General features: G+C 46.6%; 4 protein-coding genes across 8 annotated transcripts; 1 reads left to right on the forward strand and 3 right to left on the reverse strand.

Annotated features, from left to right (window-relative positions):
* The first annotated feature begins 2,480 nt into the window (after positions 1-2,480).
* Positions 2,481-55,756, forward strand: LOC108924721 (ligand-dependent corepressor-like). Of its 4 annotated transcripts, none has more exons than XM_029250180.1 (7): positions 2,481-2,578; positions 20,620-20,685; positions 23,951-24,030; positions 27,280-27,406; positions 28,073-28,399; positions 29,326-29,425; positions 45,586-55,756. In XM_029250180.1, the coding sequence occupies exons 1-7, from the start codon at positions 2,482-2,484 to the stop codon at positions 49,811-49,813; spliced, it is 5,025 nt and encodes a 1,674-aa protein (XP_029106013.1). In that variant the 5' UTR covers position 2,481; the 3' UTR covers positions 49,814-55,756. The 4 variants fall into 4 exon arrangements, with proteins under 4 accessions (XP_029106013.1, XP_029106014.1, XP_029106015.1 ...); XM_029250181.1 differs by having other exon boundaries at positions 28,076-28,399; XM_029250182.1 differs by lacking the exon at positions 45,586-55,756 and adding an exon at positions 32,526-34,200.
* Position 55,757: 1 nt separating this feature from the next.
* On the reverse strand, positions 55,758-136,697 carry LOC108924720 (slit homolog 1 protein-like). Of its 2 annotated transcripts, none has more exons than XR_003797544.1 (38): positions 136,047-136,697; positions 125,217-125,288; positions 123,020-123,091; positions 122,004-122,075; positions 90,969-91,040; positions 89,722-89,793; positions 88,541-88,612; positions 87,093-87,256; positions 84,366-84,513; positions 78,625-78,696; positions 77,487-77,558; positions 77,281-77,352; positions 76,527-76,670; positions 75,157-75,320; positions 74,260-74,283; positions 73,275-73,419; positions 72,382-72,456; positions 72,098-72,241; positions 71,851-71,994; positions 71,474-71,640; positions 70,489-70,621; positions 69,002-69,070; positions 68,837-68,908; positions 68,561-68,632; positions 66,483-66,554; positions 64,725-64,888; positions 64,478-64,602; positions 64,004-64,101; positions 63,741-63,880; positions 63,406-63,499; positions 62,822-62,959; positions 61,624-61,852; positions 61,401-61,531; positions 61,125-61,279; positions 60,637-60,925; positions 58,285-58,496; positions 57,051-57,339; positions 55,758-56,948 (listed from the first exon to the last, which is right to left on the reverse strand). XR_003797544.1 is itself a non-coding variant. In XM_029250184.1 (38 exons), exons 1-37 carry the CDS (start codon positions 136,265-136,267, stop codon positions 57,101-57,103), a joined length of 4,620 nt encoding a protein of 1,539 aa, XP_029106017.1. In that variant the 5' UTR covers positions 136,268-136,697; the 3' UTR covers positions 56,923-56,948; positions 57,059-57,100. The 2 variants fall into 2 exon arrangements, 1 of the variants encoding a protein (XP_029106017.1); XM_029250184.1 differs by having other exon boundaries at positions 56,923-56,948; positions 57,059-57,339.
* A 5,283-nt stretch (positions 136,698-141,980) lies between these two features.
* Positions 141,981-150,008, reverse strand: arhgap19 (Rho GTPase activating protein 19). Its single transcript, XM_018736266.2, has 10 exons — positions 149,940-150,008; positions 148,033-148,289; positions 147,555-147,635; positions 146,253-146,462; positions 144,974-145,200; positions 144,307-144,393; positions 143,599-143,664; positions 142,940-143,110; positions 142,640-142,744; positions 141,981-142,142 (listed from the first exon to the last, which is right to left on the reverse strand). Exons 1-10 carry the CDS (start codon positions 149,981-149,983, stop codon positions 141,981-141,983), a joined length of 1,410 nt encoding a protein of 469 aa, XP_018591782.2. The 5' UTR covers positions 149,984-150,008.
* A 2,626-nt stretch (positions 150,009-152,634) lies between these two features.
* Positions 152,635-166,618, reverse strand: kcnip2 (Kv channel interacting protein 2). Its single transcript, XM_018736446.2, has 8 exons — positions 165,975-166,618; positions 160,341-160,465; positions 157,478-157,547; positions 157,320-157,390; positions 156,982-157,089; positions 156,328-156,432; positions 155,909-155,971; positions 152,635-155,697 (listed from the first exon to the last, which is right to left on the reverse strand). Exons 1-8 carry the CDS (start codon positions 166,195-166,197, stop codon positions 155,650-155,652), a joined length of 813 nt encoding a protein of 270 aa, XP_018591962.1. The 5' UTR covers positions 166,198-166,618; the 3' UTR covers positions 152,635-155,649.
* Positions 166,619-229,310: the final 62,692 nt, after the last annotated feature.

Below are 229,310 nucleotides of genomic sequence, written 5' to 3' on the forward strand. Positions count from 1 at the left end.
CGAGCCCCCCCACCAGGCATGGGCTCCAGGGTGGGCCCCGGTGACCCCATACCGGGCGGGGTAAACGAAAGCCTTGATTTTTTCTTCATAAGGGGTTTTTGAACCGCGCTTTGTCTCGTCTGTCATCCAGGACCTGTCTGCCATGGGAGACCCTACCAGGGCATATAGACCCCAGACAACATAGCTCCTGGACTCATTCAGGCACTCAAACCCTCCACACGGTAAGGTGGCGGTTCACGGAGGAGTCATCACAAATAGTTCAACGATTATCGAACAGAACTGAAGGATAAAGATGATTATTATATGTGCACAGTAATATCCTTATGCAGAAGGGCTCATGCCAGGTACAGTATTTACTTGACTTCTCCATTAATTCATCATCACTCATCATCATCATCACAGCAGCAGCAGAAAGCAGCATCATCTCCTTTGGCTCTGCCTGGGGCATAGGCTGCCGATGAGAGCTCTCCAGGCATCCTGATCCTGTGCCAGTCTCTAGAGTTGTCTCCAGGTGTATCCCATCTCCTTCATGTCTGCCTCTATGTCGCAGCGCAAGCTGTTTTTTGGTCGGCCCTCCATATCGCTTCCCTTGCAGGTTCCAGGTCAGGGCTTGCCGTGTGATGCTGAAAGCAGGTTTTCGAAGGGTGAGGCCGATCCATCTCCAGCGTCTTTGGAGTATTTCGTCCTCCACTGGGTTGCTGTATTGTTCACTGCAAAGTTCTATGTTACTAATGGTTTCAGGCCAGCGAATTCAGAGAATCCTTCTGAGGCAAGTGTTGATGAACGTCTAGATTCTCCTCATGGTTGTGGCAGTGGTTCTCCAGGTTTCTGCTCCATAAGGTAGGACAGGCTTCACGATCCTGTTGAAGATCCTGATCTTGTCGTTGATGTTCAGGTCAGTTTATCTCCAGCCATTCTTCAGTTGGAGGAAAGCTACCCTGCCTTGCCGATCCGTATGCTAACGTCATCGTCCGCTCCACCTTTCATATCTACGATGTTGCCAAGATAGGTCAAATTCTCCACCTCTTCTAGCGTTTGCCTTCTAGTGTGATGGGGCTTCTGTTGACAGCGGTATTAATTCCTCCATTAATTAGAGGAATTCAAATAAGCATCTGCATGTTAATTTTTAAATAAATGTTACTTTGATTAAACAAATTGCTTTCTAACCAGATTTTATACAACCAGATGTATTTTTAGTTATCTCGAGCAGATAAAGGTTGGCAGATACTGGAGTTTCTCTTACCTCTTTTGTACAGTTAAATATTTAGTTGAATGTTAAATACTTTTCTTCCAAGGTGCAGTAGCACAAGCCCCTCCTGGGTCTCGAACCAGCAACACTGAGGGCCACAGGCCAAGTTATTTAACCGTGTGCTGCCTGATCTTTATTACCGAGGTAATCTATCCAAAAGTTTTCACGACTATTTATATTCCATTTTATGCAAGCATACAAAATGTTTTGCATGATTTGAAACTATGCTTTTAATTGTTTAAATTATTTTATTCAATCTCACAAAGACTCTGTTTGAGAACCAGTTCAGGTCGAGTCTCTCGCCCCACATATGACAACCGGAATCTTCATATAATAACATAAAATATAGTGTCTGTGTATTTTTCATAACATATTTAACTTTATGAGGGGAATTAGTTGGTTTCATTAGTTAAAACAGGGCCAAATTTAAATCACAGATATTCAAAACTTTCACAAAAAAGATCACTGATATGTTTAACCTTATAAATGTTGTTTGTTGTGTTTTTTCATATGAACACCTCACAGGAGATCTATTATTGAATATTGTACAAAGAACATTTTAACGATGTTCTCCTTTTCCTTATTTTGATCAAATTAATCTGAATCATTAGTTTTGGGACATGGAATGTAAAACGAAGGTGTTCTTTGTGTTATTTTTAATTGTTAAAACGGAACTAATTTATTTATAGACACTTCAGGAACTGGACGTTTTCCACACTTAGCCGACATTTTTCTCTTTAACACTTTGACGTTTAAAAATACCAAATCTGAGGAGAAGTTGGCTATTCTGAGGTGGAAAATGTGGCGTTTTTGAAGGTCTGGTGTGGAGAAAAGCGCTTACTGCAGCAATCTGCATATCATGATCTCTCCAAAAAATCAACCATTCCATTTTGAATCGGTCCTCGGTGCCAAGCTCTTACTGGGATGTTGATGTTGGTTAAATTCCCTTAACAGTATCTTTATATAGAAATGCAAACGTTTTTTGTGGTTTTTTTTAAATGAAAATCTGGTGTGAAAATGGGATATTAATTTCGAGGGCGGGGCTCAACAGCGACGTGCCGCAGCGGGCGCGCGACCCTCCTCCCCTCCCCCCTTTCTCCCTTTCCCTCTCCTCCCCCTCCCCTAACCGTCCACACGCCGAGGAAGCGTCGCGGTGACGTGCACGCTCGTGACGTGCGCGCCGGGGAAGCACCCAGCGCCGACGTGCGCGCCGCGGGCGGGGCCGCTAGAAAATGGCGAGTCTGTGCAAGCGGCAGCAATGCACGATCGAGAGGCGCGGCTTTCGGCAGGAACTTGACTCGTGGCGGCACAAGCTCATTCACTGTGTGGGTAAGATCGCTGCGCACCGCGCGCCTGGCCGCCGGGCCGCCCCGGAGCGGTGCTCTTTGGGCTGCATTTCCACTTAATTTGCGCGGCTTCCGAAAACGCCGTTCGACCCCCTCGTCCGTCGGGAGCGGGGCTGTTTTTTTTTTTTTTTGTTTCGAGCGGCTGTTCCCTTCAGCCGACAGCCTCCCTCCGGAATCGACTCGCTTCCCTTCCTAAAAAAAAAAACGCCGTTGGTTTCTGATCCGTCGCTCCGTTCGCGCCCTCGCCTCTCTACCGCCCTCGCGTTTGCGCGCTCTCCTCGTAGTTTCATCTCAAAGGCATTTGCGGCGCGCACGGGCAGTCAAGAAAAACAACAGTTAGGCGAATAATTAGCGTTTTTTTGTTGTTTATTTATTGTGCGGAAGACGTGTCACGTGAGCGGTCGAGGGACCGCGCCTCAACCAATGAGGGCGAGCTGCCCCTTCTCGGGAGCGCGCTCTACTTCTTTTTAGGTTTCGCTCTATTATATCTGATTGGGAGGGGGCTCGCGGTGCACGCGCATTGCTGCAATCGGGGAATGTGACAGAAGTGTGACAGGGCTCTCTCTATGTGTGTGTGTGTGCGCGCGCGCGCGCGTGCGCGTTCGTGTGTTAGGGACGGTGGTGTCGGAGGTGAGAGACGGTGTCGGTGACCAACTGGCACGCGCACCCGAACGTGCGTTGCGCTCGTTGGTACTGGTGGCGCGCGGTGGGACGTGGGGGTCACGACTCGGCGCGCGTCCTCCGCAGCACGTGAACGTCCCGTTTTCCTTAGTGTCTTAGTTAGTGCAGTTTTTTTGTTTTTGTTTTTGTTTTAATTGTCTCGAGGACAACAGGGCGACCGGTGGGTGGAGGAAGTCACTTAAAGACTTTATGGTCTCAGCAGGGTAACTGTGTGTTTTACCACGTTTTGGAATGTTGTGTCCAGGAGGACACAACCCCCCATGCGGGGCGGACAGTGTAACTGTGTCTTTACCACATTTGAAGATGTCAGTCATGTCCAGCTACATGTAGCGGGTCAACTGTGTGTTTTTACCATGTTTTGAGATGTTTGTCCTGCATCTTGCCAATTCTTGTCAACTGTAAGAGTGTATCTTTATACCGCACTTTCACTTGAATCTGCTCAAATGCGCTGTTTCCAAGTGTCGACTAAGGTTCCACTGCTCTCTTAACCGAGGTAAACGGTGTCCAGCGTCACCTGTCCAGCTCCCGCACTCTCTGGTCCAAAGTGTCTCGGTGCAGCTCGTGGGGCGGCAGGTGGGCGTAGTGGTTAGAGCTGTTGCCTTGCAGGTCCAAGGTCCCGGGTTCGAATCCTGCCTCCTGCGCTTGGTCAAGTTCTGACCGAACTGATGCAGTACAAGTTACCATGCTGTATAAAGGGGTGAATCAGTAAGTTACTTGGTGTAAAAACACTGTAAGTCACCTTGGAGAATAGCGACAGCTACTGTGATTTATGATAACAGCATGTGCTTTGTGTTCGGCTCCCTGCGCTCTCAGTAATATTATAAATTTCATCCACTCTTGTTTTCTCACGCTTACTTCCGTATTCGACTTCTTCAAAATGAGTGGACGGTTCGTGGCCGTGTTGCCATTGGGAGGCGTCGCCTTCCTGTAACCCCCGCTGGAGCGCCGCACTCCTCTCACCTGACGCCACGTTTCCTCTGTTATGGAGAATCGTATCATCGCCTGCGTGTAATAGATATATCTGTTAAAAAGGAAAAAAAAAAAAAAAAAAAACGACCTGCTTGCTGAGGAATCGTTTCTGCGTTTTTGGTTCTCAACCTCAACGGTATTGAATGTCTTAAGTATAAATCGAATAAAGGAATAAAGCCTTAAACATATGTGTGTGTGTGTGTGTGTGTGTATGTGTGTATATATATATATATATATATATATATAATATATACACAAAGAGGGCCACTGCACCGCATTAAATTGTGCGTAAATGCGATCTGTCAGTTCTCCTTTTAAAAATTCAGCTGTGTTAAAAGGGGTAAATTTGGGGATCCTTAACTCCCACGTGGACATGAAGACACCTGGACACAAGGATGTTCTTTCTTTGTGGATAGTTGGGTGTGCGAAGGTGCCTTCTTTTCCTTCGTTGAACTGTATAAGAAGTAAGAAACTGCAGAAACATTGATGTTAGGAAGGGTGTGTGTGTGTGTGTGTGTGTGTGTGTGTGTGTGTGTATATATATTATATATATATTAAAAAAAAAAATACATGAGGGGGCAGGGTGCGCTTCCTTGGTTTGAATTGATTAATCTGATTTTAAAGAAATGACTTAAACGTGCTGCCGAAAAGGTCTCGACGAAAGTAGTTTTTACGAATATTAACCAACCTTTAGCACGTTTTCCTCCACGGGGAGCTTTTCCTGTCGAGTGACACCGAAACGTGCGGTGAAACCCCCCCCTCCCCCTGTCAACGTTTATACTCGTGTGTATTTAGTGGCTTATTAGCCCAAATCTCATTTGACGTATCTTTTTATTGCAGTTATTATTATACAGTACTTAAGTGTGGATATTCTTTATGCCTCTTGTACCTTGTTCACATTTGTGTGGTAACCAGGTGTTCCCTTCAGTGGGCTGCGGTACCTCCAGTGTCTCACTGCTCTATTATTATTATTATTATTATTATTATTATTATTATTATTATTATTATTATTGCTGTGTTGTTTCTGTGCACAACCCGCAAATATGCATTGTGGTGCTCCATTCGTACTAAAGGACCCCCCCCGGCCATCTTAAAGGGACATGCACAGCCTTTTTTTTGGCCTGAAGAGTTGAGACTGGAAATTGATGTGCAAGAGTGTGTGTGTGATTGCCCTGTGGTGGACTGGCCCCACATCTGCCTCGCCATGTGCTTCCGGGATAGGTTGTGGACCACCATGGCCCTCTGTCGACGGGCGGGTCAGCTGATAATGGAGGGATGGATGCTGTGCGTGGTGCACGACGGGCAAAATTGGACTGTGGCTGAAGCTGACAGCCAAAGCACTTGTGCGCTTTGATTCATGCGTGGACCCTCCCCTTCTCAATAGTTAAGAAAAAACACTGTAGACAAATAAATGGCTTTTACCCTCTCCGCTCGCGCTTTCAGGCAGTTTGCAAAGAGCACGTCATCGGTGTTGGCTGGGGCAGGGTGGCGCGGGAGATCCTTGTTCCTGAATTGCGGGTAAAACTTGGATAGAGGTAGTAGTATCACAAATAAATATTGGTCCTCTGTTAGCACACAGAAGGTCCAGGAGTTCTGGGCACCCACTGGTACTTGGACCTCCACATGTTTATTTTTCCCTCCTCTTTGGCAGTTTTTGTTTTGCTTTCCTCAGTTGCCTATTGTCTCACTTAATATCTAATTATATCTTATACTGATCTTTACTGGTTTTGTGCTCCGTTTCCTGGATCTTTACTCAGCGCTCTGTCGCTCCAGTGAGAAGAGTGCTGTGTAAAATGAAACAGAATGGCTTACGACAAGCAGCAGGTGGCATACTGGTTAGAGCTGCCTGCTTGTACTTAAAGGTCTCTGGTTCAAATCATGGGCACTGAGCCTGAATCGCTCCAGTAAATATCACCCAGCTGTGTAAATGGGTAAATATTTGTGAATATCGTAGTATACAAACTCGACCTTGTAAGCTGCCACGGGCAAAAGTGTGAGTTAAATGAATAAGTAAATCAAATGAGTGACGTTCTGGTGGCGGGTTCTTTGCAGGCCATCCTCCCAGTGACGCAAATTTCGTTTGAGAAGGGTTCGAGACACAAGAAGTGTCAATCTGGGAGGGAAGACGAGACGTGGAAGCTGTCGCTCTTTCTCAGCATGCTGTTCTGTCTGTCCTGTGAGTACCGCCATCGCTTGCCGATCGATTGTATGAACCCGAATCACCGCTGGAAAATCCCGGATTCCGCCTGGACTTTGGGAGGGTCGTGCTGGTGCCCGGGACTCATCCTAGGACGTCGCTTTGACTGCAGATCGGTGCGTCGGTGGCATTTCTCTCAGCTCCAGGAGGAGTGTCTCGCTGCACATTTTTTTTTTTTTTTTTTTTTTTTTTTTTTTTAAATTATCTAACTTTTTGCGCCTTTCTTGAAAGTGGAGGCTCACTGCGCTGCAAGCGAGCAGTTGCCATTGATGACAGTCACTCTGAAGTGCGGCGGTCGCTCCCGCTCTTTGAACTTGGGCAAACAGTGAGAATTTGCAGGCGCTTTAAGAAGCGCTGTTGCGCCCATCCGGCAGTCGATCGGACTTGCGCACCTTTAAAAGTGGTGTCTGGGGATGAATAATGTGAGTGTTTATTGGACGTGTTCTTGGCGTCCCTCTCTCTGGGGTGTCGGAAATCGTGTAGCGATCAATATTGTTCCAGTTTATTTTTATTCATTTCTAAATTGCTGGAATTCTGCACCTCCCCCCATTGTACATTCTCTTCTTATGGGGTTTGTTAGCAAGGATTAAAAATCACCAGCTGTATAAGATGCAAAAAAAGGCACATTTCACTAAAAACAAATTTTTCTGTAGCTTTTTTTCATTAACGTTTTTGATGCATCTTTTGTTTGTTCCTAAAATGCCTGCTTTTTATACAAGCAGTAATGGGGATAAATACCAGGTTCAAGGGCTTCCGATGGCGACCTTCAGGTCACAGATGCGTGATATTAACCGTTGCGCCACCTGCTGCTCCAGTCCTCCGGTCAGTGGGTTTATTTTGAAGAGCAGCTGGTCAGTGCTGTCGTGTTGCAGCAGAGCAAAGAAAATTGAGGCAGAAGGTGGAACAGAAGTTACGGGCTGTGAGAAATGCAGGATCAAACGCTGTGAAAATAGACATTTGAAGCCTGAAAGGGCTTACAGCGTATCGCAGAGCGCGCCGCCTCAAAGCGCCACGTGCCGCCACTTTCTCGAGCTTAAAGCTACGACGCAGAGTTCTGTATTAACGGTGCACTGCAGAAGGGAAGAGTTAAAATATTATAAACCTAAATTTTGTGTTATCCTTAGTAGCGTGGAGTTATCTTCTTGTTGGGCTGGAATGCTGGTGCGCTCGGTTGGAGCAAAACCAAGCTGGGCTTTTTATTATTATTTTTTGGAGCCCCTGATATTATTTGACTTTTCTTCATTGTTTCGTCTGATTGAGGGACTTTCAAGGAACCATTTGGTTTGTTCTGGTTCTTGCAGAGTCCTCATTTTTGCTTTGAGTTTGTGTAGTTTCCCATTTGTAGCTTTCGGTTTTGTTCGTGTGCTTTGTCAGAACGTGAAGGCTGGAGGAGCGAACGCATGCTGATGCTCACATACATTTCCCTCTTGGATTTCATGCCCTTTAGATGCAGTAAGAGTCTTCTGCTGAGATCCGTTTGTTGTTTCTGTCAGTGTTTTGTGACCAGGGTTTCACGTTGCACCTCAGCTGCAGTGTCACCGGTTGGAATCTTGACCCCACCTGTTTCTGTGCTGACTTGGCACCTTCTTCTGTGTTCTTCTGCACTGCCTTGTACTTTCTGAAAAATTCTTCAGGTCGACTTGTTAACTCTGCAGTTCCCTTCCTGCGAGTGTGTGAGAGTGGCATCCTGGCCGCCTTGAACCCCATACCGTACCCCGCAGCTTCCTGACGACCGCAGTGCTCACCAAGTAGATAGGTGTTGCTCGCGGGATGGGTTGACGGGCTGATTGACAGTGTTGTGGTCCAGCCATTGTGATGTTACCTCTTCCGGCAGGAGGTGTTATGCTCTTCGATAAGCTCTTGAAGAGTGCACACACAATTAATAGTCATTGTTAATACTGTTTGTAAAATAAAATAAACCTCTTAATTTGAAAAGCTTTTATGGCTGAAGGATGAGCTTTTAACCTACTGAGAAAGAACGTGGGGGACCAGACGTCCTGGGTACGTGCCGTGTCATTCCCCTCGTACTTGAGCTGTGCCCCCCCCATTGCAGCTGTAAGGGGTTTGGTGTGGAGCGCGATGGCGGCATCTGTTCATTTTGGAGTTAACAGCGCATTAGTGACCCAGTCCACTTAGCGGTAGCCAGCAGATGGTGCCTCACGCCACTATTACACCAGTTTATAGTTCACTGTTTAATATATAACTGCAAGATGAGAATTATGAGTGAATCGCAAAAATATGCGCACCGGCGAATACACCAAAGTATACGAAAATGTCGGACTCCTCCGATAAGAGCCAGCAGCCGACTGTAAATCGGGCCTCAGTTTGAGCTCGAGACCCTCTCGCAAGTGGCTCTCCTTCAGCGCCGCCTCGCACTGGAACCGGGACCCACTTGCCCCATTTCCCTTAGAGCACAGAAGAGTGTCTGGAGTGACTGGCATGTCTGCTGTGTTGAGCAGCGCTGGGTCTTGGGTTGAATTTTCGGTGAGGAGTCTTGAATCCATAATACCTTGGTATTTTTCGTCCAAAAATAATAGCCAGTGATTATGTGCCGTTGTTTTGCTTTGGGTCCGCTGTAGTTGGACCTTCTTAAATGACATTTATGTGGACAGAATTGTCCCGGAGACTTGCTTGCTTCCGTGATCTTTTGCCATCAGAGGAATTGTTGTAGCGGTCATGGGTTGCTTTGCCATGTCGTCTACGCCGCTCTTTTACTCTCTCTGACACGGAGCTTTAAACAAATGTTTTTTCGTTGAAGGGTGCTTCTGGCAGCGTCACCTGGCCGGAGTGCCATGAAGGATCGCGATGAATTCTCCGAACTTGTTTAACGCTGCTTTTTGTCGGGAGCATCTGGCGTTTTCGGCACCGCGTGCCACTGCCGGCTTCTCGCTCGCACGCAAGGTCGTTGCGTATTTGAGCTGTTCGGATTGCAGCAAGCTTGAAATGTACGTTTTGTAGCGCCTAGGAACATTTTTATAGGAGCGCCGATCAGGTTGCGCCTCCAGCGGCGATGCTGTCGTCTGTCTCTGCCGTCACCTCTCTGGCCCCTGTTCAACGCATCCCCAGTGGGTGCTGGGAAAGTGTAATATTTATTTTTATTTCTGCACCCCTCACCCCAGAGGCGCTACATCTGTGGCGGAAGGCCCGAGTTGGCCATGAGGAGGGTCCCGACTGTGCACACGTTGCCATGAGCCAGTTCCATGTGAAAATCATATGATGAGAGGGTTCTGTCCCACATACTTGTGCCTTACAGTTTGTCAGTGTTATGAAATTATGATCAAGTTTGTCCGGAGCTTCCTTCCGCCAGCGTGGGGTCTCACAGCCGAGGGTCGCGAGGCATACCGAAACTACAGCTCGGTACCTTCGCTGTGAAATTCCTTCACATGTCCACGCTTTATTTGTGTTGTGCTTTTGTAACAGGCTCTGATTTCTGATGCTGTTCTCGTTATTCATGTCTGCATGAAAAGTCAACATTTGTTTTTCTCCGGTGACCGAAGAGGGTGGACTTTACTGAGTTCCTGATGTGTAAAGCACACCGTTCACACCTTAAGGGTGTTTTTTCAAGGTCAGCGCAACGATATGAAAGTCTTGGTCCCACCAAAAGTGTGTCCTATGCTACTCTGTCCGTCTTTCTGTACACGCACATCTTTAATTTTAAATGTACTCTGTTTACTGGGTTTAAGCTCTGTCACCAAGTCGCATTATTTTTAAAACCTTTCGCCCCAAATTTTACTGTTGGATTTTATCCGATCTCTGTCAGTCGTTTCTCTTCCATCCCGTAATAAAGCGATCAGTTAGCGTGTTGTTCTGCTCGTACAGCAGAGGTCAAAATGCATGAAGTTTGTTTTATTTGCACCGCTGTTTCCTGCTAGAAAACGCTTCAGCAAAGCGGTGACCTCCTGCAGATTGTATAAATTGCCACGGTACGGTTTAGTGTTTGTCTAGCATATAAGTTATGTCTCCCCCCCAGTGTTTCGATCGCTAGTGAAACGACAGCTACGGGCCGTTAATGAAAAAAAACGTGCTCGCAAGCTAGCGAACTGTGGAATGCAACAGCCGTAGATGTTTAAATCTGTTGATGAAATAAACTGATCAGTTCATAACTAGGCAGCTGCCAAAGTACTTGATGGGCTTTTGCTGCAGTAAATATGAGCTTTCAGTCTGTTTGCATGTCTTGATCCAAATGCACCTTGACCGAAAATGTTAATGTTACCTTTAAGATGTGGGCTTGACAGCTAGGATATTTATCATATTTCATGTGGCCGATTTTCTAAATGTTGTTTGTCAGACGAGGGCAACAATGGCAGCTTGTGTTGCGGAGCCCGAGTTGGATGTTTGTTTGTTTCAGATGTGTTCTCCGTAACTGGCTCCTTCCAGAACGCTCGGTTTCGAGCGCTAACAGATTTAATAATCCAAATGGTTCATATGTTCTTGTCTGGAGTTTGGCTAATGAGCTTTCTCCATAGCAGCCTTAATTAGGAGTTTGACTAGCGAACGGCACTGTTATTATAATAAACACACATGTTGGTCACATCATTCTCCTTACGGATGGTTAACAGAGAATTGGCAGGCTGCACTGCTCGACCCAGAGCGCTGGCCCCGGTGACCGGGAGATACCACCCTGTACCGCCCCGGTCAGCGCCGACCGGCGGCGCCGCTTCTGCGGTCTCCAGCATTTCTGATGACAAGTGAAAGCTCTGCTTTCTTCCCTGGATTATTGTCTGTCTCTGCATAACTGAGACGTAGCACGATAATGGGATTTAATTTCCGAAATATGATCAAGCGCCATTTATTTATTCTTATATTTCATTGCTTTAAATACAGTATGAGTGAAAAGCCTGAGTACACCTGGGCAACGTGGGTAGGGGACAACCTGGAGAGGAAGGTGAAAGAAAAGCAGCACCCAAGTGTCCTACATCTCTGGGGGAGACTGGGTGCCGAAGGGCTGGGAATACTTGGTTCCTCATGTCCTGAGCAGGCTTATTCACAAGCCATGTGCTCAGCAACTGCTACTTTGTGTACTAGCACGCCTCACTGCCACAGTAAAAATACACCGTACTCAACCGTGTGGTACCCAGGCTTGCTATTAAGACAGATTCCTACTCGGATTTGTCAGCGTTCTTGTCGCTTTTGCTTTCTCGACGGGACTGGCAGCAGGCCAGAGTCGATACTTTGAACACTGAAGCAGTTTGAGACGCAAATCAGGTTCCCACGTGCGAGATGCCGCGCAAGTGCGGCAGAAACGATGGCACATCTGCGCACACAACCGTTTTCGTACCATCTACTTCAGCAGGGCGAAGTAAATGAAGTCAAGTGTATCAGAGTGACGCTAAATGAGGAACCTGTAGAAGCACATGTTGGAGGAGGATTGTACATAAAACACTTCAAAAAACCCACGCGTGCACACAGCTGTACGATCCAAATGCTGTGTGTGTGTGTGTGTGTGTGTGTGTGTGTGTGTGTATACATACATGTATGAAAATGCACTTCCTCTATGTGGCCCATGGGCAGATTTAAGCTCCATTAAACTTGTTTGCATTACAATGCCTGACATTTAAAATCTCCTAATTCTCTTTTAACACATAGCTCACAGCATAAATTAAAACCCACCAAAACCTTAATAATGTGGTCTTTGAATATGAGTATCTGATTTGGGATTTTTGGAGAATAAGTAGAACATCAGCTGCGTTTGATGCCTAGACCCTACTGGGAATTTTGGGTGTCCTTCTGCTTGAAGGAAAAGTGGTTTCCTCAGCGCCCCCCCATTTATTTTTTTGATCAGGTTTTAAACTCAAATGGTCTACTTCCTCTTTAAGAAGATTGCATGTTTTTTATTTACTTATTTTTTTTTCCTGAATGTTGCTGTTGGTAAATAGTGACTATATTTGGTGTCCACGTTGAAATGGGGGAATTTTTGACGAATTGGCATTTAAATCACCTGCGCTGTACATCCTGCATGGCAGCACTGAAGTTCTGCTTGAACCCCCCCAAGGTGGGGAAAAATTGGAGCTCAGCCAAACGTGTAATTTAATTGAAGATCCTCCTCTCTTCAGACGAGCTTCGCTCAATGTTATGTGTCATGCTAAAATCCTGCATTTAGTGTGAACGCACAGTAATGGCATCACAGCTCTTCGACGGCGCTAATTGGTGCATTAAATGCTTAAGAAGTTCTTTTAACGGCTGTCTCTTGCTCAATATCATTGTATGTGAACTTGGGTGTCGTGTTGGGCCCCATGCTCAAAAGTGTGACACCGGCGGTGGATAAGCAGGTCCGCCCCCCAATCCCCCCACCCCCTTTCTAGTACAACTAGCTGGAGAAGTGATACCTTTATCATCCTCCATTGCTTTAATTCTGGAGATTTGGGTCAAGAGAGCAGTAAATGAGATAGTTTAATCTTATCTTGGCTCTATTCTGCTGCCTCGCCAGTCAGACTTTGGTGTGTTTTGGGACCGGGAGCAAGGAAACGGCAGCTGTGTTTGCTCCAGTGGTTTTGTTGATGCTCTTCTGGGGTGTGGTTCGGTCGTGCTGAACACCTGAGAGAAGGTATCCCTGGAGATCCTGTACAATGGTTGTCGTGCAGCTGCACTCGGCGGGCACCAACATCACAGTTGCACACCTGTGTTATTTCCATACCTTCACAACCAGGCTTAAGCTACTGATTAAATGTGGAATTGCATTTTTTGTGGATCCTCCGCTTTTTTCATTTTTATATATATATTCTATATATTTTTTTTTCTTTTTTTTCTATCATGCCTCGAGAAGTTGGTTCAAAGTCCTTTGCTCCTGGGAAGGCTTTGCGCTGCTTCGGGAGTTTCCTCTGATCGCTTCCTTTCACTTCTAGGAAGCTGGAATAATCGAAGGGTGGACTGCGTTATGGCTGGGGAGCGTGGGGGTGGGCGATCGCTGCACGGTCACTGCAGCAGTTGCTCACGGTATTTTTGATAACCGCCCGCCTCTTTGTATTTCAAAAGTGGTTGGAGGACCGAGTGGAGCAGGTTTTTGTTCTGTTTAGCTAAGGAAGTTGGCATATAGTCACCCCTTCGCCAGCAAATTGTTTGGGGGAGGGGGCTGGAAAGGCTTACCTGTCCAAACAGTGATTTAAATAGAATCCAGTTTGCAGATGGAGCAGCATTGGTGTAAATGGATACCAGTTCTGGCATAAGAGGAGCGACTGACTATCATATGTAATGAGGAAGGAAATCGGGAAGAAGAAATGACCACGTACGTGTGTTTAGTGTTGTGTATTAGCTGGTCATTGCAGTGCACATTAAAGTGATAGTTTTGATTTATGTTCAAGAACCTGTCAAATCCTGCCCTGCTCTTACATCCATGATGCATTTAGAGCATCCTTGTGTATCTGGGGCTGGAGGGGAGGGATCAGTTGCTCCAGAGAATGAGTCAGAGGTTAGTGTTGCTGACGCGGCAACCCGGTTGACTGGTTGCGTTTTCTAGTCGCGACCTACCTGTGCCACAGAAACGCATCGCGGTGAAATGAGATGGAACGTGAACGGAGCCTCTGCGCTGGGCTTCAGCCCACGACACGCGGACGCAGTGCTTCGTAGCCCGAAGGATTGGAGACGAAACATAGCGCAAATGAAACATTCTCGTATTTCAAGCGCATGGTTTTATGTGCAACATTTTGTGTTCATCTTAAAATGTTTTAGTAAAAGAGTTAACAGAAGAAGGGTGGCACTTAAAACCAGGGCTGTGGAGTTGGTACACAAAACCTCCGACTCCAGTAACCGTATAATTCCTTCTGACTCCACAGCACTGCCCAAAAGTTGCACGTTATTTTGCGGGTTGACTTATCCAGCGAATACAGGCCTAAACCTATAATACACCTCTAATTTTTGGGGCTTGACTTATACCCCGGCATATACGTGCATTTACTTGGAGTCGGTATGTTTTTTTCCGACTTCAGTAACCCAGCAATTGCTTCCGACTCCATAGCACTGTCTAAAACTTCCACAACCGCAGCTCAGCATAGTGATGGCTCATTGGTGGCAGAAGGGGAGTGCACTGTGATTGGCTGTGGCTGCCTGTAATTTGCTGTGATTGGCTGTGATCAACGGATTGCTTTGAAATTGCTACGGAACTGTGTTCGCTGTCAGCCCCGATAGCCACCGCCGCCCTTCCGCGTACACTCCCGACAGCGGGAATGTGCCTGGTGGCTAGCAGCTCCCGGTTTGACGGAAGGAGGACAAGCCGCCATTCGCACTAGCAAAGGTTAATTGGAATGCGTGTGGAACACATGTGGAGCACACGTATTGTGTGCGACTCGCTGCCCTTGGCGACGCAGCACTCATCTGGAGCTCCCTCTCGTTCTCGGATGTGTGTGGCAGAAAAATTTTATTCTTCACCTCGTCATTAGTTAATTTTCTCAGCCATGATCTCACTGTAGAAGAGATAAGTCTCTTGGGCAGATTAGGAAAGGTACCGAAAAAGCTGCGCAAGTCATCAAATGCACATTAGGGAAATGGCGCATTTTGTGCCGTCGGGTAATTGCTTTAAATTTGGTTCTTGATGTCAGGCCCTGTTTCTCGAGGCCGATTTAAAGTTAGAAGTGGCCTTGGCAGCGGAAACCTGACGTCGTGCCGCGGCAGAAATGTGCATTCGGAGCTCTTCCTCACGCGAACGCGAGGGTGTTTGGGCTGAGCGCCGCCGGCGAGCTGACCTCAGGGAGCTCAGCTAAAATTCTGCCCTAGATCTCGAGTCAGCTGCTTCAAATTATTTCTCCACTTCTGCTGGACGCCTTTACTTATTCATGCATGCAGCAGGGCAGCGGTGAATATTTTACTTGTGTGTCGGTGTTACTGTGGCTCTGTTAATTGGCAGGAAAAGAGTAATAATTGGCAGTTGTCGTGCCGGTTTGCTTCCTCCCTCGGCTTGCTTAGGGGGGATTTCCACGAGTTTAATCAACCCGAGCGCATGTCCTCGCCTCGCTCTCCTCGTCGCGTTCCTAATGGGTATCGATTCCTCGACGCCGGCCTCTCGTTAGCGCTCCGTCCTCCACCTCTTCCCCTCTGCGTTTTCTCGCCCGTGGAATGACATGTGAACGTGCGAACGTGACACAGGCTTTAGTGTTCCGCTCTCCGCTCCTCATTACCATGTCGCCCGTCCCTTTTCGCCACCGATTTGCCTATTTTGATTTTCGTCTCGCGTTCACTTTAGCCGTCTGCAGTCAGCTTTGTTAGAGGTTTGCCACTGACAAACTTTGCTGGGCGAGAAGTGCTATGCTAATCCAGAAAAACTATGGAACTAAAAGCTACGTATCCCCAAAAAAATACAGCTCTTGGGGGGGTAGTTGCACGTATTATTTTGCAGACGCTTTCCTCCAAAGCGACTTCCAGCGAATGTGTTGTAGTAGTATCGGCTCACACCCTTTCACGTAAGGTTATGTGCAGTGCAAAATGTACTACGTACGATGAGTCCCTCATCTACACACTGAAACACACACTAAGGGCAATTTGGAGTAAACAGTTGTACATTTACATTTTATCATTCAGCTGACATTTTTTTTCTTCAAAGCTAATTACAGTTTTAGTCTATATACAATTATGTACCTATTTATACGTCTGAGTAAACTGAATCAATTTAATTATCTTGCTCACGGGTATTACCACTGGAGTAGTGATTGGAACCTGCGACCTTTGGGTCCCAAGGCAGCAGCTCTAACCACAACGCTACTAGCTGTCACTTGGAAACGTCTTTGGAATGTGAATAGAAACCTGAGTATCGTCATTCGAACACGGGGAGAATTTGCAAACTCCACGCAGACTGAGCAGGGTTCAAACCCCACATCCTCTTGCACCACCAGCTGCTGCAAGACAACCGTGCTACTCGCTGCAAACACCGTGCTCCAATAAAAGTTTCAAGTTGTTACATTTACCTTTATTCATTTAGCTGGTACTTCTTCCCAAAGGAACTTGATGTTAAGCTGCTTACAATTATTTACCATTTATACAATTGAGTACTTTTTACTGGTGCAAATTAGGGTAAATGGCTTGCTCAAGGGTACTACAGCAGTAAGTGAGATTGAATCCAGCAACGTTGCGTCCAAACACAGCAGCTCCAACCGCTAGGGTACCAGGTGTCCCAACGTCTTTTTTTTTTTTTTCTTCTTTTTAAAGAAATTTGGACCCTTTGCAGAGTGATGGAAAGTGGTAAAGTTTCAGTGTAGAGACCCATTGGCCATCCACTCCATTTAATATATATTTAATAAGTAGTAGCCAAATATACATGAAATTATTTTGCTCTGAATTGTCGTACTTAGTAATAATTTTAAATGTGACTACCTTTTCCCCCCACTTTTGAATATTGGCAGATTATATATTGAATTTCCCGGTACTTGTGGTATGTACAAATGTAGGTACTGTGGACGGCTCAGTGCTGAATATGGAAAAGGTAATTAATTGAACGATAACGTTAATTAAAAGTAGAACAAACACACGGAGCTTCACTTTGTGTGGTCAGTCATTGCTGTTCATATCCCTTATTGAAATCTCATTTCGCACAGAGAATATGGGGGATTCTCACTCTTCGGTGCTCCGAGCCCACTGTAGTGCGTGTGTGTGGGAGAGATTTGTAGAGCTGCTTTGCGTGATGATTGGATGAGCGCGGTCCCTTTTTGCACACAAACCAGATTTAAAAAGCCTAAAATTAAAATGCCATATGCATGCTTCCAGCATGTTGTATGATCTCGGGCCTGAAAGTCAGTGACCCAGTTTCTCCCCCCCCCCCCCCCCCCCAAACTCCTTCTTTTTTGCCAGGCCCAGAAATTTTCCAGAAAAGGGATTTGGATCACTGCAGCCCAGCGCTGACGTGCATTTGCGCCGCCTTCTCCCACGTTTCCCTTCTTCCTAATGCTTGCGTGCGCATGATTTAATTTGTTTAAAACGCCGAACCGCTCGGGGCTGAGCCGTGTCGTGAGGCTAAGGCGGCCGGCTAACGCTTTCGGTGGCGGCGTCCCCCTAGCGCTACACCGCTTTCACTAGGCAATTTCCAAACCGTCTCCCGTCAGCTCGTTGCACATTTGTGTCCTTTGAAGGTGCTGCTGCGAGCCGCCAATAGCTGGAGCCGAGGGTCCGATTATTTCTCTTCAGAGCTCACGCTTATCGGAGACCACTAGCATTCCCAGTTTTTGTGGCATCGAGATTCCTGCTGTACCTCTTTATCGTGCGCTGACTTCGGAGATTCTGTGATCCGACAAGCTGCACCTTCAAGGACTGATGTAATGTGGTCACTTGTTCTTAATTTACCGTTATTGGAGGGGTGGGGGAGGTGTGTGGTCTCTCCTGGTCGATACATAGGCTGTATGCCAGCGTGTGTGCGTTTGTGTGCGTTTTATGGTCAATTAGCTGAACCGAAGGCCCCGTGTGGAAAGTGACTTACTGGAAGGTGTGGTGCCGTGACCCGGTCGCTGGGAATGATTTCTCTTTGAAACTACAAACCACATCTCGCTCTCGGGCTCTTTCTCTAGTTTTGTGTTCACGTTTTAACGTTGCTCTCTGTACATGATGGAACGAGTTTCTCCCCCTCACATAGAGAGCAACGTTGAAAAACGAAAAGAAACATTTCCTTTTTGTTTTCTTCTCCTCTCTCTCTCTCCCTCCCAGTTGACTTGCACTCTGTGCCATTAAGTGAGAAATCAGTAAAGGAAAAACCCGTGCGGTTTCCCATTTTTTTTTCATCGCTTTTGAATGGAGTTTGCGACCCCGGGTCAGCGATGAGCAGCGGATTGTGAGATTTCACTCAATGGAGGCAGGAGGGAAGGGAAAAGAGTGGTAGTGTGGTCCTCTCCCCCCGAAGACGTGCGAAGACGACTCTGTCGCCCGCCAGGACACACGGTTTGTCCACGGGCCACTGAGGCGTAGCTCCGACTTCGACCTCGTTACCGGTGGGCCGGACCAGTCCGACCCAAGCGTTCCCGCCTTTTTACAGCTCCCAACGTGACGGGGAAAGAAGCAACGGAGCAGCACCGATCTGTATATCTGCCGTTAACAAGCGCACGCGCCGCGATACAGCTGGAGGGTTACCGCGTTCGTGCGCTAGTTGCGCCGTTCCTCTGAATTCGCGCTTTTGCAGGTTGTCCGGGCTTCTGTGTTTCAGCCGTCTCTTCGACGCTCGATCTTGGAAGTAACAGCGCTTTACCAGGAAATGCAGAGGAGTTTGCGAGAAAGCGGCCCTTTGAAAATGGCCCGCTGATGTCACATTTAATATAGGCATTTATTTATTAATTACACTGGAACATAAGGTGCCTGGGCTGCTGCCGCCGTGTGCCGTACGGGATTCGCTCCCGAGGTCCACGGGCTCGAGAGCAGCACCCGTTCACCGGACTCTTAACCGGTAGGTTGCGGGGTTCCACTTGGAAAGGATGCGCTTTGCTGTACCGTAGAGCGAGGTGCTTCACCTGAACCCTTCAGTGTCCAGCTGCGTAAGTGGCGTCCCTCGTTGTGTGCACGTGGAAAATCACCATGGTATTTAAATGATTGTACGTCCCCTCTGAGTGCCAAAAAAGACGCTTTTTCAGGCCCTTCTTTGTCCCAATCTAATTAGTTGGCCGAGCGAAGCAGGCGGTCGCCTGTCACTCATCATGCGCGCGCTTCATGCTGTTTTGACAAGACATTTGTCCTGTCGCTGCGGTAAAGTGGAGTAAACCGACTTTGGTGGGTCGGTACAGAAGAAGTTGTTCTCCAAAAAAGTTCACATTTATTATGTTTTGATTATTTTGACTTATTTAGAACCACGTATCAGAAACCGTGTGTTTTGGTTGTGTACCGTGGTATTGCACTGGGTTTCGCTCGGTCTCAGTCCTCTTTCCCCATCATATATTTCCATAAGAGAATTGGTTCTTTCATAGTGGTTTGTAAAGTTTTTCTTGTTCTTCTTCGATGGCTTCTGATCATGTGGGGTTAAGGATCGCACACCGAGGGAGCGCCGTTGCACCGGTTTATCGTTGAAAAATTGATTTTGGGGGAGTACAACTGCACCGTGAACGCAACACCTCAAATGAAAGCAACTTTGCACAGCACAAGTGTTTGCGTTGCGGAATGCAGAGCGGCGACCTCGGCGATTCTTCGACACGCGCACACACACAATTCAGTTGGCGCTGTAGACACGATCGCTCCACCAATATGCTGGTAGAGAAAATAAACGCAGCCTTTCGGATCGCTGTCAACTGACCGTATGTTCAAAGTTATTTCTGTCAGGGAGCCGTCATGTTGTGAGACATCGGTGATGGAAGCGTTTGCCAAGTTGTGGTGTCTCCCGGCTCTGGAGTCGCCCGTGAGGCCGACCCCCAACCCCAACCCCCGCAGACTTTTATTTATTTATTTTATTTAGAATGAATGGGAAGCGAATGTTTGTATTCAGGTTCTTTTGGGGATTTTGCCGGCACTGCGTGGCATCAGGTGCCGGGTCACAGAGCGAAGCACGATCTCCCAAGGGCATTATCGGCGCAGAATTTTGGCGCATGTGGGCGGTCGACTGCACCCCCGACACCCCCCCCTACCTTGGCTCGGTTTGAAAGGGGTTAAAGCTTAACTCGCCCTGCAAAGCCGGTTAATCCTCGGGCGAAACTCTCATCGTAGCGCCCTTTGTGGACTGCAGATTTTTTGTTTGTTGCCCAGAAATTTTGACATCGCCGCACCACTTCAATTATAAACCATCCCAACTCGATTGCGCCAGTCTCACTTGGCTGTTCTTTTTTGTTTTTTCTTTCTCCCCCCCTTGCGCAGGCCTGTACCATATGTATTCGTGTTGCTCGACGTCGTTGCTAGGCAACAGCCGAATCCAGTATTTACAGTTAATAAAAAGTGAGTGACATTAGTGCATGCTATTATATTAGGCAAAGGAGGTGATTTGCTTTAAGGTGGGGGTGGGAGGCGGAAGAAATGAAAAGCCAAAGAGCCTGTAAAATGGGGGGAGGGAGTTTATGATCTGACATTTCTTTAAAATATACCTAAGACTTTGAGTAAAAGAGGAGTAACTGCAATGATGTGGTGTCCTTGCAACAATAAATATGGAGCGTGACTCGTGGTTACAAGCTCTCCACGAGTGTATTCCATGTCCCCACCCACTGGATGCCGGGTGGGGGGTCCCTTTCGGCTCCGGAAAGGTTGATGCCTCCATCCCTGTCTCGGTTCACAGTCCCTCTTTCCTCTCTCTCTTTCTGCAGGGTTTGAAAGCATCTTGGAGGGACTGTTTGGGCCGGGACTCATAAAAGATCTTACCCTGTTTCAAGGTGAGGTACCTTGTTTGTTTAGAGCAATGTCATATGTTCAGCCCCCCCCCCCCCCATCCTGTTGTTTGTGTTTTGGTGCTATACAGTGCAGGGTAGCAGTTGGGGATGTGAACTTGTTACAGGCCAAGGACTTGCGTTTCCACAAAATAATGCAGCTTCTGGACCGACCATGTTCGTTTTCTCCCCATTTCCACGTTTGATGAGCAGTAACAAGTGCAATATCAGCAGCCGGTGAGGTGTGGCGATGTGTCAATGCCGTTTGAGCTCGAATCGGTAAAGTTGTGTAGAAGCGAAGGGCTTGGAATTCAGCAGCTGGGCTGTTGGCAGGAGCTGTGTGTGAGGTGCGGTCTGTGGTCAGGGGTCATGGCTCCCACAACGGGACAGTGGGTGGGAATTACTCCCGATGGCGATCTTCCCCTGTCGGAAACGTAGAAAAGAGGCGGGTCGTACCCGAGATTGATTCCGCTCTCCCCTCAGGGTTTGAACCTGTGCGCGACAGCTTTCTGCCAGTGTGTGAGGTGTCACTAGAGTGTGACGCCAGGCGAGAGCGACATGACGGAAAACACATCACCCCCCTCCCCCTCTTCCAGACAGCACTTTGGGTGACACTTTTTGACCCTGCGGTTGCCTGGAAGGGGTGTGAAAGGATGCATTCTGCCTGTGAAAGGAGTCTCAGTAGGGGGGGCACGGTCCCGAACCCTGGTCGATTGTCCGTCTTCGTCACATGGACTTTTTGTGCTCGGTCACAGTAGATGGTGCGTTGGGGCTCCGTGATGACGCAGGAAGTCTGAAGCTCTTTCACAGTTTGGGACAATGCGTCCTGTCACGCAGAGAAAAGTCTCACTAAATGAGTACGTTTGGCTGTTTCGTTGGGTTCCTCGCGAGAAAGAACACTGACGGGTAGATGGGCGTCCTAGGCGTGCCGGGGTTGCGCCGCGCAGGTGGATGTTGGAGAAGATTGCCGGGAGCCTGAGCAAAGGGAACTCCGGGTTCTGCCTTACACTGACTCCCGGGAGTCTTTCCAGAGGTGCCGACTCTGTGTGTGAGGATTTAGACATGACCGTCACCCCCCGTGCTCCTTTGCTGGAAGTGACCGCACCGGACGCGAAGCGCAATTTCAGGCTTGTCTTGCTTTTCGGAAGCGCTTCTCGGATGCGTTCGGGGGCTTCGTGTTGGCAGACGTGTCGCCGAAAATTGTCTGCCCATTTTTTAATGACAGTAAACACTCTAATCCTTAGAAAACCGTTCTTTTTCCATCAAATATTCCAGGTCGCAACACAATGGGCTACATGTAGACTGCAGCAAACGGAGAGCACTCGTGTAGAATACGTGCGGATAAAGTGGGGAATTAATAAGGAAAAAGTAGAGAATACAGCGGTGTCCACAGCAGGGGGTAAAATGACACAGTTGGAAAAAATTTAAAAAGTAATAGATGTTTTGCTGTAATGTGTTTTATCATTCCGCCAGTTCTCTTGTAATTCATTTGTAATTAAAATGAGCACTTTGAGCTGAGTTTCTGGGGAAAAATTTATTTATATATTGTCACTTCAGTAGGCTTATCTGTAGCAGCATTTTCTCTAATATTTCTAAGTGGCTTGATGGATGACTTCCTGTATTTTGTGGTTAAAGTGTCTGCAGTAATGTGTCTTTTTTGTTAAAACATTGTTGTGGATACTTTTTAACATACCCTTGTTATATCTCTACACTTAAGTAGCAGATGCGAAAGTTGATTTCTATATATTTGTGTGTATGTACGTGTGTATATATATAATGTGATTATATATTGACACCCCTCAACTTACACAAATGGAACATTCTTCAACCCCTTACATAAGTCAAAAGTTACGCATGTCAGATTCCCCCTCCCCCAGCATTCAGCATCATCACATGCTGCTTTATACATGCAGCATCCTTCACTATCGTGTTTATAGTCGATACGGCTAAACCTGGTTCCCGTACTATAACAATCTTTGTCCACGTTCATACTTCCTTATTATTTTCAATTTCATCTCCAAATTGATTTCTGTACACTTGCGAGACGGTTCTCGTTTTCCTTCAAGTGCACGTTTACCACCAGGCACTGCGAATGATGAAAAGGGTCAAAAATATGGGGAAAACAGCACTATACTAACGAGAGGAGATGGGTTCGCGGCTCAAAACGCGGGAACTAGGAAGATGCAGCTTCGTGCCTTGTCCGGTTACGCCGACTTGCGCTTAACATATTTCAGATGTTTTGCGTAAAATAAAAGCGCTACCCGTAAATAATGTGGATGCCAGGAATTTTTTATGTAAATTCGGATTTACGCAAATTAAATTTACGTAATTAGAGGGTGTGTGTGTGTATAAATGTATGTATGCGTAGACAAACGTGTTTCGTTTAATTTTCCGGTCATTTTTTGGAGGGGGGCTACATTTGACTGGCTCTCTACGTTATGCAATAGTGTCATGTGTTTTCTGCACCGTAATTATAAAGTTGTATCGGTGGAACTTTCGCAGGGCAGCTTTCTGTTCCAGCGCCTTCATTCCTTTGTCATAAACTTTAAAATGTAGCAGAGAGCAGCAGGTCGCCGGGCCTGTGGAGCACGGCGCAGAACTCTCATATACTCTCATTTAAGTAAAGCTTCCTACAGGAATACTGTAAAGCTCATCGCCATGGCAACAGCCCAGACATGAAGTTATTGTCGATAATAGCTGCCGGTAAATGGAATGTTTTTTGTAAATATATCCATATTAATTGTGCGCTTTCAAGGTGACAACGTGCAAGAGATTCTCTGTTTAATGAGTCTCCCAGCCTCTGCCGGTTATGTTTTTTTTTTTTTTTTTTTTTTAAAATAGGAATCAAACCATCACATTCACCTTCCTGTTTTGCGCTGTAGCCAGTGTTTTGTTCCTCGGTGCACGCTGCTCCAAGTCGCTTTTTATAGATCGGCGGGGACGAGGTAACAAATTCAATGTCGCGAATGTAGACGCGGCTGCTCTCCGCCCCGTTGCCGCAGCAGAGCGCGGCAAACGATTCCTCTTTCCCGACATGTTTCGCCGAGGTTATTGTAAGACTATGTGAGCAATAATAACGTCTGTTTGTGTCATTGCACCGCCGTCCTTGTGTTCAGTGTTGTTTGCTCTTCCCCAGTGCCATGTGCGTTTTCTAAAAGTGAGTTGCAGTTGTGTTGCACCTGTGGTGCTCCGCAGCTCGACATGTGCTCTCCACGCTTTGCGAGTCCTCAGGCCCTTGACAAGCGTGTCCCTGTTCCTCTGGAATCTGCAGATTGCGAGCCTGAAGGAGTGTCAGACTGGTCGTTCGATGAAAATTGTCTTTTCTGCTGCTTAAGACGAGAGAAAGTCAAGGTAATTTTAACATCTCCCTCTCCCTCCTTCTCTCGCTCCCCCCCCCTTCCATCTTTCCATCTTCTCCTTCTCTGTGTTGGAATGTGTGTTCTCACACTGTGCTGCTGCTGTGTGCAAGGACCGTGCGAGTAAAGAGCGATTCCGTGTCGAGGCCCTCGTACACGGGCTCCGTTTGGGAGCGCGACCGCAGCCCGTGCGGTGCGGTGGAAGGAACACTTTACAGAAAGGTTGTCCTTTACGCTAAATCGGCACCTTCGCAATGCTGCCCTATTCACTGTGCCAATGGCTGCATCTACACAGTATTCTCCTTCAAAGAGCTATAAGTGCATAATGGCATTCCTCCCCCCCCCCCCTTCCCAGGATTACTTAGCAACAGCATTTTTTTTTTTTCCCTTTTTAAGTGGATATATAAATAAAATCCCCCTGGACCATGGAGACGTTGCCATTCAGCTCAGTGTGACGAACACAGTGTCTCAGGTGCTCCTGCGTTCTGGTCTTCCTCTCCCGTACCGTGGTGGTTAGAGTTGCTGCCTTTGTAGCCAAAGGTCGCGGGTTCGATCCCCACCTCTGGCTGTAGTACCCTTGAGCAAGGTACTTACTGTAAATTGCTCCAGTAAAAAAAAAAAAAAAAAAAGCCAGCTGTATAAATGGATAAATAATTGTAAAAAAAAATAACTTAACACTCTAAGTTGCTTTGGAGAAAAGCATGTGCCGATTGAACAAATTCCATGTAATGTACTGCACTTTCTTGCACTGTAAAGCGGCACGCGGGCACAACCTTCCCGTGGGCCTGACCGTCGCCGGTCTCACCGAAACGGTGGCCTCTGACCCAGTGTTACGTGCAAAATTGATCTCGACCTCTGGCGCAGGATAAATTACTCATTTCTTAGGTTTATTAAAATTCACAATCATTACAGTAGTGGGCGATCAGAAACTCATATCCAAATGTATAGATACACCTCCCTCCCTTCCCCCCAAGAAATAACATATACGCGCGCGCACGCACGGAGAGAGAGAATTAATGCAACTGTGTGGGTGTAAGGCCGGTGAAATACGGAGATAATATTAGTAATCTGGTAGTCTCCATCTGTCCAGCAGTTGTTCCTCAGGTGTGTGTGTGTGTGTGTGTGTGTGTCTCACACACAGGTGTCAGTTCACCATCGACTTTGTAAAGAAGGTGGCAGCTGTGTGTGTGTGTCTGTGTGTGTTTTTCCTCTAAACCCCCCGTGAAAACGTGTGCGTTTTTCCTCCGAAATGATCCAAGCCAAAGTGTTAAACATATTCCTTCTGGTTATTTTCGAAGTAAACTGTAATAATTTGTTTGAAGCGATGCAAAAATAATGTGACTTGTTTTTTCCCTGACTTAATGTTTGCAATAAAATATATCATGGTATTCACCGGATTTTATAAAGGCACCAGTGTAAGTTATATTTCGTTTATAAGAACGTTACAAGCTCTGCATTCTCACATTTGTGCGCATCGCCCAGAGGCTCGAGCGCGGTTTACTGCGCTCTTCAACGATACGCATGTCAAGCTGTGAAGAGGATATTGTTGTATAAATTGGTATTTGTTTTTTTTTAGGGGGGGGGACCTAATAAATAGTCCTTTGAGCCTCTGAATGCTCCAAAGAAACAGATTCTTTAAAACCTCAACCGTTACAGTAAATGGAGAGCCGTTAATAACATTGTAATGTAAGTCATGTAGGCTGGTGCTGTTATGCATGGAATATCAAGTGCGTGTGTGTGTGTGTGTGTGTGTGTGTGTGCGCGCGTGTGTGTCCTGCATCATCTCCACTCTTTATGTACGCTTATACATAAAGTGTGTGTTATATATATTTTTTGAAAATCTCGTTTAGAAGAGGGCCTGATGCTTACAGGACTTGCTACTATGTAGCAGTTCTGTTGTTTTTTTTATTATTTAAAATTTACCTTTTTGTTATGATACAACTGAAATGTCACGGTTTTGCCATAATGTTCATTAAACAGGTGTACTTTGGAGCCCCGGGGAAGAATCCACACAGAGATCATGGGTCTGGGGTTGTTTATATGCCGTAATGTTGCCTGTTTGTTAGGTATCTGTGTCTCTGGGCGCAGATTGACCTTCGCCCCAAAAAGCTACAATAGACAATGAGTTCTGTTTGTTTCTTTTCCATTTTTATTTATTTATTTATTCATTTGGCCTTGGTTGCGCCTGGCTTCTCCTCTCCCGTTTTTTTTTTTTTTTTTTCCTCCTGTTTTTTTGCAGGCCAATAATCCATCAGTTCTTTAAAAGCAATTTGGGCAGTAATCCTTTTCCCTTAAAAGTTTGCGAACGTTTCCACTGCGACTATCAACAGAACAAGAGCTGTCGTCCCCCCCCCCCCCCCCCCCCCCCCCCCCCCGACTTTAACTGACCCCGAGGCTAGCCACATTGGTGCCAGAAATAGAGTTTGAAAAAGCTTAATATTCAATTCTTTTGGGTCTTTTTCTTCTCGAAATGGCAGAAGGCCCCCGGGGAAGGCCTGAAACAGTTGATCCATTGATCCACTGTGGTCCAGCACAGCAAGACCAGACCACAGAGACCCATTCATGCAGCGGGTTACTGTAGTGGCGTGGCATACAAACAAAAACCTATTTTCAAATGGCTACATTGCTTATTTATTTACTTATGTATTTGCACACTTTCCTAGATGAAATTTTGCAGGTTTTTTCCCCCTCCCCTTTTTTTTTTTTCCCCTTTTTAATATTACAGTTTTCCTTGTGGAAGCCATGTGTTCAGTGGATCACATGGTAGAACTTAGGCTCAAAAGCAGCACGCAGCAGAACTATCCCTTTAGCATGAAATATAAGAAATAACACAGACTCACTGTAGCAATTGAAAAAATGTAGGTGCTGGATCCACCCAAAAAGAGTGGAATAAAGTAAAAACACATCGGCACTTGCGACCGTGGGTGCTTTTTATTGCAGGATGAAAACACAACATTAACAGTCAACACGTTACCCTCCAAGTACTTTGAATAGTTTGTTGATAAATTACCTTTTATAATTTTAACCTTATTATGGCATTAATTTCCAGCATGTGCATTTTTTTTTTTTCTCCCAAATATGTGCCGGAAAATGTACGTTGCCTAGGACTTCGATATCAAAGTTGTAGTTGTGAAAGTGTGTCGTCATATTTTTCAGTTTGTTTTCAATACTCTTGTGTTTTTCCATTTGTTTTACTGGGGTTTAACCAGTTCTCTCCCTGCACCCTCCCCCCCCCTTACCACAGGAACACCTAGTTGGCCTAAACAACCAAGTCTTGCTTGCCGGGGACGTCTGCAAACAGGAACAGTCCAAAATTAACAGGCTAGAGAAGCAAGCAGAAGAGTTCCTCAATGCTGTCTTTTACAGAAAAGGTATGTGTTTCAGTAAAGGTGTAGCAATCATCACTTTGGTACCTCTGGGAACACGCCATCAGGGGGAAAAAAAAAAAATCTTTCCAGCGGCTTCACGCTGTCTCGCAACGGCGGCTTCAGCCGAGTGTTCACAGGAACGTCTAGCTGAGCCGCCTGCACATACTTTCGCCTACAGGTGTTATTGTCTCATTCTTGCCAATGTATCTTAAATGTTTTTGTGACCCGTGTGCTCAAGCAAGCTCATTTTTATCACTTATTGTTTGCTTTAACGGTGCAGAAAGTGCTTGCAGTAATGATAATTCAGGAAATTAACAGAAGTGATTCCTCCTTGCCACATCTGATGATAGACTGATTTTTTTTTTTTTTGAGAGTTTTGACGTGATAGTTAGCTATACCGCAGCTGCTTGTTGCTGTTTTTTAATATTAGTTAATAGATCTTGAACATGTATGCCGTGATGGCACCAGAATTTAATTTTATCTCGAAGAGCTCCAATAGGGGCACCATATTCGGCTGCACAGAATCCCATGTGTTTGAGCAGTGTTGTGCAGGTCAAGTTTCTGCTCTCTCGCGTCAGTCTGATTAAGGTAGAGTTTTGTATGTGAATTTTAACGTGTGTGTGTGTGTGTGTGTGTGTGTGTGTGTGTGTGTGTGTGTTCCCCACACAGCAGACATCCCAAGCTTCTCCGATCCCCACATTCCTCTAGTGGCTCGCGAGATAATGCAGCGAATGATCAGGCAGTTCGCTGCTGAATATACCTCAAAAACCAGCTCTTCTCAGGACCCCCCCCAGCCCAACGGCACCAAGGACCAAAGCCCGCCAAAAGCGGCCCCCCTGGCCGCGCCTCCTGCCGCTGCTACCGCTGCCGCCGCTGCTACCGCTGCCGTCGCTGCCTCTGCACAGAACCCCGTCCTCAGCAAGCTTCTCATGGCTGACCAGGACTCCCCGCTGGACCTCACCATCAAGAAGCCAGATGTGGAATCCCTGGACCAAGGTACTGTGCCAACGCCGACCCCTGCGCAGCCCGTTGGAAAAACCTGCGTGACACCGCTGTTTGGGGTTTAACTTGATGAGTAACATTGTTCTCATTCTGTTAGCATTTCGTTTTGGTTGAACTCCGTGCAGAGCCCTAAATATCACAGTGATACCTTGGCTGTTTGGCATGTGCAGTGTTTTTGAAGTGTAAAGGGGCTAATTTGGAGGGGGAAAATATGGTGCGGCAAGAAGCATAGTGGTCGGGTCGGGTCTGCTGCTTTTGGACTCGGACGTTCCGGTTTCGATGTGCACCTCCTGCTGTAGAGTACCTGAACAAGGTGCTAACCATAAGTTCCACCAGGGGTAGTTATTCAGCTGCATCAATGGCAAATAACTGTAAATATCTTAATACAGGTGGTCCCCAACTTATCATGTGGCTATGTTCCGCGAAACTATCGTAAGTCGAAAATGCATTTAATACGCCTAATGCACACCTCTGCATGAGACACTGGGACATGCGTATCACTGCTGCTGCCCAGCATTGCGAGGGAGTATCACACCGCATTTTGCTTGCCCAGGAAACATTCAGAATTCAACGTACGGTTTCTGCTGAATGTCTGTTGCCAGCTCGCCACCGTAAAGTGAAAAAAAATTGTAAGTCAAACCATCGTAAGTCGGGGACCACCTGTATAGCATTGGATGAGTAAAGGTCATGTAAAAAGGGTACAAAAATACATGACATGGCCGTAAAGGACACCTCTGCCACTGAGAGAGAAAAAAAGCAGAAAAGAGAGACCGAGACCTAAAAGCGAGTTTTGTGCGTCCGTCTCCCAGCGCGATTACGGTCGACCGCACACCAGGAGGTGTTGGCAGTCCCACTTGCAGCTTGTAATTAGTCAGCTGCAGGAAACGGTTATAGCGATCTAACAGTTGTCATTCCCACAGATGGTGTGCTTGACCTTTCAACCAAAAGGGGTCACCACAGCACCGGCGGTTCCTCGCTCAGAAACTCTCACGGCTGCTCGACGCCACCCGTAGCGAAAGGGTAAGAGTGGCCACTCCCCCTTTTTAATTGGTTTGATTTAATTTTTACTCCACCCAGTCTCATTACGTCGCTAAGTTTAACTGAGCAAACATACCGCAGGCACCAGGGATGAGTGTTTGTTAGGGGATTCTACAACCAGATGACTGTCTACATCGCTGCATGTCTACCTCATGTTTGTTGTGGTGTTTGTCTCGGAATGACTTTGAGCAGGAGTGCGGATTTAAGTCACGTGTCCTCAGACGCTAAGTGGATACGTGTGATCCTACGAGAAACATGTAATATTCATTAATATTCTTCCATTGTGGCTATTAAATCCCCTTAACGGGTTTATTTTGATATTTTGAAATGCAAAATGTAATTTTATTCTTGAAGTGATTGTTTCTGAAAACATTGTCTCTGAAACTTTGTCATTAGAATCCAGCAGAGTAGCTCTTGATCACTAGCTGTGATGATTCACTTCTCCTGAAAGTACGGTGACTGTTTTGACACCCTGTTCCTCTAAAGGTCAGCAACGGGGGCATGCAATGACTTGCGTACGATGATCTGGATTGTTCACTTGTGACACTGATTGGGGAGTCAGTTTTAAAATTTTTTTTTTTTATTTACACCGAGAATTCCTCTGTAAGCATTAGTACCACTGAGGGTAAAGTACCAAAATAATTCAGGTTTATACCCTTCTGTCTCCCTGATAACCTTTAAATCTTTATCAGTGGTTTAATGCCAGGGCCTTACAGCATGCTATAATTCCTGATCTTCTGAGCGAAAAACATGGTAATTTTGGGCATTGTGAAAGACCTTCCAGTTCAACATCCAACAGACTATCGACCCAGGAACTTTTATCACATTCCGGAGCGTAATTTGGTAACTTTACACCCTGCAATTAGAATACCTTGAGATTCACTTCCTTTTGGTACAGTTAATGGTGAACTGATTCCTGCTGCACTTTGGACAGTCTAAATTCACTGTTTTCTGTGTCTGAATTGCTTTGTTTCGCCGTCACACCGACAGCCGACTGGCACTGCACCATGGGTGAAGTAAAATTTATATTCCATCAAGAACACCTTAAAAGGAAATGGTGCCGTTGGATTGGAAACTGCTCTGTCTCATGGTTCATTTACTCAAGCTGTGTACGCACAATGCAGTTAAATTTCCACCGCCATTTTGAAGTGCAGTTTTGGAGGGTGGTGAGGTTGCTGCTGTACTTTGGAACCCTTTAAGGAGAAGCCGCAGTCAGCTGGGAGATTGCGAGGGAAAATTGCCCCAGATATAAAAGTCTCTGAATCTACCAGGACGTGTACCGAAGGAGAAATGGCGAGTGTTCGGGCCGTTGTCTCATGGACAGTTTCATTGGTTCGGTTGCAGTCATGTGACTACGCGACTGGTGTCGGCCCAGGGGCAAATGAAGTTGATCCAACCAGCGGTTCCCTGTAGAGAATTGAGATTTTGGAGGGTTTAGATTGTAAGTAGGCCAAAAAAAAAGTGGGCGAGAGGTCACTAGCAGTTCGATGCGAACCATTCGGCTTTTCACAAGCCCCTAGACTACTGCAGCTGCTCGGCACTCTTTATAGCAACTCTCACGACATTGGTTTACTGCAGGCTTTCAGGCACATGTCAACCGATACTGCTTGCATCCAACAGTTTACACTCTCTCTTAAAGCAAAATCAGGAGCGCTAGCTGTGTGTTGGTGTTTGTCTTTGATCAGAGCATTTTACAGTGTACAACTATGGATTTAGAGGCAGGGACCCCCTTCCAAATTATGGAAGGTTACAATTTGGTTTGTTGCTGTTATATGTTACTATGCTCATGCTTAAAAAAAAAAAAAAAATCTTTTCCTATGTAAGAAGGCTCAAGATCTACTGCTAAAAAGCAGTGCTAGAAAGGAGCCTGATTCACCTCTTGCCGACTTTGGTTGTTAGGGTCATGCTTCAAACAGGTTCTATCATTGTTCTCAGAGCACTGTGGCTTGAGCTCCTCTCTAATGTATGATGTGTTCGCTGGGAAATCTGTGAGGACAGTGGGAATGCGTGCACGCGCATCCACACACGCGCTACCCCACAACCGCAGTGTTTCTTCTCTTGGGTGGGTTTGGTGAGCCTTTCAAGGCTACTGCCAGATTGTTGGCGTTGAACAGCTAACATCTTTTTCATCTCTTCTTTCCTCTTTTGAGATCATTAATTAGTTTAGCTGCACATTTTCATTACTTTATTTATGCCTTCTTTAAAAATATTTTTTGCTTTTCAGTTTACCTCATCATAAAGTGTACATTCATGAAACAACTTCTTTTCTTCCCCAAATGAGCCTTTGTGGAGTTTGAACTCTGTGACATTGCAGCTATTGTTGCACACCCTCCTTTAAGACATGGGGCGGGTGTGAGGGGCAGCTGAAAATATTTCAATTGGCTCTCTGTGCACATAAACAGGGATGATTGTTTCCCTTGAAGCCTGGTACAATGTAGCAGGTAAATCATTCCTTGAAAACCAACAAACTGTTCCAAATGTGTATTGTATGTTTTGAATTTCTGAGCAAAATTGACACCCCTCTCATCCACTTGTCATCCTGTACTACTTGGCTTACTCTTTTATTGCTGCACTTGTTTAGAGGTAACGTCACTGGGAATGAGCTGTAACTGGAGACTGACCATTTGTAGACATTTAAATGCCGTGCTCTTTTCAGGAAGTGTCACGCCAGAGCTTTGCTTTTCTGCATTGCAAAAACACCCCCCACCCTCTGCCAAGACTGACCACTGCATTAAATGTTTCTTCCTTTCCTTTTTGTTCTTTTCCTTTGACTTATTTTTTTTTTTCCCCCCCTTGGCCCTCGGTTGTTGTTTCGTGTGGTTTTTTTTTTTTGTTTGTTTGTTTGTTTTTTCCAGTTATTTTTTTTCATTTCGGCAAACATTTTGTGAACCAAAAAAAAAAAACACAAAATAAACAGCAAAACTTGAACAAGTTTTTCCCCTCCCACCTTACAAGCAGATTTATTAAACGGAAAAAAAAAAGTGATGTTACCCAAGCAAGGTCTTCTAATAAAGGAGTGACCCCCTCACCCCTTCCCCTTCCCTAAAGCTCTGCTTACACCAATTTCCTTCCGTTCAACTAGGCGTCCCGTGAGAGCTGACCACAACTTTCGAGACGGAGACGAGGACGGGCCACCCCCGAGAAGCTTTCAGGACGGGACGAGGGAGACTTACGGCAACCCCAGCCCTCCCAAGCCCCCCCTAGCTCGCTCGCTGCTGATTAAGGAGGAGCTGCTGGCCCAGCAGCAGCATCGCCGGCTTCAGACCGGGTTCCCGCTGGCCGCATCAAATCACGGGCAGCACCCTCCCCCCCCCAGGGATGGCTCCTCTTGGAGAAAGCCTCACCTGGATGGCCTGCTGAAGCTGAAGGCAAGCGGTGCGCTTAGCGACCTGAAGGACCTGCCATTGTTCCTGGAAGGCTCCGGTGCGTCCCCAGCAAAGGGCACCAGCAGCCAGGCAAAGTCGCAGGAGTCCAGGAAGGATCACGGCCACTCGCCACCCGTCGACCTGAAGATCCCGCAGGTGCGGGGCATGGACCTGTCCTGGGATTCGCACGCATCCGACCTCTTTGGCTACGGCTCCCTGGTGGTGGCGCCCCACAGCGAGAACGCGCTGAGCAAGAAGCTGCGGGCTATCTTGCCCAAACAGAACAGGCGTAGCATTCTGGAAGGGGCCTCAGACTTCTGGGGCTCTGACGTGGAGCAGTCCACCTCCGGGCAGCAGTACCCAACCTCCGATCCAGAAGGTGATCCTGGCTCAAAACAGCCCCGCAAGAAGAGGGGCCGCTACCGGCAGTACAACAGCGAGATTCTGGAGGAGGCCATCTCGGTGGTAATGAACGGCAAGATGAGCGTGTCCAAGGCGCAGAACATCTATGGTATCCCTCACAGCACGCTGGAGTACAAGGTGAAGGAGCGCCTGGGCACGCTGAAGAACCCGCCAAAGAAAAAAATGAAATTGATGCGGATGGAAGGTCAGGATTCGTCAGCTGAGGCAGATCCCGCCCCCAGGGAGGAAGGATCACGGGGCCCCAGCGAGTCAAAAGACGAGTAAAAGCAAAAAAAAAAAAAAAGGAGGAAAAAAGAGGAAAAGGAAAAAAGATGTAACACGAAGGGGGCTTCAATTGTGCCAATTTACTTTGCAGTATCTGGGTGAGCACAAATGCAGGGATTTAAGGTGGAAAAACTGGAGCGCAGGAGAGGGGGTAAAAGAAGTGATCGCTCATTTCGCCAGCGGTTACTGTGACGCTCCACGAACAGTCGTTTTTGCTTTAAGTTGCAAAGCAAATGCATTGAAGCCATGTTATGCGTTTTATGTGAGATCGTACAAAATTTTCTAAAGCAAGATGGTTTTAACCCCCCCACCCCAGTCCACACTACTTCGTTTGCTGAACTCGGCAAGCCGACTGCGGCTCGCCCGTGGGATGGGGGCGTGGACAAAGATCATCCCGATTTGTGGACCATATGGGGGACTACCCTCCGTAGAACAAACGGCAAATAGTTTTAAGTCTCTCGCATCCCCTCTCCCGCAAGACAAAAAAAAAAAAAAAGCTACATTTCAAACAGCAGGTAGAGAATCGCTAAGCAGATTGGTAGTAATGTTTTTAAAGAAATCAATTCAGAATCACACCAGATTCATTTCACCAGGGACCCGCTACAATGACCTCTCAAAACCAGGTTTTTTCAGGTAGATATTTTTGGTTCATCTGTGCAACATCACTTTTTTTTCTTTCTTTTAATATATTATGCTTCTGTACCTAAAGACACACACACACTCCCATACACACATGCGCACACAGAATCATTCAGGGATGCATATTGATTTTTGTCTTCTTCTGTTTCGTTTGCTTTCGTTTGCACTACATGTTTGCTCTTGTGCTTGGTGATTCTCACCAAACCTCTCGAGCTCAAGCGCTCCTGGTAGACCTTATTACCTCATCTCTGCTATCTCAGCACTCTGCACTTAAGGTCTGCTGGATACATCTATATTTCTGTAGTTCTTTGGTGGGCGAGAACTTCTTTTTCCCCTCCCCCTTTTCTGAGTCGGGGAATTGCTGACTTGAATCACACTAACGGAACACGTTTGCCATTTTCGGTCACCATTTCACTGAGCAATGGTGTACGATAAACGATGAATTTTAGAAGTAACTTCTCCCCCCCCCCCCCCCAGCAGTTAATGTTTATGTGTACATTTATATCAGGAGGGGGGGGATGACTGAATTTATTATATTATAAATACTTAACACTGACTTAAAGCCAATGTTCATTTTTTGAAAATTTTACTTTTCAACTCAGGGTGACTGAGAGAGATTTATCTATATAACAATGCTTTTAAAACAGACTTTTTCTGCAGGACTGAAGGGCAGTTCATCTGTTTTCTACAGCTCATTTTCTTTTCTTGGAGGGGAGTATGGCGGGAGGGGGGAGGGGCACAGGGTTGAAGCAAATCCTGGATTGATTAAAGTGTAAAATGAAGACGAATATTGAAATAAATGGGGGTTACATGTCTGTAAATTTATGAAAATAGCACTTTTTTAAAAAGAGGGAAAAAAAAAAAAGGAAAAAAAGGAGATGGCGAATGGAAGCTGTGTCTGAGTGGGCGGCCAGACGCGAGTGGGGGGGCTGGAGTGGGGGAAGGGGGCTGTGAGCAGAACTCATAAGCTTTAGCGGCTGAACACGTCATGAAAGCTGCCGCTCAGACCCAAACACACTTTTGCTTTCAATTACCTCTACGGCCCACGCGAGCTTGACAGCCTGAGGCGTCGATCACGGTGTGGCCTCCGCCGTTTCGGAATCATCAGAGGTGTGCAGATCCCCTATGAGAAATAATCAGGGAGTCTTAGCTGAAGCTTCTTAAGGAGAAAAAAGAAAAAGCTCTTGAAACCTCACATTTTATTTTTGTTTGGAAGGAAACAGTTTAACACAGTAACTACTTTTTTTTTTTTTTTTAAAATGTGTTTTTGTTTCTGGTTCCTTTTCGCACTTTCCCTGGCTCCTACACTGCCTGGTGCTCACCCAGTCTGAAGTGACAAAAGAAAGACGAGAGGTGTACTCGGATCTCGGCCGTTTTGCGGAACCGAAATGCTCTCTTTGCGATGTGTGTTGTACTCGTTTTGACGAAAGGGCATGCACCACTGTGCGTACGGCCACCGCCGGCCAGCACTACGTACGTGTGCGATACCCATGAGCTGTTTGTCATGTTTCCAATCCAGTGGCACGCAACAGGTTAATGCTTCACAGCCGCACCGAACCACTTTTGTGCTGTTGGTTCTGTTGCTTAGCTGCTATTTCTGTTAAGGGATTCACAAGAATTTCAATCCAATTCGTTTCAGTTATGAGTTGAATAGCCTTTAGCTTTGTTCACCCAAGTACTGTTTTCTAAGACAGGAAGGTGCATGAAATGCATACAAACACACAATTAATGCAAAGCATTTGTGTCTAATTTGAGTTCAGCTATCTTGATCAAACTGTCTTACTGGTTAATGTATAATATGTATATTTTAAAGAAAGCTGAGGTTGTAATTGAGTGGTAATCGGCACTACTATATCGCGTCCCACCTGTAGAGGCTTCGTGATGGGCGATTGTGCTGCACATCCCCATTTGCATATCTGAAGACAATTTTGCGCATTAATACAGCTGGAAATGCATAAAATGTCTGACTGCATAGGCATGTAAGACTATGTTAGTGATATTTCCCCACTTATTGTACTTATCTAATGTTCCTAAAGACGGTGGCTGGGGAAGGATGGACCTTCCTTCTGAATTCAAGGTTCAGCAGTTTCATCCTTATGGGGGAGAGTGTGTAATTTAATTAATTTAAAAAAAGTATACCGGCTGCACTGAATGAAAAAAATACATCGCTAAATTACGTTTGTTTCGGTCTCGTAATTCTAACCGGCTGATGGGTGGTGCGAGGTGTTAGGGATTATTGCCTCTCCCATTCTCTTTCCTCAAATTTTGTGTGCCACTGCTTTGCAAACTCAACTTATCGCCCAAAATGCAGGTGTGCATCAGCTCGAAGAAGTAAATTCGACAGCCGCCAGCACTCGGACGGTGTAATTGTACCCGATAGCAAGTGCACTGTGGTGCATGCCATTTTCGTACGTCTAACTTCACCTGCTCCTTTTACTTTGACCTGTGGGTTGACAGATCCTCCTGTCCATGAAAAGAACTCCTTACTGAGTGCCGCCTCTGAGCATTCCAGAGGATTTGCGTATCTACACAAACGAATGTAGTGACCAACGCAAATTTCCGAACATTTACAGAGGGAGGAGGGGGGGGGGCCTAAAAAAATCTACTGAAATATGGCTGGTCGTCTCAAACCTGACTGTTGCTTGTTTTAGTGTTTTCGGGGAACATGCACTTGTAGCCTTTCAATGCAGCTCAGGATTGCTAGTGGCTGGAGAGCAGCATTATTGGTCAGCCTGGGAATGCAGACTTGACTACCTGAATTATATAGGGAAAGATGTATATTTACGTAAACTTGGACATCGCTATCCAAGACCTATACCTCAGTCTCGGAAAATAATCTTCCGTGCCTCTCGCTGAAATCCCTCTCAGGAGCCTCCGAGGAAGGGATAACGGACACTCTGGGAAATTTCGATTCCTTCTTTTGTTTTACTTCTTGTTTTTCATCCACATTCCTTCTTCATGAGATAATTCTCCTCTGGCTGACCAATATTGGCGCCCTGCTTCTTCAGGTATTTCCATGCGAACCAACCTTCAGAAACCTCACGACGTAAAGTAATCGCCCGTTATTCCGGTAGCGTCGGGCCGACATCTCTCTGCACAAGGAAAGACTTCATGAGACATGTCTGTCCCATGGGACGAGGAATAACGCGGCACGTTACACTGGAATTGACATACCTCTGGGACTTTGTTTTTCAAATCGAGGATGTAACAAAAGGAGTTTGGACAGGTGGAAATGTTAATTCTCGGTCATACGTTTTTGACACTACTTTCCAAAAAATATATCTCTCTATGGAAGAACATCTTATTTATTTTGTCTTGAGATAACTTGATTTCTTGCATATATTTTGTGAGATTGTAACTGTCAGTGCTGATATAATCAGTTTCTAATAATTGTGTGCCATTTTCACAATTTGGCACATTATATTTGCCATGCTTTTAGAATTTTTTTTTTTTTTTTTTTGGATGTACCTTTTGTTAGTGTGCTTATGTGTTTCTCTGTATGCCGCATATCTGGTCGACAGTTAATACCTCAGGATGTACCACTCTGAAGCAGCTGATTGTAAACACACTAATAACCAATCAGGATTTTTATTCTGCTTTTTGTTCCTAGATTTCAGAATGAGACAGGAAGCAGTTTTTTTGTTTTGTTTTTTGTACTTAACTGAACCCAGGTCTCAGAGTGCAACCTACTGTATTCACTCTAGCGCACAGTCTTAATGAACAGAGCACAGGTATATTAAACGATCACACCTGAATACAGGCAGGACGTGTGACGTTTATAAATCACCATGTAGAACCAACTCATTTCAGAATTAACGGGCAAAATGCTGGCACCTAGCAGGAGATCAGGTGTCTGCAAGTGCAAAAAAAGCAGAGAGGTCCATTTCTGTCAATACCCAGTTCATGTTAATCCATGATGAGTAAATAAGGCATTTTATTTTTAATTTTTTTTGGTTTCCTGATCTGGCAACTATCCAGATATGTCCTTTTTTTTTTTTTCCTCCTTCAAGCCAGATGATGGCAATGAGCCTATATTTACCATTGTTGTTTTCGTATTAAATTGTGTTTTAAGGTGACACTCTTCATTTTGGGTTTCCAAAGAGTAAATCTCCCAAACACCCTGGTGACGGGGGAGGGGGGTGTTTTTTCGAACAACACGTCAGTGGGATTTGCGTGTGTATGTGTGGTGGACAGCTGTCCCTTGGCTTGACAGGTGATGTGTTGGGGATGGTTACGGGAGGACAGAGCTGCTAAACGGAAGCTGAAATTCACTGCATTTTTGTTGTGCTGGATTTCTTTAATGGCTGTACTCTAAAGACCAGCCCTTGTTTTAAGGCAAAACTCAAGGATCTGGACCCTGATTTGACCGAGACCAGTTGCTGTTGCTGTCGGTGGTTTTTCCATATCAATATCTGTCCGGCTTTTGCCGTGTTGCATCCTATGATATATTAGTGTGTGCAGTGTGTTGATGGTCATGTGCGTTCTCTAAAGTAACGGAACTATGCAGAGTGAGGTACCGATGGGCTGCGCTTGTGAAACGGACCCAGGCTAATGACACTTGATGGACATGATCTTCTCCCGTGATAAGTTATTGCAGTTCTTGTTCGTATTGTTGTCGTTGTTGTGTTTGTGAATTTGTACCTTCTCAACGTACTTTGCAGCCCGTACTAGCCAGGTGGCTTGATAATATCTTTGCGTTATGATCGACTAATAAGGCATCAAGGTTAAACTATTCCATGAAGAAATTCTGGCTTCTGGGGAGAAAAATGGATTTTTATGAGAGAAATTTTTATTGCGAAACATAAGTCACCCAAGGCACATTATATATACGATAAAGATGTGCCATCGCAGTATTTACCTTGTAGGTTGCTTAGGTTGGGAGGGAAATAAGAGACAGGGAGATCTTGCATTTGTTCACACTCAACAGGTCGGGGAGAAAAAAGCCATCTAGGCTGCAGTTTGCAGTACAAGTTTTTTGTGTCTCTGATGTGAAATAAGAGGAAGGACAGAGGAACTGAAAGAAAAATCTGAAATATTTCATTCGAATAACAGCAGTTAAAGAAGGATTGCATTATTGGCTATAAAAGGGCTGCTTGCGTGTTGCCATGACAATCATGGTGCGTTTTTCACAGGTAAAGGTGTGCCTATTCTTTAAGAACATTTATTTCATTCTTTTTGAACAGACAGAATATTTTTAAGGTGCGTTTTTTATCAAAGCGTAATTTTGTAGCATGCCTATGCGATTCCTGCGGTCGCCTTCCATCGACCGAGACAATGCGCCGCAACATGCATGGAGCGTCCATCAGAATAGAAGGCTTTCTTCGGAAAGGTGACCGTGCTTACATACAATACCTGTAGCTGCGGTCCCCGTCGATACGTCCCACCTCGTTTTTATGGCAAGACTTTAAAATCCATCTCTCACGCACCCCCACCCCCATAATTTCTTCTTCCACTCTCCCGTCCTTCGAATGTCACTTTAGCACTTCGTTGGAAGAAAGACTTTTATTATGATCATCCAGTTGGCTTGGCATTTGCATTATAGCGTGTTATTATTTTTGTTTGGATTTCCTCTATCTTGTAAGGTTGTAATTGCCTTGCAGTTTTTCACTGCTGTAATTTTTTTTTTTTTTTTTGGAACTACCTCAGTCTGACCATCTGTCACGTGATGGGGGAGGGGGCAGGAGAGGAAGCGACATTATAAATCCCATTTTTTGTGATTTCGGTGAATTCTGTCTACAGACTGCTGTTGCATTGCCCCGTTTCATTATTTTTGCATGTTGACCCCCCGCCCCCTAACCCATGTAGCACATTTGAACCTCGTGAGGAAAGGCTTTTCTGCAGAGACTGACCCAAGATGTGTGCTGTTGACCTTTGAGATTATTCCTTTCTAACTCATGGCTGCTCATAAAAACATGGTTAACATTTTGACAACTGGGCCAACAGGCTGAAACTGATGAGGGATTTGAAATCGGGGTTTTGTGTATTTTAGGATCCTGTTGGTGTGTGATGGTGATCCTCCAGCCACAACCTAATGCCAGTTTCTGCCATTTATCAGTGGGAGAGGTTCTGGCTGAACACATATTGGCTTCTTTGACCACAGTCTTGCTGCTGTTTGGATTCAGGTTAAGGTTTGAATAGCTGCCCCTTCGAGGGGTTCATGAGCATGGTCCTTTGGGTACGGAGAGGAGCCGAGGGGTCCAGTCTGTGGATCCACAGAGTTCATTATATCTTAAATCTGGGCTGAGTGCAGAGTTCATCTGGTTTTTATTAGTCATCTTCATTTTCTTATTCGTGCTGTGTACTATAGAGGATTACATGTGAACGTGCTTTACTAATTATGGTTTTTTATTTTTATTTTGAGAAGGTGTTGCCTATTAATATTCAGCATGTGTGCTGAAAAAAACTCTAAGGTTCTGCCCTGCTGTTCTCGAGGTTTCCTGAGCACCTCAGTCAACACAGTAATTTCCTGTAACTAATTAAAGTCGACAGAAAGCCATCAGCGTTTAATATCGCTGCATGATCTTGGAAGTCTGATCACTACATCTGATTGTAATACTGGCAACTAACCTGGAATCACTCTCAACCCTGGAATAGTCCCATACGGTAGATACCCGTCTTCTGAAACTCCGGCGAGCAACGGTTCAGACCACCTTGTTGGGACAGAGGCTGTCATACTGCGACTATACCAATTAAATGTAGTTCAGCCAAATACCTTTTTTTTCAGTGCTTTATAAACAGCGAGGATTGTAAAAGAGGAAAAAAAAAAACTCACGTAAGCTTGATTAAAACATTACAACAGTATACCTCAGAAAAGAAGAATCTGTGCAAATCTCAACAGTGTCCGCTAATCCGCTAATTGTGAAATATCGTCTTTTCTTCATCTTCCTCCTGTCTTGTGGAGTTTCCTCTGTGGAGACATTTTTTATTTATACATATATATATATATATATATATATATATATAGAGAGAGAGAAAAAGACGTTTTTTCCCCCCTCACTTCTTTGTTCTGTCTGCTTGCATTTTATTCCCGCGTTTCACTTTCACTGATAAACAAGCTTGACAAGTATGACTAAATAGCTACTAAATGTGACGCAGAGTTGTAGTCGGGTCCTGAGGAGGGACTTTCAAATGACAGTTTTTGCCCAGTGTGAACTACCTTCAGTCTGAGTCGTGACTTCTGCCCTGTAGCAAACGTCCTTAATTTCTACTTCTTGGTGAATGTAAAAGGGTTTTGACATAAAATGTACATCTTAATTATACAAACAGAAAAGTAACACAATATATAGATATAAATGCATATATATATATATATATACACACACACACACTGTATATACTTAGCTATATAAAATATATTCCTTTAGTGGAAGGGACATAACTTTTCCGTATTTAATTCAGGGAAATAAAATTTTAATATATGAAATATTCTTTACTGTACTCTGTTTCCTCTCCACTTTAGTTCTTGCCACACTGAAGTGGAACATTTAGCTACCAAGGTTAAAGTGGGAAAACTTGCTTTGGTAACGTAAGCGCCGACCGCACATCGCGGGTCAGCTTTTCCAACAGTGTATAGGCAGAATTTTTTTTTTTTTTTTTTTTTTTTTTGTGTGCAAAGGATGTATATAGTACTAGTGAAGTATTCCAGCTACCCATTCCGTGTCTGATTTGCAGGCAGGGTGTAAATAACACTACTGAGAAATAGTCTGTTTGCCAGTAGGTTACCTTTTAACATTACATTTCAAGGAGACGTGTAAACTACTGCATTCGCCAGTGGCATAGAGGATCTCTGTTTTCCCTTTTATATTAATGGGAAAAAGCGAGAGGTTATTTTCCCATGTTATTTTGCATGCGAGCCAGTGTTGGGGTTGGAAATTATGTGCGTTGTATTTAGCTACTGTGAGACGTTAGTTTTGAGAAGCTACAGAAAACTTATGGAAAACACTGGAAATTATGCAAGACAAAATCCTGTTGTTTAGACAAACTTGGAGACTTGAGGCAGATGCAGGCTGCTTGCTCGGAGGTGATGTACCTGCATTGCGGCAACATCTCCCGTGCATCAGGCCCTTCGTTTAGGCTGAAGCTCTTTGACTTGTGTAAATAGCTGTGTGTGTGTGTGTGTGTGTGTGTGTGTGTGTGTGTGTGTGTGGTTTGCTATGTGTGTATGTATGGAGTCATGTCTCTCAGTCTTGTTCCTGTTTATGCTTGTAAATCTACCCCCGACACCCCAACCCACCCCCCAAAAAAAACTGAAAAAACAAACAAAACCTCCAGATTCCTGTCCTGTACCAGTTCTACAGCTCTAATTTGTCTTGCTGTTTGAGTTTTTAAAAGGAAAAAAAAAAAAAAAGGCAAAAGGAAGAAACCCTCAGGGACTTTACACACTGGTCTCACTCAATTCAGGTACTTTCACTAGATTCTGAGGCCTAGCAGTGACTTTTGTTTGTCCGTGTAGTTGTCGTACTTGTCGTTGTGTTGGTGCGTTTTTGCGTGTTCTTTCGTTTAACAGATTAAGGCAAGGTAACGGGTCTAACAACTAAAAATTGCATTAACGTTTTATTCATTTAGTTCTGATTTCCATTTTGTACACGTATAGATGTAATATACATATGTGCCCTTGTGTTTGGTTGTGTGTGTGTGTGTATGTATGTATGTACATATGTATACGCACGCATTCACATACATAGTTATACACGCATACAACGTCAAAGATACAATGAATGTCAATTTAAAACTCAGTTCAGGTGACACTGGCCAACTGTGTTTTAGAGCTGCATTTGAATTTTCCAGCACGCTGTGCCTCAGACTCTAAATATAGTGGCATTCCTGTCTTTAGTTGCCACTGAACAGGGGGTCCTGTTCTCCAGGCATCATGTAAATTAAATCTTGACAAATTAAGAGAAAATTGAAAGTCTTAGCTCATGTAAGTATTTCAGTTTTAAGGAGCTGAAGCCCACCCATGTGGGATCGTGTCGAGATGTTATTGTTGGTTCTATGTAGGAGGAGGAACAGGTTCCCCTTGCAGTTCGCCATCCACACATCTTCAGTGTCATTTTCCTTTGGATTTTTAAAGATACATAAATGCTTCAAAAGCACCGCTGTTCAAAGTTTGACGCTTGAAACTGAACAGACAATTGTCTGTTTTCGGGGAGTGTCCGATCATTTTGTATAAGAATGTGTTGAGCAAACTGACTGACTTTCAGTTACAGTATAAAAAATCCGCTACTCATCTTTCCACTATTAATTATTTATTGAATCACTTCAAGATGATTGACTTATGAGTTTTTTAATATATTCTGAAAATTAATATGTCCTTTTCTCTTAATTATAGCATTAAATACTGGTCAGTGGGACTTTTATTTAAATGTTTCCCCTTCATTTTTGTATATACTTTTTTTTATAAACTTGGCAGTTTTTAATTCTTTTGGTGCTGGTTTGAAGAACTTGAGTTCAGGCATAAACTTTGTTTTTATGTCGTTTCAAGCATAAAAAATAAGCATGGTAAGGGGTATTCTTAAAAGATTAATAAAATGAAATACTTACATGATGACTCTGTGACGACTGAACTAAGTACTCATACCACGTTAGGGTTCATTTTCTTTCAAGAAATTTTCTCCATACTGATATACCTCATTCCATTTGTCAGACTGACGAGATCACAGAAATCAATAACCCCAGTTCGAGAACATTAAGAACAGTCACTCCGTAACCTTAATGGACCTCATTTCAATATTTACAGTTTACAGTTTTGACAATTGTATAATTTAATATTTTTCTTGTACTGTAGTTTATTTAAGTATATTTTGTTTTTCTCTTTTTTTGTACTGCGTAACTTGGACTTTTATTCTAGGCTATGATCAATGTCCGTGGTTAGAGCACTTAAAGGATCACAATAATTTATGTTGGTTTGATTGCACTATTTGTTAACTGTTTTGAATGCAAAATCTGATTTTCAACTGGACTAATGAAAAATATGCTGTCTCCTAACGTATGTAATTTTTAAGAAAAAATTTGATTTCCGTGGTCTTTATTTTGCATTGAACGTCAGGCAAAGCTGATTAATTCCGTCTTTGTGCATGTGTTAGGTTTACTGGTTATGTTGTATTCTATTAGAAAAAAATGCCATTTTTGCAACACAATTCGGCTGTAATGTTGTGTAAGGTAGAATTCACTGGATGCTAGAGTACTCTTCTTTTCAAAACCACTATTCTTCTAATAAATTTTGTTGTGAAAATATTTGTGTGTTCTCCTGTAGTTTTTTCCTTTTGGTGCTGCTCTGTACTGACTGATTTTTGCACATAATCCAATGTGTGTGTGTTTCTACTTTTTGGACTTCATCCTGCTGTCATTTTTGCACTGAAGTGCCTTGAACCGTGGCCAGTTTACAAATGCCAACCTCACAATGTTTTTCTCTCTAAAGTATCAGCACTATAATCTGTGTTTCCGTTTACTCCAATTTTGACTTTTGTTCCCATGTCTCCCCTTTGTATTACTGTTATAAATTATTTTAAAACGGTTATTTTTTGGTCTTTCATAAAGAGACTGGTGCCTGTGGTTTTCTTCATTTTTTGCTTTGTAATTGCTTCTTCATAAGACTTAAAAGATACGAGCTTTTAATTTCTTGCTATAGACTCAGACCACAAATCTTAGTTATTTAAGAACACGAATATCATGACAACACACACTGGTGCAGGAGCCTGTAATCTCAGCTTTAAGAGAAAATATTTACAAAAATTTCCGGGCATTAAAAAAAAAAAAAATGGGTCATCCCTGTATCAAATATTTATCTTTTAAGCTGTGATGAAAGTAGTGGTGCTCCTCTTGTTTTAGGCCAGCTTTTTAAAAAAATTAAAAGAGGCATGTTTATTTTCATGAATATCAAATGAAGACAAGTGATCTTTTAAAGTGGTACTGCTCCTTTGTATACCCAAACAAATTGTTTTTTTTTTTTATCCTAAATGGTTCACACTTTATGTAATTCCCAAAAGTATTTTCTTGCTTTAGAAAAACTTTTATAGATCTAATGAATGCTTAGGATTTGCTTCTGTTTCAAAGGTAGGTTGACCCATTTCTTATAACTAAGAAAATATTACCCAAGTCTTGGTCATTCACCATGTGGTCTTGGAGAACCAAGCTCATCAGGTTTCTCACCTCTGTAAAGGCGTTAAAGAAGTTCTTTACTGAATCATGTGGTTCTTTTTTTTTAATTGTGGTTATGATTAAGCTGTTGTTTATATTTTAAAAATTCAAATTGATTATACTGCTGTAGAAAAATTGTATATATGGGTAAATTCTTTTCAATGGACCATATTTTTGAGGTTTCATTGAAGAAGAGAGTGAGTCCAGACTATCATCTCTACTGGGGTTCTTTAGAAATTTTAAACATATGGGAAGAAACTCAATTTTTTCTCCCCTCTGATTTCACATTTTCCCTCCTTTTGTATTATTTTTCAGTGACCGCTGGAATTTGAGTCCGACGAAAGTGAGGGAACTGCAGTCTGTCTCTTCTCTGGAGCAGTTCATGGCCAAGCTGTGTTCTCATCATCAGCGGCAAATGATTGACGCTCTGAGGTTCTTACAGACAGAAGTCAGGGCCTTGACAGTTTCCCAGTCTCCATGTTCATCTGCTGCTGATGTGACACTGGAGGCAAACCCATGCTCTATGTCCCAGTCAGAAAATGTGGTCATCCCATCCTCTACTGATCAGTCTTCCACCACAGAAATGGCGGGTGAGTCTGCAGAGGCTGTACAAGAGGAATTACTACAAACCTCTCAGGCAGCTGCCTTGACCGACACCTCTGCTCCCCACACCTGCTCTAGTGGTCCAGATATTCAGCCAAAAGGTTCCCATGATTGCATAGTTTTAGAACCATCACTGGAGCAAGCAGAAAAGAGAGAACATGTGCAGCTTGGTGAGCAGATTCCTGTTAACAGGAGCCCCAGTTCCACTAGACCTGGTGAATTGCAGAAGGTAGATGGACTTATCAGATCCTCCTCCTCCTCCTCTTTGGCCATATCAGAGGAGCATCACCATAATCTTGCCCTCTTGCATCCAAGTACAGAAGAACTTCACAAAAAGTATGGACTCGCTGGATCAAGAGGCTCCCAAGGAGATCTGTGTGTCAGACCCAGTCCGGTAAAAGTAGCCTCCTCCTCCATGTCACCCAGGACAGCTCGAAAAAGCAGTAGAGGGTCTTTTGTTCAAACTAGAAATCCATCTGTTCATCAGATAAATGACCCTGATAGTAAGTATGACATAGTGTACATTAGTAAATCAATAACGGAGTGTGAACCTGAACCCAGGAAGCACATTAGCCCTCGACGCAATGCACGGAAAAGCACAAGAGGCTACAAGTGTGTTGAAGACTGTTTGGAACTGAAAACTGTTCTTCAAGGACCCAGAAAGTCTTCAGAACTCAGTGAAAAGGGCAATTGTCCAAATCCGATGGCAGAGGTCATCACTACTGTTGCCCCTAAACCAACCATTTCCAAGCCCGATGGAATACCTCCAGTAGATCTACCATTTGCAGGAGGCTGTGGCGAGACTGCTGGTCAGAAAACACCTTTGAAAAAAGTGGCAGAGATGGAAATTGCTGGAGATGAAGATATGGAAGGGTCTGAGGCAGAGCCGATGGTAGAAACTAGTCAGACAGACCAACCTAGGCCCAGAGGGCAAGTGTCCCATCATTTACAAGCAGATGAGTCTCACCTTTTGGCAGAAGTCAGCCAAACAGGCCAGACACCGTCGAGAGACCAGTCTTCCTCACATCTTCAAGGGAGCGAGGTAAAAACTTCACAGTCAGACCAACCTAACCCTGAAGATGCTGAAAATGTCTGTTCTCAGGAAAGCGTATCGATACCGGTAGAACATTTGGTCCAGAATTCTGTTAACCTAGAGATTCAAGAATACAGAAATGAATGTGGTGGCCCTTTACAAAATAAAGAGGAACTCACTGACATGGTGGATGCATCTGACCGTCTATCAACTATGACAAACCAGCCCCAGGTTGACTCATTAGTCTCAACAGTTGATAATGTCACTGAGTCTCTTTTTGTGGCTCCTCCAGAGATAAAAGACATAAGTACTCCTGGTGATTCTCAACAGCCTTCAGATGTGATATCTCCAATAGGACTTGTAGAGGTAAAAGATGATTTCTTGAGCAGTGCGAGTGAAACTGTTGATGCAGATGCTGCTCTCAGAACTGCAGAAGGTCATCAAGCGGGTGTGACAAAATCACGTCCAGCAAACACTGCAGAAGCTGTGGAGGACATGGAAGCTGATGAAGAGCACCACTTAGGTAGAAATGAGAGCTTCTGCAGTTTGGCACAAGGGGATAATGAGTCGGAAATGACATCTGAAATAGCCTGTACTGAGGAGGAATCCTCTTCAATGCCCGTCTCAATACTGGGGAGTGTTCTGAAAGAGGAAGTTGAGACAAGCACTCAAGAAGAAGGTGAAAGCTCAAAAAGTAAATCTATCCCCCCTTCAGACAGATGTTTGCGGTACAGACCGCATTTAATTTCTGCTAAGCACGTGACGCTTTCTAGAAGATCCAAGAAAACTAGTCCTCAACCAGTTGTTGGACTCCAACACAAGACCTTTGAAAGTGTATTGTCTGGGGAATCGCAGAAGTCCAGGGCTTCCAAAACTGCTGTCGCTGGCCACTTGCCTGCTGCTTGCGATGATCTGAGCCTTTCGGAGAGCACTACTGATACTACAGATAAAATTCAGTTGTCTTCTGAAGATAAATCAAATGATTTCAGTGAAGCAGAATCTAGGGTAAGGACAAGACAAAGCTACAAGTCTTTGTCTCATGAGGAAGTTACGGAGAATAAGGGGATACAGGATAACAATGAGTCATGTGATGTCATAATGGAAAAAATGGCAACAACCGCAGAGGAAACTGTGACTATCCCTACCTCAGTGAAAAGTGAAGTTCCTGATCTTGATTTTGGTGTGGATTCTGCAGCAGGACCTTCAGAGCAGTCTGAAGGTATGTCCTTAAGGAGGGAGAGTAGAAGAATTGCCAGACCCATGAGTTCTGGGATTTTAATGAACCATAAAGGGTTGGTACTGAGATCACAGTCTTTCCAGAATCCTGTGAGACCACCGGTAGTTCCTGCAGTCCGGAAAACTGAACAAAATCATACAGATAGTTCTGTGAAAGCCATTGCGGGAAAGGGCTTGCAATCGCAGAAAAGCAGTCCAGATCTTTTGGGTTTGCAGACACTTGATGTCTCTGCACCAGACTCTCCAAAATTCCTGGAAGTTCTGAAGGACAGTGCCACTCAACAGCTGATTGCCAATCTCAATGCAAGGTATGACAAGATGCAGAAAGGCTGGGTCCAGATGGACAAAGAGGGGCAGCCAATTGCAAAGCCCAGGAACAGGGGAGACCGCCTGAAAGATATCTGGAAAAGTAAGCGCAGGATTAGGAAACCCAAATCTTCAGATGGGCAGAAATACTCTCCAGTACAGATGCTCTTCATGAAGACGTTTGACTTGGCTACTATCTGTCGCTGGTTTTTACAGTCCACAGAAACCAAATCCCTCGTCATTGTTAAAAAGGTCAATACACGCCTCCCGTCTGAGACTCAGCTTGGCTTTCAGAGCTCTTCTGGAGCCCCAGGTACATCACGTGGGGTCTTTCCAAGTTTGCAGGCGGAACGCTTAAAAAAGCACTTGAAGAAGTTTCCAGTTGCTTCTCCAGTTAAAAGCAATCCCAAGAACCAGCAGCTTATCGCTAAAGCCAGAGAACACAATGGCTTTCATGGGAAAGGGGTGGAAAAAGTGAAAGAGCAGACCTCTGCCACCAGAATTTCCACTAAACCCAATTGTCAACCTGTGCAACTCCATACACAGGTTACTGCAGTACAACAGACTGTCCCACCAAGTGCAAACCTCCCTGCTAGTGCGAGGATTTTAAGAAAATACTCAAACATCAGAGAAAAATTGCAGGGGCAGAGCCAAAAATTCCAGCACAACAAAAATGCTCCAGTGAAAACACTGCTCACTCCGAAGCACGTGACCAAAAAGAAACTGGCATCAGAGCCACGAAAGAAGAGCACAGGAGATACAAGGTTAAACAAGAACGTACCCAAGGAAGTGAAGGCACCTCTCACTACATCCAACAGAAGGGCTGTAGCGATGGGCATTGTGGAGGTGCAAGGCAGAAACAGAAGTGACAGATTGTTGACCATTAAGAGTAGAAAAGATGATAAGGCAATGAAGAGCGAGCCTTCATCACGGTTACCCATGAGGCCCGAGAGATCCTGTGCACCTTCCTCGTGTTCAAAATCCTTAGTCAGACATGTGGTTCCAGGAACCACAGCACATAAAAAAACGAGTGTTTCTAAAGCGCAAAAAAACGAGCCCTTGAAAGCTACGAAGACAAGCTCCAGAGATGCAAAGGAGCCGAAGGAACCAGTGGACAGCGGCACGGCAGGAACTGAGGTCTCCAGACAAACCAAGATGGAGACTGCGCCGTTGCCTTTGAAGGCACAAGTGCTTACCAGGTCTCAGAGGAAGATGGAGGCTGTGCAGATGGAGAGCGCCGCCTCAAAATCCCCCCGGAAGCGAAACCAGGATGTGGCATCTGCTCCTGTGCCGGCCAAGAGTGCTAGGACTTCGCTTTTGAAAACCGGTATCTTCCCTGAGCCTGAGTCTGAGGTGCTGCTTTGACCAAAGGAAGGACGTCCGTCAGAAGGTATTGGGGACACCGGTGTGGAAACTGGAGATTCTTGTGGACCGGTGCGTTCTCATGGCCCCTCAGACAAACACATAGAGAAGTGGTAGTTCTCTAAGGTCACCTAAGACTTTGGAACTTTTCGAAAATTACGAGACAGCCGAGTCTTCTGGGAATGGTGGCACTTCAAATGCAGTTAATTGATTGCGTGGTCATGTGAGAAGAGGACGAGCACAGACGTTTGGCCTTTTTCTGGGCTGGTTGTAAAGTGTTTTTTTTATTTTTTTTTTTTTTTTTCTATAAACGCACAATGCTTGCAATCAAAGGGGGTGTATAGTGTATAGTGGGGTGATGGATACATCTGGTGCCTTAATGACGTCTACAGCGACTTGATGCACGGTAGATGGAGCCAGTGAGAGGGAACATGTGTCCGTTCACTTTTCTGTCGTGTTGAGACCCATTTGCCATTTTTTTTAAAGCTTGCTGAAGAGCATTATTTCTGAAGCGTGCACATTTGGAGGATGCTTTTTTTTTTTTTTTAAATTTTAAAATTCCAGACCAATGGGGAAATGGAGAGCAACACAGCTGCAGTACACTTTCTGTGAAGATTATTTAAGCAAGAACTTTTGGAAAAATCACGATGTACATGGTGATTACTCTTCTCAGTGACGCTTCGGCTGGTAGCTTTTTGTTTTCTTTCCGCTGATGTCCCTGATGTCATCGGCATGATTGGCTTTTTATTTCCTTTTGGTTGCTCATGTGGTGCAGGATTTTACTCAGATTTGAGGACTGAGTTCCCTGAAAGCTAATTTATGTGTGATTTATGTATCTTATGTACTATTTTGTGATGGGCATTATTTAATCAAAATTATTGCCCGAACCAGATAATGACTTTGATGTTAGTGACACCTCTGACTAGCCTTTGTTATTTAATATGTTATTCATCTGCTGTTTTTTGTGTAGGTATTCATGGCATTTTGAAAGTATTTGAGGTGTTTTAAACAGCTTTCATTTAGACATCTTTGGAGAGTTCAGTCCCTGCAGAATCGGACGATGAAGGAGAGCGGACGTCCTGAACTTCACTTTGACTTCGTCTTCCTGCAGTGCGGTGGCCAAGCCTGCAGCGTTTGTTTGACATTATTAACATGTGAAGGAATTTATCTTTGGGTTAAGGTGTTTATAAATATTTCCCATTCGGAAGCTCAGAGAAATGTACTTGCTTTGTCTGCAACCGACTTCAGAAAGGCCTCAATGCAGCTCTTTCATGTAGAGAAGTATTTTCTACTTTTTTTTTTTCCCCCCCTTCCTCTGCTTTGCTTTGTTTTACCTTTGCAGTTCCTTTTTTTTTTATTATTTTTGTTATAAAGTGTATATTTATTTTGAGGGTGAATCTATGCATTGACTGTATGGTACCTCGGGGCTGTCGGAGTGCTTTAGGACGCAGTCACACAGAGTGTTTTATTTCTGATTTCAGTGCGCTGTGGCTTTATTAGCTGTGTGTTTCGTAAGCTCTGTACCTTTAACAGGGACCCTGACATTGTAAACGAAAATATGTAAATATGATATAGGTGTCAAACAAAAAGGCTTCAAGCAAGCAAAGATGTGTGCTGTCAAGTGGCTATAAGGGCTCCCATGAAAGTGCGAGCTGTGGCATATTCTGGAATTGGGCTCCCATCGGCGACACATCAGCACGATTCCGGGGGGTGGAAACCCACAAAGAATGGTTGCCATCTGTCACCTTTATCTGTCCATCTCTGTGTCCACTTATAGAGATGGCTCTTGACCTTTGACCTCTAATGGAAGTCGTCAAGGCCTTTTCTCACAGTACATCTGTGTTGATCGGTTGTACTCTGCGGACTTGTCTTGTTTCTATTATTTACCTTACGAGTATGAGCTCATTTAGTTTATTATACGCATATTGATGACTTTTCTCCTGAAAATGTGGGTTCCAAAGATTCACCGCAGTAAATAATCTATGTGCCCCTATATTCTTTTAGTGATTGTTACTGATGTCATTTTTGTTCGTGTTTCATTTTCAAGATGTTTATTTCTGAGTGGGGTTGCATGTAAACACAAGCTCAAGGCCAGCAAAGGCTCCCACTCAATCCTTAGCAGGATGGCTTGTGCGGGTTCGAGTGGGTGTGGCAAGGAAGCCGAGATGCTCAGTGGATAGGTGGGCAGGTTCACAAATGAAATGGCTCCTTTCTTTGTCGCTCATTTGCATATTTATTGTTCACTGTAAACCCCCTCTGTTTTACCCGGGGATTTTTTGCAAACACACACAAACACCATCTTCATGTCTGTTGTAGCGGTAAGTTATTCACAGTACTTTCAAGTCGAAGGTGTAATATATAGACATAGATATAAGCTATTAGTGTTATAAATACAGATGTTATGCTTCAGCTGAAAATAATGTATCAAAGGTGATTATATATTCAGATGTTTATCAACATTGTTGTTGTTATGGAGCACTGGTGAGTTGGGAGGTCAACTTACCTGAGAGGGGTTGGGTAGCAGCTCCTGTTAGGTGTTTTTCTTTTTTTGGCTGAGTGGGTTGAGGGTTAGAAACGGTGAGAGCGGAGGGCTGCAGCCGCACGCAGAGGCGGAGTGGTGCACTCGCACCCTAGCGGAGCTCTGGGCACCTCCTCACGCTCCTGGTGTTGCTTTTCAAGGTTCGAGACCCAAAAGCGCTCGCTCGCTGACATAAAGGGCCCGACAGAGTGTGGGGCGGAGGCTGTGGGTGTGGGTTCACGCCCCGCTCACTATGCGCTCCACCCTCCGTTTGCAGGGTTGTTGAGGGGGTGGGGGAGGACAATGAAAGAGAAAAAGGGGGTGGGGGTGGGCTCTGCCATGTTTTATGGCTGCACTGGTCCATAAATCACAATTTCATTAAATGCTCTGAGCTCAGGCTTTTGGATTCTCCTTTTATCTTCGGTCCCCTGGGAATGCATCGGCGTTTTGCCCCACCCCCGCCCTCCTCGTTCGGTTTTGTTTTTCCTGCACAGTCACTCCACACAGAACAATCCAGACATGCCAACAATATTTTTATTTATCAGCTTGCCCAGTAGCTGGAATCGTAGTGGGACGAAGTCAATGGGGGGTGGGGTCAGTCACATGTGATGAGTTTGAGCTGTAGCAATATGATGCAATTTTAACATTTCCATACATGTCACCATATTGATAAGTTTTATGTTTGCGGGGTGAGGAACTTGATTTTTTTTCATTTGCTAATCTGGGTTTGGTTGTAGAGTCTTCAGTTTATCTTTGGAAATCACATTAGTGTAAATAAAAGCAATATTGTGTGTGTCTATATATAATAGAGGGACAAACGTATGAAGAAATACACGCATGTGAACACCTGTGTTTGTGCCCTGGTCACGTCACTCCTGTGGCTTTCAGCTGTCGGCCGGAGAGTGTATAAATATATTTGATCACTTCTGTGAAAAACATGCAAAGGTGACAATGTTCCTGAAGATTCTGCTGAAATGACCACGACTTTGTGACTTTTTGTAGATATCAGGTTTCAATGTTTTGGCACAAATTAGGTTCAGCCTCGTTGGTATATTTTTACATCGTGTCCTTTCCAGCACGGTGCCCTCACAACTGGTAACGTGAAGTCTGTGAAGAAGGTGCAAACAGGGAGACGTTGTCCGAGTAGCATTAGTGCTGAGAGGATCAGGTGTGTGTAGGTGTGTGCGTGTGTGTGACTGAGGGAGAGAGAGTTTAACTGACAGCATACAGTTCAGAATATATTTATGGAGGAATTATGGGGGGGAGGAGACTTCCGCAAGTCTGAGTCCAGCTGACATTACACAGGGTGGGAGCGGTCAGCGGGTCACGAGGACCGTGTTGGGTCACCTGTCACACCTGCGGCAGTGAAGTTTACCGTGGGCATGACGGCGCTCAAAGAAGTGGGAGGAAGCATTAAGCCAGAGAACTGGAGATGTCAGAGCAGCACGGTGGACGGGGCGGCGATGAGAGCAAACGGCGATGCGAGCGTGTGCGTGTGCGTGTGCGTGCGCGCACGTTTGTGTGTTCCGTCGGACCATCGAGTGCGCCGCGTCACGGGACGCAGGAGAGAAACCGGCCTCTGCACATACATCACGTCCGCGGGTTGTTTTCGTTTCACATACTATGTATTTCTAACTGGTGTCCATTAAAAATTGTTTTAAAAAGTGTGTGTACTTGTGGGTGGTGTGTGTACCTGTCATCTGACTGCCTTCCTCCTCCCTCCTCATGAATGAATCATTAAACATTTAAGAGCTCAGCTGTGGCCTGTGTGTGTGTTCAGCTTCATTTCCTTCACACACCTTTGGCTCTTTTGGAAAACTGAACAAATCTTGGCGATGCTGTAGGGTAGTAACTGACATTTGCCCCAGTGAAACGTCTCTAGAGCGATTCTCGCCAATAGAGCGAGACCCCAGTTTTGGTACCAGGAAGTAAGTGGACACACATTGAATAGTAGGCTTCACATCTGTGCATTTAGACCATAGTACAATGGTGTAAATGTAACAGGCGAGTGGGATCCTTTCACATTCTACGACTAATATAGAACTAGGATGTTTCCTCCGACGTGCCAGTTCATGAAGAGGGACACGTGCCGCCTTTGTGTGCCCAAAAACTGGGGAGTGGGTATGAATGGACCCGTGTGGCACAGGGGGTGTCACATGATCACGATCATTACCGCCTCCTTCATAAGCACACTCAATATGTGGAACTATTTTTATTTTTACAACTTCATTTGTACAACTGGATATTTACTGACAAGTACTAGTTAAGTGCCTTGTTCTGGGGTTTAACTGGGACCCAAGTGTACAATCTGTGGTCCAGCTCAGCTAGTTAACCACTCTGCCACCTGCTGTTCAATACAACACACACACACACACACACACACACACACACACACACACACACACACTGTACCTGCAGGCTGGGGGACAAACCTGTAGCCATCTTCAACATACGAAGTACATTCAAAGTGAAAGTGGAACATAATGGCAGTGAAGAGAGTAAAATCTCTTGCTCTCGCACCATTTTCAGGTTCCGGATCACGTCCACGTTCTGCTGCTGAGTCTCCTAAAGCGACGCTGCTGTCGCTGCTGTCGCTGAGCAAGTCCTGATAGGCGGCGCTCTAGACGTCCACTGGACAGACAGCGAGCAGCGGGGGGACTTTGGGAGGGAATCGTCTCTCCGCCTCCTCGTTCCTTCATATCACTTGTAAATCCCCAAATTCACGTCAATCATGTGCAGTCATTGCAGCACAAATTCCACACTGCACTTATCCGGGTCCACAGAAACATCCTGCACTGTAAGAAGCGTAAGATAACGTGCTTTTTACCATGTTCGCCACACAGCGTCGGAATAGCATGAAGAGGTAACACTTCGAAGCTGCAGTTTTGGGCTTAGTAGCGGGAATGCACTATCTCATTACAAATGCTTCATAGTTGTTTCCATCCTTTTTCTTTTTTCTACTAATAACTGGCAAAATGTGCCTTATTTTCAGGTCAGGAAAAACAGTTTTAAAAAAAAGCGCACCAACTGGAAATAGATATATTCACAAGTAGGACAACATGTACAATATTTCGATGTAACTGCCTCCCCTGGAACAAGACCATCCATTTGCTATTCGGTTTTGGCAATTTACAAACTGGCTTGTTGGAGTGAGTGCAGAAAAACAGGAAGGAAAAAAAAAGATGAACTAGGGAAACCCAGCAAAATCCACACTGCTGCTCCTGGCTTCCATGAAAACACCCATTTATACTCAACATATAAAAATACTATATGAAATGAAATAGAAATAGAAATATATATATATTAGCATCTGTTAGGCATTTCTGTATAAAGAGGGCTAAAGAAGTTACATCAGGAAATACAATAATATAACAAAATAAAAATAAAAAACCCAAAAACAATAAAAAAAAAAAAAAAAAACATTCTGCACCTTATTGTTATGAGAATTATTTGGGAAAAAAAAAAATCGACATTTCCATTTCTTTAAAATCTTTCAGTCATACAATTTGCAAAATTAATACTGCTGGTAAAAAGGGGTGGGGTTTAAACTTCCACTTGCGATTATAGCTAGGGGGCGTGGCTTATACTATTCACTCTGTCGCTAGGCAACGCTTCTTTGGTGCCATCAGGACACCAGCTGCTCCCTCTGAGGGGCGGAGCATCCTGAGCGCTGCAAAGACGCTCCGTTCGCAGGAGCACCACCGTGAGGGTCGTGTGCTGTGCGTGCGATCGTTTAAGGGTGTGACTCTGCGTTTCGATACAGGTACCTGCCCCGCCCACTCAACCGTTGACTGCCAGAACATCTCGGGTTTTTCGTTCCTGCTCTGTGGGTGAGGCAAAGCGAAGCTATTACAGCACTAGTTATATGTTAATTACTCACTAATAGTAGCTCGAGCGCAGCCACTGGACACTGACCATGCACCTTCATAAGGGCCGCGACCTTACAGGGTCGTTCGCTTGCTCGCGCGCGGATAACGGTTTTCAACGACTACTACCGTATATGTCACTAAAAAAATCACAGTTACACCGACTGTAGACGCGCTGCTGTGGTTATCGTTCTTCAAGTGGAGAGGCGGGATGTGGAGGAATGGGGCAAATGAGCTGAGTCCCAAAGCGAGAGCTTGAGGCGCGGGTTGCAAAGAGAGGGTCACAAGGCCTTCGGGGAAAGGTCACAGAAAGGTCACAGAAGGGTCACGGAAAGGTCCTTCTAGTGTGACCGTGGAGCACTGGCAAGACAGCAAGAAGCCTGATGAATTCCACACGGGTGTTTCAGGTGATGAAAGCGGAGCCTCGGGGCATCGATGCACGTGTCGGTGTGAGTGTGTATTACATTGGGAAACAAGGTGTATCATCCAGGACTATGGCGTCTGAAGAGCCCCCAGGGTAATGGAGCGCCGTCCACTGCAGTGGGAAGGAGGCGAGACAGGCTGGGCTCGGGGGTGCCGTGCTGCGCCGCGCCCTTCAGGCTCATGAGGCGAGAGGGTTCAGTTACACCCGTGGCCTGTAACAATTCTTTCAGGGCTTTCAAAATATTCACACTTTCCAGAGTTCGACCCCTTCAGACAACACTGCTGATGAAATGGGTTTCCTTCTGTTTTTTTTTTTTCAGAGTTGTTTGCCCTTGGAATGGAAGAAATGTCCTATATTACAAACACTGTTGTCCATCATACATATATATATATTTTTTCTTTCCCATATATATTTTGCTATACTCTCTCTCACTGGCTCACTTCCTGTGGTTCGCCGCCTCCTCCGGGTGCCTGTAGGTGGCGCTACACGCAGCCCGTGCAGCCGCACTTGATGGTCTTCTCCACTTCCTCGGCGAAGGAGCTGCCATCGCTGCACTCAAAGGTGTACTTCCTGCGCTTGAGCCTCTGGGTGGAGCAGCAGGCCCCCGAAGGACACACACCCACACACTCGACCCAGGAGAGCATGCGTGTCGTCTGGCAGATGGCGTACCCGCGCTGGACTTGGTGGAAGTCCCTCACAGGCTCCCCCCGGCACTCCGACACTGCGGGAGGCAGGGATGCGCACGCGTCCGCGCACGCACACACACACACACACACACACACACACACACACACACACACACACACAGAGGTCACATTACAAGCACAGTACGGAGTGGAAAACCAAGCCCTGCTCCTGGAAAGTGAACTGAAACAGTAGAGGTCAGGAGGTGCGGTAAAACCCTAAGTACAGCAGCACCTGTCCTGTGCTCCTGTGGACACAAGCTGGGCTCAGGAAGGACACTGAAAGCATGACTTGACTGGGAGCTCAACGAAAAGACCGTTGGTCAATTAAAAGTGATGGTACATTAACAATCGAACGGTCACACCGAGTCCAGCGTTTGTTCCCTGACCGTTCGGTTCACTCACGCAGGACGGAGGGATGTTTCCAAGCCACATGAAACTGCCACTCGAGTGTTTTTCTCTTTGTTGGCCTCTCATGGTCATATGAACATGTGTGGTGCGGACGGGGACAATAGAACAAAGGCGGTGGGGAAGTGCCCTCTTGCCACACTGCACTTCACAGAATTCGTCCTTTTACCCAGAGCATTTTACACAACCTCCACTTTCCCTCCTTTACACAGCTGGTGATGGTGCCGAAGCAGTTAAGGCTAAATACCGTGGTCAGAATTACAAGTGCAGAAGCCCCTATGGGACTTAATTAGTTCACCTGCCAAGAAGCACCTTTGACCAAAGTGGATTATATAGCTGGATGTTGTAGCGAACGCTGTTTAGGTTAAGTGTCCCCAAAAGGGCTACAAGAGGGTTTGGACAATTGCTTTGGAGAAGCTTTTATCCAGAGCGATTTAGAGAGCAATTTAAAAGTATTCTTTTACACAGCTGGATATTTCAATCTAAGCAACTGGGAAAGTGTGAGAGGTACAAGAGCAGGGCACCTTCTGGAACCGGAACTCCCTAAGTGCAGCACTACCTGCTGTCCTCCTCACCTGTATCACACAGCTGTCCGCTGTAGCCGCTCTCGCAGTGGCAGTAGGCCTTGCCGTCGTCCGACACTTGGCAGCGGCCATGCGTGCACTGCACACCTAGGCAAGGGTTCGACGCTGCCCCCTGCTGGTTACACAGGGCGCCCCTGTAGCCCTCCAGGCACTCACAGCGATACGACTGCTCGTCCAGGGGGATGCAGGTCCCATGGACACACCTGAGGTCAGTGAGCAGATGCCATATTAGATGAGCATTCAACAACTCGGTTGATGAAAGAAGTGACACTTTGTCACAGTTATAAAGTGTCACATTTTGGCAGAGAGTACACATAATAAGCATTTTACCCAGGTCCGAATCCTTCCCTGGAAACGTAGGGTGCGGCACTTAGAACCAGCACACACAGACAGAGTTGGGGGCAATTCAGAGTAATCATTTGAAACGCTCACATTGATTCATTTATCTGACACTGTTTTCCAGAGCTACTTACACTGATGTACCCATTCATACAGCTAGGTAATTTTACTGCAGCAATTTACAATAAGTATCTTGCTCAGGGCTACTACAGCCAGAGGTTGGATTTGAACCTGTGACCTTAGGGTTCAAAGGCAGTAGCGCTAACAACTATACTTTGGGCTGTGAGAGGAAACCCACATAAACTCCATACACACAAAGCTGGACTGAAACCCACCACCCAGGAACTTATAGCATGGGCACAAGTCAGTGCCCCCCCCCCACCCAAACACAGTGATTTGTATTGAAATCTGATGACTGCACCCCCTCCATTTCAACTATGGTTCAGTATGGTGTGCCACAGGGCTCTGTGTTGGGACCATTACTGTTCTCACTCTATATGTTACCATTGGGTGACATTATTCGCAAACACAATGTGAATTTCCATTCGTATGCCGATGACACACAGCTTTATATATCGTTTAAGCCTGATGATCCATCACATGTGGAGTCATTAGCTAATTGTTTTACCTGTATAAAATTATGGATGAGTAAAAATTTTTTATCTCTAAATGCCAGTAAAACAGAGGTACTTGTGGCGGGTGGTGATGCCAAAACTCTCGACATAATCACGCCAATCTTTACAACAAATGGTATTAGCTTCAAGCGTAGTGATTGTGTCAAGGATTTGGGTGTCCTGCTGGATGAAAAACTGTCATTTCTATCGCATGTAAATGCTTTGACTAAGTCGTGCTTCCTTCAGTTAAGAAACATAGCTAAATTGCAGCAATTCCTATGTAGACAGGATTCTGAGAAACTGGTTCATGCTTTCGTTTCCAGCAGGCTGGATTACTGTAATGCTTTATTGTCAGGTTGTCCATACCGGACTGTATCCAGGCTACAGTTGGTACAAAATGCTGCTGCGAGAATTGTCACTAGAACTAGGAAGTTTGACCATATAACACCTGTACTTAAATCGTTGCATTGGCTGCCGGTCGCTTACAGAGTTGATTATAAAATCCTACTTTTGACTTATAAGGCAGTACATGGCATTGTTCTGGCTTACCTTTGTGAGATCATTAATTCTTATATCCCAGGTACCTTAAAGTACCTGTGATCAATAAGACCTCAGTAAGAGGTCACGCCTTTAGTTATAGCGCACCTAAACTGTGGAATAGTCTACCAGTTACTGTCAGAAATGCCCCGTCTGTTTCTGTTTTCAAATCCTGACTAAAGACTTACATGTTCACTCAGGCATTCCACCTCGAAATGTAATTCCACCTGCCTTAGTTGTTTATCACCTTTATAAAAATGCATATTAAATTTAAGTAACAAATTACTAACTCTGTTCTATCTTCTTGTTGAGCACTACCTCACTACATAAGACCTGAGGAGGCCGGCCAGTGGTGACAGAAGAATCCCATGCTGACAGAGGATGATGTCTATCTGCCATGACAAACAAGACATTCCATGCTGATCTGGGGATCCAAGATGCCATTTAGCAACATAATCAATATTACTTGTTACACACTGGCTTACAAGTTGTTACTTTCTAGAATGCCCAGGAGGGGTGGGCAACCACTGGCCCGTGGACCCCCACAGGTTTTGTTCTCCCTCAACCTTCAGCTGGGAGTTTTCATTCCTTTCCCCGGTGGCCAGTAGGTATACTTATAGCTCTATAAAAGTACTTCATTATGGTAGCCATTAGTTGACTGTCTTGTTTGTATCTCTTTTTCTTGCCTTATGCCTGTGTTAAAGCGCTCTGTGTCACTGCGTGAAAAGAGCACTCTATAAAAATAAATTTAATTGAATTGAATTGATGTCCTCATCAGCAGACACACATATATCTGTTAATAAAGGATCGAGTCAGAGGCTCTTCAATGGCTCCACGGCGGTTGGATTCTCACTTGCTGCCCTGGCAGGGGTTGCTGGCTGGCAGGTCGCAGTGCGGTCCGCTCCAGCCGGGCTGGCAGTGGCACACGGGGCCTGTGGCGCCGTTCGGCTGGCAGATGCCATGCAGGCAGTAGAGCTTGCGACACGGTTCGCACCCGGGCACTACGCCGGGCTTCATCTGGGTCTTGGTGAAGTCCTGCAGCTCGTTGTTGATGTATAGGTTGCGGATGCAGCCGTGGAAGCTGGAGCCGTTCTGGAGCTGCCAGAGACGAAACGTGGCCGAGTGAACGTCCACGGGCATCCCTGTGGGGGGGCAGAGTGGAGGGGGACTGTGAATCACAGACACCACATCCATATACAGGACTGCATTGTGAGTGATGGAGCTGGAGGGACTAGAGAAGTATTTCAACAAGACAACACAAAATGCAGGGAAAACAGGGTGCAGTTACTGTGTCACATGATGCTGTGGTGGTGGGAGGGTGTGTCTGCAGAGGGCCCCTACCCCCTACATATAGCGGCGCTTCCCCTTTGAGTGGCCGCACCACCCCAAAACTGTCCATGGTGGTGGGGAGGCCGCCATCGATGGACAAGTTCACCATCTGGTCAAAGGTGACGAGCTCCACCGTGTGGAAGAGCCCGTCGTTGATGGTCTCCGCACTGCAGGGTCACAAATGGAAGGGAAAGAATATGTCAAGGGTCACTTACAGCTGGGTGCACTTCCACAAGAGCAGCAGGAAGCCGTAGGAAGAAGTACGAGACAGCAGGAGGCAGCGCTCACCTGTAGATGGCGTGGCCAGGCTGGCTTCCCGGGTCGTAGCTGACCTTGACGTGACCTTGGTAGAGCTCCACAGCAATGTGGTCGTTGTCTCCATTGTAGAGCAGAATGCCGTTGTCCTCCGCTGTGGACACCTGGTTAACAGACAGGGAAGAGCCCCCAAACTGACTGTGTGAGTGTGTGTGTGAGTGCGCCTTCACATTTTCTCACGTGGCTCAGTGCCCACCTGCAGTGTGATGTTGGCCTGAGGCCTGTTCTTGAGGTCCCCGAGCAGCAGGTACGAGTCCCTGTCCACAAAGTTGACGCTGACGAGCTTCTCGCAACGCAGGCCCCCGAACCCGGGCAGGCACTGGCACATCGCTCGACCCCCTCGCTCCATACAGGGGGCGCCGTTCTGGCATTCCGCCAGGTCGCACAAGGAGCGGGGCGTCGGGGACAGTTCACATAGCTGTCCGCTGGGGAGAGAAGGAGATCAGTCAGTCCCAGACACAGAAAAGTACAGTTTGGCCACACACACACACACCTGGCCTTTACCGTACGTTGGCTTCTCTTGCCATGAACAGTGAACTTATGAACATTCGAAGTTACAAACATTCTCCACTTCAGTTTCTCTTGGCTGCGTTCTCTTCACTTGTCTGCTTTATGAGATCTGTGCCCAGTGCAGCAAAAGCGAAGGTGGCAGTAAAGGGCCCTAGAGAGGAGAGGAGTGTGATGCTTTTTACAGTTCCTTTCTGAGGTTCCTGGTGCTCCTGGTGCTGATCAGTCACAAAATGATGAACTTTCCACTTGTTTATGAGTCTTTCACTAATTGATTGTCCACAATCTGCATTAAACAGAGTTTGTGGAGACAATTGTTTTACATTTATTTGACATTTTTCTCCAGAGTGACTTACAATGTTAAGCTACTTACACTAATTTACTCATCTACACAGTTGGGTCATTTTTACTGGTAGAGTTTTAGGGTAAGTACCCTGCTCAAGGGTACTACAGCTGGAGGTGGGAGTTGAACCAATGACCTTTTGGTCCAAAGACAGCGGCTCTAATCATTACACTACCAGCTGTCTACATCTATTTTAAGTTTGATTAATTTTAATGAAGCTTGAAATTAATGACATATTTGAGAAAGTATTTATTTCAGCTATTTGTGATATTTCTAGAGGACCCGACCAATGAATGAACGGAGGGGCGTCTGCATCACTAACCATTTACTGATTGTGGCTTTGAGGGAAAAGTGAGTTGGTGACAAAACAAATTAGAAACTTCAAGTCCAAGTTGTGTTGAAGACCTGGTATGTGTGTGTGTGTGTGTGTGTGTGTGTGTGTGTGTGTGTGTGTGTGTGTGTGCACATGCGTTTGTATCTCTACCTTATTGTGCTCCTCATCTGTCAAAAGAGCTTGTGGTGCACATCACACCCCCTCCCTCACCTGTACCCTGGTGTGCAGATGCACGTGTAGCCGTTGACCTCGTCCACACAGCGTGCGCCATTCTGACAGCGATGCTCTGCACAGTCATCATAGTCCACGCTGCAGTTGTTGCCCACGTACCCAGGAGAGCACACACACCTGCAGTGCACACAAAGACCCGGTCGCCATGCCCTTATACACAGAAGCAGTACGAAAGCAGCCTACAGTGTAAATGAAAGTGGAGTCAGTCGCTACTGAGCACAGTTACATAACAGCTACAGCAGGCAACTGTGCAACACAGGTGAGGGGGGCCACACACGCAGGACAGCAGGCAAGCGCTGCACTTAGGGAGTTTAACACAACAGGAAGCACAGAACCAAAAATGAACCATGAAAGACGGCCTGAATGAGAGTGTTAGTGTGACTGTGTGCTGCACAAAGCATTTACATTTTAATATTAGTTCTATAAGTACAAGTGCAGCAACTGGAGCAGCATATGACCAAACAGAGTCACACACTGCAGGGAAGGGTGGAAGGTGGGGCCCTGCTCTGTGTGTGTGTGTGCATCTGACGACAGTGCCGCTCTGTTGTGGCGTGGATGCTCACCTGGGCCCGGTGACCGTGATGAGACAGGTGGAGTGATGTTGACAGGGGCTGCGCCCATGTGCGCACATGTCCACCATGTCCTCACACAGTTCCCCTGGAAAAGGCGACAGAGCACCACACGCAGGTTTCCTTTTTCGTTCACAGGCTCATGGTGCAAACTACGCAACACTCACTTGACTCAGACACTTGTAAGGTGAACCTGTTGTTCATGCCAGCTGTGAGAAATGCTCTTCTCATTCAGGACTGCCGCAGCGCCACCTGAGAAAACAACGTGTGTGTATATGTGTGTGTGTGTGTGTATGTGTATGTGTGTGTGTGTGTGTGTGTGGTCATACCTGTGTACAGGGGGCCGCACACACAGGTGTAGTTGTTCACCCCATCCACGCAGGTGGCACCGTTCTCGCAGTCATTGTCTTCGCAATCGTCCACGTCGACCTCGCAAGCGGCCCCTTCGAACCCATGGGGGCAGGAGCAGCTGCAGAAGGTGGGCAACTCTCACATGTGGAGAAGGGGCTCATGGTGTGTGTGGGTGTGTGTGTGTAGAAGACTCTGTTTCTGTGCATCCCTCCAGCATTCTCTCCCTCCGAAACGCACTCACCTGAAGGCCCCGTCCTCCTCCCAGCTGGCCTGGCAGGTTCCCCCATTGGAGCAGGGGTTGCTGGCGCAGGCGTTGAGCATTACCTCACAGTTTTTGCCCTGGAGAAAGCGCAACGCAACACAAAGACATATTACCAACAGCAGGTGGTACAGCGGTGTAGGAGTTACAGGAGCCTTGATATCCGGCAACTGCAGCAAAGTACTTTACATTTACATTCACATTTATTCATTTAGCAGACGCTTTTCTCTTAGCGATGTACATTTTAGCGAAAATACAATTTGTACATTACATTAAGAGACATGGTTGCAGACATGTGATTCTTAACTAAGCCTAGTTTGTTACTATCCAGTTGATGCACCGATGTTCATCGCTTAAGTAGGTGCATAAAACACAGGATAGATGAATCCTGATCACCTTCCTACTTTCCTTACTTTACGTGGATGACCTGAGAAAAGCTGATGGGTGAAAGCTCACCTTGAATCCAGGGGCACAGGTGCACCTATACACCTCCAGGGGGTCGCTGTGGCAGGCGCCCTGGTTCTGGCACGGAGCCGACACACATGGACTGCACTTGGCCAGCACAGCGGGGTCCACCTCGCCTGCAAAAGGCCACACGGTGATACGGCTGCACACGGCTGGGCCGTAAAGCCCATCCGGCAGCAAGCGCAAGAATCCACTGTCTTTCTCCTATTCTCTCTTGTCCTCATTCTCGCTCCCTCACCATGACACTCAAACTTCTGGGCGGGTGTAGTCAGCAGCAGTTTGCCCTCCATGCCTGATGGGCCAGTGCAGCGGGCGATGCCAGGCTCCTTATAACCTGTCTTCACCCAGTCAGACAGCCAGCGCAGGCGGCAGTCACAGTGCAACGGGTTTGCGCCGATCGCCCTTTGGCAGAGGGTCAGGTTCACAAAGGGGTCAGAGGTCAGAATAAGAGAAGCCGAAGAGAGGGAGGAAAGGAAGTGCCAAGCAGCTTCTTCCTTCAGAGTCTACATGAAAAAAACATCCTGATTAATAACACCCCAATTGCAATTAAAGCTTGCAGTAAAACTGCAGTCAAAGTTCATTTTTAAAGATCTTTGGAGTCAGACTGATTGTGTCTCATGTCAATATGCACTTTACAGTAGTGTGGACTACTTATATTTTGTATATAATATTGGGTACTGTATATTTTTCTATATTTTTCATCCCTTATTCACATACTCTATCTTCTCATCTATCTCGCCACTGTCATTCTGTCTGTGTTGTGGAAGTTCCTGTCACCAAGACAAATTCCTTGTATGTGTGAACATACTTGGCAATAAAGCTCGTTCTGATTCTGATTCTGATTCTGATTATAAAGCAGGATTGTTCAACCCCGTATGCAGATGATGATGACGATGATGTTCTTTGCAGCTATACTCACACCTACCAGCAGGTGTCACTCTACAGCTTTGCACAAGCTGCTTCAAATCATGCAGCCAGCTATTCCAAAATAGCCAGGAGGTGAGAAATGCGTTAAATGGATTCTACAGAAATTTACATTAAAATTACCCCCACAAGCATTGAATCCCTTAATTTAAATCCAACTGGACTGTGAACACAAAATATCTGGCAATAAACAGCAAATTGAAGAGACAGACAGGACTCATCCTAAGAATGTGAACATGCTAAGGCCTAATGGTTAATGCCATTGCATCTGCAATCAGCTGCTGAGGTTTGCATGCCTCGCAACACGCTGAAAAATTAGATAAATTCAGCAAAATGTCCCAGAGAATGTAAATAATTAGCTTATGATTTGCAAAGGAAAGGGACTGCTTGGTGGAGGGGTGTGTGTATCGCGTGCCAGAGAGCCTTGTCTGTACCTATTGAAGCTCCATCCTCCTCCTGTAATTACTTCATTAACCCGTCACTTTTGTATCACCGAAACGCAGTCTAGAACACATCATATAGTGTTTACATACAAACACAAAATTATGCAAACGAGCGACTTGCTACGAGGAGCAGCAGCATGGTGCGAATGGGATGCAGTGAAAGCCTTTGTACAGAAAGCTCTAAATCCCAACCCGGTGAGCACCCCGCTCCCCATGCCCCCCAACGCCACCCTTCTGCCTGTGCAACTTCAGAACGTGATGCGTGACCCCTGTGTTCCTCCAAATCGATTTGGTTCCATTACTTGTAAAACACACACTCGTCACGCAGATCAATGGGGCAGCGCCGCTCTGAGAACACGATGAGCACTCGACCAAACATCAATGACAGGGCCTGCGCTCACATCGCATCGACCGAGCACACATGCAAACACACACACACGAAGTATGCATGAAGAGGGCAGAGCAAACGCAATGAGTTTTAAAGGGCTGCTTGTGTGTGTCTGTGTATGTCGGGCCCAATGAGGGCAGTTTCCTGGAGTTAGCTGCTCACAGCGTGTGCTGTTCTGGTCAACTGACGGCTGACGCTGTCGGCTGCGAGGAATAAGAGGGCGGCGAACACTCGTACTTACAGGTGTGAGAGTGAGGCCACGTCGCTGAAAACGCCGTCAGGCAGCTCTGAGATATTGTTGCCATGCAGCGACCTTGGAGAGAAACACAGTGGGGAAAGGATGAGGGGAGGAGGAGGTGGATTTGTTAGATGGCTCCCGGTCAAGGAATATCATGGTCTCTAGGAGCAATGGCTCAAGGAGAAGCTCTGCTTTGGGAACGGTCTTCTCACGACCACACCAGCTAGAGGCTTTGCTCTGCAAACCTGGAGGCAAGAGGCCCGACATTTTAGCTCAATTCGACAGAACTGTGCAAAAAAGTGAGAAGTCTGCAACAAGTAGTGTTAGGAGAAATAACAATTAGCATTAGTGTGAGACATTGTGAACCCAGGAAGATGGTAAATAACTCCAAAGGACGCAGCAGGACTCTAACACCAGTCGCTGTTGAGGAACTGAGATGTACTGGACACCGGAGGTTCGGCTCTCCAGCTCCTTTGTACCGGATTGCTCAGATGGAGCACTGGATGAGCAAGCATGAGGGCGGGGCCAGGGGGTGGGGGTGTTCCAGGTCTGTGCAACAACTGCCAGGTACCCCCAGCTGCTCTCCTCTACAGAGAAGAGGAAGATGAAGCCAACATTCCTGAGGTGGGGCCCCTGTCCTGGACTGCAGCAAAGCACTCCTTCTCTCCGCCTGTCTTGTTCCTACTGAACCCCCTACCCCACCTCCTGCCCCCCACCACTGCTGTTAAGGAGGCCGTTAACACCCGGGAAAAACACTCATGAGCATCACACACTTTATTCCCCCAAGAGGCCAATTAGCAGCTTATGAACATAAAACAAAAACCACATCTATTCAAGAGAAACCTCAGATCTTTTTGATGGGGTTTGTCATGCGTTTTTCCCCCTTAGCCTTGACCTACCTCCTCCGTGAAAGAGCCACACGTCCTGCCTCATTAAGAATTTTGCACCTAAGTGTGGTACGGGAAGCTCAAAACGCCTGGCTTGTTTTTCTTTTCGGACAACTGCAACTTTGAACTTGGAGACCCTCGTGACTGGGAAAATGAGCCATTTAAAAGGGGCTCGTTGCAGAGCCGTCTCGCCTTAACAGCTCTCTGTTCAAACAAGAGAGCGAGCGAGAGAAAATGCGGTGGCACCAATTGACATTTTATAGAGCGCCTTTGATGGATCGCACCGGCAGTAAAGGGATCAAAGTTTCTCGCATTGGCCCTGTGAAAGTCTCAACGGCTCTGAGACGGTCCTGGAGCTGGGTGCACCGCGGTGTCATTCCAGCCGGAGTGGGACGCTGGAGCGGGCGACGCTGGCGATCGTTAACTTGAAAAGGCAGCCGGGCGGCAAAGTGCTCCCTGAGCGACGTCACAACTTCATTACGATTTCATTGCCTTTGGCCGTAAAGGGGGAACGGAAGCGACTGCCTTTGAAAGCAGAGACTTGCCACATGTCCCTGCATGGGGGTCCCTCGCACAGTGCCTGGGCCAAGACGGAGGGACCGTTGAATAAGAATGCTCCCTAACAGACGCGCAGACATGCAAACGCACACACACGCAGACACGCACGGGTCGGTCCATGGGTCTCAGTGTGCAGTGCAGCCCCATGCGCCATGCCGTCTTGTATTCTGTGACACGCAGCTGACAGATGGCTGGCTGACGCCCTGTGCTTCACGACAGGGGCAGGGGGTGCGGAGGAAGTCCTAATGGAGCTTGTGGAGTCACTTTGCTGCAGACGTCTGCACCAGTCGCCTGAGGTTCCAACAAATGGGCGCGACGCCATGTGAGGCGCTCAGTAATTTGGTGCTGGTGCTGTCGCCGGTCTCGCTCTCCCTCACAGTGGGGAGCTGTGCTCACAGAGCTGCTGCTGACAGAGAGACTTTGGTGGATGGACAGCAGGCAATGCCAGGGACTGACCGATGACCTGCTCCCCCCTGCTCTGTTACTGCAGCCCTGGTGTGTATGGCACACACTTCCCAGCTTTACTGACATACACCCAAGACCCTCTCAATGTGTAGGCCGCATGAGGATGGGAGGGAGAGTGAGAAACCCTACTTTAATAAACATTAAATTAATGAGTCAATAATCAATACTTACAGCAGCCTGAGTGAGCGGAGACCAGCAAAGGCCAAAGCAGGGATGCACCGAAGAGAATTGTAACTGAGGATCCTGTAAACACAGAGAAGTGGTCAGTCACTGCTCTGGTCATGGCCAACGCGCTGGGGTCAGGGGGCTTGTGGGCTGCATCATGGGCACGTGACAAAAGCAAATCGATTTGAGTGTATAAACAATTAGTGCACATGGTTACTGTACTCCCTATATCCTGTATGACAAGAGCCTTCGTGTGAGCACTGTCCATGCTGCTTGACTTACAACGTGGTGAGCTGGCTCATGTTGGCGAAGGAGGAGTTGGACAGGGAGCTGATCTTGTTGTTGCTCAGGTCCCTGCGAAACACACCAAAGGGATGGTAAGAAGTGTGTGCAGCACTGCGGAAGGTGTAGGGTGGAAATAAAGAGGCTCCAGGATGACACACTCACACCAGCTGCAGGTGTTTGAAGCTGGACAGCTCCTTGGGGACCATGTTGAACTGGTTTCCATCCAGGTACCTGCAGAGGAAGAGGCGATTCTGAGGTCTGAGTCGGGCAGTTGGGGACTCTAGGTTAACAGTGACAAGCAAGTCAATGTCAGGAATATGTCATAGTGGTCCACACACCCAGAGGGGACACGTGAGTCCTATTACTTGTGTTTATCTTGCACAAGTCATCTTTATCTGACACTTGAAGCCTAACACTGACAGCACAGTAATGCATCGATTTTTACTCTACTGGTTTGCGAATCCAACTAAATTTAATTAGGCAGACTTAGTGAGTGAGATAAGCATGCAAACTAATCACATTAATGGTGTTCTGTAGGATTCTATTTGAATGCAAATTACCCACTTTATGAAAGTGAAAATGCAAACATAGTTTAACACAAACTAGCACCTCCTGTAAATTCAAGTCACATTTAATTCTGGGAGCCAAACATTTTACACGGAGACTGACATTCTGTAGCTCCTGAATCAGCCTCATCGTACAACTTCATTCTACACATATGAACAGATACTGAACGAGCCATTCACTTACTGAGTATTTTACACATTCTCTTCACATACAATATGTTTCTCTATGGCACTCTGGCAGGACCCTGGTCCTGAACCACCATCCTGCCCTCTACCTCAGGGTTTTATGAGCCTGTGGGACACCGCTAGCGAGGAAGGGGAGGGCTGCCCGGTGAAAGGACAGCCACAAGCCTTCCCACAAACATCCCCTCACTAAGAGAATGTTCTCTTTGTACCATTAAACCACAGTCCCCAACCCTAACCCTAACCCTCAGACCTCGGGGAGTGTAGGCATTCTCCATCTAAGTTCTCCCACCTGTCTAAGAATGTGCACTGGAAGACATGGGACCAAAAGGAAGACCACCACAGTTTGTTTAGGATACCACAAGCACCCCTCGCCTTCCCTCGACTGCCCTGAGCTCCATATTTATGCCTGAATCTGCCCATTCACAGCCTGAGAATCCATTAGTAAACATTAAGCAGTCAAACTCATGGGTTATTTGCACCCTTGATGTTTTTTTAATGTGGGGAAGATGCCGGGAACAAGCAGCGCACTGCACCGGTGTCATGGCACAGATTACACAGATAAGGATTACAGTGTTTGCTTAGCAGATGCTTTCCTCCAAAGAGGCTTACAGAGCTTACATATTTGTTTTACGCTTGGTCCGTTAATACAACTGGATACATCACTGATACTGTTATTTTACACTGCACCCAGTAATACCACTGGTTGCTACACATACTGTTCTTGCCAGCGCTGCTTTGAGCCTCCAAACTGTTGCAACTGAAATAATATGAAAGCATTATTACCTTAAAGCAACATTTAATATTAATTGTTTTAAACTGCGAGCCACTGCTTGCTATACATGGTAGGAGTCACAACTATGGCCCACCACCCTTGTAGGACCCAAACCCCGCACTCACAGCTCAGTGACATTGCGAGGTACACCCCTGGGCAGGCCACGCAGGTGCTTGTTGCTGCAGCGCACCACCGTGTCCAGGCAGGTGCACTCGCTGGGACACTGTGGACGTGGCATGCAGTTGGCCTCTTCCTGCCCTGGAGACAGAAAGGGGGAGGGTACGAGCGAGAGGGGGCGGGAGAGGACAAGAAGTTTGTAAAGAGGATTAAGCTTTCAGTGCTGCAACTAATATGCACGCTAAACACACTGCAAATACCTACTGCACGTTTGTTCAGCATTATTTATTTTTCCTTTATTTGTTTGGTCGCTTGGCAATTTTACCCAAAGCCTATTATAGTTCGGCTCACGAGCCATCCCACCCCCTGCAGTTCTCTATTATACAGAATCTACGTCAATTGTTCAGCTCTGGTATCAACAGTCACAGATTAAAATATTGAGGCAACACAAAAGAGGAATCCATATTCTGGTTCATATGACACTTGAGCACTTGGGAATGTAAACAGCGGCACAGTGCAGAATTCCCAGCGTCTGGCTGCGGAGTAGCAGATAACATGAGGGAACATGACTGGCATCCAAGGAGGTGGCACTTTTCAAAACCCAGAAGACTAACGGCTGTTACATCCCTGAGAAGAGGACACGACCCGAATTGCACTAGGAAAATACGTAGCTGTCTAAACTGGTAAACCATCAGCGGTGACTCAAACTCCACATGAAGGTGCTTGCCAAGTAAACGTATGAAGACTGAAAATGTGACAGACCTCAGACCTCAGAGAGAGACAGAGCCTCACTGGCTGCACGTAATTGCTCTACAGACCATAAGCTAAGGTTAAGTATTGTGGCTTGGAGAACATCCCTGACCACCGGTATCACAGTGTGCAAAAAACGCTGTATTACACGTGCCGTGACACAATACATGTGTGGCCGGTGGATGCTCGTGTGAGGAAAGCTGACTTTGAACGAAACAGAAGGTGAGCTAACGCAGCACATACCCTCCTCGCAACGAAAGTCGGGCAACGCCACGTCCTGTAGCGGGATCTCCTTGAGGAAGGCAGGTCGCTGACACCGGGGGTTTCCTGTCACAATCTTGCGGCTGCGCAGCCACTCCCCGAGCCAGGACAGGCGGCAGTCACAGTGGAAGGAGTTGGCCAACAGGTTCCTAGAAAGGATGTTACGTGGGTGGGTGGTGTGAAAGCCCTTACAGAGAGCTCGAGGAGTGCACACAAAGTGAGCACAAAGCAACGCTTGTTATGATTATGTACATTATGAATGGGATATATAGGGATTCGTTATGATTAGTATATCCTAAGCAGACTGTGTGTAAAAGCAACTCAGACAGAGAGAGTTAGATGGTTGGCAACCCCCGTACAGTGTGGACAGGGCCTGCAGCGTGTCAAAAGCTCCCGGAGTGATTGTTGTCAGCTGGTTGTCATACAGCGACAGCAGGCGAACGTTGTGCAGCCCTGTGAAGCTGTTGTTGTGGATGCAGCTGATGCGGTTATTCCGGAGCATTCTAGAACACAAAGAGACCTTGTTATGCCTCAGTGCGTGCTTTTCATGTGGAGTTGTGGGTGAACAAGTATGACAGAGGTGGGCGAAGGAGGTGGGACACTTACAACATGCGCAGCCCCTCCAGCCCCCGGAACATCCCACTGCGCACCGAGTCCAGCTGGTTCGCGGTTAAGTGAAGCTCACTGACGGATGCTGCTCCTTCAAACGCGCCGTCCTCGATCTCTGTGATCTTGTTGTTGCTCAGGTTACTGCAGGCGCAGAAAACAAAGGTAGAAAAGTTGGGCCAACAAATAGTTAACACCATTCCACTGACCAGAGGCAAGAGGAAATGTTTAACTTGCAGAAGCAAGAGTGAAGAAACATGGCAATGAACCGCATAAAAACTTACATCTTCTTGAGCTGGGTAAGAGTCTTGAAGACTCCTGTGGCTTCCAGGACTGAAATCTCATTATTGTTGAGGCGTCTTGTAGAGGTCAAATAAAAACAAGGTTAAACAAGGTCAAGAGGTAAAAGTACACCAACATATGAACACACAGTTTGGCGGGGCATTTTTGAACTGCTTGTTTTTCTACCACAGTGATTTATTCCAGAGCTTGTCCCACATACTTCCCCACGATGACCCCAGTCACTGTAACTGTGAGAGGTCGAACTCGGTGTACTGAACACTTCTGTTGGGATGACTTGTCGCCGACACGCTCCTACTCTCCTCACTCAACACAAGCATCTGCGTGGCCACTGTAAGTGTCCAAGGGTTCGTGAAAGGGTCTTCAATTATTAGCTTTGCTTAGGTAAATATTGCTTGGAAGGGGTGAAACCAGACATCTGGATATCATGTTCAGTGTATTCGGCAAACGCAACCGGTCCCGACCACAAATCCCCACACTGTCTTTCCATCAAAGCGGCCAGATGACGACTGCATAAGTCCTGATATTGCAGCTTCCTATGGATCTGAGACGACTTGACCGCAGCTTCTGTGCTGGTGTGGTTAGTGAGGTTCCCAAACCAGAGTGTGTGTTGGGGTAATACAGCTTAAACATAGAAAATGGCCAAGCTAGTGGTCGGTGTATAGAGCAAATATGACAGTTTATCTATCTTTATGTGTAAATATATTATTGTATTTGTATAAATACTCATCTGTACATTTGTGTGTCAGCTAGTGAGACAGTAGGTATGTGGAGGGGGGCCCTCATAGCTCAGTGGTGCAGTCCTCTGTGTGTGTCTCTGTGTGTGTGTGTGTGTGTGTGTGTGTGTGTGTGTGTGTGTACAAGCAGGGGTCCTCACAGCTCAGCTGTGGAAGCCGGGATGTGCTCGGGAATCTTGGTAAGACGCAGGTTGGAGCAGTCTACCACACCGGCCTCACAGCGGCACTTGGGAGGACACACAGGGTCACTGCCACAGTCCGTGTTGAGTCGGGTGTCCTCTGCACCTGGAGTACAAGCAGAGTGGTCAACTTCATCTTCATCAGTATCAACCAACATCACTTTACAGCGCAGAATTCCGAGACTTTCAGTCAAAGCAAGTGGGAGATACAACTGTGGAAAACTCTGGAAGGAACATAAATTATTTCCATGGAAGAAGTAAGAGAGAGCGAGGTACGCAAGAGATGAATGTGGGTCTTATAGTTAGTGGGTGATGACAATTAATGGCGGAGAGCTGGAAGGAGATGCAGGCCATGAAAACAGTTTTATGAAAAACAAACAGCTGGGGTCTGGGGAGAATCTGTAGATTTGAAGCACGGCAGGGAGGCAGACAGTCCAGGAGAGACAGAGATGGGCTTTCGACAAGGAATCAGATTGCTCCTTGGGAAGGCTTTGGGTGAGAGGGTGGTGAAGATGAGAGGAGCACAGGGTGAGAGGTGAGCAGGGGAAGGGGGGGGGGGAGGGATGATGGAAGGAATGAAGAAAGTGTTTTCCTTTGTTTTTTAATTCTTTTTTCCATGAGTTAAGAATAGACATTACATCTACCTAAGTGAATGAAGGCTGTAATTACCGGCTACTTCAGAGATGGACCGAGCAGACAGTGCTCCTGTTGCATTTTACCCGTGACGGAGATCGACACACAGATACACACATACGTCTGCTCGCCGAGCCAAGTCAAGGCACAGAAATGCTGAACCGTTCCAAAAACTAGAGCGCCCACAGGGCAGGGACATGACTTTCAAGACAGTGGCAAAAAATAGCAAAAACAAATTCGGGATGAAACGGTCCCAGAGGACACAGAGAGATATAAGGAAGGCGTGCAGACAGGCAGCGGGGGCATCTCTCACCTGGGATGTAGTACTGCTCCTTAGCTGTCAGGGAAACACAATAAAAACAAACAGTGTCAGTCACAGAGGGGGTGCATGCGTGTATGTGCATGTGACAGTAGTGTTACAGATGGAGCGTGCTGGGAGTACAGCTTTAAAAAACAAATGCATGCCCCACCCTTGGCCCCCATGGTAAACCATGTGACCGAACAGAGGAGAACAGTGTGTGTAAAACAAACATAACAAGCCTGGGGGTGTGTGGAGAGCAGCGGACAGCAGTGCCGTCAGCCCTCGGATGCCTTTGACTGAGAAACCAGACACTGTCTGCTAATAAAGATGCATCCATCCATCCATCGTCAACAAACGCTTGTCCCGAGGGAGTCACGGCGAGCCGGAGTCTTACCCGGCAACACAGGGCGCAAGGCTGAAGGGGGAGGGGACACACCCAGGACGGGACACCAGTCCGTCACAAGGCACCCCACGCAGGGCTCGATCCCCAGACCCACCACACAGTGGGCACTTGTGGAACCCGGCGCACCACCACACCTCCGCTAATAAAGATGGCACGTGGAAAAGTGGAAACCCACAAGGGGCCAGAAACGTACACTGCCCTTTCTCCTTTCACAGCTAAAGCGCCCCAAGTAGGCACATGCTACAGCCTCATGATCCAGAAGCTCTGCGCAATACGTCAGTGCCTTGGGAGGGGACACTCCAGGCAAGAACTTAAGTGTGCCAGTGTCTCAGATGTGGGAGATTAAGCTGGGCCTTACTGACCATCCAGACCTTGGTGCTGAAAACAGGAATGAGATAAGGCAAGAAAAGTGCGGGGCTGAACCTGAGATCTGGCAGAGGAAAGACCAAGGTAAAAGAGGGTATGGCACAAAGGAGACTGCTGGGAGCCGGGGACGGTGCGCTCACCCGAGCAGCGAAACTTCTTGCTCTTGATCTGGCCGATGCGCTTGTTGGCAAGCCGCCGCGGACTGGCACAGCGGGCACCGCTCGTCTCGATGGGGTTAGAGCGCAGGTAGTCGGCCAGCCACTTCAGGTTACAGTCGCAGATGAAGGGGTTCTGGGCCAGGTGTCTGTGGGGAAGAGATGTGACCTGCTCAGCTTCCCTTGTTTCAGTACAGATTTTATCAGTATGTTGAATAAAACCAATGAAAACACATGCCAGTGGGCAGAAATGATAGAAATGGTAAAAATATCCCTGCATTGTCAGTAACTGCTGGTCCAGTGCAGGGTTGTGGTGCTCTGTAGCCTGTCTTACACCATGTCAAATTCCTTGCAGGTAAAAACATAGTCGGCCAATAAGCGTTACTTAACTTATGACCCTCCCACAATTTGCTCAGCTAGAAGAAATGTCCTTGCAAAGTCCTGGTGGAGTGTGCTTCATGGCTGAAAGAGTGTGTGTGAGGTGTGATACCCAGGTTATGCTAAAGTAGGGGGTCTAACTCCTCCGTCTTTGGAATGAAGATCGTTTTGAGGCAGATCAGAGCCAGTGGAGTGGGAGCAGGTCAGCAGCCTTTTAGCTTTTCTGTTTTTACACACAGATGTACAGTTAAACAGTAGTGCTACCAGAACCGTTGAAGGGCGACTGCTTAGCTCTGCTGATGGCTTAGGGTATGTGAATGTGTTTGAGCAGCTGTGTGCAGGTGTGTACCTGAGTGAAGAGACACACACAGCTCAGCCAATCGACCCCATGACCTGCACACATCCTCTGGGATGAAGGTTGGGGATGTGATATGTTTCATGGTGGTGGAACAGAGTGTAAGCTCTTTTTATGGTGTATCATTAGGTATCCTTAGCTGCTGCTCTGTGAGGCAGGAAAAGCAAACAACTCGAATAGAGTAACCATGAAAAAATGCTGGATATGTCAGTGGGACCGGAGGAACAAGGCTCTCCGAAGATTTAGAGCGTTCTAAAGTGTCAAAACCTTGCATTGGTACTCTGACATAAACAGGTAGCACAGAATGTCTTTTGGGTTGTTTGTATATCCTGTGGAACAGCTTTGTCTCACAGCCTGTCTGGAGTGTGTACTGTGGTATGTCAAGAGAATACATCCTTGATGGCGTGAGTGTGTCACTAAATGTGTATCACAGAATCTCTGTGTATGTTTGTAAGTACGTATGGGTGTGTGTGTGTCTGTGTGTGTTAGTGTATTCATTTTCTTCATCTTGTTGGGATCTTTTTGGAGATGTTTCCACAAGAATGGTAAATGGAGAAAAACAGATCATGTGGGTTGGCAAGGTAAATGACTGTGCGTGTATGTCTGGTGTCAGCATACTCACAGTGTTTGAATTGCCCGAAGTGAAGAGAAGGTGCCTTTGGACAGGGTCTGGATCTTGTTGTCGTACAGAGAAAGCAGAGACAAGTTCTGCAGGTCCTGGAACGTACTGGCCCGGACACAGTGGATCTTATTGGCATTTAGCAGCCTTGGTAGACAGAGACAAACACACACAGACATCCAAACACACAGACACACACAGAGATGGGGATTTGGGAAGAGGGAGAGTAAAAGAGGTTATAAACAATAGATCACTCAGCCACTGTTGTCAGCGCACTGAAATCCTGCTTATTATCATCCTGATTATTGTGCACTGGCCTGCTGTGCTGAGCGACGCTGATTTATCTTCTTTAAAATATTACTGCACATAAATCCACTGAAGGCTGCACTTTACCAGTATAAACTACTGCATACATTTTGCTGAAAAAAGCAATGATAAAGCAGAAGTCCCCACTCCAACCTCCATCGTGGAATGTGAATGGGAATCTTTTCTGTTTTGAAGCTGATGCTTTTCTCCAAAGCAACATAAAACATTAAGCTACTTACAATTATTTACCCATTTATACAGCTGGGGAATTTTACTGGAGCAATTTAGGGCGAGTACCTTGCTCAAGGGTATAGCTGGAGAGGGGATTAAAACCTACAACCTTTGGCTCCAAAGGCAGCAGCTCCAACCAGTACACTACGAGCTGTGCCCACTTTTGAGTCCCAAACACTGAGCCCCCTTCTGCATTGCAGCAGAATTTCCGCAGACTTACAGCAACTGCAGGGCAGTCAGGCCATCAAATACACCCTTGGGCAGCTCTGTGATCTTGTTCCCATATAAAACCCTGAAAATTAAACCAACAGATCAATAATTCAAAGTTTATTTGACATTTTTACTAAAACGCAAAAATGAGTGCAGGCTTTATCAGGGTTAATAAATTAGAGAATGCTGCTGGAATAAGAAGCCACGGTCACTCACAGGGAGTTGAGGGAACGCAAGCCCTGAAATGCGTCGGGGGCGATCTCCGAGATCTGGTTGTTGCTGAGGTCTCTACGGGAGGAAAACGGGCACCTTTCACCACTTTGGGAGATTCAGACCACAAGCCTGCCACAGAGCGACCGTGTTGGCCAGTCCGACCACAAGTCATTCAGAGCCTGAGTCACAGGCGCCGTCTCTGCACGCACACAGTGGCTTTCCGCCCAGGCAACCAGCACTGAGGAAAAAGGAGCAGGGCAGCTTGTTCTGTTGACCCCCTGGGCCAGGTATGTGAAGCACCCGTTCGCTGGAAAGCAGCTTCCGCTGATGAACCTTTTCAGGTGGCGGAATTACAGGGACAGTCTCACCCCTGTCCTCCTACCTGAGTGCCATGTGCAGTTTAACCTCAGCTAGCCCTTGTCATTTTGTTCGCAAGCTTCCTGAAAGCTGTGAACAAAGGATGACAAATAGAAAGGAGCTCCTCGGAGAAACGGGAACTGTTTGCGTTATCCCACGAGCAAGCACAGCATGGTGGCGGCCGTCTCGCTCTGGCCCCCTCACGGTGGCCCTGCTGACACCGAGCCCCAGAGCAAAGCACACGGGCCTGCCAGAGGAGTTCAAGTGGAGGCCCATCTGAGCTGGGGATGAAAACTACCCACAAAGACACACAAGAAAAAAGAGGACCTTGCCCGTACGCACAGACCATACAAAGCACAGGCCACTCGGCACATATCTATAGCGACAGGAATGTATGTGCTCAGGGGTGAGAAGGGGCTTGTGGTATGATTTCAGATGTGATTAAATTCTCCTTTTACTTTTCCAGACCTGTTTGTTGCGGCGTTTCCCTGGAAGCGGCACGCTCTCAAAAGCAACGAGGCCGCAGCATCCGCGACAACCTCAGAAGAGCTGCGGTCATTGATTTCCAAACCTTCGGTTCGCCAAGGTGCACAAAATTCCATGTCTACCACTGTCAGCAGAATTTAAATCCACGCAAGGTGGTCAAGGTGGTGAGGTCACCCCAAGAGAGCGCGCCCTTCATTTCGAAAGGGACCAGATAGGATAACGCAGCAAACAGGTAGATGTGCCGACCAGTGGAGCCCTGCTAGAAAAGAGAAAGTCACCTTTTATGGGGGTCACTTACATTCTGCGCAGCTTCTTGTAAGGAGAGAAAGCTCCCGGGGGGATGGACTTGATGCCGTTCTGCTCGAGCCGTCTGCAAACAGGAGACATGTGATCACACATCCACGCTGAGCAGGAGCGAGTTTGAAACACTTCATCTGAACGAAGCCGCTGCTCTGCAACACCACAAAATCTAAAAACTGTCATGACCTTTTCCGGCATCAAAGGAGCTAAAAAATAAAACAGAACGAAGCGGTGTCAACACGCAACAATGCAAATTTACATCAAAAACACAGATGAACCGTAACAATGAAAGTCAGGAAAAGGGCGTAGAGATTGAGTGTATATCTGATAAACATCCCGTCTTAAAAGATTCAACTTGAGAAACACCGTTATTGTTTTGAGTGTCTTTGCACATACACAGAAATTTCTGGAAGCTCATTCGTGACAAATGACCTGAAACGTAACATTGTCGTAGATTTCCGTGAAACAGGAAGCTGGACTGGCTCTTGTGCTCAACACAAATGTCAGTGTTTCGAAACAGTTCTTCTCTGGCTGCTCGACAGGTTCAGCATCTTTAGCTCTGTGCTGTTTTCTGTTTTTCCTTTTAGTGCCATCTCAACCCAATACCAAAATCCCCACCGCAGTCTTGCTGGCAGTTCTTCCCCATTCTGGACTATTTGGAGACTACTTCTTCTCCATGCTGTGTTTAAATTAAAAAAAATATCTCTGCAGCTCTGCTCCTGCTGCTCCACACAGTCCTAGGCTGCTGATACGGAATTTCAAAACCAACTCCCCACCCTGCGACTCCCACTCGCCGATAGCACTGCCACAAAACCAATAAATAAACCATCTCGAGAACAAATGAGTGTTTGAACAGCCTTGGACACACTGTACTACTTAGATGGGTCTGAAACCATCAGCTGCACCCAAGAAACAGGTGCATTATGTGGATCCTACATTAAATTAGGTCTCGGGCCCATACTGAAAGTGTCCCCCCTCAAGCAACACCTCATCAGGATGCCCCCCCGGCCCCTGGCCACCTGTGCCAGCAGCCAAGGTTTGAACGTGTCACAGTCGTGAAGCTGCAGTAAGAGAGACAGCCTTCGGCAGTCGAAAACCCCTTTGCTAATACGAGCAACATTTGGAACATGAGAAAACAGCCATGAGGAGGATGGAGGGTATTTTAGAAAAAGAGTCACAGCAAACTGCGGGATAATTACAGCGTGAAGACATTAGAGTGCGTAACGGTTTGGATCCAACAGCTTTCACAGTTACTTGGTGCTGCAGGAGACAAAGCCTCGCTTCTTACATTCATTTCACTGTTTTATTAGGTACAAAAGTTAATCCTGTGAGCAATAAACACCAGCAGATTAGTCTTTGTTACATTTGGAGATTTTGCCTCGAGGCACTTGGGACTTCACCATTCGAGCACCATCTCTCATTCCCGATTTTCTGTGAATTCCCTGTCCTTGTGTCCACCTGTCTGATAGCACCCCAGGGGCACTGTATGCAGGGGAGAGGGAGATGATTCAGGACCTTTCGGTACCGGACCTCACAGATGGGCTTGATGAAATGCATGTGTGGCTGGCCGAACGAAATTCATACAGGGCAGAAAATGCTGAGGGATTGCAGGCATAATCAGCATCAGATGTGCCTGGAAGGAGCACAGAGGTGTTTGTTCGTTCTCCTGAAGTCCAGTCATAGGCTGTGCCAGACTCTTTGTTCCCTAGTTCAGTCAAACAGGTCCTTAAGGAACAAATTTCAGTCCCGTTGTGACCCTTCAAGAGGGACACCACACTAAAACTGCCCCACCGATAAACAACCTGGAGCAGAAGGACTAACATCCATGGTGTAGCGTACCGGAGGCAGAGCTCACGTATGGCACCAGCGAGGACAACGACTTGCATACCCGATGCGTACCCCGGTCAAAGCGGCTTCTCCTGTTTGTCCACAAGGCAGGGGAGAGAGAAGCTGCTGCCAGACCGACTAGGTCGGCCGGCTCTTCTGTGTGCCCATGAAGAGTGGGTTGGATGCTGGCGTCGCAGCATCTAATTTTCCACTACGCTGAGGCTTTAAGCCCCGCTGTGCTGGAAAAACAGGGATGCGAGAGAGGGGTTCTTTCGCGCCGAGACGAGGCCGCGGCCCCTCGGAGGAGTCTACGCCCCGGGGAGCGCTCGGTGGTGAGCTGAAGCAGACGTCGGCGAGATTAACTCCAGAGCACGGCTGCATGTCTCACAAAAGTCGCCGCCGAACATGATGGATTGTTGCGCCTTGCAAGGCCTCACAGATGATCCCGATTAAGTAGCATGCGTAAGTGTGGATGTCACACTTAAACAAAGTCGGCTAAAGAAAGCTGCTGTCGTCTTAAGTGCTGTTAGAGCCTATTTGTTACCCCCCCATCCTCACCCCTGGCTCCCTTTTTCCTTTTTCCAATCCATAGCTACCAGACGACAAAAAGATATGCATTTCGTGTAAAACGAAACACGAACGTGAACTTTGCTAAATTTCAACTACATGTTTAACAGAGTGTTAATTATTTTAAAGGTCAAAACAACGTTAAAAAGCATTGAGAGGTTTGCAAAAATGCACAAAGCAATGAGAATGAGCGTCCCGTGGTCCGCAGTTGACAACAACTTGGTGGTGAAGTTTGAGAATCGATGTTTTCCATTGATTTTGACGTTAGCGCTCCGTAAATTTGAACTGCGTAATTAATTTTCCGCACAACATGCACAATTTAAATTCCTTGGGTTGCATTGTTTCCACTCCACAGAACACAGTGGAGATTGTTGCGGCCTCCGCGCTGGTTACTTCACCCTATGTTGGTGTATGCGTTTGCACGTCGCTGTAATGGATGTATTGCCATGCGTCTGCGCTTGAGGCCGTCTGCCTTGGCCGCATGTCTGAGCGCTGCGCCAAGAGGATTCTGGTTTCCCCTGTCGGGAGCTCTCACAGCTCAGCTGAGCAGATCCTTGTGGGTAAGGATGTACCACAGGGCATCGTTACCCTGTACCAGCTCAGCAGATACTTGTGGGCACGAGTGCACCGCAGGGCATCCCTTTTCTGAAGCACGGAACTGGACTAATCTTGGCCGGTCCACTGCAGTGAGTCTGCGTGCATTTGTGCATGTATGGGTGTATGCGAGTGAATCTGTCCATGTGCTCGTGTATGTATTGTGTGTGTTCCCCACAGCAGATCATTACTGGCTGGATTTGCAACCCATATCCTGATCAGGAGATCACAGACCTGAACTCACGGTGGTGAGCAGCTGATTAGGATGACAGGATGACATCATCAGCATGTTCTGCGCGCACCCCCCAGTCCCAGTCCTCATGAACAGAAATTAGCAAGAGTGTTTCAATCAGCTAAGAAAAGGAACAATCATCTAAAGTAGCTCATCGGTGGATAATCAATTCATCTCATCACACCCTTCTGCCATTGGCTTTGATTAAATGTAAACGTTCCACACTGTTAGCTATTCATTTCATCCACGGTTACCAGCAGAAAATGGAGATGAGCACGGGTGTGGACGCAACGTACAGCACAGCGATTTCGTACAGTGTCTCCAACAAGAGGAATGTGGATGTGGAGGGAACACAGATGTTGCTTTGGCTTGTAGGAACTCAAGATGAAATTGAGCTCAACACAAGCTCTACACAAAGAAACCCAGGACTGCACCTAGCATAGACGGAACACATCGTCACAGAGGTACAGGCAAACACATAAATGCATGCAAACAGCCACACACAACTGCATAAAAGACACTTTCTACATTCACAAAAGAGCGATTTGAAAGCAGTCCGACGAGTGTGAACAGCAACTTAACAGGGTTCCCACTTCCACCAACAATCACTCATACAAACACTTAAAAAGCCCATAATCACATTAAAGTTAGACTGTGTGGCGCATTTGAACCATGCCACTCTTTTCTGGAGCAGATCACGTGGGGTCGCTGTCTGAGTGTTTGTTCCTTCACAGGGCCCCAGTGTGGGACTCCAAACAAGATGGAGTGTGTGACCTTCCCGCAGTGCCCAATGGCTTGTCTCCTGTTCTCCACCGCCACATGTAATATAAACATGTAAGCAGGTCCACTACATGTAGCACACTGACCATGGGGTGTAGTCCTCTACTGGTCTCACATCACATTTCCTGCAAGCACCCTGTTCTAGAAGGTGGGCAGTGTAGGTAGCACTTTGCTGAAAAGAGCCAACTCTGGAGACCGGGCCTGAAAGTGCAACCTTGATTTAAATATTATGACTTTCAAAGTAGTGTCCTCCGAGTCAGAAGCAAAGTACTCGCTCTCTCACTCCCTTTCTCACTCGCTCGCTCGCTCGCTCGCTCTCTTTGAAGGTTCTTCATTTCAGAAGCAGCGAGTCTTCCCCAGGAGGACCTGCTTCTCGATGGCGGGAAGAGGTGGTGGTGTGGGAGAGGGACGCAGATCAAACATGGGACCCCGTTTCAAACTGTGGACTTGCAACACTGCGTCTTGCTTCAGTGGAGAAAATAGGGCAGTGCTCTCGAAGGTGCCCGAGAGGAACTTTAAATGGATCCTCTCAGAGGCTCACACAAAGTGGAACACGTGGGGGTTCTGCTCTTTACTGGCCTCCCTCTAATGAAGGTGTTTGTTGGAGGTGAAATGCAGTGTAGGATCTCGCAAGGGTTCTTTTCTTCACGGCTCCTTGTCAGGGCATCGCTAACTCAACACCGCAAACGGAAAGAAAAACTTGCGGGGGAAGCGGAAGCGGCACTGTGCTGTGGAGGGTATTTTCACATGGACTGTTTTTAAAGTAGAAAACCATTGACTGATGTTGGAGAAAACTGCGTCCCAACCTCATGGGCAAGATACCAAAAGTTTTAACTACATTATTTCAGTGGATGTCACAGACACCTTGGACAACGTCATAAAAAAAACATATTTAGGAAAAAGTTTCCATGGATTCTAGACATTTAATAATCTGTTTCAGCAAAATGTTAAATAATATGATACAGTAGTGACTTTGGACCTGATTCACCTCTTCATAATGCTGCCTTGACCAGTTCACATGAAGAATTGTCAAAACTATAACAAAGAGAATTTTCAGACCTGCAATTCTTTTGTTACGGGCCCTGCTAACTACTGCACCCTCTGATGGGTAAGAGCTAAAAATGCAGCAGATGTGGAGCGAGCCACATTCACGGTCTGCCACTCTGTGCTCAGCAGAAACAAATGAACAAACTCATTCCTTGTCATGTGTTGATCTTGCTCAGGTGATTAAATACATGTCATTATGATTCATTCATTAGCAGTGACACACAAGCCATCATTAGCAATGCCAATCAGCCCTCACTGAAACACATGAAAATAAAATGCTCGAGAGAAACACTTTGCTCTCTTTGGTGCAAATGAAGGTTCCACGTGATGCATAATGCAGAATATAGAAATGTAATAATAAAAGAAACAGACAAATAATCTGATGCTGTATAAAAGTGTGCAATATCATGCCACTGCTGGTTTAACAATCTTATTGGTCTGCAGTTAAATATAAATTTCTTGAAAATACATGAATTATCAGTTCAACTGCTTATAAGGCGAGGCCTTAGAATCAAAGGTTTCTTCACAACAAAAGGGTTGTTCTCACTGATTAGGCGTTGAAGTGCTGATGGGCCAATGCATTCGCACATCATGAATTTTTAAATTCCTGTCATTTTGAACATCTCGAAGTCATGGGTCTAGAATGGATCTGACTTGTTCTGTGTGGGATGCAATGACAAGCCCTCACTCACATTTCAGCCATGCCCTCCGGCAGGTTGGCTGGGATGGCAGTCAGACCTTTCCCCCGGCAATCGACAATATTGTTGCTGCACGAGCACATGGGAGGGCAGGATCCGGCTGCCAGGCTGCAGGGCTGGGGTGTCGCAGACTCAGAGTGACCTGGGGGAGAGGGAGAGAAGGGGAAATGGTCAGTAGGTGGGTGGGGTCTCACAAATAGTTGGCAAAGCTCAAAGTTGCTTTCTATGGCTGCTTTATCTAAACAGTCCAGCCAAAGATGTCTGGTTACACAAGAGCAACATTAAATTCATATTTGCTGAGAAGATTATAATCAGTGCCCTGTTTTACTAAGTGAAATGGGTTACAAAGATTCTGGTGCCTTTCACAGAGTAAGTTCAATAATGCATTAGATACAGCAGATCAACACTGGTGATCTACAAGGCGAGGATAACTACAGCACTGGTGCGAAATTCACATGCATGATGAACTGAGAGGTGTTCTGTAAGTTCAGATGATCCCCAGCCCTTCGAAGCTGTCAACATATCACGTTTGTTTTCCCGTATGCATCCCCCAGTCTTAGGCTCATTTCTATGAAAGCCACGCAGAAGAACAGCGCGTCTGATACTTCCTAATCAAAAGAGAATTATTACAGACTTTCAAATGGGCTCCTTTGCACTGCATCTCAGAATCAACAGGGACCGGTTTTGATTTTTTCTAAAGCTATGAATATTTGATCTCCTCCTGCAGAGTTCTCGTTTGACTGGCGGCAGCTAGGGGGGCCGCCTGCTGGTTTATTCATGGCCCTGGGAAACTCATCCAGGGAAGCAGGGAGACGGCCTGGAGGCAGTGGGGGAGCAAAGGGGCAGGGAGGAAAGACTGAGAGGAGAGCGGGAGGGCAGACTGGGAGGTGCTGCCCAGGCCAGCCCAGCCCACAAAGCCGCAAGGCTCAGAATATGTTTCACAGAAAGCGTGAAAGTGTGGTGAGGAAACCACATCTCTCTCCAAAAGGGCTTTGGCAGTTAGTTTAGGCCGAGTTTACTGGCCCCTTTGGGAAATGGGATCGAACATGAGATCGCCATAGAAACCTGGGCCTTGACAATTGTCACATCTGATGCACCAGCTGCAGGGGGAACGACAAAACATCTCTTCTGTCCTCTTTCTATATCAATCTCTAATCCATTGTGTATATCTTTTTTTCTGGTTTAATCAATTGCGATAATTTCAAGTATTACACCTTTTTTCTTTGCTGAACACATACAACTGAACAATTTCTGCTGCATGTGTTGAAAGAACAGATGTACATTTTATAGCATGTTTCATTTATTAAGAAATCACATAAATTCAGTCATTATCTGTGTCATAACAGATGAAAATGGAGATGAGGTGTGGGAGAGTGATGCAATGTCTAAAATTCTCTTGCATAATTTTTATGCATGTTTAATTTGTACAGTTTTGATGTATACTAATTGTTTTACAATTAACTCTGTAACCTGTCCAATGAGCACAAGTTTTACATGCACTCTTGAAGCAGTTCACCTAGTTGTAGAGTATAATAAAAAGACTCCTAAACTTTTTAACCAGTGATTAACCTGATGGTGACCTCAGGTGTACCGAGAGCAGAGAGACTTCCACGCTGTGCTGATCTGAGTTGCCACCCAACCCATCTACTGCCTGATGGAGGATGGAGCCAGTCATGTAAGCATACCAGGCTGCTTCACTGCTGCCCGTGTCTGGGCAGAGGGGCAGAGGGGCAGAGTGACCCAGAGCAGCACTATTTTTATCCTCCTAGCTTCTGATTCCTCTCATACTTACCCAGCCATGTTTGGTCAGACAGCATGAAAATGGTCTAATGGGGGCAAAGAGGTCATGTGGGAGAGGCTTTCTGACAGCAATGGTTACGATGGCCAGCCACCCATCAGGCAGCTCTGTTGCTATGACAATGTAGTGAGAGCAAAGTTGTCAAGCAGGGAGGGAGGAGACCTCCAGCATTAACCTCCATGTTCACAACATCCACTTCATCCCCTTGACAGACACATATAAATATAAACATTTTATTGGGTGGGTGGCTTTATTAATATATAATAATCATTGATTTCTTTAAAAATAATCAGCTGCTGCAGACCTGCCAATAACCCCAGAGCCTAGGAAACATGAACCTGCATAAAGCATTGTGTTGACAAGGTGGTTGCGATGAATGTGCAATCCAATTCAAGTCAATCGGAGAGAAGAGAATCACGATCAATGAAGGCAGATGGGGGGAGAGGGGGTTAGCAATTCCCCTGGTGCCACTCATTCCCCCTCCAGCTGGATCAGAAGACAGGAAGCTCTGGAGCAGCATTGCATCGACGCTGGATCCTCTGACAGCGGTTTGGCTTCAGAACTGAGGACTCTCACCCCTCCACCCTGTCAACGCTTCCCTGTGCCGCGACTCACAAGGTGGTCCTGGAAGACAATCTGTCATCAGCGCAGGTCTAACTGTGCAGGCTGAAGGGCTACGTATTAGTTACAGTGCCTGTCATTCAGAGAATGCATCTGGCCTGGTGTGGGTGCTATCGACATCCCTGGCACAGCATCAACTATCCCTTGAGCTCAGATGGAGGAAGAAAGGATAAAGGGGTAACCTCTGCCAGGTGTGTCTTGGGGTTCGACGTGGGGGGCACAGGGTGAACAAATTGACAAACACACAACTGAAGACCTACATAATCTTACTGAACAGCGGATGTTGCCACTAAACGACTTACCCGAGCAGGCAAACTCATGCTTCTGAACCTCGGCGACATTAAGGCCTCGCAGCATCGGCGGTGTGCTGCACTGGGTGAACAGGCCCATGGTGGGGCGCTGGCGCAGCCACTGCGATAGCCAGGCCAGGTGGCAGTCACAGCGCAGGTTGTTGGAATGCAGACGGCTGGCAGTGGGGGGACAAGAGGTGATCAGAGTGTCAGAGGCCAGAAGATGAGAATCGTAGTGCCCCTAGTGCTAAAGAGAAAGAACATCTACTGGCAAATGACAAAACAGCATCTCCTCGGTAATCAGTGCAGTACGAAAGAGTCTTGATGGCAGCTCCAGAGCTGAGCTGTCTTTAACTGGAGGACAGCATCTCCCTCAGTTTCCAAACTCTAAAAACTAATGCCAGAATCTCACCAGTATCGCTTACATTAAATATTGTTATATAAATATTGAACATGTTTTCAGTTTTTCCTCCTCCTTGCCCTAGTGTTTAGTCTTTGTGTCTGATAAGTTATTCTCCTCTAAATAGCAGATGGTCATACACACAGATAAGACGTTTTCTCACGCCTGCTTGATGAGACCCTCGGTGTGTAATTCTAATATATACTGTTTTATCTTAGTTTTTCTGAAGTCCAAGAACAGGGCCTTATTTGTATGTGAACCCACTGAAGAATGTACATCTTACTAATGTTCAGGCAGCAGTGATGAGAAACAAATAAGCACTCAGAGCGCCACATATCCATGGGGTTCACATTCGCCCCCCAGGGTTCTCAGGATACGGGGCTATGCACATACAGCACCGATCTCATTTCCAAAATCATTACTGTCCCCATTCATTGTCAACAAGATTGTCTTTCCACATTTTGCAAAAACCCTCACATTCCAAGAACGTATTATTGAAAATAGGACCAAGAATGTGGTTCGCTGTCTCTCATTCATAAGAGCCACAGAAAAAATAAATAAATAAAAACAGCGTGGGCTGAATTATGGTGACCATTTAAAGGAACCATGCTATTATAATTGTTCTAATGTATCTAATTCAAAATTTACTACATATGCTCTAACAATAGATTTTTTTGTTTTGATTTCAGGGCCATTTGTTCCATGTCGTCTGGAAGTGGGGGGAGGAAATAGTTATTGGCGTCCCAAAATTCCCACAATCTAACTGTGGCCAGTGGCTGTGGTCCAACAGTTTGGGAAAGGCTCTGAGAGCGTTGACATGAAACCCACACTGGTTTTTGTTTGTTTCCCTGTCGCCTTTCAGTGGGAGGGAATATTGGGGCTGTTACCACGTATCAGACGTCCAGGTCATTGACTGCGGCCTTCATAGGGGAAACCGTGGGGACAATGGGGGAGGTTGTTTGGGCTGGTGTCTAGGAGAAGTGGGTGAAGGGAAGGCAGGACCAGAAATAGGGATTGAGTCTAAGTGCGAAGGGGATCGGGCAGAACGTACAATACTTACAAGGTGCGCAGCTTGGGCATGTGATTGAAGCTGGATACAGGGATGGTGCTGATGTTGTTGTTGTTCAGAGTCCTGGAGAACAACAGAGGCAGAGTGGTGAGCTAGAGCTCCAGCAGTAAACTTGTGACCAGAATCTTTTTCCATTTCTGAGAGAGACTATCCCACTCCTGCCGCCACCACCCTCCTGGCCCTACTGGCGCCTGCCCAGACTTGGTTCATCTTCCCTTCGTCTGTCCCTGCGAGAGAAAACAACACCTCAATCCGCACAGACCGCATGCTCAGTGGGTGGAAAACAAAACACATGGAGCGAAGGCGATGCAAACAAGAAAGAGACAGGGGAAAAAGGGACAGAGAGATGGCAGGGCTGTGTGTCAAGGCCTGACTCTGCAGAATTCCTCAGCGCTCTTATAAATCCATGGTAAAAACGTGGAAATTGGGAAGAAACTGGTGGCCATTATGAAAGGTTGGACAACAAAGTGATGATGGAAGTGGAAGTCTCCACTTGCTGGTCCTAAGCACTTCCAACCAACAGGGCTTAGCCTACTTCTGCCCAGCAGTCCCCTGCCTGCCCTTTTGTCCAGATGCTGTGCACATGGTGTCACTGCAGGTGACTGTCAGAGTGTAGCCACTAGTATAAAGGTAGGGTAATCTGGGGAGGCCCCCGCATTCCATGTCTATGCCATGGAACCAAACCTGATCAAAAGAGGCACTGCAGCTGTACGATGTTACTTAAATTATTTCAGTAAACACGCACTTCTATAAATTCAGAAACACATAAAGGTGTTTAGCTGTGTACTTCAGTTGCATTATACAATGCACCTTCTAAATGACATATTATAACATTAGAATAACATCGAAGGGACAATTTCCAGAACATCTTACTCTTCAGTGTAAGTCATTAGAACAATGCATCTCCAAAGCCTGACTGATAAATGTCTGCATCCAAGTAACCAACCAATCACCATATTTTCATCCGATAATGAACATTCCTGATTTTCATTCAGATTTCACCATAGGAATAAAAATGTAGCTGTTTCCACAAGTGTTCTTTGAGAGCAAACAGTCCGCAAGGTGTGGCTTCTCTGGCCTAAGATGTACATCGCTTTGGAAAAAAGCATCTGCTAAATGAATAAATGCAAATGCAAATGTGTCGCACTCGTCCAGGTGTGTCCAATACTCACAGGACCTCGAGGCCCCTCATGGCTCGGAAGGCACCGTCTTCAATGCAGCCGATTTGGTTCTTATCCAGCTGACTGTGAAGAAACACAGAGTGACATGGGCAGCATTACAGATAGCACATACTTAAAGACAGCTGGCAGCATAGCCAATAGAGCTGCTTCTGTTGGACCAAAAGGTTGTAGGTTTGATTCCCATCTACAGCTGTAGTACCCTTCATCATGGTACTTACCGTAAACTGCTCCAGTAACATAAATGGGTAAATAATTGTACCTTAGCACTGAAAGTCACTTTGGAAAAAAGCATCATCTAAATGAATAAATGTAAAAAGGGTCTGCTCTGATTCTGACTATTATACAAAGATAATTATATAAACACAGTCAATATGTATTCATGCACATATACATAGATACATATACTTTCAAAGAAAAAGACACACCAACTCACACATATTCATATACACTTACAAACATAAACACTGACCTCACAAAGGTGCACACGGACACTCGGTCTCAGACAATTAGACAAGTGTACAAAAAAGCAGAACAAACAGATCAATTGACAAATCAATAACACAACATGTACACGTTACCAGAGCACTAAGAGTGACTAATGTATACGATCTATCTCGGCTCCAGATCGCCATTATTTATCTGAAATCTGTAGTGATTTTTGCTAAATGCTTGGCGGGCAGTGAACGCAGGGGGAATTTCGCAGTTTAGCGAGACCAGAGAAGAAAAGGAGAAAGACTTTCAGAGAGTTTACTCCAGGAGGAGCAGGATGATGGAGGTTATCGATCCAGAGCACATCTCTGGGGACCAGTGATGTTCTTAGTCAATGGGAATTTGTTACAAAGAAATGTGTTTTCAATATAATTTCCAATACAGCCCACCAAGCACCCCCGAACTCCATAGGGCTGCTGCAGTGACAAGAGAACACATTGTAATGACCCACGTTACTATGTTTTAGCGGGAAATGTGTTTATTGTAATTGGTTGGATTTGGGTGATGTACGGGGAATATAAGTGGGTGATTTCGTCTGCCAGTAGGAGAAAGAAGGGAGAGGCTGGGGGCACTAAGCAGTCTGGGAAGGTTGGCTTGCTGCGCAGGTCCTTGAGGAAACGAGGTCCTTGGACTGAGAGCATTATTTCCTTGTATGCCGGTGTTCAAATAAAACATTCGAGATGAACACTGCCTGTGCGTCCTTCTTCGCCCCATCCATCCCACGGCGCTGCAAGCCACAATATACTCACAGGTTCTTGATGTCCGTGGCTCCGCGGAAGGCTTTCCGGGGAATGGCCTGGATGGCATTCTCACTCAGGTCCCTGCAGGAAGTGAGTGAACATAAGACCAAGTGATCTGTGTGGTCCTACAAAGAACTCAAACGCACACACACACACACATACTCTGTGTGTGTTTGCCCACATATGAGGCACACAAGTTGCCAGGACAACAGTCAAGAGCGTATTACAAAGTATTACTCTGTCTTTCTACACATGTCGTCAAAAGCCTTTCTCACACAAGTTTCAGCACGCAGACCACTTCCAAACATGGACAGCAGACGTGCTGTCGGCTTCTCTGTGCTGTGTTTATACACAGAGGTTGGGTGTGTGTGGTCGTGGGATGTAGCTAAAGGCAGCCTTGCCTGTAACATGACCCACACACTGAGGTTCACAGAAAAGACATGAGGAAGTAACGGGAAAAAACAAGCCAATGAAACGGACTGCTTGGGAGACACCATTTATCAAGGTGACACTTTATTTGAACCATCAAGAGACTCTGCCACTGTAGCAATGACTAGAACAGTATCATAATTACCCCACTGTCCATTGTATTCAGTGTAAGAAATACCTTAACAATCCTGCAATGCAATAATATGGAAACCAAACACTCTCACAATTCATGAACGCACTGGAAAATCAAACCACACACAGTTTTACACTAAGGCATCAGTTTTTCAGGGGACCAATGTGGATTTGAAGCTTCCACTCTAAAAAGAAAAAAATGGAAAAAATATACACACAGCGTGGCTTTGACAGGGACTCTGCTCTCATTATGCCAGACAAGGTTGTCTGGTGTACAAAGGCAGATCACACCTGAAGTAGGCGGCACTGGAAGCCAGAGCGACAGAGACGGATTACTTCTGCAGGACCCCGCTGGTTGTTGGCAAGGCCTCCTGCTGTTCCAGTCTGTCTTGTATTGAGTTTGAAGAAATTGTGAAGGAGAGACAAGACAGGGAAAGGAGTGGATTGCGGTCTGTTAACGCCCAAGTGTACGGCTGCACGTGTGTGTGTGTGTGTGTGTGTGTGGGACCACCAGTGCAGTAGAGCAAGGGGCTACAAAACGGGATGGTCCATCTTTGAAATGACAGGATGTGGTGAAACGAGCAACATGGGCCCCCTCCAGTACTGTTCACAGGCTCTGAAAATGACCCAGGCATCGTTGGGGGCCAGAGAACATTCCAGGGGGGGTCCTGGGACACTAAATCAAGTGGCGTCTCCAGGCTTCCAGCACCGCTGCCCGATGACCAGATTGCATCGCTGTCATGGTTTTGGTTTGAGGTCGAGGACTGTGGGCCTCTGCACGGTGCCCCTCCCACTTCCACCCCCTGCCACGGGAGTCAGAACTTCTTCGTGCTCACCATGTACCAGACGAGTGGAAATGCAACGTCAGCCTGCCAACTCTTTGAGCTTCCGCCTAATTTACACATCGGAAAAAGCAAAAGAAAACAGTGCAATTTCGATGGAGGCCGGAGTGCAGATGGAGCAGGGTAGGGTTTCCCAACTTGTCCAGCATCTTGTTAAAGCTCACAGGGGCCTCTTCTTTCCCAAGCATGCTGTGTCACGTGATACCACCACCAGCACCACTACCACTACTACTTGCCTCTCCTTCTCTACATGCGGCGGGAGGAAGCCATTTCAGGGGAAAATCATATCTCGAAACAAGATCGAGGCCCTTGACAAATACAAAATCAAAATTATTCATAACATCCTTTGCCCAGCTGGGCACATTTCACTTAACCGTCACTTCAATGGAACGGCTAACTACGTTCATTCTATAAATTCAAAATTTAGAGCATGAAACAACTAGTTAGCTACATTTGTTGAATACTGATGCTCAGCTACTGTTAAAACCACTTTTATTTTCTCCTACCAGTGCTTATTGGGGTACTTGCCTGTTAGTATATGCATATTGCTTCTGATCCCCTTTAAACAATGTATCATTTGTATGACCCATGTTGGGCAGTTGCAAAGAAACATTTGCAAAATGAATAAATAAAAGAAACAGATTCAACAGCCATACATGTGAAAAAAACAGTAACAATAAATCTTAAATGTCTGCACTGAAAAATTATTATTTTATTGTATTGTATGCAATAATGTTAATTTCATTCACTGCTTAAACAAGATATGAAATCAAGTAATCTATCTGATATGGAGATGGTTAGAAGATACTTTTAATTCTTTTTAAAGTCCAACAAACAGAAAGAGTTGAACTTGGAAGAAAAATCACTTGTATGCTTAAAGGACTCCATAATAATAATAATAATAATAATAATAATAACAACAATAACAACAACAACAACAACAACAACAATAATAATAATGATAAACGTAATCTTTCGTTTTAAAATTGTTCTCACCACTAGACTTCCGAGTAATAAATTCAGCCACCCCACAGCTTGCTTTGACCAATGATTTTTTTTTTTTTTTTCTTGGAGGACATTAAAAAGCCATCAGTGTTCCATAAGTTTACATTTTAGTTCAGATAGATTGTCTGTACTAACCAAAATGACTTTACTGTATGTTACACAATGTAGCTTGTTCTTCATTTCAGTAGACTGAAATATTGTTTCTTGTGTCTCAGTTGAAATGTCTCCAATTTTCAGAAAATCTTTGTCATGTGCAGGGCTGAATTTCAAGTACTTTCACTAGAGTAACCAACACTTGGCACCGAGGATGACCAAGCTGTAACTGAACACAGCGTTCAGACTCCAGCAGAGTCTCTGACTGGGAACAGCAAGTCTACTGTCCTCCGTCTGCTGTTCCGTCACTCGCTGTTACTGGCCACAGCGCACTACGTGTGTTGGAAAATAACGGGATTACCATGTGATCCAACAGAATTTACAATATTTATGGTATGTATACCATATACAAATTTCTTTTTTACAAACTGTCTTACAGGTCACATGTGGCCTGCAGACCATGTGTTGAACGCTCCTCTAACAGCTCGAGCCCCAAAGAACCCAGTTTACAGAATCATATCCAAACACATACACACAGCACCCGAACCCCACTCAGCTACATAAACTCCAACAATCCATCGCTCACGGTCCCTGATGGGAGCACTGGTTTTCTTTATCGAACACACATTGACCTCGGGCACCATTTCCGCATTTTCCCAACATTCATGGTGCAGATGGCACTCTTCCCTGCGGCAAATTCCAACCAGCAGACCAAAGCCTGAGAGTGTTGCCGTCCCTGAGCGCACAGGCAATGTGGCGAGAAGTAATCGGTTCCCGAGGACCCGAGGAGCAAAGTGGGCCCTGGGGTTATCAGATCTCTACACTGAAGGAAAGAAGCATGCAGACAGCACTAAGGTACTTGGGTCACCCCCAGCACCCCTCGCCCACCACCCTCCCCAAAAACAAACATAATCTTGGCAAACTACTAATTGCTTGTCGGAATTTCCTGAGGGGATGACCCGTTCACACAATGTAAACAGGGTGGTCTCACAGGCAGACCCTTGCCAGTCAAATATACCCATGGGGCAGCTCATGGTTTCCCCTACTTCCCTTTTGCACCCATGGGCACTAAGGTCCCATTGTGCTCCATTATCAGCATCCCTAAGGCTGATACAAAACTCTGATGCCAAATTTTGCCACGCGACACAAGTGCGGTTACAGCTACTAGCCATTGCCCTCCACACTCACTGTTCTGTTTCTCCAGCATCCAGACAATCTTTACAAACCACGTTCTCCCCTATCCCTGCTTGTGCTTCTGTGATATTCACAGTATCATTCAATGCTTCCAAACAGCTGCTCATCAGAAAATGTGGCTGGTAATTCTATAACCTTCTTCTACTGGCCATGAAATGCATAGCCATCTGGTGGCACAAGTCAGACAAAAAATCCAGGGACCAACAGTTAAATCTAGAATAACCAAACAGGCCTCTGGTGCTCTCCCATGTGTTGCAATGGTCGGTTCGGGTTTTGGGGGTTTTTGGGGTGGAAACTACCCTGGAGATCAGCTCAAGGGACTGTTCTGTACCATAGTATTTCTCTGTAGTTTCTCCATCTCTACTGCAGTGCTCACACCATAAATTAGACCAATTAAAGATAATGTGGCAAAATGTGGTCAGATTGTGGGTCTGGGAATGGAGAAATCTGGAGATGTTGCTACACAACTGCACTCTGTAGACCCTGAGGAATCAGCTCATTTTGTTTTACCAGGAAAATGAAACTGGGAGGATCTTGTGTTTGTGCCACCCTGCAGTATGTTGCCTGCTTGCCAGTTGACAGGGTGGACGTACAATCTGGTGGTGGGTGGGGTTAATTGAAAGGACCACGTTAAGGGTCACAGCTCAACTTCCCGAATGTACTACCCTGTGTGTGATTGTGCGATACCAGGAGGGGGAGGCTGACCAATGCATACAGATGTAGCATTCACTGACTACTCCCTGGGTTAATGACAATCTGGTTGATGGCATCACTAGCTCACAGACATCTACATGACATGTGACTGAAAACTCTGTTATGTGGAAGGGTAAATTCTGTACACTTCCTGTAGGAGTTGGGATGGGGTGGGGGTGTTTGCCAAGGCCTTAGAAGAAAAAAAACTCAAGCAATCATGTTTGGTGGAAAGACAGTGAACTGAGGCCTTTGTATGGTAAATATTCCTTAGGCCACCACAACCAGGTGGCAGCTGTGTGCCAACTAAACGATTTCATGACAGCATTACACTCTATAATCCCTTTATACAGCCCACTGACAAATTCCACCGCCGTACAAGGAGTCGGCTCACCAGGGGGTGGGACTGCAAGTGTCATGGGGGAATCGTAGGGGTGTGAGTGGATCTATCTCCCTAGCTATCCATGCTGGAAAAATTGAGTTGGCAGGGTTCTGGGAGACAGAGACCCATCTAGAAGGGCTGGAGAAGGGGACTGTGGTACAATTGTAGGAGACCTTGTCGCACACACCTCCTTACCAATTAGTTCCGATGGCCTCTGTCACACTCGCATGCACAGTCCCTCAAGCTGAACTCTCAGGAAACTGCATCAATCAAAGTTAAAGAGTATATTGAAGGCTGCAAAGGACATCAGGGCAACGCATCACTGTCTTAGACTCAAAGACACACTATCGCAAGATCAAGGACGTAACCGAATGGCTGGAAAAAATGCTGTGGGCAGCTGATTGGGAAAAGGGCATAGTGGAGTTGTCATGGGTATGTAGAGAAGAATACTGACAGGGCAGCACATAAGCTAGGTAGAGTTCATGACCACACATGTCTTCAGCATGGTGTCAAGATGGTCAAATCCAGGATGGAACTGGAAGGATTCCTCCTGCACCTCCAGGTACATTCCTGCAGTGCTTGGCTACACCCTCTAGTGCCTTAGTCTCAATTATCCCCACCTTTACCCTGCCCAGCCCATGCCCACTACCCATCCCCAAATACCTGTACATGGGGAGAGGAAGTAGGTCCTTCCATCGAAGGTTCAGATTCAGTCACCATTTCTCTCTCCTCTGAAAATCGTATACATTAATGAACATATCCCTACAAAATATTTTTATTGCTAAAGGTAAACTGAGATTTTCAGTCAGCCCTGAAGTCATGCTGCTTTTATACTCTATCTGACTAATGAACGCCTTCATCTGGGTTTACTGGTTTTAAGCTTCTCGGTTTACTGTTCAAATACTGGGGTTTCTTTGGCTATTGAATTTACATGTGTTCACTTGTTTAACCTCTGTCCTCTGGCATGGATAAATAGGTGCTCCCTTTCATAACCAAAGGTATTTTTTAAAACACTGCTTCAATAAATCGTCACTGAAAGCACTGATTGCACCCACGCTCAATGACTCCACTTTGCATTGTGAATCAAACCTTCTATACTGCTTAACATTCTCTGTTCACTCAGCCTGTTAGAAGGAGGTTCATTATCTTCATCTGCCTGACATCATTCCTGGTTTAATTCAGGACAGGGCTTCCAGACGTTTATCTGCTCTTTGTACTTTTCCTAGCCAAGTCTATTTATTTACAAATGTGTAAGACAAACAGCAGACATCAGGAAGCAACTCATTTAGCATGATTCATCTCATTGTCAGCAAAGCCATGGAGCACCAACTGATGGCAGCATCAACCTCTGGAAAGTCCACCGACCACTAGACATGAACAGGCATGGCTGCATTTGCAGAGTTACACAGAGAGCTGGAAAGGTTTTTTGACTTTTAGCACATGTGTACCCATGAACATTCAGATTAGTCATTCCTGCATACATTGTCTTTAATGGAATCACTCAATAAGGGAAATAAAAGTTGTTGCCTTCTGGCCACAAGAGCCCAGTTTCTCATTCTGACCGCTGTGATATCATAGCTTGCAGCATTGCTCCAGCCCACTGTGAAGAGCAAAGTCTCCCTTACAGCATCTTAGTCTGTCTCCTACGTCCTCTATTGGGCATGCACCTATTATAGGTCTCACCGGTTATGGCTTTTTCACCCATCACACGGTGAAGAGAGAGTGATATCGGCCCTAATTTTACAGATGTGTAGAGGGGGTGCTGTGATATTCATGGGGGGCAGGCACCCTTTCCATTTACTGAGAAAGACTTCTCAGTGGTACAAGAGCAGTTGGTCTCCTGTCATTTTAGGTGGTAAATCTGAAACCAGTTCCTTATCATTGTTGCATTGGGCAGGTGCTCCCATGCATGACTGCTTCCATGTGAACAGTCTATTCTCATGAACTTGTCACGCTTCAGGAATTTCATCTTGCAAATCCAGGACGTTCCATTAATGGCACAGATGGAAGCAATTGTCCCAGGTGGAAGCAGGAGGGACAATCTCAAGTGAAAGTCACAAATGATAAAGAGGTGTGATTCATTACAATTGGGCCCCAGAGACCAGGGGGAGGATGAATGAATAGCATACAATGGTGGAGGTGGCTGGATGGTGGAAGGTGGACAGGACACCTACTTTATCAGTGGCACTCTATAAAACAGCCCCTCCATCTAGTCACCTCCACCATAACCTTCACCCAGTTCCTGTTCTATTCCCACAGCTCCAAAAAAAACACAATACACAAACACAAGATTCACTGGTGGGGCAAAAGGGCCAGAGGCATGAAATCCCAGTTCAACTGCTAGTCAATATTCAAGCTTTAATAGAAGATCCATGATGTTTCTTGATAAGACCATGAGGGAAATGGGAAACATCTGTACAACTCAGCTGCACAGTAGAATTTGGTCCCAAAATGACTTGAACAGCTATACGTTTCATGTATATCCACATGGATGTTTTGGGTTAAGTGCACCACACAAAGGTAAAATAGCAAGACTTCACCTGAGACCTGAACTTGCTGTTCAGTCAAAAGGCAATTTATATAATCAGCAACAGAAACAGAGGTGTCTAGAAAGCCATAAGAAATAATACATGCACCCACGGCTTAAAGGCTAAAGTTCCAGGAACGAGCTGACCCGGAGCCTTCCAGAACCTTGCTCCCTACCTCTTCCAGCAGGATTTTAAATGTTCTTGGAGGGCATTTTCATAAAACACTCATGCAAATCATCTAGCACCAATCAGCAGTCTTCCTAAATGGTTTCATACAATAGCTGTAAATCAGGGTGCCCTGCTCTTTTGAAAGGGCAAAGACTCATACATGCTGAATAAATAAACAATGCCTGTGTAATCAGGTTCACATTTAAACAAAAGACATTCAAAGCGTGGAGAAGATTTGTGATCAGGCAACACAAGAACACAGTACGAGGATGCCTCTAACAAGATCAAAAAGACAGTGTCCATCCATGCACTTCCTTTGTTTCTCCTCCCTCTTTTATTAGTTGTACTCTCCCACCTTGTCCCTTGTTCTCTAAAGAAAAGCCCCACCTCCACCCTGCAGGTGTCCCTATGCTGGGATGAAGGATGACCGGAGGATAACGTTCTATCTGGTTGTTATCTACAGGGACTGTTTGGGGATGGCACTGCAGGGTATAAAAAATGGCTAACACAGATATCCATCTGCCCACTCTTTCAGTATCAGAAAGCGGTAACACTCAATGGCCCAGAGGAGCCCAGCCTTGAGGGTGCAAGGTTCAAGGGGAACCTCTACCTTGAAAGGACCATATCTCCTGCACCCAAACATACCCAGGTCCATATCATGGCAGAAATTTGGAGGGAGGACAGGAGAATCAGGCCTCCTCCTCTCCTGCCAAATTAATCACACTTTATCTCACAAAGGCTGGAGGTATTGACAGCAGTGGCATAAGAGTGTCATTGAGAAGCAGGTCACTAAGAGATGTCATTTAAGAGGTCAGCGGTGACGGAACTTATTTCACTCCCCCTCTGACCAGTGTTAGACTCGACAGTGGGAAATGTGTTGCGATGCACCTTTTGTGAGAGAGCTGTAGTTGGGGGTGCATGTAAGTGTGTTCTTTGTTCAACACACTCAAATGGAGCTTGTGCACAGCAGGAAGCGGGACTCTCTGTCGGAGGTTGGCACAGCTCTGCAACTGTGTCACTGTGAGTAACTAAAAACACTGTTGAGCTGTAGAAGTAAATGAGATAATGTAATATAGTATAAATATAATACAATAAAATAACCCACTGCAGAGTTCCCCTTCAGCCGTAATATCAGAGGTGTTCAGTGCAAAGTGTCTCTAATCATATATCAAACCAATGACTTTTTCAGCCAGTTTCCATCGCTTCTGAATTTCAAAGCCACATAAGTCTCTTTGTCTGGTAATTGCAGAACTTTCCGGAGGCCAGAGAAACACGATGGGCGCATGAAGCCGATGAAAGATTGCGCCTGTGAGCCCTGTGTCGGTGCAAGTCAAAATGTGACTAATCGATTTCCTTTCTACTCTTCTCTCCTCTATGCTCCCCTGAAGTCACACACAGATATTTGGTGTCTTTTTAAAACTCCCTATCTGACATGTTTTTGAATATATATGTATTTTTGGCAAGATGATGGAAGGCTACACCTGGAACTGTTTGTGAATGTATGACAGATGTTGGCGCAAGTGAAGTGATGCTGAATATCTAGTTTCACATGGTCAATGAGGAGGAGGAGGGTGATGGCAGAACAAGGGCACTAAGAGATTCCCCCTCTCAACTAACAGACTGGTGGGTGGCAGCAGTGATGAAAAGCAGAGCTATTCTTTTTCCTTGTATCCTGCCGGGTTTGTGTGCACTGCGTCTGAAAGCACATTTTCATCTTCATCAGGGTTATTAAATCCAGCCGTGCACCTTCAGTAAGCTAGAGTAAGACACCCGGTTTGCGAATGGTTTGGGAAAAAAAACTGGTGGGAGGCATGAAGAGCGGTGTTTGTGTGTGTGAAAATGGCTAAGAACTTGCACTGGAGTAACCCACTAAGACCTTCATTCCACAACATGCTCTGTCACATGAAGGAATAATGTGTGTGCCTGGACGGACTAACGGGTGAGACAATGGAGACTGTACATCAGGAGTACCTCTGCAGAAGTTGCCGAGGTGTCAGTTGCTAGGAGACAAAAGGTACCCAGATGGAACTGTGGCCGAGCTTCGGGGGGTGGGGCTGAGGACAATGAGGAGCTGCGCACAGCTGTGTTGGGGTGTCATGGAGCCCAGTCAGTGTCAATATTCTGGGGCAGGGGACAACAATGAGCGCATTCTCATATTTACTCTATCTTCCTGGTCTTACAAATCCTATGTCTCTCTGACCAATTCTGTGTCTCTGCCTTCTCTCCTTTGCTCTCCCTTACAGACACACAGCACAGACTGTTGAGGTATGTGGGGGCCAAGAAGAAAAACTTCCCCTAAGAGTCTAACTAAACCTCTTTCTCATGCCCCCTCCCCAGCTAAGGTAATAACCGCAGACTTGGTGACCTTCAAAGAGCAATATCGCGCCTTTCATTGCCGCCGATCAAAGTCTTGCACTCTGTGCATCGCAGCCTCGCTTCAAAACGTATGACAGTAATAAAAACTGCGTCCCTCTGGGTAGACGGCAATTACCAGCACGGAAATTGCGCGCTGCTTTGTAATGTCAGTGAGCCCTTAATCCGTAGTGGCACGTTTGGCATAAGGTGAGGAACATTAGCTGCTAATGGTTACAGACACTATGGATGTAAATGGCAAACAGCTCGTTCGCTGAGTGTCTTCTTAACACACACGGCAAGACAAACATCAGAGTTTTAAATCCCAGGGGCCCATGACAAACCTGTCCCACATGAGCCAGTCATCATATTTTTTTTTTCCTCCTCCGCACCAGACCAGGGCCGAACTGGCTGCTGGATTCCTCTGTAAATCTGCACCTCTGTTCTTCGACTATAGCAATGCTCTCGCTCTCTCGCTCTCTCGCTCGCTCTCTCTCCCTCTCTTTCCCCCTCCCTTTGTGTCTCTTTCTTTCCTTCTTGCCTGCAGCCCAAATGCACCGATTCGTGAACCCGGCACCCACAAACTCCCCTCGCAGCTAAACAATCTACACTGATTCGAGCTCTCTCTCCATTTATTTCTTGTTCTTCAAGGGTACTGTCAAAGTTTTGAAGTTAAATATACTTCCAAGTACCATGGCGGACCAATGGGATGCTGGGAGCAGTTTGGCATGTGAGCAAATGTTTCAGCTTGAGAAGCAGATCTTCACTGAGATGACAGCAATTACAAAATTTTATGCTTTTTAGGTGCTGAGCTGATGCTCTTTTGAGAAAATGACATGCTTCATGCTCCACACTCAAAGAGTTTCGCTACCCAGGTCTCACCTGGGACTTGTAACCTTCAGGCATGAGTGCAGTGGCTTAACCTATAAGTCGTCTCTACTTGCTGCATTCCCAACACAGCCTGTACCCACATGTCCAGCACTTTCTATCCAGAAGGTCATGCTGGGGGTGTCACGAGTAGCTGGTGAGTAACTCATTTTGGGCTCTCTGTAATTTCTCGCCCAACTGCCATGCTGCTTTGCACAACTCCTGCTATCAGCGAGCATGAGATAGGAGTGCACATGGGAGGAGCAACTGGAACGCTGTTATAGTTTGGCCCCAGGACTGCCTCTATGTAGAGCTGCTCTCTTTCACTCTGTCCCACACACAGACACACACATTAGGGCTTCCTGAACCAGGCTGCCATTCAATGACTGCATCACCCTGTAGAAACAAAAACAGAGTGATGTAGAAAGACTATCAATGTTTTGCTATGTTCTCTTCAAAAACTGACTTTCCGCAAGTCTTGAAAATTATTCCTCCTTTAAAAAAAACAGAGGCATTCCAGAGTTGCACCATTTGAAAAAAACAAACAAACAGGATTAATGACCTTATTAGCCGAGCATTATCTTGGGTGCTGTCTGCATTTATCCCTTAAGTGTTTAAGAATGCTTTGTTCCGTGCTTCCTGGTACAGCGATTGCTATCACGGCAGGCTGTAATCTGTACATGTTCGCCTGGCTGCAGCAAGATGTTTGCCTCAAGACCCAAGCCTGACTGATGGTTTGCCTGAGCCTGCCCCCAGACACACAAACCTGTGTGTGCACGCACACACAGACTCACAACGAGCTAGGGGGGGACCACTTTCTCTGCGCAACTCAAAATTGAATTGCCCACATTTACTCGTCTTTTTCACTGTCTCTCACTTTCCTGCTGTTCCACCTGGTCCTCAATGATCTGAGCTTGTGCCTGCAGCAAGAATGCTTGAAGCTGGTGTACACTGTCACTTCATATCCAGTACAGACCACAACATTCTACAAATCATATGGCAGCCATACTAATACTCTCAATTACCACTCTTTAGTCATACATATTAGCATAGAATAGAGACGCATGAGACACCAGCCCCAGTTATCTTTCACACCAATTTGCATTATGAACCATTAATCATCCAGAAAATAATCACACAATCCTGGTATGTTTTACAGCCAGAGACAATGGCTCCATTACTAATGGGCTTATTAACGGTGTATCCTCTGAGCGGAAGGGTTTACACACCCCAGTACTTTGTGAACGTGTTGGTTTTATCGCGGCCAACCCAGAGAGGAATAAATAACAAGTGAAAACAGAATAAAATGGACACAGTCTCCAGGACTCTTTAGCGCTTCTCTTTCTGTACTGAGCTTCATCTGTGCTCTGCAAATACTCAATCCGTCACCCTCCGCCTACACACACGTACAGCACAGCCTTTCTCCCCTTATCACCATGACCATTGCTGGATGTTTCCGCCACTGTCTACGGTGTTATCTCTAGTCCCATTCTGGTATCTCACAGATCCACACCTGCCCCCATCCATTTGTCAAGCACTCCATTGAGGTCGTATCTTTTTGGCTTGCTTTTTTCTTATTTAGCCCTACTGTCACCTAAGTGCAAATTGATCAGTTTGTGCACTAGTCTCTGCATCCCACCATGCACCACGTATATGTTTGTGCCTCACACACCATCTTGCCAAAGGGAGATAAAGTGACTAGTTTTCTGTCTCGCAGCTGGCCAGACCTGAGGCCCGGGACTTGCTGAGGCATCGCCTTGTAGAGTGAAAGGGGCATATGTTGAGCAGACTGGCACCATGAAAAGTGCCACAGAGAGCTGCAGGTATCCAGAGCACTAACAGAACAACTGGGGCTCTGTCTCCTGAATGACAGTGAGATGCCGCAGACATGGATGGTTTCCTGTTCAGATAAAAGTTGGCCACAAAATATTGGACAGCAGCATTATGGGCAATATGAGAGTTAACAGGAGTAATAGGAGCACTTCAGTAAACATAACTGTAAATAACAGAAGTAATATGAGTGCTAATATACTGTAAGCGAGGATATATCTACAGTTAGTGCCACAGATAACCCTGAAATTTTAAGATGGAAACAAGTAAAAAACAAAGTCAAACACATTTGAAGACTCTAACTTTGCATCCTCGTCAATTCCACGCTTGATCTGTAATGTAACCCTGACTACTTAAAGCCAAGCAAGAGGTCAATATCACAGTGGAAAAAAATACACAATCTGGCACAGTGGTAGAAGACTCAGTGAGCTCATGACATTCATAGTCCGATGATGCATCACAGCCAAAGGTTTAAAAAAAAAAAAAAAATCATTGTCATCACCGCGGCAATTTGAGCCTGATGGTCATCAAATCAGGTATCCTGCTGCTGGAGTCATGTACATGGTAAGGTTCAAAAACTTTCTGCAGTGTGATGTTGCTGTGGTTACACTAGAGCTGTTATACCATTAGATGTAATATACATACGCCAATGAATTGCAGGCACTGCAGCCTCACAAAATCTGGTAAGGTATTGACCATAGTGTATATAGTCGACATTTCACATATATGCATTATTATTTCCTGTATGCTAAGTGCTTTCTCTGAGACAAAAAAAATTCTTGAACAGAGGAAGCTAAATGCATCTTATTGTTACACCTGAATTCAACAGTGTGACCATAGTGTGTCAGGTTTTCACACCCCAATCTACAGGTAATCATTTGTGTCCAGGTCATGAAAAGGGGTTATCGGGAGGCATTACTGTCTCTCCACCTTTTGGGTCTCAGCCCGACACACGGTCTGACCTCAGGGTAAACCCAAAGTCTAATAGACAGCCAGGCCGCAGGAGACAGTGAGAGAAAGCCAACTCCCTCTCCAACTGCTGAAACATCTGGATCTGTAGAGAAGGAAAAGAGTAAAGGGTCCTGGGGGGTCAAAGGTCCCCAGAAAAATAAAACAAACAGTCTGTGGGAGTGAGAGCACCTGACAACTGGGACAAAAATGTTTTAAACATCAAGGGATGGATTTTTTATGTGCTGCCTTGACACACTGATGCCAAACAGGCAGTTTCTGGTAACCTTTCAGACTCTCCCTGTACCTTCAGGGGTTTCAGCATGACCAGCTCATCCAAGGCCAAGTCAGCCACGAGAGTAAGGATGACCCAGCTGACCCCAGAGAGCCAGAGGAGGGTTCACAGTGCCTCTCAACTCCTTAACTCAACCTCATCCCCAGGGTAAAGCACAAAATAAACGTATGACAAACACCTCCTGTCAACAGCAACCATCTCTATACCACTAATCTCTCCAAAAAAGCCAAGCCAGGTAGCGTCTGGAGAATCTATGGTCTTGCGTGATCGAAATGGCCACAGAAGATAAAGAGGACAGTGAAATGGGGAGGTTCCCCAACCCAGTGGAACAACATGACCCAAAAAGGAAGTGGTGTTTGAGCTGAAGAGTTTAATTGAAAAGCCTTGAAGCGAAAGCCGGACGGAGTGAAACACAGGAGCACAAGTGGGAGGGAAGGAAAACACAAGCGGGGACGAGTGAGAGTGACAAACCCATCTGGAATTCCTTTGTTGCGTCTGACTAATATTTGTTTTCTCTACCCGCTTTCTGATTGGATATTTGTGGAGGGAAATGAGCAAATACCCAGCAGGTCTCCTAGCAACCTGAAGCTTGATGAGAAGCTGGGGTGCAGAGGTTAGATTGGGGGGGTATGTGGATTTATGGGGTCTTTCACAAAGCAGTGTGACCGTCTCTGAGTGACTGCATGTGCAGCTTTGTTTGCCTCCGTGCGTGCGTGTATATGTGAGTGTGTGTGAGAGAGAGAGAAAGAGAGAGAGAAAGAGAGAGGGAGAGAGACTGTCCAGACAAAGACTTATAATCTGGTCTCAATACCGAAAAAACTGATAGAAGGAATCCTCCTTTACACCTCTGCCACTGTGCATTGACGGAGTGCTGTGTTCTGTCCAGGTTTTATTGGGACTGTCTTTTACGTTTAAACGAGAGAGGTGAAAGGGAACGTGAAACCAGACTGCCTGATTGTAGAGATGCAATGGAGTATAACACAGAGCCAGGACATGGAGTCATTAACCAGCTATTTCTGAACAGGGAATGAGAATCCTGCTCATCTGTCACAGCATGATGCTGACCTCAAATACAAACAATGGATCTCATCACCTTGATCTGCAGACATGAGCACCTGGAAGAACTCTTACAAGCTTAAATATTCTATGATTTTACACACACACACACACACACACACACACACACACACACACACACACAGTCTGAAACTGCTTCTCCTGAGAGGGGTCGTGGCAAACCGGAGCCTAACCCAGCAACACAGAGCGCAAGGCCAAAGGGGGAGGGGACACACCCAGGACGGGACACCAGTCTGCCCCCAGGCACCCCAAGCAGCACCCGAACCCTAGACCCGCCAGAGAGCGGGACCCGGCCAAGCCCGCTGCGCCACCACACTCCCTTTATGATTTTTCCAGATAACTGGATATTTAATGGCACTCAATGGCACTGCAGCATTTTCCTTCCCAGAAAAAAGGTTTCCAACCCTGATACTTTGGTTGTCGAACTCAGATGAATCATAGTTGATGTAATTGCCAGCACTAATTATCAATGTTAATTATTTCCTTAGCAATTGGTGCAGTCTAAAGAAACTTTCACATCTCTACTTTTCATATTACACCTCTACATTTTCTATCGTTCAAACCTATCTGATCTGATGGACATTTAACAAAGCAGCATCAGCTGATCAAGAGCACAAAGGCAGTTCCTCTGCAAGGATTTTAGAACTGCAAACTTCTGGTAACACATTTAGTTTCGTAACCATTACAGACATTTGGTTTTCATCTCCTCTGATGGCCTGTCAATCCCAATTCAGCATGACTGTGGATGGGGGGTATTTAAGTCCAGCTGCGTCCAACAGCTGTTCCAGATTAGTCCAACCTCAACGCTCTTGCTTTGGGCCCAAATACAAGGCCATTCAAGCAACTAATCGGAGGAGAAGTCATTAGGCACATATGTGGTTAATTAATTCTCAGAAGAATCTGCCAGTCATCTTTCCTTCCTGCTGCAAAGTGGGGTACAGTGCGCCTCAGTCATACAGGGGGGAGATTGTTTTTGCTATCCACTGTGACCAAACCTCCTCCACTCTTTCCCTTTCCACCTATGCTGTTGATCCCAACACAGAGCAAGTCTGTCCTCTCATCTGGCATTTGTATCCAAATGAAAGTGCAGAGCTTTTGTTTTCCTTTTATTTGATTTATCAAAGCAAATTAGCTTGTTGCATGTTAGTACAACAGCTGGCTTCCTCCTGGAGTGAGAAGCTCAGTCTGGCCCAAAAACTTGAAGGTAAGTAATACTAGAGAGTGCCGGGTTCCTCAAGCCCAGCTGGGTGGTGTGTATCAGAAAAAGCCAACCCATGTTTCGACTCAGTGCCTCTCCACAACAGAGCTAAAGTAACCCAATACGAATAGTGTACTTTGTTCTGCCCAGCAAACGGAATTCTTCTAGTTCATTACTCTGAGTGCATGGTGGACCCCAGTTCTAAATATTTAAAGAGGCAATTCCGTCGCATCAGGCCATAATTAAAAACACAGCAACCACTTCAGGAGCTCTTTGCCAGTCTCCCAGGGTGCTGAAGAAAAAACAAGATCTCCACACTGGAGGAGCAGCAATGTTGACAAGTTTCTGCAGCATTCTTCTCTCCTCCTGACACTGCCCAGCACAGACAGAGAGACTCTGGTCAAATACTTGTGTTAAGGCGCACACTGACAAGGTATGAAATAATAACACTGCGTGCTACTGCTCAGCAGAGTTTCTCAAAGTTATCACACTTGTAGCTGCTGGAACTTTAGGAATCAGGAGCCGTCTGTGGTAGATCTACCCCCTCTCCCTTTCGCAGTTCTCCCAAAGTTTAAGCCTTCTTCATGCTAAAAGCAATCAGACAGAAAAACAACAGGAACATGACAAAGATAAACAGACACTTAACTGGTGTGTTAAAGAACCGTGCTCTCAGTCATGGAGATTTTCCAGGTTTAAATCTCAGACCGGGAACTGCTGCTCCCTTGTTCCCCGAAGCGAGGCACTGAGGGACCCGATGTGAAAACCGTACGATCTGCGTGTCCCACTGCGTAGGTGAGTGTGCTAAGCAAATACATAATGTAATTAACAGTACGGAAATTGGGGAAAAGACCTGGAGGCAGATCTGTAATCAGTCGGTGGGTAAACAGAAGCGAGCATGGTCTTTTAGCCTGTGTGCTCGCCCTCAAACAGACAGCGTGTTCAAAGCTCACGTGTGTTCACTGAAGGTCTTTTTTATTCCCAACATCGGTACTTTACATTAGAGGTCCCCATTTCCCAAAGGTGAGAACCCCTGCTGGTGGCCACTCTTGAGTGATTTGTGTCATGCAGCCCTTCCTCATTTCCGTCATTAACTTCCTCTACAGATCATGTCCCACTGTCATGTACCCTGTAGCATTTTGTTAAGCACCTTTTAAAGGCCTTCGTCAGCATTCTCCTCAAAATGTTGAAAAACACAAAAGGAAAAAAGTCTTTCACTCACTTTGCTGAGTTGTCAGATGCAAAACAACAATGTCCTATGTATTTACTTAATGAAATGCCGATGATATAGTCACTGCATATTTGTCTTTTTCGTTACCCTTAACACATATTTTCATCTGCACTGTGTAATTTGTGAATTTTTCCTCCACCCCCAAAGTTCTCTTCTCATGGTTTCTATTTGTAGAAATTTCATGTTATTGCACATTGCTGGGAATTACTTTATGATTTTATATTATGTCTCTGGTTTCTTTCATGTGTTATTCGTTCTCTGGCAATCTTTTCACAAGGCTGCTGTTCTAAACATGTCACAATTGATACAGCTTAACTAAAAGCATTCACTACACTTGGGGGGGACACGACATTTTTTCCTTTTGCCAAACATGCTTTCAAGCTGAATCCCAAGATAATTATGAATAATTACAAAAAATTCCTTAATCCTCCCTGCTTAATTACAAGTGTAAAAGCGAAAAACGATGCATTAGGATTTTAATAGGCACTGTATCACATCCAGTTTCTTGACTAGCTCTGTAATTATGGTCATTGATGGGGGATCGCGGTGAAAGGTTTCTCCACAAAGGGGCCGACCATTTCAACAACAAGGGTATCTTTGTCTAATATACAGTACACTAAAATGTTAGGTTTTAACTTCTATCTCATTTACAGAGCTGGGTACTCCTACCGGTGCAGTTCAAGGTTAGTATCTCCCACAAATGTATTTCAGTAAAGATTCAAATGTGAGACCTTCAATTCACAAGGCAACAGCTCTAACTGTTATATGCCCCGATGCCCCAAAAGGGTCAAGGGTTTTGCAAAAAACACAAGGGAAGAAACACATAAACTGCAAGGCTCCACCAAGATTAAAAGGTCTTAGCATCCATCTGTAAATACGGCAAAGTGTGACACACAGGTGACCCAGGTAATAATTTCAAAGTTAGAACATCCTAAATCCACTGGGGAGGACCATAAATCATGAATCCACTTTTGAACCACTTTGTGAGACGCAGTTTATTGGGAGCACGTGAAAGGATGCTTTTATGCAACTGAACGAATCTCACACCCCAGAAGCACCTATACAGTATGCTTTGCAAGTAAGCCACTTTGTCACAGTTATTGCAAAATGCAAATTAGTCACAACCCTGGCGGTTCCACTATGGCTCTTAATCCACCCAGACATAAACCCATTACGATACAATTTAATATTCAATCAGTGCGAATTACGAGAATAATCAATGTCGTTACGGCGGCGTAAAAAATTCCACACTCTAATTAAAATTCCACTTGTAATTATAGCTCACTGCCCTTTTAAAGGCTGCTCTTAATCTGCCGCGTCGAGTCGCTGGGAGAATGTCGCCACAGTGATGTTTAACTCGGAGCCTGGAGCTGTCGGCGGCAATGTGTACAATTATCAGATAAACCACCCGTCTGCTAAGACTGGCTGCTCATGGGGCGGGGGGCGGTTTAGCGACAGTTGCTTCTCCAGCACTGACCGCAGAGTGAGTAACTGGGAGTCAGGCCTTCCATAGCTGCGAACTTGACGGTTAATGGGCGACTCATCTGAATGTGAGTTCATTTCAACCTCATTATTTATCTCCCTCTAGCCCACACACTCCCAGTGTGACTCCTCCATTTCTCAGGAGCCCTGAGCACTAGCATCTCTGCAGCACAATGGATGTTCAAAATGCCACTCCAGGCCCTGAGGACTAGGATGTGCCTTTATGACAGAGCTTCAGCATCCATCCACATTGCCCCACACCCACGTCCCCAATTTTCAAATCGCAGCCCCCTCATATCCCATCTTCACCATCACCCACCTGTCCCACTCGTCAGCAAGGCTCTGACCAGGGCGTGACGCAGCAATGGAGCAGCAACAGCATTCCAGAATTTTACAAACAAGACAGACCACAGATGAGGACCCTGAAGCCGCCCTGTGTGGGAGCCATGGGTAGGGGGTTCCAACCAGGGCTCTGCAGCCTCAGAGGTACTCTTGAAGAACAGGAGAAGTGGGCCCAGAGTGGCCCAATGAATGACCAGAAAGGCTCTTGGCAGGGCCCGTCCCTGCCATGCCATCTTTATCAGGCCTGACCCGAACAGAATACTTAAGGCCCCTGTCTCCCTGGTGACAAAGTGAGGCCCCGGCTGTTGCCTGGCAACGACAAAAACAATGGTCCCTGGGAAAAGGACATGCCTTACGCAAAGGACAGCTTTGTCACGTAGGGAGGCCAAAGGAAAGGTGGTGGCATGACATTGACGGGTGGGGAGGGGGGGTTCACTTCCTGGGTCATTTGTCTCTTACAGCAAACAAGGAGTCAGTGGGTGGTGGGTTTCCCTCTCCATCCAAATCCGGTTATTCACATTTGGAGAATCGTTTCTCTACTATCTATAAAACTTCAGTGACAATGGCCTGTAGGGTACAGGGCAGCGATCACCTACACAACAAATTGGACACAGCAAACAAACAAAACCTAACTTTAAAAACACTTGATAAGAATGGGTTTAAAACATTTTTCAGATCAGGGACACATTGCTTGGTATTACTTAGCTTACACTTTAGTCAAAGCAACTTGCATTGCATGACACATTCAGACAACTGAGCATTTTCATCAGAGCAATTCAGGGCAAGCACCTTATTCAAAGTTTGTGCAGTAGCAGAGTGGGAATCAAACTGGCAACCTTCAGGTTAAAGTGCAGCTCTTTAGAAGCTATGCTGCAGAACTACATTGCTTCATGTGTGTAATTCTCACTGATTGGTTTCACCCAGCCAAGCAGATTCCCTGAGTTCACGTCAGCTTTCATGTAAGAGGTTGAAAGTCACAACCAGAAGGAAGTGCTTGTAAGTTCATGCTGACTGATTTTTCTGTTCTGAAAGATGAAACAAACAAGCATTCTAGGACAAGGTTCTCCTCCGAGGATATCAGTCATCACATCACATGGCATGGAATACTGTGGCTTGCTGAAGAGTTTCTACAAAACAAACACTCTTTCGCTAGTTTAAAGAGCACTCAAATCGAGTGAGGTGAAAGGATTTTGTGCTGACATGAATATATTGCACACATTAAGACACCTCCAAAATAAATAAATAAGAAAAAGCAGCGGAAAGCTGAAGAGGAGAGTTGATGTTTGGCTTCAGGCAAAACACAAAAACGCAATGTCGCTTGTTTCCCTGGCAACCATCACAACAGAATGTTAGAGGTTTGGAATCAGACACATAAAAGTGTTCCCTTTATGACTTGACAGCCTGACAAGTGGAATACTGCTTGAGCAGCAATATCTTAAACCTTTGAGATTCCAGGGCATCTGCAAAGAGTTGTTCTCCCCTGGTGATCAGCTGACATTCATGTTATTTGAGGACTAAGGTGCAGGGGCTGCATTGCACAGAGCAGAGGGGATGCAAGCGGTAGGAAAACGCCCCAGTCTTCAGGAACTGGCGCATTTGGGTTCTCATGTGAAACAGTCTTTGTTTGCTGTAAGTGGAGCCAGTGTCTTTTCTTTTCTTGCCACTTTGTTGGCTCTGGTCTCTTTCCATCATCTTGTGTTTAACAGCCTCAAACTACTTTGACGCATCTTACTGAGGAGCCCAACTGTGAGAATGTGAAACGAGGGCAAGAGTTGCGGGAGGCCCATTTAACCTTTGGCAGGGTGTACGGACCGACGCAGGGCAGAGTAAAACCACACTGTATGCAGGGGTAAAGGCAGGGCGAAAGCAGAAGTGGGGGTTTCTTGGCATTGGCACCTCATTGTATCGAGGCTGAGCAGAGACAGCTCAGCGAGATGCCTGCCGTCACCCTATCGAGCCGCCCACCAAGCTCCCTTCCGTCCCCAGCACCTCCAAGGCCAGGGTCGCACCTGTCAGCGACCACCTCTCTTTGTGTTCCTAAATTTTTAAATCTCTCGATGGCTATAGGGGGAGGCCGTGGAATGTCATTTCAAGCCTGGCTGAATTCCCACAGTAATCCCTCTTCCAACAAGGGCGATTAAGGTATCAAGTGGCAGGCTGTATAATTGTGTGTCACCCAGCTCTAGGGGGATTAAAAGCCCACAAATTGGAGAGAAAGGGGAGGGTGGGGGGTGTCTTAATCACAGAGAGACACCAAGCCTGGCCTCCATCCTGCCTCGCCTCAACAGAGGGGCATGCGTGAATCTGTTCCCGGTGGTCTCCAACAGCCACCGACTGCCTTTCAAACAAGTTGTGCAATATATCTCACCTCGGACCCCAGCCATTGACTCAAGTGGCGCTAATAACACACACCATAATGGATCATGTTCAGAAAGAGACTAACAGCTAATGAAAACAATGACCTGTGATAAACAGGAAACACTCAGATACAGTCTGGGAATTGAGGCATGGGTACTACAGCAGGACAGCAATGCTCATGTCTCAAAGCCTCAGCGCTTTTTTGGTCTGGGTTTGAAACTGATTCTGTGTGGAGTTTGTATGTTCTTGTTGTGTTTGCATGTATTTCCTTCCACAGTCCAAAGCTGTGTGCAGAATGTGGAAATGATGACCCACTTCCAAACCCTTCCTTACTGTGAAAACCACGCGAGTGCCTGCCATAAGTCATCTGGGACTTGACGCCACTTTCTTACCTTTGAACAAGTGTGCAGTCAGAGCAGTACGTTTAGATTATGTGTCTTGCCTGCAGGACATCTGGTCATAGAAGTTATTCACCACTTTCCCCTACATGGGGCTGCTGGTGCTAAAATTCAAACCACTTTTTTGACCAGTCTTGGACTTGATCGAGTTAATCACCCAAACTCGGAGAGGGTATGGAGGTTAAAGCTAAGACTCACTGGCTGTGGGATTCCCAGCTTTCCACTGTCAGCGACCACAAAAAATGCTCCCAAAGATCATATGACATCGAACAAAGAGTCAAAAGTGAAACTAAGCCAGTGAAGGTGGAATGGTCATCATTTTTATGTTTTGTTAATTCTAAGAACTCCCCAAAACCCTCTTTCTCCATTACAAAGTGGACCCATCGCATCTCCTGCAAGCACAAGGCCACATCATGAAAAATGAATGGTACCTTCCCATTTCCACATTAAAGTCTACTTGGATACCAGACTTCATTTCTCTCAAACCCAATTACTAGGACCTGCACCCTCAGGTTTGCGACCTGGGCTTCCTCCCAGCTCAGGATATCAGTAGGGGGAAGCGGGTGAGCAGACAGTAGTCAGTGGGGCTCTTAACAGGAATCCCCCCGACCGGCCACTTTGAAACAGACATCCCACAAGCCGGAGCCTTTGAAGTGCAAATCCAGGTGCCCCGCGATCTCAGGGGAAGCAGATGAAATGTGCCGATTTCAAAGAGCACCGATAGGGACCCCTGTGCCTCTCTGTCCCTTATCCACGCACCTGCTCTCCCTCTCTATCTCTCTCTCAATAGTCTGCTAAGCTTTTCCCTCCGTTCTCATTTATTTTTTTTTACATTTCAAGGTGAAGACCAAAAGCTGTCAGTTCTGGCTCTCCCAAATTTGTTACCCTCAGCATCAATTCAATCACTCCTACACACAAAAAGACACACAAACTTTCCAACAATAACAGCGTTTCAGATGCAGATGGAGAACGTGGGGACCACAACAATGAGATGACATGCTCAAATTTGGTCACGGAAGCATGGAGATGCGAAACCAGAGTTTTTCGGCCTAGATCCTATTACTGATTATTTCCCACAGTGTACACTGCCAAGCTGTGAGGGGTGTATGAATATGCTATTCACAACATGCCCTGGACTTTATTCCAGCCCAGTGCACCAGACAGACATCACTAGTGCTGCACTGGAGATGTACTCTCAAGTCTGCTTCACATCATGCTGTAAGAGATGCTGTTGTGCGCGTATCTGAATGTGAGTGAACACTTTTTGCTACATATATGTGAACATTTTTCAGGTAAATTTCACCAAAAAGATGATCAATCCTGAAAAATACTTCTTGTAAATGTAAACTACCTTCTTTAAAGTCAGTCACAAAAATGTAGCAACTTATTTTTGTACTTACATGTCTGAGGTAGGAATGTTTCACTGGATTAAAAGAAAAGTTAATGTGAAGTCCCCAAAATGATGTGTATGTGCACACGTGTGTGCATGTGCCCCTAATGCTAATGATGCCCCCCTGCTGTTGTGCAGTTACCATCACAGAGGGAAAAATCGAAGACCTTCTGTCGAACGCCTGGTCTCTCGGTCCAACGTCAGGCACAGCGGGGTTCACAACCCAATCGGTGGACAGATCCCTTGCCGGTGACCAGCTACTATCTCCAGTGGAGAGGGTAATGAGATCAGAGCCTCATGCCACAGACGCAGTTGGAGGGATGGAAGCTGTCAGCCAGAATGTGGACAGGAGGAGCTGAGGCAGGTAGGGTGTCTGCTCAAGTGGCCAGTGACCAGTGGGCAGCAGGCCGGCCAATTAGAACCCTAGACCACCATGTGCTTGTTAACCTGCTGATTACAGCTCAGCCCTGCTGTGTGCCCAGCATCCTGCCAGTTGTACGCAGGTGTTGGTCAGCATGTGTTCTTTTAGCCACCACTTATAAAACTTGGCTCACTGTGTACTTGGTAACCTGCCAGTTATACTGTACATGTGGGTCACTGTGAATTGGGTAACGTGCCAGTTACAGAAAATCAGCCACTCTGGTCTTGGGACCTTGCCAGTTACTGGACAGTTATGTGAGCTGCTGAATTGCTTGCCATAATAATCAAGTTATAGACAAAAACCACCAAGTGTTCAGTAACACCAATGTAGTTATAATTTAACACTGCTGAGCACTCCGTAATAACTCAATTATAGACAAAGATCTCAGAGTGTTCATTCATATTAAATTATAGATATTGACCCTTGATAATTACTAATAATAGCATGTCCTCAGTAATAATTATTGGGTTATAGACTTGGGCAGTTCAGTTACTGAGCAGCTCACCATATTAAGCAAGACTCTGCGAAGATCTGCAGAATGGAAAGTGATCAGCGCACTGGTTCAGACTGTGGGATGGTGAGAGGTCTGCTTAAAAATGGAGAGTTTGCGTTTTCCAAGTTCACCATCATGTTCAACACACTCCTGACAGCCTCCCTGGTCTGGATGCGGTACAACACAAAGTCACCCGGCACGTCCGGCCACACAACCAGTGGCTGCTGGCATCTCGCTGCAGGAATCTGTTGTCACGATGGAGTCCGGAAAAGTTGAAACGTTGGGGGAAAACTTCAGTGAAGCTGCATTATTTATATTTACCCAGTGGACACTCTTATTCAGAGCACACTTGAAAGTGCTATGTACGTTTGATGATTTACGACGCAAGCCTGAATGAACCAGCACAGGAGCTGTTTCTCAATCTGCTGCGTCTGGTTGTGAGACTGGACTGTTCTGCCCCAATCCCCACAACAGGAGGCCTGTTCAGAGCAGGGGCAGGTTACAAGCATGGGTATTCTTCACCTCGCTTTGGTGGGTGTCCTGCAGGAAGACAGGAAAGCAGCAGGGCCTGGAAGGTTCCAGGTAGAACAAGGGCTCGTTTGTTCCGGTGCTTCCCTGGAGTACTAGGTTTAGCCCATGCCAGAACCCATTGGGGGGAATGAAATAGGCTGGCCACAGAGTTCGGACACACTCCCAAACAGGTAGGCAGATGAAGAAACAGACAGACGCACACAGAGCCTCGTGTGCCGACGTATGCGACAGAGACAGTCAGATATGAGCCTGGCAGCCTCACAGCTTTCTGCTTGAAAGATATAGAGTACATACAGCAGATATTAACCATTAGTTAGCAGATATCTTTGTCAAAATGAATTACAGCATTAGACATGGATCTTTTCAAACATTTACCTGTTTATAAAGCTGGGTGTCCTTACTGTATCAGTTCACGGTAAGTGCCTTAATGAAATGATAGTATAGAACCTGGCACCCTCACACTACAGCAGTTCTAACCGTTACACAACCTGCTTCCCCACAATGTTGTGGCTGTTACACCTTAGCTTGTAGTTTTATTCATAACTGGTGAAGGGGGAACACAAGATCTTCTAAAATTGTATGGCCAGCACAGATGAGAAGGAAGTGAGAAAGCAAAGCTCACACTCCAGCTTCTCTCAAACCTTCTACAAAATCCTCTTCGTTGCAAGGTCAGATAGGGTGAAGTGGCCCTGCTATGCATGTGCATGTTTTATGGAACAAAAGGAGGCTTTTGGGTGTCAAAAAAACTATATAAAAAGAGAGCAAGTGGGACAGAGGGGTCTGGATAAAAAGGGTGCCAAGGGGAAGGAGAGAAAAGGAGCTAGAGGGCTTCCTCTCCTCAGGAAGTCCGGGATCTCCAAGCCCCCTAATTACACACAAGCAGATTAGAGGAGGCAGGCGTTGACAGGCTCCTCTTCCCACCTCACTTCGCAATGTCAAAACAAACAATAGTGTGTTTTCTTTCCTTGGTCTGAACGGAACTAACCAGGGACACACACACACGGGTAGCTGGATCATATACTCTTTTCTATTGTAACCAAAGAATAAACTAAACAGAGAAAAAATAGGCAAAAGAGAAGTGAGCTATGATGGAAGATGCAATGCCGAAAAGTTGTGTGTGTGTGTGTGTGTGTGTGTGGGCGCACACAAATCCATGTGCTTTACCCTAGGGTCCATTTCTATGCGAAAAAAATTGACAAACCACAAGACCCGCTTAAAGTGAGGAAGGAAGTACTTTTTATGGTACTCTTAAGTCTTACTTCTAAGTGGAGTATAGGGGGTGCGGAAGGACTGGGCACCACCATTTATTCTCGATTCTTGCATATCTTTGGGTTGGTGCTTCATGGAGCCTCAGTAAGCAAACAAATACCTGTCGACCTGCAATTACTGTCATTCTCAAGGAGAAACACCAAAAGATTTCCATATCCAACAGATACACAGAGACTCAGATTAGTAGGTGTATCTAGTCGGAGAGAGAAGGATTCCTCTAGATCTCAGTTTATATTTGCATATTTATCTGATGCTTTTCTCCAAAGTGACTTACAAGCTTAAAATTTGTTTACAATTATTTATCACTTTATTTTAATTGGTAAATTACTGTTATTTTAATGGAGCAGTCTCAGGATAAGTACCTTGCTCAAGGGTTCTACAGCCAGAGGTGGGTATTAAATCTGCGACCTTTGGACCCAAAGACAGTAGCTCTAACTTCTACACAACCAGCTGTCTCTGAAGTTTATAGACTTCTCAAGATCTGAAATCAGGAAGTGTTGTACTAAAGCCCACTGACTGACAGGTTTGGTGGTAAATCCCTCATTATGAATTAGAAATAGGCCCTGCCCCTCCGGGAAAGGATCAACAAACCAAGCAAAGAAATCTGTTCTAGCCATCTTTAGTTCCTCCGAAGACCTACAGTCAGTCCTTCTACATATCCTAAACTCTCATCAGCTCCCTCCACACAGTTATATTACAGTCGCCGGAGTGATTTTTAATCGTTCCCCATTTGGCTTTTGCTTTCCGCAGTTGTTTTTTTTTTTTTTAAATGGCCTTTCTGTTTCTCCTACGGTCATGAAAAAAAGCTGATGACAACCCGTAAAATCCATTTTTAAACAGCTGAGACTGGCACGGGCGCAGGAGTCCAGAACAGAGAAACCTTAAAGCTAACGATTTCCCGATTAACGATCTCCTGGATAGACCTGAGCTAACCTGCATTTGTCATCTCTTTCCAGGACAGACAACAGAATTCCAGTATGTGCTCAAGTAATAAGCACATAAATCACTACTCCCAAGATCAGGTCTTTACAACAGACCAGGCAGCCCTCACGTACTTATCTCATACACAGCAACAATGATGGGATAAGAGTTCCCAAATTCTGCAGGAAAATGCAAAACAATCCCTTGTGATTATTTTGGGCCATTTCAGTTCTCCAATGCTCTGTCGATGAATACAACCCCCCACCTCTTTGGGGGGGCAGGGACTGAAGAGGGTCCTGGCCAAACAGCTGGGGCCTAGCTTTAATTAACCTGTCACTCTAGAGTGAATGGGGGCTTGAGGGTTACAGAGCATCTTTGTGTTCTAATGTGAATATGTGAGTGTAAGTACGTGTATGTTTCTTCCGTATGGCAAGGAGAATGTGTATGTGTTTGTTTGAGAGATTGTGCACGGTCTGCAACCTATCTTAGCTTTAACCTCCTTTCGTCTTTGGTCAACACAACATGTTGTGCTCCTCCATCAGCACTGACTGACAAAGAGAAACAGAAGCTCACGTCCCTAGCAAGGTGACCCCCACACTACCCTTCCCCCTTTTGTCGCTTCCTTTTTCAAATCAGAGACAGTGACTGATGGCTGACAGCCCAAATGAATTCATTACCCAACCGTAACCTCATCCTAATACCCTCCCCAACAGCCACTCCCAGTTGCTACAGCAACGCATCTTTAGCCTAAAGGGGGGGATGGGGTATGAAGGCCAGTGTTTTCAGTTATGTCCCACCATGAGTCAGTCTGCCTTCTACTCACATTTACCTGAATCCCAATAATATAGATGCATGATTAGTTTATCATGATTAGTTACCAAAGAACACACACTACGGCAAAAGTGTCCTGTGTCATCTCAGAGAAGGATTTACAAAGATATTGTGGATATTCCACATCCAAGACAAGCAAATAACTTAAGCTAAACTGGACCTAGGGTTACTGAATGGTAAAAAAGTTGATAAACATGAAGTGACAATAACACTAATCTTTTTTTGACTGTAAAAGACCGATTGTGACCCGACATCATTAAAACCAGCTATGCAGCTGATATAAAAAACTATGAAATTTCATTGAGTTAGCAGAAGGACTTGAAGCACTTTAAGCAAAAGATCTTGGAAAGCTCTGGGTGTAGGTACAAGGTTGGTTGACCTAAAGAGAACCATCACAGGACAGATATCTGATAATCTAGCTATGAAAATCACACCACATACAACACATGCCCCTCTGTATTATCCCTACAATAGCCAAGGAAATGACATAATGTTGCATAAGAACATCAAATACAAATATAGGAAAAACAGATATATTCTAAAAATTAAAAATGACCACCACAAACAATTTACACCCGTTACATGCATGTAGGAATAATTCATTCACCTTTCATTTCCTAAAATGAATTGGAAAAAGCCTTAATTCATCCCTTGCACATTTTGCTTTATTTTATTTATTTATTTATTTATTTTTTTTGCTTTTTGGTTTTCTTTGGCCACCCCATGTGCTTGTGTTTTTGTATCCATTATCTAGTTTCCATTGTCAGCAGGCAGTACAACCCAAATGTCCACATTCTGCACCCCACTAAGCCCACACAAAGTGGCAGCACTTTACCAGCCACTCCCATTCAAAGGCCTCTGGGCCCTAATGAGGGCTTTTCTGCTAGTACGTTCCACACTTTTATGACTCACTCTCTCGTCTTCTCCTTGGCTTTTGGGATTCCAGCTGTTTCCTCCCAGCCAGATGTTATTCAGTCTGTGACACCTGGCATTTGTGGACACCCTTGCCCCAGCTTTTCGACTTTCTTAAAAAAAAATCAGATAAAGCCCTCTCTCCCGGACTAACAATGGAGACATCGATGCACAGCCTCCTACGGCGCTTGGTAACGCAAGTAGCTAATTACCGGCCTGACATCCCAGCTGCTGCTCACAGCTTAATATGATGCATAGAGAGGTTCTGGTGGCTGGATTTTACAAAGTAAATTCCAGCTCTGGAGAAGCTGTTGTGGTCCCTGGAAGTGCAATGGGATGAGGAAGCAGAACACAGGCAGACTGGAAGAGAGGATCACATGCTAAGGCAGGATGGCTGCCTGGGTCTATCACAACACCAAGTAGTCTACAGTCTCCCACAGGCACCTTTATGATGCAGAGCACTTTGGTTCCAGAGCAGTAAAAGAGAGAAAGTAGCCAATTATTCCTGCACATGGGGGGAAACATCTGGGTTAATATCCCACCCCTGGGCTGTCGGCTGTACACTAAATTCTCTTGTTAAGACAATTTAAAATGAGACCTTAACAAGCCCCAGTGAGCACTTAGCACAAGAGCAAAGGCAGGACTTCCTGTGGGATTTCTGCTTTTTTTAAGTGCATTTAAACAAAAAATAAAATTGTAATTAAAACAGGCACTACCTACACTAGCTACTCACAGAATGCAGTATTTCAAGAGACAATAGATACATATAACTCATCACATGGTCATGGCATGCATTAACTCTTCAGCAGTCGCTCCCTCTGTCTTCATCCCTCATCTCAAACATCGTGAATGCAGCATCATGTTGCTGAGGTCAAACGTTTTGTGAGGCGGGACGAGTGGCTTGTTAACATCAGAAACACAATCAGTATTTTAATGGCACAAAGATCCTGATGCTTCATGGCTTGAGCGTGCAACGCCTCCAGGTGGATCTTCTGACAAAGGCCTTTTGAGAAACCAATGGGGTGGAATTACTCTGAAAGAGGAGGACTCAGCCAGTGAAAGCCAGTTGCTAATGGAGCACATCGATCAATGACACCAATGGGTCCCTTGGCCAAGTTTCTAAACAGGTGTTCCTATTGCCCAGTGCAAGCTATAAGGACAACTCCCCCCTCTCCCAGAAAGCCTCCAGGAGGCCCAGGGAATCCTTAGTTGGATGGTTACTATGGAAACAGACAAGCTTGCCCCAAACTGGCAAAACGCTCCATCCAAACAACAGCGGAAAAAAAGACATTTTAGAGGATAACAAAATTAACAAATGCAGAGGGAGAGAAACAACGCTGTGTGTACGGGGGGTGTAGCACAAGGGTTCAGGAAGGGCTGCAGGGGAAATGACTTTTCCATCTTCCAGCGCTTTTGCTCTCTCTCCAAGAGGCCTCAGCCAAGGTAACCTGAACTGGAACGATCTTTTAACAAAGGCGGTGTGGGTTGCTTGGGGAAGCGCACATCATTCCTCATTATATTCCAAAATGTTCCAAACGACAAACGAATATAAAAAGAGGAAAGCTTAGAAGCTCTAACAATTAATTTCCTGGAGCTAGGGGAAAGCAATGCAGTCCCCCCCAAAACAATGAAAGTGTAAGACAAAGCAAAGACAGAGAAAGGATCGGTGAAGGTGGCTAACCATCTTTTACCAGACAGCCTGCAACTGCAGCCCATTAACACTGGTTTCAATTCAGCTAACTCAAAGTTTTTCAAATGCAGACAGGAAGGGATCAACGAAGCAGTATTTTCTCAGACTTCCCATGAAAAACCACAGAAAACTGAAAAGACAAAAGGACCAAAACGGCCACTTGTACAGGTTTACATTGGAAAACCCACACTGAAGTCCTACCACTTGTACTTTAGCAGTGGAAAGCAATTCAGCATGACCCACTACTTGTCATACAAGATAAAAATCGACAGTTTTTCAGTTTAAACCCACTTACACCACAGAACCTCTACACAAATACTTCGGACACAAAATACATACGACTAAGAAACCCTGATATCACATTGTATTGTATACCTTCTGAGCCACTTTGAACAACATCTTAAGAATTTTTTACCACTCAGAACATCTGCTACAGAATCTCTTTAGGGAAAAAGGCAGAGTAGGTTGTTTCAGCATTTGTCATACAAAACAGACTTAAGGAAGAGGAAAAATCTCTTCAGAGAAATTAAAATCTTAAGGAAGCAACCCACCTCATAACCTCATATCACAGTGAAAATGCTTGAAAATCATGTACTTAATTGGATCTGACAATCACAGCCATGACTGGTTCTGAGCAGAAGCCATTCACCACTAACCTCCACCAACTTCAAACTGGGCCCAAAAAAAACATGGGCAGGGATGAACGACGGAAATGAGTTTTTCTGAAGTGACTGAGGTGACTACTCACAGTCGAGAGAGTGCTGCATTCTTTTGGAACAGCAATTCTGGGAGTTGTTGAAGTTGGTTTCGGTTCAGTCGTCTGCCAGGGAAAACACACAAACACACGTATTAGTAATAGAGCTGCCTCCGCTGTCTGCATGAGATGACAGGATGATGCGTGGAGCCTGGGCTGACTGTAATTCAGGTAGGATCCCATTACAAAATGGGCATAAAAGGCTGTGTTTCACAATCCTGCAACATCTGGGGCAAAGTTACTGACTGCATTTCAAAATTAATGTTGGATACTGAAATTATTATGCAGCCTAGCCATATAAACTCACCTCCCATTATTCGATCTCCTAACATCCGGTTTTTCATTGGTCAGAAATTATTAATAGCACTTATTGTTAATGCTGTAAGTCCGGATTTTCATTTATCTGGGCTGAGACGTCAGATTCTGGGTGGTAATATTCAGTCTAATGTGATAAACTGAGACCACATTTGAAAATGCGTTTATACCAATCAGCTGCATGAGAAAGACCGTGAGATGCATGTATCGTGGGAACCAAGTACCCACGCTATTAGATGTGGTCTGGCACTGTATGGTTTGGCTGCATACTCACACGTTTGGGTTCGCATCCTGTTTTGAACTATTTGTGCTTTAATTTTATATTTGTTTGTTTGTTTATTTAACTGTGAGCTACTGTACAGCCTTCACTTTCTTCAAGCAAGTCCACTATCACAATGTTTATCTTATGAAATAATTTTTTACATTGAAACCCACTAGATCTTTTGCGCTTGTTTCATTACTAAGCAGGTGCTTCCCACCTGATATACACTTTCTATCCCTTGCTGAATTTCACAAACCAATTATCCATCACAAGGTTAATGAATTATTTAGTCAGGGGCAAAAAGTGACCTGTCAAGCTGCGGCCAGCATTAGCAGTATGTTGGACAGGACACTGACCCCATTTCCTCTGTCCAGTGGGGTTCTGATAATTGACTCTCAGTGGGTACTTAACCCAGAAACCCCAAAACACTTACAGTCTCTCCAACTCTTTCATGTCGTCAAAGGCTCCTCGCTCGATGGTACTGATCTGATTTTCCATCAGCTGCCTGTGGTCGAAAGAAAGCAAAATTATTATGATGTTCCACAGCCAACAATTTAATCCAAAGCATCTTAAAATGTTGTACATTTATGTAGGTGGAAATGTAATTGAAGCAATATGATACCAGTTTTCAACGGCAGAAACCCTCTAGGTACATGACCTTAATCATCATGCTAACTTCTATATTTTATCATTTGGACCTGCCCTTTATGTTAAAAAAAAATGACAATGTCAAGGAGGTGGAAATGTGATGAGAGGAGTTTTGGTCTGACTGGACCAAAACTATAGAAGATCGAGTCTCTATCGAGCTGGTAGGTGAGTGAGGCTCCAGGGGCCCTGGATCCCTAGAAGCTGAGAAGCCATGTGGACAGAAATACATGGATTAGGGCCATGGAAGGGAGTTACACTTGAATACTGTATTTAAGTCTCTGGACCAGTGTGGTCTGATGGCTGAACAGTGAGGGTCAAAGGTCATGGGGTTGTAGAGTAAAACTTGGGGCCATGGAAGGGGTCACAGATGTAGTGGGATGATCTGGGGGTAAAGGAGTGCAGCTGAATATGGTCCATTGTAGGTCTGTGGGTAGCGCTACAAATTTCGAAGAAAGTGTCGCTGCTGAGGAGAAACGTTTTCTCCTGAGGCAAACTAAACATTCTCGTAACTCACCAACCAAAAGCAAAAGACACATAAACTAAAGATTGATCAGAATGACTTTTTATAACTATTATGGAAGCAAGCATTTCAAATAAGAATTATCTCAGAATTAACGGCCTCACATAAGACCGTACTTTTTCCACAAAAATGTTGCTGGCACTTACGTTTAAATTTCAATTTGTCTCTAACAAAGTGAAGTGAAATGAGTTCACGTTTTTGAAATGTCATCACGAGAAACTGGATCAGCTGGACATTCCAAGAATATACTACCAAGATCCCCTTTGGATCAGTTAAAGATAATCCACTACTAACATGAAACTTCAATGTAAGAACTTCTCATTAATAAAATCCTGACCTTCAAAGACAAAAAATGCCCTGCAGCCACTTCATTTATATTCTGATTATCACAAAACATAGAAATGAAGGTTTACAATCCACTCAGTTTCTTTTCCAGAAAAGACTGTATGAGTAAAAAGATCTATTCACTTCAAAGGGCTCCAGTGTTACTCGAGAGAAACAAAGCCTGACCTGTTGAAGCTAAAAAATGCGGTCAACTTTGTTCAAGCTTTGGGGAACATTTGATATTTTCCGCTCAAGGACGAAAAATTAGGAAGGCCATAAATCGTTTGGACAGGATTGGGTATAACCACGGCATAGCTATTCATCACCTGACTTTTCAGCACTCACAGCCGGACTGTAACATAAACCCTTTCACCAAGATCCTTTCCTCTGGCGAGGCCACACCCCCTGGGGGATCGTGCTTCCAGGTCCTTGGCTCAGAGGTAAAGGGTGAAAGGTCGGGGCCCTTGTTAGTCTGAAGGCTACAGATTCACAGAGGCTAGGAATGCATGACACTGCCCCTTTCCTGACCATGTTTTACCTCCGTGTTAATCATGTTAACAACCCGGCTGTAACCCAGGTGCCCAGAGGGGGTCTTATGCCATTTTTCCCTCTGGGGGGTCAGGAACTAGCACTTTTTACAGGCAGATTAACTTTAGGCCAGCCTTTTGTGGCCCATGTCAGGCGCCGTAACCATCTCGGTTGTGACAGCCTGACAACTACCCACCAATTACAGCATGAAAGTGTATACAAAACCCCTGGAGGGGGCAGGGGGCTGTGGGGGGGTGGCTTAGTGGGTTCTGCGCCAGCTGTGGGTTCTGCATATTATAGCAAACGGTACAGCACCAATCTGCACTTGTTTACACTGGTAAAGCATTGCTTTGCACACATACTCCTGAATCCTGTCCTGTATAGGTTGTAGCTGCTACTGAATGGACTGAGCTGCTGCAGAGGATGAGAATTATTTTCACATAAGCACGTAAAAGTCATTGCAGAAGTTAGGCAATGGACAAGTGGCTCTGATGATTCATTTTCATTTTCCGTGAAGCTCAAACTCTCCCCTAATGGGAGAGGCATACAGCAAACAGCAGAACAGGAAATACCCAGACAACTTTTTGGACTAAGTGGGTGGCACGCTTACAGGACGCGGAGATGCTTCAGGCCAGCCAGGTCACTCTTGGAGATCCGTGTGAGGTTGTTCCCATTAAGCTCCCTGGAAGAAACAAGAACAAAAAGATGTTAACAGAAAATCGTTCACATCTGACAAGCTAATTGACACTTGGAAGCATCTCAACATGATATAAAACTGTAAAGGTCAGGAATCCCTGTTTCTTCACCCCTACAAGGTTCCCTCAGGCTTACTGTAAAGTTTCTACTGAATTGAGTCTGGTTTAGTTCTGACCATTGAACTCTGTCCAAAATCGTCTGACATGATGACTAGCAGTATTACAAGCAGGCATGAAACAACTGAAATTGCAGTGTCATGTTGAACACAACCCAAAAGGTGTCCTACCGAACTGAAATTAGCTAAACGCTTTTTGACACATTCGCCTTGTAATTTTTTAACATTTACACCTTTTATTCTTTCCATGTTATTGCACAGTTACCAAACCATTACATACATTTCTGAAATTGCATGATAGTGATATAATCATTCTCTCTTTTGCTCTCTGTGTGTGCGTGTGTGTGAGAGAGTGAGAGAGAGAGACTCTGAAAACAAGAATCTGCCAGAAATATTCTTCCAAAATCGAACCCCCATGTCTTACATTGGACGAAGCCTTAGCAATGTCTTCAGCTCCAGCTTCTCTCACAATAAGTCGTGATGAGGGCAAAACGAGGATTAAAAAGAATGCGAACCTACAAAAGTTGCACTGCTCTCGTCACCTTCAAGGCATACTGTTTAAACGTCTTAAACTGCACAGTGCAGACGGCAGTGCAGATGGCAGATATGGGAGCTGGCAGGGATGTGACAGACGAAAGGGGGAAACACCAGGGAGGTGCAAAGTTATTACAAGCCCCATTCAACCCTTCCTCCACCCAAATGCACTCCACAGCTCATGAGGGCTGTATTGAGAAGGGGAGGTGGGGGTCCCTGTTTTCACACCTTCCTCCTCTTCGCAGATGGCAGCTGAGCAACAGACCGGAGCACAGCCGAAGGGGTGGGGTCTACACAGAGTCCAGCGGGTTGGCCGGCTGCCAGTTCGGTGGTGCGGAAGGGTGCAGGGACCATGCAGGAGGTGTGGAGGAGGGTCTGCCACGCGACCTACAGCTGCTCCCCCTCCTGCATGAGCAGTGGTTAGAGGACCACGGTTAGGGGTTTAGAGGGTCATGTGACATGTGGGGATAAGGAAGCCCTACCAGAAGTAAGTGTGGGAATTTGAATTTTTAACCACTATTTAACCATGTTTGTCATGACATGAAAAATGAAATAGCTTTTGAATTTTAAATTTCCATTTCCAATTAAAGCCATGCAGGTGAAATACAAATGAGCATAATAAAAAAATTAAAGAGGGAAAAAAGTAGATTATAATCTCAGTATGGATTTCTAATGTCCTCCAACACTAGTGGGGCAGTGTGAGACCCAATCAGACCATGGAGGTGCTCACAGGCTTTTATATCGTGCATAACAATCAATGCATTCCGTGGTTTATCCCAACCCATTTTCAGGGTTTTGCTCCACACGTGTTCCCAGCACTGCCTGCCATGTGTATCTGTCCACTGATGAAACACCATGACTGCACAAAGCAAGGTACAAAACACTTGTCTTGACATGAGCACTCATTCATTAATTTCAACTTAACTTCTCATAGGTCTTTTCAAACTACTCTTGGACAGGATAAAGCCAGATATACAGTGGATCAAAAGCTTTTACACTTATCTGATGCAACTTACAACATTAAGCTATTTACAATTATTTACCTCCTTATAAAGCTAAATTTTTTTTGTTACTAGGGACATTTAGCATTAGCACCTTGTTCAAAGGTACTACATTAGAAGATGGGATTTGAACCTGTGGCCTTTGGGTCTAAAGACAGCAGCTAACCACTACCCTACAAGGCAGCCACATTTAAAACTCATCTGCAAACAATCTTGGACCTACTGACAGTCCAAGTTCTGCACAATGCCATGAGTTGCAGATTCATCATAAATTTTCTCTTCCACATATTGACTCTCTCACTCCCATTACCACACCATCTGGCTTCACTGACAACGCTGAGGAAAGCATGGGAGTGTATGACCACTTTCCCTCGGACAATTGGTGCCTCGGATGAATTTGTGCTCAGAAACCGGGGTGGGGCTAGATATGGACCACCAGTCTCCACCTAATAGTCCACAAACATGGCTCACAGGACAAATCCATGAATATCTACGAATGACCGCGTAAATGACTGTGCTACTAAGGGTTCGCCAGTCATTCATCACATTTTAAGGGAGTCTCTCTTTCTGTAAAAGTTGCAGTCTACACTCTGTTAGCACCCAAATATTATAGCTGCATGTATCCCCATATTTGTTGCTAAGCAACTAGTAACATGATGTAGCAATGCAATTAACACAATGATGATGGCATGGAGCGCTGACTGGAGGGTATACCGGCATTCCCTTGCCCCTCCCCTGACCAAGGCACCGGTGGAAAGACTGTCGGTGCAGAAGTGGGACAGAGGCAGGCCATTGACCTACATAGAAAGGAACTGTCCAGAAGAGCATACCTCCGTAACAACAGCAGACAGCCCAAAAATGTGAATGAGCTAGAGACAAAAAACACACATATTCACTGCTTGCTTAAAATTAAAATGTACACATGTTGAGGGATTTGCTGCTCTCAAGCTGATGCAAATATGGGCTGCTTATCAAACAGCTTTTCGAAAATGATGGTTTTTTTCTATAAAAATACAATTACTTGTTGCTTTCCACAGATGCAGACAATTTACAGAATGTTCGTCACACAGCAAGAAAGCTCAATTTCAGCACTGTTGAAGAACAAAAATGCAACATGTGGCAAGTAGGGTGGGGGGTAGCATGAGTGAAGGGGCAACCGTGATTTCATTTCTCCCTGAGCTCTGCTCCTGCTTGGCAAAGGCTTAGGTTGCCTCGGATCAAAGCTGAGCCTGAATTTATTTATTTTTAAAAAAGCGCTTTCAGGAACAAGCTCAAACATCTGTCAGCAGGAATGCCAGCTCTCCAATGAATACCATTATCAGTTATGCGAAAATCACTGACTCCGTGGCGTCCTTGAAAAAGAATTTCCCAGCAAGACAATAGAAGACAAAGGAAGATAGAAGTGGAAGACTGAATCATGAATGAGCTTAGGTCCTTAAACACACACACTACAGACTGGCAAAGAAGCGTGTCTGATTAGATGCTGCTACAAGTTCAGAGATCACTATGCTCTTCACAATAACCCATTTGGAAAACTGGCATCACCAAAAAGAGGGAAAAAGAATCATAAAAATGTCTTTCTCCATTTATTTTCAAGGCAAACTTCAAAAACAGCTTAAAATCAAAGGGCAGAAACACACTGGATTTGCCTCCTCATGGTGTCCCTCCTTCATTCTCTCTGGTTGTTCCCTCTTTGTTGTGTTCATCAGACAGCTCTCAGAAAACCACAGTCAGTTTCAGAGGCAGCATATTACACATTCGGGGCAGAATTTGGGAACATGAGCCTGATGCTAAACTTCAGCACCTCATTGCCCAAAATTTTTCTCCATTGGACACAAGGAACACAGCACCGGAGGGGCAGGCAGACAAGGGAAAATGAACCATACCTCACTAAATTAAAAATGAATAAATTTTGTTACTTTGCAGGCACTTCTATCCAATTTTGCTCTGTCTCCATTCATATTTCTGCAATTTGTATACAACTTATTAAGTACCTTTCTCAAGGACACAACTTACAGGGCTTCCTCTGGAACGTGAACCTTGCTTTCCTGGAAGGCCATGCAACTTGGTGCACTAAATCAAAGCAATTCCCATCCCCTACTGGAAAATGCTTTAAAAATGGAGATATCTCCACTTCTGAGTAGAAATCACAAGCTCCTCTTCAATACTGCAACAACTCAAATACAGCCATGAATAAGTCTGGGCACCCTTTTGGTGGACTTTCTACACCTCGTAGTAATGAAGGAGTCTCTCATCACATGGATCAGGTAATGCTGTCCTCAGGTTCATTTCAAACAACTTTTGACACTTGCAGAAATACAAATCTTTTAGTCAGAAAGAGCAGTCAGTTAACTGATATTAACATGCTTTGATGTCTTCATTTTTAAAGAACTCCATAAATGCATTTGTTGAAACTTTTTGATACACTAAACAAAAGTATGTATGGACAAACAGCAGTCCTTATCAGTAATAAGCAGGAAGAACATCACCCACAAAGAAAAGCCTTCTTGCCTGCATCACCAAGGCATGAGAGTAGCCAGGCCAGCACATGCTCCCCTGAGGAGAATGACTTGTTTCATCCTTGATTAGCTGAACATCTGAACATCTGTGACGTTGACTGGAACTGCCAAGTCGTAAATGTATACATCAACACAATGCACTGGTGGCAAGCCAAAGGTGCAGCGAAAGACAAGTTACTGACTCCAAGCCAAAAGCCACTCAAATATAAATCTCTGGTGCCTATTATTATCCATCCATCCAGTTTCAATAACAGCTTGTCCTGAGCACGGTCATGGTGAACCGGAACCTATCACGGAAGATTTGGTTACAAGGCGGATGGGGGTATACCCTTGACAGAATGCCAGTCCATGGAAGGGTGTCCCCATTACTAGATAGGAAAAATTATTAAAAGAAACAGAAGCATCTTGAAAAATAAAATGGAAGTAAAATTAATATTTGATAATTATGTGCCACCGTTTTGTAATATACTACCAAGTGCTACCAAGATACAATGAGGTGAACATTAAGATACAGATTTTCATGGTTTTTTACTCTTCACAGAAGTCAACATCAACAACATCTGAAGCAGACAAGCAACAAAGACAAGACACAATGCAGGCGGCAGTATTTTTTTTTCCCCACACAGAAGATATTTTTTGTTTCACACTGTTACGAACACCGATTCACCACGTTTAAAAATTAAGAAGTTCGGAAAATTGATGCATTACTTGGAAGGTGAATGTCCATTTCTAATTGTACTGAAGAGACCCCCTGCAATCTGCCAGATGCCTGTGCATTTTACCTTTCTGTTTTACATTTATTCCTAACAAAGATTGTGTGACACATAAAAAGAAAAAATAATACTGTCATCGCCAAGATCCGATTTAAGAAGAATCGCTATTACTAAGAACGTTTTAAAAACCACTTTTATCCAGGCGCAAAAATGTGGTCATTACCGTACGAAAAGCACTCGGACTGAGCAGCAGCAGACACTCCGCGCTGGAAACGAGCGCATTTCACCCTTCAAAGGCTCCTTTATGCTCGTTGGTGAGACACGGGCACCGCAGCGCACCAGGAGGTCATCTCGGCTGTTACAGTGTGGGCACGTGTTTGGTCAACATCTCTCCTGTTCGTGCTGTTCTTCTTCCAACTCCTTAGTGCATCATGAAAATGTCAATGTGGAAAAGCGACAAGTGGGTTATGGTGGGGGTCGCGCCCGCGCACGCACACGCACGCACGACCGGCAATTTAGTACATGTTTTTGGGAGGAAACCCCAGTAAACATGGAGAACATGGAATCTCCCACACTGTGGAATCGAACTCATGTTCACTCGTACAGCCCTGCGCTGTGATACACCATGTCACTTTCTTCAACGAGTACGAATTTAGTTAGATTACATTTTTTTGTCTTTAATGCTGATTTATTTTTCGCATTAAGGCTGAATTAATGCATGAACACTGAATATCATGATGTACGTTGTGCTTGTGCGCGTAAGTGTACGGTATGTAGGAACTCGGAAAAAGAGCTGAACGAGTGCACTAGATATGTATAATAATAATAATAATAGTAGAAGAATAATTAAGGGAAACTCCTTTGGTATTTTGTGCTATGATTAATAATTATTGAAGTAACTGTCCAATCATGGGATTTGGCGATATTTTAACATAGGTTTACGTTTGAGTTTTCAGGAGGAACGCATAAAACTTTTATCATTGTAATTTATGTCTGAGTTCTGAAAGTTTGCGTTAAGAAAGGTTTTTTCTGGAATGTAAAGCAGGGGAAGACAAATTTACACTGTATTTATACTGTCATTACAAACTGACAGGGCAAGCCTAGAGAAACCAACATTTCTCCCCAAAAATTTACACCACTGCAATTTTTTGTCTTGTGACTGGGGGCCCTGCTGACCTCCTACCAGGGTGCAATGTAATCTTACACCAGACTGCTCAGGGATATTACATGACCGTTAAAATGAAACATGGACAAATCATTTCCGCATGCATTAAGACCTCACTTTCCATAGGGGTGGCAGAAAATCTGTTATTCTTCTCAACACTCATACAAAGTGTTGTTATGACACTGGAGTCCCATGTGACCAGGCTACTGTTGGTAACTGTAATTGTGAAGCAATGTGGAGAGCATAGGCCATGGGCTTGTATGTGGAGCAAGTGTACCACTAACCCCTCCTCATCTGATTCTGCCTCTAATTCCCCCATGGCTGATTAGCAGTTCTGTAGCCTCCTGACGTCCCCATACCACCCTACCTCCACTCTCCTTTCTACAAGCATCCTGGTCGCCAGAGAGTCTGCGCTGTCTCTGGGGCTGAATAAGGTAGACAAAGAGTTGTCAGTTACCTAGTAGCAATAACACAATGAGTCCAACTAAGCCTCACTACAGGTCACAAGGAGAGACACTGTCCACAACGCACAAGTTTTATTTATTTATCTGTTCCATCGTTTATTTACTCCTCTGAGGATGCCTACATATGGCACCCGGCTCCATGTCATCAGCCTGGAGCCCCTCCAGACAACTCCCCCGTATCTCTGTGGTGGGTTTGGCATATGGTGCGTGATGCTCTTTCTCTCCCTCGCCAGCTTCAGCTCTGAAGTACATTGTGTACATGACCACACATATCCAAGTACACACATACCCCTTTCTACACAATCTATCTATCCTCCACTGCAGGGCCCAGATTAAGCCACCAAGCTGCAGTCAGGTGAAAAGATGCAGTATATGTAAAAGAAGCAGAGTACACCTGTAAATGAAGCAGGTGAAGAAAAGTTACTACAAATACGATTGAGACCATTCAAAAGAGCTTAGTGGAGGTGTCTAGCTCCACAATTCTAATGTCCAGCTGATGACGTTAAGATCTTAAAATGTTACCAAGGTTACTACATTTGCCTACCGTAGTTAGGTGACCAAATGTCTATAAATCCCAGAGGCCCCAACACTTAAAACCCTAATTCATGTCTTAAGGTGCACCTTTATAAACAACAAAAGAAGGCAACTACCAGTACTTGTCATGTAAAGATCTAGTCCCTTAGTTATTGAGGCACAGATCATATAAGTGTAAATGGAAAAAACTTGCTTTTTTAAATAGATCTAAAACAGGGTAAACCACCATACATCTACACGCTAACCTGCAATCACCATTGACATGAATACTGCTTCTATTGCAATATTATAATATAATTCTACTATCATTATAATACTACTAAGGGGGGCACGGTGTCGCAGCAGGCTTGGCTGAGTGATGCTCTCTGGTGCCTCTGGGGTTCGAGTCCTGCTTGGGGTGTCTTGTGACGGACTGGCGTCCCGTCCTGGGTCGTCCCCTCCCTCTCCGGCCTTGTGCTCTGTGTTGCCAGGTTAGGCTCTGGTTCGCCACAACCCCGCTCGGAACAAGCAGTTTCAGCCAGTGTGTCTGTGTATAATACTACTAGTATTATAATATTATAACACTACTCCTGATGTGACATGTCACTGGTTTTCCAAGAGATACAAACCAGCAAAAAAAAAAAAAAAAAAAAAAAAAAAAAAAATCAAGGATCTAAAATTCCAATTCCTAACATAGTTCCTAAGACCACGTCTCTTAATTTAGCAGAGCATTTTGAAAATGTTTTAGAATCTGTGAGGGCTAAAGGTTCCTTAAGACGTCACATTTTACTGTGGGTAGCTCGGGGGCATGGGAAAGGGAGCTATGCAAAGCTGTGGATGAAATGAAAGTGGAATGAAATGCTGAACACATGGCCAATACTAGAGACCCCTGCCCCTGAGCAAAGGGGGAATGTAGCAGTGAATGAGAGCTGTGAGAGAGAGAGAGAGACAGCTCTTGTAAAGGCCCTGCGGGGACGTGCAAGAACCCCGCACAGTTCACCAACAGAATCCAGACAAGCGGTGTCATGCGACTACCACGGACTACCACAGGGAATAACACCACCGTGATTGCCTCAGAGTATCTCAGGCAACCAGCAGACGTTGCACCTTGTACAAAGCATTTCAAAAAAGGCAAGGAGGGCGGTAATACAAGGTGCCTCCACGTTTGCCACACTTGGATGAGAAGCAGTGTGACGAGTCATTACAGAAGCCGTCTTAGGGGGACGGGAAAAGGTCAGGTCAGATCGAAACACCCTCTGACAAGTGCAAATGGGATTCTGTGATTCTCTTTCTCTCTCTCTCTCGCTATTTCTCTTCACCGTTTACAAACCTTGTCAGCACGGACACGGCTGCCCCAGGACTGTTCAGTGGGGGGTGGAAGGGGCTATTATGGCTGTGCAGCAAATGTCTTTGGAGGAAGGCAGGTTGTAACAATGCAAGCTGACGGTTGGAGCCACGCGCTTCCAGCTGATCCTCATCCGGGGGGAGCAAATCCACACCATGCTAAACAACGGCTCATGCACATACACAGAAAGACGCACGTGCAAACACAGACACAAAGACAGACACACACGGACACAGACACACACAATCTTATCTACACCTTGACTTTGAGAGTAACTAAGCCATGCATTGATTTTAGGCAGAAAATGAAATATTTTTCACATATTTCCTCAGCAAAATCATAAGAGTCAGAATGGTGAATATGAAGCGTGGTGGTTACACAGGAGGTGTTGACATGATGCATCAAGATTAAATTAAACTGATTTGCATTCTTTAAATAGTTTTCATGTTTTCAGCTACTCCACACTAAACCAACCAGAAAATGCAACGCTGAATTTACACATTGCACTAAAACTTCTGCAAATGTACTGTTTATGAGCATTTCACAGTAAAATAAAACCGATGCTTAGCAGGAGTTGGAAACAATGGCCATGCACAACTGGCTGCTGAAAGTTGCTGCCAAGCTATTAAGGGGTGGATTGCCCTTACCCGTTATTTTGCGTAATAATAATGTTTAAGGAACATAGGGATATCCATTTTTCATAGGGATCGTTTTAATCCACGGGGGTCCTGTATGCATGGCATGTGACGGGTGCAATCACCATGATGGATGGCCCCCTGTAATGGTGTGTGCTGTGGGTGTATTCCCCTGCCTATTCTCCTCCTCCTCCTTCACAATGTTTATGTTAAAAAAAAATTGCTAAATATACTGACATCCACTGTTTCGGTAACAATCTGAGGCCCACAGTATTTATTTGAGAGGAACGGAGGCTTAAATTCAAGCTCTACTTACCACCTGAAAACCACCAAAAAGGGCAACTTGATAAAAGCTTGGCAAAATACCAATTTTCCAGACTCACAATGAGAGAGCTCCATTTAAGAGTTATTTTAAGCGTTTATGAGACAGACAGCTCAGTTTACACAAGAGCTTCAGGGAACATTTCCTCAGAAAGTACCAGAAATTCGACATCAGCATCACAAGAATCTGATATTTTGATCACTCTCTGGCAGCAAAGAATACGCTAAGGTTACATTTGCATTAAAGTTTTTCACTTGACAAATATAGCAATGCCGGTGTATGTTTAAAAACTCTTTGTCACAGAGTGTACCGTACCGCGAATTCAATTGTCAGTCAAAAGAAAAGCAAAGGTGTTCCTGGAAATGAGAGATCCGAGGAATATTTTCCCTCGACAGCTATCTCGCGGAGAAAACGGAGAGGGATACGTACCCACCCCGAAAGCAAAAGCCATCTTACTTCTTGAACGTTTTTTTAATTTGGTTTAAAATATTCGCCTCACACCTCACTCGCCTCAGACTCAGAGCCGGCAGTTAATTTTTCAAAAGCGCGCGAGCGACGGTCCGCTGTCCGCGCGCCGGCTCGCTCGCGCGCCTCACTTCGTTCGCGAGTCAGTGCCACGAGCTGCGGAAAAACCCGGGAAAACGGTTATTATTATTATTATTATTATTCGCAATTCACATCTTCTGTTAAGTGGACTGATACTCTGTGGAACCCGGGAATGTGGAGGAAGGAAGAAGAATCACGTCCGCTTTGCTGCAGACCAATCAATGCACTGTATTACAGTTCACCAGCACATAATATCTCATAAAATCAACAAGTTGTATATTTCCGTGACGTACTCGCAACAGGAACACATAGAAAAAATGTCTTTCCACGTATTGCGCGTCACAAAGTACAGCTGCACAAGTTTACCATGGGCTGTTGATATTCTTGTTGAAAATTCAGTCCTGACTCATGCTCAAACACGTAAATACCTCGTGCACCGATTATGTTTTGTCCGAAAACAGCCGCGTTACTGTCGCGAGCTTGGGCAAACTGCGGTATTTTCGGACACGCGGACAATGCACGCGATCCCCTGCCGGACAGGGAGCCGCGCGCTCGCCGCCGGTCGCCTCCGCGCGCGCGCTGCGTCGCGCGTGTCAGTTGCGCATGCGAGTGCAGCCTGCGCGTCCGCGTCCGCTTCTGCTCCTCCACGGCGCGCCTGTTTCGCTGCGCCCGTAGCAGTACTATGTTTTACCATGCAGGGTCCGGGCATGCGGCTCGGGGTGCGATGGGGAAGTCAAGCCGCCCATTGTTCTCCTATTCACTATTTCTGCTCTTGACAGTGAGAGTGAGTGGGACTGACTGACACACACACACACACACACACACACACACACACACACACACACAGAGGCCCTCCAGCGCCAGGTACTCACAGCCTCTCTGTGTTCCTGGGAATGTTCCGGGGCACGCTCTTGATCCCCAGGCCGTGGCAGTCCACCGTGGTGCCGCTGCAGGTGCACAGTGCCGGACACGTCGCCACCGCGCCAATGTGCCCCAGTGCCAAGGCAGCCCACGCCACCAGTGGCCAGCGGCGCCCCCCGCGGCCCCCGGCCTGCCCCGGCTCGGCCCCGGCGCGGTCACTTCCCCTGGGCATGTCGCCTCCGGGATCCAGAGCACAAGCCCCCCCCGATGTGCGCAAGGGTCGTGCCCCCGATAAAGTGGCAAAAATCTGACTAACGGATTAAATCAAAGAATAAAAAGTGGAGCCAAAACAAAAAAATGTATATCTATAGATACAGAAGCGGATATAGATCTAGAGATATAGATATAGATGTGGACCGCTGACGGTCCAGATGAGCAGCTGAGCTGCTGGGGGTCTCGGGACTTTCTCTTTGATGAGCTCTGCCGTGTTGCCAAGGGGGCCGTCCTGCTGGCCTCCCGGTGTGGAGACGTCCTGCTCGTGTGGCGCGGCGTGTGCGTCTGTCCGCCCGCGTCCCCTCCTGTCTCGCGTGTGCCGCCCGCCGGAGAGGGAACGGGGTAAGAGTAAAAAGAGAGAGAAAAAAAGGAAAAGGCTCACTCGCTCTTTCTCTCTCTCTCTCTCTCTCTCTCTCTCTCTCTCACACACACGCACACACACATACACACACACAGCAGTCATCCATCACTGGGATCTACAAATAGCAGCCCCCCCCACCCCCGACTCCTCCCACCACCCCCCCCATCACCCACCCTCACCCCTCACCCTCCACCTCCAACCTCCAGCCCCCCTACCAGAAATCTGCCTGAACTCCTGTTCCTCATTGCGGTTGAACACCGACCCCAAGGACCGGACCCGCGTATAGGGACCCCCCCAGGCCCGGCCCACCTCCCCCTCGAAGTGTCCCGGGTGCACAAAGAACCTACCGTGCTGTCGGGTGGGGGGCGGTATGTGAGAGCCTGAAGCCCCCTCCAAACTGCTGCCCCCCCTACACACCCCAGGATGGCAGGAAACAATCAGCTTTAATTTGTGTGTGTTTGTGTCTGCGTTTAATCTGTAGAGAGCCCAGCCAAGCCTAGCAGAGTGTGTGTGGTGGGTGGGAGCTACAGTGACAATGTACCAGTCCCAGTAAATCACGGTAAACCCCACCTTGGCAAGCACCACGTTTCTCCACATCCAAAATCAGCCCACAGGGGCCAGAGAGCACCGGGAGGGTCGGGAACACAGGCGGTCCAGCGGAAGGTGAGGTGAGCCAGTGAACCGCTGGACCTGGAAGTGAAAAGAGGAAGTGGAAGCCCCTTGGGGGGGTCGGAGGACGCTGCCAGGTTCTTGGAGGCTGGAGAGAGAGCGAGAGAGAGAGGGAGAGTCTTATTTATCTGGTGTTCAAACAGAAGGGCACAGGGGCAATTTTTATGAGCAAACACACTGGGGTGGGGTGGGGGGGCTCTTTGTTCTGCCTCCGACGAGAACGAGCAGCGTCGGCCTCCTTTCCATTCAGCAGGCAGGACCCCCTCCCTCGGGCACCTGGAGCGGCGGCGCACAACCGGAAGCGGAGCTGCAAACGCACTTGTCCATAAATTAGCAATAATTAGTATTTAATAATGAGGCTATTTAATCTTTTGTAGTGTTTCCCGGTTCGCGCTGGGGGGGCAGGTGGATGGATGGCGCAATTAGCCGTTTCTGCGTTTTCCACAGAAAATGGATGGGTGGGGATGAGAGCGCCCCTGGCACACATTGCGGGGCCTCATCTGGGGGGGGGGGGTGTTGATGTGCCGCGTGTGTGTGGCCACGAACACACACACTGCGGGTTCCAGTCCTGCTCAGTCCGTGTGCTGTTCACACGTTCTCTCCAGGTGCTCCTGTTTCTTCACACAGTCCATGTTTGGGATGACTGCAAACTGTCCTTTGTATGTGTGTGTGTGTGTGTGCGCGTGAGAGAGACATTGTCCTGTACCCTGCTGCATACCCTATGCTATCCAGCTATAGACTCTGGACCACCGTGACCCTAAACTGGACAAGTGCCTCCTGTTACCAGATGAATGAATGTGTTTTTCAGCTTGAATTTCCTCCCTGTTTCATCTACACGATTCACACACATTAAAACACCTTCAGAGGTCAAAGGTCAATAAGATGAAGGATGAACCTGCCCTCCGCACCGACGCACGCCAGCCGCAGCCGTCGCAAGCCAACATTCCATGGAGGCGTAATCCAGTTTTCATGTCTGTCACACCCAACGAGTTATGGACTCAGAGTAGGCAACGGGCCTCACTCTCGAACCCACACCATACAGCGATTCCCTGGAATTGGACGAGAACGATCGGGGAGAGCAGACTCTCCATTTCTGCAATGACAAAACATCCCAAAACCAGCACACGCACTCCTCAGGGCACCGAGGTCACACATTCACAGACTGGAGCGCTCACTCACCGGTGACCTGTGGTCTCCTCCACAGATTCCCAGTTTTGGCTCCAATGCGGTGGTCCCTCAGAGCTGCTGAATCCCTCTCAACATTCATAAGGGTCTCAAACATCTCTTCCAAACTCCATTCTCTCCACATCTACATCATTTGTCACAAGTACCTTTGTATTTCCCATCAACGTAGTTACTGTTAATGTTACCCGTGTTAAACACTTTGTACCCCGTTCCAGCACAGCTATCAGTGTAACACACTGCTTTCGGCAGAGCAGCGCACTGGAGCAGGACTTCGAAGAATCCCCGTCACCACCTCTCTCCAGACATATCCCCACAATATTCTTAATTCACGAATACAAATCATGTATGTGTGTATGACTTCAGCAATAAAGGTACCCGCACTCTGCTTTGAGGTCAACAGGTGGCAAAGTGGTTAAGGAACCAGATTTCTGACTTCAATGTTCTCGGTCAGACCGAGCAGCTGAGATCTGATATTTTGCACTTTGCTGATGTATACTTCAGTAAAACACTAAGCTGTATTAATCGATATTAATTGATCCAGTGTGCCATGCTGCAAGCTTTGCAAATCAGTGTATTTATTAATAGCCGAAATGAAAATTACAGCAAATGTGCACAAATTTGAGGAAAAAACCTCAAATCACAACAGACTGACCATGTTTGATACAGAACAAGATGCTATTAATTTACTTCTCCTCTGTGAAGTCAGCTGAGTTCAAAATAACCACGTACAATACCTTGAAAAACAGGGTACACATTTCTTCTGCCATATCGCCACCGTGTGGCTGAAAAGAGCATTGCTCCATCGCCCCCCCCAAAGATTTTGTGTCGGGATAAAAATAAAAACAAGCAAATGAGCAGAGTAAAAGTTTAATTTAAAAATATCTCAGCAAAAACCTGACAGTGTTACACATTTTTACACAGAAATACACAAAGAGCAAATATTAAGTTGGTTCCACAATGTTGGAACGTGTAACAGGTAAACAAAGAGAAGCTCCTCGGAGGTCATTCCAAACCGGTGACCAGTGGTTCTGTCCCGTTCGTTTCTTACAACGATGATTAACGCACAATTTGAACAGCTATCTCTATGGCAACAGTGCTCAGCACAAGCGAGGGACTGCACTGGACAGGCCTTTCCATGAACATCAATGTCTACAGTCATCTCTCGCACACACACACACACACACACACACACAATATCTTCTACCACATTATGAAGGAGCTGATGGAAAAAATTCAGATTATCATTTGCTGCGAAAACCCATAAAAGAAGCCAAGTTCTCAGTACCGGTGCTGGTTTAAATCCAATTCTCACCCCCCGAAAAGCTCCAGTGAAAGAGGGTACTGCTTCTAAACAGGGTAAAACACCACCAGCCCCCCTCACTGAGGGACATCAAGCTGTTCCACAAGTGCAAAGTGACAAGTATTTTCAGAGAGGAAACCCTTTGAAAATGTAGTTTTTATTTGTGCAGTTTTGTGTTTTTTTTTTTTTTTTTAAAGGAAAAGTCTCTGCTGATGCTTGATCATTCAGGCCCTTTAGACGAGAATGGTGTCTGGAGCAGAACCTACAAACATTTCGGAAGATGTGAGTTTGGAATCGTGAAGGTGAAGCTTCCTGCGCAACAGTTTTAATTAATAATTAACTTTTCCAAATACAACAAACACCAATTCCACTGACTTGGGCAGATGATGGACCCCTTGATATTTTACAAAAACCAACACACCGCACATTTTAAGTCTGGTTCCACCTGCTAATTCTTGGCAACATTCCTTCAAACTTCCCTTCTACGGATTTCTGCAACTGCCGAACACTGCAGCATGACCGACCGACCGACCGACCGTCCGTCCGTCCGTCCGTCCGCCCGCCCGCCCGCCCGTCCGTCCGCCCGTCCGTCCGCGTCCTCTCCTCCTCGTGCACCGAGCCAAAACCCGTTTCACATTCGCCGCCTTCATCTCCAGACACGTCACACTGACCATCCGTCCGCCGAGCGCCAACACTCTCCCCCGAACACCTGCGTTTCCACACACCTCTCCCAGGCTCTTCACACGCAGCACCGAACCGCAGCACTACTGGACTACACCCACAAACGCGTCCCCCCCAAGACATGTTCACAGCAAATTACTGCACCTTTCCAGCAACTGAGCGAGTAAAGCTCCTCCAGGACAGCGCTGTGCCACCCAACCCAAACCCAGCCTCCACCTTCCGAAGCCATTGTTAGAAAGGACCAGCACCATCACGAACCCAATAAAACGTCTCCTTACAGTGGAATCTTGGGACACGCAGCTGCATCCCGGTAGTAACCCAGAAGCAGCCTCCAGAAAGGGCTCCAAGGACGAGCACCAGCCTGCGTGGAGAACGTCCCTGCAGAACCTGCACGGGACCCATCAGCTGCGGCATCACAGCTTATTGCAGAGAGTTAAAGGTACGGAGAGTAAAGTAAAACATTTCCCATATCACTGAGTTAAAAGTTAATAACTACAGTCAAAACATCACTCTCATGAGCATATTGATTAGGCAAAAGTAATAATGTGCAGCTATAATTAGTAAAATATATAGTTGCTCAGTAATTCTGTAACAATCCTCAATGAGCTCATGCACTGTTACCATATTAAAGTGAGAGGCTACATGTGTACATGCACACAGCACGGACAAGAGAAGCATTCACAAAATCTACTCAAAATAAAGAAAATAAATCTGGTAAACAAAATCTGTCCCTGTTTCAATATAAATATACCACAGTTCCTGCAATTAAAAAAAACAAACACCAACACAGGTATGTACAGAGAAATCGGTATGGCTCAGTTACCTACGTATTGTATGCTTTTACCTAACACTGAAGTTGGACCGAAACCAAACGAGACACTCCCCCCCCCCCCCCCCCCCCCAATCCCACCACACCCCACAAACACAGCCTGATGAGTCGCTTCCCATTCACATTTTACACATTTCCCAACAACAGCGACAAACACTTGAACCATGTAATTACCCAGAATGCCAGTGGGCCTGTTTGCGGGACAGACCTAAACCCATTTGGGCTGAACTATGGCAGCGTGCGCAGCGCCCAGTGACGGGGTTTTACCATGAAACCACCACTTGTACATGGTCTTTCCACCTGTAACTCACAGAATTAGTACTTTACAATATATATTAAAATTTGAAAGTCAACTTGAAAAAATAAAAGTTAAAGTAAAAAAAGTGATAATCCCCCCCACCCTCCCACCCAGTGTAAGACAACCCTCAGTCCTAAACAGCAGACTCCTGAGCGGGAGAAAAGCAGACTCTTGCAAGTGGCTCCTGCAACAAAACAGAGTAAAAAGCACATTAACATCATGTTTCACTGATGATCCATGAAAAAACTGCTTACCGCCCTGCAACGAAAATGCACGTTCAAAGGGGATGTTATCATGACATCATTCATATTCATCCCACTATAAACGCGCAGCACAACGGGAGAAGCTGCTATTCAATGTTGAGGGTAGCAGGCCTGTAGAACCCAGGTGTCCTTACGGGTGTCAGGCTCGAGTTTTCCTTCCCCTGTTTCATAGAGGGAACATTGACCGCAGAGGGCATCGCTCTGCCCTTCCTGTCCGCTGCTGCCGCCTGGTTCCCCAGAACCTTCCTCTGTGCAAAAAGCAGCTCTGTCAGAACAGCACTATCACTGCTGGGCTCAACAACAGGCACCATTAACACCTGATCCATGTTTAATACTTCTACATATACTGTGTGTATATATATATATATATATATATATAAAATCAATCATTTCTGGAGAGCTCTGTCCGAGGCAGTCCATAACTACAGCACAAATAAGTAGGAAAAAAGACTCGTACAGAAAGACATCACAGACAAGGGGACAGCTGGTAGCACAGTGATTAGAGCTGCTGCCTTTGGACCAAAAGGTCACAGGTTTGCTTCCCACCTCAACTTGTAGTACCCTTAAGCAAGGTACTTACCCTAAGATTGCTGCAGTAAAAATTACCCAGCTGTATAAATGGGTAAATAACTGTAAGTAACTTAACACTGTAAGTCACTTAGGAGAAAAGTGTCAGGTAAATGGAAGCTACTGCTGCAAGACCTGCACTACTGCTCCACCTGCAGCCCAGACAGATAACGCTCACCTTGATGATTCCCCCGAAGGACCGTGAGCGGGGGTGCTTCTTGCCTGGGCATGGGGGCGTCTGGCAGTCATACCCTGGTGTCCCAGGCGTGGACTGTTTCACAAACTGTCAAAAGCAGAAAACCCACCAAGGTGTGAAGTCACTCACGCTCCTGACACTGCGAACCATTTCCATCACAGTGCTTGGGGGAGGGGTCAGGGGTCAAAGAAAGTTCTTAGTGCAGTAGCCCCTGCACTCCAGGCTGTAGAGCACACAAGGTACACAGTCATGTGGCTGTGAGGTGTGCGGGCAGCAGGGCACCTGGCGGATGAGCTTCTTCTTCCTGGCGGAGTCGGGCATGTTGGTGACGTGGCGGAAGAGCTCCTTGAGCGCCTCCTCGGTGTGGGGTCCCGCGCTCACGTCCGGGCAAGTGCGCTTGGAGGGGGCCGCTGGGTCTTCGGCTTCATGGGAGGGCAGAAGGTCCAGGTCATCCTGCGGAGCAGAACGAGGCGACGCTCTTAACCTCCTTGTGAACTCAAGAGTCACACTCTGGTAGTCAAATCACTACCTATCGTACGATACAATCAAAACACATCGTTGGAGAAACACGGCGTCCTGCACGTACAGTATGTCTGTGGCTTTTCTATAATGACTCCAACATTTTTGTAATGAATGAATGCAGCCAGCAAGTGGTACAGTAGCTAGAGGGAACTGCCTCGCAAAGGAGCTGCGTTCGAATCCCTGAATTGATACGGTAACAATTACTGTAATGACAATAACAGCAGCAACAATAAAAATAACAACAATAAATTAAACAAGAATTCTTGCAGAATCCATACACCAAAAGAACAGATGATAAAAATGAGGTAAATTACTCCGCCAACATCATTTATTCCTCACTGCTTATTATTATTATTTACACATCACAAAGATTATCTGAACCACTGTATTTGAAGGACGTGCAGCATCTCGGCAGTGACCTTAGACTGGAGGGTCTTCGATCCCGCAAACTGCATCCTGGCAAGTTCTCTGATGTACGGAGGCGCCTGCAGAGAACAAGGGGGTGATGAGCACACAAACATCTCCAAAAGCACCGCCGCCGTCTTCCCCAGTTCTCTCCATTCCGACACAAGTGTGAAACATGAAGCCTGGAAGCTGGTAGTTTATCTTCCTCCCTTTTTCAGTGTGATCTCCACCAGCTCACAGACACCAGCAGGAGAGCATCTCCCATCTGTGTGTTGAAGCGAGGCAGTGGAGGAGCGACGAGCTCGTGATTCCGAGGGTCGCCACCGCTCTTATCGCGAATATTTATCCGTCTTGGCAGAAAACTGCAAAGGCTCAGATGTTTGGGAAAGAGGCGCTATGAACGGCAGGGTAACCAGAGAACAAACCACTGCAGGTGCCAAAGGTGCTCCAGAATTTGTACTGCTTCGCGAGACACACGAGTGAGTGTGAACGGAAATGAGCGCTAATTAATCTGAAAACCCTCACATAAAAATAATGATGACACTTCCAGCACACGTGGCACGAGACACTCAGTGTGATCCGACTCAGAAATAATTACTTCTCTTCTGTGGATAAGCATAACGGAAGTTTACCAAGTGTAAGATTACCAAGTGTACAGTGTAATAATAATAATAATAATAGGATTGAAAAAGTTAGGAAAATATAAAAAATTCCTTGCTTACCCGGAACAGCTTCTGCGAGTGCTTGATGAGAAAAGCCATCCCGTTATTGAGTTTGTTTATGTTCTCCTGCAGGTCACTGGCAGTCATCTGTTTCACGAAAGGAAAAATTCCCCTTTTATTATTATTATTTTTAATTGGAGTAAAAACATCCCACTGATATCATCCCCATCCATCCATTAACAATAAACACTTCTCTGATGCTGGGTGGCGGTGGTCAAGAGCCGGTCCCAGACGCACAGGGTGTGAGACAAGGTACACACTGGGTGGGACAACATCCCCCCGCCCCCTACGCACGCACACTCTCACAAAACAGGCAACTAGAGTCACCAGGTCACCTGAAATGCACATCTTGTATTTACATTTATTCATTCGACACTTTTCTGCAAAGTGACTAAGAATGTTAATGTACTTACAATTATTTACCCATTTGTACAATTGGGTAATTTTACTGGAGCAATTTAGGGTAAGTACCTTGCTCAAGGGAACTACAGCTCAAGGTAAGACTCGAACCTGCGACCTTTGGGTCCAAAACGCAATGCAGGAGCTGCCCCTACATCGTGTGGCACCAGCGCTACCTGGCAGCAGCATCTACACGTACCACCTCCCAGCTCAACACGCAGACACCGGGCAGCAAAACGTGCGAAACGATGACGAAAGGGACACGTACGTTCCTGGGCCACATGACATGCGGCGCGAACATGAGCGCCAGGTTGAAGGCCGACATTCTGTTCCTGTCCTGCTGACGCGCGGTCTGGTAGAGCAGGTCCAGCAGGAGCTTCAGCAGACTGCGGTTGGCAGGTGGCAGCAGCATGAGCAGCAGCTGCAGGGCCTCGATCTGTCGCTCCTTGTCCGGCACAGATGTCTTGTTGCCCTTGTCGTCGAACAGGGTGAGCTCTGACGATCGGGGGAAGGTGGGCGGAAAGGACCATATTTCAGAACGCTTCACGGGGGAACCAGGTTCAAATTCCTGAAGAAACCCAACTGTTTGAGCTTCCTTCACAAACGGTTCAGTAGATGGCAGTGTGTTCAAGCAGGGCTTCACATGACCAGTGGACCAATTGTCCGGGACACACACTGTAAGTTCTCATAGAAATAAAGGCTAAGCGTCAGATTCGATATAAAATTCAAAATAAAAGGACGACCCATCGTAACAAAGGAACTCGAGCGACGTCACTAACTGCATCGTCTGCACTTTCGTTTCTGAAACATTTTCTTGCAGGAAAGCAGCAAGACCTGTGAAAAATAAAGAAAAATGGCCCCAATATTTTGGCCTTTTGGGAGATTTGTTCACTTTGGGGCCTTTTTTGTAAGTGTGCTTCCTTTTGTGTGACTCCGACTGCCTCGCTTTGAAAACACTTCAAAAGGATGTTATGCGCAGACATTTACTTCTTTTTGTCTTTCCAATATGTTCCAAAATGTGACAGGCAAAAAAGCAAACAGGACAGGTAAAATGTACCTGTCCTGTGGATACACACACACAAATAAAGGTCGAGTCCTAACATTTGAAAAAAAAATCGTATGACACGTAAACCTTTTCACAGAAGAGTCTGCAGCGTACAAATTCCCTCAACCATTTAATTGCATCATAGAGACCTTGTCTTCCTTCTGCTTGATCCAAAAAACACATGTGCATCAGGGGGTGGTCTCGCAAAATATCCTCAAGTAGAGTTATTTAACCAACACACCACATGCTGCCCATGTACCGACGTCATGTTTGTTCATGGGCGTGTCTCGTGCAGCACTGCGTCCAGGAGAAAGAAGGTCTTCAATGTCACAAATGGACAACTGTGCGTTCCCAACATTACAGGCCAGAAATGACCAGCGCCCTCATCCTGCCATCTGTAGCAAAGCTGCATTTTCTGAGCGGGGTATGAAACAGAGGCCTTGCGGCAGGACAGGAGGGTAAAGAAGGCCCCGGCGCAGTGCACCACGTTCCCGCTGCCCACCTGCCACTTTAAGATGAGCGTGGTAGTGGCGATGAGTCAACAGCGGTTCCGGAAGCTCCCCCAGGAAGACCTTCAGCAGGGTGGCCACGTCGTTGGGGTGGTAGTCTCCGGTCTCCAGGTCGATGTCCTCCCCGCTGTCCAGCATCTCCCTCAGGGCCTGCTGCCGGACGCTGTTCCCTGGGACCCGGAAGAGGCCCTCCACGTGGAGGTCTGAAGCAGCATTTACACAGAAGGACAAACAAATATTCCACATGAATGTATACCAAGAGTTACATTAGGCTGATAAAAGAAAACAAAACCTTCCTTTCCCATTTTCACAATTTCCGCAACTTTTCGACAATGTATTTGTTCAGATCTTTTTGTCATGTCAAGAAATTTATGAGATCAGATGTACAGTACGTTGCTTTGGAGAAAAGCGTCTGCTAAATGAATAAATGCAAACATGGACCTTGAGAGAGAAAAAATTAAAAAGTGAAAAAAATGTAGCAGACCATGAAATGTTCAATCATAAGGTGTGAAATTTTAATCAACTTAATTAAGGGGGTAATTATAGTCAGCTGCTGGAACGATATCAGGCTTATGATATCTAGGTTTCAATAGCCTCTCTGAATTTACATGTGCCACACAACTCTTCCTCAGTTACGTTTTCCAGTCTCTATAGTATCAGTGAAATATTTCATTATAAGCTGCATATAATAAACCTTGAAACTAGCGATCATGTTCAGGTCAACAGGTCAAAACTGTTGCAGGAGGACCAGTGATGTTATTCATAATTAGAAGTGTTTTGCTGGATACAGTGAGGTGAAAAACCCCTTTCCGAATTTCAAATGAATCCAACCGAGACGTTGTGGCAAAACACCTGCAAATGTTGCTAAAAATTAACTGAAGCTGTTCTGCATTGGAGCAGTGGGCCAAAAATCCTCCACAGCGATACGAGACCCTGGGAAACAGTTACAGGAAGTGTTAAGTTGCAGTCATTGCAGCGAAAGGTGCTGCAACCAGTCACTTGTGATTACTTTTTCATACATTTCACTATTTTTCGTATCTACACACCTCACAAATGACATAAACGCAAACCCGGTGTCAAATTTTCTCTCTCGGGCTCCAATCATTTACTGCTAGAACCAACAAAGACCTTGAATGAAATGCCAAAAAGCAGCAAAAACCAGAAAAATTCACAAGATTTCTTGAAAGCTCCTAGTGTTCTCCAGCAGCGAATGTGTTCTTCACAACTGCACAAGTGCCGAAAAGAGACCCACTTGCACAGCACTTGTAAGCAGAGGTGCATTGTGGGATACTCACTTTTGCTCAGGTACTCGATGAGCTGGTAGATTTGTGCAATTCCTTCTTCAGTCAGCGGCATTCCAAAAACAGCTCCCTTCTCTAAATACAAATATATTCAAACAAGGAAAAGGAACGATTACCCTGGTGAAATTGGGTGTAGTACTGGAGGATCGCAAAGTACCTCTAATAATTCTGTTACGGTGTTGACAAAACACTTGCATTTATTCATTGTTAAGGTACTTACAATCATTAACCCATTTAAACAGCTGGGTAATTGCACTGGAGCAATTTTAGGGCAAGTACCTTGCTCAAGGGTACTAAAGCTGGAGGTGAGGCTTGAACCTGCAACCTTTGGGTTCAAAGGCAGCAGTTCTAAGCACTGCACTACCAGCTGTCTATAAACTGCTCATTGACCAGTGCATTCAGTACACCTACACTATACTGCACCAACAAGAACTTCTCTAGAGGTTCCCATGGTTACGGGGGCGGAGCTGACCTTTGCGCTTGAGGAAGTTGAAAGAGCGGAAGAATCCGCCAGAGTTGGGAAGTTTGGGGTCCACTTCTCCCTGGAGCTGGGCGAACTCCGTACCGGGCAGGTCGATGAGGCGCGTGATGTTGCTGAGGACCATCTCCGCGAAGACCTCCGGGCGCTCGTGTCGAAGCTTCTCTACGAAGAAGTCCGGGTTGAAGATGACTGGCTGGCGGACCGCTGCGCAGGTCTCGTGGCTGATGATCGCATTGCACAGCGTGCCCCTGCGAAACGGAGCGAAACAGTCATCCCTGCTCCTACTCGAACCAACTTTTACGTCACTCATCCCTCTCGCATGCTTTTCTCCAAAATCGACTGTACAGCAGGTGTTTGTTTACTCTGATAAGATGCACAAGAATGGCGCACATGCGACAGAGCAGAATACCCTGCTTTAGGGACTGGATGACTGCAGAACGAGATCTAAATAAGCCTGACGAAACACCAGTTACATCGCAGTTACCACGTTATAATATTTAATCAAGGGTTAGTTTAAAAAAGAAAGTGATCCATTCCAAGACAACAGTCAGTGTCGCTCAGTTTTCTCCATGCGGGTTTCAGCTTTAAGGTACTTAGCCACGAATACAGCGGGGTAATTTTTTACAGTATCATTTCAGGGTAAGTACCTCAATCAAGGGTTCAACAGCAGAAGGTGGGACTGAAACCTGCGACCACAGACTCCAGAATCTGTGGCTCTAACCACAGTGGTACCTACTGTCACTGTGTTTCAACTGTTCAGCGCGTCAGTGTTAAGTGTTAGCGCTGCAGTTATTACAGTGCATCAGTGTCAGAGTTACAGTGTATCAGTACTGCAGATATTATACGGTATCAGTTTTACAGCATATCAGTGTCAGTGTTGCAGTATATTCATGTTTAATTGTTCATATTTAATTGTTGTGGTTAATCTGTTTGAGCAATCGCTGGCACCAGAATTTCCTTTGGGATGAATAAAGTTCTATCTTATATCAGTGTCGCAGTCTGTCAGTGTTACTGTATTCATGTCAGTGTTGCAGTGTGTCAGTGCTGCAGTGTATTCATATCCATACTCAACACTATTTATATTTATAATTATATCTATTATCACATCATATCTCTTACTCACACTCCCCTGCATTTGTACAGAACATGATACCTGTACATACATACAATATCTAGTGACTATTTTTGTATATATAATATTGGGTACTTTATATTTTTATATATTTTTAATCCTTCATTCACATATTGTTCTATCTTCTCATCTGTTTTGTCACTGTCATTCTGTCTGTGCTCTGGAAGTTTCTGTCACCAAGACAAATTCCTTCTATCAATGTGTGAACATACTTGGCAATAGCTCGTTCTGATTCTCATATCACAGTGTCGCAGTGTGTCAGTGTAACAGTGTATTCATGCCAGTGCTGTAGTGTGTCAGTGCTGCAATGTTTCAGTGTTACAGTGTTGTTTTCATGTCTGTTGCAATGTATTCATCATCATGTGACATGTCAGTGCTGCAGCCAGTGTGTCATTTACACTCCGCCGCTATGCGAGCCGTGCGCGCGCACACACACACACACACAATTATTTTTATCCTGTAACACACACTCTCCAGTCTCGCAGTCGTCAGGAACAGCGCCACTAACGAAAGATTTCATCGGACGCTCCCTCCATGTGTCATGATGACTGAATGCCATGGTGTCAACGCGTAGTAACAGCGGTGTCTCTGAGTCTGACGCTGGGTGTCTGTGTACCACACACACACACTCGACTCGTACCAAACTTCCCGCATACTAGTGGTGCGTCACTGAGAAAACAAAGCGTGGACTCCTTCGGTCGCTAACAATACTAAACCCCGAACATACGCCGTAACTTATGTCATTTCACACCATAACATTTATTACCTTTTATTTTGCTTCTTCACATTAGTATCCTTCCCTGCCGCCATCTTCCGTTTGAATCCTCCGCTGCGGCTTTCGTCACCGCCCACTATGTTTCTGATTGGTTTACTGTTGGAACTGGGCGTGGATTTTGTGCACGGTGTGGAATTGTTGTCATCTGATTGGTTTGTTTGAATTTCTCGCGCAGTTTGCATACGTGCGTTATTTAAATTACGCTTTACGTAGCGGTGCGTTCAGTGCAGAAGGCGCAAAATTTATTAATAATAATAACAACTTGAAACTGGAAGTCTTTGTGTGTATAGCGTGCCTGTGGAAATATGCATAATAATGACCCCAGGACTGAAAAATGAAGACGCACGTAGTTAAATATGACAGGCTAATATCTGCCTGGAATCACAGGACGTGTAAACACTTTAAATGTTTGCACTTTTATTTATTTATTGCCCACGATTTTACGATATGTAATATAAATTCTCAAGAAACATTTATATTGGGTGTAACGAAATAAGCGGTAAAAACATGAAAGCGAACCACAAGGTCACTTTTAATAAGGAATGGATACGAAAATCTCCATCATGTATGTAGCAAAAAACTTTTAACATTAATAAAACGGCAAAATGTAGTGTTCTTTAGTTCCCAAGCCAATAAATAACAACGAAGATGTCTCTACAATGTAAGAAAAATCATGCTTAAAGGAAATTAAAACGGAAAATGAATTATATCCACCCACCATGTACACAGAGGTGTTTTAATGTATTAGTTGTTATAATAACGTTATAATATAATGAAATATGCATATGTCTATCAGCTGTGAATGTCCTATTACCTGCACTTGTTTTCTGGTGTCAAAGTTCACTGTATAAAAGTGACCATCATGTTTTGCAGGAAAATCAGTCCTTGGACAAAAAGTCACTCCCCACATCATGTCTACATTCCTCCTAAATGTGGCTGAATTTTTGAGGGAAGTGAAAAGCTGCAGTTGTACAAATCATCTGAGATGGAGAAACAAGAGACAGGTAGTGTCCACTATTGAGGCCGGAAAACCAACACCAAGCCAGTAATGGGATAACCAGTAGGGTTGTGGTTAGAGTGGCTGTCTTTGGACCCTCTGGTTGCAGGTTCAATCTCTAGCTCTTGTACCTTGAAATGAAGTGCTTACTCTAAAAATGACCCAATTGTACAAATGGGTAGATAATCATAAGTCCCTTAGGAGAAAAGCATAAGCTAGTTGTAATAATTCAGTGGTCAGTGCTATGCCCTTGACGGGGTGGCTGTTTATTTGGCCACTAGTGCACTCTGTTATTACCATGTTCACAAGCACATCATCTTTGATTTTTTTTCTTTTTTTACTGCATCAGTAAAATATGGAGGTCTTTATTGCCTATGAATCTCCTCTCTGAAAAAACTGGCAGTGTTCGATTCTCCTGGAGAAAAGGACGTGCTGTCGAGAATGGCTGGTGTTCCACACTTAAACCTCATGGGCTGGATGATTTTTTCCGACTTGCTTACTCTGCTACGAAGCTGCCGTCACATTAAGCACCCAGACACCAGCCGGGGAAGCAAGCTGATTGTCGGGGGCCTTGAGGCACTCGCATGCGGGCCTTTAATTAGCGGGGATCCCCAGAATAATCTCTAGGATCTTTGCCCTTTCACGTTCCACCTCGCAATGGATGAGTGATTCTGAGCTGTGCTAAAACACAAAAAAGTCCGTCACTAGCTGACAGGTGTTTTCTCATCGCAGCTGTTCCCTCGTGACGCCTTTACCTTGGTTTTCCCTCACAGTTTAGTCGCAACCGGTTCATATCTCACCCTTGACTGCACACCTCAATCCCCAGGTTGGCGGAGGGTCAGCTGTCATGTTCTCGCCTGATCTACATCACCAGCTCGGTCATCTTTTCTCCCTGCGAGTCACCTAAGCATCAGTTGGGGGAGCCACATGTCCCCTGTGACATAAATCAGGCTTTTATTTCACTGAAAGGCTCCCAATCGCAGCAGGTAAATGGCACATATTGTAATGAACGCTGTCCGGGCGTCCTTCTTCGCCCCATCCGATCTCAGGGCGCAGCGCTACAACATACATAATCCTCACTATCGTTCACTACCAGGCAGTTCAGACTGTGTACAACGTGTGTGTGAATGTTACCCATCACACAGTGTTTACACCTGTTTAGGTCCGTATGTCAAAAATCGGGATCGCTTGTTGTGACGCGCGCAGCCCGCAGGCTGCCGACAGGGGGCTGTTTTACAGGACTTCAAGCGAAATCCGTGAGTTGTGAAGGAGTGCTTCCCTGTGGGTATTCATGTCCTTATGAATGGATCTTGGTATCGCTCACAAGGACTCGGTGGTCTACAGAACAACCAGTAAATTAACGCACACCGAGGGTCAGAATGGTGAATTTTTGTGGAATGTATAATCATATGGCTGAACAGATGCAAGAAATCAGGTGAAACTGTAAGCTGTGAAGACTGACTGTAAGTGACTGGCCTTGTGCTTCAGATGTGCTTCTCGATCATTGACTTTAACAGACCGGTCGCTGAAACCTGCTCAGACTCACCTGAGGCTGGACCACAAGTCTCCTCATGGCTGTCGGGAGGCTCCAAAATATGCTTTTGCCCTTTTTTAAATCTAAAAAAATCCACGTGCTGGTAGGAACTCGATTGCAAATCAGACACGACAACACACCGTTGCATAGCAACTGTGATTTTTTTTTATTGTTACTGTCGTCTGTACAAAAATTATACACACATTCGAAGCAGCCAGTGGCGGCCAGTTAACTAGACGCACGGCAGGTAACGATGGGGTTACTGAGAGTCGCTGTTCAACACACAGAGCATGCGAGTATAGGGGACCTATGGGAGACGCGGCAGTGACCGAGCACAGGGAAGCTTCCAGAACATGATCTCCCTCCAAAATTTCCACATTGCCCAGAGAAAAAACATCCCATAATGCAATTACTGTACGATTTCCCCCCCTTTGCTAGGAACTCAGGAGCTACAAACACAAGACACGCCCTATGTTTCTACCATCTTTATTTACTCTATGAGCTGTGATGAAGGTTTTAAACAAGACGTACAGTAATCCGAATGCACCCGTCTTTCATGAACTGATTTTCACTTCCCTTTTTCTACTTTTATATGTTCTGTCAAGGATCAAGGGTGCCAACAGTGAACTGATGGGATACCTGGGAAGTGTCAGCTATTGACACCTTTCAGTCAGACAGTTATGGATCCAGACATCCAGCGATAAAAGTAGGCTTCATAAGTGTGTTGGTTCTTGCAACGTTCCAGCGGTGTTGAGCACGCTTTGCAAGAACCTCCTACTGGCCCTTGTGCCACATGGAATAAGTAGCTGAAGGATTAGCTCATGCAGGTAGGTTGGTGTTTAGGGACATTCACTTGAAGGTTGCCTGGTGAAGTACCATGAGGGAGTCTGCTTTTATACCTTTGAGCAAGGTAATTAACCCAAACTAGTCCAGGAGGCTCCAAGGTAAGTAATACGAAGGTGAGGCCTTACTGCTGTACCCCTCTAAAGGGTACCAAGTCCAAATCACTCCAGTAACACTGTCCTGCTGTTGAAAAGGGCAAAATTATAAACTGCTTTGGTGACTATAAAGACGAAGTACCCAACATACATACTGCGGATAAAGAAACCAGCAAATTATTGCTTGAGATTCCATAAGAAACATTGTTCCGCAGAAGCTCTGAACCCTTTTTTCTGATTATAATTCCTCACACGTCAGTGTACATTTGTCTAGATAGGTATAAACTTCCACGAGGTTCTCTTTAAAAAAGCTAAAACAGTGTCCACTGAGGAAAAACATGTAATATTTAAAATCCAGCGGGGATCTGGGGTGATGAGGAGCGCCGCTGTCCTCCATCGTATTTCATTCATCACTCGCTGTGTCCCCCAAGTGTGACCCTGACCTTCACCTCACTCTACTCATTTATAATTCTGTATTAGACTCAGCTCTCTGTAAGAGCTCCCATAGTGGCTGGGCTGGATGCTGTAACACCCCCTCCAAGCCCGTTGCTTTCTTTACACACTACAGGTCCCTCAGTGCTGTTTACAGGGGTCTAATGCCTATCCACTGAGTGATACAGCTCTGACTCCAGGCAACTGGAAACATGCAGACGCCTCTCTGACACATGCAGTATGAAACCTGAACGTAGGAAACACTCTCACCACGGCAAGCTAACTTTTCGGATTTAAAGCCCGCATATTAGACGGAATCGGTGAGTGACTGGAACACTTGGTGAAATTCCTTACATCCTGGATGTTGTTTTATTAATCGCGTGGATATTTTGAAACCCTGGACAGAAACCCAGAGAAAATCAGTAAGCCGAGAGGTTACCTCATGGCAGGACGTATACCGCAGTCAATGGTGGAGACACACCAATGAGGAAGAATGATTGCTCCCCATCGAAAGTTGGAAAGCAGGACCAATGAATTATACCTCTAAGAGGAAATAAAACAGCGACACGGCTTATCGCAATTCCACGACCGATACCATCCAACATCCAACATCCAGCCTTTACAAGATGTCGCAGCTCCCTGACGATTCTTCCAACAAGAGAAGCGAAACATTGGAACCAATGTCCCACACGACGCGGTTTAATCCAGAAGTACAAAACTTCCAGTCAGTTGACACCAACCGCGGAAGCATATGAGTTTTAACATCCAACAAGTCCATCCGATGGCTGCAATGTTCCCTGAAGGAGGGAGCGAACGAGCAGCTGGACACTGAGCTTTCGGTTCAGGTCCAGCAGGGGGAGCCACCCGGCAGCCATTACTTCCTGTCTGCTTTGCCAGCAACAGTGCAGAAAAGTTTGCCGCGGTACGAATGAGAAGCGCTGCACAGGAGGGGCTCTGATCTGGCATTCCCACTGATCTTCTGTATCTGGCTGTCCATCGCCCCCCTGACCCCACCCCCGAAGTGAGAGTTTCTCCATGGCAACCGAGACTGGAAACATACCCAATGTAATCAAAATTTAAAGCTCACTCACACTGCGGATAAGTCGGTGCCTTTTGCGATGCCAGGTTTCAAATTGGGAGAGTAAATCAAGACTGAAGATGTAAGTTTGCGCATGATAAAAAAAGATGGTAGAGGCAAAACAGCAAATAAAAACAGAAGACAGGAAGTGGTGCCCAGCTGGGTCTCGCTGCTAGCAGACTGAATTAGAGAGCAGGGGGTGGAATACAGAACATCCAGAAAAGAAGCTGCAGGAGCACTGACACCGGTGACAGCTGGAACATCATGCTGTTTTTGAAACCCTGTCGCTCTTGTCGGTGGTCTGTTCAGGTCCCTCAGGTCCAAGTCGTCACTCCTGGTGGAACTGAGAGCCCCAACACACCCCACCCCACGCCCCTCGAGCTCCCCTGCATTGGCGGATGGAGTCGAGATGAAGATGGTCTTGAAACAAACGTTTGCTGTCCGTTTGTCTGGTAGTCAGAGTCAGTCGGACCTCCGTTGTGTCCCTTCGGCCCAGGGTAAGGAGGGAATCCAAAAGGAATCCAAAGGGCTGCCTCTCTTTGGGGTCGTTGTCGGAGCGTGGCTTAGGGGAGGGGTGTTTCGGAAGGTCACTGGAGCAAGTGGAGTCAGAGGGTCGGCCAGGAGGGTTAGGAAGGAGTCCAGACTGCATGCACTCAGAGCTCTCCCCACGTCCACCCCCTCTTGGGGCCAACATCCCTCCATCTCCATGGAAACGAAACGTCTTAGATGACATTGTCAAATAGCTGCATGGACTGCATGATGTTTTCATCCTAAGGAGGGTTGTGCATGCACACACACACACACACACACACACACACACACACACACACACACACACACACACACACACAGGGGTCAGTAGGTTCATAGACGTGAGTAGGGTAAGATCGTGGAAAATTAAGTCACAAGTAATACAAAGATCAAAGAGCTAAATATAGGGCCCAGAAAATACTTTAACTATGTGCCATTACCGCAGTTTACCTTTTGACACGATTCAATAAACTCGTCAATGGTGACCACGCCATCCTTGTTCCGGTCCATTTTCTGGGGGAACATAATCATAAAACACATATTTTCAGTTTTATCCAAACAAGGAAATGTATTTCTCCTCACTGTCCAGATCTGTAACAATTTAACAATAAAAGCAATATTCTTTATTGTGACAGGTGGAGAGGCTGTATTTTAGGAGCTGGGTGGGACAAAAAACATTGCAATGTTAGTTCCCATCCCATTACATCTCATGTGTTTGTATAAGCAAAACCAGCTCAGCAAATATCTAACAGCATGAAGTGGTAAAACCTACAGATAAATTGCTTTTGACCAAAGTATGATGTGAGCAAAATGCAGAGAGAACCGACCTTTGGCGAACATGCTGAGGGGTGGGTTAGGATTAGGGTTACCTGGAAGAAGTTCTCCACATGTTCACTGGGGGCAGTCTCCTTCATGGAGGGGTACGTGCACTTCCCCATCATGTCGTAAATTGATTTCATAATGTCTGTCATCTCCTGGGAGACACAGAAATGGAGCCTTCATTACCTCTGAGTGTACTTCCTTCTACATCCTTCTACATCAATGGAGAGCCCTTAACCATGTGAGGTATGATTTTCCCTTTGAGCCCTTAGCCCTTCAGCAATGTAGTGGTGCTGCAATGAAGCCTTTCATTTTTTGTCATTCATATGTTGTGAGTGATGGTCCTACTGCATCACAAGATGTGCCTTCTTTGGGGGTTCCTCCTCAGAGTTGCCCCGTAGGATCTACTTCTTTGGGATCATCTCCTCAGAGAGCTATCTTTTTAGAGTTTCCTCTTTGGACCAACCTTTTTGGACCTGGATCTGTGGACCTACCTCTTTGGAGGTTCCTCCTATGAGCTGCAGCATAAGACCTGTTTCTTAGGAACCACTTCTTCAGAGAGTCCTCTTTGGAATTGCCTCTTTGTACCCATCTCCTTAGAGTTTTCTCTTTGGAACTACCTTTTTAGACCTTCCTCTTTGGACCTACCTCTTTGGAGCTTTCTCTTCAGATCCACCCCTTCGACCCTAGCTCTTTGGACATACCTCTTTGGTGATGCAGCCATCCTTGTTGAGGTCGTACAGGTTGAAGGCCCAGTTGAGCCGATCATTGATCGATCCCCTGAGGATGATGGACAGGCCTGCGACAAAGTCCTGTGATCGGTGGATCAGTGGAAGCAGGAAGTAACACAAGGGACAAGGTGAGATGTGGAAATTAAGCTTCACCAAACAGAATATCCATACCAAGCCATAGACTTTCTGTGAAGCACCTGCCCAGAAACTTTACAGTAATGGAAAGTCAATGGATCTACTTTGTTCAGAAAGGCTCACAACAAACAATCACAGCTGCAGAACTTCAGCTGGAATATGTCAGTGAAGCTCACCTCAAAGCTGACAGAGCCATTCTTTTGGGTGTCAAATGCGTCAAACAGGAAATGTGCGTACGTGCTGGAATCTGGGGGCAAAGATGACGTGTCTGTAAAAGAGACCACTGTGGATGCCTCGTTGGATCAGTAACATCAGAACTCATCATCAGACTCACCACCCTGGGGAAAGAACTGTGAGTAGATCAGCTTGAAGGTCTCCTCATTGACCACTCCACTGGGACACTCCTGTATCGGGGGGGTGATTGTGGGTGGGTAGTTAGTTGCAGTTCAAACCTTCGTGCTCCACCTCAAACATCTCACACGTTCCACCAGAAACCAGGTAAACATTACTCATCACATAGCAAATATGAAAATGATGGTCATGCACGTCACACAACATACTCTTCAGCTTATGAACATATCTGAGAAGGAAGTCTGTAATTTGCTTTGTTTCTAAATATGAAGCCACTTTTACCAAGTCATGATAAACTCAAGCTGAAACACACAGATGTCCCTGAATTTATTCATTAGGTTCTTTAACAAGATACTGCCCCAGGTATAGCGACAATAAATTTAAAAAATCCTCTGAAAGACTTTTATTTGAATATTTTAGTAGCTTCAAGCAATATTAAAATTAACGCTAACTTAAAATGCCTGAAAATAAACATTGTAAACACAGTGGAAATGTGTTGAATTAGGCATTGCCACACTCTTAATCATTTTGGGTGCACTTTACTGCCATCTGTCAGCTCGGTGGGCAAACAGGTCATCGTTGCTCTGCAATAGACATAAATTTTCAAAGTGACGGAAATGCAATTAAAAATTAATAACCTGGAGAACGTTTGCATCTTTGAAAACTCGTAACTCAAGCATGTAAAACATGAGGAGCTTCTATCATTATAATAAATAAACCAGAAACAATAACTTTCCAGCACTTTCCAAACACCAGTCGGATGTCTCCTGTTATTCAACAAACACCAGTGAAATGACCCTAAAATGATTCCCCAAACTCCAGTCGAAAACAAAGTCCCTTTGGACGAAAATAACGACTCCTGGGACCGAGCGAGATAAAATAATGAGTGCCAATCACAGCTCCTGTTTGAGGGGAGCGTCTCGGTGCTCGTGACTGAGCCAATACACTCGCTCTCCAGATAGCCTGTCAGAGACAATCTCCGAAGGCTCATATTTACCAGCGTCTTGTCACACACATCACCTGCAATATACAAAAGAGCCAGCTGAGACACTGTCCCTGAAGACACACACACACACACTGGCAAACAAAAGAGGAAAGTGCCAAGCTCAGGACGCCCAGGTAAGAGCAAGCAGAGAGCGCACTAATATCGCTTGGGTGATGTTTCTCGGCCCATGTCTCCAAGCTCTCGGACTCCCGGGATCATCAGGTTGATGTTGAATCCTGTGTGACCTGATGAGCCACATTGATCAAAAATCCATGAGCCAGAATATGTGCGTGTATAGACAGCATGTAATGTTTTTCACGCATCGCAGCATTTCATTTAATGCCAATGTCCATTTGATCTATGTAAAAAATAAACTATTATTTATAAAATCAGCATTGAAGTTCATTCTCCCCAACTCCTCAGGTGATGAACGGTTCAATTATACAGTCATACGCTGCTCAAGGACGTTTCGCTTAATGACTGACCACACATACAACAGTGGTCCCATAAGATTATAATGGAGCTGAAAAATTCTTATCAACTAGCAACGGTAGTAGCCATTGCAACGTTACTCACGTGTTCGTGGTGCTGCTGCTGTAAACAAATCTACTGCGCTGAGAAGCCGGACAAAAGTATAGCACATACAATTATGTATAGTACATAATACTTGATAATGATAATAAACACCTATGTTACTGGTTTATGTATTTACTATAATGTACCTTTTGTCGATATTTATTCTTCTTATAACAGAAAGTTTACTGTAAAATAGTATGCCGTGTTAAGCCAGCAGCAGCGTCCTAAATTTCGCATTCACCAGGTCTCTTGACTGCATCAAGGCTGTACCATCTAGGTTCATATAAGTACACTCTATGATCGAGGCTATACCATCTAGGTTTGCATAAGTACATGCTATGATCGAGGCTATACCATCTAGGCTTGTATAAGTGCACTCTATCATCGAGGCTATACCCTCTAGGTTTGTATAAGTACACGCTATGATCGATGCTATACCATCTAGGTGTGCATAAGTACACTATGGTCGAGGCTATAGCATCTAGGTTTGTATAAGTACACTCTATGATCGAGGCTATACCATCTAGATTTGCATAAGTACATGCTGCGATCGAGGCTATACCATCTAGGTTTGCATAAATACATGCTATGATCGAGGCTACACCATCTAGGCTTCTACAGGTGCACTCTATCATCGAGGCTATGCCATCTAGGTAAGTACACTCTATGATGTTCGCACAGCAACGAAATCGCCCAACGACGCATTTCTCAGAATGGATCCCTGTCATCAAAAGACACACGCCTGTAAATTTTAGAATGTCTTAGTATTTTCCTGTCGATTTATTTTTAATCGTACTTCATTTAGCTCTATCCCAGCATGAGCGGTATTCACATGCTAAACCAATAGATGGCAGTAAAGAGTACCCAGTCAGAACAGGAAGGTGGGACTGCACCTAATTCAACTCACTTTCACAGTGTCAGCTATCAGTAACAAGAGAAGGAACGTTGCAAATTTATTGTATGGGTTGATAATTTGTACTAAATGGGAATTTTTTCTTTAGTTGTTTTAAATTAGTTTTCATTTTAATAAAGCTTGACGATGAATGAACTTCAGCTAGTGGGTATGAGAGAAGCCTATGTACTTTGGAAAGATTAAAGTTTGCTTCCCAAATGGAATATGAGAACACAGAGCAGAAAATGAGATGCAACACTGTGTGGCAAACAGAGATCCTTCCACGGAAGAAAAGAGATACCGCATTACAGAAAACAAGAGGAGACGGAGGCAGGGAGAGACGAAGGGGAGACGTCGGTCTCACGTGTGACAGAGAGAAACCCAGACACTCACGTTTTTGAAGCCTCGGTACAAGATCTGCAGCTCCTTTTTGGTGAACTTGGTTTGCTCCAACAGCTTCTCCAGGCCTTCGGGCCGGTAGCACACAGTGGACAGCTCAAAGTCATCCTCGATGCTGTCTGCGGGAGAGATACGGCGATTGGCCCCGTCAGATGACCAACGCCTCCCTCAGTCTTCAACAAGGACGCGATATTCATTTCAACAGAGGACACTTGGTCAAAGAGGTCATGGGAGGGCTTGGGTAATGGCATAGTTTTTAACTAGGGTTACCACAGTGACCTGGGCAGAATCTACACCGCTGAGTCAACATGGCCACATGGTCTAAATGCAGGTAACTTCGGTGCAGCCCTCAGCCCGGCCTTAGAGTAGATCTGCTGCGCCGTCACCTCCGAGTGACATGCCACGGATGTCAACGTCAACCGAAGGTCGGTTCTGCTCACTTTCCAAATTAATGAAACACCCTGAAGCAGTCAGTGTGTCACAATGTGCACGTGATGTCGTGTGAACCTTGTCGGTAAAGACTACTCAAGATGACAGGCGATGCAAGAAACGACCGTAACGTCGGTTGACTCAGCATTAACGAACGCTTTGAATCAAAACCGAAACGTGGGACGGTAACAAGACTGAGACCAAATCAGAAATGAATTGAAATGATATCAGTAGCGAAAAACCTCTGAGCACACCTTTCTTTCTTTCTCCTATTTCTCCATAATGACTCACAAATGGTTTTCACACTCCCACCGCTGCTGATGACAATCAACACCCGCTAAAGAAAGGTCAACAACGGTCGTGTGTTCATTCACAGGGGCCAGTGTCTCTCACCTCCCGGCAGGCACCGGGTGCGAACCATGTGGACTACCCTCCCCAGAGATGCTCCAAGCTGCCCTTTCCTGGACCTGGTGGTCTGTTCTCCCCCGGTGGGGCGATTCCAGCACATCTGCCCCCCAAACACGATGCACAGGGATTCTCAGTCATTAGCGAGATGCTAACCCCCCCGTTAGCCCTCGCACTATGAAGGAAAGACAGAGTCACCCTCTCTCTTTTCAATCCTTGGTCTGCGGTAACTAGGTACCGTTGCCATTCCATTCCCACCAGCAGTGGAATGGGAGTGGTCACTGTTTCACTGTTTAGGGGCGGGACATAAAATAGGGGCGGAGAGAGAAAGAAGTGGGAGGAGACAGACATATTAAGGCAAAGAGGCACTTGCATTGACTGACTGAGGGGGTAGCACTGGGCTGGCAGCAGGGCAGCAGTTTGAGGAACCTCTGCTTTATGGTTTTTTTGCTTTGGCTGGAGGGAGGGTTACCTGCAAGTCAGCAACCATAGTAGACAGGTTAGTCGGGCACACACACACACACACACACACACACACACGCACACACAGGTACAGCCTCACTGTGATTCATTCAGACACCCCGTTGAGCGTGGCATGCAGACATCGTGAGGGATCCCATCAAATGTCGCTGTGCTTCCCATTGAAAGGCCACAGGATTAATTAATTAATTAATAATTATTATTTTAAAAATGCTGGTTTGAAGGTACTGCAATAGCTTATCCATTCTGTACTGCAGGTCATCGTTCATGATGATCATCTTGGACAGGATGGAACTGCGATCCTGTTGCTTTGGGTCAAAGAGTCCAGTGACACTGCATTCGTTAAAGGAAAATCACGAGCGCTCCGCTCCTGTAAGTTTTTGGATGGGCTCAAGAGGATGGAAAGTTCTTGAAGCCCAAACAAGGTGCAGTCCATCAGCTCGCATCCACGTGCTTTTTCTCAAATAAGCTTCTTTCTTCCTAAGTTGGGAGTGGCCGGGTAAATCGGCTAAGTCAGCGGTCAGGTTTACCGTGGTCGTCCCGCAGGGATCACGTTTTTGTCATATGTCTTGGACATGGAAATTGTCCTTCATGTATGAGGGATGTGTCTGTCGGAGCCACACTGAGCACAGCGACACTGAGATTGAACCCCATGTGTCTCTGAATACAGGGGCGCCAGGAGGCATTTCACTCCAGGGTGGCGCCCCCGGTGGACAGTTAAAGAATTGGCGTGTCAGCTGAATCACAGTTTCAGTGGGACCTCTTCTTTCGCACACAAACGCGCGGTCACACACAGGCACACGGCACAGATGTGATCAACGTGCACCGATAGATAGGGTAGGCGGAGGAGCGTGTCGTCACAAGGCCTGGTATTTGCTGACCTGGCTTCAAACATTGTCCAGCTACTTCCTGATTCCATCAGGACACCTCCAAGCAACCAAGAAGCAACGGCAAAACCAGCAACTCCAGGGATGAGGATGAACCTAGTAAACATCCCAACACGGTGACCAAAGTTTTGCATATAACTTGACATCTGATCCCCGGAGGCAGAAATTCCGGGTCCCACTTTCAGAGTCAGCTCTTTCTCTTACACGTTTTCACATTGGAAAAGCATTTAATTCGATCAGTTAGGCAAGACAACAATGTTTGGAGGGAAATTCGGAAGGAACTGCAGAAGGACGGAGACAACGCTGATGATCACCACTCTCTCGATCTGTCTCAACATCACGATCGTTAGAAAAACCGGCTGGAACCTGTAGGGAACTGTCGGTTGTGTAAACTGAATGTTTTAAATTGTATTTTCCAGGGGAAACAGATAATAAATCGCAACATAGTTGGCTGAGGAAGGCGGGAGACAGTAACTGATGTGCGTGAGGGGACACAGAATGCCAGAAAGAGGGTGAGGTGACTAATTCCACGCAGCATTTCAAGAAAATCGCTTTCGCCTTCCTGCAAATTACAGCTGAGTTTCGGATTAGGGCTCGATATGTTGCTCATGAACTGGAGATGGGGTGGGGGGTCGGGGGTCATGGGGGGATCACCATTAATGGCCGTGTTAGGAGGGACCCCTGAGTGAAACTGACCCAGGATCAGCCCGTGAGGCCCTTGGTTGTGATCACCGTTCACGGCAGCGTGTGGAGAGCTGGACTAGCGCAGCACTTTGAAAACCGTTGCGAGGCTGCCCTGCTCCGGTCCCCTCGAACCCGACACTTAATCTGAGCTGCTTCGCCGAAGCATCGAGCCGTATAAATTCAGACTGTTTTGTATTACAGTGTAGCCCAGGACAGAAAAAAATGCTGTTAATAGTGTGGAGTAGGAGGGTTGTGACCCAAGCGTACCTCCTTAACGTCCCAACTGAGATTACAGTGCTTTATGCACACACACACACACACACACACACACACACACACACACACACACACACGCACTCCATTATTGGCTGTTTCACGCACAGCAGGAGGCTGTAGAGTTACTGATGACTCGCGAGGAGCTGCAAAGTGCTGCCGCAAACAGTTCTCGGCTCTCGTGTCCCACGGAAACGCACGTCTCATCCGTCACGTCTCGCGCCTTTCCGCAGCGCTGCTCCCGCTCTGCCTCGTCCGCTCGTGCCGCAGCCGCCGGGTCGCGTCTGGGAGCATTTCAGCATCGCTCTGTGATGAATGATGTGTGCCGATGTGCGCGGGCACCTTACACCGCACGGGTCCCCTGTCTGCCTGCCCCTACCGGAAGGGGAGACGATAAGAACCGAGCAAGGAGAAGAGCACCTCAGGGTGTCTTCCGGAAGCTCAGATGTGCCCAGACACGAGCAGAGACACAGAGACCGGCCCTCTGACCCTACCGAAGCGGGACCGAATGTGTGTCACGTTCTCTATGGCGCTCAGTACAACGGCAACCAAAATCAATTCCATGACCAATCCTCTCCCGTGGATGAGGGCGAATTCTTACTAGTTCATTGACTAATTGATAATATGTCTATTTTACATATAAATGTGGGCTTTTTGTCCGGTTGTGCCTGGAAACTCAAGAGCATCCCCGCCCCCCCAGTCCAGTCGCCGTTCCTCTGTACATCAGTGACCGGGTACGTAAAGTTGAAGCAGGAAAGCGGTGTCTCGTGATCATCTGCGGTCGAGGGTGAATGCTGGGCAGATCGTTCGTTGGGTACTGGAGATTAGGAACAAGGTTCTGGGGGATAAATGAGTGCGTGGAGTCCCAGTTACAAGGGTTTACAAAGAGCGGAGCACCTATGGTGCGTCGTGTACGTGGCTCTTTCTGAGCGGGAAAGCAACAGGAGAGAACGGAGGAACGCCACCATCCGGAATAGGCGGAACCTGCTGGATTTCGTTTCAGACAGGAAGGGCACCTTGGGCTCAGAAATGTCATTGAGAGCATGCAGTCCTTATGTCTCAGAAGCTTTAACCGTCAATGGTCTAACTTAGCAACAAGTGGCCCAATGGGCATCCTACTGCTCCGGAATGAATTCGTAGCCGGTCGACAAGGTGGATCCAAATGGCATCGCTAACCAAAGCGCATCCATCCCAACCTAATAACCTCTGAATACACTTTCACACTAACACATGCTCTTAGAAGGCTTTATGTATAACCCCAAACATGGTATTTTTGGACTGTGGGTCAAGTGACATTTACATTTATTTAGCAGAGGCTTTCTTCCAAAGTGGGAGGCATGGTGGTGCAGTGGGTTTGGCTGGGTCCTGCTCTCTGGTGGGTCTGGGGTTCAAGTCCCCCTTGAGGTGCTTTGCAACAGACTGGCATCCCATCCTGGGTGTGTCCCCTCCCCCTCCAGCCTTGCACCCTGTGTTGCCAGGTTGGGCTCTGGCTCTCCACAACCCCACATGGGATGGGCTGTTTCAGACAATGTGTATGTGATGTTTTCTCCAAAGCAACTTCCAGTGAAGTCTATTTAGTGTTACGAGCCCACACACCTTATTCACTGCAGTGACTTACACTACTTACACTAGGTAACTCATCCATACATCAGTGGAACACTCTCTGTGTCACTCACACACTATGGGTGAACCTGAACAGCACATCTTTGGAATGTGGGAGGAAACCGGAGCACCCAGTGAAAACTGACACAGACATGGGGAGAACATGCAAACTCCATACAGACTGAGCAGGGATCGAACCCACATCCTCTCGCACCACCCAGATGCTGTGAGACAGCAGCGCTACTCACTGTGCCAGCATGCCGCCCCTTGAGTCACGGGCTCTGCAGAGTCCCACCGAGCTGGAGGGTCTCAACTGAGCAGTTGAGAATGTCAAGGGCCAAAGCTAAAAAGCCTACCGAGGGATGAACCGGTCCTGATGCTGCACTCATACTCTTTGGGGGATGCTGGGCCCGCTGCTTGGAGGGCCCTGGTTTCCACTGACTCACATATTCCTCAGAAAAACAGCCGCCAGAAACACCGTTGGATTTTTAAAAAAGTTCTGCATTTAAAGTGATTCCAAATGGTGGCGTTCAGCTGACGTACCTCTTCATCACGGGGCGAAGGCGAAACGAAAACCAAAAAAGAGAAAATGAAACAAAGGGGGCCCTCGACTCTCCTTCCAACCCTTCTTCCCACTAACTAAACACCCACTAGAGCCACTGATCCCTGTCACCGAAAAGCACAAAATGTCACCGCACACATTACTGCTGACCAGTTAGCATCTGAAGACATCGTATCTGCAGGCTACAGCAGAAGAAAGTCCAACAGCCCAGGACAGCTGGAAAGCTGGTGTGTAGCCGGGTGTGGGAAGAACCGAGCCCAAGTGCTCATCTCCAAACCCCATCCCCACCACCCCCAAAACCTTTACCTTCAAAGAACGCGGCTCCGACCGGCTCGAAGAGCCCAAACTGCTCCAGGACCTTGACGAAGAGTCCCATGACCACCAGGACGGCTATGATCTCCAGGCCGTCCAGGTTCATGCTGCGATTCTGCCACAGCGCTACATGTTCCCAGGAGTAATCCGCATAGATCTCGGCAAGCGATTGGAGAAAAATCGGCAAGTTGAGGAGGGCAGAGATGCAGGGGGTCATTCCCTTTCCTCTTGGTTTTATTCGCCCCCCCAACCTCCGTCGCACTTCTCTGCTCTTCTGCCCCACCCCCCACCTCTTCCTTATGCCCAGTTCAACTTCTTCATGGGAGCGGGACCAGCTTGATGACAAAAACAAGGACGCAAGAAGGCTGGCATTCCAGGAGGCAGCTCCTCTGTCCCCCCGGTGCAGAAAGTCGGGGGGTGGGGTGTCGGTTGAAGCCTGGCTGTGAGAGAGCGAAGGAGCAAACGCCCCCCCCCACCCTCCTCCCGTCTCCTGAACTGCGCCCTGGCCCTGCCTCCCTGCCTCCAAGCGGGGCCGAGGAAGCTGGGAGGCAGATGAGCCGGTGTTTCCTCGAGCCGCGATGACTGGCACGCGGGAGTCTATAGACGAGTGAGTGGCGAGGGGGGAGACGAAGCGAGAGAGAAGGCGTTCCCTCCCTTCCCAGTGACACTACCTATACCCATTTGCTTAATGTTGTTTCCTAGGTAACGGGATGGCAGATACCTCGAGATCCCTGTGACGACTTAAAAAAAATAAAAACAGAAGCCGGCATTTAAGGCTCTTCCTTTTCTCACACCGATAGTTAAAAATGACTTTCCTCTATTTCATCGTTTCATCACTCCCAGCCCGCTGGAGCTCTGATCCTGCTCAAGCCAGAATAGAACATGAGATCCAGGCACATTCACCTCAAAAGTTTTCAGAGGCAGTCCGTCTGATGTATTTTTAGTTTTTTATTATCCATTTGTGCCACCCACCGCCTTGTGAAAAACACTTTTGAACCTTCGAATTCTCGGGCAAATTTATACACAGGTACTTGCGCCGAGGTGAAGCAGAGGCCCGGGCGACAGAGTGGCTTTCGTAATCCGAACCCACAACCTTCCGGGTGACAGCGTTCAAACGCTCTGCGAAATCCACGCAATCTATACCGACGTGTTTTTGTTTTTCCTACGGATTGTACAGCATTTCTGTTGGTCAACGTCCCCACTTTAAGGCTGGACCACTGACCAAAAGCACAAACGACAGAGAGGATGAGCGAAAGAAAAAGGGTGAAGCGTATTTTTCAGCTCATTCCCAGCTTGGTAACTGGTTCAGGGTTTGACGACATTAAGAGCCTGTCAGCGTTTATTTGTGCTGTTATTTATTATCTGAAATTGTTTACAGCAGTTTCTGCCACTGCGATGCCTCAGTAAATATGGGCAATAAACCAAGGAGCTTGTGCGAATCCTGACTGCAGCAGTGCTCCTTGTTTTTATTTGTTCCTCGTTACGTTTCATTTCTGAACCCGTGAGCCACACGTTAGGCTAATAAAGCACTTGAATTGGACAGAACTGAATTGAATGAGCGGGAGCGCGTGCGAGACCAGAGGAGAGCGTGGGATTCCAATAACACTTATCTCCCCGGCAGCTGTTGGTGGGCTGTCGCCAGGACAATGTTCCCGGGGGCTCTGAACGTTCAGCGTTTAGCGTTCGGCGTGAAAGTGTTTACATGCTCGATTAACCCAGTGCTTGGGAGTTCATTATAAAAACGGTTTACTTCGCAGACAGCTCGGCACCAAACATCCCCCCTTCTGGTGCCTGCACAGGCGCTGCTTTAAAGCTTTGTGTGGGGTGGGGTGGGGTGGGGGGGGGCACCATGCTTTATAATGACAGATTACCCTGCACATGCCACTAATGCCAGCTTCTGGTTCGGACAAATCTGAGCGGTCATTTTCAAGCCGGGAGAGGAGGACGGGCTGTGGGAACACACACACACACACACACACACACACACACACACACCAGCAGAGGACCAATAGAGTCCCTCAGAAAAACCCATGACTCACATGGATACCCCGAGAGCTCACTCCTATTTCTTGATGGCCAATCAAAATTACACTTAGATTTATTCATTTAGCAGATACTTTTCTCCAAGGAGATGTGCAGCCCAAAGTCAACAGAGGTGTATTTTCACAAAAAAAAAGTGTAATAGACGCAGATGCTTGAAGGATGGTCAGTTTATCTAATACCAATCCTTTTGCCTGTCCGTGTTACACAAGTAACTGGATATGAACCAAAGTCTGAAAGGAAATACAAAAGTGCTCATGATTTGATGCAAATTTATGCAGCTGCCGAAAGATCAGAAGATGTGTTTTCAGACCCTCCTTGAAGGCAGAAAGGGATTCAGCAATTCTGAGGGAAAAGGGAGCTCATTCGAACACACTGGAGCCAAAACCAAGAACAAATACATTTTTTTGGGTAATTTTTTGGGTTCAAGGTTCACCCCTGCGTGTCATACTACTGAACCTGACTGATGGAAGCAATGTGTGCAGCTTCCCACCACAGAATCCGAGGTCCACATTTGCAGGAACCCCCCCCCCGAGGGAGTTTCTCTCTCCATCGTTTATTTTTATTTCTGGCCTTTAAAAGAAATGAACAGGAACACCGATGGCTCAAATGGCTCCATTTGGTGTGAGAACAGCAGGGAGGGGCCCCTAAGTGCAGTACCGGGGGCCTGTGGTCACAGGAGCAGCTCGAGTTCACGTTAATCAGAAATTATCAGGCAGACAGCACCACTCGATGCCCAGTGCGGAACAACTAGCAGCTGTTAATGCTACATTCGGTGCCCCGGGTGCCCACCCAAGGTAACTCCATCTGGACTCGAGAGAGTCTGATAGCCTCCCAGGTGTTCCTTCAGCTGCCCTTTCCCTCCATCTCAGAATTAAGACACATCATGGCAAAATAAAACTTGCCTGAACTGGCTTCCCCAGAGTCCACTCTCCATACAAAGGTGCAATGTTGATAAAGTCCTACCAAACAAGAACCTTCTTTAGCCAACATCTTATCACAACTAGAACATCTTCTCAGCTTGTGATTCCTTTGGCGTTGGGGGTGCTGTGGGGCAGACTGCTGGTGACTGGTTGACATCATCCAGTCTTTCACCATCTACTCATCCTGCAGATCTCAAACCTCTTTCGAAGTCTGTGTGTCAGCAAAGTGTGATGCTGGAGAAGGTGAAAGAGACGGAGGGACGGAGGTGTGTTTAGAATTGATGCTCCCCCAACAGCTCATTAGGCTTATGGCCATTCACTGTACCATCTCCTAGGCTGGATATGTGGATGGAGAAGTCCCTCTGAACTGCTTTCTAAGATCTTCATGGCATCGCTTCTCAACAGTAAGGTGGAGGGCTGGAGGCCTTACATTCCCCCCATCAGAGACAAGCATGGATAACACAGGCAACCCAGCAGCCAGACAGTTGGTATAATGAGCAAAGCCTCATTGACTTCTAAAATCCACACTGACTTCGAGCTCAGAAAACCAGCAGACCTCACTGAAACACATCCTGGCAGCAGGCAGATGGTAGTCGTAGCGTAGCGGTTCTGGAACTTGCAAGTGCGTGCGGCTGCGCATCTTCTTATAAACGAAGATGTTTTGCTCCGTAGTCACTAAGCATGAAAGCCAGTTTTCAACTCTGATTCACTCTGATTTTCCATACTCTGGTGTAAAATAACCATGTGTCATCTGGGCCAGCAAAGAAGGCCAACAGAAGTTACATTCTAAAGGGAGAAAACTTTAATTGGAGCTTAAATTAATTCAATCCAGCATCCTCTGTGGCATGACATAAACAGCTTGGGTTTAGACAATATGGAGCCACATAAATTAAAAATAAATTTGTGCATGACAAGTTGTTCTCTTTCTTCATGCCCTCCCGTGACCAGTTCAGACTGGGAGTTTGGAAACAAAAGCCCAGTTGTCCCACGCTCAATTCGGTGGTTGTGCACGGGTGGAAATCTCAGCAATGCAAACAATCTCTTAGTCACAAACCATGGCATGTTTGCCTGTTACCTCGGACCTCATAAATTAACTACACTCGTCTGTAACAGAATTGTGTTTTTTCCATTCGGAGCCGTGTCAAAACAAATGTGCAAATGCTCTCCTTGTTTGCAATACAATTAAATTTTTCTGTCCTGTTCTATTTTATACTCTGCACACAATCAACACAGCCTCTCACCATCACCGCCCGTCTCCTCACCTCCGCAGACACCTCCCTGGGCCACGATTGATTCTTCTAAATTGCTTTTTCAGTGTGATTGACAGCTGATAAGATAACTTTCTACTGCTACAGCTTCTGCCAGCTGACCAAGGAGAGCACAAGCAAAGGAAGCAGAGGATCCATGCAGTCAATGAGAGGCTCTACCACTGTAGGTAATTGCCCTGCCTTTGAGCAGTATCTACCACAGAATGATCTAATACAAATGTACTGTTTTGGAAATGTTTTTCTTTGCTTCAGCTGCATGATTTCTGAAATATGTCCAGGTGTTATTTGTACGATTTTCTATTTCCTCAGACAAATAAACATTTATCTCAAGCACTGACCCCAGATCAGCATCAGTTTACTACAGGGAAACAGTTCATCACTGGATGATCCCACATCCACCCAAAGTCAGTTCTTGGGACCATTCAGCTGCCTCTCCTTGTTACAGAACCCAAGCAAAGAAACTCTCTCCAAATTTGCTTTCCTATCATTCTTACTTCTTTTCTTTTATTGTTACTGTACACAGAGAAAGGATTGTCTCTTGCTAGCTCGGCAGACACGAAGGCTGAGAGCACCTTGCTGAGGTGTGATATCAGCTGTTACTGGACTGTAATTAAACTCATCCCAGGGATGTCTTTGGCTAACTGGCAAAACCTTAAGGAAGAAAAACCCAGTTTCACCCTGCGGAGATGATGGTCAAACTACCCAAAACCCTGCTGAGCCTTAGTCTCACTAAACATGCTATGAATAACATACCTAGTACCCTAGCGTAACCTCATTTTCCTCTCATATGCAATAACTGCCACCTGTAATACCAGGAGGTCCTGGCCATAAGGCTGTTAATTAAACTCAGCACCCCAGGAAGCGCCTTCCAAAGACCAAACAGCCTTTGGCAAAACATTGGCGCATCGGAGGAGTCCGAATGGCAACATGCAGAACTTGAAATGGCCATGGTGTTGGATCTTCAGGCTTGATCCGGAGCAGGGTATCCCAAAACATTCATTTTGATTTGGAAGATACTGTTCTTTCCGTTGTTTGTGCCCTGTCTCATAACTTCATTTCCAAACCCTATTAGTCTAGCTCAAGAATGAGCCAACAGTTTTATGAATTTTAATTAGATGTGCGACACGTAGTTCTTTGATCGGGATTATTAGCACAGCCATTTCAGGCTGAATCCCTTGTAAGTGACAATCATTCCAAAGCAGAATATGTTCGTGGTCAGACTGCTCACAAATATTCATGAGCTGAAAGACAGAAAGTGGTGTTTGCTGGAACTTGTCACTACAAACAAGAGCGATCAAAGTGAGATTGCATTAAAGAACCCCAATGGCTACTGCAGCCAAAAATAGCACATATTTGAGAAGGTTGTTTCGAGGATGGAAGCACAACTCTTAGATCACTTTAAGTGCTGATCTGAACTGTGCTAGGAGTGAGCAAGAGGTTCTGGCTAAACCAGACAAAATTGGCACAATTAGGGAAAACTGCAAAAGGAATATATACTGTGTATATATATATATATATATATATATATATACAAGTCCAGGTTTTGATTCCTTCTACAACACAATGGGTATCTATATCTAAACAGACCCTTAATGAAAAGATTTAACATGACAGGGGACACACACACACACACACACACATACATACACACACACTGTCTGAAACCGCTTGTCTCCAGCGGGGTCGCGGCAAACCGGAACCAAACCGGCAATATGGGGTGCAAGGCTGGAAGGGGAGGGGACACACCCAGGACGGGCTGCCAGTCCATCGCAAGGCACTCCAAGCAGGACTCGAGCCCCAGACCCGCCGTGCCACTGTACCCCCCCATGACAGGCCACTACTTGACAATTCTGTGGTTGACTATGAGGACAGGGTGTGTGGGCACCAGCAGATCGGATGGGGCCATAAACCCCCAGACTGCCAACACGATGCCTGCACTCTCAGATTGGATCAACAAGGACCTCTGCTGGATTCTGTCCATCCACTGTGACAAGAGCTGCTTGGTAGGACTGAAGACAACACTTGGGAATGCATGCGCTGGAACGGGGGCCGTACAACAGGAAAGTCTCAAAGTCGACATGAAGCACTTCTATGGAAGCAGGAGAAAAAAATGCAACGAAACTAAATGTTTTCGCTGTGAGAATTTGGGGTCGGCAGTTATTTTCCTCTTTGCTTAAATTAGTGTTTCTAAGGTAATTTGCTGTAAAAGTGTTGTTATAAGAGATTCATTTACACTCCCAGTAATTGCGAGTTGATTATCGGTTGCCTCCAACACTGAAGGCTGCATTGTGCCATACACCCTGTTTACCTTCTTTTCACAGCCTGACAGGGTTCAAATTGGGCACCGGAACATCATTCCTGCCAGCGTCTCCAGGGTACATGGATTCAGCATGCTCCATTAAAATAAGATGCAGCTTGGACCAGTCACGATTACATTCATTCATTTAGCCGACAGTTTCCTCCAAGTGACTTACAGTGTTAAGCTACTTATAGTTATTCACCCATTTATACAAGCAGGTAATTTTTACTGGAGCAATTCAGGGTAAGTACCTTGCTCAAGCATCCTACAGCCAGAGGTGGGCATGCAACCTACAACCTTTAGATCCAAAGGCAGTAGCTCTAACCACTATGCTACCGGCTGCCCCAAACAACTAAGATTTGACTAAGGATAATAAAAAGAGAGAGAGGCCTCACTGTGACATGTAGCAGGTGGATACCCTCCAACCTTGTGCCAATGCCCTTGCCCTGACGTGTAATCTGCACGAAGGGGTGAAACATTTTGTACCTCAAGCCTGCTCCCCCCCCCCGGTGGGAGCCCCCCAGGGCAGCTGGCCCAAATGCTCAGATGGACATGTGCTCTGAGGTCTGGGAGACGCCAAATGGAACTCGCCGTGTCCTTGGACCACAACACTGCCAGACCTCATGGCTGCCTATGGATCCAAACCTGGCTTTCTGTAGAGATACATCAGTGGCGTCATTGTGATCGGGACACAGAAAATAAGACACATGCACTCACAGAGAGTGGAGCTCATGCACTTAGATAATTTCTTCCTTCCAGACTCCTGCATACGGGACATACCCAGATTCGGACAGGTGGTAACCGCGTGTCTGCACCTGCGTCTCTCTGCGTGCTGGTGAGTTGTACATCGCTCTGAAGAAAAGCATCTGCCAAATGAGTAAATGTAACCATAAATACAGGGGGGCGCGGTGGTGCAGTGGGTTTAGCCAGGTACCGTTCTCTGGCGGGTCTGGGGTTCGAGTCCTGCTTGGGGTGCCTTGCGACGGACTGGCGTCCTCTCCTGGGTGTGTCCCCTCCTCCTCCAGCCTTCCACCCTGTGTTGCTGGGTTAGGAACTGGCTCCCTGCGACCCCATATGGGACAAGCGGTTGTAGAAAGTGGATTGGATTGTAAATACAAGTAAGAGAGTATATGAGTCTGTCAGGACAATATGACTCTGGCCACAAGGTGGCAGTCCATCCTTTAAAAATATTTCTTTCTGCTTTTCGCAGGTGGTGGAGAAGATTAGTTAATTTAGAACTAATAAAAAATGCAGCATTTAATAACTTCTGTCACCGTCTCAAAAGGTCATTCTTCTATATGCAGGACTAGAATAGAAACTCTCTTAATGTGAACTACTTTTTTTCATATTATTCTCATGAAAAGGTTCCTATTTACATCTGAAAATAAAGCGCTGTGCTTTAGTGTAATCAAAAGACAATTGCAGCAGGAATCATCAGCATGACAATGAATGCGCCAGAGGAAATGTACAGTGCGCTGCCATAGCACAGCGTCCAGCTCTCTGCCAGACAGAATGGGGGCAAACAGAAGCACGTTTTTCCACCTACGTGTATTTATTTAGCAGACGCTTTTCTCCAAAGCAACTTCCAGTGAACTCTATGTAGTGTTATCAGCCCACACACCTTATTCACCGTGGTGATTTACACTGCTAGATACACTACTTACAATGGGTCACTCATCCATACATCAGTGGAACATACACACTATGGGTGAACCTGAACAGCAGGTCTTTGGATTGTGGGAGGAAACCAGAGCACCCAAAGGAAACATGCAAACTTTACACAGACTGAGTGGGGATCAAACCCATGCCCTCTCACACCACCCAGGTGCTGTGAGACAGCAGCGCTACTCGCTGTGCCACCGTGCCGCTGAAAACTACCTCTTTCCCAGGGTTTTCATTTATATTCTACACAAGTTACACACACACACACATTTTCAGAACCGCTTGTCCCATACGGGGTCACGGGGAACCGGAGCCTACCCGGCAACACAGGGCGTAAGGCCGGAGGGGGAGGGGACACACCTAGGACGGGACGCCAGTCCGTCGCAAGGCACCCCAAGCGGGACTCGAACCCCAGACCCACCGGACAGCAGGACCGTGGTCCAACCCACTGCACCACCGCACCCCCCTACACAAGTTACATTCATATTTATTTATTTAGCTGACACTTTTCTACAAAGTAACTTACACTGTTAAGGTTACAGTTATTTACCCATTTATGCAGCTGGGTAATTTTACTGGAGCAATGTATAGTAAGTACCTTGCTCAAGGGTACTACAGCTGAACCCAGGGATAAATGCTGCAAACTTTGGATCGAAAGGGAGTAGCTCTAACCACTAGGCTACCAGCTGTCATCTTCAGGGTGGCTCCTCCATGTCCGGTGTGCGTTCAGAGTTAAGCAAGGTGTGAAGTCCAGGAGAAGGTGCTCATGTATAGCATCCCAATGTAAAAATGCTAATCTGCACCAGGAGATGGATGAGTGCATACATTAATCCATTTTTATAGCAGGCTCCGGAACCTACGGCTCTGCGATCTGCAGGAACAGGTGTGGATGTGCCTGCGAACTAAGGAAAGATGGGAGGAAAAAGCTCTCGTCAAGCGGCTTACTGGGGCACTGCGAGCCATCCTTCATCCTGTCCCTTGTCCAGCCCTCCTTAGGCCTTCTGCCTTTGGCATACTGTGCAAAGCAAAGCTGACGGTGCAGTGATGAAAAGCAGCTGCAGATGCAGACAAATATGCAGCCTGGAGAGGAAGCTGACCCACCTCTCATATGTCTCCAAGAGGTTGAAGAACCGAAACAAAGCTTGTGGATCCGGTGCCCTTGAGGACCTTGTGCCAATTTGAATTAAAATGTCAACTGATCACTAATTTTGGTGATTTTTGGAAGCCTCATTCTATGGACAGGATTCAGTCAAGTGGCACAGAGATTTGAATATTGTTTACAAGAAGAAGAGCCCAAGTCTTGGCAGAGGGTTTCGAAACACCCTAAACCCCCGCAGGTCAAGTGTTTAGAGTCAAGGTCAGTTGGGAATCCACTTTCGATGTGCCGTTGGAGTTACCTCACCTGGCAATGAAACCCTCACTCCAAAAATGCAAATCTTGATGATCAACTGCACACTTGCTCACTATCACCCTACCCCATGTTCAGATGAGCTGTGTAGCGGTCTGGAGCCTTTCCTGGAAGCACAAGGAGCAAGGCCAGCCACGGATACCCTCTGGACAGGACACTAGGGGCAGCAACCTTAGATCCGAACCCTTGGATTATACCAGGGTACAGGCAGTCCCCGGATTACGAACGAGTTCCGTTCCTAAGTCTGTCTTTAAGTCGAATTTGTATGTAAATCGGAACAGTTCGGCTCGGTTCGTATTTAACATCAGTTAGTCAAATGTTTGTCTTAGTATTTATAGTGTACATTTCTATGCAGGAAAAACATTAAAGAAACGCTTCCAGATACACTACAATATCTTTAACGTAATAATAATAACAATAATAATAATAATAATAACAATAATAATAATAATAATAATAATAATAATAATAATAATAATAATAATAAATGTAACTACAGTAGAGGGGGTGCGGTGGCGCAGTGGCGCAGTGGGTTGGACCACAGTCCTGCTCTCCGGTGGGTCTGGGGTTCGAATCCTGCTTGGGGTGCCTTGCGACGGACTGGCGTCCCGTCCTGGGTGTGTCCCCTCCCCCTCCAGCCTTACGCCCTGAGTTGCCGGGTTAGGCTCCGGTTCCCGGTGACCCCGTATGGGACAAGCGGTTCTGAAAATGTGTGTGTGTGTGTGTGTGTAACTACAGTATTTATAATAGCGAGAGAGACATTGGGACAGAGCCTTTTACATGCTCCATTATTTTTGCTTTGACCTTAAAAATTGTCCCGATCGTTAACCAACTGTATCCTAACGTTTTTCCAATGTTTGTTGGCGTTTCACCTTTTTCCGATCGCTTTATTGTTTCCACTTTAGTTTCAGTCGTGATCGTTTTCCTTTTCTTTGATGCATCACCATCACTTGCATCACATTTACGCTATGGTACCATGGTTACGAGAGTACAAACAAAAAAAATTAAAGCCAAATACAGTAACACACGAGACACTGTTAACAGCAACGTGGACCGACTGAAAAGAAGGAAGTCTTAGTCCCACCTCGTGCTCACGATCCAACGAACCGCTCTGGACGCGCAATGTTTCCATGTGTATCGCAAGGTAGCGCCTCTCTGTTATTACGAACCATTGTATGTAACTCAAATTTTTGTTTTAATAGGCTTTACTGGGTTTGGTTTGTAACTACAGGTTGTACATAAGTCACATGTTCGTAACCCAGGGACTGCCTGTACTTCTTTTTGGACACTCAAAACAAATGGCCCTTGTGATTTTCGTTTCTTTGGGTAAAACACAGCTGTAGCTCTACGCAAGATGCCCAACTTCACCACCTAGTTCAGTAGAGGCAAACTTGGTCAAAACAGCAACAAAATATGGATTTCAGCTTTCAAAGAGAACACTGGAGGCATGGAGTCACGTTTTACAGACTGCCGGCCTGTATCGATGCAGGCAGCTGTAATTCGTATGCGATGCACCGCTCACCATTGGAAACCCTCTGGGATATTAATAATGATCAGTGTTATCCATGTAAACTCATTTACTCAGCCAGCGTACTGAAGCGGGGGCTCTGAGAAGCTCTGGGCATGATGTGTACCAGAGCTCCTCGTTTTAGGTAGTTGAGAAGAAAAGGGTGCCATTATAAAAGTTGGGTTTTTCATTTCTGATGTTGACTCCATGGCCTGATAGAGGGTCCTGCTTTGAGCTCGGACTGTGCGTTGATGGTGTGTCACGTACATCAGTCTTTGCTCAGCTTATCCGGGACACACAACAGTTATGGGAAAAGTGTATGGAAATGTTTTCCTACAAGGGGCCTGGTGTGTGTCTCTGTAAGTCACTGACAGTATCAGCGATGGATACTTTTCCACCTACCTGCACTTAATGATGACTCACAGGTACCAGCGATAGACCTTTTTCCACCTGCAGACACTTTAGGGTGATTTACTGGTGAGTAGAAAAGCACATTTAAGACTCTTGAAACGTGAGTCGAAATACTCCAGCCCGCACGCCTTTCTTTTCCTCGGTGGAGAGGTCCCGGGTCCTTTTCTTAGGTGAGGATGATGTAAAGAGGGTGACATCATAGGTGTGAGAATGACATCACGATAGTAAGGAGGAAATGAGGAGGACACCATGGCAGCGAAGATGACATAATGATGACATGAGCAAAAAAATCAGCGCTATGAGGTGAGATGTTTAGCCTACAGATGAATATCCCAGTTGAATATGGATCCAAGGGACACTATTTTCCTCTTTCTGTCCCACTGTCCTGTGTGTACTGGAACATGTTGTTCTGTGGGGGTTACAGCTAGCAGGCCCAAGGACCGCATGTCCTCATTCGTCCTTACCTATCATGTCCAGCTGGCTGAACTGAGAAGACAGGCTAACCCTTTGAGGGTGAGCAAACCTCTCAGCAGGTGGGGACAGCATTTGGGAGGTTGCTGTGGCAGTGTGTGTTGGTGAAGGGCGGAGCTTTCCTAACTGCTGCGTCACTGAAGGTTCCCTCAAACTTAACATCTTTCCATCTTTACCCTTGAGAAGACAGAAGACCTGACAGAAAAATGCAGAGTGCCGAAGGTCATTTTCCCAGGTGACTCTCTCTTGTCCAGCAGAGATGGATTGAGCTTCATCAATAGATCATTAGAGAAGGTAGTGCAGTTCTCCATCAGGACAACATGTTGCCCATCCCATCAGATTAAAGTACCCTGACTGACATCCCTTCCTCTGGTCTCTCTCTGTGAACAGGCCTCTGGAATCTACTGACCTTGCACATCTCTGTCCATCTGACGTCTTCTCTGCTCTCATGTTTCCTTGCACCACCAGGCAGTAGGGAACGGAGAGACCGAATGGGCCAAAACGGTGATAAATATGGGAAATCTGAGGACCTGTGTTTGTTTCACATGCTGAGGGTGGGATGGGAAGACTGCAGTGTAGACGACAATTGAAATCAGGAGCCCAAAAGTTTAAAACTGACTTGCTAATATAAGGCTACAAGTCCAGTTCTCAGGAGAGAACGTGCTGTTGTTCTCTGAAGGTACCTCCCAAATCACTACCGACACCACAAAATGTACAGCTATATGAAAGTATAAATATTTGTGACCGTAGGCAATTTGTGTTTGGTTTGTGTGAAAGCACCAATTAATACAACTCAAAGGTCTTCGGTGACTCGGCATGATTTCATCACTGCAAAATACTGGACAGATCTCGTGATTTCAGAACTACAGACACTGGAGAGATATAATGATTTAAGCACCACAAAAACTGGACAGCTCTCTTAATTTCAGCACCACAAACGCTGGACAGATCTTGTGATTTCAGAACCAAAAACGCTGGACAGATCTCATGATTTCAGAACCACAAACGCTGGACAGGTCTTGTGATTTCAGAACCACAAACGCTGGACAGATCTCGTGATTTCAGAACTACGCGCACTGGACAGATATCATGATTTCAGCACCACAAACGCTGGACAGATCTTGTGATTTCAGAACCAAAAACGCTGGACAGATCTCGTGATTTCAGCACCACAAACGCTGGACAGATCTTGTGATTTCAGAACTACAGACACTGGAGAGATATAATGATTTAAGCACCACAAAAACTGGACAGCTCTCTTGATTTCAGCACCACAAACGCTGGACAGATCTCGTGATTTCAGAACCAAAAATGCTGAACAGATCTCGTGATTTCAGAACCACAAATGCTGGCCAGGTCTTGTGATTTCAGAACCAAAAATGCTGAACAGATCTCGTGATTTCAGAACTACGCGCACTGGACAGATATCATGATTTCAGAACCACAAACGCTGGACAGATCTCGTGATTTCAGAACTACGCGCACTGGACAGATATCATGATTTCAGCACCACAAACGCTGGACAGATCTTGTGATTTCAGAACCAAAAACACTGGACAGATCTCGTGATTTCAGAACCAAAAACGCTGGACAGGTCTTGTGATTTCAGAACTACGTGCACTGGACAGATATCATGATTTCAGCACCACAAACGCTGGACAGATCTTGTGATTTCAGAACCAAAAACGCTGGACAGATCTCGTGATTTCAGCACCACAAATGCTGGACAGATCTTGTGATTTCAGCACTGAGAGGCGCAAACAGCTCCAGTGGGCAGGGAAAAGATGTATGGCAGTGGCATCAGCTTCTACTGGTGGTTTTCAGAAAAGTGAAAAGTTAGGATTGTTTCAGGTCTTAGTTACTGTGATTTTGGACAGACAACAAATTACGGTTTTACACTGTACAGTAAATTACAGCCCACATACTAATCTTTGCAACAGCACTGCATTGTATCAAGTGCAGGAAAATGTGTCAACATTGTTATTTTTTCAGTTTTTACAGCAAACACTTGTCAGTATATCAAGACAGTTTTTTTTGTTTTTTCATTTATGCTCTCTGTTGCTGTTGTGTTTTTGACAAATCGCTGCAGGTTGATTCCATCCCTGGCTATCTTTTCCGGACGTCAGCCCCCGTGCACCCAAAGATACCTGTCACTGACTGGATTTAGTAAGTCGGGATCGGTTACCATGGAAACGCATCAGTCTCCTGAAAAACAGAGCGTCTCCTGGAAGCAAGAAAGCTGCAGGTTTACAGGAGGTCGTTGTGTGTGGATGCGGACACGGAGTGACCGGGGGGATGTTGGGTCCATGCCGACAACGTGTTCGCACGCTGGGGCGCCGGAGAGGACGTTCGCACAGGACGCTCACCCTACATCACAACATCCTTCAAACCAGCAGGCAAAGGACAGAAAGCCTGTCCAAGTGACCAAGTCCAAGAGGACAACAGCAAACTCTGTCCAGTCGCCGGCAGACAGGCCCCTCACTAACCAAAGGGTGAGGCAGCAAAGTCCGATTTTTTTCAGGAATCATAGAAACGTGGTTTGTTCTTAGATGTGGGGGGAAATGTGACTGACGCAAGTCCCCAACAAATGTGTCGAAGGCAGTCGTGGCTGTTTTAGGGAAATTCCTCCCCACTTAGACTGATGACATCACCTCCTTGCAGGCGGCCCCTGCAAAGGCTTAAGTCGCTGAGACAGATGGAGGCGATGGTGCTTTTTTCCTTTAAGCCCCCTTTCCTGTCCTCCAGGGTGAGGGTTGTGGGGGCGAGTGACATATGGAAATTCCTATTATTACCTTTCTAACTTTCCGCTTCGCCTCCCCCTGTGACGATACAATATTTTGAACACCGTAATGCGCTTATGTTTAACTGCTGCTGCTCTGGGTCAAGGAGTAAGAAGTAAAAATGTAGATGGAGGCCGGATGCAAGGTGAACAAGAGAGGATTTTCCTTTTCTAGAAGGAAAATCAAGTGCGGTCAAGGGAACTGTACCAGAAGTAGACCTTCAGTGTCAGTTTCAATGGCTTTGGCACAGCGAGACAAAGCACCAAACCCAAAGTGGACCAAACTGCAACCCAACGGAGACACGAGAACTCAGAGTCTCCTGAAAATCCTCCAGCTTGGAACATCAAAAGGTTAGAGGTTCCGTTCCCCAGGAGCCGAACCGCTGCTGGATCATATTTCATCTGAACCGCTTTGGTAAAACAAGTTTGCTGTAGATGGGCTTTAAATGCGAGTTACAGAGAAGCTGGCAAGGCTCACGTATATTTCCTCTCGTGTGTTCTTCTTCAGCAGCGATGGATCCATGCCAAAAACTGGCTTGGCAGAACTGCCAAGAAAGATCTAGAGAAGGTCCACAAAAGTGCTGATGTGTTCAAAAGAAATAGGATTAGTGGTATTTTTTATCTGTAACGCTATATGGGTGGAAAGCTGGACGCTGAAGAAGCAGAACAGGAGAAGCTTGGACTCCTTTGGACTGTGGTGCTGGAGGAGAGCGTTAAGCACACGATGGATGGTTAGAAACACAAACAGATGGATGCCGGTTCGAATCGAGCCAGACCTCTCACTGGCGGCACAAATGATGAGACTGAGGCCGTCATGCTTCGGACACGTCAAGAGAAGGTGGGATTCTCTACAATGTGATGATGTACAGTGATGATGGAAAAGTTGGATTGAAAAGAACAAGAGGACAAGCAGCAACCAGATGGATGGACTCGATCACAGCGATAATGGACACACCGCTTTGAAGACTAAGGACTCAAATTGACCAACTCTACGGGGTCGACATGGATTCAACGGTGCTGAACGACAGCACGGGTTCTTCCACACGCAGTAAACGCTCAACGGGAACCATGAGAACACACACCTGAGCAGTTTCTTCCACAGGGCAGTTATTACTTCCGCTCCACGGGATACGACCTTCACCGCACGTCTCCGCAGCCCCAGCCCAGCTCGCACCCCGCGCCCACCAGTCTATGTTTTATTCATGTCTCTCCGGTGCTGAAAATGGATTTTGAAGGGCGAAAAAAGCACGATTGGCACAGAGGGACGTTGTCTGGGAGGACAGTTGCAGGCGCTTCGGCGCTGGTTAGACAGCGGGGGAATGACCGTATTTGTTGGTCGCAGTAGGTCAACATGGTTCGGCGTGACCGGATTAAGCTCGATTCTGAGTGGTGCTGGGTTCCCGTCTTGCGTGTTTGTGCTTCATGTTAGTTCAGTTTTGGATCATCTCTGCCTCATTACATTTACATTTACATTTATTCATTTAGCAGATGCTTTTGTCCAAAGCGAAGTACATCTCAGCAAAAAGTACAATTTATGCATTACGTTGAGAGAAGGAGACACAGCTGCAGACATGAAAGTCTCAAGCAAACCTTCTTTGTTACCTACCACTTGCTGCACCGAGGGTCATCGTATTAGAAGACAAATGTTGGTTCGGAAAGTGCCGTCACTCTCTATAATGGAGTTAACTTTGCTCGTCAGGCCCTGCAGTTCATCCACCCTTCCACTCTCAAACAAACAAATGTGAGGACTCTGTCTGTTCAGGGTAAGTACCTGGATCAAGGGCTCTACAGCAGGAGTAGGGTTCAAACCTGGGTTCCTGGAGTCCAAAGGCAGCAGCTCTAACCACTGCGCCACCTGCTGGTATCAAATGCAAAATGACTCATTTAGAGTCTGTTAACCAAAGGGAGCCACCTCATTCATATGCTTATCCCAGTGGCTGATGGGAAACTGCCCCTTTGCCCATAAACTTCCAATGAACTCTATGCAGGGTGTGAACCCACACACTTTATTCACCGCAGTGACTTATACTGCTAGATACACTACTTACACTGAGTCACTCATCCATACGTCAGTGGAACACACACTCTCTCTGTCACTCACACACTATGGGTGAACGTGAACAGCATGTCTTTGGACTGCGGGAGGAAACCAGAGCACCCAGAGGAAACATGCAAACTTCACACAGACTAAGTGGGGAGCGAACCCACGTCAACACATGTAACAATCGTCTTTGTGCGGCACCCCGTTTGTTATTTGTTCGCTCCGGGCTGGAGGCCGACAGGGGTCCTGTTTGCAGCCTAGCGGTCGTCTTCCCCGGTGACCTCGGAACGTGGGGAGGGTCACGCGTCTCGCCCATCCATCGCGGGCTGATGCGAGGGTCGAGGGTACGAAGGCAGGCCATCGTACCCAGAGTGCACAGCCATCAGAAAACCGTGCTGTCGAGTGGCTCCCCCAAGACACACGGAGCTGGACCAACCCATGAACCACAAAGGGTGTGACCCTTGACCTGCATAAGGAGCAGGTCCCACACAGGTTCCCCGTTGTGTTTTTTGGTCAGAGGTTCGCGGGGCCCTACCGGTGGGTCGCGTGGCCGATCGCCCTTAGCCGTCCACAACACCGCTGACTTCGCAAGAAAAGACACGGCACGGGCTGTCTCCATGGCAACTGCAGGAGGTGTAAACTTTAAAAAAAGCACATCCATATTCTTGCCGGATCAAATCCCAGTTCTGGCAGCTGTGGGCTCAGGGGCTCGTGCTCTAAAGAAACGCTGCGCTCCTCAGAGTCCCACCAGCGAGCGCTCAGCAAATTATTCATCAAGGTCATTTATACCTTTCCCACCGCAAGTGCCGAAAAAAAACTCGTACTTTTTCTCGGCTTCACACGGATAATGGCACCCTCTGGGCTCTGATCTCACGCCCCTCCCGGAGCAGACACGAGCTACGTGCGAACCGCACGGCTTCACGCCGCTCTTAATGTCACAGCACGTTTCACACGGCAACACCGTGTCAGAGGAAGAAGCCGAAGCAGCAGGTGTCTCAGTGGGCGGGGCCGCACTCTGAAGGGTGTTGGTTCAAATCCCACTCTCGCTTTTGCACCTCTGAACTCATACAGTCAGGATATCCTTCCATTTAAATTGCTGAGAATATTTTTTTGTGAAGCTTGTAATGACAAAGGCAAAAAAGTGGCCAGGAATCACACAATTAACACTTTGAATGAACATTTAACAAACTTTTAAATCGTTTCATTTTCCCGTTTCATATCTTCTGAGGAGTGGCTACGTGAGGTCACGTGGCTGTGACAGCCAACACACCTGCCGGTAACGGTGTGGAGGAGAGAGGAGGATCCTCCGGTTCCGCCGTCACACACGCATTTTGCACCGAGGCGTCCGGAGAGGAACGCACACTCACGACCCACAAAAACCCAGAAGTGGCGCGACTTCACACCCGAGTTTGGGAAAAAGAGGCCAACGGGGGGCGGAAACGGCCACCAGGTGCAGGATCCTCATGAGGAGGAGGGGCCACACAGCACCTTCAAGTCACCTTCACCCCACCGAGCTCCTCTCACTCCAGCACTGCTTAGGACTATCTCATTTGCATATCATTTGCATACATTATCCTATGTCATCATGCCGGCAGCACGGCGTGGACACGACTTCCTCGAGCAGGTCCGAGGTGCGCCGACCCGCCGCCGACACGCAAACTTGGAGAGCACAGTGGCGGTGACCCCAAACCCGAGCCGTGCGGCGCCTACCTTCGGCCAGCGTGCCGGTCAGCAGGCGGTAGAAATAGCGCCCCACTTTGGTGAGCTGCCGCCGGCAGCGCTTCCTGCACACGCTCATGTGGCTGCTGGAGGGACACGGCGAGCGGCAGCGACGAGGGGAGATGCACTCGGGCGTACGGCGTACTGCTTCTCCTGCCGGTGTGTTAGTGCAGCCCTCCTCCCCTCCCACTGCTCTCTCACACACACACACACACACACACACACACACACACACACACACACACACACACACTCTCACTCGCACACACACCTCACTCCCACCTCCTTCAGCAGGCTCCACCTGTGGGGTGTTGTGACCAACGCCAGCAGGCCACGCCCACTCTGCACGGGGCGCTCCGACAGCAGCGCACACACCCCCAGCTCTTCCTCCTGTCTGTGACGCCGGCCGTCCCCCAGGGGGAGCTCCAAGACACACACACGCCACACAAGCCACGCTACACACTGCTCGGGCACGCGGTTCCCCTCCTGCTCCCCCGCTGTCAGACAGCGATGCCGAGGCGGCGCCATGCGGTCCTGTCCTCACCTGTCCTCCTCCGGGGGGCGCCAGCGAGCACTTGACTCGACTGAGGGAGACAGAACACTTCCTCAGCTACACACACTGCGTAACCGGGTCACTAACCAGTACTTGGTACCATACTCACACAGTTAACTGCCCCCCCCCAGTAAGAGCATGGAGAGGACAGGAAGTCAGAGTGCTCTCTCTCTCCACTTCCCAGTTCCTTTATTACCCTGTTTTACCCCGTGACAGCACTCTGTATACAACACACACGCGTACACACGCTCTCCCTCCTTAAGGCCATTTTGGCTTTTTGCAGGGCTGCCTGATAGCTGTGAATTGGAGGTGATTGCAGTTGTCACGGCAACCACAGACCCCACAGCTTCTGCCCAGTAAATCGAAATCAGGACCACCCCCCCCGGCCCCCTGCTCCCTGTTTGCTCCAAGCCAACGCAAGAGGGGGCAAATGCCGCTATTTCTGATCACCACTGGATGGTGTCACTATAGGGTCACGGTGAGGTCACTGCAGGGTCACTGCTTGGAATGCACCTGGACAGAGGGCTGTCGCCTTGCAGATCTGGGTTCGAACCCCACCTCCTGCTGTAGTACCCTTGATCAAGGTAGTTACTCTGATCTGACACAGTAAAAATGACACTGCTCTATACATGGGTAGATCAGAGTAAGCAGATCAACACTAAGTGACTTTAGAGAAAAGTGACAGGTGAACACGTGTAAACATTACAGACGATCGCCGTCCCTGTGAGAAACTCACTACAGTCTGTTGCTGTACGTGTCGCCATGGTTACGGAAGCTCTGACGGACGCACAGCCGGGCTGCCGTGACGTCAGATCCATTTTCTGGGGTGAGGATGGAGGAGCACAACACCACTGGTTACACACCTGTTACTAGAGGACACCGATACACGTGTGTGTTGGCATGAACACGCGTGTGGGGGGGGGGGGGGGGGGGTCTGTGAGTGGGACGATGATAGAGCATCCCATCCTTCCACATAGACTATTGCATTGCACGGTGTGTGTGTGAGTGAGTGAGTGAGTGAGCGAGAAAAAGAGAGAGAGAAAAATAGTAATAATTCCATAAGTACGACCAACTGAAGACATACAAGAGAGGATTTTGACAAAAGAGAAGCTGAAACCATGATTGTCGAGCTGTGGAACTTGAGCTCCAGGCGAAATCAAAGCTTAGTGACGAGGAGACCGATGGTCCTTGGCTGCGGGTGCGAGGGAGGTCTTGCGCTTTTCTTTTACTTTAGGGGTCCAGGAAAGGTGCGGCTGGGGTCACCCATGGGACAGGCTCAGCGTGGCGCTTGCTCACAGTGCGCTGCTATGCTGCCACCCAGTGGCCACTATCTGCCACTGCAGCGTGGAATCCCACTGTAAACGGGGCCCACGTGACACGGCCGAGGGTGACACTGGGGCTGAGAACTGCTGTGCTTTTTTTTTCTTTTTTTTACTCCTGATCTCACTATTTACTCTGCTGTCCTGCAGTGGTCATGGCGTTTTACTGCAAGTTGGACGCTTTCACAGCAAACGAAGGATCCTTGAAAATCACCTGTGGAGACAGAATGAAGGACAATAAAATAAAATTGTGTGTGTGAATCAACAAGGAATCATTTCATAATGCCCAAGGAGTCCTTTTTTTTGTCCAGAATGTCATGTGATGCAGGCAAACTACGTGGAACAAAAATACCCTCCAGAAGTTACCAGTCGTGACCAGTAGGGGGCGCACTCACACTTACAGCCCTTGGCCGCCGACAACTTGGACACAAACTCAGACCGCAAATGCAGCACCTGTTTCTCTAAAGGAATGATTACTAATGATTATTAATTACTTGCAGCTCAATATAATAGCTTATTTTCCACTGGGCAAAACAGCTAATTATGTTCATCAACACAAAACAGGTTCCGATTGAGTTGTTTCCATTGGTTCCGACGGTCCACTAGGTGGCGCTGTCACACCACCAAGTTCCAGCCCCAGAAGAACCTCGAGCTGACGGGGTCTTTGGCTTTCCTGCGCTAATGACACGGTTCTCTATGTATTTTCATGATCCAAATAAATCTGGTTTTATTGCTGTGTTTTTATTTACTGTTTGCTATTCTAAAATATATATAATTTGTATAAAGACATATATAATTCCCTGTGTGTGTATAGATACAGGTACATATATACATACATATATACATACAGTGAATTATTGAGCACCACTATAGTGCAGGATTTTGGTCAACAGAGGACGGCCCGTTAGGGAATACTTGGCCCTGATTGGTCCACAGAGACTGTCAGTCACATGGGACAGCCAATGGTGCTGTGTTCCCTGCGTTTGACAGGTTGCCCCCAGCAGCTCCATACAGGAGACTCCCTAGTGCCCCCCCCCCCGAGGTTGTTCGGGGCTTCACTCACAGGGCCTTCAGTTTCTGTAAAATGGAAAGTCCACCCTCCCACACACCCACACCCACACACACACACACACACACACACACACACACACACACACACACACACACACACTCTGTGTAAAAGAATGGGGGTGGGGGACATGCTTGCTGACATTTACACCCCCCCAATCCCCTCCACCCGCTGGTTCACAGAGCAAGAATAAATTTACTATTTGTTCACCGCAGTGCAGGTTGCCCCCTTGGTGTACTGTACACCCCTACCCTGCTACACTGGTAGACGGAAGCACATTGGCCCTCAGGGGTGATGGGGGGGGCAAAAGGGACATTTATATTTTAGGAATAAAATCCACTTCAGTGCAGTTGTGGAAAACCACCAGGTGGCGCAGTGGTTAGAGGTTCCGCCTTGGTCTCAAAGGAGAAGGGTTCAAATCCCCCTCCTGCCGTAGCGCCTTTGATTAAGGTATTTAACCTGAGTATATGATACAGTAAAAACGACCTTGCTGTAAAAGGGATAAACCAGTGTAAGTGGATTAACAGAAGGCCAACGACCTCAAACTGAGCTGCTCGCACACACTGATCTGACACACACATACTGCAGATGAGCTCGCATGTTCATTTAGGCAAAACACACACACAGTGTGTGTTTAAGTGGGGTTTCCGTGTTGAACAGGTCACTGTGGGAGAGAGTTAATGTACTTAAGAGGAAATCAAAGAGCATCGTAAAGTCCCCCAGAGGAGAGTAAACATGGTAAAGAGTGTATCCCTAAATATATTTAATACCGTTGTTACATTTAGTCATTTTCTCCAAGGAGACTGACTGTGTTACAGTGAATCAGGGTTAGTGTATAACTTCAGTGTTACAGTGTATCACACCAATATTACAGTGTATCGTTCCAGTGTTAGTGTATCACTCTAATATTACAGCATATTGTTACTGTGTTACACTGTACCATTCTATTATTACAGTCCATCACACCAGTATTACAGCAACTTAAAATAGCAACCTATTTACACCGATTTACCTGTTTGTACAGCGGTAAGTTTTACACTAACAATCTACAACGAGAATCTCGGTCAAGGGAACTACAGCAGAATCCAGTAGGTTCAGATGTCTAGAGGGCAACCCCAACCACTGTGCCGCCTGCTGGCCTCTGCCAGGCGATGCATTGTTCGGTGCAGGTGTTTACAAGCGCCTCACAATAGGGGCTGTGTGTTGTTTACAGCGCCTGTCAGCTGTGCGCACCGTGATGGATGTTGTCCATATTCCTGTGACATGTCGCTGCGCCGCTGCGCTCGTTGCTCTCCGCCCTCGACGGGGATCAAAAAGGCGCTACAGCGGTGTCGCAATAAACACTCTCTCTGTAAATATTTAAATTCATAAAATAAGAGTTTACACGTTTACCAAATGAACTGTATACTGTTTCCATGCCGACAGAGAGAGTACCGCCTCTTTAGCCGGCGGTCTGCGTTATGTTGCGGGTTCCATAGACAGCGCTGGACAAAATTAAAAAACGTGTTGCATGGAAGAAGGCGGTACACCGCGGTGTGCGTGGCACCAGGAGCGAGCGCTCGCCTCCTCAGTGCCTGTTTGGGAAGAAGGTTCGGCGAGGAGAACGTGGGGCCTGGATGTGCTCATCTTGTTATTGACCATGACTCTCAAGAGCGTCATACGCAATCCGTAGACACTGCGGAAGGGAATTGAACTAATGCGGCCCCCACGCTCACATTCTGTTCGGATTCTAGGGGCTGCCGTCTATCAGCTCGGAGGGTAAACGCACACTGCCTTTGCTGCACATGAACAGAGATGTTCGAAAACACATAAAAGAATGAAATGCTGCTAAAGGTAAATAAAAACGAGAATATGTCCGTATCTTCGAAAAAGATGATGTCGGAACACAAGGACATTTCAAATGTGGTATTAATAAAGCGAATCAGGTTATTAAAGGTACAACAGCAGCTCTTACTTATCAGTCCCGTGTGACTGGACTCACGAACACGCTCGGGGACCCTCGAGATGTCACACACAAACAAGGGAAAGCCCAGAATGCATTGCAGCCGTCGAGGAGGCAGCCGCATCGCCCGAAGGGATGGTGCCACCCACTGTGAGATGAGATGTTGCATTATGAGTTTCTGGAACGCAGAAGAACAATGTGGCGTCTCCTGGCGAAGGAGTGCTGAGAAATAAGAAATGAATTATGAATTTGGAGCTAAATCGAGATCGCCGTGCCCCCCCTTCCCAGGGACATCTGACTCTGAGCGCAGGGGACAAGGGTGAGGAGCCAGGGGCCCAGACCAGACCCCACCAGACTCGACCCGCTCCGCTTTGCCAGCATTTTTATTTTTATTTTTCAAAATCCCCGTTTCATCGTCCTGAAACATCAACGTGTGACATTTCTCCAAAGTTTCCCTCGTTCAGGACACCTCGAGCTCCCGCACCGCATGGCCTGGGCGGCACGCGCCGGCCCCTCGCGTTCGTCAAAGACAGCGCCCCGGGGGGGGTCGGCACCGGGTTCAACGAGGCCCTGGGGGAGCAGCCGTAATGCGACGGTATCGGATCTCACTGTGGGCTGTGAAAAGCAGCCTCATGAGTCATGTGACCCATCGCTCCGCCCCATACATTCCAGTTATTACCATTATCATTATTATTAAGCACGCTTCGGCACACACGTCCAGGGGAACGGGGACGTTTCTCCAGTTTCCGCTGTTGCGGCCCAGTCGAACGCACGGGGAAGCAGAATTTCCATGATAAAAAGAGGAAATAGCAAATAAAAATGGCCTTTAAAGGCCTCGCCGCGAACATCCTGTAAATCCTGCACAAAATGGGATAAAACACTCCATCATCGGTGAGCCGAGGAGCGGCGACCTTCCCGGAACGGCTGGTGCCCTGGAACTCAGCGGAGCCGCGTCTGGGTTCGAACGAGGACCCATCGAGACCCGTTCGACGCGTTTCAATCGAAAAGCCTCCGTCGGGGTTCTCCGCGCTAAAAATATGCTCTCGAGGTCAAACTGTACAAGTCGCAGGACACTTACGGCGCCGGCACGGTAATAAGGGTCCCGCCGGGTCCTCGGGAGGGAGACGGGTTCGTGGCACGTGGAGGGCAGCAGCACTATGTCCAGAGGCAGGGAGTGCAGCAGCCACATCATACATCATACTTTGACAAATCCCCTCCTAGGTGGTATTTCATGGTACACCTCAGGACTGCAGCTCAAACCAGGTTTGAGAAGCGGTTAAAGCGCCCGTGTTGACCTCACTGACCCCGGCTAATAGGTGCGATCAGCAGGAGGCGTTAAAGAGATCAAGGTTCGAATGCCGTGTTCCATTGCGTTCGTTCATTCATTTAGTGCCAAAGTCACTCACAGTGTGAGGCTTGTACACAGAGCTACAGTACTTACACCGATTTACCCATGTATACAGCAGGGTCATTTTTACTCAGTCAATTCAGGGTAAGCACCTTGCTCAAAGGTCCTATAGCTACAGGGGCTCTAACCACTACGCCACCTGCTGGCCCATCTATTATGAGTAGGGTTGCTTTAGCCAATAAAATAGGTTTTTTTTAACAGTTTTTTCACCAAACACATTCCTGAAGTCCTAAAAAACAAAAAATGATAACATGTGTCTTAGTATCAAATGTTGTCAAATGTTTCCATTGATCGTTTTCTGGGGGACACAGTGCCAAACATGGCAGTTAACATTCCTCTATAGGTCTCCTGTCTGTGCAACGTTATCCAACCACTTTTGGTAATTTAATTCTTATTTATTTACTTTTTCCTAGTATTTATACTACTATTTATGCTCTCGTGTTTGTATACTAAATATTTATTTATTCTGTAATTCTGTGTCAGCTCTTTGTTTGTCTGTAAATACTGGAGGCACCTAGAAGCACAGCAAATTCCTTGCGTGCGTCAGCACACTGGCCAATAAAACTGATTTTGCTCATTTAGGAAAGGAAAAGTTTAATTCCATCACTTGTGCACCGATGCCCCGTTTGAGGAGGGACACAGGAAACTGACACATCACTGCACACAGGAATCTTACGACTCTTCCACCACTTAAGAGTAGTATTGTGGAGAGGAACTAGAAAGACGGGTGTTTAGATGTTCGATCTGCTCACACACACACGTGTGTATAATCTCCTCGGGTGTTTTCTTCCCACCCGTCACGGCAGGGCCCGTCATCGGCCGCGTCCCGCTAACGTTGATTTTATTAAAAGCTGCTGTGTACGATGGAACATGGAACATCGCCGAGCCGTGACTCACAATGAGCTGAAATCGAAGGATGGAAAGCAGGGGGGTGGCTGTCGTTGCTATGGCAACGCACTAACAACGCCACCTCCCTGACGGAGCGAGGAGACGGACAGGTTTGAATGGCGAAAATAGCGAGAGGCCGGTCTTGATTGTGACCGCCCCCCCGTGTCCCGACACCTCAGACAACAGAGGTGACGCGGCTGAGAGACGACTGTCAAACTGTCAATCACACAAGAGCACAAAAGTCCACAGTGGACAGTGAGCAGTGTGTGTTCTGTACAGGCAGCAGGTTTTGAGGTCACGGCTCTTTGAGAGACACATGCTTAGAATTAAAACCTTAATACCCTGAGTGTGAGCACAGAGCAGTGATTTAAATTACAGGCCAATCAGAAGGCGAGGAACTGGACCAATCACAAAACAAGGCCATGCAAATGAACCAACTGGACCTCTGACAAGTGCAACAAACTTCAAGCAACCAATAAGAACCCAGACCTGCGCATAACTATAAAGGGGATTTGTTGAATCATTTTAATTTTTAGATTTACGTGCAACATCCAGGAAGATACATCAATACAGTAAGAGAAGGTAATTAAAGTCATAATCTGGACGGAAAGGAACCTCCACCTGGCATCTGCGAAAAAAGTTATCCGCTTACAGGAACCACAGCAATTATAAAATATAATAATTATAAACAAAGTTTTAATCTACGACTCTTTTTTCCCCGGCCACCTTTCCTGGAGGCACACAATAATTCTTCATTTCTACCCAGAGGGTTGTGACTAAACTGGATGTGTGGCCAACAGGTGGTGTGATGGTTCAGCGCCGTAGCCTCACCAGTCCCAGGTTCCAATCCCACTTTTCCTGCAGTACCATGGCTCTTACCCTGAACTGACACAGCAAAAAAATACTCTGCCACATAAATGTGTAAATCACAGTGAAGCTGATTACGTTACCATGGAAAAAAGCATCAAATAAATAAGGGTCAATTCAAAATTCTTATCAGACCTAATTAAAAACTTGATAATAAATATATGAACCACATGCACTGCTGTAACAGCCAGAACACAGGAGGAATGAAGCACGAATCCAAGAGATGCCTGGGTTTTGAACCTTGGGAATAAAAAGAAATGGGCTCCACAGAACCTGCCAGACCCCTCGTCGCGCCGCTAAGGATACGGAGAACATGTGAGGGGTCGAGTGCGATTGCGGGCACGAGCCGTCTTCATTAGACAGGGAAGGGTGATTGAAGCACACATCTCGAACCCAAGTCATTTCAGGTGGGCAAAGGTGCAGATTAAAAAGTGTTTTATAGAGGGCCGTTTGGAAGAAAGCGACGCGCGTCTCAATTCTCCTGCGCCGCTCTTTCCCTTTCTCACCCTCGGCACTAATGGAAACTTGTAGCCGAGGGCAAGGGAATAGCCATGGAGCGCGCCTTAAATTGGTTTGTGGGTTTGTTTGGGCATTACTTTGTGTGTGTGTGTGTGTGTGTGTGTGTGTGTGCGCTTGTGTGTGTGCGCTTGTGTGTGTTTGCGCGTGCGCCTAAAGCCGCATGCAGGGCCAAATTCAGCAATTTACACAGATTTACCCATTTATACAGTACTTAAGAATATTTCAAATGAGGTATCAGGGATATATGTAGTTAAAATAAAAAAATAAAAAGGTTGTATTGAAAACAAAGCAATATCGATATTATATTAGTAGTAGGGCTATGGTTAGGGTTAGGATTAAGGTCAACTTCACGTTCCTTATTTTTCAAAGCTCGAGGTGGCAACCCCCGCCCCCCCCCGAAACACTGGGAACAAGGGCTGTGGTTTGCTTCCCCTGTTCGGGTTTCCCATGTCCAGCGGCGTCACGCCATCGGTTCTGCCGCTTCCCATCACAAAGCGCTAGAGATGGACAAAGTTAGTGCTCGTTGCCTAGCAACCGCCAAATCCATCTTAGTGGATTAATGCTCACTTAAAAAGCTGATGTGCTCATGCACCGCAGGCGAGGATTCCCTCAGATGATCCGTACGAGCAACTCCAAGCTCCACCGAAGCCCAAATGCACCCGTTCGATATTCGTTTGATCGTCGTGCGACGGGCCCCAGCTGGGAGCCCATTCTCGAGTTTGGAACCCTCCTCCTACGGCCTGCAGCAGCACCAGCGCAACATCCTCTTTCAACAACATCGGCATCCGCCGCAAAACTGACCGCTGAACAGAGGCACCAGGGGGCGCGGCGGCTAGAGCTGCTGGATTTCAGTCAAAAGGACTGGGTTCGAATCCCATCTCCTGCTATAGTGCCTTTAATGAAGGTACTTACCAAGAGGTGGTACAGTAGAAATTACCCTGCTGTATAAATGGCATGGCTTTGGAGAAAGGTGTCACATAAATGAATAAACATAAACAGCAAGAACGGGGGTGGAGGGGGTGGGGCCTCTTTGTGTCTTGCTGACTGGAAGAACCTTGTCTCCCTACAGTGACCTTCAGTGCAAAGAGCTCAGAAAAACAGACAAACGCGCAAAGAGGGAGATGCGCTGAAGGCAGGAATGAAGAAGAAAAAGTGAGGTGGGGGGAGGGGGTGTAAATTCACCCCTGAAGCGCCAGCGAAGGAGGCGATGGGGGGGGGGGGGGGGGGGGCATGTGTGTCATGATTGAGCACACCTGTTTCCCCCAGAATATGTTTACCAGAGGCTGGTCATGAATAAGATGAATGAGTGGAATGAGCAGATGAGCAACAGCAAGAGAGAGAGAGAAGGAGAGAGAGCGATGTTGTCATTATTATTATTATTATTATTATTATTATTATTATTTCTTTGATTGCACACTAGGCATATTTATTCCCAAGTCAATATAAGGGAATGAGTTCAATGCCTGACATTTTCTCACTTGAATCTGTGACGGTCAATGCTGATCCTCAAGGACTGGGTTGTTTGCTCCTTCACTCGCTGAACCGCTTCATCCTATTAATTAGTGCGTTAAGTCGGCTGATGCTTTTCCTCGGGTTCGAGCGATTTCTCCAAGAGCGGTCGGCCTGCAGCCCCGTAGGACCTGCTTCCCATCCGTTTCCACCGACCGCATATTCAAACCGGAGCCTCTGCTCAGCCATGGATCCAAGTGGTGAACCGCCGCGCCCCCTGCTGGCCGACGGCCCCCTGCGCAGCCACGCGGGGCTGTGTGAGATTTCTCTGTGTCTCAATTAGCCCAAAGTCAGACGAGGCTCAGAGGCTCATCCGCAGACAAGCCTGTCGAATCCTCCCCCTCGGCACCCGAGTCTTGGCACCGGAGCCGACTCACCGAATAGCGACGGATGAGCAGCAAAGCTGGAGCTCACAGTTCTTCCCCCGCGCGGTCCAGGAAGCCCGGGGAGCGCTTTGGGTGGAACCGCACTCCCTGCAGCTGAGGCTCCGAGATAAGAGCAGAGCTGCGGAAAACCACGCGGTCGAAAGCGGGGCGGAGCGCCGGTTTTTACTTCTCTACTCGTCTCCTTGGAGCTAATAGATGAGCAGGGAGGGGTCGTGCGCCGAAGTGCAGCACAGCGGCACCGTTACCATTAGCTGCTGTTAGCCTTAACTGCCTTTAGCATTAGCTACAGGTGACTTTAACTGACGTTAGCATTAGCTTCTGTTTAAGCAATATGAAGCTAAATTTACATCTTAAAGTCTGCCCCATGCCGTTAAAGATCTGTTTTTTTTTTTTTATCATACGATAAATAAAATAAAAAAATAAATTAGCTACTGTTAGAATTAAATGTAATTAGCATTAGTTACAAGAACAGCCGTCCCAGCTGAGCGGTGTCGCTCAGCCCTTCCTCTAAATCACTCGTACTCGCCGAGCACCAGATGGCCCGGGTTGGCTGAGGGTCGCTTCCCATCCGGGGCCCACGGGCCTCCCGGCAGGACCAAACGTTCCTCGGCGATGGAACGAGATCTTCAGGGTGGTCCGTTGCGTTTCACCGAAAAGGGCACCAAGACAACTGAAGGAAAAGAATGAGTGAACAAACACAGATGATTCCAGAAGCACTCTATATGCGTGGTCATTAAGAGTCACCATTGACGACAACAACAACAACAACAAAATACAGTCTGCTACAAAAAAACCACACGGACTCTTTGCCACCTTCTCATTCCTTCTGTGTCCTCTGCCGCCCCCTCGTCCTTCTTCTCTCACTGCTGATGACTTTGCTTTGTTTTTCAGAGACAAAGTCAACGCAATCACGGAGAAGTTCTCAACATCACCTCGCCCTGTTCGCGCTGGACCTTCCTGCGAAGTCACGCTCTCTGAATTCAAGCCTCTCTCAGCATCTGAAGTCTCCGACCTCGGTCACCACCTGCTTGCTTGATCCAGTCCCATCATCACTCCTACAGACCATCTCCCCGGAACTCTCCATGTCCACCTCTAAGATCATCAACTCCTCACTCTCCTCTGGCTGCTTCCCATCTACCTTCAAAACTGCTCCCATTTCACCTCTGGTAAAGAAACCCTCACTGGATCCCAACTCAGTCCAAAACTATATCCAATTGGATCCAACTGGATTCAAAGTTGGTCACTCCAGGGAAACAGCGCTCCTGGCAGTATCTGATGCTCTCCAGTTGGCTATAGCGGCCTCCCTCTCCTCGGTCCTCATCCTCCTCAACCTGCCTGCAGCATTCAACACTATCAACCACCAGATTCTTCTCTCCTCTCTTAATCAGCTTGGGATCAAAGGAATGACACTAAGATTATCTGAGTCTACCTATCTGACAGATCCTATCAAGGGGTCTGGCAGAGCTCTCTTTTTTCTCCTCTCGATTAAACTGGATAACTCAGTGATTTTGCCTACCTCAGCTAAGAGCCTGGGAGTGACGACTGACTCCAGTCTATCTTTATCTGAGGAAATTGAAATCACAACCTGGACCTGCAGATACATCCTCCATAACATCTGCAGGATCCGTCCTTACCTCACAACAGACTCTGCACAACTACTTGTCCAGGCCATGGTGACATCCTGCCTAAATACTGCAACTCTCTCTGCTGTGGCCTTCCCGCTACTGCTATGAAACCTCTACAGCTGATACAGAATGCAGCTGCTGCACGAGATCTGTTTGACTTGCCGAAGTGTTCACATGTATCTCCTCTACTCGTTTCTCTGCACTGTCTTCCTATAGCTGCCCGGATCAAGTTTAAGACCGTGGTTGTGGCCTACAAATCCATTCATGGAACTGCTCCTAGCTATCGACAAGACTTGATTATCTGCTAGACCCCAACCAGACCGCTATGCTTTTCCACATCTGCCCGCTTGGTGGTCCCACACACGAAAGGTAAAGCACGGAGGTTCTCGGCTGCAGCTCCGTTGTGACGGAATGACCTCCCCCTCTCACTCAAAACTGCTAAATCTCTGTCCACATTTAAAAAGGGTCTGAAAACTCACCTCTTCCAGACTCACTTCGCCCAGTTCATGTAAGGTGTAAACGTTCACGCGCCATAACTTTATGATCATGCCCGGATAACCCTTTACACAGCTACTCCTGTAATGTAACGTAAATGTTTATACGTATCTCAAAAAAAAATTGAAGGAATGTGATTAGGAATCGTAGACATTCTTTTGCAGTTACTTGTGTGATGAATGTTGGTTCATATGTTGGAAAGAAACTAACTGCACTTAAGAATCACACATCTGCATCTATGTCTGTCTTTCTGCTAATGTAATGAACACACTGTATTTTCTCTGAGATGTACATCGCTTTGGAGAAAAGCATCTGCTAAATGAATAAATGTAAATGTAAACAACAACAACAACATGTCCAGGCAACATCCAGCAGGTGAACACCAGTCCAACACCGGTCCGAACAAACTGGAAGGTGACTCGCATTAATACCGCGGTAGCATTTGTCCACCTGCCCTTCAGCTCAGTTTCCTTCGGTTTCCTTCATTTTCACCAAGTCCACTCATGCGTTTCTTTTCTGCCGTTTCATATTTTCCTCCTCCTGCCTGCTTCTACACTCCAGTGCACACGTGTTTCTGCTAAAAATATAATCTTACGTACTGTATATACTCCTGGGGAATGGATACACGTGTACGTGAGGTGAGTGGAAACTCAGCTCTGAACATGGGAAAGCGCAGTAAAATGGTTAGGGTTAGGTTTAGGTTTAAAGTTAGGGTTAGGGTTAACATCAGGGTTAACGTCGGAGCTAAGATTAGGGTCAACTGAGAGACCCCGAGCGCCGAATCACCTCTTGGTCCCACAGTGACACCAAGGGCACAAATCTCCGCGTTCTTGCCTTTCCAGATTTCATCGACTTGCAAAAGACCCACTGGATGCTTCAAAGGAATACTGAAAATACCGTAAAGTTCAAAAAAGAAAACACATTCTGAATTGCAACTGAGAGTTAATTAAGTTTTACTTTCAAGTCTAGTAATTTTGTAGTAAGATGTTGGACCAAAAGGCGGAAAACTTTTCGACACATTTAAAATCTGTTGGGTGGACAGCGGGACGAGGACTTGTCAAACACGAGAGCTTTATTTACGCATAGACCTCGTCCGAGATGTCCAAATTAAAAAAGGCATCACATAAACCTCTTAATTTATGTGAACAATAAACGTGTGCACAAACACCACCCCCACCCCCCTCACCACCAGCACCACCCTCCCCGCAAACAGATTTTACTTTTATTTATTCATCAATTACTGTGGCGTAAGGAGCCGTGTGTCTGAATTATTTACAATATGTTGAAAGACGTCCCACACTTTCACCAGTTGGTTTTAAGGTTCTGTTCAGAGTTCATATAAGGAGAGAAGGGCATCTCCCCACTCCACCACCCTCACCCCTCCACAACCCCCAGCCTCCCCACCCCTCCATTACCCAGGGCAGCCAATCGTGTGATTTTTTTAATTTATTTTTCATTCGTTGCTCGGCTGATTATTTCATCCAGATTTACTCCAGACCCTGTACTCAGTGGATAAAACTGAGTGTCAGAAAGATGAGGGGTTTTGGTGAACTGAGCCTCTTGGTCACTACTAACCCTAACCCTAACCCTAACCCTAACCCCTAACACTAACCCTAACCCCAACCCCAACCCTAACCCCAGTCCTCCCCCTAACCGTTCATTGCGCTTTCCCACATTCATGACTGATTTTCCACTCACCTCATTTACACGTGTATCCATCCCCGAGGCTGGCATTATAGACACTACATAAGATTATATTTTTAGGGAAAATACAGAGGACTTCATGGAGTGAAGGAAGCTGACCAGAAGGGCAGGCACACACTCGTAATGTACACCAGTAAATATACAGTATCAATCATATTGATCTTTTCCGGATACTCCTCTATATTTCATATGTTCATTTATTTATATATTTCTTTTATTAATTTTTTTGAGCAAACTGTAATTCATAATCTGCAGAATATGCTTTATTTTGACACTTCCTGTGATATGAGCCTTGTTTGTCTCAGTTTATCATTTTGTGTCACGATGCGTTGAAAACGGATTATGATCACAGCTGGCATCACTCCCGTTCGACCGTAAATGTTTTTCTGCTTGTCTAACCCAAACCCAAACACAAAGCCAAGCCCTAAGGGGAAGGTGGGATTAACATGACCGGGGTGTTTATCAGAGGCACCGTGCTGTTCACCGCACAAAGGAATGCGTTTAAAAGGACACAGAACTGGTTCCTGTGTTTGATAATATGACAGACTGTAATACCGCGGTTACATTCTTTTACGGGAAGTTGTTTCTATTTAAAATGACTATCTGGGATGTTAATATCGTTAAAAGCGGCAGGATTTCAATGTTTTCAAATAGTCTTAAGCAGAACGGAAGACCAGTCTGCTCAGCAAAGCATTTTAAACTTTGTAGGACTTAATATCGTCACGTCCTCCTTATGTCCTTTACGGCTCTTTACTCATTCGGTGGTCGTGTTTGGTCGCTGTGGTCAGTGACTGAATGTAAAGCAGTGAGAAACAGTATAACAGACGAACGATGGGATGAGATTTCTTCCGCTAGAAAAAACTAACACTGAATGTGTACAATAACTCACACAAAGCCTGGACACTTTTTTGGACGCTGGACTTTGTAGACAGGGGTACCTCATCATACTTATGAAATATTGCACTTCTTTGTGTTCATAACACATTCCTGTTCCTAGGAGCCTCGAAGGTGTAGTGAGAGCCCCCCCGCCCCCCATTTGGGATGCCGCTGCTGCTGCTGCTTACATTCACTCGTTCATCTGATGTCTTACAACTATTTCCCTATTTATACAGCAGAGTCATTTGAGAGCAACTGAGGGTAAATACCTTGTTCAAGGGTACAATAGCTGGGATTGGAACTTGCAGCCTTTCGGTCCAAAGGCAGCGCCTCTAACTTCTACGCTAGCAGTTGTTGTGACTGTTTGTGATTCCCTTCAAATTAGTTTTTATTTAAATGAACTCGAAAAGGGAGTGTCCTTTATTAATGAAAGGATACTGTACAGTATTAAGTACAGTGTTAATAAATAATGACCTGTACTGCATTTATTTATTTAGCAGACGCTTTTCTCTGGAGCGACTTCCAGTGAACTCTATGTAGTGTTATGAGCCCACACACCTTATTCACCAAGGTGACTTACACTGCTAGATACACTGCTTACACTGGGTCACTCATCCATACATCAGTGGAACACTCTCTGACAGAGACTGTGTGGCATGTCAGGGGTCCCTGAGCCCCCACCCCCTACACTGCAAGTACAACAGTGGGGCGACTGGGGGACTCGAGGCTTACAAATCTTGGGAAAAGGGATGCAAATATTTTCATGTGCAGAACGGCACATTATCCTTTCAGTATAATTAAGTAATAATTTGTCTTTATTATTATTATTATTATTAGTATGACACATGACAGCATCATTCCATTTATTATAATGCTTTATGCATTGCATTCTAGCTTAATTTGTTGGTATATTATAATTCTACATACAGTAATATATAACTATAATACACCCTTGGCTAAGATGAGGGGCCAAATGGCTCTGTTGTCCCCCTCCTGTAGGACCTGAGGACCACACACAGACACACACACAGACACACACACACACACACCCTGAAACCAGAAGCCCACTGGCACCCGTCTCACGTGGACATCACATCTCTCCGGACCCTGTCATCCTTCCCCCACCCCCACACTTTCCCAGCACTCACTCACCCCCCCCACACACACCGGCACCCTGTTGGCTCTGCCATGCGCACACAGGCGTATTTTTAGACTCTCCAGAAAGCTTTTCATAAAGGTTTGTATGAAAGATTAATTCTCAGCCGCTAAGGTTACGAGCGGCGCAAGTGCCAAGGGAGAGCCGGCTGAGGCGCAATGAGAGTGAGATGATGTGCGTCTGCATGTCTGCACGTGTGTGTGTGTGTGTGTGTGTGTGTGCATGCGCACACGAGAAAAGCCTGTGTCATCACTGAACACAGGTGTCCCGCAGTCGCACGTGATTCCACTGCTCGCTCATCTGACTGTACGGGGTTCCTCCGCTTACTGCCGGGTTCCGATCCAACAACCCCGCCATGAGTCCACTTCATTGCTAATCAAAAGCCCTCTTATACTGTATCATACGAACCATCCGCCCATCTATTTTCACTAACCGCTTGTCATAAACAAGGTCGTGGCGGTCCAGGTAACATCTCAGTTTATATGTTTCTACCTCTTTATCTGACACTTTTCTCCAAAGTCACTTTGAGCGTTAAACTACTTTACACTGATCCACCCATTTATGGAGCAGGGTAAATTTTATTGAATCAATTCAGGGTAAGTACCCTGATGAAGGGCACTACAGCCAGTGGTGGGATTCGAACCTGGATCCTCCGAACCGCTGCGCCACCTACTGCCGTACAAGGGAGGCATCGCTTTGACCTGAAGGTCGCGAGGAGATGCGTCTGTGCCGGCGATTCCGAAGCCCATCAGTGCAGCGGTCGAGGTCATCGGCCGCGGTAAATAGAGAGTAAATCACTTCTTTTCATTCTGCTGACAGCTCTCGTTCTGGACCCCCCCCAATCACCAGCACCAGCACCGTGACCCGACCCGACCCATCCCAACTCGGGGGCAGATTAAAGAAATGCTAATGCTGCGTTATCAGAGCGCCAGTGGGGAAGGTGTTCAACACTCACTCAGCACTGAGCTCCCACAAGACACACAATGAAAGACAAAGTGTGATGGAGAAGCAATTTACATGCAATTGCGTGAAGTCGTTCTGTTTAAAAAAAGTTGTTTTCAATCATACGCTGACAGACGTGTTACAGACATCTCTGTACGCCGAACTCCAGATCAAAGTTGAGTGTTCTACCGGTGGGCTCCATTTATTGTTTCTATTTTTTTATTTTTTTTTTTGTAGCTGCAGCCTTTTTCTCAGGTGACTTTGGTATTCGGTTCATTCAAGGTGAAAATGAACAGGAGGCCGTTTGGCTGCTAAACCACATTAATTTTCATATTCAGTGCAATATAAGGTAACGGCGGTATTTTTTACACCCCACATTAAGACACCGGGTCCCGGGAGAGCGCCCCACCCCGACACGCTCTGGAACGACTCTTCACATATCTGGCTCGAGGGCCTGAGCTGCACATCTCCAGGAGAAGAATCATCTCCAGCCAAAGGTGGGGGGGGGTCATTGTCATTTAACCACTTGCACTTAAAGATGCAACAAAAACGGAATGACAGACGTCCCAATGGGCCACCGACACAACAGCTGGACGCTGGACACCGGACCCTGGACTCTGGACGCTGTATTCAGTTCTCGGCGGCGACGCCCCCCGCTCCGGCTGACAGCGACGGGGCCCCGTAATTGACAGTGGACTGCAAACACGCCGCAGCACCTCAGGCGCTCGCCTGTGTCCCCCAAGCTTCAGCCAAGAAACAAAACGAGAGGCCAGATGCGGGAATAAGTAAATCAGAGTAATTAAAGCAGGTTCAGCAGGGTGATGTGAGATGAAAAACAAATGAGATGAATGATGAAAAAATGAGTGACTAATTACCTTCCTCTGTCTCCCTCCACCATTATTGTCTCCGCTTGTTAATTAGGGGGGCGACACGGCAGCACAGCGGGTAGCGCTGGTGCCTCACAGCTCCTGGGCTCTAGGTTCGGAGGTGGGTTCCAGTCCAGCTCAATCTGTGTGGACTTTTGCCTGTTCTCCGCGTGTTTGCATGGGTTTATTTCAGGTGCTCTGGTTTCCTCACACAGTCCAAAAGAGATATATTTCCAATTGGTCACTGTAATTGTTCTTTGTGTGTGTGTGAGAGAGATAGAGAGATGGCTCTGGAATAGACAGGTGTACTCTGTCTCATACTCTATTCCACCTGGATAGGCTCTGGACCACCATGACCCTGAACTGTAAAAGCATGTTCATGAAACTTCATGAAAATGAATGAACAAACGAAAGGTTAAACACAGTCGTCTCAAGTCTTCCTTGTTCACAATCGACTGTGTTTCCTTTGTTCTTAGCCCAAGCAGCGGGTTCCAGACCGGCTGTGGGTTCAAATCTGCTGTTGGACCCTTGAGGAAGCAAGTTCAGTAAATTCTCGCTTTTCCTCAGCAGCACAGGCAGCGCGTTCTGGAAAAGGAGCCCTTGTTAATCCAGTAAAAGACAGCAGTGAATTCCCCGCGGTCGCGTTGCGGTCGGTGTCACCTGCCCTTGATGTAAACGGCACCGCTGTCGTGTCCGACGCTGCGCCAATCAATCAAACGCAGCCCCGGCTGCTTTTACACTTTATGAAATCTGAAAAAAACAGGAACGAGGCAGCCATACCCCCACCCCCCTCCACCACCCCCACCCCCACCCCCAAGGGGAACAGGCACCGTATTGGACCGGGCGGCACCATCCATTGTACGCATCAGCGCCTCCCGGAACACACTTTGTCTGGACTACAAATGAACTCCATGGCGCTGTGCGGGACACGGTGGAACGGCCAAGGCATGTTAATGTTCAGTCTCTGTGTGCGTGCGTGCGTGTGTGTGTGAGAGAAAGAGAGAGTATTTGAACCGCTTGGCGAATGGGAACTGACAACAGCAAATGCACTTTGGAACATCCATTTACAGCTCTGATATCGAGGTCAACAGGTGTGTGTGTGTGTGTGTGTGTGTGTGTGTGTGTCTTCTTAGCAGAGCAGCTCTTGCATTTCGCCACTGGCCGTCAGACAAGATTTTCGCACCAGGGTGAGGACGAGAACGAGAACGGGGGCCAGGGGGGCGGACAGGAAGTCCCCAATGACTAATGAGCTCGTACTCCCGAGACGAGACACACCCGCTCCCGACGCGGGCTGTTTAACAAACACCGGGCGCCTCGAGCCGAGACGAAATTAGGAAAACTTGGAGCGCAAACCATGATGAACAACATTCCCGGAGCTGCCCCTAGTTCCATTTACTATGGTATGATTACCACGGTACGACAATGGAGCCGCAGCGCAGCTGGACGATTTCCAGAGGGACCCATGCAGCTCCATTGAAGCAAGATATCATACCTAGGGTGAGAGGTAGCAAGGTGCATTCTGGGTAATAAGAGCTTATGGGAAAGTAAGCAACACCTCCCCGGATTATAAGAACTCCAGGAATAAATTAATTGTCAAGCACCTAATCCTGAATAGATGGTAGATGAGTGGGGTGCGAACCGACGCTGGCGGGAGGGGTGTGTTCCCAGGAGTGTGTTCTGTGGCGACGGCCCGATGGAACAAGGCGACACATTCCGGCTACAAAGCAGAGCGCCATCGTAGACTGTTCTGGAAAGCAGTGGAAACTGCAGAGGGAGGGAAAGCAAAGCCGTTACACCTCAGGGCCGGTGGAGCCACAGCTGGGGCAGCATCACCCGCAAATCCCCTGTGGACCGCCACGTCTGGACTTCCGGAAGAATCCGCTCTGCTTTGCTGCACTTGAGTAGAGAGCATAATGAGGCAGACCCCTCCCCCACCCTCAGCCTTCCCTGTTCCCTCACCTGGACATCTCATTGGCAAACGGAGGCCTGGGGGATCTACGATGGAACCTCAGAGTGAGTGAGTGAGTGAGTGAGTGAGTGAGTGAGTGAGTGTGTGTGTGCACTTTTTGTTCGAGGCTTCCCAAATGAGGACACTGGAAAACCCAGTAAACAAGGCAACAAATAACTCCAGGCAACGAGAGGAACTTCAAACAGAATCGTGGCCAATCAGAATTCCTTTTTCTGCTTTAATGTCCAATTCGTTCTGAGCTCTGAAAACGGACCTTTAACATCCCCTTTATTACCCATCCTCAGTGTAAAACTACTCTTGAAGAAACACTAATCATGGTAAAGAAGCATCAGGTGGAAGCACATGTCCCTTCAGTAGGTGGCATAGTGGTTAAAGCTGCTGCCTTTAGACATTGAGGCCCCAGGTTTGAATCCCACCTCCCTCTCTAGTACCTTTGATCAAGGAACTTACCATGAATTGATGCAGTAAATTACCCTGTTGTATAAATGGGTAAATTAGTGTAAGTAGCTCAACATTGCTTTGGAGAAAAGCATGAACTAAACAAATAAATGTAAATATTGGGGACCCTTTGAGAAAGGCGCTGGGAGGCAATGGCTTGAATGTCGTAGTTCTGACATCACCTGCATTTTACCGTGTTACTCCAGCTTGTGTTTACATTGCTGTTGCCACCCCCCCCCCCCCAAAAAAAATGCACCATTCATTCTCTTTGCAGGTTAATTAATGATCCTGTTGATCAGCCAGTTTCACCGCTGATGTTTTAAACATCACAGGCAGGACACAGGATCATCCCCACTGGGTCGGATCTGAATGACTGTGAGCCGGAAGACAGAGACTGAAAAAAAAACACCCTTTCTGGAATTTCTGAGTCTCTTCAAATGGTATGAAGATGTTTGAATCCTGAGGCAAAAGGAACACGCTGCGTGTCCGTAACCCTTTTTATACACAGCATCGTCCGCTCATCTCCGTGGCGATCGGTGATGCTGAGCATCGCCCAACATGCAGCACACTGCTGATCGGTGGCTTCGCACTGGATTCCCAAAGAACCTCCTGCCGAGGGGAGCGGAGAGGGTAGGCAAAGGTGCGTCCGTACCCATTTATGGCAAAGTGGTTAAGTGGATGTCGTCAATCGCTATTGAGGCCCATTTGCTATATGGTTGCCACCATCAAAGGAGAACGTAATAAATGCAATTCATTAAGTGGGGTCTCTAAGCCCAATTCAGAGAGACGCAGAGAGAGAGATGGTCAGGGGACGTCTCGACTCATTCGGACTGTGTCCATGTCCACTGGTCATGTGGAGTTATTATGTCTTATTCCTTTATCTGACACTTTTCTGCAAAGCGACTTACAGTGTTTATCTAGTATGTACACTGATGTACCCACTTTTTCAGCGGGGTAATTTTTACTGCATCAATTCAGGGTAAGTGCTGTGATCGAGGGTTTTGCAGGAGGAGCGGGATTCGAACCCTAACCCTTCGACTGCAGGATCTGTTATATCGGCTGTTAGAGATGTTCGACAACTACACAGGGCATAATGAGAGGAAGGTGTCACCGCGCGCTCCGATTGTTCCTCCGGCAGGGACAACGTGGCGCTCAACCTGTGGGAGTGTGGTGACCGTCCCCCGGTCCAGCACAGATCAATCTGCTCCTCCCCTCAGACCTTTGACTTCATCAAATTGATGTGAGGGTGTGCACACAACTGTGTCATGACGTAGATGGGGGGTAAAAACGCCCCACGGTGGGAAACAAAGGTGTCGGGTATTTATTCTGCGCAGCCGGAGCGAAAAGGAGAAAAGCGGTTTGAAGTGTGCGGCTCATTTTCATCTCTGCGAGAATCCAAGAAACATTACTGTGGGGCAGAGAAAAAGAAACAGATACGGTAATGAAAAAAGGTGCAATAAGTTCAGTTTGATGGGGTAAATCCTCCCAAAGTCTACAGATGGAAAAAAAAAAATGTCTTCTTTAAACTTTAAAAGAGCCTTGAAGCAAAGAGCGAACCGAGCCGTGGTGGGCTGGGAAATCCATTGGGGCGTCGGTCACAGGATGAGCAGCGATGGATCTTCTCTCGCCTGTTGCAGGATCTACATCTCCCCTCACCCTCCACCCGGAAGGAGATGGAGGGGGTTAGGTAGAGAGGGGGTGCGGACAAGGCGTCGATCCGGTGGATACTCGGATCCTGAACCGCTGCGAGGTGGATGCGATCCTGCATTGACTTCGTTTTTATTGCTGTGATCTGCCTGCTCAGGGGTGGCGACAGGGACCTAAATGCAAAGCTATGGGAGGAGGTCATGTGACCCTCTCACCTGCAGCCGGTATGCGTCAGCAATGACCGGAAGGCCGCTGGAAGGACATTCTTCCAGTAGTCTCCGCATCTCGAGGTGAGGAGGAGTTAAGTGACCTCTCGAACCAACCGCGGAGCAAGACACCAGGTCCAGGAGGTGGGAGGAGACACCAATGAGCTACAGTGTATCAATATCAAAAACTTTTTTTTACACCTCTTTCTCCTCTGTAAAAAAATCCCCTCCAGGTTTTTGACCGCCTACATCGACAGCAGGGGCTCCCACCCGCGCTCACAAAACAGACTGCCAGGTCTTGCTTAAAAAAAAAAGAAAAGGAATTATAAAATCATGGAGAGTCACCGACAATCCCTTCTCTCTAAGCCCACCTCTGAATCACATCTACGGGGACGTGATCCCACATCCAATAGGAGAAATCCGCAAATGTTGCTGATTGGCTGGTTGGCTGATCGCCTGTTCCAATTGGCTTGTACCAGCAGAATGAGCTGTTCCCGGCTCCCACACTGGTGCCGGAAGGACGAAGGTGTTATTTGCTGTCGTCGCACTACCTTCCAACCCACCGTGAGCTATTACTGTAATTCCACCGTAAAGTACGGTACACTCAGCTCCATCTCGTGTTCCCCAGGTAACTTCTGATGTACATGATGCTTCACACAGCTGCATTGGACGACATGTTTTAAAGGCCCAGAAACAACATACTAGACGCTCGTGGCAAAATCAACCCCACAAAGATTCCATCTGAGTTGAGTAAAATCCTGAACATCTATGAGTTTCCTGGCGACTACCAGAAATATGGGGGTATCACACATTCCTCACAGAAAACCACTCAAGCAAACCCGGGCCCGGCTATTGGCATGCGTGTAACAGTAAGAACGGCGTCTCGAATTTAAATATCCGCCCCTAGAGACCTTAACGGTTAAGGATCAAGGAGTTGTTTGGCTCTTTATGTACAGTATTTACAGTCGAAGAGTTCAAAGATCAGAATGACTAATACATGACCTCCTAAGGGTCTACACGCATCTAGTCATGGCCCGTTTGACACCACCGGAGAAATGCGCTCAAGCAGCAGCGGATTCATCGCAATCTACCAGCCCCCCCACTTCTGAGCTGGAGCGAGTCATAATTTGTGATAAATTGAATTTTATGCAAATGTCCTCGACTGCTAGCGTACACATTCGTGGAAATTAGATTAAATTACTCCACTGAGCTTGAGGCGAGACGTCTGGGATCATCGGTCCTTTCCCACGTGGGGAATGAAGAGACCCCACCCCTCTCGCATGCTTCTCGTGTGCAGAACTGTTGACTGTTGACTTCGTTCACGTTGTACGAAAAGTGAAGCAAAGTGGAGCAATCAACTTGGGAAGGTGAGCATCCCCAGGCAAACTTGGGTCTACAGCTTCAGCCCAATCTGGAAAGGACCATGTGTCTTTGCCGTTGCCATAATTACGGTGACATCTCCCAGTCCTTCTCAGTCCAAAACATGATGGCTTCATGGAAACTATCTGTTCTACAATCTATTGTTTTAACAACTTCTCATGCCTGCAGCTCTTTATTAGGAGATGTGAGGAGGTACATCGTTACAAACACCTCATTGCTCGACAGGTCAAGAGATTCCGTGGCTGGTTTGTGTCTCCAGACTTTGGCAGCGTACCATCACCAGCGTACGTGGAGGAGGAGAACCACAAAGTGGCTGTGAAGCATGTATCGCCGACGGCTCCTCTCCCATTTCTCCATGCGGTGTGCCTCATCTCCTGCGCCTGCAGCCGTTCAGACTGCTCGCCACCTGTTATTTACGGGAACCCTGAACACGTCGTATGCTTTTCGTGTAACACACACGTCCTCCTGTCCATCTGGGGACTGTGTGGAGGAGCTCAGGAGCCCTTTGGTCAGGAGGTTTCCCCCAAACGACTGCTCAGCCCGCTGGATGTGTCATTGATGCTCATCAGTGCTATCGATTAGTGTTCCACTGGAGATCCAGGTGCACTTGAAGAAAATGACTGACTGATGGCGAAAAAGCGCACCTTACAATTTTTTAGTCAGCACAGCAATGAAACTGAAATCACAGTACGTCTTCTTTCTTTACACCCTTTACTAGTCAGGAGACAAGGCACAACCGCCTAAAGAGAGATTTCCAACCCATAATGTCCCAGTTATTCTAGGATGACCGTCAACAGTAACCGCAGTCGAGAGCAGGCCAGGTGTGGAGATCGCACCGAACCCGGGGAACCTCAGGTAACAAGCCAGGTCAGCAAAGCGAACTTCAAAGAGAGCCAAGCACAGTGAAACACGCTCGACCACCGTCACACCATGGTAAAGCACGGTGAAGCACAGTAAACCGCAGTAAAGCACTGCCAAACAGAGTGAACCACACTGAAAGCGGCATTCTTGGGGGAGGGGGGTGAAGACTTCGGTGAAAGACGTGATGCCCTTCCTTCATGCGTGAACTGGACCGCAGCTCGCACCGGGGCACCTTCACGAGGAGCTTCTCATCTGCTGCGCACGGGACAGGACATCACGCCTTTCCCTGCGCGTGTGTGTATGTGTGTGTCCACTTACCTGTGAGCTGGTCGTAGGAGCCGTCCAGTTCCCTCGAGTCGGACAGGCTCTGCTCCCTGGTCTTCGCCTTCATCTCGACAAGCAAGGACTCACCTCCAGGTGACGCTGGAACCAGCGACCCCCAGCAGCGCCGCTCCGCAGGTGGTCCCCGCCGCTCTCCGCCGGGGGTCTCCTGGTCCGATCTCCTCCCAGGTGAACTTCGCCCTCAGCCTCCCCAGCGCTCCCGCACCGCTTGGCCGCGGGGGGTCCGCGGCGGGCTCGTCCACGCTCACCGGGGACTCGCGGGGGGTCCTCAGCCCTCAGTGGCGCGAGCTGCTCCCGCTAAGGCTAACAAGTGGCATTCCCTCGGCGAAGCACACCTGCCACGCAGCTGTACCGCGCGCGCCTCCGTGCGTTCCTCTGTGCCAGAGAGAGTGAGTGCGTGCGTGTGTGTGCGCGCGCGCGCGCCCAGCCGCTGCGCGAGAGCGAGGAGCGCGCTCCACAATGATCACCCAGTAAACGGTTGATGGAATTTTAAAGCGCGCGTGCCTCTGTGTGTGTGTGTGTGTGTGTGTGTGTGTGTGTGTGTGTGCGCGCGCGGACAGACGTGAAGATCCGCGGTGCCGTGGAGACAAAACTGGACCTGGCAGCACGACACTCCGGAGCCTTAACCACTCGGGCGCCGAGAGCGAACGTAGTTGATCCGCTGGATGCGAAGGACGCGCGTATTAATATGGAAACATGACGCGCGGCTCCGCGTTCACATGATGAGCGCTGCAGTCGGAAGTGCGGTCGGTGCTCTCAGCATCAGCGGCCGCGCGCGCCGCCGAGCAATGACAGGTGACAGGGGACGGTGACCCCGAGCCCCAGATTCACAGAAAGTACGATTTACAATCCTGCAGCATGTACACAGTACAGGGGGCTTATTACTGTCCAACAAGTGATACTAGTGGGAGGGCATCACTTGGAGAATTTACTATTATTAATTATTATTATTATTATTATTATTGTGTGTTGTTGTTGTTTCTGATGTTGTTGTTCTTCAGTTATTCACAAGCCCAAGGTCTTCCCTTCCTCACATTCACTTCTCTTCTAGACACCTCCTTGCAATATGAAATCTATATCCTGACCGTGTTGGAGGCGCAGAGCAGAAGGAAATCTTCTCTCCGTTACTGGAGATGATCAGATTATTGCTCTCAAAGCCTCTGATGCTTGCAGTCAGGACTCTGCCCCATGGCATCTCCTCCCCGGGAGAGGAGACCCTGAGCTTCTGTTTGGTTTACATGTTCCAGACGAGTCCTGGGTGGCTTTACACTGGCTGAGCCTTTGTGTACCTCTCCCACGTTGGTTTCTTTAGTGTAGTAAAAGCACAGTAAAAGAAGATGTGTGCATTGATGGAGAAGGAGAGATGAGTTAATGCTCGCTGCATATATCACTGCACTATATTCATGGAGTGAAGTAAAACAGAGTAAACAAAAGTGCTTCAACAATAGACAAAGAGCTTTAGACACAGATGCAGCATTATTGACGCAGAGCTTGTGTATCTGACACCACCATGTTGCTGCGTCACATCCCTCCAGTAGATACAGAAGTGACATTCGAATAGCAAATACATGTAAATCATGGCAGATGGTGTTGGACTCATTTATGGAGCTGTCAGGGGATCAGGAGCGAAGCGGCTCTCAAAGGGATGGGTTTGAGAGACTTCTTGACTGCAGGGATTCAGCAGCTCCGAGAGATTCAGGGACAAACAATGGACTTCTCAGAAACGCAGCTGTTCACATGTGGACTTTGTCAGAGAAATGATCTGGAAACACCATATGGCTACATGTCAAAGGGTTATTAAAAGACAAGCGATGACTGGCTGAGTGAACAAAACGTGGGAGAACACTTAGTGAGGAGCGGGCAGTCAGAGATCTGATGGCAAACTGGACCACAATTGTATAGTGACAGTTCGTCGTAAGAGTGAACTGGGAACTTGGAAATGACATCATCGCTCAGTTTTCGAATGCCCCGCGAATGGAGCAGAACACGACCACAGCGAGAGTGACAGGGTGACTTGACATTTGCTGAGAGATTGCTTGCAGGGCTTGTGTAGTTTGCTGTTAGTTCAGCGCCATGGCAACGGCTAGATTTTAAACGTGAATGAATGGAGCAGCGGAATGTTCTGTACTAACAATAGTCACTAAACAAGGGAGCGTGGCGTTCATCCCCACCCACACTCACAGCTGCACCCACTCCCACTCCTGCCTACCTGTGCTGTTCCTGTGCCGACTCCTCTCTCAGCCTCCTGGCATCGTTTGTTGGTCTGTTTGTTTGCTTGTCTTGTAGCTTCAGGGTAACGATTACCGATCAGGTGTGGCGGTTCAGCGCGAGGTGTCGATAAACCGGTCGTGACTCCCCAACCAGGCAATGCTCCATCATCCCCACATCCCGCCTCTGTTCTCAGGGCAACCCTCTGTCCACCCTGATCAACCATCTCTTTCCAAACCAGCAGGTAAAATGCATCCCAGCATAGTAACCATGGGAAAGGCTGCAGGATGGCCCCCCATGAAGGTACCTGGGAGAAGCGCATCTGTAGGAGGAGCCAGATAGGAGGGGTGATGAGCTACAGGTACCACCTCATCACCTGGGCACCTGCGTCCTGAGATCGCAGCAGACCCGGGATCAAGTCCCCTTCCCTTTTAGCGCAATTAAACTCGTGGTGATTCACTCAGGAAAAACTGTGAGGTAACAGAGTTGCGCTCCAGCGAAACAGTGACTCTCCCACGGTTAGAGGTGAGGTTCCCCCAGGCAGCACCATGTGTTTGTATGTCACTGACTGTGTTTAGAGTCTGCAGATGCCGTAGAGGAGCACAATTCAGGACTCAGGTTCTGGAGGTGCAGCAACAGCTGTGTTTAGGTTTCTTTAATCCTCCCCCCGCCCCCCCATGGCTCTCCAGCGTCGGTTATAGAGCGGGCAAGGCCTGTCCTGCATCCGTACGACAGCACTTCAAGGTAACGGTCCCCAGGCTGGTCATCTTTGCAGGGTTAAAAAAAATGGCAGCAGCTGAGAACCTGCACATACGACTTTCCGCTCTCCCCATCACACCGCACCATGTAGACAGGCTCCGCCTACTATGCAAATGAGCTTGAGATAGTGCGTATTGGAAGAAGTGTGTGAGTGTCACAGAGAGAGTGTGTTCCACTGGTGTATCGATGAGTGACCCATTGTAAGTAGTGTATCTAGCAGTGTAAGTCACCTTGGTGAATAAGGTATGTGGGCTGGTAACGCTACACAGTATCCATTGTAAGTTGCTTTGGAGAAAAGCGTCTGCTAAGCGAATAAATGTAAATGTGTAAATGTAAGGAGCCTGAGGGAGAGCAATGGTGGCAGTTTGGTTTGTACTCATCATAATCTGGGGCTCACAGAAAGTAAACAAATAACAGTGCATCTCACAGCAGACAGGGTTGTACATGGAGCACAAGGTTGCTGAAAGAGTTGTCACTTTGTCCAATACCACAGTTTTGCTAGTGCAGATAGAATTGATTGCAAATACAGAGATGGTTGTGACAGATGACATGATGCATATTCATGGACCAGTTAGGAAATCAAGAGAGAAGCGGGTCTGAAAGAGGTTGGTTTTGAGAGCCTACTTCATTGTTGAAGGGATTCAGCAGCTCCGAGGGACAGAGGAAGCTCCTTGTATCACATTGTATCAATGGTGTATCACAGTCAAAACCAAGAACCTATGGAGCTTTGGTTTTGTACCTTTCGTGCGTGGACCACCAGCGTTGGAGGATCGTAGCTGTCAGACTGGTGTAGGAAGTGAGCGGGTGCTGTAGGCATTGGGGAGTAGATCCACTGGTGGTCTTGTAGACCATAACCAGAACCCTGAACGTGACATCGGCAGCTGCAGGAAACCAATGAAGTAAGACAAGGAGGGGGACGTTTGAGAACGCTTTAGGTGGGGTATCAGCATGGCCTCTTTATTCTGAAGAGTGGAAGTCATTCACAGAGGTGATAGCCAAGCGATGGGAGTAAAAGGGAACAGCATTCCTCTTCAATCCCCCCACCACCTCCGCCGTTCGTCTGAACTGATGGAAGAGTTTAATAAAAGTGAGAGGCGATCGCAGTCGGTCTGTGACGCAAAGGAAGGTTAAGCTTCAATATCCTACCGGACGTGGGCGCCGCCTACCCTTTTCCAATACCTCTCACCCCGATGGCTCTCGCTTTATACCCCTCTCCCTGCCTCGCTCTCCCTCGGCGGCCACTCACATTTGTTTCATTTCATAGCCAATGAGTTTGTTCACAACACAAACGTTGATATGAGCAACCAGTGCCAACATGCAGAACAAGAAGAAGAGTGCAGCCTCATGTGTAATGAGACCTGTGATGAAAAGTCTTCGTGAGGGACATTCGATGGATGCTGGACGTTCAATAACAGTCGACGGTTTGAGTACACTGGACAGCAGTTTGAGTTGTTCTTCCCCTTTCTGCTTCTCCAGATTATTTTTGCTCCACTTTGAGGTGTTTTGGGTCAGTATCTCGTTGAGAAATAAAAAATGTCCCAACCAGCTGTAATCCTGAAGGCAAGGCCTATGAAACATGGTATGACAGACCTTCTGGTTGACTTGATCATAGACTTGGTAAAGTTCTCCAACTTTGTGAGCAGTAAAGAATCTCCATAGCATTGCACTGCCACCACCAGGCTGGAGATTAAGAACCAGAGAGGCTCAAGTCACATGTTCACCCTTGAACCTTAACCGTAACATCTCAACATCTAATATATACTCAATGGCTGAAGTGAAAAATTCCAAATTTAACTCCTCGATCCACAAGACTGCCTTCCACTCCTCAAACATCTGGTTTCTGCTTTTCGGCCCATGCAAGTATGGTGTGAAGCAGGTGTGCTCAAACTTCTGACAGGCACTCAAGCTCACAGTAGTTAGAGCTAAAGCACAAATGAGCAGAGCACCTTGAGCACCATCAGTTTGTTCCCACGACCTGCTGGAACGTAGTCGCCGCCGTCGTCTCCGTGTCATCGGAAGGATCGATCGTCCTACTTCAGAGGCAGCCAATAGGGAGGCTCCATCTTATTATAGAACAGACTCCCTGCCCTCAAAGCGCTGAGAGGTGTCAGCCGGAATCTTATTGAGCCAAAATTGATCAAAACCGAAGAGCTGGAGTTCATTAAACCGATATGGCGCGTTCCAGGAAACTGGCACACCTGTGTCTCACACCCTCGTTCCAAAATGTTACAACCACTGAAGGGAAAGGGGCCCTGTGGGTGGCGTGTTCATCCAGACGCTGAAGGGGTTTGTTGAGTTTGGCGGGTGGCGGGGGGGGTTCTAGAACTCTCACATTTTTTCTCTACACTCCTAACCCGGCGCTGCGTTTGACTGCGGCCTGCTGACACACAGCGGTGCTGTTGCGGCAACCACATCGCTAACGGGTGTTGATGCCACTTTTGTGCTGGTGTTTTACCCATCGGTGCAAAGCCTGTAGAAGCAGGGAGCACCAGCCCAACCTGGGTTCATCGCTGGAGGGTGGGGGTGGGGGTAACGGTTGCTTTCATCTGTCATTTTCTCGTTCAAATCTCAGTGGCACACAATCCCGACTGTCCGATAACCAGTTCATTTTCATCCAAAACACGAGTTTCACGGTCTCATTTACTCATGGACGTGCACGCACACACACGCTCACACACAATTTAGAGTCACAGGTCCACCTGACTTTGGTTTTTGCGAGGAAACCAGAGCAAACCCTTGTAGACTGAGCGGGCGTGTAACGCACCTCTGATGACACAGCTTCCCGCTGTGCAGTGGTGTTTATGCCCTTCTTGATTAATGGGTTTGGGTTGCCAGGCTCTGCTGTTTGGTCTTGGGTGGTCAGAGTGACCGATGGGTGCACATCGCCCCCCCCGACACTGTTCAGCAGGACTCACACTGCGTGGGGTCTAGGGAGGTCTGCGCCCCATCACTGGGAACACCAACATGTCCAGGAGGAACCCTCCCATGTAAGGACAGAACATGCGTTGCTGGGGGGGCATTAAGCTGTCTCATTTTGCGCCCTGATCCGTGTCTCACAACCCCCCCAAACCTCCGTTACCCTCTGACGGCACAAACTAGTGAAGCCCACAGCGGCGAGTCTCATAGCAACAATGCTGACACGGGAGAGACGGTTCCGACATGGAAACCAGCCCTTGGTGAAAGAGGTGGTCCGCTGTAGCCCCGGGGGGGCACTTCAGTTGGGCCCCCCAGAGCTGCACACAGGTCCACCCCCGCACAGTCCTGTCGTGAGAGAAAAGCCTATTTTTCAGCACACTTTGTTAACAGCCAAGTCCCACTGTGATGGATAAGCGCTGGGAGAAGCACTGTTGGGGGGGCAATTCCCGATTGGCCGATCACAACGACTATCAATCAGACAAAGCAACCAATCGTAGGAGAGCCTTCGGCCACGTTGATGGGACGGGTGGGAGTGGTCAGCGAGCGGGGAGACGGGTGGCAAGCAGCCCACTGATGGGGGCAGCAAAGATGATGGTGTGGAGAGTGCAGGGGAATGGGGGGGTGACTGAGAGATCACTGCCTGCCCCCCTCCCCCAAGGGCACTTTGGCTCCAGCGTGGAGAGCAATCGAGGCCCAATATGGGAGATGAACATAAAGAGGCTGAAGGTGACCTGGTAGAGATGGCCCAGTGGGCTCAAACCCACGATCTGGGAGGGTCTGGTCAACACTGGCGAACGCAACAGAAGCCAAAAGGTCCTTTGGCAAGAGACCTGCGGGGCGTTGGAGTAACAGCGCGGTGTTCGTCCTGTAAAGGGGACCCATCAGTGTTTTTGGGGTGCTGGCGGTGGATGACCAGGGCAGCGTGGATCGTGAGCACCGGTCTTCATCTCCACATCGGTACAGCTAAGGTCATGCCCTTAACAGTTTTTCAGCCAAATATGCGTGCAGATGTTTGTTTTTTTTTTTCTTGCGGAGTCTCGGCACGGGACGCGCACCTGCTGCAGCGGCTCGACTAATGAGGTGCGTCACCGCATCACAGGGATGGACCGGCGGTTTGATGTCTTTATTACGGAAAGCACCAGCTGCCGAGAAAAAGCTCATCTGCTGCTCGGCGTGTGATTAACAAATTGCTCTCGAGTTCCCCGCGCACTTTACTGGCCTTTGTTGTTATGCGAGGCCCCCCCGGCGGGAGGGGGGTGGGACTGGCCCATCGCCAGCACTGGGACCGCATTGTGTTAACTGACAGCTGCTCCTGGACTCTTGTACTGCTGCATTGTTCGCTGTTTTGTGTTTGTGGGTGTGGGTGTGTTTACGTGTGCCACTGCGCAGGAAACAGGCGCAGTCACACTTATGGAAATGCCCTCAGTGCACAGGACTCACTGCTGGCGGCACTCAGTCCTTGTGTCTCTCACAATTATCTGTCACATTCAGTTGAACTGTCACACACACACAGTCTGAAACCGCTTGTCCCGAGCAGGGTCGCGGTGAACCGGAGCCTAACCCGGCAACGCATGGCGCAAGGCTGGAGGGGGAGGGGACAAACACAAGACGGGACGCCAGTCCCTCGCAAGGCATCCCAAGCAGGACTCGAACCCTAGACCTGCCAGATAGTGGGACCCGGCCAAATCCGCTGCACCACCTCGCCCCCCCCCCCGTTTAACTTTCTATTAAATTCAATACATTTTTTTTTTTTACATATTGTTACATACTGTTTTTCTCAAACAGTGACCCACAGCACTGAGCAAAGGTTCAAGATAAACAGAAATAACAGATACAAGTATAAAGTAGATACAAACTAAGCCAATAGAAACATTTAGTGACTAGAAATATAGCAGATATGTAAAGCTATAGATTAAACCAGCTGGCAATTGAGGGAAGGAAAACAAAAAACTCCCAAACAAAAAGCAAGACAGAAAAATAAACCTCTGGGGCTCTGAGTGGTAGGGGCTGCCTCCAACCCCCCCCCAAATTCTATAGCAAAAAACAGTTTTTATATGTTACAGCTGACACAAGGAAGACCATATAGCTATATACAGCTAAGAGACGATACCACATAACATATAATCCATCCGTCCGCATCATACTTATCCCAGTATATCGTAGATGACATGTCTTCTAGAAGATTCAGTAGGTGTGTTAATGAGTACTGCTCTCGGTGTGAACCATTGCATCTCCAGTGGTTTTGGTGGCCCAGAGCCTATGCTGGAATTATAGGGCATGAGGTAGGGTACAACCTGCATATCCAGTCCATCACTGGGGAGTTATACACACAATCATTCTCACACACGCACACACACACTAAGGACAATTTAGAGCCACCGGTTCATCTGAAACGCACTTCTTTGGACTGTTGGAGGGACACAGAATGCCAAGTGGAATACCATGCAAACTGAGCTTGATTCAAACCAGTGTCAGAACCCAAAGCCCAGGAGCTGTGAAGCACCAGCGCTATGTGGCATAATCATCCGCACAAGAAAAAAAGGAAAGAAAAAAGGTGCAGTGGGGTATAGAGACTTATGGCAGAGCAAAGCCGTGTGTGCTGGAGGAAGAGACAGCGGAACACTCAAGGTTTGCCACTGCTCACACTGCTCTTTTGTGCCGACATTTGGTCTTTTACTAAAAGAAGCCACGAAAGACTAGCTCACGCTTCGCTCACACACAGGCCCGCAAGACAAAGCATGCAATCCTGCGCAGAATAAATATTTGATGAGCGCTGATATCTGTAAATGAAATCGCCATAAATAAGCGCACAGTTAATAGTCTGTCAGAGTAAATCATATTCCTTTGTCAAAGTCGGGGGGGGGGGGCAATTTCACGTTCTATTCTACCACTGTGAGTCATATTAAACATTATTACAACCCCCCCCCCCCCCAAGGAAAATTACAGATAATTTGTTTCCTGTGAATTTTCACCAAGCAACACATCCTGGGCTCACGTATAAAGACATTGGCCGAGTGCATTTATTACATTTATTATGTATAAAATTATTAAATTGTTAAATTACTTTGTTAAAATTGTGTTAGCTGTATATTTTAGATAAGACATTTTTTTAGAAATTTTCCTGAATAATATAACAGATGCATGTGATTTCAAATAGGAGGGAAGGCTGTTCCATACGTGGGGCCCTGAAATTGTAATGAGAGGCGGTCGGAGGTTCGAGTGGAGCGCTGATGAATACATTAGGTGGATTCAGACCAGTTGCTGACACAGAAAGGAAGGAGATCCACGAATAACTGGAAAAGAGACTTTCTTGAAATTCATATCAAAATCCATAGACTTCCGCGGTTAAAGTCAACTGACTGGAGGTTTTGCTCTTCTGGATTAAACTGCGTATGGGAGTCCAGTTTCTTGAAACTTGTTTCGTTGTCAATGAGCCCAGTAATGTGTGACACGTCCGAGGGAACGAGGACGGCTATGAAAAGAAACCAGTTCCCACCGAGGGGGCAGAAACAGCACCGGTGTAACTGTTCAATGCCCTTGGTGCTGAACCCGACAAACAGATGTTCTCCCCCTGCAGCAGGTGGAGAACGTGTTCACCACTGGGACCTTCCGGTACATTTCTCTCTGCTCTGAAGAAACCGTCCATCTGGACTCCCTCCTTTGCTCGTGACACTCCATGACCACACAGGAGATGGGTCCATCAGGTCCATTGTGACAAGGGTGTGTTAACCAACAGGAACACTCCAGTGTGAGGAGACGCCTAGTGCACCATCCTGGCTGAGCAGGAAAGGTCTCGTATGGCATGACACACAGGGGCTGGGGGCCCATTGAGCAAAAACATACCGGTGTTGGGTGCCGGAATAATCCTCCCATCAGGGGTGCAAAGCCGTGATACCATGTTTACGGCATCGCAGTGTAATTCTAGCTCACATTTGCAGAAGTTCCTGTGGTCCAAGGGCTTCGCTATTATTAAGAGGAGCTCACCTACGACATCGCCGTAATACAACAAAGTCAATTTGGGCTTTTGGCAAAACACAACCGGTCGACACCCATTGCGTTTACATCACATTTAATCATTTGTCTGATACCTTTCTCTAGAGCGACTTACAATATTAAGGTACTTGCAATTATTTATTTATTTATACAGCTGGGTAATTTTACTGGAGCAATTCAGGGTAAGTACCTTGCTCAAGGGTACTACAGCTGGAGGTGGGATTTAAACCTCTCAATTTATGGAACCAAATTTAGGGGATGTAACTGCTACACTACCAGCTGCCCCCCTACTTCTCCCCACACACACATAAATTTGCCTTAGACCAAAAGCAATATCGAAATGTTCTGCTTCAGTCGACGCAATTGTAGGTTAATGAAGTGTCGTTAGTCTCAGTCATCCGTGCCACTCCCCACTAAAGTCCGGCACGGGCACCGAATCTCAGCATGTGCTTGATGAAACCGCCCACTGCTGTCCACCTCTCACGCGTGCCACATGTGACAAATTTGGCACTTCTGATTTTCCTCTCGAGCCGCAGAGCGCCAATTTCACCAGTAATTAAAGCTACCTCCCGCACCGGCCCGCTGACAGAATCGGGAGCCACGGCGCACTTTCATTAGATCCTACAAGGAGGCCGCGCCCCAGGCACACACCTCCGACCTAAATCTCAGAAAGAAATTAGTCGACCCGCTCATTGGCTCAACTTTCTGCTCATTGGCTGACCGATCGCTGCCGTCAGGCTCGCTAATGAAACTCACACCCATTGCTCAAGTAGCCCATTAGCCGCACTGATGGAATAATGGTTGTGAGGGAAAGCTCTTAAATCTTGGCTCAGGTGCTGGCTGCCTGCCGTTGGATCGCATTATTTACTTGTGATTGGAAATGGGCAGTTTGTCCCCGTGCCCTTTACAGCTTCTGAGCCGGAGAGATACAGGGCGACAGACGGTCCTGCGGCAGGGTCCAGGCCTGGGGGCACAGCAACAAACAGCCCCCAGGTGGATAGAGGCAGAAGGGGTCGGCGATGATGACACCGATGACCTTAATGCTCTTAGTCTGTTGTCTCGGGAAGGAGGGAGACCCGGAAAAAGACACCGCCGGTTTCATATTCTGTCACATCTCAAAGTGAATAACCGATACATCAACGTGTCCTAGATATCACAGGTTTGTAACGTGTACAGTTAGAGAGGCTGTTAACAAACTTGATGCAGTCTCATCCTGATGGTTTCGTCTTTTTAAGGTTTGTTGGTGCTTTCCGCAGCCGTCACAATTTCCCTTTTGTAGAGACGTCTCTTCTCGGGAGGACAAATTGAGTCACCAAACACAAACTCATTCATAATTAAACGAAGACTCTTTCCAGCCATTAGTAGTCTATGGAAAGAGGAGTTGCCGGGTTCAAAACATGCAGAGCTGCTGTACTGAGAGCCTTTAGAAGGTTCTGTAAATCTGAGGTTGGCCATTTGTGGGGCTTTGGCAAAAAGCAGTGCTGGTCAAGGCCATGAGGGAGAAGGCGAAAGACAAGAAGATGACATTGTGGACATCAAGGGTTTGATTCAGCTGCTTATCAAATTACGTCCTGTTATGTATGGCATAGAGGGGTGCGGTGGCTCAGGGGTTCGAGTCCCACTTGGGGTGCCTTGCGACGGACTGGCGTCGTGTGAGTGAGTGAGTGAGTGAGACCAGGTAGTGCAGTGGTCAAAGCCTTCCAATTTGAAGGATACAGGTTCAAATGCAAAGCCCTGCTGAATTTCCCTTGATCAAGGTGCTTACCTTGAGTTGATACGGTAAAATGTGCCCGGCTTAAGTAGCTTAACACTGAGTTGCTTCTGAGAAAAGTGTGAAATAAGTAAATGCAAATATACCATGCTGGTAGACAGGATTGTGTGATGCCAGAGGTGAGTAAAATCTCATTCCAGTGTGCTGCTTTGCAATGGGGAAAAAAAAGTTATGGGATGTCTTTGCATTTTGATTTTAGGTATAGGTGGGTGGAAGGCTGGGTTTAGGAGCGCCATTCAGCTCCTCGCTGCTGCCCTCGTCTCTCCTACTCCACGCGCTAAAGGATCACGTCTGCTAACGATAATGATGGGGAAACAAAACAGATGCTGCTCTCCACTAACCCAGCAACGCTGCACCCCTCCAGGGGGTGTGTGACATTTTAGCCTGGGGACAGCCGTAGAGCACTGCTCGCATGACACGGAGAGCTCCTACAACATGGCACTCGGAGGCTGGAGGCCCTGATGTGTGGCTATTCCTGCATAGCTGCTAGCGTCGCTGGAATGCTAAGCACACACACGGCAGTAAAGTCTGAAGCAATTTTTTTCTGATTATTGTTTCTCATTATGTTAACGGAACAAATAGTGACGAAATGGGTGCGGCAATAAAGTCTGAGGCAAATTTTTTCCGATTATTGCTCTTCATTATGCTAACGGAAGAAACAGTGACCAAACGTCCGCAGAAGTAAAGTCTGAGGCAAAATTTTTTCAATTATTGCTTCCCCTTATGTTAACGGAAGAAACAGTGACCAAATGCTCGCAGAAGTAAAGTCTGAGGCAAATTTTTACCGATTATTGCTTCTCATTATGTTAACGGGAAAAATAGTGACAAAACACGCACTAAGCAGTCTGTCTGGTGCTCTCGAGTGGGTCCAAGAAGTGCACTTCCTTCAGAAAGTGCAGACGATTAAAGCATTATGTGAACCTGAATAACGGAGCCTGATTAATTCTACATGCGTTTTCAAACAACACCACCACAGACAGCTGAAAAGAGAGACATATCTTTGGACCAAGTTCGCAAGTTTCGCTGGCACAAGCTGTTCCGCTCGTCCCAGCGGAACAGGAGCGGCGAGCTCTCCCCGCCGATTACAGGCCTCTCTAATGAAGCGTTTCGTCTCAAAGTGTCTCCCTTGAAGGCTGACCTAGACTGGGACTTTGTGCCCGCAAACCAAAACGCTGCCGTAAATTCCCAGCAAAATGAACCTGCCAGTTTTGACTCGCGCGGTCTTAGAGGCGTCGGCACAAGTATCAGACATCCTCTTAAGTCGGAAGCAGCAGAAAAATCCTACATGCTCCCGCCTCACTCCTCAACCTCGCACTCTTTGGGAGTCGCATTTGGAACGATAAATTTGGCCTTGAGAGAGCATTAATCTTCTCCGTGATGAGATGTTACTGAATCACAAATTAGGTGTCTGCCATTAGCCCAAAACGACAAACAGTAGCATCCCAGACATTGTACGTAAAGCAGCATTAGCTGTCATTATTGGGCTTATGCCGATCGCAGAGTGTCTGGCAAACTAGGATGACTTTGTAGAGTTTTCATACTGAAAGCTTTAGACACTCCCCTTACACCTTGATCACACCTGCACGTACAGAGCAGACAGCAGCTTTCCATTCAACTGCATGAGTGAAGTGCCTGTCGCACCTGCGACAGTGGCGCACCTGCGACAGGCCAGCCTTTGGGTTTCCAAGTCCAGCTGTCGACCGGCTGCAATTAGATGATCATCAAAACGCTGGCAGCTGGCAGCAATTACCCTTACGGCCGTTTGAGCCCCAGACAGGACCTTCCCATAATGCATCTGTGTCTCGAGGGCTGGCAGCATGCGATGAGCTCGGAACAGGCGTCGCCAAGAGAGAACCCAGGAGCAGGGAGGCGTGTGACATCTCCACCAGTGCAATGACAATCACAGCTCAACCATTCCAAGCCTCCATGGAAGCAAGGAAACCAGAGACAGTAGCACGATGGTAGTGGTGATGTGTACTGCGGGTGGAATTGAACTCAGTGCGGACTGCATTAAAGAAAGAGAACCGAGGAAGAGCTGTGCCTGTTGTTTTTTTTTTTTTTTTTTGGCAGGTCTGGTATGAATAAATGTAAATGTCTTTAGCCACGCTGTACATGTCAGCGCAGATGAACCACATCGTTCATGAGTGACCAAGAGCAGACGAGATGCTGGAAGGTTGAGATGCAGCTCTACAGCACACTTCAGAATTATTGGCATGAAGATGAATTAAAAAAAGGCTATTAAATTTTTTTCATCACCTTGATCTTTTACTGAAATTATGAGAGAAATCTAACCTTTCACTGAGGTAGAATTTTTCAAAGCAAAAAAAATCCTCACCAAAAAAAAAAAAAACATTTTTCTCAAAACACATGTCACAATTATTGGTACTCCCACTTTGGGCTGCCTCTGTTTGCTATAACAACACTGGCACTTTTCTTATAATGCTGCATGAGATAGGAGAACATGTACAAAGATACCTGAGATCATTCCTCCATCCAAAATCTCTCCAGATCCTTCAGAGTCCTTGGACCTCGATTGTAGACTCTCCTCTTCAGCTAACCCCACGCTTTCAATGGGATTTATGGCTAAAGGATTGGGATGGCACATGTACCGTAGAGAACAGACATCTTGATCTAAATGTTATTTAGCATAATTATTTTTTCTAAACGTTTCTATGACTTAAGTCAAATGTGTATGTATATTCTATTGTTTTGAGTATGTTCAAATTACTGTGTTTTTTTTTTCCTTTGGTGTTCATTTTTGGTGGTCACAGGATTAATATTTACAGATGCTCCAGCAAAAGCACATAAGACTTTGGATGCCTGTCATTTGCAGATACCACATGTGAGTGTATGAATTTTGTGCCCTCTTAAAGCATGCTCCCGTCCTGAGGGAGATGTTCTTGTCCTTTTCCTCCCACTGACCACCCAAGCCATTACTAATACTTCCTACAGATGGAGTTAGCCTGAACTGCTAAACTGCATGACGCACCACCATAAATCCCACTGCGCAGTCTCTTGCTGCTCTTCTTTGCCAGTTTAGTGGCCCATTACAGGCAGAGATGTGATATCCCAGAAGATGACGGAAGCAGAAGGCTGCTGCTATTGCGGCAGTTCATCACAAGGAACTGAGGCCCTAACCGGAATAAGCCTCAGCTCCCTGGTTAGCGTGATGCATTAAGTGCTCAGCCCAGCATCCTGCAAGGAGCAGCTCGATGGCCAGGCAGACATATGTCAAGAGCCCATCCTTGACAACCTGGGGAGATGATGGATTTCGCTGAAATGTGTCAGAGTCAGAAGGCAGAGCTATGAAAACAGTCAGAGAATGAGACTGGGGCTCTGAAAGAGCTTAGGGCAGAGACAGGGTTTAGGGGTGGGGGTAGTGAAGGGATAAACGATGTGGACAGAAAGGGAGGAGGAGGCTTACCAGTCTGCAAGTCCTACTGAAGTTGGACTCAGTTCAAACCCTTTTTATTGAGTTGGCCCTTGAGCAACACAGCCTCTTAGCAAAGCTGCAGCCAGGAGCATCCCACTCTTCTAGACTGCATACAGAACAGGGTTGGCGTTAGAGCCGCACCCCACCAAAGGACCTATGGCTTTGCCCCTGGCTACCATTTCCCATTAGCATGAACCCTCTGCAGCTTCTGTGCTCCTGCACAAATCTATACTCTTGACAGGGAATCATGGCAAAATGTAACATCCACAGGTCAGGGGAACAGCCCCTCCTCATGAGTGCAGGTGTGCCAATAGATCACGTTGAAAGGAACATTATCTTACATATTACTTTAGATATTTCACGTTATATTACTTTGCACAAGATATATTGAAGACACAAGGTTTAATTATGGCAGGAAACTCAGCAGACACGGTACATTGGTGCGTGTAGAAAAAGAAATCTGTAAACAAATAATCTCAGTCTCAGCTCATTGGCAAAAACAAAAACAGACAAATTCAGCTCATTATTCCTGTGGAATTGAACTAATTAACAGGCACATAACACTAAGATCCATAAGTATAATGCAAAAAAACATAACTATCTCAGTTGCAGTCTCTCCATGAGCAGAACTCTGGTGTGCAAAACAACTTCAGCAATCAAGCAGTTTCCCTCCATTTTCATATCCATTCACTGTAGCCATTTGTCATATGGAGCACTGTAAAAGCAGGGTACATACAGTGTATGGTGTTATTGTCATTTTATAGCCCTGTGCTATAAAACGTAGAGTTCACTAGAGTAAAAAGGTCACATTACATAAGTAAAATATATTGCTGTAGATTTTTTTGTTAGATTGTAGCTATGATGTTACTTTTAAGTTCTCTTTCCTTCAGTTTTCTCCCATGCCGTTAAATGATAGGGATTAATTACAGGTCCCAGATGACCAAGTGAGAAATTCAAAACACCTCATCGGAACCAGGAGATGAGTGTTCTTCAGGCACCAATGCCACATGAAGCTGTGATTTCAGAGCATCACAAAGACTGCAGTTCAGACAGGTGGGAGAGGCAGCTAAAGCAGTGGCATTTACACCCCAGCTCCATGGCATTTCCTCGTGAGCTCCGAGTCGAACGGCTGCGCCACCTTTACTCTGAGATCAATCCAACGCCCGACAGCGTATTGAGTGCCACCAAGTTAGACTACGAATCGATACTTGGACGTCTGACGAAGACTACGACTTCAGCAGTGGAAAAACATTGGGTCTTGAAGCTCGATGGCATCGCACTTGCCCAGAAGCTGTGGGCCACAGTCCGAAGACAAGTAACTGTACTTTTTCAAAAGATACAAGAAACTGGTAGTAGCATGTGGGGGAGACACAGAACACAATACACACACAGAACGTATAAAGGTTCGACTGTGGAGCATAACACATTACCATATATGAAACATCATGACCAAACACCTACACTTGCTTACCATGCTGGTTACCTTAACACATACTGAAGTTACCATAAACACCTAGTTGCCATGAATCCCCTATTGAAGCCTCTGCTTGAGAGTGAGAAGGGAGCTCCCCTTGAGCAAGAGACAGAGATGGACCAGAGACTAAGAGTTGGGGAGTTTGAGCCTCTGCCAACGGTTCCGATTCCCTTCTACCCGACACCTTGTCCAGCCAAAGTTCCAGAAGAAAGACTAATTGAATCCAGAAACTGAGCCGGTGTCCTGCTGCCGTAGCACCGGGCTGTTGGTCACACTGGCCTTTCTTCGGATTTCCCATTCCAAGTCCTTCTCGCATCATCAGTAAATCCGCTGTCCATGCTTAGTCCTTCCAGGAAGCTCTATCAAAATCTGGCAATCCAACAAAGACAGCTGCTTGGTCAATGGTCCATCACAGCATTTACTGGTCACAGCTGCTGACCTCCTCAAATGAGACAAACAAAAAAGCGGCGGCGTCCCTCGTCTAATCACTCACCATCGAGGACTCCACACTTCCTGATCAATTTCAATTCTCCTCTGTGCTATGTATAGACTGTCATCGTCCTGGAATCCATTTGCCAAACAACACACCACTTTCCTCGTATCTTGTTGCTTTGTATAGTTTATTTCTGTCATACGAAGTGATTGAACAAAGGCCCCGCCCCCTCGATGACTCTCCTCACGAGAAGCGGAACCTCTGCATGGCTCCTGCGGCCTAATAGCCTCGGAGAAGGTAATGCAAAGGGACAATCCAGTTCACAGCAGATGGCGTTGGACTCGTTTATATAGCTGTCAGGAGAGAAGTAGGTCTGAAGGAGTTGGATTTGAGACCCATCTTAAACTCAGGATCAGCAGCTGTGAGGGACAGAGGGAGTTCGCTCAACTTCAAGGGTATGAAAGCTAAGAATGGATGCACCTCGCTACAGCGAAAGTCTTAAGCAAATGTTCGCCGTGCAGTTTTTATTATTAAACAGCGGTGAATATTCCACTCATCTGACCTCACACACAGGACACGTGAACTGCATGGCACACGCAAAACGTGTCATGCGTGACGTGAGACGCAGAACGATTTGAGATCTCTGCGGAGGGAGGAATCCCACTGGGAGCCTTTCGCTTCCGCCCAACTGTCCGCGGACACGGATCCGTTGCATAACCACGTTTAGGTACCGACGCGAGACTCGGGAGCCTCCAAAGCATCTCTGTCTCGGTTCTTGGACGAGTCATCAAATCGTGGACCGACACACGACTGGCGTTACACAAGGGTTTTTCTCTCAGTGACAGCGTACCTGTAAATAAAGGTGCGCGTGCACACACGCTCCAAAATGAATAGACGCTGAAATAAATGAGACGTAAAAAAATGATAAATCAGGACGGCACATCAAAGACCTGGCACACGGGAAAAGGGCTCTGACTGCCGTGATGTGGTGCTGAGCAGTTCGAGACGCCTCCCCTGAAGAGTCCCCACGTAGCAATTAGCAAGCGTCAGAATTAAAGAGGCACCGGTGGAAACAAGTTCATAGCTAATAGCAAAAAGGTTACGATGAAAACAATAAACTCGAAAAAGTTATTCCCGGCAGATTGTTTTACCAAATTAATCGTGTCACATTGTTTATTGCGTTGATGAAAATGGAGGGAAAAAAACCTTTTAAAGCGAGAGGAAGTAATTGGTGTTTGTTTGTGTGTGCGGCTGAACGACTGTACGTGAAAACTGCCACTGGAGCTTACTGCTGGGTCCAAATGAGTTTTTTTTTCCTAGATGTCGTCACACATGTACCCAAGATGTACATGTGGATGACGGTTACGTGTCACACAATCTGCCATCTTCTGGGGACCCTGAGTTCGGCCTCAGGCCACAGCCCATGCAACCGAGGCGCGGACAAGTTCATCCACTCGGTGCATCCAGCTGGCTCCCAAAGTTTCTGACTTTCCTTGTTGAGAAGTAAGACTTGGGTGGGTATGTATGTGTACGTGTGTTTGTGTATGGAGAGACACGGGTCGTTAGCAAGCGCCGCGAGCTCCACTGTGCCACACTGATGGAGGCTAATTACCCTCACAGCAGGGGGTGGCAGAGAGGGAGGAGGTGGGGACTGAGAGGGGATGCAGAGGCAGGACAGAAAGAGAGATGGAACCAAGAGCAAGTGGTGTGACACACCACAGAAGCAGATGGGCCCATTAGGCGAGGGCCCGATGGGCCCCTCTCTGTTGATAGCGGTGGGAGGCCACTCGCCCCGCAGACTGCCGACCCATCAAAACTAATGGGACGGCAAGCTGAGATGATGTCTGATGACTGCTGCCAAACTGATGAGGAACCCTGAAGTGGCCTTCAGGGGTCAAAGTTCAGACAGCTGCAGACAGGGTCCTGAAAGAAAGGAGCCGCTCCCACGCTCTGCTGACCTCCTCATCTGCAGCCGACACACACCACCAGTCAAGAATAAACTGAGTATTTAAATGTGAATGTGATGTCTCATCTGAGGACCATCTCTTCACGACCATGTTTCACTATCCAGATGCTAACCGTTCAAATACGGTGCACATGTTTCACTTTCCATTTCTTAGCGAAACCTCCATTGCTGCAGGAACCGAGCTTTCAGAACTTCCGCCGAGTTCTACAAGACATCCACACGCCCTCCATAATCCGCTACGGCTTCTGCGTGGGTTCGCCACACAGACGTACCTTTAATTGTTTGGTCTAATTTTACACCATCCTTCTCACAGGCCCGTTTCCATGGAAACATCACCCTAGCTTTAAATGTAGATTTAACCACAGATTTGCAGCGTAGCGCGCGACACCAAATGCTCGTCGACTCAGGTAACGGCGAGAAGACAGGAGTTTGTCATTAAAGCCATACCCATAATCACTCAGAGAAAGGGCAAAAAGGTGATTCTTTGAGCCATCCTGTAGACGAGTTTAACTTCTCAACATCGTCACATCACACCCACCTCCTCTTACCCCTCCCTGCCCATGTGGTCAAAAATCAGTAGTTTAATAAATGAAGAAAAAAAAATATATATATATATACACACACACACACACACACACACACACACACATTATATTATATATATATATATATATATGTATATAAAAAAATACAGGTAATGACTCCTGCAAGCGAGCTCTAACGTGGGACACATCAATCACACATGGAGCCCATCCTCAATCTGCTGGAAAGGAGATTACAGTTATCTTGACACCTGAGCACCAATCTATCAGTTCACAGAGAAAAACAAATACATGAAACGTGTCAGAAGGTAAAAAATGTTCGGCTGTGCCAGACTAATGC

This window comes from Scleropages formosus, chromosome 3 (genome assembly GCF_900964775.1).
Source record: "Scleropages formosus chromosome 3, fSclFor1.1, whole genome shotgun sequence".
Classification (NCBI taxonomy): domain Eukaryota; kingdom Metazoa; phylum Chordata; class Actinopteri; order Osteoglossiformes; family Osteoglossidae; genus Scleropages; species Scleropages formosus.

Excerpts from the sequence above, each read along its gene's own strand:
- LOC108924721 (XM_029250180.1), top strand. The coding sequence starts at position 2,482 with ATGGCGAGTCTGTGCAAGCGGCAGCAATGCACGATCGAGAGGCGCGGC. Across the intron at positions 24,031-27,279 it reads TAAGACGAGAGAAAGTCAAG|GAACACCTAGTTGGCCTAAA; the intron begins GTAATTTTAACA and ends CCCTTACCACAG. Across the intron at positions 28,400-29,325 it reads TGTGGAATCCCTGGACCAAG|ATGGTGTGCTTGACCTTTCA; the intron begins GTACTGTGCCAA and ends TCATTCCCACAG.
- LOC108924720 (XM_029250184.1), bottom strand. The coding sequence starts at position 136,267 with ATGCCCAGGGGAAGTGACCGCGCCGGGGCCGAGCCGGGGCAGGCCGGG. Across the intron at positions 84,514-87,092 it reads GCATGAGTTTGCCTGCTCGG|GTCACTCTGAGTCTGCGACA; the intron begins GTAAGTCGTTTA and ends CCTCTCCCCCAG. Across the intron at positions 78,697-84,365 it reads CCGGAGGGCATGGCTGAAAT|ACGGCTCGAGCAGAACGGCA; the intron begins GTGAGTGAGGGC and ends TCCTGTTTGCAG.
- arhgap19 (XM_018736266.2), bottom strand. The coding sequence starts at position 149,983 with ATGGCGGCAGGGAAGGATACTAATGTGAAGAAGCAAAATAAAAG. Across the intron at positions 148,290-149,939 it reads GTGAAGAAGCAAAATAAAAG|GGGCACGCTGTGCAATGCGA; the intron begins GTAATAAATGTT and ends TCCGTTTCGCAG. Across the intron at positions 143,111-143,598 it reads CGAAGACCCTCCAGTCTAAG|GATGACCTGGACCTTCTGCC; the intron begins GTCACTGCCGAG and ends TCTGCTCCGCAG.
- kcnip2 (XM_018736446.2), bottom strand. The coding sequence starts at position 166,197 with ATGACCCCCTGCATCTCTGCCCTCCTCAACTTGCCGATTTTTCTCCAA. Across the intron at positions 156,433-156,981 it reads ATGGCTGCATCACCAAAGAG|GAGATGACAGACATTATGAA; the intron begins GTATGTCCAAAG and ends TGTGTCTCCCAG. Across the intron at positions 155,972-156,327 it reads ATGTGGAGAACTTCTTCCAG|AAAATGGACCGGAACAAGGA; the intron begins GTAACCCTAATC and ends ATGTTCCCCCAG.